This window comes from Lycorma delicatula, chromosome 4 (assembly GCF_047948215.1).
Source record: "Lycorma delicatula isolate Av1 chromosome 4, ASM4794821v1, whole genome shotgun sequence".
Classification (NCBI taxonomy): Eukaryota; Metazoa; Arthropoda; class Insecta; order Hemiptera; family Fulgoridae; genus Lycorma; species Lycorma delicatula.
Genome location: NC_134458.1, coordinates 34,218,411 through 34,420,443, shown reverse-complemented (window position 1 = coordinate 34,420,443; position 202,033 = coordinate 34,218,411). Strand labels below are relative to the sequence as shown.

Here is a 202,033-nt window from a genome sequence, read left to right as displayed (position 1 = left end):
AATCTTTGAATCGCCAAGCAAAATACTTTTTTATAAGTATAAGATTATTTTTTTAATAATTTCAAAACATTTTCAGTCGCCCTAACTCTAGTAGATCTCATTACTTAACTTTACAGAATCAAAACGTTAACATTTTTGATCAATATATTATAATTTTTCTAGTCGTTCTTTTCAAGACTCATATTCCTCTGTACTAATATACAAATATAAACCAAATTAATACATATACAAACACGATTAATAGAGCAATTAATTACACACAATACAATAAAAATAAATTAAACAAAGAAATAGATATGTTCAATTAAATAGAAATAGAACTAATTCAGGGAATATCCTATTCCGCTACAACAATATAATACTAAACAATGATGAAGTTAAAAAAGGAAAAGTATCTTCAAATTAAAATGTACTTTTCTTTTAGATAATCTTTCACGTAAATTTTCTGAAAAAAGCTTACAAAAGGAATCCTGAAGATAAAAGGATAAAATCAACTTGTTTGAAATCTGTTAATAAAACCTTTTCAATTCTTATTTAGATTGAATTTTTTAAGTCTGTGCTAAATTGAGAGTCGGTAAGCTTTTAACTACAAATAGTTAATCCGTACTTAAAAAAAAGTAAAGGTTCCAATGAATGAAAAACCCCCTTCTCATAATCATGCAGACTGATAAAACAAAAATTTAAGTTTTTGGAAAACTATTATTATTTAATCTTTGGTGATTTTTAAGTCGATTATTTTTTTTTTTTAAGAAAAGCTTATGTTAATATAATAAAAATTAATATATTTTTCCATCTAAATCAGGTTAACAAAAGAGAATGGGAAAACTTAAAAGATAGACGTTAAGAAATATATTAAAATAAAACATTAAGATAAACAGAAACACTTTATTTACTATAAATACGAACGATTACAAAAATAACAGTTTTTAAAACTATCACCATTTAGCTCTTATAACACCAGCTAATTTATTATAATCCGATAGATGTCTAAATATGATACGGCTGACACGCCATCTATAAACTACACCCCTTGGACGAGATGTCACTGCACATCGCCAAACAATTTTTTTACCCAGCACATCAGTGGGAAGTTTTAACAAATCTTCTTCAGCAGCTTCCTGGACAAAAAATTATTTTCTATTATTAGCTTAATCCAAGATATTTATTTTATTAATAAATAACATTCAAAATGAAATAACAGTGGATCGTATGAAATGCCAACTTTAGAAAAATAAACAGATTATTATTAACACTACTGATGATATGTGATTATCACATTAGCCTATTTGAGACTGAAAGTTTTAATGTAATATCTTTCAGTCGCTTTATTTTATTTATTCATCAATTTTATTTCACAAAATCCTGCAATGAACAAGCACATGACTACTCAAAATAGTTAATTTAAATTTAATAAAAAAACAAGCGCTTCCACGACTGATACCCTCTTCCAAGCAATTACATATGCATATTTTGACTGCAATAAATAGAATTTTTTGAAATTAGATTTAATAAACAGTAAAATTTTATATACACAAAAATGGAACGGATAGAAAATGATAATGTTAAAAAAGGAAATTTGCAAAATTCATATCGCTTTGCACAACATTGCCCACAAAACCCATTTCTGTTGGCAGAATATAATTTTAAAATCAGTAGAATTGATCCAAAATATAAGTACAGAACTATAGGAATACCATGCACGCAACACAGAATTCTCACAATTTCAAAACTGACTGTCTACGAAAGGTAAGAAAAATGTACAACATAAATGTTTTTTTTAAGGATAGCCATCAAATATTTCACATGACTGAACCAAATAAAGCTTCTTAATGACAATTCCAAGGAACTTTTTCACAGTTATCAATTTCAGCTGTGGTTTCAGGGTTACTTGGGAAATTTGAAACTGTATTCATATTGATTCTATGTTTGATAGCTTATTGCATAATTCGTATGAAATGTTTGGTTGAGTTTTGGCAAATTCCAATATAGTTAAACCATATCATTATGAAGCGAGTTGTTTGATAGCTTACTCAAATTCTACGCAGTCTTTTTGCTCAATTTAGCACCAGTACCATCAGCAAACATGATTATTTTAGAAATGGGAATATTTATTAAAAGGCCATTTATAAAGATAATAAAGCAAACTGAAAAGAATAGAGCATTTTGTTTACGGGGAGAAACCCAAATTGAATTTTATTTTTCCCTACTGTGACCGATTGCTGTTTTTTTAATTAAGTAAGACTTATTAAGCAAGTGTAAAGCTACACATTTTACGCTATAGTGTTATAAGTCATTTATTAAAAAAAAAAAAACAACGTGGGCATGCAACAAATTGGAGAAGATTAAATGGACAAAATGAAATAATGAAAACAGTGGCTAAGAATAAAACTTATTCACAATATTTCAGAGGAAAACTAACTACCTGGAAGATACTATGGGAGAAGAGTTAATTAACAGTAACAAAAGGATCGGTAGAAGCTTTAACTGGCTTCAATAAGAACTTTTTACAGATAATAATTACTGATATAGTAATAACATAACCTGTTGATTTCTTAAGAGACTGTAAAACTTTATTCTTTTTCAACTATTAAAAACAACGATCTGTCACTACTCAGGCTGTTCCTTGAAATTACTTATAATTTATAGTTTCTCATTTCAAGTAGTTTACATTTTTTCCTGTTTTCATCTTTTATATTTATTTCCTCATTTTCTGATTTGACATACTTTTACGATTGAGGATGACATAGGAGACCTTGATGGCAAGTATTTGCTACCAAGCATCACGTGAATCATCGTGATGTGTGTGCTAGTTGATGTAACAACGCATCTTTGTTACATGAGCAAGCACACACATCACAGTGAGTTGCGATTTCTTGTTGCCTGTAGTGACAGCAAATATACTTTTGGCATCTTTCTCTTCAACTAATGTACAGGTTAGCACGTTGAAGTAAACAGGAGTTTCATCGGCATTTCCGATTTACCCAAAGAGGTACTAATGTTCCTTTCTCAGTCTTATAACATATCAGTGATACCAACAGACTTCTTTCTCTTCATACGATGCTGGAAGACGCTGAGCAAGAGATGTTTGGCATTGCAGCAGAAGTCCACTCCATCACATTATTCTTGTACACCACTTAGAGCTGAGTTTAAGCTGGGCACTGTATTCCTGTGCTTTAATTCTTATGACATAGCAGGAAACTACCATCCTTCTTTATGTTTCTCATGCGCAAATGCTACTACTTCCATTTTACATTTTTGAAATGTCCACTTTGTGGGCCACTGAAAACTTTTCTAGTCATTTTTCAGATGTTCTTCGTTCTTTTGCCACCTCTGAACATTAGGTTCTGTGACGTCATAATTCTTCAATGCCACACAACTGTCTGTTGCTTCTGCACGCTGAAAAACCGTGATTTTAAAATCTGCATAATAGTAATGCCAGCAGCCTGTTGCAAAGAACGATGTTCAAGATTACGATCAGTTACATAAGGGTACTGCCATAAAAGTCAAGAAGGATAACATATACAAATCACCTTTCTATACTACGGTGCATCATGTTTTACTATAAAGTTTAGAAGTGGAATCTACGTTTCACATCAATTGATAAAAAAAATATTTGCCACAACACTCACTATGTGCTACTGCACAACAATGCTTAAAGCACATGGAAGCATTCAAGGTTACAGAAGCAGGCACGGTGAGGGAAGAGCTTGAGATTAATGGAAACTCGTGTTCTGTTACTTAAGAAAAGAAAAACTCCAAATCAAATAGCATGTACTGCAAAGTAAGACAACCCATACTTCTGGGAATGAAATTGTAGCTAAAAGCTTTGTCTTGGATTCAGAAATATATGGTAATTGCAGAGAAGAATACTAGAGTTTCTTGTATTTCAATCGCACAACACAATCAAAAGAACGGCTGTGATACTTGTTTCAACTGGTTTGCTAGTGTGTGCCTATGTATGTTACAATTTCTTTTCAGTTTTTAGTTAATATATCTCTGTTGTAAGAATACAAATTCAGTTTTTATGAAAAAATTTATTATAATGTAAGAAAATACATGCCCATACACAGCATATTCAGCACATATGTATAATATTACACATTCAAGTTTATTATGCAGTAATCTTTTTTTTCACGTCTAATTTTCCCCTGATCCTAGTTTCTGGTTTCCTACTCTTTTGAAAAAATAAACGGTTATCTATGTGTCTATAGGCACAATACGAACTAGTAACTGTAGGCTCATTCAATGATACTTCCTTTATCTCTTTTACCGAAGTTTCTAATGAAATATTTTGTGTAGATCTTGTGTTTGAAAGAAATATTTTAAAATCAAAACATACAAAAAGTTATATTACATTATTACGATGATGTTTTTACAGCTTTGTAAGCATATTTTATTTTGCGAAATATATTTAACAATGTAATAAAAATACATTAATTTTTGGTAAAACATGTTTTTATTTGAATATTATTTTTTTTTAAAGCTGCTTCTTTGAATAAATTTGTAAAAATTTCATAAATGACATATGATTTACTTCTACTTGTACTGTAAGAGATGTATTTACATTTTCTAAAAATCATAATATGGTTCAAGTCATCATAATGGATGAAGAAAAGGTAAAGATCTTACATCAACCCGGTAGATATTAAATAACAAAAAAAAAATTTTCTGGCAAAGTGGACAAGAAACTGCAATAGCCTCATTCAAATAATAATGCGCAGAAAGTAATATTTCTTGACGTTACATAACCCTGCAGATATGTGGCCATAGCAATAAACAGGTTAAAAATATAAATAATTAATAGTTCCCTTATTACTACAGATAAATGAACATACCCTCAACTCAGGCGGAAGGATTTTGTTCCTTTTAAGACTCAGTAATCGAGTTTTTAATGGAGCATAGTTTGAACAATTGATTCGTTTTCTTACATCTTTTCTCATTCGAGCATCAGTCCATTCACTACATGACTGTTGTTTGGTAGCAACAGCTAAAACCTGGTAAAAAAAGATACAAAAAATGACTAAATATTTATTAGATATAATAGTAATCGTAATTTTAATTAATTATTGTTAACAATTTCCACATAGAAGACTCTTCTTGACTTTCATTTCTGATAAGAGTATAAACTCACTGGTTAATATAACTAACACTTATTATTATTAAGAAATTGTAGTATTAAAATTGAACTCTATAACAGAGTCTAAAAAATATATTTTATAAGAACAATATTTTCCTTAGTTTAATAAGGAAACCTAATTCCCAGGCAGATGTAACACCATTCATCATGTGGATAGAATTCCATTAATGAAAACAACAGTATTTCTGTTGCCCACAAACCAAAATTTCTGGGTGTTTTATTATATAACAAGTTCTCATGAGATGATCAATATGATTTCATTGTAACAAAATCAAGCTGTACTGTTTTGCTCTGAAGCACCTTAATAAAATGCTAAGCTTGTCATCATTATTTATTACGCCTACATAATCATGTTAACCTATATTTAGAAAATTAAACGTATTAACAACATACCCTTGTGTTTATATTTATGAATGTGCAATCTTTGCAAAAGAGAATAGTTGCTTCTTCTTAAAAAATTACACTATCCACAGTTCCATTGTCTTTTAAACAATGACAATGGAACAGTTTTTGTAAAATCAACACAATACTTTGGCTTGTAAGACAGGGCTTTATTATGCTACCATACCCATTTTTAATAAATTGCCAAACCATTTGAAAAAATAGAATTTTCTTCTTCTTTTACTTAATAAAACTATATTTTTTATTTACACCTTTCACACACATTTACTTTTGCCTCTTCCCCCACCAGTATGTATATGTATATTTTACATATATATATAAAATTCTATTTTGCTATATATATAAAAAAAGAAAATTCTATTTTATTAAGTAATAATAAGGATCGCATAAAACATGCAATTAAAAACAATATCTTTAGTATTCAAGTTGATTGCTTTTTGCATTCACATACTACTGTAGTCTAGATTTTACATTGAGCATACTTTGTTTTCATTCATTTCTTGGTGTGCTTCTTTAATAACTGAATCATATCGTCAGCAGTTCATTGTTTTCTTGAAAATACTTTATCTTTAATAACCCTCCCAAAAAAAGAAATCCATCATTAAGGTAGGAGATCTTTGTGACTGACAAGTGACCCTTGTTGACCTCTCCATCTGTAGGAAATTGTCGGTATATATATAAATATATATAAAATTCTATTTTGCTACATACAAATTTAATTTAATATTTACTTTGTATTGGGTAATGGATTTTTTCTTGATTCTGCATTGATATTTTACTGCAGATAGTTTTTTATTTATGTTATTTACACTACAGAATTAAAAATGAATATAAAATAAAAAACCCCAAAACTTATGTAAAATAGTTGTATCCCACTGTTCAGAATATTCTAGGAACAGTAACAAATAATAAGGTTAAATTTAGCAGCATATCATAAAAAAAAACTTTGATACCAAATGTTTTGAATAGGCAACCCAAAAATAATAGATTGAAATAGAGAAATGAATTACAAAAATGTACAGTCAATATTCCCATATACAAATTCAGAAGACAAATTAATTAACAAAAAATATACAAAGAAAAATATTCATTTTTAATAAAATGTTTTTGAGTAAATTTTTAACTGTGCAGCATTTTTTTACTTGAAGAAATTTTTGTGTTTCTAAGCAAATTGTTCAGTTTTGTCATTTTAAAAGCGATAAATTAATAGTTAATGAAGCATATTAATGGTGATTTATAATACTAAATGTGAGACATTACATGAAATGCATTTTTAATATTTAAATTTTAAATAGTATAATACACAATCGTTTTAATTATTTTTCAGACAATTTACATTTTATCCATTATCTTTGCTTCAATCTATAACTCATTAGAAGAATAAAGGGAGATGGTGACCTAGAGAACAGCTCCAACCATACCTCAAACACTTACTATATCTAGTCTTAAGATTATATACAAAACAGTAATCACCTTGTACTTGCCATGTTACACTATGCAGGTTGGTTACAGATACTGTTTGGCTTGCCAGATATACACAATTTCATTTTCATAGGTTAGGAAGAACATGAATAGATCCAGTAAGACCATCAATGGGATTTCCAATTGGTTGAAAATGAATTAGATATATTAGATAATTAGATATTGTTGTGATGTAAAATTTCAAAATTTATGAAATCCACAGGCAGGGTGCTTTGATATCACAAAGTAGTACGATTTTTTGAAGAACAAATTAATCGCAATGGGTTAGGTAAGATTCCTTTATTTTCTGAAATCTATATTTTTCTTACAAAGCAAGATTTTTAGTTAGCATTTTCTGATATTAAGTGATATTTACAATATTGATTTAACCATGGGAATTTGTTTTTACTGCCTGAGCAAAGCTTTCAATTTGGTAGAGCATACAATTTTATTAATTAAAAAACTTGAACACTGTGGTTTCTCGCTCTTCTGGGATCAATCTATTTTGGAAAATCGGAAACTGTTAGGCAAAATTAGATTTAAGAATGATAACATTTTGATGGCTGCCTCAAAGTTAAAATGAGTAAAAGCGTCCTCTTTTATAAAGTAATTTATCTTAAAATTTAAATAAAGAAAGGGTTACGGTAATAACATAAATCTAAAAAATTTTTATCCCAGGAACTTATTGTTCATTTAAGTTACCGAGCTGTCAAGTAAAACTCATCCTGTAACATAACCCCGATGCTGCATAACCTCTTAACCTTAAAGTGAGAAGTAGGAAATTGCAGAAATCAAAAATCTAATACAGAATAACCTAATTAATAATCAATATTGCCATATATATATTTATTTTCCTTCTAAAATTTCTACGGAGAAAACAATCGGTCTTGAAAAGATAAAATTAACTATTTTATGAAATAAAGTCCAGTTTACATTAAACGTGCCTTAACGGAACTACAGTAGATGACACTTACTTCTTCATTACCTAAAACTCTCTTTGCAGATTGCTTAAAAACATTTACAAGACGGCTACCTAAAGACAACATTTTTCCATGAAATTCACAATCTTACAAATACAGTATCCGTTAACTAATTATGGGAAATTCGTGAACGAGTCGTTCCTTCGATTAGATTCTCTATTCTGAACGAAATAATCGAGATACGATTCTCAACAATCAACTGAATAGACGATGGGAAACCAAATCCTTCTCAGTTTCGATTCGATTCATAGCAACCTTTCTTATGCTTATTTTGAGGTGAGGATCCTCTTACCATACCAAATTCTAGCTCGCGTTTGTTTACTTTATATCCTTTCACATGACTTATAACTTATTGCATCACCACTACTAATGTTTATTAAACATTCGGCAAATTTATCACTGCTTGATAAGATATTTTCATTAATTGTGCTATTTAACTGAATTAATCTTAAAAAATTAAATTATATCTGTAAGCCCCAAAACACATTTTATATGTTTAATCACTAACTACAAACGAAACGACAGCCAATTAATTTATATATCATTATTATTATTATTATTATTATTATATATATATATATAGATAATTTCAACTCGTGAAAAGTATTTTATATCTAGAAAAATTATCTTAATCTAATTTCACTATATGTATACATGACATAAATTATTGAACTGACATCAATATCAAATTATATATGACAAAATCAATAATTTAAAATAATATAGTTTGTACCATACCTTATTTTTGAGCGAGCCATTCATTCCGTCTATTTTTTTCTTTCTTGTACGAAGTAAAGAAAGTTTTGTGATAGCGAAAAATTTCGGTTTTCAGATTTCAACGGAAATATCCATTTTGTCCATCTCTGAATCCATTTTTACTAATTTCGGCATGACGTCTGTACGTACGTACGTATGTATCTCGCTTAACTCAAAAATGATTAGAAATTTTGGATTTACAACATTTGGATTTAGAAACATCTAGTTGTGCAAGTCCCTTTTTGATTGCAATTGACTGAACCAAGTGTCCAAAAAGAGTGCAAAATCTGAAAAAAAATTGGATTTTGGACTTTTTCTGCATTAATAAGAGCTCATTTAGAGCTTTTCAACGATATATCATAAGTGGTATTTATTTTCATTGGTTCCAGAGTTAGAGCCAAACAAAATTTCAATTAATGAAATATTTGAATCAAGGGGAAGGCACATCGGTTCAAATCAGACTTCATCTCCTTTTTTTTTTAATTTAACTATATTGATTTATTAATAATTAATTATAAACCTCTGTTTGTAAAAAAAATTACAATAAATAACAATTCAATAACAATAAAAAAAATAATAAGAAAAAATATAAGAAGTTATTAATGAAATAAAATTTAGTGTACTTTTCATTTTAAAAAATATGTATATGTAATTTAGTGGGGTACAAGGTCAGGCATACAGTCTTGTGGTTTCCACTAGATTTTACTAATACACGCAAAGTTACTATTACTACACAACACACACACAAACATTTTGTTTTTAAAAATCTTTGGTTCTATTATAAAAAAAAAAAATAATGAAAACTAATAGTAAAAATTAAAATAATCAATTAATACTTTTCAAATAAACTTTACAGTATTTTACATTTTTTTCATGTAGAAATATATTTTTTTGAAATTCTTTGAAGTAAGACTACTTCGCCTTTTAGTTATTAACTGTCTCACATTTGAAAAAATTCCTTCACAGGGAACAGAGGTTGCAGGAATGCAAAGTCTTGTATTATTTTGAATAATCTTGGATAAATTAACTTTTTTCTTTTCACCAACTGAAAGGATTTTGTGTTCTTGAGTTGAGCAGTCTATTTATATATTTACCTAGCTCTAAAATTCCTACTACTGTTAGTTTTGAATTAGTTAAAATTGGCGTTACTTTTTTATCAAAATCTTCCATACAGTTGAAACTCAAGGTTCAATAATTTCTTGTTAGCTTTCAAACCTATCGCCTTGTTTGATCTGAATGCTTCAAACTTTCTGTGAATTGTATAATAAAACAAAAAAAAAATATTTTAAACAGTTATCAATTATCTTCAGTGACTGATCAAATTTTTACTAATACGCGCAAAGTTACTAACGCAGACAAACACAAACATTTTGTTTTTTAAAATCTAAGGATTTTGTGTTCTTGAAATGAGCAGTTCATTTATATATTTACCAAGCTCTAAAATTCTTACAACAGTTGGTTTTGAATTAGTTAAAATTGGCGTTACTTTTTTATTAAAATCTTCCCATGCAGTTGAAATTGCAGGGTTCAATAATTTCTTGTTAGCTTTCAAACTTATCGCCTTGTACGACTTGAATACTTCAAACTTTCTGTGTATTATATAATAAAACATATAAAAAATATCCACCTCTATGAATCATGAGACCTTGCCGTTGGTGAGGGGGCTTGAGTGCTCAGGGATACAGAGTAGCTGGACCGAAGGTGCAACCATATCGGAGAGGTATCTGTTGAGAGCCAGACTAAGGAATGATTCCTGAAAGAGGGCAGCAGCTCTTTCAGTAGTTGTTAGGGGCGTGAGTCACAATGACTTAAACGGCCGTATCAACATCACTCAGTCCTCTGAGTACTGCGCAGCTGAAAGCAATGGAAAACTACAGCTGCTTTTTTTCCAAGAAAATGTGGCTCTCTGCATTTTCACATAGCAATAATGGAGGCGCCTTCCTTGGTAAAATATTCCGGAGGTAAAATAGTCCCCCGTTCGGATCTCCGGGTGGGGACTACTAAGGAAGGGGTCACCAGAAAATTAAAAAATAACATTCTACGAGTCGGAGCGTGGAATGTTAGAAGATTAAAAAAGGTTGGTAGGCTAGAAAATTTAAAAAGGGAAATGGATAGGGTGAATGTGGATATAGTAGGAATTAGTGAGGTTCGGTGGGAAGAGGAAGGCGACTTTTGGTCAGGTGATTTTAGAGTAATTAACTCAGCGTCAAATAATGGGCAGGCAGGAGTAGGTTTCGTGATGAACAAGAAGATAGGGAGGAGAGTGGAGTATTTCAAAACGCATAGCGATAGAATCATTGTAATAAGGATAAAATCAAAACCTAAACCGACAATGATTGTTAACGTTTATATGCCTACAAGCGCCCATGATGATGATGAGGTAGAGTGTGTATACGAAGAGATTGATGAAGCAATTAAACACGTAAAAGGAGATGAAAATTTAATAATAGTTGGAGATTGGAATGCAAGCATTGGAAAAGGCAAGGAAGGAAATATAGTGGGTGAATACGGGCTGGGCAAAAGGAATGAAAGAGGGGAACGACTTATAGAGTTTTGCACGAAGTATAATTTAGTAATTGCCAACACCCAATTTAAAAATCATAATAGAAGAATATACACTTGGAAGAAGCCAGGCGATACTGCAAGGTATCAGATAGATTATATCATGGTTAAGCAAAGATTTAGAAATCAACTCGTTGACTGCAAAACTTACCCTGGAGCAGACATTGATAGCGACCATAATTTGGTGATAATGAAATGTAGATTGGGGTTTAAAAACCTGAAGAAAAGTTGTCAGATGAATCGGTGAAATTTAGAGAAGCTTGAGGAAGAGGAGGTAAAGAAGATTTTTGAGGAGGACATCGCAAGAGGTCTGAGTAAAAAAGATAAGGTAGAAAATGTAGAAGAAGAATGGGAGAATGTTAAAAAGGAAATTCTTAAATCAGCAGAAGCAAACTTAGGCGGAATAAAGAGAACTGGTAGAAAACCTTGGGTTTCAGACGATATATTGCAGCTGATGGATGAACGTAGAAAATATAAGAATGCTAATGATGAAGAAAGTAAAAGGAACTATCGGCAATTAAGAAATGCTATAAATAGGAAGTGCAAACTGGCGAAAGAAGAGTGGATTAAAGAAAAGTGTTCAGAAGTGGAAAGAGAAATGAACATTGGTAAAATAGACGGAGCATACAGGAAAGTTAAGGAAAATTTTGGGGTACATAAATTAAAATCTAATAATGTGTTAAACAAAGATGGTACACCAATATACAATACGAAAGGTAAAGTCGATAGATGGGTGGAATATATTGAAGAGTTATACGGAGGAAATGAATTAGAAAATGGTGTTATAGAGGAAGAAGAGGAAGTTGAGGAGGATGAAATGGGAGAAAAAATACTGAGATCTGAATTTAAGAGAGCATTAAAAGATTTAAATGGCAGAAAGGCTCCTGGAATAGACGGAATACCTGTAGAATTACTGCGCAGTGCAGGTGAGGAAGCGATTGATAGATTATACAAACTGGTGTGTAATATTTATGAAAAAGGGGAATTTCCGTCAGACTTCAAAAAAAGTGTTATAGTTATGATACCAAAGAAAGCAGGGGCAGATAAATGTGAAGAATATAGAACAATTAGTTTAACTAGTCATGCATCAAAAATCTTAACTAGAATTTTATACAGAAGAATTGAGAGGAGAGTGGAAGAAGTGTTAGGAGAAGACCAATTTGGTTTCAGGAAAAGTATAGGGACAAGGGAAGCAATTTTAGGCCTCAGATTAATAGTAGAAGGAAGATTAAAGAAAAACAAACCAACATACTTGGCGTTTATAGATCTAGAAAAGGCTTTCGATAACGTAGATTGGAATAAAATGTTCAGCATTTTAAAAAAATTAGGGTTCAAATACAGAGATAGAAGAACAATTGCTAACATGTACAGGAACCAAACAGCAACAATAACAATTGAAGAACATAAGAAAGAAGACCTAATAAGAAAGGGAGTCCGACAAGGATGTTCCCTATCTCCGTTGCTTTTTAATCTTTACATGGAACTAGCAGTTAATGATGTTAAAGAACAATTTAGATTCGGAGTAACAGTACAAGGTGAAAAGATAAAGATGCTACGATTTGCTGATGATATAGTAATTCTAGCCGAGAGTAAAAAGGATTTAGAAGAAACAATGAACGGCATAGATGAAGTCCTACGCAAGAACTATCGCATGAAAATAAACAAGAACAAAACAAAAGTAATGAAATGTAGTAGAAATAACAAAGATGGACCGCTGAATGTGAAAATAGGAGGAGAAAAGATTATGGAGGTAGAAGAATTTTGTTATTTGGGAAGTAAAATTACTAAAGATGGACGAAGCAGGAGCGATATAAAATGCCGAATAGCACAAGCTAAACGAGCCTTCAGTAAGAAATATAATTTGTTTACATCAAAAATTAATTTATATCTCAGGAAAAGATTTTTGAAAGTGTATGTTTGGAGTGTCGCTTTATATGGAAGTGAAACTTGGACAATCGGAGTATCTGAGAAGAAAAGATTAGAAGCTTTTGAAATGCGGTGCTATAGGAGAATGTTAAAAATCAGATGGGTGGATAAAGTGACAAATGAAGAGGTATTGCGGCAAATAGATGAAGAAAGAAGCATTTGGAAAAATATAGTTAAAAGAAGAGACAGACTTATAGGCCACATACTAAGGCATCCTGGAATAGTCGCTTTGGTATTGGGGTATTGGAAGGACAGGTAGAAGGGAAAAATTGTGTAGGCAGGCCACGTTTGGAGTATGTAAAACAAATTCTTGGTGATGTAGGATGTAGAGGGTATACTGAAATGAAACGACTAGCACTAGATAGGGAATCTTGGAGAGCTGCATCAAACCAGTCAAATGACTGAAGACAAAAAAAAAAAAATAAAAAATAAAAAATATAATTATTTTAAACAGTTATCAATTATCTTCAGTGACTGGTGTACTGTTGTTTTCATACTGCTGGTTTTTTAATGTTGTAAAGTGTGTTTGATTTGAGTTGTCTTTTCATTTATTACATCATTTTATATTTATGTTCCATAATTTTCAAGAGTGTTAAGATGTGTTTTTTGTATACATCTAAAATATCAAGGTTGTTATCAATGTTAACAGATTTGTGACATCAATAATATACTAGTAGTTTACATTATGAAGATTTTTTGGGCAACATTTGTAATATGCATCAATCTTATCTAATTAAAAGAAAACTGCCAGCAGTAACATCAGTTGATGGAAGAGGAAAAACAGCACCACCTGGTAGTTACAAAGACTACTGAAAATGTTTTGATGGTTCAGTATATCATTACAAAAGTTTTAATTCCAAATTGACGTTATTACTGATCGTCTTACACAAAAACCTAACAAAAATTTAATATTGCAGTACTCATATAAATTAATATGCAATTTTCATTATTTTAGTATTTTTACAGTTAAATATGCAATAACAGAATTATTTCAATCATGACTGAAGATGCGGGATCCTTGAAAGTACTTTCATGGAAAAATTAAAGTAAGCTATGTCTTATCTTAATATTCTGTACTTTAATAGAATTTAAATATAATTTAACTTACAAAGGACTAATATGAATCTTAAAAAAATATTAATTTCAATAAAATAATATATATATTATTTTATATATATATATGCATACACACTCGCACGCATGCAGGCAGGCTATCATCCTCATAAGTAATATCTTACGGTGGTTCCAGAAGCTAAACAGTAAAAAGAGAGATGGTTGGACTGAGGAAGGGTTACATAACAACCGTGTCTAGCAACCAGACGCTGGCCAGACAGCACGCAAGGAACTTTTATCGTCATCATGCACTACTAAAACAAATATTCATAATCTATCTTAAATAATTTATTAAATTGAATAGACAACATATTATAACATATCCATATTATAATAACATATCCAGTTATTTTTTTCTCTTTAATTATGAAATGAATTTTTAGGGTGTAAAAATATTGAGCTTGACTGGAATTCGAAGCCAGAACCCTTTTGCAACATACTTTTATTTTCAAACGGTTTTTTTAAACACAAATTGTTTAATTTATTTGTATTTTAACTAAAATAATGATTAAGTATTTCCATTAAAATAAGTACCGTCTAATTTGAAAATAATATTTGCAGAAGGGTCGATTATCCGGAAAAACCGGAGTATCGTGGTACTTGCTATATTATACCATATTCCTCTATAGCAATTTTAAGCTTTCTATCTACTCGCGCACGCATACACATAGTATGATTTATAAACATTTTTCTTTAAAAAAGTTTAAGATTTGTGTAAAGTAACTTTCAGATATTTCCTTCAAAATAGGTGTAGCAATTTTGGAATGAACCGTACGCTTGTCCAAGTGTTACTTCATCATAAATAACGCTTTGAAATTATGTATGTTTATGATATATAACTATACATACACCAATTGTAAGCAATGGTACATTGTAATTAGTAAAAAATTCATTTAATTTCAATTAATTAAAATTAAAAAATTCATTTTTAAATGCGTTCAGAGAATGGAAAAAGCGTAATTGCTGTGAGTACATCTATCTCGTCCTCCACTTGGTTCGCGCCGCGAATTCGTCAAAACAACTGATGTATCAAAATGTGTTACGTTGATGAAAAATTACATTTGTTTATAATAATATTAGTTGCTTTCATTATATAAAGTGATCTTGTGAAAATAAACAAAACTTACATAGTATATTATCTAATTCTGTATTTTCTTTCTGATAACTAATATTAGTGTTATTATTGAATATCGTTGTCATGTAGGGTAAATAGTATTTATTTGCTTACGATCTCTTGTGGCGTTTTTAAAACCGCATCAAATTTTGTTTACTTGATATTTGTGTTTAACCTATTCTGTATGTTAGGAGTATTTTATACGAATTTAAACAACCGTCTAGAAAAGAATTCTACATGTAAACTAGGTAAGTTCTTTCAGTAATTTTTACATTAAGAAAAACTATTTTACATTTAGAAAAATAGTACACAATTAAATAATGTGATTTGCATGCATGTTAATATTAATTGTAAGGTTAACTTAGCAGGAATTATGGGAATTTAATGAGGTAAATGTTCGCACACTTTGTAAGGCTTTAAAAAATTATTTTTAGCTTACATGCATATTATAATTCTTGTTATTTTAATTTAAATTAAATAAAATTTATTCATATTACTTTTTAAACATACATGATAAAAATAATTTGCTTTCAAGAAGTACCTATACACTAGAAGATGGTTTGCTGATTCTTTGTAGACCAAATGTTTTATTTATGCATTACTATTTCTTTTAAATGTGCTCTAATAATTGCTACTTATTAATTATTTTGGGTATCAATATTTTATTGAAGTTCAGTTTTTGTTTTAAAAAATTTAGGTTTCTGTTAGTAACAAAATCTGCTTGTGTCTGCATTTGGTAATTAATAAATTAGCTATCTATTTTAGAAAGGTAAATTGCCTTTATTGTTAAGTATGAAATACTTTAGAAATATTTTCTCACTTTTTTGAAACTTGCCTTGATGTGTTCCGCAGATCAAAACGGTCAGCTTTTATGTTACATGTTCAATTTTATTAACATTTTGTTCAACAAAAATTTAACCAAAATTTTTGTTCTGATTTTTTTTTAATTTTTATTTTTTATTAACTGTGATAATGTACAATTCTACAATATAATAAATGAAACCGACTTTTAAAATTCACCTGTATGTGTTAGCTAAAGAATATAATAGCCAACTGTACATAAATGGGTAATGCCTTTTAATTTCTTCTCAACTTATTTTCACTAATTAGATGAATATTAATGGTTTTTTAATTTGTAAAGGAAGGTCTTTTGGTGATATTGTATGTGCTTTTACAAATAAATAAGTGAACAGTTTTCATTTTTATTTAATGAAAAAAAAACTTCACTTTTATGAAGGTACTTTTCTTTTTTGTTGCTTAATTACTTAATTTTTATTTATTAATTCTAAGATCTAAATTTTGTATATTTATACAGCCAGAAATAATTTTTATGGTTCTACAAATATTATAAATAAAAAACCTGACTTCATAAATACACTCTAAAAAAGAAAAAGATCTTTCTCTTTAATCTTCTATTTAATAAGTCTACTTAAATCTTACCAAATACTAAATTTAATCTTGCCAAATTGTAGATCAATAAGAATTAATTCATAAAAATGGATTATTTGTAGTGTTCTATATAACAAGGATTAGACCATAAATAAAGAACTGAATCGAAATTGAAATTAATTTTTATGTTAAACAAAAGTCCATCCTTTTTTTTCTTTTTTTCTTTCTTTATATCCATTTTTTTCTTTAAGTATCAGGAATTGGCATTAATATTTAATTTAATGGTACGCCTGTATTTAAACTATTCTGGTGAAAGACCACTATTGAAGAATTAAACATTTTTTTATTAATAATATTCATTTTTATCTTCCACTAACCTATGTCCTAATGATTCTGACATTTTAATGGGTCTTATGCTAAAATTTATGGTAACTTGTTCATTTTACATTTGCCACTTCATTTTTTTTTTTATCTATAAGAATTCATAATAAAGTACTAAATCATCTGTTTTGGGAAAACAACAGCGCTCCAAAATATTGTTAATGATAATACATTATATATTTATTTTTGGTAAAAAATGCGCACTTTGTATATGTGATTTACTTTCTACATACAATAAAATAAAGAAACTAGATTCCAAAAAAAGAAAATAGATAAATAAATAAATAGATAAAAATGTAAAAACGTGGGATTATCATAATTAATCATATGTTGACCTTCATGACTGGTTGTCTCCATCTTCCAACTGGAAGGTGCTGAGTTTGGATCCCAGTCATACATGGCGTTTTTCATTAGCTATGAAATCATTTCTTTAAAGAAAACAAGGGTGATACCTGCAATTGGGCATTAGTTGCTTGAGTGGATAAATAAATAAATCTGTTCTTACTTAATTTGGGTCAATGCATCATTAAATGATGCTGCAACATGTCTGGAATCAAAAGAAGAATTTATTAAACCTGCTGCGGGTGAGCAATAACAATAGCATATTTCTTATTAGTTTATTTTAAAATATAATCGCTCATGAAATTATAACTTACATTATGACACCACCATTCATTTAATTGTATTTTCAATGGAAACTGTTTACTCTTCTATTTTGGCACATAATACTTTGTCATATCATTAAGCCATGATGCAAAATTAATTCTGTACCATGCCATATGGTTTTTTAAGCAATCAAGCCTGTCTTTCAATGCTTTGAATCTGTTTTTCCCTACAAAAGTTTTCTCCTTCTTACAATTCTAGTTTTCTTGCTGCTTGAAAAGTTTGAGTTTGAATAATTAATCCTGAAGTAGTGTTTCTTTCATTCATGCTCTCACAAACTGATCCCAAACAGGGACAGTTAACTTCATCATACTAGGAAGTTATCCTTTACTTGCCTCAATTTTCTTTTCAATCATTCAAATGATTTTTTTAAGATTAGATTTATGTTTGCATTTTTCTGTAGTCATGTTAAAAAATTAAAGTAATTTGATTTTTATTAATCTTAGAATATTGTACATCCATAATTATTGCAAACTAATTTTTCTCTTAAGTCTGTTTTTAACTTATTTCTAGGCATTTTATTGAAAGTATAAATCTGAAATAATAATATTAGGGTAAAATCATTATTATTAAAAAAGTATGCTTTCACAGTTGGAGAATCAAAAAAAAATTGCCATCTTACATAAATTGTAAGAATTAAATATTTAAATAAGTCATAAAGAACAAATAGTATAATGTAGTTTATATTAAGCATTTGAATAAGTAACATGTATTATTCTCTTATAAGTAAGGTCTTTTATAACAGTTTAAAGTAGGTCCACATTCATTTTTTACCAATGGTTTTACACTTTTAACGATTTAACACTGTTATAGTTTAACAATATAGATGTAATATATTTTTTTTTTACGAGAAGATATACAATAAGAAGTAACTAATTTTTTGTAAATAATTCTAAATAAGTTTTATGTTTATCAGTTATACTGTAATTATTTTGATACTGGTGGATGACTTTTGCAGAAAAGGTAAGTAATAGCACTGCTGGTGGAAATGATGGTCAGCTAAACAGTTTACTTTTAAATACATTTAATAATGTAACCTTAATAATGTGACATTAAAATTTTAAAAAAGATAATAAATAATTGAACAGATGAAATTAAAATGGCAATCCCCTGTATTAATGCGCTTCGATGGAGGTATATCTTCTGGCTGAAGTGAAGCCAATCTGCTCGTGCTCATGGAAGGGGCCTTCGGACCTCATTAATAAGTTATTACAAAATCTGTTGCTAAGAAACAAAACAAGTTTGCCAAATACGTTGTCTAAGTAAGAGTAATTAATATGTACAGTCAAAGTTGCCAGGTGCAATGGGCCTGGAAGACCCCCAAGCATCTGGTCTGAATAATTAATAGCATAGTTTTTGATATCTATTTTGAATTGTTGCAATTGTTAATATTATAAAAGAAAGGTAGATATTTTCTACCTATGTTATATGAAAGATTTATTAATTCTTATAGTTTACTATTTATTTTTTATATTTTATATTTTTATTGCAATAATTGGTTAGTATTGTATTAAAACACTTATATCGAGCTGCTAGTATTGATCATCGTCAAGATGCCGCTACATACACCTCACAGCTGCATGAGAATCCATGTCCTCGGCAGTGCAGTCACCATCCCGCTGACAGTGATGCTTGCTCATTCAAAAATTGTCCTTGTCAAAACGACACTACATCTCATGGTTGCCTCAGGAACCCATGCCCTCAGCAGTGCAACGACTAACATTAACAATAATCACCATTACTTTTACTAACTAACCGTGGCTCGATGCCAATACACCTACCTCCGGCCAATCGACTTTCTTTTTCCTGTTCAGCCTTCGGTAATTACCATTCAGAAAATACTTCAGAGGATGAATGAGGATGATATATATGCATGTAAATGAAGTGTAGTCTTGTACAGTCTCAGTTTGACTGTTCCTGAGATGTGTAGTTAATTGAAACCCAACCACTAAAGAACACCGGTATCCACAATCTAGTATTCAAATCCATGTAAAAATAATTGACTTTACTAGGACATGAACGCAGGAACTCTCGACTTCCAAATCAGCTGATTTGGGAAAGACGCATTTACCACTAGAGCAACCCGGTGGTTTCCGGCCAATCAACTGCCCAGGCCGCCCCTAGCCATGCGGGGTGCTGCTACTCTACTATACCCCTTCAACCATTCTGCTCAGGGCAAGGAAATGGAGGAAGCCAGCCATGATAGTCCATTCTCTGGGAGTCATCCAGTTGACTCACAGATCAAGAAAGGAATCGCTCTCTCGAGTTCCCTAACAATTCTGGTACGTTCAGCCTCTCCAATTATGTCAAAGTAAACTCAAAAATGCAGAATGCAGAGTATATTTTATAATCGTATTAATTTCTTTTCAAAGAGTTTTACCACATAATTTCCTTTCAAGAACTATTCCAGCATCATTATAGGCCAGAAACAACCTAATTTATAATGAGTTGAGATTCTATTTTAAATTATATATTATGTATCAGAAAAAATTTAATGTACTGAATCCATACTAAAATTTATTGTTTTGCTGTCAAATTATCTCTAGTCTAAGAAAGAATCATATCCCATCAACAAAATATAAATTCAAATCGCTGAAACTCTAATCAAATGTTTTTTTTACAAAATAAAGGTTATTCAAGAGAAAAAAGACTTCCCCTTTCGCATTAAAAAGAATTCTGCTGTATTTAAAGGTTATCAGGAGTGAGACATCTTTCAGAGGACAATTAAAGAAATTTTACTCTGTATGTTTGAACTGGAATGCCGCAGCATCAGCAGCTGTATTATTACCAGCTGATTACTAATGATACTATTGTTTAAGCCACATTAAATAAAACAAAATGGGGTTTAGAAAATCTGAAAATTACAAATATTGATGACAGAAGAGCTTTCATAGAGTTGTAGGTGTAAATGTTGAAAAATCAAACATATTTTTTTACCTTTTCTGTCTAGTCAAGTTCAGACACAGTTGAAACCCGGTAATCAGACTTTTTGGAATTGTTCTTGATTCAGATCAACAAAGGTTTATATAAATTACATGTAATTATAAGAATCTTTTTTACAGTTGTACTATGTCAGCTGTTATCTCATTGATTTCTTTATTAGACCATTTTAATAAAATTTAAAGTACCGTTTACAATCTTTTTATTCTCAAACAAAATTAGCCTAATCTCAAATCCAACAACAGTCATACAATATCAAAATTTGTTTGGTTTGCTATTGAAAGAGCATGTAGAAAATGGAATTTATAAAGGAAGACAAATGAACTTTTAAAACAGAATCGAGCATGTATTTTGTCACAATTATGTTGAGGTTAAATTATTTATTAAACAACAAAATCAAGCCGGTAAAAGTTTTGTAATAAATTTTTCTATTTTTTGCTTATTATATGAAGTGCTTAAAATTGTTTATTTATTATTATTGCACTCATATCTACTGTCTATTACATATATATAACATGTACTTTTTTTAAAGAAAATTCTAAATTAATAACAAATTTTTATAGTATAAATGTAGTGTTTTACCTTTTTTGATAAAGTATCATTTTGTTAAAATCAGTTTTATTTGTATTACAAAAATGTTTGTTTTTTTGAGAGGAAGAAAAATCTTTCTCTTTTTCTGTTTAGCCTCCGGAACCATCCTAACATATTACTTGAGAGGATGAATGAGGTTGATGTGTATTAATGAAAATGAAGTGTAGTCTTGTACAGTCTCAGATCGACCACTCCTGAGCTGTGTAGTTAATTGAAACCAAACCATCAAAGAGCACCAGTATCCATGATCTAGAATATGGATTGTGCTTCCTCAGTGCTTGCGTGGCCTGTAACCTCCTGAGACCCCCCAGGATCCGGCAATGTGGTGCCCTGTGGGGATCGCTCACCCAGTAGGTCGGTACTGTGTCTTTTCTTTGTGCCATGTCTCAAACCAGTTCCCTTGAGCAGGGCAGCCCTTGGGCTGCCCTGCTCAAAAAAACAAACAATTATTTTGTTGGGAAATACAAGTATTTCCCTACCTCCAGTATCAGTCCCCACCCCACTACCTAGCATCTCTCTTCTTGATTTGTTATTATTCTGGTTACTGCTACAGTAATCCAGAGGCTACAGTATTCCATTCATGTTTTCCTTTTAGCATGTACTGCAGCGTGCTTTCCAGATGCAATTACTTATCCCAGATGGGTGCCTAATCTTGTCTCATATGTTACATATGTTACTATCGACTGCTCTACTGAGTCAATTTCGTAACAGTATCGGCAGTCTGGAGTCATCTGCCTACCAGAATATGGAGGTTGGTCCCAGTCACACCATATCCAGCTAACAGTTGTGTGAGATGGAAGTTCACCTTTCCGTACCTCCTGTTTATCCATATGCTGACTTGGGGAATTATCCTTCTGATCCAGCGTCCAGTGTCTGATGTTTCCCACTGTGCCTGCCATTGTTCAAGCATTTGTCTTTTAGCTTCAGTTCTAGGTATCCTACAGTTAACTTGTCGGAGCATCAGAACAAAAGCCTGACAGGGATTATTCCCACTATGATTTCTACTGCATTTTTTGATACCATTTTATATGCAGACATAATTCTTATCATAGCTCTCCTCTGCAGGGCAGATACCTTATTTAGGTTCTTCTTCTTATCAAAGCCCTCAGCCCACGCCGTGACCGCGTATAAAATAATTGTCATTGCAACTGACAAAATCAGTCTCCTTTTCGATGAATATGGACCCCCTGTGAATGGTTATGAGCCTCCTCAACTTAGCAATCACAGGCTCGGTACGCTGTGTTACCCTGTTCAATTGCTCTGAACATAGCCTTTCTTTCTTTTCTTGTTTAGCTTCAGGAAATTATGATTCAGGTATTACTTCAGAGGATGAATGAGATTATGTATGAGTGTAAATGAAGTGTAGTATTGTACAGTCTCAGTTCTGCCATTCCTGAGATTTGTGGTTAATTGAAACCCAACTACCAAAGAACACTGGTATACTAATCATAGTGAAGAACAAACTGAATTGTTTGGTGTTACTTCACATATCAGTTCTAATGGAAGAGAATCAAACAGTCTATACTGAGAACAAAGTACATTCCTACAAAACCAGACAAAGAAACTGTTTTTGTAAAACTAAACAATAATTCAGTTTAAAAGAAGGTTCTTATAATGATTTTGTTGCAGTTTTTAATTAATTAAATAACTTAAATTTTTTTTTTTTTTTAAATTTTAAAATTTTCTTTAACTTGTTAAAATTACCATAGTAATCATTAAAATTAAACATATTGTTGAAATTAAGATAATAATATGGAAAACATTTTTCATTAATCAAAGATTTAGTAAAGACATAATTTTCATAATGAAATTAGTCAGTATTTGTTACATTATTTATTTCAATAATTTCTTATGGTGAAATTTTTAATACTCTTAACATCAAGAGGTAAGTCAATGTTGAATTTTTAAACATATAAATCTTTTTTTAGAAAATCAAATTATTAGGTAATTAGAATAAGTTTTTCATTAATATGCCTGAGATAAATTTTCACATAAATACTATTGTAATAATCTTAGAATTTGCGAAACTCTATTGCGCTCTGTGTGAACTGCTAAAAAATTTAAAAACCTTATTAAGATAAGGTGTATATATATATATATATATATATATATAAAACAATATGAAAAAAATTTACCTAAATATAAATTCTTGGAAATTATTTCCTCGCAATATTTTAATGAAGTTACTACATGATATGAATTATAAAAAATAAAAATAAAATCTTTGATTACAAATAACGACATGTAATATCTATTTCTAACCAAAACTAAAAATAATAGTTACAGTAATTAATTTGGATTCATTGTAGTTAAATTTTATTACGTAAACAAAGATAATGAACTGTTATTAATTATTATTAGTATTGCAAAGAAAAACCTAACAACTATGTATATATGTAAAAAAATACAAGGTACTTTAGCTTCAAACATTTGGTAGCACTTTTTTGTGTAAAAAGTGCTTTTGTTAAATCAAAATAATTTAGCGTTAAAATTTTGTTAATGAAATATTAATACATTAGCAACAACATAAAAAGGCATGTATGAACCTAAAAAATGTTTTGAACTGAGGGTAGAATGTTTAAAAAATTAGTAGCTTGCATGAAAAAAATACTTAACCGGTTGAAGTACCACCTGAAATATTTATAAGCAGTTATAAATTGTGTTGTGGTATATGAAATTTAATGTTTTTATTTATAATAATCAAATTAATACATATAACAATATTTTCCAGTGAAAGGCAGTTTTGAATATGTCAAGAACCATCAGACTTTTTACTGTCACCATGTAGAAGTCGTCGTACACAAGGTCTAGTTCATTTCTGTTTCTGTTTCTTCAGCTTCTGAAGTGTGTTTCTATCCATACTGTGTTAAAAGTGGTCAAACGTTTAGTCTGTTTACATCTTATTTTATTTGGATGTGTAAGGATGCTAATAAAAAGTAAGTAGAAGTACTCGTATTAATTAAAATTAAAGTAAAATTGTAATTTTTAGATTTACATACCTCGTTTAATAGAAAAAAACATTTTTATACGTTCTGAAATTAATTTTAATAATTTTTTTAGCATTAACTGCTCTAAACCTATAATGGAATTAAAATGTAAATTAATAGATTAAATTTCACAAAAACCTAATCGAAAGTAATTGTTTATACGGTAAAACTATCATATAAATACAAATTACATAAAGCATAATTAATGACAAACTGTGATATATAAAAATGTTTTGAATATTTTAAGTAATCAAAATAAGTGAATCTTTAATATGAGTGCTATTTTTTAACACTTCAACATTTACAAATGTTCATTATTCCTGAATTGATAATAAATAATTCTGATTAAATTAGTTTGCTTAATCTATTCCAAGCAGATGAAAAGGTTAAATCTGAAATAGGTTTATATATTTTTCAGTGAAATCGAGTTAGTTTATAAGGCTTTTGACAATTAGTTATAAGAGGGGGCTACAAATGGTCTAGATTATTTCCAAAATACTCTGCATTTTTTTTACATATAAGAAAGGCTTTCGATTCTGTCGATCACAGACTCCTAAAAAAATGCTAGTTTCAGAGGAATCTGTAGAGACTGGTTTGCTAGCTTTTTGTCAGGCAGGACCCAGCAAATTAGAGGTGGCAATTTTTTGAGTAACAAATTCTGCATCATCTGTGATGTTCCTCAGGCCTCTACGCTTTCAGCAGAGCTCTTTTTAGTATACATTAAAGATTTATGTGGAGGTGTTCAAAACTGTGCTATCACACATTTGCGGATGACACAGCTTTAAGCTACAGGGCAAACGATAAAAATGAACTTTGTAAGATGATCCATGACGATCTCCAGAGGCTTAGCGTGTGTTTTGAGTACAACTCTTTGCAGCTGAATACAGAAAAGATTAAGTTATAATCGGTTTTGAATTAAGATAAAATTTGGAGGAACCATTGGCTCTACAAATGCATATAAATAGTTGTAAAGCTTGTAATTGGATCATTGAAACTGATCACATGAAATATTTGGGAATACCCGCCGATTCTGGAGTTAAATGGACAGCTCATATAGAAAAATCAAAGAAAGGGCTTGTATACGCGTGACGAAGATATACCTATAATTTATAAGGTCTTAAAAATCTTTTTTATCAAAATTGGAAAAAGCAACAAAATTACTGTTGGCGGGTTTACAACCTACCCAAGTCCAAGTAAAGAGATATTTGTAGGTTTTACCTTTACATAGCTCCTCGACATTGCAACACTATACCTGATGGAATAAAGAATGTTACTTTTACAAAATTTAAATGTTATTAAAAGATGGCTTATAGGAAAAGATAATCTCAAATGTTTATTTCTTTAAGCTGACATTATGTCTTTTCTATACAGATATATATTATTCTTCTTTTTTATTTTTTGAAAATCCTAATACTTTTTGCCTCCTCTATGAATCATGAGACCTTGCCGTTGGTGAGGGGGCTTGAGTGCTCAGGGATACAGAGTAGCTGGACCGAAGGTGCAACCATATCGGAGAGGTATCTGTTGAGAGCCAGACTAAGGAATGATTCCTGAAAGAGGGCAGCAGCTCTTTCAGTAGTTGTTAGGGGCGTGAGTCACAATGACTTAAACGGCCGTATCAACATCACTCAGTCCTCTGAGTACTGCGCAGCTGAAAGCAATGGAAAACTACAGCTGCTTTTTTTCCAAGAAAATGTGGCTCTCTGCATTTTCACATAGCAACAATGGAGGCGCCTTCCTTGGTAAAATATTCCGGAGGTAAAATAGTCCCCCGTTCGGATCTCCGGGTGGGGACTACTAAGGAAGGGGTCACCAGAAAATTAAAAAATAACATTCTACGAGTCGGAGCGTGGAATGTTAGAAGCTTAAAAAAGGTTGGTAGGCTAGAAAATTTAAAAAGGGAAATGGATAGGGTGAATGTGGATATAGTAGGAATTAGTGAGGTTCGGTGGGAAGAGGAAGGCGACTTTTGGTCAGGTGATTTTAGAGTAATTAACTCAGCGTCAAATAATGGGCAGGCAGGAGTAGGTTTCGTGATGAACAAGAAGATAGGGAGGAGAGTGGAGTATTTCAAAACGCATAGCGATAGAATCATTGTAATAAGGATAAAATCAAAACCTAAACCGACAACGATTGTTAACGTTTATATGCCTACAAGCGCCCATGATGATGATGAGGTAGAGTGTGTATACGAAGAGATTGATGAAGCAATTAAACACGTAAAGGGAGATGAAAATTTAATAATAGTTGGAGATTGGAATGCAAGCATTGGAAAAGGCAAGGAAGGAAATATAGTGGGTGAATATGGGCTGGGCAAAAGGAATGAAAGAGGGGACCGACTTATAGAATTTTGCACGAAGTATAATTTAGTAATTGCCAACACCCAATTTAAAAATCATAATAGAAGAATATACACTTGGAAAAAGCCAGGCGATACTGGAAGGTATCAGATAGATTATATCATGGTTAAGCAAAGATTTAGAAATCAACTCGTTGACTGCAAAACTTACCCTGGAGCAGACATTGATAGCGACCATAATTTGGTGATAATGAAATGTAGATTGGGGTTTAAAAACCTGAAGAAAAGTTGTCAGATGAATCGGTGGAATTTAGAGAAGCTTGAGGAAGAGGAGGTAAAGAAGATTTTTGAGGAGGACATCGCAAGAGGTCTGAGTAAAAAAGATATGGTAGAAAATGTAGAAGAAGAATGGGAGAATGTTAAAAAGGAAATTCTTAAATCAGCTGAAGCAAACTTAGGCGGAATAAAGAGAACTGGTAGAAAACCTTGGGTTTCAGACGATATATTGCAGCTGATGGATGAACGTAGAAAATATAAGAATGCTAATGATGAAGAAAGTAAAAGGAACTATCGGCAATTAAGAAATGCTATAAATAGGAAATGCAAACTGGCGAAAGAAGAGTGGATTAAAGAAAAGTGTTCAGAAGTGGAAAGAGAAATGAACATTGGTAAAATTGACGGAGCATACAGGAAAGTTAAGGAAAATTTTGGGGTACATAAATTAAAATCTAATAATGTGTTAAACAAAGATGGTACACCAATATATAATACGAAAGGTAAAGTCGATAGATGGGTGGAATATATTGAAGAGTTATACGGAGGAAATGAATTAGAAAATGGTGTTATAGAGGAAGAAGAGGAAGTTGAGGAGGATGAAATGGGAGAAACAATACTGAGATCTGAATTTAAGAGAGCATTAAAAGATTTAAATGGCAGAAAGGCTCCTGGAATAGACGGAATACCTGTAGAATTACTGTGCAGTGCAGGTGAGGAAGCGATTGATAGATTATACAAACTGGTGTGTAATATTTATGAAAAAGGGGAATTTCCGTCAGACTTCAAAAAAAGTGTTATAGTTATGATACCAAAGAAAGCAGGGGCAGATAAATGTGAAGAATACAGAACAATTAGTTTAACTAGTCATCCATCAAAAATCTTAACTAGAATTTTATACAGAAGAATTGAGAGGAGAGTGGAAGAAGTGTTAGGAGAAGACCAATTTGGTTTCAGGAAAAGTATAGGGACAAGGGAAGCAATTTTAGGCCTCAGATTAATAGTAGAAGGAAGATTAAAGAAAAACAAACCAACATACTTGGCGTTTATAGACCTAGAAAAGGCTTTCGATAACGTAGATTGGAATAAAATGTTCAGCATTTTAAAAAAATTAGGGTTCAAATACAGAGATAGAAGAACAATTGCTAACATGTACAGGAACCAAACAGCAACAATAACAATTGAAGAACATAAGAAAGAAGCCCTAATAAGAAAGGGAGTCCGACAAGGATGTTCCCTATCTCCGTTACTTTTTAATCTTTACATGGAACTAGCAGTTAATGATATTAAAGAACAATTTAGATTCGGAGTAACAGTACAAGGTGAAAAGATAAAGATGCTACGATTTGCTGATGATATAGTAATTCTAGCCGAGAGTAAAAAGGATTTAGAAGAAACAATGAACGGCATAGATGAAGTCCTACGCAAGAACTATCGCATGAAAATAAACAAGAACAAAACAAAAGTAATGAAATGTAGTAGAAATAACAAAGATGGACCCCTGAATGTGAAAATAGGAGGAGAAAAGATTATGGAGGTAGAAGAATTTTGTTATTTGGGAAGTAAAATTACTAAAGATGGACGAAGCAGGAGCGATATAAAATGCCGAATAGCACAAGCTAAACGAGCCTTCAGTAAGAAATATAATTTGTTTACATCAAAAATGAATTTAAATGTCAGGAAAAGATTTTTGAAAGTGTATGTTTGGAGTGTCGCTTTATATGGAAGTGAAACTTGGACAATCGGAGTATCTGAGAAGAAAAGATTAGAAGCTTTTGAAATGTGGTGCTATAGGAGAATGTTAAAAATCAGATGGGTGGATAAAGTGACAAATGAAGAGGTATTGCGGCAAATAGATGAAGAAAGAAGCATTTGGAAGAATATAGTTAAAAGAAGAGACAGACTTATAGGCCACATACTAAGGCATCCTGGAATAGTCGCTTTAATATTGGAAGGACAGGTAGAAGGGAAAAATTGTGTAGGCAGGCCACGTTTGGAGTATGTAAAACAAATTGTTGGGGATGTAGGATGTAGAGGGTATATTGAAATGAAACGACTAGCACTAGATAGGGAATCTTGGAGAGCTGCATCAAACCAGTCAAATGACTGAAGACAAAAAAAAAAAAAAAAAAAATACTTTTTGAACACAATAACCGCTGTGTTAATTGATATAATATTATAAGTTGAATAAATTAAATTGACACCAAAACGCAGTTGAAGAATCAATTTATTAAACCTTCAAATGTACTTTCGCAAACAACTCGTATCAAAAGTTAATGACATTATGGCGATGTTATGATTAAATGAACAAATGAAAATATATATAATTTTTTGAATAATAACCATAAAAATCAGCAGCATATGAGTTATGTGAATAGTTGTAATTTACTGGGGCTTTAATCAAAATATCTTCTTCAAAAGATACTTGTTGGATGATCATTTTATGCGTTGAATTTAAAAATGTAGTATTTTTCTAAGAAGTTTATTTTTATGTTACCGTATGTTTCTAAAATTTCTAAGTCGGTATAGTATGATTATATTGTAGCAGATGCTCAGCTATATAACGGTGAACCTGGAGGTTAAACAGAAAAAAAAAGAGGGACAGCTTTATCCCACCGGATTTATCTAGTAGTGATCACGTCTTTCCCAAATCAGCTGATTTGGAATTTGAGAATTCCAGCATTCAAGTTCTTGTAAAGGCAGGTAGATAGTGGATCTTTGGTGGTTGGGAATCAATTAACCATACTATTCAGGAATTGTTGTACTGAGATGGTACAAGACTACACTTCATTTTGACATACACTCATCATACATATCATCCTCATTCATCCTCTGAAGTAATACCTGAACAGCAATTCCCAGAGGCTAAACAGGAAAAAGAAAAAAAGATGGTCATCTGTATTAGAATTGCCTCTCTTCTGAAATATATTAGTAACTTATTTATTATTCTGCTGTAATGTTGCAAAGCCATTGGAAACTGCTATTTGTTTCATTTTTGAGTTTATCTGGGTTATTATTGTTTGTGTATTGCAACAGCCTAAAAATTAAATTTTTATAAGAGCCAATTTTTTTGATCATGGATGATTAGATTCCTCATGTATAGAGGTGTGATTTATGGTTGATTTCCTCTTAACGACTTTTTCTTTAATGTTTCAATTTATTTCAATTTCAATGCCCGAAAAGTGTATTTTCCTGTTAATTTCCACTTCAAATTTGAATTTTAAGTCTCTGTTATACTTAAGTATATTTAAAATAATCATATGTTGTCATTTTTCATTGGATTATATATGATCAATATATCGTCCACATATCTAATCCAGATTAATATTTGATACTTGTTTGAAATATCAGTAATTACGATGTTTTTAAAATATTGTAAAAAAATTCGAGACGTGATTGCAGATATAGTTGAGCCCATTCATGGGCAACCCTTTTGTTTTAAGCAAAAATTAATTTTTTACTTTATACTTTATACTTTTTATTTACAAACATTGAAACAAATAAAATTTGTTTCAGCATTTTGGAGTGTTAAAATGCTGTAAACTTCTATTGTATTCAATTCTTATGTTAACAAGGTTTATTGGCATACGTTGGGTGTTAATTCTTGAGTAAGTAATAATTATAAGTATTATTTCACTTATTTTGTCATAGACAGCATAGTGCCTTTATATGATATAATTTTTTTTATTCATTTATTGCAATTAAAATGATGTGATTGTAACTCCCACACTTATTTTTTTCTCAGGAGTACCTAATGTCTCTTCCTCTTTAAAAGAAACTGTAACAACCAATTGTGTCGAACCTAGATATAGGAACTCTAATAAGAAGAAACTTTAGAATAAGTAACTTTTACTAGTTTTTAAGTACAATTAACGAGGAGAAATAATGAATAAATAAATAAAATTTTTCCAGGGAACTGTTTATGGAAGAAGTGGGTAAATATTAGAGACAACTGAATAAAATACCATAAGAAATAACTGACTAAAATAACTGGTTTTGGTGCAATTAAACAACACAAAAATTTGTATTACGAGGAAACTACAGTTTATAAGAAAACTGTCGGCTTATCGATCAACTACATCAAGTATTCCTGATGATACAGGTATGTAGTAAGGATTATTTTCGTTATAAGTGCTTAGTTTAAATATAATGTGTTAAATTAGGCTGACCATATATAATGGAATTAAATACTTGTCTGTGTTTTGGGAATGTGTGTCCTAGATACTGATTTTTCCTGTTGGAATTTATTTACTGTAAATTATTAATCGTTTAATTATTATTAATAGTTCTAATAATTTGGTAATACTAGTTAAATTCCAATAGGATAGATATTTCATTTTAAAAACATTATTATACTGTGCCAGCAGAATGTAACTGGGCTATTAAGCTGATAGATAATGAAAATGATTGTATTTCTTCCTTGGGACGACTAATCCAATCTCAGCGTAAAAGGCCAATCCAATATTTAATTATTTTTTTGTTGATTTTGGAAAAAATGAAACAGCTACTGTATTAATTACGTCTTACTTATAGAGTACATGTTTTTTTCTTTGACTAATTTTTACAAATAGAATATCAATTATTATTCTAGAGTTGGAGAAGTAAATAAGATTGTAAAATTGCCCCTTCTACAATTTGCTCTTAATGATATATTAAAGTAACAGAAATATTTTGAGACTAGTAAACCCCTTCACCAAATACATTTCATTAAGCGGGATGGTTTTAAAATTGGGATTAGAAATGGTTACCACAGGCTAACCACCAATTAATCAGTAATAATATCCAATTCTATTAAGAAGACTTGTTTTGTCCATACATTTACTTTACACTTTTTCTGTCTTCTGTCAACCAAGTAGTTTGCAATATTTTTGAAAGAGTAAAAGTGTTTTTTTTACATTTTACTATTACTGGATTTTTTTTTAAATTGAAATATACATTATTAAAACATAAATTATTTTTTAATAGAAAAATTGAACTGAATTGTAATCTGTAATTTTTTTAAATTTGAATTTTATTTTTTTAATTTCATAATATGATATTTACATTGAATAACTTAAGCTATCATAATATTTGCAGATGGAATTGATGTATTATTGAACGATCACTCATTGCGGTTAATTGGAAAACAGAATGTTATAGTAAAAAAAAAAAAATAATAATTTAATCTTACCAAAGAAAATAATATTTGAAAAAAAATACATTTTAAGGTAAAACTTTATTACATATAAAACTAATAAAATTAATCAATTAACATAGAAGTAGAATTTAAGAAGAATAAGTGAAATGTAGTAATGAAAGAAATGGAGACACCCTTTTCAAAGAAGCAAAAGAATAATAATAAGATGATTATGCAACAATGCATTATACATCAGGTTCATGTAATAAAAATAAATATTTATTATATTTTTATGGTATAAATATTTTAAATCGCTTTACAAAATTAATATATAAATAAAATTAATTTCAATTTTTTAAATATTATATATATTTTACTTTTCAGATTTTATGGCAAATGTTAACCAATATTAGTCACGTTAATGACAACGATATGCTATGGATGTTAAAACTACCGTGTTAGAATAAAAGGTAAGCAAGATCAATATATTTCAGCAGGTACGGGACTATCTTCAAATTACAGAAACCTTTTTAGTGTACTTGATTGTTAGATCAATCATAACTAGCAAATGAAAGAAAATTTTTTGTAACAATTACATTACGCAATGAGCCTATAATGATAGCCATTAATGCTTTGTAACTCTTGCGAAGTTTGACACTCGTTTGGGATAGTACTTTCAAATTAACCTCTTCTAGCTAACTACTAAATTGGATAAAAATCAATACAAAAAAAACAAGATACATTAAACAGTACTTGCTTCTTTAAAGGAGTATGTTTGAATTGTTTGAACACCTGTACAAAAGGTAAGCTGCCTTGTCACAATAAGTTTCAGAAACTGTTTACAATGTTTTTTCTGAAAGTTTGTTCTTTCCTGTGAGTTTGCGTGACATCTACTGTGATAAGGTTGCCTAGTTGTGGAGTAATGTGTCCTATCGATGTGGAGATGCTTGCCGCCTAATGCAGGGGTAATTTTGAATCTATTAATTTTGATGATTAGTCGTAATAGCAATCGACAGAAAATGAGTGGTCATAGATCACAAGTTTTGAAATGTTAGCGGTAGGGGAAAACTAAAAACACAGCAGAACCTGTCGCTTTATACGATATTTTATTTTCCTGATATGATCCCTGTATGCATACATTTCAGTCATCCCTCGTAATAGTAATAAAAATTTAGAATATATTGCAATCTTCTAGAAGTTTTCTCAAATAACAGGAAAATATTTGCAATTAATGCATCATTTAAATACATTATTATAAACCGATTATAATATATTATATTAATATATCTTTAATTAACTGAAGATAGTTACTGTAGACTAGAGAAGATGGCAGTCATAAATATCAAAGGTAATCAACAAACAGAACTTACATTGTTTTAAAACTAACAAAATATTTTTCAAACTAGATCAGGTTATCAAAAGTGAGGGGATACTATAAACACTCATGTTTTATTTTTATTATTTTTTTCTTATGAAATAATACTAAAGTTACTATTTATTTAGATAGATTAATTACAGGGAATGATATTTTTTTTTGTGAAAAATCAATTTTTACACAAGAAATATTATGTTAATAGTTAGTTATATTTATTTTCAATTTAAGGTAGCTGATGACTAGAGTTTGTTTTCATAAAAGTTTAATAATAATTATGGTTCCACACAATTTTGAGTTGAAATGCATTTAGGAAGTAACATAGCAAAGATTTGTTGGATTTAAATTATCTTTTCATTTATTGTTTTGTGTTTGTGTATTAGTATATTTCATATTGCACAAATATAATAATATTTGGTTAATTTTTGTAAATATATAAAAACTGTATTTTCTGTAACTCTAATGCTGTCTAAACTGCATTCTGTCTAGTACAGTCTATTTTTAAATACAGAAATATAATTTTTGTATTTAATATCTATTTATTTTAACATTATTTCATTTATTTATATTTTAAATTGTGAAAAATATATATGTATTATTACTTGAAGTGATGTTTATTGTAATCACTTTCATTTTTTTTAATAAATGTCCTTAACCTATTCAGTATAAAAAAAAAAACAAGAATAAGGATAAACAAATTTATTTTGCTTTGAAGTGCCTAACAAACACTAAGTCTGTCATCAATACCTTTTTAAGTATTTGTTATGTTTACATATTTTACCCCTTTTTTTTGTCCAGTCATTTGACTGGTTTGATGCAGCTCTCGAAGATTCCCTATCTAGTGCTAGTAGTTTCATTTCAGTATACCTCCTACATCGTACATCCATAACAATTTGTTTTACATATTACAAACATGGTCTGCCTACACAATTTTTTCCTTCTACCTGTCCTTCCAATATTAAAGCGACTATTCCAGGATGCCTTAATATGTGGCCTATAAGTCTGTCTCTTCATTTAGCTATATTTTTCCAAATGCTTCTTTCTTCATCGATTTGCCACAATACCTCTTCATTTATCGCTTTATCCATCCATCTGATTTTTATCATTCTTCTATAGCACCACATTTCAAAAGCTTATAATTTTTTCTTCTCAGAATCTTTTCTTCTAATATTTTCACATCTGATATAGATCATAATCTGTGTTAGGGCTTGCTCTACAAGTCAGAAGCGAGTTTTCCAGATATGAAAATGGGCAGACAGATTAGTATTTGACCTTCATAATTTGATCTGTATTTTTATTATTCCCAATTTTTATATTTTTCATTATGAATCGTTGGGAAAATAGCCAAAAAATGATAGTCACTTCATTTTGGGATGGAGAAACCATTTTTTATATTTTGGGGAATCACAGAAAAGACCTCGGCGTTGTTTAGGAATACTGATTACCTGCATTTATTTTCTTTAAAGAAATAGTACCAAAGTTACTGTTTATTTAGGTAGATTAATTACAGAGTACGATATTTTAGTTACGATTCGAAGAAACATCGATTACTTACATCAGTGTTGTCGATTACTTTACATCATTTCTTGTTAGCTGATATTCGTTTCAATTATAAACGTTAAATGAACTGTGATCCCTTTACAGACTGCAAGAATTATATGCGTGAAGTCTGTGCCGATTCGTTATTGAAAAATCCTCTTAAAATAGGTTATAAAAGAAAAAAATGGGTTGATAGTCATGGTTATTTAAATCAAAACAGTACTGTTAATTAGTAAGGTTAGTGAGCATAAGTTAAGTTTTGTTAGATTATATTTATAAAGTAAATGGTTATATCGGATGATTGGATTATTTCCCAACCTGGTTATTATTATTAACAATATTTCCTGCTACTTTGAGCTATTTCCAGGTGAAAAACTTGAAAACTTTTGTGGAGGGGGAGAAACAATAAAGTACATGTTTTTCAGATCGAAAGTTGATTTCTACAATTAAAAATGCGCGACCGAAATTAACATTGATAATTTCATGCAAATATGAGTGAATTGGATAAAAAAAAGTGGGAAGGGAATGATAGAAAAGACCCGTATGATCTTGTAGATCAGTATTTAGAAAATTTTAAACGTTTAGTTAACCTTGTTATTTCTATAAACGTGCAATATTTGCATAAAAGAATCTTCAATTATTCTTTAAAAATAACAATATCCATCTCTATACACAATACTTTAACTTATTATGGTTTCTGTATCATTTTTAATTACAAATCCAGTTCAAACATTTCCCCACCAATTTGTTTAAAATATAATTGAAAGATCTCTTTTTGACGTTATGTTTGAATTTTTTAATACTATTTAAAAAACCCCGAATTTTCTTCATCGCATTTAATGTGCATATAAATAATGTTCTTATATAATTTTCATTAACTCTTTATGAATTGATTTATTTTATATATTTAGGATCTTTATGTATTTCTATTTAACTAAAGTATATGAATCATATAGAATCTTATATATCGTATAGAATCTTATTCTAAAGTATATGAATCATATACTTTAGAATAAAAACTTGTTTATTTTATATACCAAAAAAGGTTTAGGAAGGTAAAATTAAGGAAGAATTCCATTCTACTGTCACAACCTTCATTTTTATTTATATCATTTATTATGTTAAGTGACATGACATAACACTGTTGTAATTAATGAACTTATCAGATATGATTGTAACTATGTAGATCATTTTCTGAATTATACTGGGTATTTAATAGATTATTATCTCAATCTTTTTATTTTTAAAACTGATCTCATTTAAAACGGACTATCATAGGAATTCATTTAAGAAATGTATTTAAAAAAATGTTAAGTTATCGCATTATAATTATAATTATTTCGTATTGTAATGTATTTATATACATTTTTTTAACATCATTTCAGCTGGGATATACAAAAACAAGTAAATAGTTAATACTCATTAATTTATTATGTTTATATGTTTTTAGAATATTAATATTATAAAATTGTTTAAAATTTGTGTATTACATTACTATTTATTTTAGCTTATTATTATTACTATGTATTAAATTGGATTAAAAGAAATTTTAAATTAAGCACCGTTGGACTATAGTGTTTTTAAACAGACATATTATTAATTTTTAAGCACAATATGCTTAAAAACCATGTACCATTCTTGAATGCGATAAAATGTAGAATTAGATTATTCTCCTGCTTCAAGCTATTCAATTTGATTAATTTTTTTTCAGCTTTTATTATTTTACAGAAAACTTTAACCATGACTTTGAAAAGACCCAGAAAAGAAGTTTCTGGAGCAGCACCCCCACTAATTTTAGCTAAGAGCTGCCACTGCTGGCAAACACCTAGATTATAATTTACAAGTGTTGAAAATGGTGTCCAACCATTTCTGTTCACTTCTCGGCATGTTTGAGTATGTTTCTGGCTACTCTTGTTAGATGTTTGTCTTCAATTCTTACAGCATACAAGGATTGCTTCTATAAACAATTTCTTTTAAGTAACTCCACAGAAAGAAGTCTGGACTAGTCAGATCAGGGAATCTTGTTATTTACGGTACTTTAGAAATTATTCTTTCCTCAAAAAAAATCCTGTAACATCTGCATAATAGACCGAACTGTATGGGAAGTGGCACTGTCCTGTTGTAACCAGCAGTGATGCTCATCCTCTTGCTGTGAGATTATGAACTGTTGGTTAATTTCTTGGTAGATAGCAGCATCCACAGTTTTTTGTTTTTTTTTTAAAAATAAGGTTCCTACTGTTCATCACCTTGAAACTAACAACACACCATAAGTCAATCTTTTGTGGGTGCAGGGTAGAATTAAAGAAAATTTGCAGGTTCAGTATCCCAAGTGCCGTAGTTCTGATTATTAACATACCAACCAAGGTGAACCATCGTACAACTATGAAAAACATTTGATCTAAAATGCCAGTTTGCCTGTAATGAAGTTCTTGAACCATTGACAATAGTGTTGTACCCTTTAAAATAATCAGCATTAGTTAGCACATGGAAAACCTGTATTCAATTCAGTTAACATTTCAACATTCTCCTTACTGCAGTGTGGGCTTAACGTAGTGAAATGTTCTTTTTCTGGTTTAGTCTCCAGTAAACTGTCATCTTACAAAATAATAATTCCAATGAACATCTCCAGAATTAGTACTCTGAACTGTTCAAAAACGTGAAAGAAAATGTTTACAGTATAAACCATATTTTATAATTAGGTTCCTTTATAAAAATATGACAGCTGTATTTACAATATCCCTTTGTACAAGTGACTGCGTGTCATATTGTGCGTAACCATATGAATTGATGACTATAAAAAATACAATTTTTGAAGTAATGTATGATTTACAAGGGAAGTGTGTAGTCAGTATATTAGAGGTTACCTCTAAAGTAAAAACTGTTTCGTTGTAAAAATATTTATTCTGAAAACTTTACAAATATTCATTATTTGTCTTAAACTACATACCTTATATTACTTTTTTATATAATCGCTACATGAATTAAGACGTTTATTGTAGCGATACCCCAGCTTCAGTATACCCTCATCGTATTCTTCTGTCACCAGTCCATTTAGCCACTAAAAAACAGCATTTTTAAATTCATTGTCACCCGCGAATCGCTTACCACTCAAAAATTCGTTCCGTTTCCCAAACAAATGGTAATCAAAAGGAACTAAGTCTATAAGGCTTCTGCAGTTATAGTCATTCCAGGCGGCATGAAATTGATCAGCAATATGCCAAATCGATCCTGAAAGACTGTGGCCATCAGTTTGTGTCCAAATGGCTGTGGCTTGACCTTTGTCGGTCCAGTTGGTGATTAAGGATGATGCTATTCACTTGACTGACGTTTTCTCTCTGGCGCGTAATACGAAATCCATGTTTCATCACCAGTGACAATCAAATTAAGGAACTCATCACCTTTTTCTGTGTAGCTCATCAAAAATTACAGACCAGGTCCTATTCGGACTTTTTTGTGACACTCCATTAAGACGTGCGGCATTCGACGTGTACAAACCTTTCTGTGACGCTCCATTAAGACATGCGGCACCCAACGTGTACAAACCTTTCTGTGACGCTCCATTAAGACGTGCGGCACCCGACGTGAACAAACCTTTCTGAAGCCTAAATGGTCATGAACAGTGCGACCAGTAATAGCTCTTGAAACATAAGTTAAAAGAAGGGCTAGGCTGGAAATCGTTGAGCAACAATCTTTTTTGATTTCAGACACGTTTCAAGTTCTCTGTGATTATTGAGGGTCTCCCTGAATTTTATTTGTTGTGCACATTAATTCTGTTATTTCTAAACCTTTCACACCATTTTCGGATGTTTCTTTCATTCATTACATTATCACAGTACACAGCAACCGACTGCCTATAAATTTCAGTCGCCTTAACATTTTGATGGTTTAAAAAATGTATGACTCCACGTATTTCACAGTTGGCGCCATCATGATTTTGCTATTCATTTTATAAGTAATAACACATGTAATCAAAGATACTATAACGCGACAACTTACAGACAACAATATAGTGTGTAATTACATTCTTTCTTTCTTCTGTTTAGCCTCTGGGAATTACCGTTACAGGTATTACTTCAGAGGATGATGTGTATGAGTGTAAATGAAATGTAGTCTTGTACATCTCACTTTGACCATTCGTGAGATGTGTGGTATCCATGATCTGGAGTGTGTACATTACTAGCGTGCTATGAATGACACAGGTTCACCAACCTTAAGGAGAGAAATTTCCCAGCAGTCTTTACTTTAGAGATATCCCTTGTAATAATGAAAACAAGATTTATCAATGTGTTTAAAGCTTTATTTATCACTTTGTAATCATTTTTAGAAATAGAGAAAACAAGTGTACTTTTGTGGAATACACTTAATTATTAAACAGGTATTTTTTATTTGTTTTTAATTAGTTTATATAGATTTAATATTTAATTTAAGCTATTGTTGAAATTTGCAAAAAAATTATATTCATCTAGGAAATGATTAAGCAGCATTTTATAAATGATATTTTCTTACTTTCTTCTTCTTCATTACAGGGATTAGGTTATCTAGACCTGTTCTGATACCCGTTGTTTCCTTAGTCTCACCACAGCTCTTCTTCCCGCAGGTTGATAAGCTGCTGGTATCCTCTCTTGCGTCATCTTACTCAATTGGTTTGACCACCTTTGTCTATTTTGTTTTATTCTGTCGTATAAAGGTTGTACTGAAAGCCCTCTTGTATGATCTCCTCATTCCTGATCCTGTACCTCCTTGTGCAACCACATACACTATATAAAAACCTCATCTCTGTTGCCTGAATTCTGCTATCCAGCCTTTTTTTGTGTACCTATGATTCGCTTCCATATTTTTTCACTTTGTCTGAAAAATTTTAAATGCCTCTGGAAGATTCGTAATAAGTTTTACCTGTTTCTTATCTCGTTCACCACAATTACTTTACTGAGGCGTTTCTTCAAGGGATACGCATGTTCTAAAATCTTTTTTCAATTAATAATTTCAGTTAACAAATTTTTTTTTGCAGGTTCACTAATTGTTGAAGGTAGAAAATATCCACTTTTGTTGATTTACGATGAACCATATTCTATTTTAAGAAGAAGAATAGCACGAGCAGTTACAATTGCTGCTTCAACTATATCACAATTTTATTCTCCATTTGAGACGCTTTATGGTTAGCATTTAAAGATATGTTGGTAATTGTAAGATACAAAAAAATTAAATTACAGAAGTAATTAAATGATGCATTTAAATTCCATTATATTTGGTTTATTTATATATCAAAATATTTTTTCTTATGCAATTTTGGTTGCAATTGTTAAATTTAAACAAAACAGGAATACTGTTAAATGCTGTTTATTAATAATTGTTTATTTTTAATTTTTTTTAACTTGGAAGTTTTTTAATCATCTGGTTGTTAGGTTACTTACCTATTATTATTTTTTTTCAGCAAGAGATAGCGATACTCAAAACCCCCAGAAGAGCAATTTAAAAATTTTAAAAGTAAAAGGTAGAGTTATAAACATCATTTTAAAGAGCATTTAAAACCAAAAAAATTGATGTATAATTTATTTGACTGACAACCATAACAAAATTGTGCCCATTTAACGTTTTCCACAGCTAGTTTCAAAAATGATAATAGTACCTCTTTAAATTACTGTGCAACAGGGAAAAGAAAAAAAAATTGTAAATGTAACTACCTGAAAATGATTTATATGATTCGTTGTGTACTCTCAAGGTCAGAAGAATATGCATGCGCAAGCAAGCCAACTCACAATACAGTTGTAAACTGAAAGCTTGGTTTCACAAACTGGAGATCATCCAAAAGTTTCAGTTTGTGACTAGATTGTGGATTGTGTACATGATGCATTCACTGCCAGTCCTAGAAAGTTAATTAGGTGGCTAGTTATGAACTGCAAATTCCTTATTCACAAGTGCCTTCAATTGCGAGCATACAGTTTATAACTCCTTCATCACATTAAACCAAATAATCACCTTCCATGATGTCACTTTGCTACAGAGGTAATGCACCGCATCGAAAACAAGTCTAATTATCTTGATATGTTGTTATTTAGAGATAAGGTAACCTTTCATATACGCAGAAAAATTAACAAGACACAATTCTCGAATTTGGGGAAATTCCTCATACCGTAATTGAAAATTAAAGGGACAAACTGAAAGTCAGTGTCTGGGTAGGACTGTATAAAAATGGCATCATCAGTCTTTTTTTTCCATGGAGCCCATTGTGACAGGATACACATACTGTAACATGCTTAAGAACATTGCTTTTCTCAGATATCTTGCAGGCTTCAGTTTCCAAAAAGATGGTGCTCCACCATCTCTTTTACACTTTCATCGAGATGTTACCATGTTCCTGAACAATACTTTCCCTGGGTGTTGGATCGGATAAGGAGGTCCATTAGTATGAGCAGCTAGATCTCAAGATATCATTCCTTTGGACTTTTGTGCTTGGGGATTTGTTAAAAGTTGTATGTACCAAAGAAAAGTTTGAGATTTGGATAATTTAAAACAAAAAATTGTTGAAGCTGTTGGTCTAATAACACCGCAGATGCTCCTTAACACTTGGCATAAATCAGAATAATCTAGACCAGACTTTTTTAGCTCTGCTGAACTAAAAAAGGTGCATATATTGAACTTTATTAATGTACATTAAAGCTTGGTGAATTACTGTGTTTATTAAAAATAAAGTTATTAAATTATACTAACTGATTCTCTTAATATAAGTTGTTACTTTTGCATACCTTTAGCCTGGACATCCTGTATTTTCTAAAAGTTATTGTTTTTTAGATTTTTAGAGGTTTTTTTTTACAAAAAATAATTCATTTAATAGGAGGGAAAAATCACTGAATAGGTTAGTTTTCTCCCTCTGTGCTTACCTGTGGGTTCATTGTTGCCTAATTGTTTCTATTAAGCTTCATTTAGTACAAGCAGTAGTAGATAGTGGATTGTAACTCTTCTTTATTATATTTATTTTTCTTTTAGCGATTTATTTATGTTTATTCTACTTTTCCTGAATTGCAGTTAATTGTAGGATTAATTTATTCTTGAATATTTTAAGTATAAAATTTTTGTTATTTTTTAGGGGATTTTATACTTTTGCCAGTTATTTTTATTTCTTAAAAATTTATTTTATTTATAATTTTGTATTTTTTGGTAATTTTGTTTAGAGATTTTCTGTTTTATTTATACATAAGATTTTATTATTACTGTTCTTATTTCACACTATCCACTTAACTGAAGATAGTTTGTTTTTTTGTAAAGCTTCAAAGTTGAATTCATGTAATTTCTAGCCAATAGTAGAGTTAATACATAGAAACATTTTTTAAATTGCGTACATCCTATAAATCAAAAAATGGTGAACTCAGAAAGATGAATTTTGTTGTAAAGCTTTTTAAAACAACATGCAGATGTGCAGAAGTAAAAACATTGTATTATTAGGATAAATTGGTGTCTCAGTTATCACTACTGGCACTGAATGAATTAGTGCTGTGTAGAGGTACAGCCATTACCAATAACTGTTCCTCTGGAACTGTTTAACAAATTGTTATTTTCCCAGGAATAGTTTTCAGTTCCTTTACGTGTTGCACACATTTCTTTCACAGCTTCAACATGACCCAACTTGATCTTGCATAGCTCACAGGTTACATTAGCACAAATTTCTTTTTCATGCATGTTGGCTATATTGACTTTTGTTATTCTCCTTTAAGAAGCTGACCAAATTAACTCTTGAGGCATTTAATTGACAGCAGGCAACTGGCAACTATAGTAATCTAACATCTCGCTGCAAAATTTTAGTAATTTGTATAATTTCATTTATGGTGTTCTAAAAACTTTATAGTGATTAATAAGCATAGCTTTTATGAAAGATTTAAAATTTGAGATGACAATAGAAAATTCAAATTTTTTTTTCTGTAATCACAGAATAATGTCATTTTTCTCCGTTACATGTTTACATATTTGGTTTCATAATCAAGCATTGCACGATATAGGACCTAGTCTAAAACAATAATCAATTTGTGTGGAAGAAAGGTTAACATTTTCCTGATTCACCCTTCAAAGCACATACAATTTATCTCTGTGTAGTTAATCATACTGTTCTGTTTTCCAACAAAATAACATTCAGCCTCTTCTATAAATTCATTTTCATTTTCAATATTTAAATAATAATTTGTTGCCTTGTACCCAACTGCAACAGAATTCTCCTCTCCATCCATATACTTATATAAAACCACGATATAAATTATAATTGCTGAAGTTGCCTTTACAGCATTTTGCCATTCATAAGACAGCATATGATCTGGTTATACCACATCTCATCTGATGAAATATTTTGTATTAGAAGCTTCCAGATTGCATATTCTTCTAAGGAAATTGTGGCGAGTTGCTTCAGTATTTGCAGATTCAAATAGTACTGACTTCCTATTGTGTTTTTTAAACAGAAATTCAGTGTTTTTCACGATTTTCTATAGGTTAGAAATTGTTAGCTGAGTATGCTGTCTTGAAGTTTCTACCTGAGTTTTCTATAGTCAGAAACTGTTTATTGATGTAAAAAATTTGTATTGTTTGCCAAATAGCACACTAATTGTGAAGTTGTTAATTACTGTCTTTTTCCGATTGACAGTGACAAAATGCATTTCTTTGTATAAGAAATGCACTTTCTTGTTTTCTTTCTCTTTTCTTTTTCTTTTTATAAGAAATGCATTTTCAATAAGGTAAAGTGTTTTCAACATTCTGAAGTTTTTTTTCTTGCTCAAATTTTCTTGACTGAATCTAAACTAACACTAAAGCATTATGATGCATACTTGTATACTGTTTATCTTTTGTCATTGCACATTTTCTCTCTCTTCTAGCTTGAAAAAACAAATAGCGCTTAAATTTATATTTATCTTTGCCTCTGAGAACTGAGGTCTTCCATGTGTCATGTTGACTGCATGACTAGTACTCAACTGTTAAATCGATATAATAATATAAAAAATAAAGGTGATTTATTTTGTGGTTTTCTTTGGAATTTGGAATTGAAGTTAAACTTATAAGTAAGCAAACGTAAACAAAAATTTTTAAAAATCCAGTTAGGAAATCATGAATAATTCTATCTTAACAATTACTTCAGAAAAATATTTTATGAAAATAATAATTTAGCTACAGGACTTAATACATTTTAAATGGTTAACAAACAGTTTATTATTATAACAACAGAATTTCACAAAAAAGACAATTTCACAAAAGATATCAGCAATACATAAGATACATATTTACTTGTATTTGCAAATATTTATTGCAGTTACTGTTATGATGTGTGTCATCAAAAAATTATGAGTTTTTTAAAGACATTTGATATGTATGAAAAAAATTGCTCATGTTAGAGAATTAAGAATTGTTTATTTCAATAATTAGAGAAAAAAATATATGGGTTTGACAATACAAATATTTTCATTATCAGATGATGTTAAATATTTGTTTTAAAAAAAGGAAATTGTGATACGGAATTTTGATTTAAAGGAATGGGCTAAGTAAACTATTAGAATATAAAGGTGCATAATGCTGTATGCAATTAGATAGATGATAAATGCAGGATAAAATAGAAAGATTTAAAAGACCTAGCAGATCATCATACCCTTGTTCAATTATTGAAAAATCAGCAACTGAATTGAATATTTATTTTAGAACCAGGTTTATATTAATCAATGGAACACGAATAAAAAAAGGAAAAACAAAAATGTTTTTGAAATTGAGATATTTGAGTTGTTTTCTCATTATGTTCTGAAGGAACCTACTGAAGCCTACCGTATCCAACAACCAAGTAGAAAGTTTATTAGAAAAGTACAACAGAAATAAGTGTGTAAAGGTAAATGTTAAAACTGATAGGCAGTAGCATAAAATTTGTGAAAGAATCATGGAAATGAAAAGTATAAAAGGAACTGTCTCATAGTCCCAAAGATAAAAAGATTTTGTAAAATTAATAGCAACTTGTAAATTGTTAAAAGGGTGCTGATCTGAAATTTAATGAGTAATAGGTTAATAAAACAGACTACCTTATGTAAAAATCTGAGTAGGATTGTGCAGTAATAATTTAATGGAAAGCAATCAAAGTCAAGCTTCACAAAAAAGACAAAAAAAAAATGGCATCCAAAACATACATTGAAAAATTAATAAAAATAAAATTTTCATAGTCAAAATTAGGTAAAAATTTTGATGCGACTTGTTTTAAAATTGGGTGGATAATTTGATTTTTTTATAAAAAAAAAACATCTTGAGTGCATATAAATTTTACACTGACAGAAAAATTTTAAATATCAGTAATAATTGTTTATCAAGTTCATGTATATCTACAATACTTATAATTAGCGTGCCTAGTCTGTTACTACGTATGCAATCTTTTTTTATCATATTAATAAACTTAATAGTGATTTAATAATAATTAAATTTTTATCTTTTAAGAAAGAAGCGGATAATTTATTATCTAAGTTCTCTTTAATACTTCAATTTTAAAACTGATTAAATTATTCATGCTGTTTCCATTCAGATTTTATAATTATTGGATAAAATCTGTGATATTTTAATCGTAATTCAATATTATTTAGAGTATAGGAATTTTTAGACTAAAATGCTTAATACAACGTAAACTCAGTGTATCATCCATTAATTTCCAACAACCCCCATTCACTTATATGTACAAAATAAATTCACAATCAGTGGCCAAAAGTGTACACCGCATTTATGGAAAAAATGCTTGAAATTATTAGTTTTGGTATTTTTTTTAGAAAAAGTACATTTAGAAAATTATTTATTTAAAATTAATTAACTGACAACAATAAAAACAAGTAAATCTTCTGCAATGATATTATAAATCACACACACAATGCAGACTATAAAATATGAATTGTGTAAATAGGATTTGTGAAATAAATAATGACATTACCTGGTTAAACCAGTTTCTCCTTAACAAGAATTTTCTGGCTGATTTTTTTTTAAATTGCCATTTATTGAGGAAATATAAATGAAATATGTTTTGATGTACTGTAAATTTGTATATTCTCAAAATATTTGTGAATACAAGTGTATCACAAATTCCTTCAGGACTTTCATAACATATTGTACATGTGAAAATAATGGAAAAAGTACATATGTGCTAAAATGCTTAGTTTGCGAGTTATGACTAGTGAAAGATTCTATTCTGATTTCAGCTATCCCAGTGAAATGAGATCGTAATGAAACATTTAGGATGTTAATGAAAGGACAAAATTTTAGGGGTTTTGTATGGTTTTTGACCTGAAGATTAAATAAAATATTCCCAAAATTATCTGGAGTAGATTTTGAGAAATCTGGGGGAAAACAATAAATTAGGATAAAAAACCCTGTTTTTTTTGTTTGATGTATAATAACTTTGTTAAATTGGCAATAAACAAACAAAACTTGTAGAAAATTTAATTCTGAAGAAAATTGTCTAAGATAAGTTGAATAAAACAATGAAAAGTTATAAAAATTTGAATTTTATTTAGTAACAGTATGTTACTACATTTATTAGAATGTACTTATTTAATGAAAAAAAACCAAATCTTTTTTGGAGATCTGAAAAAAAGGTTTTGTAAAAACAAAACTTACTGTTAAAATATTTAAAAAACTGGAAATTACACAACAGTTGTAAAATAAAAATTCCTTATATAATAATTTTTTTATTAATGACAGAAATAAAATAAATGAAAAATTATTATTTCAAACTTGTCAGTAACAGCAGCTGATCAACAATGCGCAATACTGTATTAGTGTTTAAATCATTCTGTTAGGTACATTAAATATTACCAGGTACTGTGAACTGTGCTGTTGTTAGAGAAGGGTTTCTGTGAGTGTTAGTTTAAATATGATCTCTGCCATTGAAGTAATGTCATGTTTATTTACAACAGAAGAATATGTTGATATAGTATTCATTTTGGGTGTGTGTAATGATAATGCTGTAGTAGAATATGAAATAACCCACCGGGTTGGTCTAGTTGTGAACGCATCTTCCCAAATCAGCTGATTTGGAAGTCGAGGGTTCCAGCGTTCAAGTCCTAGTAAAGTCAGTTATTTTTACATGGATTTGAATACTAGATCGTGGATACTGTTGTTCTTTGGTGGATGGGTTTCAATTAACCACACATCTCAGGAATAGTCGAACTGAGAATGTACAAGACTACACTTTATTTACACTCATACATATCATAAATACTCATGAAATGATGGAGGCAATTTTCAACACTGATTTAATATCAATGTGTGATGCGGTCTTCTTCACAAAAATTATACAGTACTCTAGTACTGTAATTTTTCTAACTTTCTTCTTTTTTATTCAACCTATCTTACACCATTTTGTTCAGAATTAAAGTGTCTGAAACATTTGTTTAAAAGTTTTATGTCTTTATTACCCATTTAACAAAGTTATCATACATCAAAACATAAAGAGCAGGGTTTTTCACCCCTGTTTATTGGTTTTCACCCCAGATTTCTCAAAATGTATTGCAGGTATGGTTCTGGGACCTATTTTATTTGATTTTTCAGATCAAAAAGCATAAGAATTCATTAACTCTGACCCTTAATTAATGCCCTAAAAATTCCAGTAGGACCCCATCTCACCAGGGTAGCTGAAATCCGAGCAAAATCTTTCACTAGCCATAACTCACTAACAAAGTATTTTAGGACATGTTTATATGAACTTTTTCCAATACTTTCATGAGTAGAAAAGGTTATGAAAGTCCTGGAAGAACTTTATGATACAACCTGTATAAAAAATATTAAAATATATAAAATGCTAAGTCATAAAAATTTTATTTTTTCAAAAAAAACTTTTAATACCGTAATTATGACCGAATCTATTTTCAGAAAATTTTGACAAATGCAGTTATAAAAAGAAGACAGAGCAGTGAATTCTCAGTTTTAAATCTTTCTAGTTTTATAATTTTAACTGAAAAAGAACAAAACAAAACCTTTAATAGTAAAATAAATGAATGATTTAACATATTTCATATAAATAATTTAATTTTCTGTCAGATTCTTTGAGGAAAATAATTTTTTTTTAAATATGTACTTCATTTTTAAATCTATAGCTGAACAGTTGTAGCAAGGTGCTTGCAGGGGGAAGTAGATGTACAGCTCTGGGAGGTACACAACAAATGCATGGAAGAACTTATTCATGGCAGGAATCAGTGTACTAACCTATGCAAAAAACATTAAACGTAACATTATTTACTTACCATAATTACTGTAACTCTTCAAACCGCTAATTTCACCATCTGAATCATCATTGTCACTGAATTCACTTTCACTATTACCATCTGTATGGTTTTCACAATTGTTTGCTGTGTTCAGTATAAGTTTATAAAACATTTATAACAATACACCCTGAAGTGTTTCAGAGCATATCAGATTTGCTAAGTTTATAAAACATTTATAACAATACATCCTGAACTGTTTCAGAGCATATCAGATTTACTAAGTTGATCAAAAATTTGTAACAAAACACCCTGAAGTGTTTCAGAGCATATCAGACTTGCTATGTTGAAAAAAAAATGTATAACAATACACCCTGAACTGTTTCAGAGCATATCAGACTTGCTAAGTTGATAAAAAGTTTATAACAATACACCCTGAACTGTTTCAGTGCATATCAGACTTGCATGTTGATAAAAAATTTATAACAATACACCCTGAACTGTTTCAGAGCATATCAGACTTGCTAAGTTTATAAAACATTTATAACAATACACCCTGAAGTGTTTCAGAGTATATCAGACTTGCTAAGTTTATAAAACATTTATAACAATACATCCTGAACTGTTTCAGAGCATATCAGACTTTCTAAGTTGATAAAAAGTTTATAACAATACACCCTGAACTGTTTCAGAGCATATCAGACTTGCTAAGTTGATAAAAAAATTATAACAATACACCCTGAACTGTTTCAGAGCATATCAGACTTGCTAGGTTGATAAAAAGTTTATAACAATACACCCTGAACTGTTTCAGAGCATATCACACTTGCTTAGTTGATAAAAAGTTTATAACAATACATCCTGAACTATATGAGAGCATATAAAATTTTCTGTCTGTATATACACTCTAATCTGTGTGTTGTTACAGTTACATAATTTGAAACTGTATTTCTAAAAATGAAACCGAATTAAAATACTGAACTAGGGAAATATTAACCAGAAGATTTTTGTTTTATAATCTCAACAGAAATATGTTATCGATTTGAAGAAATATAACTTAAGGGATTTTTCTATTATTTTCAATATTAAAAATAGAAGATTTTTCAAAGAAATCAATTACTCAGAGAGTCTTTAATCATAATGAATTTACTTGTATTTTCCATATTTCTTTTTTTCCCTTTTGCACTTGTGCAGATCTATACATTACCATCCAGACCTCTTAATTACCCCGTTTAAGATTCCCTTAAGAATGCATTTTCACAGCATAATATGGCCAATCCCAATTGGAATTAAAAACAACAAAGTCTAATTTGTTTTTTTTACTATAATTTAAATTATAGAAAAAAAAGTAAAGTTACTAATGAATAGCAAATGGAATCAATTTGTGATTGATGACAATTCAAGTGAAAAAAAGGGGTATTAAAAAATTAGTGGAGAAAATATATTCTCAAAGACATATTACATCCGATAGCTCTGTATGAAGTAAGAAGTTGATTAACAATATCGTGGTAATTGTCAGATTTTTGTTTGCCGAGAAAATCTTTGCAAACGTCTTTAAATGAAACCCTTGCTGCACTTTCTACATTATTTATTATTGAGTTAAATACATCATCTTTGACCAACTCTCTTATTTGAGAACAACAAATATTCTTTCTTTAATTTTTCCTTCACTTACGTTCGGAAATTTCTGCCTGATGTACAAAAATCCAGGACCACCCTTCTTCATTGCTTTTACAAAACATTTCATTAGTCCTAGCTTGATATGGAGAGAGGGTAAAAATATTTTTTTTGGTCCAACTAAGGGATCTTGAATAATATTATTCCCATTTGGAGTTAAGTTGTCTCGTTTCTTCCACCTTTTGGTATCTCAATGATTATCCCTAGCTTGGCTGTCCCATTCGCAAAGAAAACACATGTACTTAGTATAGCCTAATTGCATGCCTAACAAAGTAATATAACATAATAAATAATATAATATAATATATTATTATATAATATATACATAATATAATAAATAATATAAATTTCAAATCACCACATATGTTCCAGCTATGTTTTTTATAATTTATTTTGTCAAGAATGTCTTTGATCACATCATATGTCTCTTTCAAATTAATACCATAAGCGATTGGTGTCGAAGGATATTTGTTACTGTTGTGTAGTAGAACTACTTTTAAACTATACTTGGATGAATCTATGAAAAGGCACCAGTCCTCAAGTTTATGTGCTTGTCCTAAGTGCAACATAAGCTCATCAATATTTGTGCAATAAACCTAATTATTTTCATCAACAAAGTACTGAGAAAGTTCTTTTTGTCAGCTTCAAAATTTTTGTATTTTTTTAAAGTAAATTTCAACCTTGCAGTCTTGATCCTAACAGTTCAGCTTGATTTTTTGATAAATTTAAATCCCTAACCAAGTCATTTAATTCACCTTATGATATAAGATGTGGCTTATTGGAAGATAATTCAAAATCAAAATCATTGTTGTTTTCTTCAGTACTGTCTGATTCTTCATCGCTGCTTTCGAAAGATACACTCACAGATGGCTCAGGAACTGGAATAATTTCAATTTAATTCTTTGTTTAATATTGTTTATTTATAGCTTACAAATTATGTTAACAAAGTTATACAATAAAACATGAGCTAAAAAAATACAATATAGGAACTCAAAATTTTAATTATATGTTGAAAAATGAAAAAATCCATTAAATAAAATTAAAAAGTTTTTCAAAAATGGTAGGTGATAGAAAGATTCTGAGTTCATATTCGTCTTCAGCATCAAAAAATAGATTAAAATAATGTATTGCATGTTAGGAAACAAAAATTATGTTTATCAGTGTAATAGAACAAAAGGTGTGATACATTTACGAGAATTTCTTTTTGGATATACTCTTGAAAATATCTCAGTTCTCGGACTTCAAGTATCAAATGCACAGTGAGAAAATATATGCTACTTATATGCTCTAAAGACAACAGTTTTTTTGTTGTCCATACTGTTGATTTTAACTGAAGAACATCAAATTTAATAACTGAATTATCAAAACACTTAATAATTAATACTTAATTAACTATTAAAGATTGTATATTCTAAGAGTTGAAATAAGTTGCACAATAGGCAACTTATTTCACCTTGTAGGCCTATTGAACAATAGGCTTACCAGACGTGGACAGTCCACTTTTTCAACACTCGTCTGTGAAAATGTTTGCTGTTGTAAAATGTCTGCAGTTTTAAAAAATCTCCACAGTTCTTAATCTACAGACAAAACATAAGGGTTGATAAACACAAAACAGCTATCGCACAAGAACTAATTTGGTCAAATTCTTTATGGACAAAAACTTACCGACAACAAGTAACCTAGATATTGCCGCTAAAGAGGCAGCATTTACATTTCATTCTGCAAAACATGAACTTAGCTTTAAAACCTTGGACTGTACATCTAAGCTTATTAAAAAAAAACCTTTGAAGATAAATTTATGTTAACAAAAACAAAGGCGATTATTCGTAATGTTATCGCTCCTTTTATTGAGCAAAACATACTTAAAGATATTGAGAATCCAAATTTTCTAACTACAACATGCGATAACTCTAATAGAAAAAAAAGAAAAATGGTATCTATTGTGGTTAGGTACTTTAACAAGAAAGATGGAATTCAAGTGATGTTGCTAGAGTTTAGTCAACTTGCAGGTGAAACATCTGAAATGCTCAGTGAATGTTTGACAAGTGTAATAAAAAAGCACTCATTGCAAAGAAAAGTTATTTGCTTCTGTACAGGTAATACAAACTCTAACTTTGGAGGGTGACAAAGAAAAGGGGCAACAAGACTTGTTCAAAAAATTACAAAAAAACCTATAAAGGTAAATAATAGGGGTAGGATGCTCCACTCATATTGTTAACAATAATGTAAATAAAACACATGAAGTACTGCCAATTGACATTGAATTATTGTAAAATTGTATAAACATTTCCGTCTTTAAACAACACGGGTGACTTCTTTAAAAGAGTTTTGTGAGTATGTGGATATAGAATACAAACAACTCCTGTCAAACAGCTGAACTAGGTTTTGGAGCATGATGCCATCTGTGGAACGGATTTTGAAGTTGTTCAATTCTCTGAAGTCTTATTTCTTGGAATCAGATGGTAAATCTAAAAGTTTTTTTACTTCTTTTTTTGAAAATGAAGTTTATTTGATGTTTTTGAGTGGATCCTTACGGTTGTTCCACAAAACTGTTAGTCCTGGAAAGTGATGCGATTTCAGCTGCAAAAGCAAGTACTTAAGCTGATTTACTTTCTAAACTTCAGTCATTACTTTTTGTACCAGTTTCTGCAAAACAGTTACTATCAAAATTACAAAAAGATGGTAAGATTAATGAGGAAATATTTTTGAGTAGTGTTTTGTCTTTTTACGCATCTGCCATCACTTATTTGGAAGAATGGGAAAGTAGTTTTGCTGAGTAAATAAATTTTCATGGATAAGTTTAAAAGGTTCACTTGACTGGCCACAACTAGAAAACATGCTGTAATATTACTAATGAGAATTCTATAAACTCTGTTGAAATACGTGATGAAAGAACTTCTGTAAACCTTGCCACTGAAAACTCAAAACGCACTGGATAGAAAAAGAAGGAAACCAAGAACCAATTACTACTGTACAGAAACGCCAATTAGTTTTTGATGCTCTTTAACACAACTACACGGCATATACAAATATGTTTAAATTGGTAGAGTTTTGCTTGTGTTTGCTAGGAACTTCTGCTCCAGTTGAGAGTTTTTTCGATAGTGAACAATATTTGGGATGCAGAAACGGGGATACTACTAGTACAGAACAAGTAGACTTTGGTTTAATTTAATAATAAAATAGTATACATTAGTGTTTCTTTTTGTTATAATCTTTTCTGTGTAAATTGTGTATATTTAAGCTACATTACTTCAATTTTTTTTGTTATATTCTTAATTAGATATAGATAAGATATATTCTTATCCATTGTGTATTTTTTATCCAATTTCTATAATATTACTGTTTATATTTATTAAGTAAATTCAATTCACATATTTAATATTAAAAAGTTAATTTCAAAAAAAAAATTTGGAAAACTTTTACCATGCTAACACAACCAAGTCAACATGTACTCACTTTTGGCAGTCTGTCCACTTTTTTCAAGGTGAAGTCCCTCCACTTCACCACTTAAAAACACTTTTTCAACACTTAAAAAATGATGGTATCTTAATTGAATAACCTTTAAGGCACATAACTCAAGATGTAATTAGGACTATTTTTGCTTTTCAGAGGTTAAATGTTTTATAGTGTACAAAGTTAATAGTCGTGCAAGTTGTATTCTAATTCTAGTAGCAGAATTTAATTATTTATAAAAATAAAATTCCCAATTTACTTATTGCCTGATTTTTCCCTTCTTTTCTTTGTCGGCTTTCACAGAGACTTCTGCTTCGCCAAATTATATGAATGTAAAAATAAATGCTTAAAAACATAGTTAAAAAGTTAAAATTTAGATAGTTATGTTTACAATCTGTCACCGATACAAAAAATTAGCATTTTCCAACCTCATTGAAAACAAATAAAAAACACTTTTAAACATTTTTTTTATACTTTGTAAATAACAAACATTATCTTTTTATTAGGAAAACAACTAGAAAATGAAATAAACATGTTAACAAATTTCCTTCAGGAAGTTATTTTAAAATTTTGAAAGAGTGCGCTCAAAATTAGATCCTCTGAAAAACTTCTTTTGCATTTATTTTTTATAGTGTTTTATGCTAAATTTTAGCAATAAGTGTCAACGGACATAATTAAACGAAAAAAAGCATAACGACTTTCGTAGGAATCATGTTAAGAGTTTTGTTGGGAACTTCTCTTCTGATTGTAAAAAACTGATAACTAGTGGAACACAGTAAATCATATTAATGTGAAATTTTGAAAGGTAGGTAGTATTAAGAGATTAATTTGACTTGAATCAAACTATACCTTCTGTGAATAACTCTCCTTTATTAGAATTTACTTAATGTGAAATCTTTCTGCAAGTAATTTTTATAGTCTCTTTGTAGCGTTGTCGTGTAAGCTGCTGGTTCGTTGTAATTAAATTGTGACAGCGGTTGCATGGTTATTTTCAGTTTGTAGGTTAATGTCTGCTTGCGTGCATGTTTGGGTCAACAGGTATTGATTTACTTACAATGAAGTATTCTTATATAGCGATGAAGTATTCTGTTGTATGTGCTTTGTTACTATCTGATATTGTTATTTCTTTACCTACGGAATCCATAAATTACGATCTAACAATAAAGAATGTTGACCGGTCAATCGATCTATCATCCCAGTTGGCAAAAATCATTCATAAAATAACCATAGAAAACAACGGTAAAACTCCAGTGAAGAACTTTCTATTTGCAATTGAACCTCAGTTTAAAAGTAAAGTTGCATTCGTTGGGGCACAGGTTAGTAAAATGATTATTTTAGTTAGATTTAAATAGCTATCTTCTGTTTATGCACCACGTAAAGAGATAGGATATCTATCTATCTATCTTATTGATTGATGAATGTTTGTTTTGTACTTGTAAACGACTTATAGAGAGAATATTTTCTCACCTTTTCTTTTTCGCGGGGATATATCACGGCTTGAGTTGTCTCCTGGTTCGTAATCCTTATTATTTTTTCAAAACATTAATATTTCAAAGAAATACAAAGATTCTTAAGCATAGTATGTAGTGGTGTAGTTTTACCTTGGACATCTGTGGTCTGTAAGGTACTGTTGAGTAGAATATACACTTCTACCAGTAAAATATTGTGTATTTATTTCCATCAGACAACGGAACTATTTTTTCTTTACTTAGCATTATACTATGCTTTGCATTACACAACTAGTAACCGATTTTTAATTGAATTCACCATGTATTTTATCTTTATTTTTTTAAATTATCTGTTTTGATTTTTGTATTTTGAAGTATCTTGTGTAATATCCATTTTGTATTCTCATATGCTTTTTATGGTGAAGTTGTGTTTGACCATTTGAGTTGAGGCAAATATTTCATATCTGAAATATTTACCAACTGTGTGGGATATCAGGCCAACAACAAGGATGCTAAATGGAAGGCCTGCATATATTAGGGATCTAACTACAAAAGTTCGATTTTGAAAGATATAAGAATGTTAATTCTTAACATTCTTATTCCTGTATTAGAAATAAGAATGTTAAAAATTTTAGGCAAATTTACTGTTTTAAAATATCTTAGATTTGAAAAAAATATTGCATAATAAACATACATTTTCTTGAAAAACGTATTTTATTGACAAACCTTCAGCATTGTTCTTTTGGAAAAATTGTCTACTGTCAGAGATATTACCTTGTCTATCAAAACTTTTACACGTGACAAAGATAACATAATAAAATCTTTTCTTTTTTTTCAACTTCATTAAAGCATTTGATTTAATTTAATACTTCTAATTACAAAAAAATCATTCTTGGGTATCAGATGAATTATTGTGTCAGTTAATTATTAAAAGTCTTAATCTGCCTAATCTTAACAGAATGTTGAAGTTCCATTATTAAGTAAAGAAAAAAATTCATGTAAAATTTAGGTCTTTATTCCCTAGTTGTAGAATGTTGGTTGCCTTTGGGAAGTGTCTTCATCCCCTCCAATCTTATATATTAAAAAAAAAAATTGGCTGAAAACCTATTTCCAGTCTGTGTGGGCGTTTTACTGGATGGATTAGGCTGATTTTTTTTTTCATCTGCATGGAATGTCTCACAGATATGTCAAACTGTCATCGGATTCCAAACTTGAGTCTCCTCTGAGAAAACTCAAAAAATTCTCATTTATTACTTGATTGAGGAACTAAAGTTATTACTCACAGGAAAATCACTTTGAAGATCTGTCAATGCTTGATGACATATCTGTGGGCCGTTCTGAGCAGAATAAAAAAAAATCAGCCCAATCCATCCAGTAGAATGCCCGGATGGACTGGAAATAGGTTTTGTGCACATATTTTTCCTGTGGTAAGAAAGGAAACAGAAAAACAATGGGAATTGGGGATGAGACGTATTGTAAATGGAATAGGTTTTAAGCCGATCTTTTTAAATATACATTACTTTGTAATAATAATGCTGTGGAGCAGCATAGATTCAATATATTTTTAGCTGGGATGGGTTTTTAGCCAATTTTTAAAAATATATAACATTACTGTGTAATAATAATGCTGCAGAGCAGTAAGGAGCCACTAGTATTTATTAATTTTTCTAATTAATTATTAATGATCTTTCTAAAAATGACACCGTTACTTTTATTCTAAATAATTACCAGGATTAGAAACTTGTACTTCAATGAATTAAAAAATAAAATAGTTTGAAGAATTTTAGCCATTGTATTTTGGATACAAGATCACTGATTGGTGTTATAATGCCTTGATTAATTATATATTATTGAAATTTTTTGGGCTGATTAATAAGAGAGAATTTAATCTGAAATTAAATACGATTAAAGTAAACATAACAAAAAGGAAAATACTAATAATAAAGTGAGTTAAATTTTAAGAAAGTAGAATATTATATTCTAAAACCAAACAAGTTTGATTTTAGGCACTGAAATTGTGAATGATGAATAATTATAAAGGAGACATTAAAAAGGCAGGTTAGTGGCAGTGGAGGAAAGCTTTGGTACAGAAAAATCAGAGGTCAACAAAAAAAAAATTTTTGGAAATGAGATAAATTAGGTGAATTAGAATGTATTTTTTATACTGAATCTTAAAATGAAATCAGTTTTTCTTCATCACCCTCAGATTTTTAATTATGGCTCTAAAATATTGAGAAACTTCTTAAGTAATAGAATACAAAAATAATAATTACTATTCTAATTCCTCCCTTTATTTTGCAGACATTAATGTTTATCTTAATTTCTTCTTTTTTTTATTTTCCTTTTGAGTTCAGTGAAGTCTTCTCTTTTTATCATCTAACAGTAGTCACTCATCATAGGTTTATTCCATCTGCCTTGATAACGTTGTTCCATCTGCAATATATCTTGGCGGAAGCTTTCTCCTTGTTTGTTGCTGATTTCACCCAAGTTTAAAGGAAAAAGTCCAAATAATGTAAAAAATTAATTTTCTATGACATTCTGCAACCTAAATTTTTGTAGTTCAGAGTAAGGGTTCATTTATAAACTGATCATGGTTTTCAGCTTTTTTGTTTCCAAGAAAACCAGTAACAACGACATCTTTGAATGACTTCCATGCTGCTAGTTCTTTAGGATTCAGTTTTCTGTCAAATATATTTTTATGAATTAATTTTCTTATTTGTGGCCTGATGAATATTCCCTCTTTTAATCTGGCTTCACATAATTGTGAAAAAACCTCAGCTAAATATTTAAACCAATCTTCATCTTTAATGCTTTTACAAAATTCTTCATCTGGCCTAGTTTTCTGTGTAGAGGTTGTAAGATAATATGATCTGCTTTGACAAGGGGAATATTGACAAAATTTTCCTTTCCTGGGGTAAACTGATTTCTTTTTGACCAGTCTGTAACTTTGTAGTGTTTATCTGTAGCCTGACTATCCCACAAACATAAGAAATATATATATTTTTTAAAGCCACTCTGGAGACCGAGAAGAAGCCCTATCACTTCCAGGTCAGCAATGATTCGCCATGAGTGTTCATCATACCTGATAGCTTTTAAAATTTTTGACTTACTTTCATATGTTTCTTTCATTCCTACAGCATGTGCTACCAGTATAGAAGAAAGCTTATTCGAGTTATGTAACAACACTGCCTTTAAGTTTTTACTAAAGTATTGTAGTAAATTTTTGTTTCAATTTCTATATACTGAAATTTAAGTTTCATTGTTTAATAAATTACATTCTTTAAGGCGTGAACCTAGGAGTTCTGCATGTTCTTTTGACAAATACAAGTCACCAATTAGGTCGCTTAGTTCTGCTTGTGTGATGAGGTGAGGTTCAATATTTGACTCTTTTGGAATGTAATTAATTCTTTTGAAGTTGAGGAGGATCATCGGTTGAACCTTCTGGGGAATCTGAAATTTCTTTTCAAGAAGTTAGAATAATCAGAATCGGTAAAACAACACCATGAAGTACCAGTCTCGTAGCTGAACGAACATTTGGATACGCAATACTGCTTTTGTTGTTTGAATTGAAACCAGTAACATTTGTTAAGGAAAAATTGCATCATCATAATGGTTAGTATGGGCCCTTGCCAAATCATAGGTACTTCAAAAGGTTAATTAGACTTAATTTGTGATCCTCTGCATAAAAAATATTTAAGAAATACTGCCCAAAGATACTGGTTTATTTCTATGTTTACATATTCTCTATTCCCACACCTTATAGTTTGAATTTGATATATATAGACTTGAATGAGGTGTGTGCTGTTTTTAATTCTGATGTAGGTATGAAAACTTCATCTGTAAGTTAAACCTAAAGCCATATGCACTTTTGTATTTCTACCTTCAGATTTACATGTATTCATTGAAATCTCTTTATGTGTGTTGCTTTACAGCTGTCGTAATGAAAATATTCATCTCAAATTATCATTTACCTCATTATTTCTGTATGTAAGTGATACTTAATTTTTGATACTCTGTTTCTTCCCATGCACGTCTAGTTATGTAATTTCCTGGTTCTTTGAAAACTGTTTTCTCTGTTCCTTTAGCATGTGTAGTTCATGACAGAGGTAACCATAATATTAATATTTAAGCTACCTCTGATATTAATCTCTGTTAATCATTGTTTAAGAAAAGATCAATAAGGAAAGAAATTTAGGAAAAAACTCATAATTTCAAAAAATGCTCAAATATTTGTTCTTTTTCATTAAAAATACTACATGTATGATAATATTTTAAAGGGTGTTTATAGCTTATTATTTAAAACTTATTTATTTGTATTTACAATTCACGAAAACCTAAAAAGCCTTTTTTTCAAAAGTAGCTTCTAACTATTATAGGGCTAATTTTTTAACATCCATAAAATCTTGTCATCAATCTTATATATATTTCAAAATGAATGTTTGTCCTGAATGCATTCCTATACCATTCATCTGATTGCGATGAAACTTTGGTGAGTTGTTGTGTGCATGCCCGCGAAGGTTTCTGAATTAGTTTGGACCTGCTAGATGGCACTGGGGGTCAAGATATTTCAGAAAATTGTATTTATGGTCTGATTTGGCTCATATTCAGATTATCTCTTACTTACATGGAAAAAATGGACGTTCTAGATAGCACTGGGGCTGATATTTGGAAAAATTGTATTTGTAGTCTAATTTTGTTCATATTCAGAATATATATTAGTTATGTGAAAAGAAATATTTTTGCGAAAAAGGGAAATAGGGAGAAAGGGAAAAAAGAAGAAGGGAAAAACAGAAGATGCAGAAAAGGGAAAGGTTAATTTTCGTGAAGTTCCGTAATGTTCAGTTTTTTAATGTTTTATCAAACTTTTATTTGTGTTCATATAATATATATATATATATATATATATACTCAAATCTAGCAATGGCGAAGCATTGCCAGGTCAGCTAGTAATAAATAAAAATAATTGATCCTCAACAATCAGTAACCGGCAAGAGCAGATGAAGAGAACTTGTTCTTTTACTATAACAACTGAAATAAATCTATTTTAAATCGGAGGTGACAGTTATCCTAGATGATGTGTGCAGATCCAGATTCAAGTCTTAACTTGTCTTCACGTGATGTACTAATATGTGTTTGCTTACATATTTCTACATTCACAAAAGTATTTTTTGTCATCACAAGCTGATATTATTTCTTGAGTGTAACAATAGTTTAATTTATCAGGTTGAGTGCTACAACGTATTTTGGTTAAATTTATCTCTCAATTTTTTTGGTTATAAATAGTAAAAAAAACACAATAATAATACTTTACATATCTCTGATTAATTGTTAATTTAAAATAAATACAAATATTTTTAAAAAAACATTCAGCAAAAATGACCCAAAAATTTTTTTGTTGAATAATCAGTCTTGGATTTGTTCCCCGAGAGATAAATATGTCTCATAGCACTCAATCTGTTATAGTACACTCTTAAGGTATTATTAATTGATTGAATGGACTATTACTTAAATACTTTAAATTAAATATTTTAGAAAGGCTTTAATTATATATATATTTTTTATAAGTATTGCTGAGTTATCCTTGGAATGTGTACTTGAGGCATCAAGGCAACATACTGATTGAATTTTAATCCTTCCAGATCTTGTATTTGCCTGAGAATTGGGCATTTGCAACTCTTCCTTAAATGTATTCTTTTTAGAAAATATACGTAACACTTATGGTGTAGGGACATTAATATTCTGTAGAAACATCTACTCATGTGTAGTAATAAAAATACCCCAGTTATATTTCATTATATGATTCCATAAACCTAAATATGTTTTTATTATCATTTGCATATCTCAAGAAAATAACTATTTTTAATAATATTGTAAAAAATGTTATTACTTATGCAATTTGTAAAACAATTGGTCTCTTGTAAATGGAGTTTTGTTGAGATTTAAAATTTCCTCTTGAAGTGCATCATACAGACACTTACATCCTATCTTGCAGTCATATATTTCTAAAGTTTGAAGGGGATAGGTGACTTTTTAAAATAATGTATCAATTTATCTCAATTTTATTCTTATGATACGATATACAGGAGTATGTACTGATACCTGTAAATCTTAATATGATTAAATGTATACTTTAGACTTAAATGTGTGTTCATCATGGCACTTTATTTTGCGGAAAGATAATTTTTACTGCTAAGTACTCACCATTTTCTTTTCACTTCATTTGAAATAAATTTTGGCTTATTTTTTTCCAGTGGATATGCAAGTTTTTGATTATAATTATTATTTGTTATGTGAATTCACTTGGATGTAAATTGTGAAGGATGTGAACAAGATACATTAGAGTTGTATCTTTGATGACCAATCTTTTAAAAGAAACCAACTAACTTTCTTGTTTTGTTATATTGAGTGTGGTAATGCAATAAATTTCAGCAGCGTTGATCTATACTCTGCTGCTAGTATTTAATAGTAATGTGACAATTTGTGGGATATTTTCCTCATCATGTGATTACTTTATCTTAATATTTGTTAACTTTATTTTTATGATTTCTAGACCGGAACAAATCTAAAAGTAACTGAAGTTAAAGTGGACAGTCATGTTGATAAACAGTTTTACCGTATTGACCTAAAAGAAGCGCTTTCATCTGGAAAAACAGTTACAGTGAGTTGAAACTATAGTAATAATGGAATGTTTAACGTTATTATTGTGTTTGGTGTTATAACATGAAAATTTTATTATTTTTTTATATAATCTTTTAACTAGTGTGTAGAAAAATTATGAATATTTTTTTATTTTAATCTGAAACTTTTTTATTTGAAAGTTATTAGACTGAAACTATAAAATTTATTACAGAATCTGAGGTAATGTGTGTGTTCAAGACTTAGAAATCATATGATGTTGTGAAAAGCAGAGTAGCCTTTGATAATTACTAAAATTATCACTATGTAGATTTTCATTGAGAATGTTTACCATTAATTTCTTAATTTATTGACTGTAATTCAATAGCAAGGCTTGTATTTTGTTTTTTATTATCTTGCACAAAGTTCAGGGGTTCTTTTTTCTAATAATAATTTTATGTCGTACCATTATGTTTAAATCATAACATTTCATATAATTAAGACTCAGATTACACATTTGAGGTTAGTTTCTAAATATAAAGTTGCCCCTGCAATGTATTACAGGAATGCATTTTAGTAAAGATCAAAATGAGAAATAACAGCATTTTGTTAATGTTACATTAGAATAATAGTCTTTGTTAAATCAGTTAAACAGATATCACAAAAGTCATTAATGCATTTTATTGAATCGTAAATAATTTATAGAGTGCTCTGATTTGTTTTATTTAGAAATATCAGAATAAAATCTCTAAACATATAGATGCTTTTCTTTTATTCTGTTGTCATTTTTCTAATTATTATATCATTAGAAGTTGCAAAATTCATTGCAACTTTTAACTGTATTTTATTTAAAATATGCAATTCATCTGATGCTTGTGAATATTGAAAGTTAATTGGGTTAAATTTCTAAAAATCTTGGACATTTATTTAAAAAGAATTTAATTTGAAGTTTTGGGAAGGATGTAATAAGAGTTAGAAATATGTTTCAGGAAGAAAAAAATGTGATTTGTTTTAGCATCGACTTTCATTAAATTCATTTAGTGAATGTTAATTTACCTGTGCTTAAGATTTCCTGTTCCTTTTTGGCTTTGAATGTAGTGGGCGTTACATATACTAGGCTAATATATATATATATATATGTGTGTGTGTGTGTGTGTGTGTGTGTGTGTGTCTGTTATGTTATGCAAATACAAAACTCATTTCTTTTCTTTAATTTAATATCTATTTCAGGTGGAAGTTGAGACAGTGTATACATACATTTTGACACCATACCCAACCAGTATATCTCAAAAAGATAAACAGTTTGTTCGCTACAGAGGTAACCATTATATTTATAGCCCATATCAAGTCATAAAACAAACTACTGCTGTTAATGTCGGTACACGTAATGTTGAATCATATTCAAAATTATTACCTTTGTCCCAGTCCGATACTACTTACACATATGGTCCTTATACTCAAATACAACCGTTTTCTGAGGTACGTATCATCATTCTTATAATGGTAACAATAAAAAAATTGTTTTTTAATATTAGTGTTGTTTTCTTCTTAATTTAGTGTAAATTAAATATGTATTGTTTACTTTTATATAAATTAATTAGTTTTATTGTTTATTAACTTAATCAGTGAAGTTATGAAATTTTGTTCTTGTTTCATATAATTGCCCTGACTTATTCTTATTTTCTACTGTTATATAATTTTACATGTGTTTTGGAGATTGCTACATAGGTAATAGTGAATTGCATGAAATTACTTTCTTTTGGCTCCTGGAAATTTCATCTCCTATTCATTGGTGAAAAATGCAGCTCTTGAACCTGTAATTTATATCCATAATTAAACAAATGATTTATCTCCAGAAGTCTAGCAATTTATCTAATGCCTATAAGAAAGTGAAACATTTCTTTTGACTTGGTAACGTCTTTATTAACTGTTATTTCTATAAGTACTGGTGTATGTTATTATGATTATGTTTCTTGTTTTATTTTCTATTAGGATGTAATGGTAATACATTATGAAAATAATTCACCTTTCCTGAGTGTCACACATTTGCAGCGTGTAATTGAAGTATCACATTGGGGTAATATTGCTGTAGAAGAAGAAATTGATCTTTTACATACAGGTGCAAAACTGAAAGGACCCTTTTCTCGTTATGAATATCAGCGTGAAGCACATAGTGGAGTATCAAGTATAAAATCTTTCAAGGTAATTGATATCAGATACTTTTTCTTTTTTTTTTTTTTTAAATCAATTTAGTATAAGTTAACATGCTCACTTCTACCCTGTTATAGCATATTTATTTCTTCCGCTGAAATTTTTTGCCTAGTTCAGATTACCCTATAATACACAACTTATATCATTTTACTCTTTTTTGTGAGAAATATATACTTCCCCACCAAGCTGATACGGTAGATGCACCACACATAAGATTATTGGATGGTAACCTTGATTACCATGTAAAAGTTCTGCCCAAGTTGTTACTAAAAAAGAAAAAAAATGATTATTTATTTTTTTGCAGGATATTTATTATTTATTTTCTTTGTAATTAAATAGCCAAGAAAAAGTAATAACCTCTAAATAATTAGAAAATACACTGCTTTTTTAACATAAATATCAGAAAAATTTTATTAAAAAACTCGCTAATCCTACTAAACTAAATAAATAAGATTGCCATCCTTGGTTTGGTTTTGAGACATTATTTGATAAAAAAGGAGACAACCCTATTTTTCATAATAAAAAATGTAGATATAAATATCATTTTAAATACTCTAACTACTTTCATTTTCATGTAAACCAGAACTATTTTTAAAAGTCCATATCAATTTATAACAGATAAATAGAAAATTCAAATAGTGATAATGTTTCTCTTCATGTTATGCCTGTTTATTTTGAGATTCTGATCTAATAAATATTATAAGCAATAATTAACTTAAATCTTCTTTTTTTTACTAATTAAGAAAAATACATCTCATCTAGAGATTTCAGTTTTCTTCAATAAAATTAAAAAATTGTATATAAAGTTGATGTTATGGATGTTTACGTTGTAATAACAAATAAATAAAAGTATTGTGTTATAAAGTTTTAATTTAGTTAATTGGTTTTAATATACTCAAAATGTAATAAATTTGTGTTGTTTTAAATCTGTAACTTGTGTAAAACAATCTGTAGCCTTCATCCGACCCATGAGATAAATTTGGCACAAGTCTCATGAGGTGAAGCTTTATTAAGTATTTTAGGAAGTTGGTCAGGTTAGTTTTTCTTTTTATTATTTTAAATTAAAAAAATAGACATTAGGTTAAAGAAATTTGTGTGGGGGTGTTGGTTTTTGTGCCCATGGGCATAGGTGTGTCCATATTATAATCTATGAATTCTTTTTTCTTTGTTAATGTAATTGTATTATGAAAACACATTTGTGTCTGACCAAGTTTGAAAACTTCACACGTAAATTTATATATATATTTTTTTTCTTCTTACAGACTATTTTGCCTGCTGCTGCTACAGATGCATACTATCGGGATGAAATCGGTAATATATCGACCTCACATATGCGTGTACTGAGTGATTCGGTTGAGTTAGACCTCAGACCAAGATTTCCTTTGTTTGGTGGTTGGAAAACCCACTATGTTCTGGGATACTCTGTTCCCAGTTATGAGTATCTTTACAATTCAGGTAAATTTATTAAAATTGTATCATATATACATAAATATGTATATTTAATTTGTTGTTTCAAATGAAAGCAGGATTTTGATTACAAGGGAAGGTTATTTTGCCATTAACCTTTAAGAAAGAATTAAATTAAATTTAAGCTGGAAGTGACGTACTTTTGCAGTATCTGCTGAAAGCTCTTTTATTAATAAAATTCAGTAATTTTATAATTCTGCTGTGCATTTTAGGTTAGTTCTGTTTATTTAAAACAGAATGTTCAGAATAATTTTTGAAGTACTGTAAAGGGTCATTAATCTCTTAAAAAGGACCTTTGACCAAAAATAATAGGTACCTTCTTTTTTTATTTGGCAATCCTTGAATTACTTTTAAATTCAATTTGCTAATAGTGGTATAAATTGATCTAAGAGACTAGGATGGGCTGTAATTTAATTTTACACTGTTTTGTGTAGGTGATGATTATAAATTAAAGATGCGTTTGGTCGATCATGTGTTTGATGATATGGTAATTGATGAAGCAGTTACAAAAATTATATTACCTGAAGGATCACATAGTATGCAATTAACAACTCCTTATCCGGTGCAGAGGCTCCCTGACTCTTTGCACTATACATATTTAGATACTAAAGGTCGGATTGTTATTTCTGTTACTATGAAAAATTTAGTTGAACATCATATTCAGGATTTTGAAGTGAGTATATTGAGACAAATGTCTTTTGGTAATATATACACTATAACTTACTATTGCATGTTTATTGGGATTTTAAAATAAAAGTCTTAGAAAATATATTAAGTAGACTTAATTGTGTGATGTAAAGCAATCAAATTGTGTTGTAAAGATTACTTTTTAAATTAAATATAACTTTCTTATAAAGTTATGTGTTTAAAATGAGTTAAGTGAATTTTTAAAATATTTATTATGTCTACATATATTTTCATTTAAAGAATGTCATCTCTTGGGGCTCCCACAATAAATCAGACAGATTTTTAAGATACAAAAATGGACTATCAGATCATCTGACGTCCATACATATGAATCATGTAGACCTACATTTAAAAATATTAACTTATCCTTGTGTTTATATTTATGAGTGTACAATCTTTACTAAAAAGAATGGTCACTTATTCTTTAAAAATAACATTTTCCACCTCTACCTAACCAGACAACAGAAGTATTTTCATATAACTCAATATAACATTTTGGCTTTTGAGAAAAGGGCTAATGATTTCATTGCCATTTTTAATAAATTAACAAACTGTTGGAAAAATCTTCCCACCAATTTATTTAGAATGCAATTAAAAGTTTTTGTTTGTTTTACAGATAGAATATTTCTTGATTGATGATTTTTAAAAAAAAAGTTTATTTGCATCCCATCAGTGTGTACATAAATATGTGCTCAAAATAATTCAGCGGCTTCTGAATTATGGATTATGTTTTTATAACTTTTTATATTTAATGCATTTACCTTAACATTGTTTCATGTATTAGTATTTAAATTAGAATTATGTACTTTTAACATATGTATTTTTTATCTTATAACTTGTTTTTGTTGTTATAATTTATCTTATATTGTCATGATCTATATACTATGTATTATTATGTTCCAGTCAGAATAAAGATTGTTAGCTATTTTTAATTTTGAATGTATATCATACTCGAGGATGTCTACAGGGTCGCAAAAGTTTTGAAAATTACACAATTTAAACATTAGTTGTGAATATTAAATTATTTGGTTGAAAAATTATTAGAAAGCAGGTAGAGCATTTAGTTATAGACTGGAAAATTCCTTTGCACCTTATTGCTTTTAAAGGCTTTCCTCTCACAAATAATTGACTTTACAAATTAGACTGAATCGATATTGTTTTATTTAAATTATTTTTTTCACATTTGCTGAGTGAGAAATTCAATTTTTAGAAAATGTGTGATTGTAGTGATATGTTTACAATTAATCTTGTAAAAATGTTGCCACATATATTTTCCTTTATGATTTATACAATTCAGAAAACTTTACTTGCTAACTACAAACTTTAAACATGTGTTAGATCATTTAATTTTGTCCAAATTAAATACTAGTTTTATTACAATTTAAACCTCATTTTAATCAAATGATCCCTTATTCTCCTTTTATCAAGATTACACAGTTTATTTGTGAAGTTTCTTAAAGAAATCTATAATTAGTGACACTAAAAACTCTTTTTATTGAAATATGCTCTTTAAATAAAATAAAAGAATTTTATTTGATCCCTCTTGTGCTTATTATCATCATCAGTCATCATCATTTGGTTATCTGTCCTCAGGCAGGTCTCTTGTACCATGACAGTTTCCATTCTACTTTACTTCCAGCTATACTTTTAAGACCATAATAGCTCCCATTTTCCTTTAGATTGTCTATAAATTTTAGTCTTTTCTGGCCGTAGTATCCAGTTCAGAAGTATAGCCATCCAAGCTCGTCCACCCGCTCTCTATGAAAGTTGATTGTTTGTTGTAATTTGTTGAAAGGCATTATCTATGTTACATAATAAAATTTATATTTTCTGAATTAGGCTGTGTTAACATCCTTCATTACAAATATACAACACATTATTGTAAAATATTTCTCTTCCTCATATGTCTGAAATTTGTGTAAACATTGAATTTATAACTAGTTCTCCAAAGTAAAAAATTGACAACTTCCGAGGTCCTGCTTATAATTGACAGAAATATGTTTCAGAATCATTAGACTTGTCTGGAAAAATCATATAATTACCTTACAAAGTTTCTGAAGAAACTCTGTTCATATTTCAAACATAGTGTTAAACTCATAATAATAATTTAGGATTTTTATTTTTTACCTAATTATTCATTTATTTTGTGTTTTTAGTTGAGCTACGTGTTTCCAAGAATATTAATGCTACAAGAGCCTCTTCTTGTCGTCATTGCTTTCTATTTGTTATTCTTGTTAGTTGTTATTTATGTAAGACTTGACTTTTGCATTGCTAAGGTAATTTATTTTATATCTTTTATAATTAAAATATGAATAGTGTAACTTAATTTGTGTATGTATAGTCTATGTACAATTCAGCCTCCACTCTTTGTGCACCTGCTGATATCAATAAATAGAAAAATCTCATTATTGTAGATCTCTAGCAGTCAAATTTGCTGATCCCTTCATATTTGTTTTATTAAATAATGCATTTTGCTTCCTCTACTGTAGTAGACAATGCACTTTGCACTTGTAACATTTGCTGGCTATCGGATGATTATTCCTTTTACTAACATTAACAGCTTTGGCTGAAAAAATATGTGTTCAGTGCTTATCTATTTTCCATTCTTCAGAAATAAGTATTCCTTTAATTAAAATGCTCTTTATCTTATACCTGAACTCTATAATTAGATTTCAGGTAATTAAGTTGTAAGTCGTGTGTTAGTCATATTTAATGATATTTTTTAGTAGAAATCTTTTACATCTACACATTAATGTATTGTATTTTTATAAATTTAAGTTTTTTGTTGTAATAGGCTTGGTATGTTGCTTTTATAACCACCTTTGTCAACCATTATTAAAAGGAGAAGTTAGTACAAAAAAATATCTAGTCCTTGTCATCAGCTATTTACCCACACACAGTTGTGTCGTGTAAATAGAAAAAGTTAAAACAAAAAAAAATGGATAGGCCAAATAAATAAATTAATGGAAAAAAATAACTTGGGAGTATGCAGATTAAACCAGTGGCTGCACTGAATGTTAGATCGAATAAACTGGATGTACAGCCACCTACAGATACAAGGTATTTGTACAAGCACTACATAGGACAGAATCAACCTTTGCACTTTCCTCATAGAAGCAGGACATAGATAGCAAGATATTTCCTGCAAAATGCTTATTGTGTGTTTGGCATAAAAAGCCACAAGCTGAATGTTGTTCAACGATATGAAATTTAGAAACACACTAATTTTAACAAAAACAATGTTTTAAACTAATGAGCAAATACAACACAGATCAAACATTTTACTACACCACATATGAAAGGGATTTGTAAAAACCATTATAAGATGGGTTTGAAAATAAGGTCAATTTAATTGAAATATGCTAAGATCTTACATTTGTTTTAATCCTATTCATTAATTATGACTAAATAGGTTATAAAAGATAGTACAAGAAGTACATTGCTATTCATTCTTTTTATTAACTATCTTCGAGACTGTACCCTACTTGAATTGATATATTTTATATGGTAATAATATCTACACATATTTTTTCAAATGCTTCTGTTGAGTAGTTATCAGAAAGTAGCCATAGATTGGCGATCAATTTATGCAGTTTAAAATCTGTTACTCTTAAATTGCTTGGTTCTCTCTTGAGTTGCACTTTAAACTGAAATTTTCATATCAGTGAGTTAACTTAATTCATTCTTTATTTCATTATCTCTGAAGAAGTTTAAGGGCCCTTAACTGAAGGACTATTAGTACATCTGCTACTAAAGTATACATGTATTCAATTGCCATTTTTAATCATTTTCAAAATTTGGTAATAGAATACTCCCATGTTAATGCAATGGGAACAGTTTTTGAACTGATGTATGCTACCTTACATTGGCTTGAAAAGTATATATTTCTGATAATGTGAAGAAAATCATATCTTTAGCATCCTTACCTAAGATCAAGTGTTTTGTATAAACTATTGTTATGCACCTGCAGTGATCGTGCTCCATTTTCATTTCCATATTTTATGTGAAACTTCAAGCAGTTAAGATGATATTTTAGTAAATACTAAATCGGATGATGGATATATAAGTGATTTTGGATTGAAATTTTGAGGTTACTTTTCATGAAGTGCCTTCATCGTCTTTTGAGCTCAAAAAAAACTGAAATCGTACATGGATTTTCATTTCTAAAGTGAACTAATGGGAAAAAGATGTCAACCTCTAAAATATCAAATATAGTCTGTGACTCTAGCTGATAAGTAGCCCATCTATTATTTAGTATATTTATGCATCATATATAAAAAGAACCTGAAAAGTTTAACATTAGTACCTCTAATATATATATTGCTTTAATGTATTTAGTTTGTTTTGTTATTGCAGATTATATTGGGTTATGTTCAGAACACAACATGCTTGAAATATTCTTCATACATTATTCAGTTGTAATTATTACTTTTAATTTCATTTATAACAGCAGGTTTTAATAAATCTGTATTAATAATTTTTTTTTTTAGATGATTATTCACTGCATAAGCCGAGGCTTGTGCATTGGAATAATACTGCTTTAATATATCTATGTTGAAAATTGATTTTGAAATGGAAAAAATCTTAACTGTATGGACATTCAATCCCAGTTATTTCTCATGCTGCATATGTGTTCACAGGATGAAGCTAGCGAAAGCCGACTTCGTGTTTCAGGGCTTTGTGATAAAATACTCGTCCACCAAGATAAACGAGCAGATACATACAGTTCATTTGATTCAGCACTTGCTAAACTAAAACAGAACAAGGATGTTAATACATTTTTGGTAAGAGATTACCCATTGATAGAAATTTATTTCCTAATTATTTTTTTAGAGTTATAGTCAGTTACAACTTTTGATTTTAATGTCAGAAATTGTTAATTATTAATGAAAATTTGTTCCTTTCCATTAATCAAAGCAAACTTGATTTTTTAAGTAACAAAATAATAAAAAAGTAAATGATGTCGACATATGGTGTAAATAATTTTTTTTTTAATTAGTAAATTCATTCTAAACTATCATGTAGTTTAAAATGCTGGATACAGTGTATTGGCATTTTATTTTATTTAAGGGTGATGACCGTAAGAACCATTGCTACTTGAGAGTAATCAAAGTAAACACATATCTTTTGAATTCGACTATGAAGTGATGTGTATATAATAAGTTATACTGTAATTATAATATCTTATGAATTACACTATAAAGTGATTTGTATATAATAAATTACATAGAATGACATTAAGTTATGATTTATCATTTTTAACAATTTTTTTTTATGAATTTTCTAGACTGTTATAAAAAACATTAATCAAGAATACAAAACTGAAACCACACATATAGCAGAGTTATTGGTAAAATTAAAAGCTGATGCACCTGAAATAGCAGAGAAAGTATCTGAATTACAAAAATTGGATAAGTAAGTGATGAACATTTCCTCTTTTATTTTATTTTATTGTTTGATGATGAAATATCAAAGTTGAATATGCTGGAGTAAAACTTCTGAATCTTAAATTAAAGAATCATTAAGTTGATAATTATAAACTAAATTGTGTTAAAAAAGTAATTCTGTCTCTGCATTGGTTAGCCAGTGTTCTGAAAATCCTATAAAATTCAGCAGCGTTTTACTTAGAAATATTTCAACTTATTCAAATTTTTCTAAAACACGGAACACTTACATGGGAAATCTTAGCATTAGCTTAATTATTATCTTGGGAGAGGAGAAAACTGGCATTATTTGACTATATCAGGAATGTTAACGTCTGAATTTTTCTCATTTAGGATATGTAAAATCTTATTTACAATGTTCACTCTAGTTGAACTGTTGTCACAAGAAATTAAGAGGGCAGGAATATCAAAGGCAGAGATAGGATTCCTTCTGTCATGTATAAAAAAAAAATTGCCAATTTTACTACACTTCCAGAAAGTTACATTAGCAACCAATCTGTGATGTTTGTATTCATATCACTGATGATGACTACATGGCCAACAGGAGTGAAATCCATAGCTACAGTCTACACACATTTTTGTTAAAATACCTCATTTAGCACTATAGCTACAGGAAGACCTAACAATCCTATTGTGGACGTTATTCAGCAACTTAAACCCAGATGATGCTTCATTGGACTGTCTCCTATTACATTTAAAGAACATATTACTAAGTTGCTGAAGAAAAAGTATATATACACCATTTTAACTTACCTAGTTCATATCTCAATTTTTAAACAGTATTTTTAAAAAAATAAGATTTTAACCACATTTATTTTCAAGATGTTGAGGATAAATTTTCATTCTCACTGATAAGTTAGTTCAAGTCTGTTTGAAGGATTCTAGGAAGTGGTGAATGTAAGAGCAAGAATGGATAAATCCTGAGAATATCATTACAAACATCCCCAACTTTATTCTTAGTGTTTATGGAATTTTCTTTTCATTGATGGACAGGTACTACCTCCTAGAATAACAGTTGACCTTGAAAGATAGTCATTTTGTTACTGAATGGACACGAATACCTACTGTACTCACAGTTATACTGTTGTTTTCTTGGCTTTTACTGGTAGTTACTGTATTACATTATCAGTGGCAGTTAGAGTGAAAAGTGATTTTTGTAAAATATCTATGATCAGTATTAAATATTCTAATTATACTACAAGTTTCAAATTAAAACTGATTGAATATGCAGAAAAACATGGAAACATAACAGCTGGATGTAAGTTCACAATTCCTGATTTTAACATGCACTACTGGAGGAAACAAAAACAGGCTTTTGCCCAAATTAATACATTAAGGAAAGCATTTCAAAGTCTGAAGACTGGAAAATTTGCACAACTTGAAGAAGAGTTATTGGATTATGTCAAAGTACTGCGTAACGTGTGTCACATTAAATGTTATGTTTCGAGGCGCAAGAGTTGGCAGCCACACAGAGTGAACATCATTGTATTATTGAATGCCAAAGGACTCTAATGGCAAATTTATAAATTTTCACAAGCCTGTCATTGATCTACAAAAAAACAAACAATTGTCTCAAATAGATAATGCTGATCAAATGCCTATTTTCTTTGACATGCCAAGTAACATTTGTGAAAAAGGTGCCAAAAGTTACCAGTGCAAACAACAGGGTGTGAAAAATCAAGGTGTACTGTGATGCTTTCAGTGATGGACAATGGAATAAAATTACCATCTTATGAAATTTTTAAGAGGAAAACCGTGCCAAAGCAAATTTTACCCAAAGGAATTCATGTTTGCATCCAGCAAAAAGGTTGGATGGATGTAAATTTGTAATTAGGTGCTCACAGTTTGGAACAGTCAATTGGTCGAAGCCTTCTCTTGTCTGGGACAGTTTCTTGGTCATTCAAGGGATGATACAAAATGACTTCTTATTGAGTTGAAGGTAGATCTGGTCATTATCCCCAGCGGTTGTACATCAGCATTGCAACCTTTAGATGTTTCTGCCAACAAGCAATTTAAAAAAAAATTATACGAGGTGTGGCTATTAAATAACGAAACTAATGCTGTAAAATATTTTATTTTAAATTTATACATATTTAGTTATTATCCCCTTTAATATACACCCTTCTTCTATTCCTACAACACTCCATGCGAATTTTCCATTGTTCAAAACTGTGCTGGAAATCTTCTTCTGTTAGCTCTTTCATGACGCATGCGACTTTTTCTTTCACTGCTTTAACGGTCTGAAATTTTGTTCCTTTTAATGCACAATGCAGTGTGAGCCGGTGTTTTGTCCTGATAAAGACTTTGACTCCCATAACTTGTTTTTCCACAATTCAGGTCGTTCTTTTCTTATTTTTTCATGGAGTTGAGCAAGGACCTCAAGCTACGAATGTTGATTAATAGTTTGACCTTCAGGAACCCAGTGAAGGTACACAGTCCCATGAATATAAAAAAAAAACAGTCATCACTTTGAATTTTGATTTGCTCATTCGAGTCTTCTTAGCCATTTTGGAAATGCTTAAACCACGTAAAAACCCACACACGTGATAAACATTCATTGCCATATGCTTTTTTAATAAAAGATAAGTTTCAGTAGTGGTTTTTCCAAGTTTAATATGAAATTTCACCACAATTCTTTGCTTTAATAAAACACTTATTATTTCGGCAAAACATAAAGACAAATGTTACCCAAACGAAGACCATGACCAGATTAATATGTCTATAGAAACTGGAGTGGCAACAGTCAAAAGAGAAGGCTTCACGTTACATAGCTGTTGGTCGTACGAATTTGACGCATGCACAGTTCTTCTGTAGCAGCATTAGTCTTGTTATTTAATAGCCACACCTCATATGCAAAGTGGATGGCTGAAGGGGGACACAGTTTGACCAACTCAACAGATAAGACACTCGTTGATTGTACAGGTGTACAATCCTGGAGTGGATAGTGAAGGCATGGGACATGGAGGATCAATGCATAATTGTTACGAGTTTTTTGAAGACTTGAATTTCCAATATATTGGATGACAATGAGGACGATGCTTTGCGTCAGACTGAGGAAAATGTGGTTGAAGAAAGTGAATCAGAGGATGACTATAGTAATGAGGAAGAGAGCAGTGATGCATAATGGATTATTGTAGGTTTCAGTCAAATAAATATCATTTTCTCACTAATTATCACATTTTAGTTATATTATAATCCTATGTAAAATTGTTTCCTTGCATAAATCATCTATTTTTAGATAAAAATGTTAAAAAAACGACTTTTACAGATAAATATGATGTATATGTATATATATATACATATTTATCTGTATAATTCATGTTTTTTTTTTTTTACTTTTTTACATGTTCTTATATATATATATATATGCAGGTGCATCATGAAGTTCTCCTGGCACTTCACAACCTATTCTACTTGTGAATATAATGGAAAAAGTTCATATAAACATATGTCCTAAAATGCTTTGTTTGCAAGTTATGGCTAGTGAAAGATTTCGCTTGGATTTCAGCTATCCCGGTAAAATGAGATTGTATTGAAATTTTTAGGACGTTAATTAAGGGGTAGAATTTGTGATTTATTATGGGTTTTGACCTGAAAAATTGAATAAAATAGGCCCCAAAACTGTATCTGCTATAAGTTTTGAGAGCTTTGGGATGAAAACCAATAAATTGGGGTAGAAAACCCTTTATTTATGTTTGACGTACAATAGCCTTGTCAAATGGGTAATAAACACATAAAACTTTCAAACAGACTTGTACAGAATTTAATTCTGAACAAACTGTGTAAGATAAGTTGAATAAAACAAAGAAAAATTTGAATATTATTTAGAAACAGTACATTACTACATTTGTCAGAAAAGTACTTTATTTAGTGTAAACAAAAGCCAAACTCGGTTTGCCAGTAAAGTAATGCCATATTTATTTACAACAGGGGAATATGTTGTATGGTATTGAATCCTGGTGCGTGTAATGATAATGATACAGCTGCTGCAGTAGAATGTGAGATCATTTTCCAAATCACAGGATTTGAGATCCCAAAACAATTAGCACAAGTTCTTCATTCTTCAGGAAACAGGTACACTACCTTGTATTCATACCAGCTACAAAGTTTTGTCCAGCATGATGCTGTTATTGATAAAATTATTATTCATGCAGTCCAGGTATCAGTACTAGACATCTTTCTAAATGGATCTGAGTTTTCCATTTGATAGTTGTTTTATCCTTATCATAAACAGTTCAAAATCTACACCCAGGAGACAGTCCATTTCACTTAGAGTTCTTCAACTGGTGGAATACAAATTGATAACTCTTCTAGTACGTTTTGTTTACCAACAAGGCAACAATTTACCCAATGAGTGTACAAGACAGAAGTAAATCCTTACGAAACTGTGGAAGGCAATTTTCAACTCCGACTTAACATCTATGTTTGGTGCAGCCTTCTTTACAGTCAGCCGTTTTGACCTTTCATATTACCTGGCTATTTAAATGCTGAGGTTTACTGCACTTTTTTCAAGAAACTGCTTGAAGATGTTCCTCTATCACTGAGACACAAAGTATACTTCCAGCATGATGGCCTGCCTCTCCACTTCTCTTGTGCCATTTCCACTTACTTAAATCATCATTTTCTTCAGAATGGATCAGTTGTGAAGGTCCACATTCCTGGCCACCATGATCGCCTGATGTAACACATTAGATTTTTGCGCCTGGGGATGCATGAAAATTACTGTATACAGAACAAAAATACATTCTTGTGAGGAATTAATTGTCCGCATTATGGATGCGGCTGAGCAACTTATGGACAGCTATGAACTAAAAAGAGCAACAAAAGCAATACAGAAGTGTGTTAAAAATGGCAGGCTCATTTTTGAACATTTATTATAAACCGCTATGTATAATGCACTTTGGTGTAGAGTATGGCTTCAAAATAAAATTAAAATTTTTCTAACTTTTCTTTGTTTTATTCAATTTGTCTTGCACTGTTTTGTTCAGAATTAAATTCTCTGCAAGTTTTTTAAAATTTTATGTATTTATTACCAATTTAACAAGGTTATTGTACATAAAAAACGTGTTTTTTACCCCAATTTATTGGTTTTCAAAACCTACAGCAGAATACCCCAAATTTCTCAAAACCTACAGCAGGTATGGTTCTGGGACCTATTTTATTCAATTTTTCAAGTCAAAACCCATAAGAAATCATAAATTCTGCCCCTTAATTAAGTCCTAAAAATTTAAGTACATCCTCATTTCACTGGGGTAGTTGAAATGCGAGTGAAGTCTTTCACTAGCCATAATTCCCAAACAAAGAATTTTAGGACGTATTTTTATATGAACTTTCTCCATTATTTCACAAGTAAAATATGTTGTGAAAGTCCCAGGAGAACTTTGTGACATTCTGAATATATGTATTTACAGAATTACTTTATAAAGTGACTTCTCATATAAAATATGAACATAGAAAAAGTTTTAATCATTTCACAACCTATCAAGCCCTTAATAAAGCTGAAATGAAAGAAAGTATTTTATCCAACAGATTATAATAATGATTTGAGTGAAAGAAATGTTTGTTACCTGTGTATATATATGGGATCATTCATTTTCAGTTTTTAAGGCACATTATGATGACAGTGCATTACCTTTTTTTAGTAATACAGAATTCTAAATTAAGTCGTAACTCGATGTAAAGTAGATATCTGAACTTTAAATGTAACTGAGATATTCTACTTAAAGAAAATACATTGGTAAAATTCTTTGAAAACTGATGATAGCACCTGATAATTAAATAATTTTCATCTCCTGCATTGCTGTATTGAGTTGATTTGAAATAAATTCTGTGCAGTATAATACTATACTGTATTTTATCGTTGCTACTTATTTAAATATTTTACTGCCTGCAATTTGTGTAAAAAATGTTTAGCGATTCAGAAAAACATTAAAAGTTATTGTTTTTATTTTAAAAGTATACATACATATCATAATCAACAATAATATATATATATATATTATATTTTATTAATCCGATCAACCCAAGTACAGAATTAATAAAATAAAATAGAATAGGATGACACCTACCTTATTCCATAATTCAAGCAAGAGCACTTTCGCAAGTACCTCACATCATCAGTTGCTCTTTAATTTTTCAAATCTTTCATTGCAAATTACACATTAAAATTAAAATTGTACATTGTAAATTGCTCATTAAAATTAAATTTGTTAAAAGATCCTTTTCCAATTAAATCAAAACAGAAATAAAACTAATTTTTTTTTTATATTCAAAATTTTAAATTGTAAATTAAAAGTCAAAATTAAAATTAATAATAAAAATAAAATAGAAATCCATGTAGAATAGCTAGCCACAGTTATGTGACTGTACAGAGTTGAAATATTATGTATTATCATAATATATTATATATATTCAAAATATAATTCATACAATTTTAATTTTAATGTGTAATTTGCAACAAAAGATTGAAAAATTATAGAGCAGCTGATATGCAAGGTTCTCATGAAAGTGCTCTTGCTTGGATTATGGAATAAGGTAGGTGTCATCCTATTTTACTTTATTTTATTAATTTTGTACTTGGGTTGATCGGATTATTAATATAATTTGTATAGTGCAGAGGAATTTGATTCCCAAAAGAATAGAATTTAGAAAGAAAAAAAGTATATATATATATATGTATATATATATATATATATACACACAAGGGTTGTCTGAAACGTTTTGAGCCTCAACTTGAAGATGGCAGCACTCATCAACAAAAGTTAGGGAATATATTCGTGCATGCGTTGAAAGGTATTCACTAGAATTTCAGCGGTATTGTAAGTGTTTTTGTGAAAATGGAAAAAACTGAATATTGTGCCATTATTAAATGTTTGCATTTGAAAGGCTGTTTACAGAGATTCTGTCTCATCATTTGCCAGGGTGAAAAGATGTGTAGCTGAATTTAAACCCATGTTTAAATTGGTACAACCAGTTGTACCAGCTTGGCTGATGATGAATGTTCAGGACAGCCAAAAACTGGAACTACCACTGATATCGAAAAAGTTCACCAAATGGTGCTGGATGACCAATGAATTAAGGTTAGAGAGATAGCAGAGGCTATGGGCATATCAAAAGAACATGTTTGTCATATATTAACTGAAGAATTGGATATGCGTAAGTTATCCATGCATTGGCTCACTTTGAACCAAAAACATATTTGAATAAACATTTCCAAGGCCCTGCTAGAGCAGTTTAAGCAAAACGAGTCAGATGTTTTTGCGTTGATTCATAACTGTTGATGAAACATGGATCCACCGGTACACTCCTGAGACGAAACAACAGTCAAAACAATGGAATGCAAAGGGTGAACCTGCTTTGAAAAAGGCAAAGACGGTTCCATCGGCCAGGAAGGGGATAATAATGTTTTTGGGTCAGTAATGGAATTTTGTTTATTATCTTCAAAAAGGTAAAAATAATAATAGGACAGTATTATGCATCATTACTTGAAAGCTGAAGGCAGAAATTGCAAAAAATGACCACATTTGAAGAAGAAGAAGAAAGTGCTTTTCCATAAGGACAATGCACCTCCTCACACTTTGATGGTCGCCATGGCTAAAATTCAGAAATTGCACTTTGAATTGGTTGACCACTCACCGTATTCACCAGATCTGGCCCCAAGCAACTTGTTACCTGATCTTAAAGTTTCACTTGGAGGAAAGAGATTTTCATCAGACAAGAAGTTTATCGCAAATTTAAACGCCTATTTTGCGGAGAAAGATGCCAGCTTCTATTTGGAAGGGTTAAAGAGATTAGAGCTTTGCTGGAAAAAGTCTATCAACTTGAAAGGAGACTTTGTTGAAAAATAAAACTATTTGACAGAAAAATACATCATTCTATGTTAGGCTCAAAACTTTTCAGACAACCCTCATGTGTGTGTATATATCTATATATACATACATACACATATACACACACACATACGAGGGTGGTTTGAAAAGTTTGTGCAAAAATAAAACCACAATTTTTTGAGATAAACCTTCTTTATTTCTCAATGCAGTTTCCTTTTAAGCTTATACATTTTATCCAACATTGCTCCAGTTTGTTGTTCCCTTCCAAATAATAGGATTGTTCCAACTCTGCAAAATAGAAATTTGTTCCTGCAATCATCTCTTAGTTTGAATAAAACTCCTTCTTGCCAGCCATTCATTCATGTTTGGGAATAAATTGTAGTCCGAAAGAGTCAGATCTAGAAATAAGGACATAGGAAACGAGTTTAATTCCTAATTATCAATTTTTCAGCCACAACTGCAAAGGAGTGAGCAGGTGCATTATCATAATGGAAAAGTACTTTTTTGTGGGCCAGTCATGGACATTTTTCAGTCCAATAATGATGTGTAATATTTGCCTGTAAATATTGAATATTTTTCTAAACAGTTGATGAGGATTATCCATGCAAGTCCCAAAAAACAGTAGCCGTAATGACCACGACAGAAGGAATGGCCTTCACCTTTGGTGTCGACCCTGCTGGCAACCCATTATTTGGATTGGGCTGTGTTCTCAGGCATGTAATGGTATATCCATATTGCATCTAGTGATGAAACGACACTTAATTCCTATGGATTTGAAACATCTACAAACCACTCATGGAATACCTCACATGATTTTGTTTTTGGTCAACTGTGAGCAATTTGTGGCACCCATTTTGCAGATAGCTTTTTCATGTTCAACTGTTGATGCAAGATTTTGTATATCTGTTCAGTCAAGATGCCCGCAGCACTAGCAATTTTACATACCTTCACTCATCTATCATCCAATGCCATATCATGAACTTTATCAATCATTTCTGGAGTAGTGACATCATTAGGGTATCCAGAACATTCAGTGTCACTTGTGCTCATATGTGCTTATAAACCGTTCTAATCAAAGGTGTAGATTCACCATAATATGTGTCAAGTTTTCTTTAGTCTCCTGAGGTGATTTGCTCTTTATAAAATAATGTTTAATGAATAGGCAAAACTTTGTTTCATCATTTTTTTTAGAAATCACTACTTCCTTGATTCAAATGGACACCAAACAGAGACATCCTCACCCAAGTTGGCATTGTATTATTAAAATTTCTATCACACCCAGATAATGGAATCAATTTTTTTTTTCTTTAATTTAACATAACAGGTTTTTATTATAAATGTGCATATTATAATAATTTTAACTGCCAAAAAAATTGTCACTTGATTGAAATTGATATTTGTTCACTGAATCACCTTTGTAATCTGTTGTTTTTGTTATGGTATCGTACATGCAATTAGTATTGCAGAAATAATACATTATGTTACACTAATTCATAAGAAATTTACTTTTTGCAAATTAATAGAAGTTTTTCTTTAAACCAATAAAAATATAAACCAAAATGGATTGTTTTTATAATAAACTTTCTCTTTCTATAAAATTTATATTTATGATTACAGCAATTTAGTTAGTAGGTTCCACAGTTTTTATGTCTTGTAACTAGCTGTCTCGTTTATTACTTCCAAAATACTCCATGACAAAAAATTTGTAGGCCTATACTGATAGTAGAGGAAGAAATATGATTTTGACCCTGACCTTGAGAATTGCATATGGTAACTATTTATCACTAACTCATCTTGCTATAGCTCTAGCTATATGGTAGGTTGTTTATTATGTGTTGTACCATTCTTATTGGTCTGTTTAAGCACATATGCTTTTAAATAGACAAACTGACACAAGGTTAAAAAAAACTTTTAGTGTGTACTGTCATCTTACTAAATAGAACACTTGCTTAAACCAAAACTTATAGTTGAAAGCAAGTTTGCTTACGCTATACTGTGAAATGCTGTAATTACAAGGATGGAAACTTGGTCTCTTCCACATTCATACTCATAAAGAGAGAGTGAGTGGGTGAGGAGATGACTCGTAGAAATTTATGGAAGGAAATGTGTGTCTGAGGATGGTGATTGTTTAGTTTAAAAGGTAAATATTTTAGAGCAGTGTGGATGCACTAGATGTGCTAGGATTTGAACAACTCTCTGTCTTCCCTGACTTTGATTATGACTTCATTCTGCTCAAAACCCAAATTACCTCTTTTTTTCACAAAATTGGCATTTCCTATCTATAAAATCATATCTTATTTTAAGATCCTAACAGTAAGAATCTTATTTAAGGTTTCTTCCTACAACACAGGTAACCCTTCAAATAAGCATGTTGTAAGTCCCAATTCATTAGTAAAAATGTAATATTTTTTTCAGGCACTTAAAAGATCTGTATGTTCAGCAGCAGTCACTTTACGTTGATAAATTAGTTCCAGGAAAAATCAGTCGTGGACCATTTGTTGATGCTGAAAATAATCTAAACAAAAAGAAAGAAGATTATGAAGAAAAAATTAATAATATTGTTAAATCTCTTCATTAATGATTAAACTTTTTTATTTTTTGAACATTATCTTTTAATCATAGTACTAAAATGCTGAATTATTGTTTACTGTCTTTTTCAGTTTTTGTCATCAATTTTTTTAAGAATATAATTGTTTTTACTTGTGAAATAAATAAAATATTGATAACATACAGTTAAATTTAGTCTATGTCAGTACTTTGTATTTAATATTATTTTTTTTTATTATAGCAGTAGATGATTCTGATGTTGATATGTATTTTTCTAAGTAAATATCTTTTTCTGACTTTTTGTGTTAAATTTGTATTGTATTAAATTTAATCTGATTGTGGTAAACTATGTTGTATGGAAGTAATTTAAAAACCACTCTAAGAGATTATTAAAGGTAATTGATGAATGTAAAAACAGTCACTTGACCACCTGCAACGAAGAATAACACCAGCCATGGAAGCAACTCTTGTAGACATGTTCATTAGAGTACTGAAGAATGAGGTGGATTATCGGTTTGACATCTGAAGGGCTGTAAACAGTACTCACATTGAGTTACATTAAAAGGTAGAAATAACTTTAAACTTGGTACTTTTTTTTTATAATTGGTTCACATTTCTTCCATCCAAGCTAGTTTATGGATATTTCTCTGCATTAATCTGATGTTAGTCAATAAAATTATTATTTGCCGCTGCAAAAATTGATTTAACTAAATCAGTGTCGTTTGAGATGTGTAGGCTTACTATTCTAAATTATATCCTCTTTCCTCTAACTTTCATTCTCTTTCTACTTTTTCATTAAAATTCCCCAGAAATAATGACAGCTTCATTTATTAGTGGTCATCAGTAAGTCAATTCTCTTCAGTATTTCAATTTTTTTTTGCGACATACTATGTAAAATTTTAATTTCCCAAATTTAATTTTGAATATAAGTCAAAATTAATAATAATTATTAATTTTGAATATAAGTCAAAATTAATAATAATTATTTTCCTGAAAATAAGATTTACTACTTTTATTAATACAAATAATTCTACAAAAAATTTTAAATACTGACACAATATGAATTCACCTTATTGTCCACGAGATAAGGGCCATTATTTACTATGTCTATGGATAAAAATTATCAAAAATAGTAGTAATACTTGCATTAATTACAAATAACTCTTGGAGGAAAGTAGTGTGGAATATCGAAACTGTTGTAGTGGGTAAAAGTTGGAAAATTTTCAAGGTTGGTAAATCACTAGGGGTAAAGTTGAAAATTTAAATATAAGTAGAGGATATTGTTATTACACTCAATGTGTAATGGCAGAAAGCTGATTGGAAGATAAGTGGCAAAACGCCTCAATGTTCGGAAAATTTTGAGGAAATTTAAACCTATCTGCCATCTCATATGTAAGTGTATAAGCTCATATGCAAAAAGATGGGGAAAAATTGGTAGTTTTTCCTTAAAAATGTTGACTGGAATGCAGAGCAGTTTTCTAATGACCTTGATATCTTGGATATTTCATAATGAAAATCATTAGGATATGTCTGCCAGTATGGATACACCTTTTTTGTTTATGTCTAAGCCCATTTTCCAAAGGGCAGATACCAAAATTAATCTGTCATTTAGTGAGTTGCTTCTGATTTTATTAACTGCTCTGATAACATATTGCAGTGATGTATGCAGTGTTCACTCAGGTTTCTTTCAACTAAACATTGGTGATGAATGATGCAGTGTAGAGCAAGCACATCTGGAACTTTATTTTTTAAGACCCGCCATGGGAGCAGATGCTAGATTTCCGCACCAGCTTGCCAGGCTTCAAGTGCCCTGGCCAGCGGGTCCCGATCAACAGGGCCAGCGTGGTATTGCCGGGATGAACTCGGCCGCACCGGCGAAAGACGACCGACACTGCAGGGCCACCACTGCCACGCTGTAGTGGGAACAACTGCTGCTGAGGGGAAGGTCGGTCCAATTCCAACAAGCCGCAATTCCCCGACTACAGCCGAGCTGACATCACTGGAGACCAGCTTTCGGACCCAGGGTAGCCCTTCTGAGGGTTACCTCGCAAAACACACAAACGGCCCTTTTCAGGGCCATCACTCCAAAAAACTCAAACAGCCTTTTTCAGAGCTACCATACAGTTTTAATGTGCCATCAATGCCATTCGGCGACAATATGTATAGATTATTAATTATTAAGAAAAATTAATTATAATTTCTCTTTAACTATTAGTCATTAGGAGGAAACAATGTAAATCAAAAATGGTACACAACCAGTCACAACATCATACTTATCATACTGAAGGGTAATTAAATTTGATCTCTCTGTGCAAGTAAAAACACACACAAAGCTTCATTGTGTTGTTACTCTTTGCTGTATAATTTCTTTATTAAGTTTGTGGTAGCAGTTATAAGTAAATAATAAGTGAAATCTCGCAAATTGAAATCATTAAGACAGTTTCTAAGTCATTTATGTTGGGCTTACTATAAAATATGTGGGAACAACTATGCATCTTTAATTAAGAAAGCTTATCTATGTATTGACTATAAGACAGGTTGGTAAACATTTGCATCATAGAATGTACAGAGTGGCACAGGAAATGATTCAACATTTGGTTTTGTTAAAAAATATTTATTTAAATTGCATTATAGAAAAGTAAAATACAATATGTTTACTATTGTCACGTGTTTGTAGCTCGATCTGGATATTGAGAGATTGACAATTGAAAATGTTTATATAATTACAATTTATTGGTTTAAAAACATAAGTAAAACAAGGCAAATCAATGACAACAGTAATAATAATAGTAAATGACAATCATAAAACAAATTAATAAAAAAAGTATAATAATCACAACCACAATAAAAATCAGAAGAATAATAACAGACAATAAAAAAAATCTCACAATAATATTTAGAATAATAATATTAAATGTCAATAACAAACAAATAATTATAAATGTCAGTAATAATAATAATAAACAGAGATTACATATAAAACAGAATTCATTCCCATCGACGAAAGACATACCAATGACCACTAGTCTTAACACTTTAAACCACTAGTCTTGTATTAACAACAATAGTACAATAGATAAGACAAGTGTAAAGTTCTTTAACTGCAAATACCTTTGCTGTTCACAAATAAAACTACCCTAAAAGTTAATGAATGAAATTTAGTACATTATCTCTTTCACTTATAGTCTGACAGTAACTCACCGAACCATTTCTTGTTTTCGTGTACTGGAGTAACCTTAGTTGCATCGAACCTGCACCCAAAATTCACTCCTTCACTGACCTCCTTGCAGAATACTCTTGCTGACTGATTCACAGGACTCGCATCGCAGACTAACATCTGCAGACTCCCCTAACGGAACTGACTTTTAACTGGTCTTCCCCAAAGTATTTATACTCCTATCTTCTTTACCTGCTGGACCAGACCCAACTTGAAGAATGAGAATGATTGATCGCCCTCTCATTTTCTCATGAAATTCCAAATCTTGATCCGGTAACTCTTCTCATGGAACGACATGTGCTTAGTGTGTCAGTAGGCATTATTACAAAGGACCATTGTTAAGCAGACCTGTTACCTTTACTAAAAGGGTTCCTTTTAGTCCCTTTCTGGATTCCTCGCATTATTACATATTCTACTACTTTCTTCTTAATTGGCAGGAATCCATTACTCAGGTCCATTACACCAGTCTTTTGACACTATATATCTGGAAATTACATTCTGCTTATCACATGTTCAATATGACCACTATCACATCTAGCAACTTCTTCAACATGAACTCCTACTGTTGTTAATAACTCAACAACACATATCCTCAGTTATCTTGTTGGATGCTTCAATGATCAGCTGTCGGAGTTCCGTTACTGTATCAGGATGTTTAGGGAAAATCTTTTCCTTTAGAAATACTCAAGGAAAATAATCACATGAATTCAAATCAGTACTGTTCAGGGACCAGTTCTGTCCATGCGTAAAACAATTGGGAAATCGGTTTGAAATGACATTTGCATTAAAAATGTTATGCAGAAAGTCTAAAACAACATTAGCTGTGTGCAGTCTGGCTCCATCCTGCATGAACCACTCATTTTCTAATTGAAATCCTTTTGCAAGAAGCTGAGGAACAAAATTATTACACAGAATGTTTATATAACATTTACTGTTCATTGTCCAAAAAAGAATGGCCCTATTACCCTATGACTTGAGATAGCCACCTGCACTGTAATTCTTGCAGCGTAATGCAGCTTTTCATGAAGCACGTGAGACTTTTTGGAAGCCCAAAAATGCACATTTTGTATATTAACAACCTCTTTTAGGTGAAAATATGCCTAATCTGAAAACCAAACATTGTTCAACAACATGTCTTGGTAAACAGCCTGTTTGTTCAGTTAATGCCATTCTGTGATGTTTGTTGTCAATCTTAATTTGGCCAAAACTGTTATTTTTTATGTATACAAATGCAAATCAGTTTTAAAATTTGCTGCACAGATCGCCTAGAAATCCAAGTCGTGCTGCTGCTTTTCTTGTTGACTTGCCCAGGCTCCTCAGCAATGCTGCTCTGACAGCTTCGACATTCTGTGAAGAACAAACATTGACAGGCCGTTTGCACTTACTCTCAAATACTGAACCATCACTATTAAATTTTTCATAGTCTACATATGGTTTTAAATGAGGGCAACCACTGAGTCAGAAAAGGGGAACAAAACTGTCTGTGTAAGCATCACAATTATAGTTTCATTTAAAAACAACAGTCTTTACACACTGTTCAACAGTCAGTCTTCCTTTGTCAGCCATCTTGGAACGATATACAAGCATCGCACTCAGAAAGAGAAGGAACTAATATTCATTAACTGCTGTCATTTCTGCCAACATAAAACACATTAATAATTATTAACTTAAACAAATATTGGATCATTTTGTGCACCATTCTGTACATTCCCTGTGGATCCTACTTAAGAGGATAAAATACAAAAGGCTTTCTATTTGGTACCCCTGAAGTTTGATATTTTCTAAAAAATTACTTTAATGATTGTTAATATGTGTAATCTATTATATAATATCCTTCATTATCATTTGCAATCAGACCTTTATCTTTTGCTGAGGAAAATTACTTTTTTATTACACAGATATTAATGTAATGTAAAATGTTTAATTTAGGGCATGTTTATAAACCTAAGGAGTAGAACTTTATAAATTCTTTCATTTATAATTAAAGACATTTTCTTGACAATGGTAACAAATATCCTTCTGCACAATATGAAAGAAACATGATTTTAAGAAATTTTTTTGAAGAAATAGTTATAAAAGTGTAGTTGGAGCTTATGTGCCATAATAAAAGTTGTAGGGTTTCAAATTTCAATACACAAAATCCTTGCATGTTCACAGTTTGACAAGGATATTGAGAGACTAACAAACGTAAAAATGTCTTATAAATATAATTTATTACTCTAGAGACACATATTAACAAAATAAATAATAATGACAATACTATACATAACATACAAAATAGTACTTCAAATAAAAAGACAAGATTTATGTAATGATGGGGTATTCCATTTTAATTCAACAAATTTTCAATAGTTTTATTGCATCAGTATTTTTTATTTTGATGATATTTGGTACATGATAACTAAAAACCTTGTAATAGCCAAAAGATATTTTTTTTATATTTAAAAAAATTGTTTTCTTGAGTAGTAGACTATTTTCTAACTTGCCAACAGGTAAAAGCAGCCATTTTCATCACTTTTTCCATGAACTGAAGCATTCTTATTTTACATCATACAGAGTTCAAAAAAAGCTTTGAGTAACAGGTCTGTTTTGACCTTTTAACTCTTATAAGTACTACTAGTAGTACTTATAAAAAAAAATTGGACTGTTACCCAGTTTCCTGCATTAAATAAAATGGCCGCCAAATAATAAGATTTTGAAACTATCTCATTTTTAGGACCCAAAAACCACGGGTGGCAAAACTCTGAAATGTTTACAATAGTAAGCACACGTTTAATGTACTTTAAAGCCATATAAAATTTATTTTGTTACCCAAAGAGGTTGAAGCCTAAAAACACCGTTCCTTCTAACTGTGAACAATATATCCAAAAAATTCACAGCATGTATTTTTTCAGATAATAATGTAGGCCTACTATACAAAATATTTTGATGTCATTAATGAGATAGCTTATATTCTAGATAGTTTATTACTTAATGTATGACTTATACACACAAACTCACGTTTAAACACAAAAGTGAAAATACATGAATGTTTGCGAAATCCTGAATGTAGAAATTGCCTTTTAGGTATCGATGGCCTTCCTTGCAACAAACTGAAGGTACTCCTTGAATTGAAGCCTCTCATCAAGGATGACACCTCATATTTCTGAACGGTGACATACTTAATCGGAAGGCTGCCCATCACAACCCGCAGGTGACTGGCGCGGCTAGACGACCTTTAAGAAACATCATAGCGGTTTTCTCCACACTGAAAACCATCTTATGCTGAAGACTCCACAACCTGAGAACCTTGCATGTCTGTGTCGCTCTGAGCTCATTTCGGCACGCAAGTAGGCCTCGACCAGCAGCAACTCATCGTCGGCATAAGCCACTGGTATCCACAATCACATGAGAAAAGAAAATCGAAATCAATGACCCAGACGAGTGGACCTAAAACACTGCCCTGTGGACAACCTTTTGACAGGATCTTTCCTACTTCTGAGCCGCCATCGCAAAGGACGACGGTTCTGTCGCTGAAGTAGCTCGAAAGTTCTAATCTCGTTTAGCGTGCACCCATGCTGCTGAAGTTGAAACCAGGCCACCACAAATTATTGAAGGTCATGGATATGTCTAAAAAGACGCCGAGTACATACTTGCACTCGCTGGACGAAGCCAGATCCATTACCTTAAGAACTGCATCTGTGTCCTTGCTGGGGTGAAAACCATACTGGTCGTCCATCAGCATATGGTTAGAAGTCAATCTACTATTAATGCGGAGGTACAAGATCTTCTCGAAAACCTTACCTACTACAGGCAAGAGACTCAGAGGACGGTAAGAAGAGCTTACAGTGGAATCCTTGTTGCCACCTTTGAAGAGCAGTTTCAACACACCACGTTTCCAACACGCTGGGAAATATTCAGCAAAAATCATCTTATTAAAAACCCTAGTCAAAGGACCAAGAATCACTGGCAACATGCGAACAAGGACCTCCACTGATATATCATCCATATCGGGGGGGCCTTAGTCCTAGCCAGATTACAAATTACTTGGCGGACTTCCGCCTCAGTAATCTCAGAAGACACATTCTCAGAGTGAAAACCTACGACTTTCCTGCGAACACGTCGATGACATGAGGTTTCACCAACCTCGGTGTCATCTGGAAGCAGATCGTTCATCAGAAGAGTGAGGACACAATCTTTATCTATTACAACTCCATCTTTGATCGAGAGAGCAGACAGAAGAATGTCTTTCTTCTTCTTCTTATGACCAAAAACTATTATAAACAACACACCAAGGGTCTTTATTTCCCTGCTCTTTTACAAAAGAGCGCCAAGTATCACGCTTAGAAGACCTAACCTTATGAAAAAACTCGGTCCTTTTCCGACGATAGTCCGCAAGCAAAACTGCACGCCGATAAGGATCACCTGCACGCTGTGTGGCTCTCCTGAGCCGGTCTACAGCCCACTTCATCACGGTGAAGTCCCGACTTCACCATTCAGCTACTCTCTCTCGACCCGTACCTCTGGGAATTGACTTTTTAGCGGCTTCCGCTGAAGAAAGGTTCTCTGCCAGGTCTTTCCGATCTGAAGGGAGATCATCCAGACTACAAGCAAAAAACCGAATTTTCCAATATTATTTCAATATGTATTTAATAACAATAGGGAAGCTGATAAATATTAAACCAATGGAGACACATGCAAAATAGCAGAATACACTTGTTATGCACCGCCCTCCATGATAACTTCATTATGTATCCAATAACAATAGGGATGCTGATAAATATTACACCACTCTGAATGAAATTACTCTCAAATTATATACACTGCCCTCAAAGATTACTTCAATATGTATGCAATACCAATAGAGGATCTGAAAAATATTAAACCATGGGAGACACATTCAAAATCGCGGATTATGTTAGATTTGCACCGATCTCCAAGATTACTTAAATAAGTATCAAATAATTAGAATAGGGAATCTGATAAATATTAAATGAATGGAGGCACATTCAAAATTCTCGCTTATAACTGATATGCACGGCCCTCAAGCTTACTTCAACATGAATCCAATAATAATATGGAAGCTGATAAATAATAAACCAATGGCGACACATTCAAAATAGCAGATTACACTTGTTATGCATCGCCCTCCATGATAACTTCATTTTGTATCCAATAACAATAGGGATGCTGATAAATATTACACCAATGGACATAATCGAAATCACTTATTACACTTCATATCCAATACTCTGTAAGATTACTTCAATATGTATCCAATAAATATAGTGAAGCTCATAAATTATTCACCAATAGAGACACATTCAAATATTAGATTAGATTCTTATGCACCGTTCTTTATGATTACTTAAATATATATCCAATAACATTATAGAAGACGATAAATGTTATACCAATGGACGCACATTCAAAATTGCAGATTTCACTTTCTATCCACTGCCCTCCAAGATTACTTCAATATTTATCTTATAACAATAGGGAAACTGATAATTCTTAAAACAATGGAGAACATTTAAAATCCCTATTACACTTGATATGCATCACTTTCCAAGATTATTTCAATATGTATCCAATAACAATAAGGAAGCTGATAGATATTAAACTATGGAGAAACATTGAAAATAGCAGTGTTCATTTTGTATGCGATACCTTTCAAGATTACTTCAATATGTATCCAATAACTATTGGGAAGCTGATAAATTTAAACAAATGGAGACAAATTCACATCGTAGATTACACTTGATATGGACCGCCCTCCAGGATTACTTCATTATTTATCGAATAAAAATAGGGAAGCTGGTAAATATTATACCAATGAAAACATATTCAAAATCGTAAATGACACTTGATATGAACTGCCTTCCAAGATTACTTCTCAATGTTTCAAATAACAGCAGGAAAGATGATAAATATTAAACCAATGGAGTCACATTCAAAATCACAGATTATACTTGATATGCAGCGCCTTCCAAGATTATTTCAATATGTATCCGATAACAACAGTGAACCTGATACATATTAAACGAATGGGGACATATTCAAAATTGAATATTACACTTTATATACACCGCCCTCAAATATTACTTCAATATGTATGCAATACCAATAGAGAATCTGATAAATATTAAACGATGGGAGCACATTGAAAATCATGAGGCTGATAAATATCAAATGAATGGAGGCACATTAAAAATCGAATATTGCACTTGATATACACCGCCTTCCGATATTCCTTCAATATGTATCCAATAAATAAAGCCTAGCCGATAAATATAAATGAAATAGAGACACATTAAAAATCGCCAATTATGCCTGATATGCACAGCCCTACAAGGTTACTTCAATATGTATACAATAATAATAGGGAAGCTGATAAATATTAAATGAATGGAGACAAATTCAAAATCGAAGATAATACTTGATATGCACTGCTGTCTAAGATAAATTCAATAAGTCTCCAATAAAAATGGGATAGGCGCTAAATATTACACTAATGGAGACACATTGAAAATAGCAGATTACACTTGATATGCACCACGCTTCAAAGATTTTTTATAATGTAAACAATAACAGTAGGGAAGCTGATAAATTTTAAACCAATGGAGACACATTCAAAATCGCAGATTACTCTTGATATGCATCGCCCTCCAAGATTACTTCAATATGAATCCAATAAAAATAGGGAAGCTGATAAATATTAAACTAATGGAGACACATTTAAATTCGCAGATTACACTTGATATGCACCGCCCTTCAAGACAACTGCGAAGAAGCAAAAAATGTGTGATCTTCAGTGGTTTACATACAGCCCGCTCCCGAGTTCGCCCTACCTTTAAAGGAGAAAAGGCTATTCTCAATATCTGTACTGTGTAGAAGTTATAGTGCTAGCTGCACACAGAGAATATAAAAAGTTAAATAATTCACGTAACCTGGTTAAACCAGATGTATCTTTTGCCATCGCTACATCGAAACAAACTCCTATAAGTGTTATAAACAGCAGTGGGGATCCTACAGTGAACTTAAAAAACTTTTTCACATGCTTTCTGATCAAGTAGCTTCAATTACAGCCATTTTTTCAGAGCTGAGAGAGATGAATAAAAAGTCTTACGTCACAGTTATTAAATTCAACAGTGTGATGTATACGAAAGTCCCTGTTATTAAAGTCTTCCCGGTATCGGCAGGGACTATCGTAGCTAGCAGTATGCCACCTAATAAGCTCCCCATAAAGGGAACCCACATAACCACCCCCTCTGGGATGTCAACTGCGGCATCCCATTCAAATAAATCTCCTCCACTCGCCTCATATACTGGAGGATATGGTTGAAGAACCACCCGACCCCAGGGCATCGGAAGTTTTTAAAATAAAAAATACAAAAAAGAAAAACCGAATCACGTACAACTAATTTTTATATAGTTTCCTAAATTTATTTATTTTATTTTTTTATTATTTATAATTTTTTTTTCTTATTTTTTTTTACCCTTATGAACATTATTCAGTGGAATGTTAGAGATCTTCAGTCCCGCTAGATATTAGAGTACTGGCGCATGCACATCATCCACTAATCATGTGTTTCCAAGAAACTCATATTCTACAACATGCCCCAATAACACTCCGAGGATACTTCTGTGAGAGATACGACTATGTAGCAGACAGTTGAGAGAGTGGTGGAATGGCTATTTTCATGAAGAATGGGGGTGTCGACTTCAAGGATTCAACTAACCATTCTCATTCCTGCTGTTGCAGTAAAGGTCTCTATCCCCTTCAAATTGCATATCTGCAATCTGTATCTCTCACTGAACATTGAGTTCAGTGCTCTAGATGTCTCAAATCTCCTCACGCAAATACCATCTCCATCGTTAATAGTAGGAGACTTCAATGCCCAGCATATTTCCTGGGGCTTAACCTTCTGCTCTACTCAAGGAAATATGATAAGCAGAGTTATACAAAACTTGGACCTTTATCTACTGAATAATGGATCACACACATTCATGTCTTTATCATCTGGTACTGTATCTAACATCGATCTCTCCATATGCTCACCGAATTTACCCCCTCATCTTAATTGGTCTGTTTGTGATGACTTTCACGGCAGTGATCACAGACCAATTATTATTGGTTTCGGTGTAGACCGCCAGGTTAAAAGAAGGCCACGGAGATGGATTGTTGAAAAGGCGGATTGGAATGGATACCATAAAGCCTTCCAATCACAGTATGACGATGGTGCGAACATCCTTGACTAATGTTCCTCTTTTACGTCCATGATACTTGAGAATGCCAACAGATATATCCCACAAACATCGGGTAATCCTAGACGTTCCTCCGTTCCATAGTGGAATGATGACTGCAAATATGTTATTAGGAATCGACGGCAGTCACTACGCAAATTTAATCATAGGCCTACAACTGAACATCTAAATTTATATCGCAGGGCCATAGCGGTATGCCGTCGAGTATTCTTGAACGCTAAGAAGAGTTCATGGACGAAATATGTGAGCACTTTCTCTCGCACTACTCCCACGTCTACTGTGTGGAAAAAATCCGTGCAATTTTTGGATCACCGAAACAATCTATTTTTGGTCTTATTGATGAAGGAAAAGTCCTTTCATCATCTTCTGCTGTGGCAAATACTTTAGCAAAATCTTTCCGCTCGGTGTCTCTCACTTCATCATATAATAACGATTTTCAAAGGTACAAGATACAGTCAGAAGTATTATCGTTAAACGTTGGTGATTCGGTTGGTGAATTAAACACCCCATTCGTATTTAAAGAATTGTTACACGCATTTAAAAACTCACGTGACATTTCCCCTGGACCGGACAACATTCGCCTTGCCATGTTTTCACACCTTCCTAATTCAGCACTGCAACATCTTTTGAATATTTACAATGGTTTATTCTCCGAACAAGTCTTCCCACCCGGCTGGTCAGAAGCATTTATTATACCAGTACTAATACTTGGTAAAGACAAAACCAACCCCTCAAGCTGCCGCCCTATCTTTTTAACAAGCGTTTTGTGTAAAATAATGGAGAGAATGGTAAACCGCAGGCTTACGTGGTACTTGGAGAGACATGGCTTTCTATCTCCAGAACAGTGTGGTTTCCGACAAGGATGATCTTCCATTGACCATTTAGTATCAATGGAAACAGCCATTCAAAACGCTTTCCTAAACCATCAGCACCTCGTCGCTATCTTCTTTGATATAATAAAGGCGTACAACACGGCCTGGCGACGTGGTATTCTTAACACCCACAAAGAATGGGGAATCAAGGGCAATATGCTTGCTTTTATCCGGGGATTCTTAAATCACCGATCGTTTCGTGTTCGTATAAACGATTTGCTATCAGGTAGTGTCATCTTGGAGAATGGAGTGCCTCAAGGTAGTGCATTAAGTACCACCTTATTTTCTGTAGCCATAAACAGTATTTTACCAATTGTGTGCAGGCTCCTGTCTAAAGTTCTCTATTTGTTGACGATTTTGCTATTTAATTGCGAGCCGTTCAACACCCACAGCAGAGAAACTACTACAGAACACTATATCTCACCTTGAAGCTTGGTCCAGGATTACTGGTTTCACATTTTCATCAAACAAAACAAAGTGTGTAGTCTTTTCTCGACTACAAAACCCGGAGAGCTTATTGCTATATCTTCTTACGTCAAGTTTTTATGTTTATTTTTTGATAGTCGTCTTACTTGGGTCAAACATATAAAAGAACTATAAACAAAATGTTCCAAACTTTTAGATATGATGTGAATCCTTATTAACATCAATTGGGGAGCCGACAGGCCAGGTATGATACGTTTTTACTATTCCTATGTTCGTTCTCGTTTAGATTATGGTTGTGTCGCCTCTCTTCAGCTCATCAAACCGTACTTAAAATGCTGGATGGTGTACATCATGCTTTCCTTCGGCGTGCCACAGGCGCGTTTAGGTCAAGTCCTGTCGCAAGCTTACTTGCAGACTGTGGTGAACCATCACTTTGGGTTAGACGAAACCAGTTTTTATTATCTTATTTTGTTCGTCTCAGAGGTCAACCAAATCACCTGGCTTTTGACTCAGTCTTTAGAAATCCTAATTTGGGAAAGTATGAGGACCATCCACGTTGTACTGCACCTGTAGGTGTCCGTACCCGACGTCTGCTGCAGAATATAAATGTTGACACATGTCATTCTTTCCAACGTATCCTTGCTCATATCCTCCGTGGGGAATAAACCTTATAAATTTTACTTTTGACCTTACGACATACAATAAACAATCAACACTACCTATTGTCTTCCAGCAAATGTTTCAATGTGTTCTCTCCAAGATGAACCCAGACGCGGTGGTTTACACCGATGGATCGAAACAAAACGATTCCGTTGGTTGTGCATTTGTTTTCAATGAAAGAACTTATATGTTTGGTCTACCCGGTATTACGAGTGTGTTTACCGCTTAACTATACGCTATAAATAAGGCTCTAAATATCATTAACCCTAAATATAGAAATTCCTTATTTGCAGTGACTCGTGTAGTGCCCTCCAAGCCTTAAAAAACAATTATTCCAAACATCCTATAGTCATTGAAATTTACAACGCAATCGCTGAGTTGAATAATCGCAACACAGAAGTAAGTTTTTGCTGGGTAATGTAGGGATTTCAGGTAATGAACATGCAGATTCCGCTGCCAAAGACGTATGAAATCAACCTCCTTTCACCACTCGAGTTGCTACTTCTGATTGTACTAATTATGTAAAACAATCTTTAAGATCAAGGTGGCAAGGTGACTGGATGGCTACTGTAGATAATAAACTCCGGCAGATTAAAGAGTCTGTGTTGCCATGGGACTCCTCGTGTAGAAAATCTCGGCGTGAGGAAGTAGTCCTCTGTCGATTGCGGATAGGACACACGAGTACCTGATAAGAGGACACGCACCCCTATGCGCACGATGGAACTGCCGCAAGACTGTGCACCACATAGTCGTGGACTGCATATGTTATGCGGCATTGCGTCGTAAATTTAAACTACCCAGAAACATCTGTGGTGTCTTGTGCAATGATAATGAAGTTTTAAACCGGATGTTTCTGGTTTTGCGTAGTGTAGGGTTAACACAAAAAAATTTAATATAAAAATTTAATTTCTATGGTTCTGTGTTTTGTTTTTGTTACCCGAATAGGGAGCCTTTTACAATCCCTATCGGAATTTGTCAAATTTTATATATATATATTTTTTTGCTTTTATGTTTTAAAAATTTCGTCTGTGATGTTTGTTGTAAGATTTTAGTGATATTAGTTGTAAATCTTTAAACATAATAGTTTTAAGTTTTATTACCCTTTTTTAAGTTTTGTTTTTTAACTTAGTTTTAATTTTTTATTATATATTTTGTATTAGTTTTAAGTTTTATTTATTTTTACTATTTTAGTTTTTAACCTAGTTTTAAGTTTCATGTTAGTGTTTTTATTTTTTTTTAGCTTTTTTGTATTCTTTTAGTGCTTTTGTTATCCGAGAATTGGCCTTTTACACCCATCTCGTTAAATTGTATAATAATAATGAATAATTGTATAATAATAATATACAATTATTAACTGTATATTACACAATTATAAATTATACAATTATTATAAATTGTATAATAATAATGAATAATTATTTCGTTAAATTGTAATTTGTATTTGTTAAATTGTATTTATTTTATTTTTATAAAATTTTTATTTTTATTTTACCTCTGATATTTATCTATTAGTTTTAATTACTTTTATTTCTTTTTTCATAAAAAAATCCGGGCGATGATAACGTGCAAACGTTTTTCGCCCTCAAAAAAAAATTTGAAGCATCGTTGCACGTCAAGGTATTCATTCCTTGACGCGGCATAATGCAAAATCCAGAAAGATTAAACCCGCCAACAAGAACTTCTAAAAGAGACCAGCGCCTAATTCAAACACCCCGTGATACCGAGCAGCATCACGCTTTTCTGCCTTGAAGACAAGCCTACAGTCTTTTTGAATGAAGCCTCGTCCAAATCGTCCAAAACGTACATCAACCAAGGAAAAAATTAATATTTTAAGTATATTACCAAGCATCTGGAGCATTCAAAAAATTCAAAATGAGTTAAGTGTTTAGCCCGTCAATCCAAACAATTAGTAAAAACAAGTGGAATTTTGCCACAAATCAGCAAAAAGATATCCAGTCACGTAATTGATGAAAATGACAATTAAATTGTCCAAGATTTTTACTAGAATGATGAGCACAGCCGAATGATGCCAGGCAAGAAGGATTTGTCTCTGTAAGATAAGCTGATGGGAAGAAAAATAATATTCAAAAAAGGCTGATCTTATGTAACTTAAAAGAATTGTATACAGCCTTCAAAGAAAAATAATTTAAAAATCAGTTTTTCAAAATTTGCTGATTTTGTGTTCTGGCTGGTGGGTCAGATACTCCCTCTTTCTCTCTCCCTCTGTGTGTGTGTCACCCACCAAAATTTAAAACTGATATTATCTGCCCTAAAAATGAAATTTGATTATAAAATTCTCCTTTCAACCATGGTATGTGATATAGAAAATGGAATGTGCATGCTGTTACAGTGTGAAAAATGTCCAGTCACTAATGAAGTGCTCAGATTACTGCAAGAGCTGGGATGATTTTGATTCTGAAATTACCTTCAAACAGTGGGTTTCTGTTGAGTGTTGTTGTGAACTAACTACTCAAATTCTTCCATTTCAAAAGTACTCAGATAAACTTACTGAAAATTTAAATAATCTAAAAAGGCATCATTTTGTTGCAAAGAAACAAACTAATTTACTCAACATAAAAAAAAAAAATTGTTGGAGGGTGAATATATTGTTTTTTTTGTCTTCAGTCATTTGACTGGTTTGATGCAGCTCTCCAAGATTCCCTATCTAGTGCTAGTCGTTTCATTTCAGTATACCCTCTACATCCTACATCCCTAACAATTTGTTTTACATATTCCAAACGTGGCCTGCCTACACAATTTTTTCCTTCTACCTGTCCTTCCAATATTAAAGCGACTATTCCAGTATGCCTTAGTATGTGGCCTATTAGTCTGTCTCTTCTTTTAACTATATGTTTCCAAATGCTTCTTTCCTCATCTATTTGCCGCAATACCTCTTCATTTGTCACTTTATCCCATCTGATTTTTAACATTCTCCTATAGCACCACATTTCAAAAGCTTCTAATCTTTTCTTATAAGATACTCCGATCACCCAAGTTTCACTTCCATATAAAGCGACACTCCAAACAAATACTTTCAAAAATCTTTTCCTGACATTTAAATTAATTTTTGTTGCAAACAAATTATATTTCTTACTAAAGGCTCGTTTCGCTTGTGCTATTCGGCATTTTATATCGCTCCTGCTTCGTCCATCTTTAGTAATTCTACTTCCCAAATAACAAAATTCTTCTACCTCCATAATCTTTTCTCCTCCTATTTTCACATTCAGAGGTCCATCTTTGTTATTCCTACTACATTTCATTACTTTTGTTTTGTTCTTGTTTATTTTCATGCGATAGTTCTTGCGTAGGACTTCATCTATGCCGTTCATTGTTTCTTCTAAATCCTTTTTATTCTCGGCTAGAATTACTATATCATCAGCAAATCGTAGCATCTTTATCTTTTCAATATATTGTAATGGGAGACTTCTCTCAAAATTTTCCTTTTGTGATACAGGATGAAGTCATCATATAACTGGTCAAAAACTTATGCCACAGTACATCCATTTCTCATATATTTTAAAAAAGAAGGAAAATTAGAAAACCAAAGCTACTGTGTGATTAGTGATTACTTGAAGCACAATACTACATCGTTCTGCTTCCAAAAGCAAGTTATAAATAAAGTAAAAACATTGTTGCCACAAGTTAAAAAATTTATTTACTTTTCTGATGGCTCCTCAGCCCAGTATAAAAACAAAAAAAATTTCATAAATTTGTGCTACAATCAAGAAGATTTTGAAATCGCAGCTGAATGGCATTTTATTGCTTCATAACGTGGAAAATAACCATGTGATGGTATTGGTGGAACGGTAAAATGAACTGTGACTGAAGCAAGCTGTCAAAGGACAATCAACAATAAAATTGTTACACCTTCTGAAATGTATAATTATTGCAAAGACAATATTAGAAAAATAAAATTATTTTCTGCTCTAATAAAGATGTTCAAGAGACTGAAGAATACCTCAGTTCTAATTATCAAGTAATCAGCACAGTCCCAGAAACAAGAACCTTTCACAGCTATGTTCTAACAAGTCAGAAATGTATTCTGAAAGTCCAGGCGACCTTTGAATCAGAAACATTTACTTTAATATCAGTACACAAGGACAATAGTGTTTCTGATTGCTTTATAGGTTAACCAAAACCAAAATATAAAAATTATGTCTGCTGAGAATACGATGGCAAGTGATGGTTAGGCGAAGTCATTGAAATCAAAATACATGAAAATGAAGAGGAATATCTAATTCACTTTTTCCAACCGCAGGATCCTAGTATTTCATTCAAGAAATCATTGAGGATAATCAAATATGGGTTCAACTGGAAAATATTTTAAAGATTCTCAAGCCTTCAGAGCTTTTCTATCAACTACTGGAAGAGGACACAACATTGCACCAAAGATGAATGAGGACTAAATAAAAAAATGGCAGGAGCAATAAGCTATATGTTAGTTAAGTTTGTTACCAAAAAGTGCAAGATTTATTCATAACTTCCATTAGCAGGAGTAAAATAAGGTAAAAATGAATTGAACAACTTGTTAATGTACATGAAATGTTTATCATTTTGTAATTATTATCATTTATCATTCTGTAATTGACTATTTATCATTTTGTAATTGCCTATTTATTAATTGTCAATTTATTCATTCTAATGAGTTTAGTTGTAATATTTATAATCTGAAAAAAATACAAACAGTATTTTTGGATACATTATTCACAGTTAGAAGGAACAGTGATTTTAGCAGTTTTTAAGGCTTTAAAAGCCCTTACCCTTTGAGTAACAAAATAAATTTTATATGGCTTTAAAGTACATTAAATGTACTTACTGTTGTAAACATTGTGGCAAAACTCTGTTTTGCCACCAATCCCACATGTGGTTTCTGGGCCCCAAACATGAGACATTTTCAAAATCTTACGATTTGGCGGCCATTTTTTTTTAATGAAGGACACTCAATAACAGTCCAATTTTTTTCATAAGTACTACTTGTACTTAAGAAATAAAAGGTAAAAAACAGGCCTATTACCCTAAGCCCTTCATTATTTATTTTGGGCCCAAAATTTGAAAAAACAACAATCTGTAAACGTAACTTCAATAAATACTACAAGGTTTGGTTATGCAACAAAATGAATTATGAGTACACTAAGAAGAAGTTCCATCGTTACTTATTCCAAAAAGCCTTTTTTTACCTCTGTATGATGTAAAATAAGAATGCTACAGCTCATGGAAAAAGTTATGAAAATAGCTATTTTTACCTGTTGGCCAGTTAGAAAATTGTATATTAGTCCAGAAAATTTTTTTTTAAATATAAAAAAAATTTTTTGGTCTCTACAAGGTGGGTAGTTATCATATACCAAATATCTTTAAAATTAAAAATAGTGATACAATAAAAGTTTTGAAAATTTGTGGAATTAAAATGGAATACCCCATTATAAAAGCGTTATAATGACTGTTAGAAACTAATATTGCATTAATAACAAGATAACACTGGAAAAGTTTTAAGTTCATACAGTTCAATTTTTGCAAGTATTATTACTTTTATTGTTTATAAAAGAACTACCCTACACTTTATGAATACTATACTGTTACTTTCACTTTCACTTTATAATGTTTCACTTTGCAATGTTTCATTTTTACAACAAATCACTTTCACTACTACTGTTTACCAATAACTCACTGAACAACTTCTTGCAATCACTCACTGTCCACACTGGAATACTCATGACGTACTTTTCACTCATTGTTACCACACGCTTACTGATTATTGCTTGTTATTGCAACTGCAACAAACACACCCTTGCAAAACTACTACTCTGTCCACTGGTCCCTGGCAGTATTTATATTCCCTGCTTACAGAACCAGCACCCAACTTGTCCCTTTAATTGTTGAAGCGTAATAATTCTCATTGTCCGCACTTTTAGGTTTTTCTTTAAGTTCTTATTCAGGTAACTCCGGTAATCCTTCTGGTCAAACAAGAGCTTTCAGTAGTTCCATTGTCTATATTACAAAGAACAGATTGTTAAACGGACCTGTTATTTTAAGAAAATAATCCCTTTTAGTTCCTTCTAGATTCTTGTTTACTTTCCCTTTCTTTCTTTATAACTGGAAGAAACCCATTAACCTGGTCTGTTATATTGGTCCTGTTAAATTATATATATCAGCACCTCAGAAGTGAACTTTGTCATCACAAGAGTATGATTTCACACAGTAGCTTATCATTAAATCACCTGTCCCACTTTTCTTCACAAAATGTTATATTGGCATAATATTTTTTACAAATTGTTATTTTTTTAATTATCTTTTTTAAGCCCTTATTATTAGTTTAATATTTTAGGCAGAAGTTTTTGTTTTAAATAATTCTTTTTGAAAAAAATAATTATGAACAAATTATTTACAATTATTTTTGAATAAAAAATAAATATTGATTAATTATAAGTGTATTATTTCGATTATTTTTATCTTACTTTTCTTATTATTTTATTAAGATAAAAATAATCGAAATAATACATTTATAATTAATCAAATATTTATTTTTTATTCAAAAATAACTGTAAATAATTTTTCATAAATAAGTATAACTAAAAATTATGATAATTTTTTAAATGTCAAAATTGTTGTTTTAAATGTTAAAAACAAAAAGCCGTCAATTTAATTCACGTTCAAGTCGTCATTTCTTTATTAGAAGTTGAATTTGAAATACGCGCGTGGCTCGACTGTGAGGAGAACTCGAGCAAGCGATCGGCTCATTCGATCGAGTTCATGGCTCCTCACCGTCCTGTCACGAGACACAAGTACTAATCATACTGAATTTCTCTTCACTCATGGATACAGAGAATAAACTCAGTTCTTACAAATAAAACACGCATAGAAAATAATCACAACATGCACTCTTACACAGTCAGAATTTTGACGTACTTAAACAATATGAAAAAAAAAACACATTAAATGAACAAACATAATAAATTATAAGATCATATACTACAAAAAGGGTTTGCTAACCATTTTAAGGTTTCATTCACACCACCAACGGTAATTTCTTTGACAGGAAGGAGTGGAACAATTAGTTTCACGATGAATATTTTGAAGCACAATTTACAAATATATTGAAAGTCAGCCGTTATTAATTTTTGAATATTAAAAAAAAGAGTTACTAACACATGGTTATAAATAATTTAAATTACAACAGTCACGTGTATTTTTAATATCTCATGACTTTTAAATTAAGCGTAACAAAAATTCGACCAGCAGCTGAGAACGATACGCACGATCAAAACATAAAAGATATCCATTCTAGAGATCCACTGGAAAATTTTTATATTGTGTTAATTCACTGTGAAATTTTTTTCGGAACATTTTGGATTATACGTTCTGAAAATTTAAACTTCACAAATAATACTTAAAAGATAAAGTTAAATTTCTAAAAAACTGATGTTTCATTTTCAAAAAAAACGGATATTTTTCTTTATTATTTTTTTAATAATTAATTGCATTGTTAAGACCATGTTTAGTTTCCGCAATGTTGGCCAAATTGCGTTGTTACTAAGTTGAGATTTGTTGTACATGACTGTTAGGTTTGTGAAGATGTTTACATTATATTCATCGAAATATTTTAAGTGTTCTCGACAAGCAATTAGGTATGATTGATGTTTTATTACTCTTAACAGGTACAATTGTTTTTTGTAATGTTATTCTCATTGCTAAATTGTGGATTTTTTCCCTTGACCATTTAAATAATGTCAGTCTTTTGCCATTTCAAATTGATTCTGGAAGATTATTGTTAGTAGTGTATTCTTTCGAAAGGTAGTTATGTTTTTAACATCCACTTTGTTAAAAAATGATGATTTTGTTTTGCATTTTTACGGAGAAATACTAAAGTTATACAGAAATACAAACTATTCGTTTTTAAAGAACCGAATTGACAGTCACATGGCGGGTACTTAAGTGTTTGTTGTGACTGAATTTTATTAAGCTTAGTTTTTAGACAAAATATTATCCCCTAAATGATTGTTGAATTTCTAATTTGGTATATATGTTAAGTCTTTTGTGCAAAATCTGCCCTGCTTTAGTCTCATTTTACTTTTTTTTAAATGTATTTCTTGTGGGTTTGTTCTGTATGTTTAACAATAATCGGTGTTCCTTATGTGTTAGGGTTTTAGATCAATTTAGTTAGAAATCTCCTGTGTTGGCTGTTGTTTAATTTCCAGTTTTTTAGTTCTGTTAAAGTTTTTGTTTTGAATAATGAACAATTCAGAAAACGTAAAATTGGTAGCATGGCAAAATTACTTAATAAAATTTTATTTAAATAACATTCTTGTTAAATAAAATTCATGACAATTTTTAAATACCTGGAATTATGCTTCCAAAGACTTTTTTAAGGCTGTAATCCAATTCTTTTTCAGTTCTGTTGCAGATGTTGTTTGTGTAGAGTGTTAGGAAACCCAGTAAAATAACTGTTTAGTATGTTGTTTTTGTAAAATGTTGTGTATTTGTTCCTTTTGTGTTTTGAACATTTTTTTTACATTTATATGTAAAATTTTGCATGTTATGGTTAATAACTGTATTATAAATCAAAACGGTCGGCGGGGGGGTTAACTACCACAGGGTGCTGATGTTGCTTTGATTAAGAATATTTGTTGTGTTATCCTACCCTTCATGTTTATGTATTTTTTAATAGTTCTCCAGTTCTTTGTAAGTGATAAGTTGTATTTATGTTAACTAGTACTTGTTTTCACAGTTATAGTATTTTAAAAGAGTAACATATAAAACTATTTTTTGTTTTAATTTTTAAGTGAAATGTGGCTCAGAATTGGTTAGATTATTTCTGTGATGTTTTGTTGAACTACTTACGTAATTTTTAATTAAGTATACATTTTGTTTCTGATCTTAAGTGAGCATATAATTTTAATATAAAATAAATGTTTACCGCTTTTAAATTTACATTAAAACTATTTTTTAAATATGAAGATTGAGTTTTCATAGACATAACCATTAATCTATAGAAGAATATTTTAGTTTTTACTATTAAATTCAATTGTAGGCAGTTTAGGTACAATCTAATTCAAAATTTTAAATATTAATTTTATACGTTGTTGTAACAGAGGTTTATTTCTTATTTATGTAACTATTCTTTGTATTTATTTTTTGTTTATTTATAAAAATTAATTTTGGGTTCTAAATAGTGCAGCTAGATTGTAGGCACACTACTACTGTCAGCATGTATGTGTTAATTGTATATTATTTTTGCATTTTATGAATTTTTTTCATTTTATATTACTTTTGGATTTTCAGTGGTTTTAAACACATAACATAAAAAAAATTTGGCTAATGTAGTACAATTTAATTATAATTTAAATAAAAGTTATTGAAGTATTGTTATTTTATTTTACTGTCATTGCTGTGGGGGTTCTATTGTCGGTAATGCAAAGAAGACTGGAAGTGTGGGTACAGTTATATTACAAATCTGTTAATGTCATACTTTATTGTGAAGCAATAATTTTGCGTATATTTGTAAATATTATTGGATTGTTCTAAGATTGTGCAGCTACGAAGTCTGGCATTATAAACACAGTAGTGGAGGTGGCAGGGGCGATGGTGGTGTAGATAAGAATCTATTTTTTAATTTAGTTAATGTTATTGTAGTAGAGGTTTATATTTCCTTCTTTTTATGTCATACAAGGTGTGGCTATTAAAGAGACTAATGCTGCTATAGAAGAACTGCACATGTGCCAAATTTGTATGACTGACAGCTGTGAAACGTCTTCGATTGTTACCACTCCAGTTTCTGTAGACATTAGTCTGGCTGTGGCCTTCATTTGGATAACATCGGTGTTTTTTTTTTTTTGCCAAAAAAAAATGGTTATTGTTTTATTAGAGCAAAGAATTGTGAAATTTCATATGAAACTTGGAAAAACCTGTACTGAAACTTATCATTGATTAAAAAAAGTATATGGCAATGAATGTTTATCACGTGCGCGGGTTTTTGAGTGGTTTAAGCGTTTCCAAGATGGCCGAGAAGACATTGAAGATGATGTTTGCCCGGGTTGCTCTTCCATGTCAAAAACGGATAAAAATATTGAAAAAATTGGTAATCTGATCAGATCTGACCGTCTGTTAATTATTCGTGTGATTGCTGAAACTGTTGGAATTGACAAAAAATGCGTAAGGCAAATTTTACATAACAATTTCAACATACGAAAATGGTGCCTAAAATTCTCACAATCGAAAAAAAAGAAGCTCATGAAAATGTTTGTTCTGACACTTCTTGGAAAGAGTGATAACATGTGATGAACTTTGTTTTTCACATATGATCCAGAAACTAAGCGTCAATCCATGCATTAGAAGGCCTCAACTTCACTGAGAGCTGAAAAACCTCAAATGAGCAAATCAAAATACAGAACGATGATTGTTTTTTTTTTTCAATATTTGTGGAATTGTGTACCTTCACTGGGTTCCTGAAGGTCAAACTATTAATCAACATTAATTATCAACATTACTACCTTGAGGTCCTTGCTCAACTCTGAAAAAATAAGAAGAAAAGACCCTTGAATTGTGGAAGAACAAGTCATGGGTTCTTCGACAGGACAACACACCAGCTCACACTGCATTGTCTGTCAAGACATTTCTAGCCAAGTATAACATCCCAGTGTTAGACCATCCACCTTATTCTCCTGACCTGGCACCATGTGACATCTGTTCCCCAAGATCATATTTGCATTAAAAGGAACTAGATTTCTAACCATAGAAGCTGTGAAAGAAAATGTATCATGAAAGAGCTCATAGAAGAAGACTTCCAGCACTGTTTCGAACAATGGAAAATTTGCATGGAGTGTTGTAGGGATAGAGGAGGGATGTATATTGAAGGGGATAATAACTGAATATGTATAAATTAAAAATATTTTACAGCATTAGGCTTGTTATTTATTAGCCGCACCTCATATACTTATGATTGTAAGTTATTCTTATTTTCAGGTTTTATAATATTGTTATCACTTCTTAGATAGTCTAATGACTATGAGTATTGTATCCTACATTCAGATCTGTTTTATGTTATTTGTGTTCAATAAAGGACAGTTCTATTTATTTTTATTATATTATGCAATCCCAAGCAAAAATGAAAAAGTTAAAAGTTAATTTTCTATGTTCAAGAAAGGATAAAAGTTAAATATACAGATCGCAAAAATGAAAAGTGAAATACAAGAAGTCAACAGCAACTTACTTTCTAAGTTAAAATTTTTTTAAAAATATACTGTAAACATCCAGAGTGTAAATAGTCATCTTATACAATGTGCTTATATGATCTCATAAATAAATAATGAAGAACACAACAAAGAAATATCAGAATTTAATGGCAGTGACTGCACTAAATACTCCATCAGACAAACTCACATTCATTCGTCAATACAAACAGCACTTATAATATGTATAAGCACTAACATGTCAGAATAACCTCTGCAAATTATCACAAAAAAAATGTGCAAAATATTAAGCACAAATGAAGATTTTACACCTAGCATACAAAAGACATGAATGTCACCTAATCACATTAAAATATTTACAAATCCACCAAAGGAACCAATAAATACGATTATTATTTTACCACACATCTCAACATTAAATTTTCTCTTAAGTAATTGTAGTACTCGGTACTGATTACACTGATAAACATCATTTTTGTTTCCTAACAGGTGATACATTATTTTAATCTGTTTTTTGATGCTGTAAATGAATGTGAACTCAGAATATTTCTATCACCACCATTTCTTAAAGAATTTTAAATTTTAATTAAAGGATTTTTTTCATTTTTCAATGTATAGTTAGCATTTTAAGCTTTATATTGTATTTTGTTAGCTCATTTTTTATTGTTTAAAATTATGTTAACAAAAGGTTAACGTAATTGGTAAGCTATAAATAAAAAATACTAGACAAAGAATTAAATCAAATCATAGTCACATATTATGACATCATATCTAATACTGAAGAGTGAGCTTTCATGGACAAGATTAATAATGTCTGTGCAACAGCAAAACATGTAGCTGAAAACAGCTGTGTTGTTTGTATTAAGCACTGGATTTAGGAATGAATTAATTTTGCTCAGTCTTATTGCTGTCGTGAGTTTGTTAACAGTGCAGTATCATAATGCCTCGATATTGTGTAAATGATGTGGATGCCTTTTGTTATGTATGTGGTGAGTTTACTGTAAAATCAAAAAGAAAAAACATTACACCTTTAATTAAAAAATCATATCATTTGTACTTTCAGTGTAAAGTTGGTGATTAGGATAACACATGGGCTCCTCATATAGAATGCACTAATTGTTCTGTATATTTAAGAGAACATGGCTGAAAGGTACATGGAAGGCTTTTTCATTTGGTGTACCTATGGTTTGGCGTGAACCAAAGGATCATATAACTGATTGTTACTTTTGTTTAACACGTGTACCTGGAATTTTGAAAAAATCTAAACATCTGTAAAATACCGGTACTTCGGTAAACGAAACGGCCGGCTTCCTTCCCGAAGGCGGATCCATGTACTACTGACCTAATTGGTTGCAAAAGTGCTGGAAAATACTCCCTGGTGCCGCTTCAACACCGTCTCCAATCTTGTCTTTACCTTAGCGGATGCTCTACTTTTCACTGCCGACCAGTTTCGATGCTGTAGGTTCTGGTCGACCATGCCAAAAAATGGTTTTGCGGTTTTCCCTGCCTAGGTGGGAGGCAGCTACGACTGTAGTTCAACACGGCTTGTTTCTCCTTCAGCTAGTCGTGCCCTAAAGATGATTTCTTCTCGAAGCTCCGGGACTAGCAGAAGCGTTGTGGGAATTTTCGTGTCGCCGCAGAGAAGCTCTATTTGCACAACTCCCGTGGTACGACAGGAAATAGAATTCAATGCCATCGATATCTTGATATCTGTGTTGGAATTGGCTTGCCACGATAACAGCCAAGCTCTTCGGTTCCAAAGCTGAGGTTAGTTGCAGAATCTATGGCTGCTTTCGTGAATCGTCCTGCTACTTCAGCGGTGATTCTAGGAATGTTTGAGCCTAGTTGAATGAGGGCCCCGGTGGGCTCCACAGCCGGGACCCTTACTCGTTTCCCTGCTGCGACTTTTCGGAAATGGCGCTCCAGGCAGTAATGACACGACAAAGCCAAGCTCACCTACTCAATCCAGCGAGCTCCGCCCAAAACTAACGCGGATTTCGTGAGTACTCTTCAACATTGTAGCTTGTATCTCCTGTTCGTCTGCTTCGATGATGATGGCCCGATGCAGCAAGTCGTCAATATCATGGATGGTTGCCGCTCGCGACGAAAATCGAATTTGAGGTCTGAGGTGCTCCAGCAATATTGGTAGGAAGACAACTTCACTACCGGGAACTAGTCGGTGAATGAGTTTCCTCTTCTGCAACAGGAAAAGCTCCTTTGATTCATTAGCTCCTTGCGTTTGTCCGTAAAGTTGAGACCAGAGCTTGGCAGTAGTTGCTGGTGGTGATATTGATGCCGAAATCGGTCGATGAACTAGGACCAATCGAATTGTAGGTCTTTGTGTTGCTTGTCCCAGGACAGAGCCTCTCCTTTCAGCTGTCCTTCGGCGTACTCGGCCCATTGCTCAACAGGCACTGAGTTTCTAGACCATTGTAACTGAGTTTGTAGACTAGAGAGGAACAGTTCTGGGTCCTCATGTGTGAGGCCGCTGAAGGTTGCCGTTATCACCGGCGGAAATGCTGCAGGAAACCAGGCAGTCAATGTTGTTGGGCGCCTTGTGTGTTGGTCTGTCGGCTAACATGTGGTCAGCAGAGGCGTGGCTATGTCCAGACGATCTTGGCGCCACTTGTCGTCGAATGGCTTCGACGGCTCGTTGTAATTTATAACAACTTCCACAACTTGTGGTAGCCCTGAAAAGGGCCGTTTTTTACGTTAGCTCTGAGAAGAGCTGTTGGGTTCGGAAGCTGATCTCCGGCGAAATCGGAGAGTTTTCGGCTCGTCTATTGAAATCAGACCGGGTTTCCCCTCAGCGGCAGTTGGGTCCCCAATACAGCGTGGCAGTGGTGGCCCCCAGAGCCCCGCAGTGTCGGGTCGGCTCGTTCGTCTTTCGCCGGTACGGCCGAGGCGGTTTACCCGAGCGATCCCACGCTGAGCCGGCTCCTGCTACTGAGTCCGCTGGCCAGGATTGAAGACCGGCGAGCTGGAGCGGGAAGGTAGTGTCCGCGACTAGCGGCTCCTTCGGCGAGCCGGCCATGCCTGCTGCTCCGGCGAGGATGTTGGCCTCCGCCGGGAGTTCCCACGTTTAGGCGGCCAGGGAATTACTTCTGTCTTCTTCTATTTCGTCCTCCTCGTACTCAGCCTCTAGCTCCGTACTGTAAACTTGCTTTGCAATACCGGTGCGATTTTCTGCAAGAACAGTGTCCTACATACACGTCGTCGGGGTTGCACAACGAGCCCTGACTGGCTTTACCGGAGGTCGTCTTTAGACCCTCTAACTGATAACATCTCACAGTCATCAGCCAGGCCTCGGTCGGGATGCTACCGATGTAAATGCCTCAGCAGACATTTGGATCAGTAAAATACAGATCAAAGTTTGCCTTCACGTACGCTTCAAACGGACATCTTCATATCCAACCTAACATGATTCTTTCAAACTAGCTGACCGAAACCGCGGAAGCGCGAACCCCGCACCTAGTCCAAATTTGACAGCACCGTTCGTGACTGTGAATACCTCAGAAAACGAACGAGTTGAAAGTTAAATCAGTGCTACACTCATACCAATCAAAATTATGTTTTATGCAACATAGAAATTCAGACCTACACCCAAATAGTCGACCAATTTAGGTCACCTAACAAGGGGAACGTAACTCCATTCCGGTCCGTGAAGGAGCCGGGGCAAACTCCGCACCCCCACCCGGTAACATCATGGAGTCTCGAATGGCATTAGCAAATCACAATCAGGACCGCCACCGGCGGAACGAAGCCACACCCGCGGTCACACGGGCTACCATACCCCGGCAGCGTGGCCACCCCCACCAGCGAAAGCCCCAAATCGAATCACAAACAATACTAATATAACCGTGGCACGATGCCAATGCGCCTACCTTCAACCAGTCCAATACCTAGGCCGGAACCCTAGCCACCCGAGATCCTACCACGATCAAATACCTCGATTAAACCCTCTGCAAACCTGCACACCGCAAAGAAAACCAGCCACTATAGCTCACGGATCATCCAATTAATACAGAGATCCAGAAAGATATGTATTCTCTCAAGTTCCCTAACAGCTCGTGAACGTTCGACCTCATATCGGGGACAGACATGGAGAATGTGGTTCACTGTATCATCAGCCCCACAATCTGGGCATTGACTCGACCAGACGAAACCTAGCCAAACTCACCCGTAAGGCACCATGCCCGGAGAGAAACTGTTTGATATCCCTTTCAGACCAGAGTGTAAAATTACAAAAGGAAAACAATGTTTTTTGTATTTCCTGCCCACTATAGACCCCCAAAACATATAATAATTTATTTTGGAATTTTTCCCCCACCACTTCTATTGTTTTTAGTACCCTCACTTTTGTAAGGGTTGGGACTCCACGCCACTGGGAATACACTTTATTTATTTTTGAAGATGGTTTTTTTGTCAATCGGTTACTGTTATGTTTACTATTTTTATTTTTTTACCTGCTTTGGCATTTGCATAGAAAACAACTTGTATTAATTTGTATAATATTAAGTTGATGCTTATAAAATTAAAAACCCCCTATTTTCAAATTACGTAATATTTATTTTTCAATTTTTTCTACATACTTTCTAGTTACTTACATTCATATTTTACTTACAACCAATTCTCTTTACTACTACTATTTAATACATTATACTACTTGCTATGAAATGCTAAGAAACAATTTTTGAAGATAGGCAGAGATAAACATTACACTTTGTACAGCGAACTTTAGTTCGTTTCTGACAACCTTTCATATGTCACATCCTTGGAGCAGTGAGATTGTCCGCATTTGGCCAGTGTGAAAAACTATTCAATCTTTTTTCAATGCATGGAAGTGGGTACTCTTTTTTTAAATGGGGGTTCTATTTCATTATCCTGTTCCTCAAATGGAATTGTGTCAGTAGCAGCTACTAGGTTTTCACCTAAAGCTAAACGGAAATTTAACAAATCAAGTATATCATTTTTTGCAGTACCATTATTTTTTGCATTCTGTCTGTATTCCATCCAGCTATTTACTACTGCTAGATCAATGAAATGTATTGCAGTTTTTAGTGTCCATTAACTTGTTTTAAAAAATCTGTTGGTCGCAAATATCGACACCTCCCATTTTCTCGTTATATTTTTTTACAACATTGGGACAAGATAAATTGATATAATGTTTTTCCTTTTTGTCCCATCGCCTAACTTCATGTTCCGGTGTTTTTCCGTGAAATGTAGAGGCTAATGTGACAACTTTGGAATCCTTCCGACGAACTATACAAACATTGTCGTCTTGTCTACATATTTCTTCACGATCTCCACGCGCCGTACTTTTCTCCGGCTTAAAATTGACATTTTTCACTCTGTTCATTTGAATAGTACCGGTTCTGTGTACGCTTCATTTTCTTCGTCGTTATTTGGTACATCTGGTATCTTCCAGCGTCGGTGTCTCCATCGGATACGGTCCTTGATACGATCACTTATTGGTCTGTCCGATTGTGGGGGCGATGGGCACCGATCCTCTTCATCTTCGTCATCAGCCGGTACATTGAAAGGGCATACAAATGTACAATCATCATCGGTCAAACAATCGATATCTGAATCGTCTAATAAAGCTAAGAAAGCATCATCATTCAGTGCATTCTCATTTATATCTGTAATGAGAAATAATAACCATTTTTTTGTACATTATTTTTATATATTCCTTTCTCAAATTAAAAAAAAAAAAAAATTAACCAAAATGTTATGAAAAAGCATAAAATTAATATCGGTAGTGCTACTAATTTAACTTCTGCAGGAAAATAAAATTAGTTGTCACAACAATGTTTACAATATTCAGTACGATGTTAGCAGCAGTCAGTCCTAGACCTCACAAAAGTGAGGTTAAAGATTTGGCCACTAAAAAAAAATATTAAATATCTTCCTACATATGATCTAAATACAACATTGTGAAGATAATTCATTTCTGAACATTTTACATTACATAAAAGGTATGTCACAATTAAATTAAAAATAATATAAAAATATTTACCTGCTCGTGATGTGGAAGCCACACAGTTACACTAACTGAATATTCAACGTAGTACAAAATAGTCTCTACAAATTGCAGCACCAGTAGGATCACAGAGATTATAGTTCAAAACCAGCAGAATATTGCTATCCAGGTCTAGTCACTTCCAATACATTCTGTAAATAATTGCAGCTTGAAAACCGAACCCTCAAAAAAGTGAGAGTAGGGTCCGAAAGGGATATACCGATTGGGGGAGACCCATCCAATCGCATCTAAATCAGACACTATAGGAAATATACCATGCGTGTAGCGACCTGTGGGGGATTCGTCCCACTTGACCTGCCAAGACGCTGGGTCCCGGTCTTCAATCTCCTGTTTTCGTTCTGACGTCAATAGGTTATTTACCTTGAAAATGTAGCGTTCCTTACGCTCATTAGTCAAAATATCTATTGGTTTGACTCCGGCTATATCACAGACTGTCTCTCGCGAGACTGTTCTATAACCACCTATAACAGCCAGCAAGAGGAGTCGCTGAGCCCGCAGCAAAATGTCCGCGTAATACCTAAAATCCAAACGGTGAGCCCAGACAGGTGTAGCATATAGCATAGTAGCCTCACTGACACCTTTGTAAAGGATACGCATGGTACGGTAATTCAACCCCCAATCGGGATGAATGACTCTACGGATTCCATAAAAAGCATCAGCGGTCTTTTTTGCCACATACTGTAGATGTTCCTTGAACCGAAAATTCTCATACAGGATAACAACCAGGTATTTTTGAGCCGTAACAAGCCGAACGCGGATTCGTCGGGAAGCAGCCAATCGGCCCATAAACAACATCATTGTGATTTTCTCTGGGCTGAAAATCAGCATCGTCAGCATAAGTGACGACTCAACCACATGGCAACCTCAAACCCAACATGGAATCGAATTCTGTGATCCAAAGAAGGGGACTCAGAAAACTGCCTTGAGGGCATCCTTCAGTTAAGGTCTTAGGAACGTCCGAGCCGCCATCACGCAGGGAAACGGTCCGATGGCTGAAATAACTTGAGAGCACTTCTCATTCATTTCGTGAATGACACTAATGCTTCTGCATCTGAAACAGGGCAAATGGCCGCCATAAATTATTAAATGTTCCGGATATGTTCAGAAAAATCCCTAATACATATTTTCATGAACTAGTGGAAGCTATATCCATGGTCTTTAGTATAGCATCCTCAGTGCTCTTGTCCGGTCGGAAACCATACTGGTTGTCCATTAGAAAATGTTCAGTGACCAATTTAACATTAATACGCAAATATATGACCTTCTCAAAAATCTTGCCAATCGCAGGCAAAAGCGGTAGTGGACGGTAAGAAGAACTAACAGTTGGATCTTTGTCGCCACCTTTGAACAACAATACCGAGTCTCCACGCTTCCAACACGCCGGAAAGTGGCCGGCGAAGAACAACCTATTAAATATTTTAGTTAGAGGACCAATAACCACTGGAAGCGCTTGGACGAGGAACTCCACTGTGATACAGTCATATCGGGGGCCCTTGTGCCGTGCCATACTGCAGATCACCTGACGTACCTCCGCCTCGGTGATTTCAGAAGATTGTAAGTCGGTCTCAAAAATCGCTTCTTCCCGCCTGACACGCCGGTGATATGAAACCTCACCCACCATAGTGACATCCGGGAGCAAATCATTCAGCGAAATATTAAGTACACGGTCCTTATCAATTACCACACCCTCGCGGGTCGACAAAGCTGACAAGAGGATCTCTTCCCGCGCTTATGTCCAAGGGCTCTATATGCAACGCCCCAAGGATCTCTTTTCCCTTGCTCCTGAACGAAGGAACAGCAGGAATTACGCTTGGAGGACCTAATGTTATAAAAGTACCTAGCCCTCCTGCGGTAATCCGCAGTTAGGGCCGCACGCCGATCGGGATCACCCTCTCATTGCGCAGCCCTTTTGAGTCGATTCACAGACTGCTTCATTTTTGTCAGATTCCGAGACCACCAACCAGATATACGTTCCCGGCCAGTGCCTCTAGGAAAGGCGGCTACAGCCGCCGCCACCACCGCAGAAGTGAAATTTTCTGCCAGGACGTCTAATGGCAGGCCATCAAAGTCTCGAGAAAAAATCTCCAATCTGGACTCCAACAAAGAGGAGAATTTTGGCTAGTCTGCCTTCCTATGCAGGAAGCACCCCTGGTAAACAGGAAGGTGTCCCTCATGGCCATCGTGCAGCTCATCTGCTATTTCAAAAAGTATCAACCGATGATTGTTAGAACAGTCGTCAACCACAGACCAGTCAAGGATCCTGCCAGGGATGTCCCTACCAATGGTGATATTAGTATTTGTACCTGAAAAGGCCCTTCGTCCGTCAACCATACCAACAAGTGGCAAACTGGTCTGCAACATTGAAGACCTCAAATTATGCTGATCAATGAAACTATCAATTAAGCCACTGCCATGATCGGTGATTCCAGTGTGCCAGAAAAGTAACCTATAAACAGTCTGCTTGAGACGTAAATTTTTGAAAGAAACCAGAACCCACTTCAAAGACTCAGTGATATTTCTGAATATCACGCCTACCTATTTTAAAGACCAGCCTGCAGTCCCGCTGGAAGGTGGCTTCATCCAAATTAGTGTTCTGCTCCCTAATGAGGGACAAGACATCCTCATCGGTAAGGCTACGGTTAATGTCGTAGACTATAATTCAGGTCCTAAGCGTTCTCTTCAGGTCTATTTTTACATCCAATTGCTTAACTGCAGTGGAATCTCTAAATACCTGAATGGTCTCTGTATCATCCACTACTACAATTAATCCCTTGGTCTCTTTGATGTTTCTGATTGTAAGACCCTTCCGGTCACCCCAAAGGGCAACCTGGAGATCTTTCTTCAGCTGACTGCTGGACACAGTCAAGCCCTCCACTCTGCTGACAAATATAACCTCAAGTTTCTTGGACTGGCTGGTTTCATGTCTGTTCCTAAGCATCTCAGCATACCTACATGGTTGCATCGGGTCCGGGGCTGGTTTCTGAACTGCAGTTACTTCCTTAGGCTTCCGGGCAAGATTTTCAAAACCCTCCAATCTGACTGCTACCATATTAATTTGGGTTAGATTCATAAAAAGTGACCACTTTCGTGGAATTTTAACATCCATTGTAGAATGAATTACATATAGCCGAGTAGTTATAGCAACGCACTTGCGGAGGGTAGTAGATGTACAGCTGGAAGTGGAGGAAAAAGCACCTTGCTAGAACGGCCCTGCTAAACATGTATACTGTAGAAGCAGTATACATGTTTAATTAAGTTTGCCTCCAAAAGCGACCATTATTTAACCAAACCATGAATGGTCATTTAGAAGAGGTTTCATTGTATATTTAATAGTAAAAAATATATATATAACTATTTAATTGATCGCAATCATCTGACTTAGTACTGTATTTTCTTTCTTTTTTTTTATTCATCTCAAGTTTGCTCTATTGTATTCCCTGTTTAGATGCATTTCAAGTATTGTATTATGACAATTGTTTCCTGTTTATATTGAAAAACTTTATCAATTTGTAGATTTCCATAATTACTAATTTACTAATATTAATTTTACTTAATAAATTTCAGATTGGTGTCGACAACCCGTGTCAGTAATGATGCCAGTGAAAGTTGGTTGAGTAAACTGTTGGTTCGAAAAATTGAGCCTACCAAAGAATCACATTCCAGAATGCTTTCGGATAAGGAAGTGATTTATGAATTACAAACTCATAATGTTCAGCCTAGTGCAGCCGATAAATATATTAAAAATTAGTAAGTAGAAGTTATGTGGTTGGCAAACACTGACCTACATGTAAATGTGAGTAATGTTGTATTTAGTGAGTCAAACTTTATGCAAACCTCAGTTTTAGTTAATTAAAATAAGTTGGAATTACCAAAATCCAGACATAAAATATAATTTCATTTGAAAATACAAAGAAAATAATAAACTACTTGCTTTCTTGTTATGTTTCACGTATTAGTAAAAGTGGAGCTCACCAAAAAACATTTTAAATCTTCTCTCTAAGATGTTGCATAACAGTATTTAATTGGTAGCAGTGAAGATTGAAAATAAACATATAAAACAGTCTGTGGGATCGGCAGTACTAATCTAGCAGCTGGCGTAGTGTTTTTGAGATCACTCGATACGGTTCTAGGTTTAATGAAGTATTAAAAGTTTTGGAGGTATTTATTCATTATAGATAACGTTTTAACTGAACAGCTGGTTGCTTATTTGCTACTTACTATTATTTAGTGTGATCATCTGCACCCTTCACCAGTAATTATCCTTACATTAACTTGAAGTTTTGTTCACTACCAGCTGCAATTCGAAGTGCCTGCCATAGGTTGTATGAATTCCCTTCTCAAATTCATTGGGGCTTTGTTGACTGCAAAAACATTTTTTCTAGGATCAGACATGGTTCAAGAGTCAACGTAGATTTTGGTGTGGGGTACCTAACCACACTAGTGTAGTGATCTGGCTTCAGATAACACCTCATAAATTAAAGCTGCTGTACAGACTGACCAGCAAAAGGGCCAGACCAACTTGGGATCACTTGCTAAGGTGTGTGGGAGCCCCAAGCAAAGTAGAATACCCAGGTCTGAAAGTATAATCTTGCATATTTGAATAATAACTGTTACTATCATAACCCCAAATTTTACTTGTTGACACAGGGGCTTTGATATTGTCTCCATGCCACAGGAGGCTATCAACTTTCTACAGAAACTATGCTAAGTATTTACACATAGATCAACAGCTCATCATATGGCTTGATGTTTTGCTTCCTGGACTTAGGCCTCTGCTATATCAAGGGCCCAAAGACCTAGATATGAATGGAAAAAGTTTTATGTAATATGAATTATACATAGTATGATTGACCAGGCCCTATTATGGCTGGATATTTAGAAGAAAAAGAAATATATATATTGCGAAGGTTGAGGGTGGATGCGTAAAAATTGTTTAAATCTTCTCTAGGAATATCTGTTTAGTTAAAACTTCTTTCTTTTATAGAATTTATATAATTTTTTTAATTTTGTTATGTTAGCAGCTTCATACAATTTATATTACATTAAAATGGCATTGTTTTTTTGTTATTAATTAATCTAATCCTTAAACTGGCAATCAGTTTTGTTGCTGTGATTTTTTTCTTCCAACTGGCAACATCAATAAATTGGATTTCCTACTTGCATTGTATTGTAATTTTAATCATTTTGATTTAAAATATTGTATTGTTTGTTTATAGTTCTATATTAGGTACATTTTTATATACAAAGAGGAGAGTCTAAATAACGAGACTAATTTTTACAGGGAGATTTAAAGCTTGCATAGTAGCAGTCCTGCATGAATACAAGTACCCAGATGTGTTGTCTATTTCGCTTGTCAATTTCAAGTTGATTGTTGTACTTGGTGACTGTTAGTGTTTGTTCACGTAAAGTATGTTGTGATTCTTTATTTTATCATGGCAAGAGCAGATCGATTAGCAATGTTAATCAACATCTTGGAAAATCAAGACTTTTTAATAGCATCTTTAGTCTCCAGAACCGTCATAAGATACTACTTCAGAGAATAAATGAGGATGATATGTATGAATGTAAATTAAGTGTAATCTTGTACAGTCTCAGGTTGATCATTACTGAGTAACAGTTAATTGCTTTCATTCAGATTTGAATATTAGACAGTGAATACCGGTGTACTTTGGTGGTTGGGGTTCAGTTAACCACATGGTTCAGGAATGGCTGGCCTGAGACTGTTTAAAACTATGCCTCAGTTACCTGTCATCCATATCATTCGCATCTCATTGGGCCATGAGGGAGTTTCTTATTGTCACTATCAACAGATTTTAACATACACATTAGGAAAAAAAAATGCACCTTCTCAATGTAAAAGATTGTGGTATTGAGGGTTTTTTTGTAAATAATGTTGGTGGGTGTGATTTTGGAATAATTTGGTGATCTATTTTTATTTCTTTTTTATACAAGTTTTTAAAAAAATTCTTGTCCACAGCCTCATTCACTTTGGGTGTTATTTGAAAGTTTATAAAAGATAGTCACACAATATTTGTACATTTAAAAGGCATTGCAGTATTTTAATTATTCTATCTATTTGCACCATAACATTTATAGCTGACCCAACATTAGTTAAAATTCGCTCTTGAAAATGTCAGCCATTCTTGCCGAGCTCACTAGAATATTGCATTATTGTAATTAGTGTCTTCTAAGTTTTTAATGTCAATCTGATGCCTGTTAGACTTAAATAAAAAAAAAATTTATCGATTTTTTTACTGTTGAGTGACAAAGTTGAAAATGCTCTGCTGGTTTGTAGAATTATTAATGCCAGTTCAAGGATTAAATTATCTAGAAGTTATATTTAATATATTAAATATGATATAAGCCTCTCTCCAGATACGTCTAGAAAGTTTTTGTCTTATGGAATTGAATTCATATGAATGATTGTCAACTTTGTATGACTGATTCATAATTATTCATGGCTTGAGAGACAATATCAGTGACAATGGAGCAGATGTTATAAGTTCAGTTAATTCAAACCAATCAATTGTTACTTTTCTTAGATCAGACTATTAATTTAGCTGATAAAATGTTTTACAGAAACAAGGAGTGTGGCAATAGAATTTCTTTAAAGCTGCACATATAAGAAGAAAATTTGGGAATAATCTGAGTTTCATTTATTTGTAATAAAAAGAAATGTCATTAGCATACTTCAATTTATTGTTGAGAATTCTTGAACCTACTATTTGCAGAGTAATGTGTAAAAGGTTTGGTTACATCCACAGAAGACTCAAATGTTACATAAATTAAAATGATGAACTCAGAAGAGTTGAGCATAGAAATTTCATGGTGTAGTCAATGTTATTTCATGGTATTCAATGAAAGTTTAAGCTTGGCATTATTGTTGTGTAACTCATCTGTGGAAATTGATAAAACTTTGTATCAAAAATGTTTAGATTAGATTATCTGAATTCTAATTTGTAATACACTTTATAAAGTTATTTAAAACGTAACTGTTATAGAACGAGAATGTTCCCATTTTTCAAAAATGTTTTCTTTGAGAATATGTATTGTTTACAGTTTTTAACGTAAAAAAATTGCCCTTTTCAGTTGATGTTCTTGGATATTTTTGAATTCTGTAAATTTCTTCAGCCTTCTAGTATGGGGAGTTCAGAGTAGTGAAATTTCTTGTCTCTATATCAAGACTGTCTTAATAATGTCTCAATAAAAATGATTTTGTTTTAACTGCTGCTATTGTATGTAGAAAAAGTCATCAGTCAAATAGAATGTAAATCAGTTAAAAATTTCTTTAATGGTATTTTGAATAATTCTACATTTATATAATCTTTTACTGTATTTGAAATTTGTTAGATTAATTTAAACCCTGTATATGATAAATATCCTTTAAAATAATCTTAAATTATATAGTTTAATGATAATATTGTTATTATACCTTGTATTATACTATAGAGTTGTTTATTAATTAAGTCTTAAAATTGAATTAGAGCCATTTAATTTATATCGTACTAATTAAGAGAATCATTTTATTTAGTTTCTGTTTATTTAAAATTTTAATCTATCATTTACTTGTTGATAGTTTTTTATTAACATACTTTATCTTAATATTTTTTTTAATTAAATAAAATGTAAATATTCGTTTACTCAATAACATTAATGCTTTCCAATGATTCATATTTATTTGATTTATGATAAAATTATAAAATCAAATACCTCTGCAGATTTGGTTATAATAGTTTCACTTAAAATAGCTATTGTTTGAGTGGTAGGTCGGGTATAAATGTTAATAGTCACTCAAATGACTTTCATATAGCCGGTCAATGATGATAGTAATAATAGCATTACTATTATTATCTTTATTTATTCTTAAGGTAATCAACCATATATCTGTTGTATTACATCATGAAATGCACGATCGATGTTTCACTTACAGTTTAAGTTTTCCAAGCGTCAAACAATTTTACACTGGTATACCATTCATGCAACTTTCTCATATCCATCCGATTATTTGAGTGACATTTATTCTTAAAGATACAAAAAAAATTTTTTAGTAAAACTGATTTTTTTTATAACTATATATTTTCATCTGGTGCTGTATGGTACCAGTTTCTCAACAGTATGTCAAAAGCAAAAGTACGAGTTAGAAGTATAAAACAATTTTTTATTTTTAATATATTTTATTTTTTTACTATTTCATTCAAGGGCTGATGAAAAATTTACTAAAATTAACTGTTGTAACTATGAGAAACAACTACTAAAACAATTTGAAGATATAAACAATACTATAAAGAATTTATGTGAAAATTTAAAAAGGTATTCTCTAAGTCAGTGTCAGTTTTTATCATGAAATACATTGTATGCATCTATTTTTAATTTATTCATGTGTGTCTGAAACATTTCCCTGTCCCAAGTCACTTTTGATGTAAACTCAGGGAACAGTTTTCTGGTGTACATTATCATCTTGACCCTTCCACAGTAGGAAATAGAAAATCTGAAAGTTCTAATCAATGCATGTGATGATAAAACATTCATCCGAGTACACAATCAGTTTATCTTCACATCTCTATATTATGTTTTACAAGCAACATATGCATATTATTCTTTTATATCTATGAGGCATATCCCTAAAGTAAAGACTGCTGGGAAATTTCTCTCCTTAAAGTTGGCAAACCTGTGTCGTTCATGGCCACGCTAGTAATGTCCACACTGCATTGTTGTCTGTAAGTTGTCACGTTGTAGTATCTATGATTACATGTGAGTTATTATGTTATGAAATGAATAGGAAAATCGATGTTGCCGCCGACTGTTTTTGTCTAGTTTAAGAGAAATAAAAAAATATTTAATAAGTTCTCGGAATAAATTTTTTTACAATGAAATGGTCTTTACTTTAGAGATAACCTCTCGTATATTTTTACTGTCCTGACTATAGTTTTATTGCTGCTGCTGCGGCATAGCTATAAAGGAAAAGTGTGTAGTGATCGTCTAAAATAATGGGTGTCAGGGTTCTTGGAAACATCAACTTTTCAAAATCCCCTTAGTCCAAAAAACAAAAAAAGTTATAGAAATTTGTGGTGTATGTTGACCTGTATTTTTATTAATATCTCTGGACTGGTTCAACATAATTTTTTGATAACGGTTTATAAAATTTATAAACATAAGGCATTGGTGGCATTATTCCAAAGTTTTAATTAAATCGAATTTATGGTTGGGGAATATTCAACATTATTTTTAAACAGTTTTCTCTGTTCATATTTTGAAAACCTGTTAAGCAAAAAAGTAAAAATTTGTCACAAATATATATATATATTGCAGCTTTGGCATGATTTTTTTACCCCATCAGACAAGGGGGCATCAATGTAGCTGTATTTTTTGTAAACTATTATTTTTTTAACCTTGTGAATAACTGAATTAAATTGGGCCAGCTTATTTAAGTAAAAAATTATTCCAGTAAATAAACTACTAATCCCAAAAAATATGGGGCTGAATGGGACCCGTACTTAAAATAACGGTTTTTAAACTTTTATTTTCAAGACTGAAAATTCAACTGTATCCAATATTAATGAAGATAATAGGAATTTTTAAAAAGTGAATTCCACGGGACATAACTTAATTTAAAATTGAGCCAGGGCTTCTAATGGAACCCAAATCTTTTGACAGTTTTTCTCCCTTTTATTAGTACTCTTATTACAGTATATTTTCTTTAAAAATATAATTTGGTGAAGGAGGTTAACTGGGACCTGAAATGTTTACTAAAATTTTTAATTTTTTTCCTCAATTATACTTTTAAATATTGCAAAATCGTCATTTGATCAATGAGATCAAATTAAACACAAATTTTTTTACTGAGCATTTTGATTTTTTTTTTACAATCTACTCTGAATATTGAACAATTAAACCATTAATATTTAAAAGCCTTATATGGTGTATTTTAAATAAAAATCACTCAAGGCCAAAGCTAAGAAAATTATGCAGAATGTTTTATAAACATATATGCAAGTTCATTTTAGCAATAACTGGTAATTACTTTTAACTTTCCTCAATTATAAACACTTGTTTTTTTAAAACGCAGTACACTTTTCTTGTTACTTTGAAACCTAGACTTCTTCTTATTTTAAGAGAATTTAATTGAATCTTGTATATTTTATTTTGTATAAGATTAATTTATCGTTTATGTAGTCTACACTTGTCAATTTAAAAATGTGTGCACATGTGGATGTAGTATACACTTGTTTGTTACAGGTTTTTTTATGTTGGATATTGATTAGAACTGCCTAATGCTGAAGCGGAGCCCTTTTAAATTCTCAGTTTGATTCTTTTCTGTTATCCTCCCAACAACCACTAGAACCAGCCTAAAAGTAGTAAATTTTTCTATTTCATCAAGCATAGTTTAAGTAAGATACTTGTCGACAAAAAATATGAAAAATAACAACTAATATGGTTACATATTGTCAGTTAATAAATTATATAACTGGTTATTATACGGTTTTAAACATCACTAATGAACAAGAACAATGGTGTTGTAAAAACCAAGTGTTCAGTAATGATTTAAGCATGTCTAAATACATAATTACAAGATTCCAAACTAGGTTCAGATAAAATACTGTTATTTATTCATGGAATTTTGAACTAAAATCAATAAGATTATGCGAACAGGAGCTAGGAATAAATTATAATACCTCTGTAGATCAGAACAGTTACCTAAGGAAAGTGTATACAAATAAAAGTATTAACAAAATATGAATATCAGAGGCCAGGGCCTCACAGTTATAATTGATGAATTCTTTTTGTGAAAAATAAAAAATAATAGTGTATGCTAGAGCTACAATGGTGTGTTAAAATCTCAGTAAAAATTAGAAACGTTATACTTACCTGTTCAGACATTTTATGGTCCAATAATCGGGGCTTACCTAGAAATTGTTGAAACACTGTGGTGATTAGTGAAAAGTAATCATAAACATAACCGTGCCATGTCAGCATTTTAATCGATAACTTCTTGTCAAGTATATGTGGCAGTGTAGTACTGCAAGATATCGTAAACCATTCCAGACTATTTTTAAGGAATTGTAGCATTCAGCTAGTAAAATAAGTATTAGGTCTATCTGAAAATTCGTTTGTGATATGTTGTTGATAATAAGTTTAATAGGAAAACTTAATATTAAGGGAACAGTAACAAAAAAAAGCTTATTTATGAGTTTGATAATGCGGTTTTGCATAAATTCAGTAATATGTAAATTAATTTACTGGTTTGCCCATTTAAAATTTTAATGTTTTCACCTAATCTTGCAGATAATCCACTGTCAGTAAAACAATCTTGTAAACTTACTGGTCATAAACTATTTGCATCTTAATTTATTTAGATAGTAAACATATCACAGCCTTAGATAACATTATGTAAGGGAATTAATTAGTCGCTATGAAATTATAATAATTACTGGTGTGTAAGAATGACTGGTTCAAAACATTTAATTTACTAAAAAAAGTTGTCATTATATATAATGAAACAAACTGAATATGCTTTGGCTTAGAATATAATCTTTGTACTACAATATAAAAGTCATATATAAAATAATAGCTCAAATCCTTTACTAAAGATTTTTAATAATTTGGGATGAAATGTGATCTCGTGCAATAATAATTCATAATTTTTTTTATAAATTATTAATAATTATTTATTATTAAAAACTTGTTTAGTTACTATGTTTCAGCTACTAAAATAACTGAAATGATCTACAGATGGGTGCAAGTCATTACAGTGACTTAAAAAAATTGTATTGAAGTCTTATATTTACTTAGTAAGGTGTGCCTATTGTACTGCATATCATACAAGGAGAGTATGATGCAAATTTTACCACCTGCTGCTATACTAATGATGTGGTAAGATATCATGTAGGAACAATATGCCTTTATGCAGCACTTTTTCTTTCCCAGTAGGCAAGTTTTTTTATATGCATTACTCACCAAAAAGTTATTGAAGAAGTAGAAAACACTTTTTAACGTTCTACTTCGTCTTTAGACTAATTTTATATTTATATTTTCATTTTAAAATTTGCTGTGTATGATATACATGTTCCTTCTATTGTTTTGTTTATGCCCATATATTGTTTATGCCCATTTAAAAAAAAAATTCATAATTTATACACCATTCAAAAGTTTACCCGTAATTTCAGGCCAGCAGATATTACAATCTTATGGATTTACAGTCCTACTTTATGCTTATCTTTTTAAATTAATTCATTTGTTACTGTCTGTTAATGTTGTGTATGACTAATTTCACTCAAGTAAAAAAATTTTTGTTTGAAATATCATTTGAATTTCCACTTGTTGGGCTTAACCAAACTGGTTTTCTGTTTATTACATTGATAAAATTGTTATTGAATGTAAATTAAACTTATGAACTTTACAACTACTTTTAACTCATTTTTTTCCATATGTGTTATTATATCAAAATATTAGATAGAGTTAATTTTCATACTTAGTCACAGGTACAGTCAGGTAAATTTTCATGTTTGATTTTTCAGTGAGGAGTTGGTAAACTTGATGCAGCATCATAATAAAGATACAAACTGTGACTTGGTTGCTTCATGGAATGTACATGTTGGAGATTTGGACCAGTCTCTGCACCTCTGGCGTTACACAGGAGGTTTTGCTAGCATCGATAAGTCAAAGAAGCTTCTAATTCTTGATAAAGTAAGGAAGACAGACTAAATACTACCTGCAAATACCTACAACTTGATGTTGTAGGTAAGTGATAACTTAGTATCAGTATATGATATTAATTTAATAGAATTATTTGTTTATTCATTCGGTAAAGCAATTTTGAATAATAGTAATTAAATTAAAGATGACTTTTATAATGTGATTTTAAAATTTTATGATTTTGATTGAATTATCAGTTCAATTGCCTTGTGACCTTTAACCTGTTAACTTTTATTTAATGTTTCTTCCAAATGAAGATTACACAAAATTGTTCTACTGCTATTAATTGGTCATCTCTTTTATTTAAAAGTTGTATGCTGTGTCTATTTCAGTTTAAACTATTTTCATTTTTTCTTAAATTAATTTTTTTTAGCGATTTTAATTATCAATTAATATTGTAATTGTAATTCAATTGATATAAAAATGTACTGATTACTATTTTGATACAACTAAACCACATGATTGTTATATATAGTCTTAATGGACTATAGTGTATTAATGGTGATCTTATATTTAAATTATTTTTATTAAATGAAATCGACATTAAATATACATACTGCTTCTTGATTATACAAGTTTATTATGTATTTATGAATTTTTTCATATTAATCAAAGGTTTCTTAAATATTATGCTTCTTTTCTGATCTTTTATATGCTTTGCTGACAGATCATTGTTAAGCTGTTCAATGACAAATGATTTTAAAAAGCATAAATTTTGCAAATAACTTTATAGAAACAGGACACCTACAAAGACAATACCACAGCTTAAAAATGAAGACCTCAACGTGCTTGAACAGTATGAAATTTTTAGATGTACTGTCAAATAAATAAACAATGGAAATCTTATGTTTTGTTTGACTCCATACTAAAGGGATTTTCTATATCCTGGACACTGTAAACAAGTGTAACCCCCAACTTCAATAGCAAAGGAGCTATATATGTATATATATATATATATATATTTAGCTCTTTCTTTTTCCTGTTTAGCCTCCGGGAATTACTATTCGGGTATTATTTCAGAGAACAAATGAGGATGATATGTTTGAGTATAAATGAAGTGTAGTCTTGTAGAGTTTTAGTTCAACCATTCCTAAGGTGTGTGGTTAATTGAAACCCAACCACCAAAGAACACCGGCATCTACGATCTAGTATTCAGATCCGTATAAAAGTAACTGCCTTTACTAGGAGTTGAACACTGGAACTCTCGACTTCCAAATCAGCTGATTTGGGAAGACGCATTCACCACTAGACCAACCCAATGCATTAGCTTGGTATTTAGCTCTAAAAATAACCTGTTGAAGCGCTGATCTATATACTTTGAAAGTGTTATTATGTCTTTTTAATTTATGAGAGTCAGTCAGATATAAACTGGAATTTTTTAAAAACTAATTTATCAATTACTTTATTTACTAAGTACTCTTCCTCATACATAAATTTTCTACTTTCATTTACATCTACACACTTCCAGCAGATTGTGTGGTGTTTTCATCAACACCGTATTCATAAAACCTATTGTTTTTGACTCCGTTTTTATAAAATATACTAGCTGACCCGGCAGTGCTTCACTATTGCTAGATTTGAATATTTATCTAGATTAAATGAACACAAATGAAAGTTTGATAAAACATTAAAAAACTGAGCATTACGGAACATCATAAAATTTAACCTTTCCTTTTTTCCCCTCTACTAAAATTCACCTCTACCCTTCTTCTCATCATTCCCTTTTTTGAAAAAATACTTCTTTTCATGTAACTAATATATATTCTGAATATGAGCCAAATCGGACCATAAATACTATTTTTGAAATATCTTGGCCCCAGCGTCACCTAGCGGAACTATTTTTTGCAAAGTATTTCTTTTCACTTAACTAATATATATTCTGAATGTGAGCCAGATTGGTTCATAAATACAATTTTTTAAATATCTCAACCCCCCAACACCACCTAGCAGATCCATATTTTTTTAAATATTTCTTTTCATGTAACTAATATAAATTCTGAATATGAGTCAAATTGGACCATAAATACAATTTTTTGAAGTATCTCGACCCCCACGCCACCTAGCAGGTCCAAACTAATTCAGAAACCTTCACAGACATGCACGCAACAACTCACCAAAGTTTCATTGCAATCGGATGAATGGTATAGGAACACATACAGGACAAACAAACATTCATTCAATTTTATGTATATATGAAGCCGGTTATGCACAAAATCTTCCACCTCTTCAAACATCTTCCCCTTAACATTTCCTTTAGCAGTCCAAACAAATGATAGTCACTTGGTGACAAATTGGGGTAGAAGGAGGATGTTCAACAGTGGCCAAGCGGAGTTTCTGCAATCATTCTTCTGTTATAGTGGCAGTATGGGGTGTAGTGTTGTCATGAAGAAACGACACTGGTGATGCACATCACATGCTAACAGTAAGTTTTTTAACCATATCCAATAGTTCACAGTAGGATTACAACACTCTGTAATCAGATCAATCCATTTGAAGTTTCCCAAGAGTGGTTGCTTTTGACCAATTCAAAAAAAATTGAAACTTACCCACTTGTTTCCCACATGTCTCAGGACCTTAAAACTATGTTTTTATTTTTTATTTAAGCAGTTTACCTGTGGTGACCATTTTTGTTACAGTGTGCATACCTATTTTTGTGGTTGTAAGGGTTTATGGAAAAAATCGTAACTAAAAAATTATTGGTTGTGGAAGGATGAAATTCAAAGCAATTTATTCATATTTTGTCAAGGTAAAAGTCTGGTCCAGTGGTTTATTTACCTATCTTTTTCTATGAGAAAATTACCAATAAAGTTGAACATAAAAAACAGTGAAATTTCACTTTTGGTAATTTTTTTCATGAGCCATGGATGGCACACACAGTTTGAATTATGTTTTTACATGCAGGTATATGTTAGTAGTTTTACCATAAATAATATTAATGGTGATATACTTATCCCTAAACGTCTATGAATTTTTGAAAACTAATTTTTTTTTAAATTCAAACTTTAGCTTCGAATAACTTTGATAGGGCTGGTGATAAAAATCTCAAATTTTCACAACTTGTATTTTTGTAGAAGTTTATGGCAAATAAAAAGTTTCTTATGTATTTTACTAATAATGTAAGTTTTACTTAATAATATATTTGCGAATTTTAAAATCATTTAAATTTTTACATTTTTTCCAAGTAATTTTACATTAAACAATGGATGAACAATGTTCCATAGGAATTTATGTGAATGAAAAGTGTCATAAAACAGTGTATAGTACAGTGCCAAAAGAACTCATTCAAATTTAGTGATGAAAACCAACAACTTATCTTTGTAATGATGTGTAATCTTTTTAATGTTAATTCAGATGTCACTAGTGTTTGTAAATATCATGAAAAGGTTTTTTGTAAAAATTCAGTCACTGTACTGTTGTCCATAAACAACAACTCATAAAAAGCCAGTTCAGAAAAACTTAACCCTTCACGGACGGATACCCATACTACCTGGGCTACCTGTACTTACACTGGAGGGCAGAAACCCATACATGAGTCTCTGAATGTGACCAGCTATTTGTCTTCATGTAGTTACATATAAATTCTAGGAGATGTTCTTTCAATCATTTTGATGTGGGAATTCCTGATACAACATGATCGGGAACCGTTTTACTTCAGTTATCAGATGAGTTCAATGACCATGCCTATGTAACAAGATGCGTGCCTTATTTTTTTTCGTGTTTTTCATTCTTTTTTAAGTAATTTGTTTACAAACTCTTCCTTCCAAAACTTAATTTTCGGCTTGTTTTGTTTGAATTCAAACAAAATTTCAGAGATAAAAATTCTGAGGGAAATGAATAAAAATATTTATATTATTATTATTATAATAATAATAATAAAAATATTTATATTATTATTATTATAATAATAATAATTAATTTCCTGCCTAGGTGCACTACTTCAAAATCGCTATTGTTATTATATTACCATCAATGTTACTATTATTATTCAGTGTCTTTTACATGAAAGAACTTAATGTAAATCGTAACCAAAATCATCACCTATAATTTACAAATTCTAGTGCGCTCAGCGAGACTTGTGCCATTTTCACGTAAACTTTGTCTCGTGAGATAATTAAACAGTGTTCCTTAACCAGCATTAAAATTTAGAATAAATAAGGTATCTGAAAAATAATGAACTTTCAATGCTACAAAAACAGACTATTCTTTGTAGAATAATTAAAATTTTGCTACAGTTTATTTTTTCTTCAATAGTGTTTACAAAAATAAACCAATATAAAATAAAAACAAATTCTTGAAAAAAGATGTAAACTACTCATTGAAATCTCAGTTTGGGTAAGTTTTACAAGCATTTTTGAATAAAAATTGTATTAGGTTACTGGTATTGGTTATCATTAAATTACGACCTGTCATTAATAATTTAAAAAAAAACTATTTTATAAATATTGAAAATATAAACTTCAACAACACAGAGACTAAATATAAAAAATGTAAAGTGCAAAGAAAACAAGAACCCCTTGGAGAACTTATTTAGCGAGTCAAAATGGTATCGCTAATAACATGGTATTTCATGATTTTTGTGAGGTTGTAACATTATTAGTAAAATACATAAGAAACGTTTTCTTTGCCATAAACATCTACAAAAATACTACAAGTTGTCCAAATTTGAGATTTTTATCACCAGCCCTATCAAAGTTATTCGAAGCCAAAGTTTGAATTTTAAAAAAAATTTGTTTTCAAAAATTTATAGAAGTTTAGGGGTAAGTATATCACCATTAATATTATTTATGGTAAAACTAATAACATATACCTACATGTAAAAACATAATTCAAACTGTGTGCCATCCATGCCTCATGAAAAAAATTACCAAAAGTGAAATTTCACCGTTTTTTATGTTCAACTTTATTGGTAATTTTCTCATAGAAAAAGATAGGTAAATAGACCACTGGACCAGACTTTTACCTTGAGAAAATATGAATAAATTGCTTTTTGTTTCATCCTTCCAGGACCAATAGTTTTTTAGTTATGATTTTTTCCGTAAACCCTTATAATCAAAAAAATAGGTATGCACACTAACAAAAATGGCTGCCACTTGTAAACTGCTTAAATAAAAAACTTAAAGAAAACGTTTTATGCAATACAAACACTTTGTTTTTGATAGTCTTACCACTAAATTGTGTATAATCTTTGCAAATTCTCTTTTGTTTGTTAAAAACTTAATAATTGCTGCAGAATACTACTAGATACTGAGTCATTCCATCATCTTAGGAACCAACTCAGTGATGGTGTGGGGTATGCGTAACTACATATTCCAAGGCTAGACACACCCATTGCCTACTCACAGTCTCAACAATGTACGATCATTCATTCAATTACTGGAAAGAAATTTCATCTATGTTTTGAGTGGCTCATATTTTGTTACTATTTTAAAGTAAATGTAAATCATCCTATTAAAAATTTTAAGACAGCTACCACAAGTTAATTGTTATGCCTAAAATCCTAATGTGTAGATATAAAGTTGAGGATCATTAGCGATCTAAAGAGAATTAAAAAGGTATGATAAATAATTAAATGTATAAAAAGTATGTACCGTATTTGCTTGAATCTAAGCCACATCATATATTTTCAAAAGTTTTTATGAAAAAATGTTTATAAATAAAAATAAGAATAATGATAAATCTATTTACAAAGAACTTTATATAAAAAAAAATAAATAATTATTTGAAAGGATTGTATAAAAAAAATATATGTAGATAATTTGCTAAGTTAATTATTAGTAAAAATAAAATTTAAATAATAAAAAGTCGCAATACATAAAATAATTCCATATAGGTAATTTAGATTGAATAATATTAATTACAATAAGATAAATACTCACTTTCATTACCATTACTGTCTCTGGAAGCAGTGTTAACAACATCACTATCTCATATTAGGCCGCCTTCTGTTCCAGCCATGGTGTTTGTGAACCTACATTTTTTAAAGGAATAAATTATTATTTTATTTAGAATTTTCTTCCAAACAATAGAATCCCAATCTGCTATTTTTGAAGAACTTTGCTTTTTTATTTTTCCAGAAGCAGTTAGTGGATGGTATGCTGAATGTAACCAGTTTTTTTTATTTTCTTGTGTGGTTTTTGAAAGGCTTCATAATACTGAAATCAAGTAGCTGGAGTTGGCTGGTCATACAACATGGGATTACCACCAAGTCACAGTCTTCTTTCTTCAATTTATTTTTCACTGAATCTACTAAATGTTTTTAGATTTTTGGAGGGTTCCTGGTCTTCTGTTCCACACAGCATTTACCAGGTCTTCCATAATTTTGGAAGTCATCCAACCATTGTTTTGGGTACGCATTATCACATAACTGGGAAATTTCTTGTTTTTGGGCATTGTTTTCCTTTTTTAATATTAGAATGGCAGTGATTTCTGACTGCTTTAATACATAGTATTACAGTGACACTTTTTTCGTGTCCTGACTATTTTAATTTCTTTTTCACCCTTTGAAGTTGCTTTATAATTATGGGGCATATCAAAATAAAAAGGAAAGTATCATCTGCATTTCCAGTATTCTTATTTCACATGTGTGTTTTGTGTGAAGTCCAATGATTTGTTGCTAAAACTGGACGAGCTTATCTTCAAAATCCAAGGAAGTTTCTGACAGATTAAAGTGTCTAACAGAAAATCCTTCCTTTTTCTTAAATTTTCTACATCAGCTTCTTGATGTATTAAAGTTTTAAATTTATCAATGGCTTCTCTTGCTTTCAGTTATAACATTTGTATTGTTGCTGGCAGTGTTTTAGATCAAGCATATTTTATTAATTGTGCATTATGATCATCTACTTGGGGAAATCTTTCTTCCCAGTTTAAAATTACCTTCCTTTCTATAGCGGCTACATAGTAACTCTTTTTGATGCCATTGTTAGTACACTGATGTTAACATTGATAAAAATATAGATGATAAAAAATACAATACATAAAAAAATCAAATAGTAAAAAGAAAAAATGGAAATAGGTAAGTACACACAACTAAGATATAATAAGATAAATACTTAAATAAATACTTAATACTAAATACTAAATACTTACTGACCACAAGCAGTGATATTTTCCAGGTCATTATTAAAAACTAAAGGGCTGTTAACCTCCAAACAAAGTGAAAGAATTCATTATTGTCTCTTCCTTGCACTGATGATCTCAATAACATTCTGAAAAACTACCTGACTAAGAAAATAAAGTCTCAACTAACAGTTTTCAATAAAAAATATTCATTAGCCGTAGAGAGAGCTTTTGTTTTCAAATATTAATTTTTTTTAAAATATTAATGTTAAATTGTAATAATGTACAGTTAAGGAAGTGGAAAACAAAAAACTGAACAAATTTAATAAAATCTATAATAAACCTTTTGTTCGAATTAAAAAAAAAGTTTGAATCCAAGCCACATCTAATTTTTTGGATATTAGAAGAGGAAAAAAGTGCAGCTTAGATTCGAGTAAATATAATAATTGATTTACCAAACATAGTATAAATGAAAAAAAAGATTAAAATCAAATAATACCTGTGGAGATGTTAGGTCAGTCATTACAGCAACTATTAATAACTATACAAAGAAATAAGGAAGGGAGAAATTAGGATACAATAATCTTTAGGATCAAGAAGGGCAATGAATTTATTAATAAGTTGTTCACAAACATATTGGGTGAAAGAGAAAGGTGAGGAAATTTGTATGATGTTTTGAATTAGAAATTTCTATGAAAAATGTAAAAAGGATGAAACTTTTGTAGCTTTTAGCTAGAGGTCTATTAATCAAATGTTTAATCCTTGCTTCACATAATAAATACCTCCCTAAAGTTAAGATAAATTAAATTGTTTTTAAATGCTTGAAAAGTTGCTTATATTTGACGTTATTGGAAAAAGAACTGATATGAATAATTGTATACCTCTTTTGCTGATTTCACAGTTTAAGAAGAATTTTGAGAAGTTTTTTAATAGTAGATATTTAATGTAATAAAAACAATTTCTACATAAACAAACGGATTTAAGGAAAAATAAGTCGACTTTAAACAACCATCATTCAGGCAATAGAGATTATTAATGTCTTTGGTGAGGAAATTTGTTACCAGCAGTTTCATGGATTTTTTCAATGCATTTGACTGTATGTACTCAAGTTACTTTGTAATAAATTAGTGACTTTATTAGTTAAAAAAAGAAAATCAGTAGAATGTAATTAACCAAAATTATGCATATTCAGTATATGATGGTCCTTTTTTTTTACAATCCCAGCTTACTCAATTATTTTGTTGTGAAAGCTTTGTAAAATATTAGAAAGCATATACACAACTGGGCTATTCATTATTTCTTCATCTTAATTGTGCTGAAGCTAGGATATGTCTGTAAAATCACAAGAAGTTTGGTTTTTAATATATTACTTAGAAACCTTTAGATTAACAATTAAAGGATACCAGCTGCCTAAAAGAAAATTTTATGAAACGTTTACTTAAATTTAATAAAGGTGACTAAAGAATAAATAATCCAAAAGGTGTTCTCTGCTACAAAGGCATTTATTTTCTAAAAAATATTGCATAATCTTTGTGATAGGTATTGTTAATTTTTATTTTTGTGATTCTGATTTTAGCATGTGAAGTATATGTGTTTTCATATTATGGCAATGAAGATACATCCTGTAATCCTACACAAAGAATTTGTGTTCAAAAGAATATAGATAACTAAGAAATGCGATAGGTTTTTTGTTTTTGTCTTGTAAAATGACTAAAAAATTAATCATTTTGAATTGTTATAAAAGTTAATTAGGGTGGTGATCCTTTGCTTTTTTCTTGTTTTGGTAATTAAAATTTATTGTGCTCTCGAAACAGTTTTTACAATCGGATGGATGGTCCTTGAAATACAAAACACTGTAGACTTGTACTTTTTTTTTTTGCTATATAGAACTTAGACAAACCTCAACCTCTTTCGGGTGGCCAGTCATAATATGTTTCAGCTACTGGTAGAATTTCTTGGAGGTGCTGAAACATTAATGCGGTTCACTACAGTGTATTGATTGTGGCTGTATATGGAACTGTTTCTAATCTAAAGTTCACATTAAAAGAAAGCCGAAACTGCAGAGGCGGCCGATTGGGTTAAGCTAGGCCTCGTATTCGTAAAATATAAATCCTTAGTCGTATAAGGTATGATTTCTAACTCAGTCGTTTCCATCACACATAATTTAAGATATATAAAAATTTCATAGATTGGAGAGTCATATGTGTTTTAAAATATTTTGAATTTTTTCACAACGTACTAGAATGCAACCTCTAATCATGAAAGGTCTGGGGTGCAAACTGTTTCTTCATATTTGTGAAGACATTGTAATTAACAAATTTCAAATTCAGACTAAGGAGGAGCAAGGTCAGAGTATACTCAACAACATGCAGGCAGACATCATCATGTTGCAGAGATTTACATGGTGTGATATTTGTTTTTGAATGGCCTTTCTTAACTTTTTAATATTCTACAACACACTTCTGAATTGAATGCAATAATTCATATCATGAAATGACCAAGATTCTCTTCTGTCCTTAAAAAAATTACCGTGATTTTCGTGACAGAAAAAAATTTGCTGATGCTTTGTTTTTAAGTAAGTCGTATGAGTCCAGTCTAGTGATCAATTTTTAGTCTACATATATGTATGAAATGCAAATCTTCTGTCCTTAATTTATAAAAAAAGCAACATTTTAAATATTTTGATTCTGAACTAAGGTTAAACCCCATTTCAACCATTGTCTTTTGTGTTGTGAAAGAAGTTTAGAAAAGACTTTAGGCTTTCCTAAACCTTTTGGGCCTTTAGGCACAAAATCTTTGCGTTACTGTGATCAGTTCATGAAGAAGTGAGTGACAGATCTCAGGAAACGAATCAAAGTTCTGATATGGTGAATTACCTTGCGTTGTGTTTAACCAGTTTATTATTAATAATAGTTGATCAGGCACTTCTTTCTTCATTATGGACATTTGCTTTCTCATTTTTAACCCTTTACAGGTTTCTTTTTTTACAGAAATGGATATTATCTTGCTGGTTTTTTTTACTAATAATTACCTAATATGTAATTTAAAAACAATTATTTTGCTTGCAAATTGTATTTTATTACTATTAATTTTATTGAAAAATTAAATACCTAACCTACCTGAATGTGATATTGATGAAAGATTGTCTGCAAATGTCCATGCATGTTACTAAAATTATAAATTTTAAAAAATTACAGTTTTTTTAAAATTGATAGATTTTAATAGTGTTTTGCATGTGAAATATTTTAAAGCAGGATGCTGCACACAGATCTGTGTCACTGTACACTACATTCTTGTCACGCCTTTTTTTTATTGAGCAAACACACTCCACATCTTCTTTAGGCATTTGGTTTCTTTCCATTGGTTGGTACGTATTCAGGGAATTGTCGTTCCCTTATCCTCAATGGGTCTTCTGCAAGAGATGACCTTCCTTTCTTTGGTTTCTCGATGAAATGTTTATCAACAATAGTTTCAAGTAAAGTCTCTTTAAATTGCAGTGATGTGAATTTTCGTCTACACTTATGCAAAATATTTGCATTGAATACACACATATTTAGGTATTTGAATTCCTTCTTTTACCATACCTTCTGCCACTTATGTTCAAGAAAGTATACGCCAAGCATCTGGTCTATTTTGTCGACTCCTACCTTGTAAATATTATAGTCGTTTATAACTGATTGAACAGTCATCTTTACTTTCCTCTTTACCTCAACTGAGAAACTTTGAACAGTGCACCTCTCTTTTATCACACCATTTTAAAAGCATAATTTTTCCCAGCTTTTCATTCAATGATATCATTCACCTTTTTTTAGTTTTTTGTTTATACAATTTTTAGGGACACCCTTTCTATTTTGCCTAACTGTCCTCACCAGATTTATGCCCTTATCTTTTTGGGCAGTAGCTAGTTCAGGGCTACAATAAAAGTTGAATGCACACTGTATCCTAGGTAAAGCAGATCACTCATCAAAGTAAGCACAACATTTGTAGCATGCTCATAATTTTTATTATTTCTGTTTCACTTCCAGTACATATAACAAGTTTATAAATGTAGCCTGATGAAGATTCAAACAAAATATAAATTTTGACCACAAATCTAGCATGCTTGATCTTATAAACTGTATAAAGCTCAATCAGACTTTCCATAATGAAAGGCTCTCAACAGCCACTTCTCTTTGAGGAGTGTAAATAGCTGAAAATTTATTGTTTACATAATCTAGGACTGGTTTGATTTTATGCAACCTTTTATTTGTTTGGGGTGTAACATTATTAGTAAAATGACAAGATCAGGATAACAGTTTCAAACATTTGTTTGGTAAAAAAGCAAGAAATCCCAGAGTTAAAAAAATAGTGGTTTTTTTGTATAATGTTTATCTATCTCTGGCTTCCATATAAACCCATGCATAATATCTACTGCAATCAGCAGAAATATTTCAGACCTGTTCACTGGTTTCCAGCCTCGGAATTGCAAGTGCTGTTTTAAATTTTTATTTGCAATGAAATTGTCTATATAAATGTTAGTCTGATTTGTGATCATATCCAACAGTTCATCAGTTATAAGCAATTGAAAAATATTCAAAACATCATTTGAGTATCAGGAATAACAGCATTTATTGTTATTGTATAACAGCATATGATTGTCCAATGAAGTTGGAAGGCCTACAATAGGAATCCAATTCATGGTAATTTTACCATGAATATTTGCACCAACGTCCTGATTATGATCGACAAAATCATCATTATCTGGCTGAGTATCATCATAAACAGAATCTAAAACTATTGTTCATTACTGTCATTGTCGTAATTGTATTCCAACTGATCCAGTAGATCTGCAATGTCAACATTTTTTCATATAGATGCCATCAATAATAATTATAATAAAAAAGTTTACCACAAACAAATTACATAAAAATATATGTAAAGCATACTCAAGCAAGCAATATTCGCAGAATTTCAGTCACACCTATATATAAAATATGTACACAGTACACATTTATAGAATTTCACGATATATTAAGAAATTGACTACTACTAAAAAAATCTACATAAAACGATGGAATATTTTGACAGAAAACGAACTAAAACCAGACAAAATGTTGACATCAGAATATATCCATCCTAATCGTCCACATCAGCTATATCAGAATATTCTGTCAAAAACTGGTTAGGGGTTAATTAAACTGTAGCATTGTCTCACAATACCTTCATTCATTACAGTCTCTCTGTACACTTTGTATAGTTGATGGATTTCAGTTGCTTTGCAATTTCTGGCTAAAATGAAACATTATGAGCACATTTCACAGCTAGCATGATTCTCAATCACAGTATACATCTCAAACTAATATTATTAAATGAATAGTGGCAAACTAGACCTCTTGTTGCCACTGCTAGGTATGTACCGAGTCTCGCTATTCTTTTGCACTAAGATTGCACTGTTACCCCCTCACCTTGAATTTAAAACATAAGTTACTTTCCAGATAGCATTGCAGTTTATTGCTGATTACATATTTTATATTAGTAGGCCATTTAAGATCTTAAAATTAAACATTTTGCAAGTCTCTTATTTAAATGATGTGATTGTTTCAGAATTATAAAAGTTTAGTAGCTGAGCAGGGAAAGTACCTCCGATCCAGACATGTCCAGTATTTGTTGGCATTTAGCTACTGGCCATCCATAGAATCCAGGTCAGGTGGCAACATCTATGAAATTAGAAGCTACAGTTTGAAACCAGGCACTATGATAGAATGGGGCAATAACTGGGCACGAGCTATTAACTATCGTAGGAATAACAATGAGGCTTTTGCTGGGTTCTTTTCACAAGTTGGACGACTTTATAATGTACATCATATTTGGTGTAAGTTTTCCTGTGTTTACTTTTGGTTTATATATATATATATATATATATTTTATATATATATATATACATATTTTATATATATATATATATATGAAAAAATGTTTATATATTACTGTTACTTTTTTTTTATCATCTGTCGATGTGATAAATTCACAAAAAAAAAATGGTAAAAAAAAGTGATTTCTTCCCTCTTTTATCTTCACAGTTTGGAAGTTATGTTTTTGGATATCTATTAAAAACATAAAATCATTGGTAAAAATATCAGTTTCTAAAACTGTCCTCAACTATAATTAAAAACAGAATGTACTATTATGTACTCCTGTGTAATTATTTGTTCCCTGTTATATCTGTCGGTTAGCATACACAGATCTTCCCTAAATACTATCTGGTGATTTATTACTCAGTTTTTATCTGTAAGTTTACAATTATAGTTTTGTTTATTTAAAGCCTGTTTTTTTTCTAAGTTTTCTAAGCATTTTCATTTGATTATATATATATAAATTCTATTGTTTTAGAAGATGACAAAGTTTTTTCTTACTTACAGTTTTATGTTTAGCTTATTAAGAATACTGGTTCTGTAGTAAACAGCAAAGTGCTAACATCGGCTAGTGTAACCACTTTACATATACTGTCTTATACAAGCACTGCCCTTGTTTTTCATACAAAATGTATTTTTTTAATATTTAATAACAATAAGTTTATAATAACAATAAGTTTTATATAAACATCCAAGACTTTACTTATGATAATTATTCATTTTTAAAAAAAATTTGTATTAAATTTCTTTTAATTTATGTGTATTATGATGATGGTTTGGAAAGTAACCTCCTTTGTAGCATAGCGCTATTAGTAGTTTTAGTGACGGCCCCATTGATACATCAGTATCAATGGGCACACTCTGAATCAGTGTGCTTCCAGATGTGTAAGTGTGAGCTGCATACTTTAACTCGTTTGCTTGTTATAACCTAAAAACATGAGCATTGTAATCAAAAGTCCTGTAAAATGCAAGGTACATGCTGTCATAGGATTTCTTTGGGCACAAAATGTTTCGCCAGCAGACATTCGTTATTTGTGTACTGTGTATGGCCCAAATGTTATGAGTGATGGTGTAGTGCAGCAATGAGTCTAATTTTTAAAAAATTGTATGACAAACATCCATGAAGAAGAGAAGAGTGGTATGCCTTCAGTTGTGAGTGATGATCTTGTCAGTGAAATTGGCAAAAAAGTGCGTAAAATCAAAGATTCACCATCTCTAAACTTTCTGAACAATTCCCAAAAATTTCTCATATGATTTTGTACAAGATTGTCACCGATAAATTAGGCTCCCAGAAGTTCTGTGCTCAGTAGATTCCAAAAATGCTTACAGAAATCCATCGAACCAAACGAATGGGTTCTACCTTAGACTGCTTTCACACTACGATGCGGAAGGAGAAAGGTTTTTGAAGAGAATTGTGACTGGGGATGAAACTTTGGTGGCTTAGATGAACGCCAAAACGCAACTACAGTCGATAGTCTGGGGCCATACCAGTTCTCCTTGCAAGCCAAAGAAAGCCCGCCAAACTTTGTTAGCAAGGAAGATTATGGCTATGGTTTTTTTGGGATGCCAAGGGAGTTCTAGTTGGTTTTATAGACTGTGGTACGATGATTTCTCAGCAGTCTTCTGTGAAACTGTGAAGAAACTTAGGCAAGCCATTCAGAACAAATTTCGCAATATGCTGTCATCTGGTGTTTTTTTATGTGACAACACTCGTCTTCGCAGTGATCAAAGAACTCAAGAACTGAATCAATTCCAATGGGGCATTTTTGATCATCCCCTTACAGCCCGGATTTGGTGCTGAGTGATTTTCACCTCTTCTCTATTGTAAAGAAATGGCTTGCATTACAGCACTTCAACGATGAACACGAATTTCAAAATGCCATGAAAGGTTGACTAGGTACCCAGGAGCTGAATTTTATGAAGAAGTTATTTGTAAATTAGTGAAAAACTATGACAAATGCTTGAATTTAACTGCTGACTATGTTGAAAAATAGTTAAAAACTGTAGTTTTATTTAAGCCAAACAGAGGTTACTTTCCAAACCGCCCTCGTAGATAATTATTAAATATAATTGATCTACTATTTGTTGTAAGTTTTAATATAGATTAGAAATCCACCAAAACAGTAAAGTGAATGACTAGATTGCTTACCTATGGGAACATGCTTTTGCTGTATGCTTGTCTGACATTAATAAATCTTGAAACATTATCAATGTATATATAGATACTAGAATACATTAAATTTTACAGTATTTTTCTTGGTAATGAACAATAACAGGAGAAAAATATTAATATGTGAAATGCAAAAATCAGTTGTCTCTTGGCTTCATAAAGAAAATTTAATCTTAAAATTATTTTGTACTTTCCTAATCTTCTAAACAACAAAATGTGAAAATAAAATGGATCAAATTGCATGTACTTGAACCATATTATTTTCACTATTAGTAGCTAGTGTGATTTCTGTTGTCTAACCAATTGGGAAAGTTTTTTTAATACTTTCAGATTTTTAATTTATATTTGCAGATATTTTACCTTGTGATTTTTTTAAATTTATTGTAGTACCATGCAAGACCACTATTATAGAAACTACATTTTTTTCAATACACTACAGCAATTCCAGCCGTGGTGTAATACATTGATTGTGGTAATAGCATATACTGCATAATTACTGGATAAATAAACAATGATAATTTACACTTCCTTCATTTATATCTTAAATTACATTTATCAAGAGTATGAAGAAAACACATGAATCTGAACATACTGTCCATCAAAAAAAGAGATTCTTTTTTCTTATAATAACATGAGAATATCAATAATGTACATATATAATATAAGGTACATAAATATTATACTAATATAAATATTATTAATATTATTCAGTGTACCAGATAAACCAAAGTTCATTGTTATAATACAATTGAGTAGATGTATTACACATTTTTTTATCAGTATAATAAATGGTGATCATAAATCAGTGACATTGTATAAAAATAATAATACAATATAAATATAAGAATAATCACAATGTTCAGAATATTAATAACTCTGTAATAATATACATAAATAATATATATATATATATTCTTGCACACTTGTACCCATAATCTATAGCAACTAGGATTTCTTTAAATGTGTTCGTGATGCAGGAGAAGATGTGTTTAATGGTCCGAATAACCATGGTGCCATTGGAGAGAAAGTGTAAATAATGATGACTTATTGCATCTAACATACATATAATGTCTGTGTTGTGTATGTTTATGTTGTATGTGTTGTCTGCGTATGTGTTTGTATGTAGTATATATGTACATGTAAATGTAGTATAAATAATTAGTCTGTAGAGTAGTGTTAGAAGAGCATATGAGTAGAATATAAATATACAGAGAATTACATTAATAATAATATGTAACATTTATGACCATAATATAAATCACAGTTTAAAGCACATTAATAAAATAAATAAATAAATTACAATAATAAGTATAATATTAATTAACAAAATTATTTTAACAATATTCTCAATTAGTAACATGTGAAGTATTTTTTTTATTTTAAATAAATAACATTCAAGTAATTATCAAATAGTGGCAGCAAACACAACTTATGCACAGGTCTTCGATGCTGACCATCAGCAGTCTTTAAATCAATGATTCAAACTAATTGATCAGGACCTGGATAAACCTTAGTGATAATTCCAAATCTCCATCGCATTGGTGAACAGTTGTCCTTATAGATTAATACTAAGTCTCCAATAGACAGATTACGCGAAGGAAAATGCCATTTATTTCTCTGCTAGAGATAATGAAGATAGTCCTTAGACCATAATTTCCAGATGCATTGGACGAATTTCTGGATTAAATGCCAACGATCTAGGGGGTTAATTTGAATTTCTTTGTAATCGGGTTCAGGTAAAGACGTGAGTGAACAACTAATAAGAAAATGTCCAGGTGATAGTGGTTCTGAGCCCTATGATCTGTAGAAACAGTAAGAATGGGATGAGAATTAAGACTTTAAATAGGTCATACAAAATATTCTTGGCAGAACAGAAGTTGGAATCATTATCGGAAAAGATTTGGGTAGGAATACTTCTTCGTGAGATAAACCTCTTGAGTGTTGCTATGAATGACTGTGTAGTCAAATCAGAGACTAATTCTAAATGAATTGCCTTAGTTGTGAGGCATATAAAAAGTGTGATATAAGATTTACTTATGGCTTTGGACCACTGCCTACCATGATGAATTATAAGAAGACCTCCATAGTCTATTGTACAGGCAGAGAATGGACGGGAAGGTACTATTCTGAAAGGTGGTAACTCACCTAAGTATTGCACTTGAGTTTTTGCGTTATAACGAAAACAGTTCAAACATTTATTAATGATTGATAAAATGCTTGATTTAGCATTTAAGATCCAGTATTTCTGGCATAATGAATGATGCATTAATTGTATACCAGAATGTAAAAGATGTAAATGCTTAGCAATAATAATTAATTTAGTTATATTTGCCTTTGAGTGTAGGATAATAGGATGTTTAGCTTGATAATATAATAAAGAGTGTTGTAATCTACCTCCCACTCATAAAAGTCATCCAGAAATGGGTCAATGAAATGATTTTACTTGGGTTACAAATAATTTGATTGCTCTTAAGTTTATTTTATCACTAAACTGTACATGTTGAGACTGTTTTATTAAAAGGTAAGGGTTTGATTTAATTCCCTTGTAGTTAATTGACCAGCGATTTGTTGGGTCCAATTTAATTTAAGGTTGTGAATAAATCAGAAACAATAGCTGAATATAAGAGTTTGCTTATGCAAAGATGAAAACTGTTGTGTGTAATCAAGTAAAACACTATGTACTAAAGCAGTTGATGTTCCTTTATGTTTTTCTATAAGACATTCAGATCCTTACTGTAGTTATTAAAATTAATATGATTATTTGGCCAATGAGTTTAAAATTTTAAGAGCCAAGGACCATGCCATCAAAGTGATATATCAACTAATTTACTTGGATTGCAACCCTTAGACAATATGTCATCTGGATTTTCAAAAGACTTAATGTAGTGCGATTTAGCATTTGAGGTATCTCTTTGAATTTCAGTAATTCTCTTACTTACCTTCCAAGCAGATGGATGTCCATGAATCCAGGACAACACTATTGTTGAATTTGAATACAAATGTATTTCATCAATATGTATATTCAGAGCATTTATTACCTTCACTAATAAACCTGAGAGTAATAAACCAGTTAATTCAAGCCTTGGTAATGTTAATTGCTTTAAAGGAGCAAGTCTTGATTTGGAACAAAGTAAATTACATGAGATTGTTTGATTAGAAAATAAAGTTCAAATGTAGATACAACAGTCGTAACCGTTTATGGAAGCGTCTGAAAGCGTGTATTTGGATTGAGTTAATCTCAGCACCATTGCTAAATTTAATTGGACGACTTATCTTCATTAATTCAATTAAGTGTATTTGATTGTATAACTTATACCCATTGAGATAACATTGTTGTAGGTAATCTAATTAATTTTAAGTTTCCATAAAACATTTATGAGAGAAAACAATAGGACCAATAAGACCTTATGGGTCAAATTCTACTGCAATAATAGAGAGAACAATTCTTTTAGTATCAATAGATTGAGCAGTTTGAAATGATAATGTGTCTGTTGAATTGTTCCACAAAATGCCTAATGTACATAACTTATGTTCCTGGGCTAAAAGAATAGAACACTTATGCTCAGGAATATTAGCAATATTATGATTGTTGAAAACCATTGATGAAATGGAAAATCGTAACATTGGAGTAAATTAAAAACATCAATTTTTAGTTGGATAGCTTCATCTAGATGGTCAGAGCCGAAAATAAAATCATCAACATAAAAATAATTTCTAATAGCATTACATGCTAATGGGAGGTCTCTTTGGTTTTCATTTGATATTTGGATTAGACTTCTAGTGGCTAAGTATGGAGCAGAAGCGGTTCCATGTGTTATAGCTTTAAGTGCAAAATGTAGTTGTTGATCTGGTGATTCATGCCATTAAGTGCATTATAAATTAGTGTCATAAGGTTCAACTAGTATGTGACAATACATTTTCGCTATGTCAGATGTAATGACATAGTTATAGATTCTAAATCTAAGTATTATTGAGAATAAATCCTGTTGGATGACAGGCCCAACTAATAGTGTATCATTAAGAGATAAACCATTAGATGTTTTAGCTGAGTCATAGAAAACAACTCGCATTTTAGTAGTTAAGACTTCTGGACTTGAATATTGGGTAGTGAGGTAAGTAATATATATCTGATTCATTAGTTAATAAATTGTCAGAATTAAGTAATGGCATATGACCTAATCTTAAGTATTCTTGCATAAAAGTGGAATATTGCTCTTTAAGATTAGAATTGTTGTATAATCTTCATTCCAGATATAAGAACCTATTTTTAGCTTTAATGAAAGAATCACCTAGCCAGAGTTTATCAGATTTACATGGTAATGAGACAATAAATCCGCCTTGATTGTTCCTAGTGGTATGAAGTTGGAAGTGTGTTTCACATGTAAATTTTCATTAACTGAAACATCAGAATCAAATATAGTTGAATGATTTAAGTTATTGTTGCTTGTAAAAAGGGATGTACCAGTATTCTTATGTTTAAATTTAACAGGAAGACAACCGCTAAGAATATATCCTAGCTTAGCCTCTTGAATAATAGAATATCTTGAATGTCGAATAAGTTTACAAGGCAAAATAAGATTTAAATAAAATTGGGCTCTGATTAAAATATCAATATTATTTGATATATTAAATTTGGGATCTGCAAAGAATAAATTTTGAGGTTGATTAAGATGAGAAGTTTCAAATGTATATAATGGAAGATTATTAATTATGTCTAGCAAAACAGCACAGTGCACTTTGAATGAAAAGTTTTTGTATCAGGAATCTAATGTTAGTACTGCACTATAATCAGATCTTACTAATGCATTATTTGTGCCTGAAAGAGGCATCTTTATCGAGTTGAAGTAACAATTTGTGAGCAAACTTACATGTGCAAAAGTTTAATTGACTGCCGAAGTCTAACAAGATTCTACACAAATGAGAATGACCAAAAACATCATCTACATTACATACAGCAGTAGACAAAATTACATTTTTGTTTAATTGTGAACAGTAGTGATTATTACTTAATTTAAAATCACTTTTATCATTATGAATGAGTGTGTTGTGTCTTTTGTTGACATAAATCACATAAGTTATTTGAGTAACATTGTTTGTTACTATGACCTTTGTGAAAACATATGAGACAGCAACTATTATGTTCTAAAAAGTCTCTTCGTTCATCATTGGATAAATTAAAAAATTTATAGCATTTTTGTAACTTATGACCGAGCTTACAAAATAAACAATGTCTAAAGTTAGATATAGAATAATAACTAACATTATGTTGTGTATGATTCTTGCTAATGTTTGAAGTGGGATGTTTGCGATGAGACTTAAATGCATTGTTGTTATGTAGTCCTTTAACATTTACAATACTGAATTGTGAGATTGTAGTGCTTAAACTAAGATTTTCCAGGATGTGTCGTCTGGTCTCAAGAAATTTTAGGAACTCTTGAAAATTTAGACAGCTCTTATTTGATAATCTTTCCTTCCATAGTTTGGCACTATTATAATCTAGCTTTGAGGTTAGAAATTGAATTACAGTTAATTCAAATATGTTAACTGGAAGTTTCAGTGCTTCAAGTGACATTTCTTCACAAATGAAGAAATGTCATTAATAAATTTAGATAGAAGATCTAATCATTTCTTTTCAAACAGTTTATTTTTAAAATACGATCTGCATTAAAATATGCATTCATGAATTTATTATCAGATCGTTTTATCAGTAAATCTAATGCGATTTTATCATTTTCATTTGTTATTGGAAGATTTTTAACAATGGTTTTTTGTCTCTTAGCAATTAATGTAAATAATGTAATTTTTGAATATTTTTTAAATCTTTTCAAGTGTGGAGTCATTAAATATATTAAAAAAGTGAGGCTGTTCAAGAATGTCACCTTTAAACAATGGTAAATTGATAGGTTGCAATTGCAATTGTTTAATAGCTGTGTCTACAGAATGTTCTTGATTACTTATTCTATGTTGACTAATAAATATTGCAACGTACCTTTTGTGTTACATTAATTTTCTTCGACTTGTTTTCTATCTAAACCCAAACTGTCATCATCAACATTCGTTTCTAATTGTGATTGAATGGAATCATATTTGTAGTACAATTCAAGTAGACTTTGTAATTTGAGTTGCAAGACGTGGCTGTCTTCTTGTGATGAATTAAATTTGTTTGCGAATGTTCTAATTCTTATAATGGAGGCTTTAATTGATTTTCTTTTTCTTAATAATTGTTCTTTATCCATAATGATTACAATAACTAATATGGCCAAAAAAAAAACAAAGTAAAACTAAATTACACAAATATTATATAGATAATGGTGTTAATACTCCAAAATAATATTTTCATTCAATCATAAGTTAATTATTATTATTGAAGATCACCAATGAAGATTGAATTTGCTAAGCTGCAGTGTATTTATATATATATTACAATATTAGAACTTCATATGTAGCTGATACTTCACATAATTATTTAATTAGATGGTCTATCCATATTTTTTAAGTATCCAGCCCAGAGGACCAAAATTAATGTACAGCAATTCCAGCAAAAATACTAGACACTATCATTTTTTCCTGACAAAATACTAGACACTATTATAGAGTTCACCAATATTTTTTTTTATATTTTAGTCGGTTGTGGTAATAGCATACACTAAGTAATTGCCGGATAAATAAACAATGGATAATTTATACTTATTTTATTTATATTTTAAATTACATTTATCAAGAGTTTGAAGAAAACACATGAATCTGAACAACACTTCCAATTTTATATCCTATAATTTCCATTCAAGAGTGTGGTTACGTGTTACGATTAATGTTTGAAAACTGAAAAAAGTATTCATTTGATTTTAAACATTAGCCACCAGTGATAAAACCACATATGGAAGTGTGCACCATCATCTGGTTTTTTTAACCCAGGGTAGGTTGCATTGTGGGGAAAGAACCGTATTGTAGTATATACTGTTAGCATTTATCATAGTCACGTCTCATGGTAATGTCACTCTCTGTTATTGTTCTTTGGAATGTTGACGGGGGATTGCAAATTCATTCGCTGCTCATTATGCCGTCAGTCTCTTACAGGCCTGCGTTTAGTTCTATGGGTGTTCATCTTTGGTCTTATACACTGTGCATGACTTGTTACGTTATATATTTTGTCCAGCGCACTCAACTTGTATCCGTCATCATTGACTTATTCTTAGGCAAGTAGCAACATATACCATTATACTTATTTAGTAAATATTTATTTTATAATCGCTTAGTATTACTTACTATTCCTAATAAAACATGTTTACTTTTAGAATTTTTACCGTACCATTAGTATTTGTGTAGGAAATATATTACTATATATTGTTTTCTCAACATTTTTCACAGTAGCCATTATTATTGGTAGTAAAACACATTTTCCATAAACAATAGTTTTTATTTTTACAGAAAAACATCATGAAAAATGGATTCTCAAAATGAAGGAAGAATTTAAGAATGTTGAGAGTTTAGAACTGGAAGATGAGTGGAATGCTATACTTAACAGCCAAACAGAGTCAGGAGATGGCTTTTTGATGACGAAATGAACGAAGAAAACAAAATAACCCCTAATAAAGAACATGATGACGAGGAAGATTATCTGGATGTTAGCAACCACAATACAAATACTGAAGGTGAAGATGAAGAAATTGTGAATCAAATCAACCAGATGACGGGCCTTATTACCGTGGTTGGGACAATACCAAATGGAATGTGCAAGTAAATCCTCTGCTACACGAGGGTGTATTCAAAGACGGAATACTGTAATCCATTTGCCAATAGCATGTAGAGATATAAAGCATGCAAAAATGGTGTTGGAAATGTGGATATACTTTTTTCTTGACAAAATACTAGACACTATTATAGAGATCACCAATATTTGAATTGAAAATTATTGTAGGGCCAGAGATGCACTTACTGCGAATTGGGTTGAAATAAAAGCTGTAACTGGTCTTTTTTGCTTGGCCGTAGCCTTGAAAGCATCACATACCAATTTAGAAGACTTACGGGCTAACAATGGGACCAGAGTAGAAGCTTTCAGGACGACTATGAACCTATAGAATTCAAGTTCCTTCTGCGAGGTCTTCGTTTTGACGATATAAGAAACAAGGAAGAAAGAAGACCAAAACTGGCACCGATTCCGCAATTGTTTGAAGACTTTATTCATTGTTGTAAGTCAAATTATTCACCTAGCTAATATTTGACAATCAATGAAAGTCTTGAATCTTTCCGTGGAAGATGTCAATTCCACCAGTACATAGCAAACAAGCCAGCAAAGTACGGTATAAAAATCTTCACACTGACCAATACCAGAAAGGGTTATACTTATAATACGGATGTATACGCCAGACAACAACCTGAAGGACCATTACACAAGGATTACAGCTCACATGCGATCATTGAAAAATTGATTTCACTGATTTCTGGATCGGGACAAAACATAACAACAGACAATTTGTACACATCTGTGCTCCTTGCACAATTTGACTCTAATAGGTACTATTAGAAAAAACAAGAGAGTCATACCTATTGTGTTTGTAGAAACGAAGAATAAACCTTTTAGGAGCAGCATTTTTGGATTCAGAGAGGACACTCTGTTCCAAAGAAAAACAAAGTTGGCCTCGTTTTATCTATAGTGCACTGCACAGACAACAATGATGTTGGATCTAGGGAAGCTAACAAGCCAGAAGTACTAACATTTTATAATATCATAAAAGGTGGGGTTGATATCGTTGATGAAATGAAAGGTAGCTATTCAGTTTCACAGAAAAGCAACAGATGGAGTTTGATGCTGTTTTTCTCCATGCTCATTGGAGGAATAAACAGTTACATAATTCTAAGGAATAAAATTGCCATAACAAATCACTGGCAATTTCTAAAAACATTTTCAAAGGAATTGTGTAGAGAATTTCTAGGGAGGCATATAGAAATATTGTGAACATTCCTCTGGGAATTTGATTGAGACTTCAAGATGTTCTTTGAAAGAAACCTCAATTAGTAAATCAAACAGCCAAAAATGGTGCTCGTAGTAATAGTACTGGAAGATGCGCTTTCTGTAGCAGTTCAAAGATCACAAAAACTAAAAATACCTTTGTTTATTGTGCTGCTTACATCTGCCAGGAACACACAGTATTTTTGTGTACTGGATGTGCTAAAAATGAAAATCCCGAGGTCGATGAGTAGGACAAAACTGTTTTTACTAATTTATATTATTCAGATTATTTCTATTTATGTTTTAATTTCTTTTGTAATAACTAAGCTAATTCTTTGTATTATATTGTTTTATTGAATGTTGATGTACTGTAGTATAATATAAGTGTAATGTAATATATGTTGTAATACGTTTTTGAAATATTTGTGTAGTTGTGTAGTATAATTAAAGAAATAAGTATCATCTATATTTGTAATAAATAGATCATAAAAAATATCATCTAATAAAAAAGTAAACAATATTACAAAGAAAAAAACACAATTATACTCGATTTATAACACCGTTTATGATGCTTGATCTTTTCCACCATATGCGATCCTTTACGTGACTTATATCGCCACGAGGTTAAAATTGCTTTATAATAAAACAACCTAAGTAAGAAGAAAATTGTTAATTGTCTTCTTTGAACTTGTCTATAAAATCATTGTTATTGTTAAGCAATATTTTTTTATGTAATTGTTATTTCCATGACATAGCATTACATTTGTAATACAAAGAAAACTCTAATAATTAACTTTAAAAATTTAATTTTAAAATTAATCTTAATTTGAATTCTTATGAAAATGATGTAATAAGGTGACAGTTGTTATCCCTTGTTATACAGTGAATGAAATTAAAAAAATACATTTCAATCAAATCAAGGATACTGAAATGCTATTTTTTATTTTATGCACTTCAGTAATCTATAAGTAACCTATGATTATGATCTTTTTTCCAAACAAAAAAAAGGATCTGTTCCTTTTTTTTTACATATAGAATAATCTTTGTATCAGTGGTTATCTAACTATTAAAATTCTACATTACTCTTAATGTTGTGCTATTCATTCAAATTTAGGCCTTTTCTTAATATACCAGTATATAAAGTAAGTTATTGTATTTTTCTGCCAAACCGTAACACATAAAAAAAATTGGCTTGAAAAAAATTTTACAGTAGTTGTGGTTTGTTCAGTCTAGGAAATGAATTTACAAGAATGACTTTTTTTTTGTTCTACATTCTCAGATGTGTTTCAATTCAAAGTGGCTATTTGCCATTACACGATGTTTGACATAATTTTAATGTACTTGCACAATAATTATAATTGCAGATTAGGATAATATTTAGAAATATAGAAATAAATAATATCACAGCAAAGATTTGTCCTTGCTGAAAAAAGATCTCAATGTTATGTGTATACATTTATGTTAACAAATAATAAACATACTTCATGTCAAGTGACCATGTTATGACAATTACCAACATTTATTTAACTGACAGGCTGATTAATGTTAATTAACAAAATTGCTTTACTGTACCTGTTTGCATTTTGTCATATAATTAAAATTCAAAAAGGTCTAAACCTAGACTGAACCTTTCTGTTACATTAAAATATTTAAGGTACTAATTTTTTACGGTAATCTAGCATTGTTTTTTCTTTCATTGTTGTCTTGTGATGCGAGGTTTTTAATTTCTGTTGCTGTAGAGAAACACACCATGGCAAAAATTATTATCTCGACTTGTTTTAAGGCTTGGCATGCTTCCTTAAAAAACAAGAGGAGAGGCAGAGTATTCTGTCACATCAGTCAACGTTATAACATCTTTTTTGTTTTCCTGTTTAAATTCTTGATAGGCTATAATTGATATTAAATTCCATCAATAGTTGAAATTTTAGTCTCTGCATTACGATTTACAAATTCATACATCTCATCTTCAGGGACATGAGGAGGGGAAAATGTGGGTGAAGGAAGGATTTATCTGTTTCGATACAACATACTAATGACATCTTATAATATAAAATATGCTTTTGAACGATTAAACAATTGTGTATTAATGAGGTCAGATGTATTTGTAAACACACTGAAGGGATCTTTTTTTTTTACATTACTCTTATGATATTCTGTTCAAGACCAAATAATTTGGTTGAAAGACTGAAAACAAGTGGAAATTGTTTTAATGAGAGTATACTGCATTTACTTAGTATTAAAATGTATACCAATTAATTTAATTCTTTAATCATATGTGATTTTATTGAAGCTTTTGACTTTTTTTTAGGTTATTCTGGTTTACAGAGACGTAAAGAAACTAGAGAAAGTGCATGGCGATCTCCAGGATGGGATGAATGTGTCGCATATACTGTGCCATTGATTAGAGAAATGCAGTCTCGTATTTTGCATCCAAATGCATTCTCTCCCACACAGTGAATACCAAAAATATGTATTTATATATGTATGCATAATTTTATATCTTTGTGTATTGGTATTTGTTAATAAGATTCATACTTTTGCTCTTGTTATATGTACATATGGTAAAAATGTGATTATTTAATGTTCTAGTTTTAGTTTACCTTTTTCTTTTCTTTTTTTTTCTGTGACATGAGAAACATTTAACTAAATTATATTTTAAATATTTGACAGGTATTTACTTACAGATCAGTGTGAGAAGTAACTGTGCTCATATAAATATGCATGTCTGCCTATTTTGTGTCGGACTATATCACATTTTTGTGCAGAATTGTGTGCATAATAATAACCTAAGTCGTATTAAGAAACAGAATGTATTTACATCTTAAAAAACATGTATATTGTGCATATTTTGTTGAAAATAGAAAATGATTTTCTGTCTTACTTAAGTGGTATTTTATGTGCATGTATTAAAATCTTCAAGAATTTTATTTTTATTTGATAATACTATCTGTTTTTATTTTTTTAACTATAGAGTACATGGGAATTATGTATCTAAGTTTGATTTTAGACCATAAAAAGTAAATACATAGTTTCCTTTCAAGTCAAGTTTGAAAGTAGTAAAATAATATGTTAGTTGAGATTTGTATAAATACAGAATTTTGAATCACAATGTAATACACTTTACTCTGCTTAAGTTTGTTATATACAGTGGCAATTCTTGTCTTTTAACTACTTTCTTTATTCGTGTGCTTTTTAGGGATTATTGATATTATAGTACCTGCCAAAAGCAAAAGAAAAAGCTTGTCTTTCATGAGTTAGATCTAACAAGCCATTTGATGGGAAAAATTAAATTTATAATATTAATTTACTTTTTTCAGCACTATTTTTGTTGTAATTTATTTTTAAGAAGTTTTCTTGTAATTATAAAAATTACACAAAATGATACCCTGTTTTCAGAGTGATTTCAATGTTTCATAACCTGTTTAAGAGTCATGTAAAAAATGATTAAGTACATTTATGAGCTGATTTGTCTGTTTTTTGATATTTTTTAAATAAGATTGCCATTTCAGCTCTCATAAAAATTGATTTTTTTTGTGTTGAACCACATTTACAATTCTATGTACGGTATGAAAAAAAGTTTATTTTAAAAATGGAAAGTGAAAAGGATTGTGAAGGAAAGAGAAAAAAGTTTCTATTAAAACTGCTGGTAATCTTGGCCATCTATTACAAAAGAGTACAATTGCTTCACTAAAGTGTAAAATAAAGTATACGTTTTATTATTGTTGGTGCAGTTGTTTTACTGTGTTTAATTAACAGGATAATATTAAACATATATCATTGTTCTGTCAGTTAAATAAAAAAACAAAAAACTGTGAACTTTGTACTGCATTCAGTTAAGAGAATTTATTATCTCCAAAATAAATAAAATAGAATAAAAATTATTGAAGTTTGAACTGTAATCAAAAGAACAAGTGTAATGAGATTAAAAAAAATTGAAGACTAAAAATGAATCTGTAAACTTGAAAATAGTGTGATTATCCCTTAAGTGATTGGGAAGAGTTGTCAGGTCTAATGTAGTAGAGGTTATCGCCAAGAAAATACTGGCTTCTCATAAAGATTTTAAGACTAATATTTGGTTAAATAAAAAAATTGGATACATTTTTTAAAAAGAACCAATATTTGGTTGTCTATCCTATAGAAAAATTGGTGGATGTAAATGAAAGTATTAAAAAAAAATTATAAAAAAGATATCTGATGATTATAATTAGCATAGCAATAAGAACTGCTCGATATGAATTCGAAAAAAAAATATTCTACAAATGTAGAGATATCCCCTTTGAACAAATGATGTAAAAATCATGTATTTTAAAAGTTGAAAATTATAAAGTAAAATATGCAGAAGTAAAAAGAATAGTGTTTTTTATTATAGTTAAACAGGAGAAAAGTTCAGACCTGTTATTAGGAATGTCTATAAGTGGACAAAATACCAGAATAATTGTGACTACACAATAAATTAAATCTCATGTAAATTTTGTATTTTTGTGTTTATTAAATATGTATATAATTTGATTAATTTAATAGTGTGGATTCTTTTCCTTCTCTTAAGTAGAGGGCATGTAATAAAAAAAGTATATTTGTACATTAAAGTTTTTGGTCAGTTTGGTCTGAAACAGTGAGATATTTTAGTATATAAAAATCGCATTAACAAAACTTGAGACATAAAAAAAATTACTAAACAATTTTATTTACTTGTAATTAGAATTATTTTAAATTTCCTGTGTGATAAATAAACAGACTATGTAAAATTAATACTATCTTAGACATGTTAATGTTATCTAGAACACTGTTTCAGTTTTTAATCATAATAATTTGTTATTGTAATTAAAAGATTATATAGAAATCAGTCCTTCAACCAAACATCCTCATTTTCCACTCAATAACTAATTTTGTTAATCTCATGAGGCACATACTTCAATCCAGTAAATCAGTTTTACTATAAGTATCATCCTGACATTTTCATGTTGTGAGTGAATCAAACCATATAAATTTAAAACGTATCTCTTCCTGCTAATTTAAACTAAATTCTCCTTTATAGTTTCCTGTCAGTTTAAGCTTATTTGTAGATATTGTTATTTACTTCTCAAATTTCCATATTCTCTTTAATAATTTTAAATTTTGCCTGGTGTGTTTTGTATAAGGTGCTTATATGCTTTAATTTTTTTTAATATAATTTTTAGTTCTTTATGCCTTCATGCTCTAAACATCATGTTTGAAATGACCTTGATCTTTGTTGCTTCATTAGATTTTATCTATAGGCCCTCACATACTCTGAAAATTCAGTTCATTTAAAACAAGACAGGGCATGTGAGGGCGTACAGAAATAAAAATATTTTAACATCCAATGTAGCTGAGCACCTTATAAAAAATACCATAAATAGTGTGGAAATGGAAATTTTTTAAGTAAATCGCAATTTTTTCCACCACCACCCCATTCAGTTGCCCTAAAGCATGAGACTGAATGTTCGTGCCTTGAAGGGCTACTGTATCTTGACCAGTTTTTAGTAGCTCCTGGAGCTAACCTAGTTGCGTGAACGGTATAAGCATGGTTTATTACACCAGTTGCTTTTGTGTCCAGCTGTTCACATGTCGTATATTTTCTAAATGGGTAGGCGCACCTGATCTTATAATAAAATATATGAGCATCATAAATTAAAAATTTATCTTGTTGATTTAATTAAATAAGGACAGCAATTCATTGCCATGTCTTGGTCACTGTGTGCCAGCAAACCTATCCATCCTTTATAGCTGCTTGGAGCTATAGATCAATGGTCAATCATTACTCAAGTGTAGCTTCTTCCAGCAATTAAGAGTCCTCCCTTAAGCAAATTATTGATGCCGGTTAAACAATGCAACTCAAGGAACTCCCACACTCTTGTATGAGATTATAACAAAGTGTTAGACACTTCGATTTGCAGAGCATACAAACTGCTTGCATGGTACTTGGATGGAATAAATCTAAGCAATTAATGTATTCTTCAATAAATAACCTCAGAATTCTGTTAATCAGAGAGAGAATGAATTTTTGTGATATGAGTGGGATTAAATTTATTAATTATATAAATGAAGTGAACAGTAGAAAAAATACAGGTTTGACAATGTGTGATGCAATTTGTGAAAATTAAACCCCAACAAATTTGGAGACTTATTTTTGCGTAGTGTAAGTTTTGTACTGAAAATTTCAGTTAATGAGTGGTATTAAAGATAACTCAGCTAAATGAGCAAGTGGGATATGATATGATGTCATATAGCTTGATCTGATGTGTATTTTTCTACTGTATGTTTAATGGTTACAACCATCCAACCTATTTTACTTCAGCTGTTAATGCTTAGTTTTAACCAAAGAAAGCTGAAATAAACAACATCTTTAAGATTATACGAGATAAAATTAGCCTAATTTTAGACCTAGATTTTAGTAGTGGTATACCAAAAATCTGACAACAATCAGAAGAGAAATTAAATGGGGATACATGCCTAAACTTTTATATTTAGATTCTTCATACCCTTTACATCATCACCGTGCTTATACATAAAAAGTCAGAAGCCTGTGTGTAATAGCAGGTTACGTACATAAAGTGTATATATGTTTCTCTGTCACTTTAAACAACTATTTGGCGTCATGAGCAACAGTAAATTATTGTTCAAGAAGATTTAAAAGTTGCAACAATTTTTTTGTTCTTATTATAAATTAGGTTTAATTAAATTTTTTTTTTTATAAAATATTTTACTGTGAGAATTACTAAATGTCAAGTTCGATTGTCACAATAACATTCTAGTGTGAAAATCATATTTATTTGTGTTTGCCTTTTTTTAATTTTTTTTTGCAGTTTACCCTAGAAATTGACTTTTTTTCCATATTTAAATATGATAAAATGAGATAATTCCTTTGTGGTGTTAGACAAAATTAGTTCAATAGTCCGGTATCTTACATGGAGCTGCAGTTTGCAATACATTATTTAAGATCTTAGTTAAATAAAAATTTTGTGGTTGGGTACTGGTATATAAAAATGGCACTTGTAATTTATAAAAAAATACCGCTAATATTTTTTTATTTTAAATTAATTAGTAAATGGCTAAATGCAATGTTAAGAATATTTATATTGTTTAGTTAAGATCTCATTACAAAATTTATTGTTTTATAAAAACTGTAATGCCAATGTTTATTTCAGAAGTGAAATAAGCAACTTCTATAGTCTCTCAAAGCAAATTATATATATATATTTTTTTTTAATTGTTGACTCATTAGACCTTAAGTTCAAATTATTCTTATTTCTTCAAAATTTTAAAGTTTTCTATATATTTAAAAAATACTAACTGTTTTAAGAGCTCTGTTTAAGATACGTTTCCTCTTCATTTTCAGGTAATTGTATAATAAATTTCCCAAAGTAATTTTTATTTTTTGTTTTAAGAGCTAAATTACTTTGAACGTATTAATTCAGCAATAAATGCATTTGAATAGAGCAATAGTATTATGTACCTTTTACAGATGTATTTTCTGGTACTGTCATTTCTATTTGTTAAAAAAGAAGAAGAAGAAAAAAGTTGTTTGGTGTCCATTTGTAGTTGCCTGTTTATTGATATTGAATACCTGATACGGAATGTGAATCTTTCTCAATCCTGTTTCTATTCAGTTGTCTTTGATATTCATTTAACTAATATTTCTTTCTGCATATTGGACAGGTTTTTTTTAAATTAGTATGAAATAGTGTTTTATGTGCAAAACCTAAAACATTTTTACATGTTTAATTAAAGTACAGACTGATGTAAGGCTTCTTGCCTCTACATTATTTATTATAGTAGTTATAGGAAAATTATTAGAACGGTATCTTGTTAAATCTGAAAAATTCTAAAAGTTAAAATAAAAAACATGACTGCCAAAAAATAAATTGTCTCTGTGATGCACAAAACTCTGAAGGACAACAAAATGTTCTTATCGATGTAAGATTTGGTGAGAACTTAATCATTAAACAACCTTAAATGCCTGCTATTTCTACAACTTGAAAAAATATATTTAAATAAATTAAAACTGTTTGAGAGTTCATCAGTCTCCCATTATTTTATATAACTAAATACTCCATAACAATGTTTAGTCCTTTATTTCCATACTACCTTGTGTTCTTTTTTTTTAGTTCATTTATTTTTATTGTTTGGCAGTCATGTTTTTTAATTGTTTTTATTATTTAATACTTTTAAGTTATCATGGAGAAAAATTCACGATTTGAAAACTTATGGATATAATGTAATCAATGTACTGAGCAAAATGAGAAAACTAAACATTTTAATATATTTATTTAATCAGTATATACCAATCTAAACTGTATAGATTTCTGAAGCGGTTGAGTTCCTCGAGAGACTTTTTATCGTGCAGATCATACAGCAATTTTTTGGGATCCAAACAGCCAATGGCTAACTCACCAACTGTCTTGCATGACTCGGTGCTATGTAGGCCTCGCCCTTGGCGAAGGTGCGAGTGCTCAGATCTATAACAGCTCTATCTAAGGTAGTCCCTTGTAGTTTATGCACCATCACAGCCCAACACAATATTAGTGACAGCATATGGCATTCTTCTTTGCCCTGCCCCCTTGAAACGTCAAATTTTCATCAGTAGTGAGCTCATTTGGATGCCAACAGCATTACCTCTAATCATATTATCATCAAACTCTACTAAGACCTTTGTGTTTGAAAATTGGAAGACTGGTTGTGAAGATATAACATTTCCGAATAACTGTGATGTGTAAGATCAAGAGTGTACCTGATGCATGCAAAAGTTAGCTTTCAACCAACTAACAAATACCCTGTTTGAATTTTGAAAGTCAGACGATTGTTTGCAGAGATAGTATAAAAGAACCCCACTGCACCTCCCAAAACAGAGGCACCCTCTGTTGATTGGCCAACTTGACCCGGATATTTTCTATCATCTGCTGCCTGTCATAAGAGAACCACTTGGCAGGCTGTTCTCGGGATGCCTAAGCTAGGGTTGCTTTCTCACTAGTTGGAAGGTGACTTTGTTGAGGGTGCTCTTAAAATCAGGAAAGGATCCATGTGAGGTCAGCAGTTATCAACCCATCAGCCTCTTGCCAGTAATCGGTCGGTTATGGAACGGCTCTGGGAAAACACCGATATGAACTCACTTCTAAATCATGGCCAGTATGGCTTCACAAAAGGAGTTGGTACCAAGGATTGCATCTTAAATGTTCTTGCCGAGTTGGAAGGTGCCAACTGTAAATATGTTTTGGCAATTTTTATTGACATAGAGGCATCATTTTCTTCCTTGTGTTGGAGTTCTGTCCTCTATGATTTGGAATGCCACAATGTTCCCGTAGCCTTGCAGGCTGTAGTACGTGACTACTTGTCTGATCACACAGCTTTGTTTAAGGATGCGCACCTAGTTGTGGAAAAGTCAATCACCAGGGGAAGCCCGCAGGGCTCCGTTCTCAGTCCCTTGCTGTGGAACCTGATATTCGACAGATTTTTGGGACTAACATTCCCAGAAGGGGTCATGGCCCAGGCTTTCACCAATGACTGTCTCCTGTTAATTCATGGTAACTCACGACACAGATAGAAGATCGAGTGCAGACAGCTTTGTCAACCACAGAGGGCTTGATAGACATTAAAAATTTAAAGATTTCTGTGCCCAAGATGAAGTTTATGCTTCACAAGGGTGCAGACAAATTATCATACAGTTGTAACCCCTGTATTAAGTATAAAGGCTGTGTAATCAGCCGAGTTCGAGTTCATAAATATCCAGGTGTTTTGTTTGATGAGAAGTTGCTGTTTAGCAACCACATTAGGCAAGTAGCGGTGAAGTGATCGAAAGGATTACGGGCTGTCATTTGTACATGGTGTACTGAGGTTTCTTCGAAAGTATGACCTCTTACATGGCATCTGCTTAGGCGCATAGGTTGGAAAGAAATCAAGCACTTATTCAAATTTTAACGAGTGCCCAGTGCAGAGCCTTAATTATATGCACTGGTGGTTTTAAAACAATCTCCTATGAGGCTGCCATTGTACTGGTAAAGGCTCTCCCAATCGATTTAGTGCTGAAAGTTTGGTTGGCCATGTGGAAATTGCAGGGAGACTGAGGTATTTGGGATGTGGTTTTGAGCCGGACCTGTACCAGAGCAGAACGGTGATCTCAATGCACTGGTTCTGAATTTCAGTTGCCCATCTCCCGCCTGCGGAGGAGGCTTTACAGCCTCGCAATGGAAGAATGGCACATCATGACTAAGGGAAGATCCTTGTATAAGTTTATACAGGATTTGTAGGATAGTATGCCTCTTCTTCGTTTTTAAGGGCAACGGGAGCCCTAGTGCTCTCCAACCATGTAAATTTAAACCAATATTTGTTTCGGTTCTGCCTGGCAGCTGTTTGAGCTGTGTGTCTGCAGGGAGGTTCAGTCGAACGAACACATGATGTTTGAATACCCCCCCTGAGGGGGGGGCAGAACCCAGGCCACTTTGGAACTTAGAGGTCAAGGGGAAAATTGGCCACTCACAAGCGGCGGGTCAGTGTGGCAAGAGCCACATTATTGGACCGTGTGGGAGTTCCTTGATGTGATTGCTTTGTTCAGCCAACATCAGTAGTTTACCTAAGCGAAAAGACTCCTACCTCACTGCTGTAAGAAGCTAACCGAGCGATATGGCTGGCTACCAGCCAGATTAAGCCTCCAAGCGCATTAATGGTAGACAAGTACTGGCTGTCACTCAGCAGCCTAGGCGTGGCAGCGAAACCCACCGGGTTGGTCTAGTGGTTAACGTGTCTTCCCAAATCAGCTGATTTGGAAGTTGAGAGTTCCAGCATTCAAGTCCTAGTAAAGCCAGTTATTTTTACACGGATTTGAATACTAGATCGTGGATACCGGTGTTCTTTGGTGGTTGGGTTTCAATTAACCACACATCTCAGGAATGGTCAAACTGAGAATGTACAAGACCACTTTATTTACACTCGTACATATCATCGTCTGAAGAATTATCTAAACGGTAGTTACCGGAGGCTAAACAGGAAAAAAAAGAAGAAGGTGTGGCAGCGAATTGCTGTCTTTGACGACATAAATTTAATTATTGTTAGTCATATATGTTTTAGTAGTTGACAGGGTGCACCTACCCATTTTAATGATATATGACAAGTGGGCAGTGGGACACAAGCAAGTGGTGTATGGTACCACGCTTTTAGGTTAGCTCTTGGAGCTATTTAGGACACTGGTCACTAAACTGTTTTGAGGCTCAGTAGCCATTTGTGGCACAGACATTCGGTCTTATGCTTTAGGGTGACGGAATGATATGGTGGTGGGAGAAATGCCAAGCAAATCAATACTGTAATTCATTCATTCAATATCGTAGCAGATCTTAAAACAACTATTTTTGACATAAATAAATCGATACTGAAAATAATACCAATTTAGAATCTTATATATGATATTTTGTGGCCTTTTAGTTACAATTAAACATACATTTTTATATAGCCTATGACACCCCATAACGTGATGGTTCCAATGCAGGATCATACATCTAAATTAGTTCGACCATTTAGCTGCTGTGGTGGAATAAACATACATACACCCTAAAAAACATTACTCTCCTTTTTGGGCAGTCATATAAAAAATGAAAGTAATTATCTAAATGACAATGCATCAATTTTTGTGTAACTGTAATTACCAAAATAATATATGGAAAAGTTCTATCAGCTTTATAGGTGTAAAAAATATAATGTGACTCATATACAGAAATGAGTATTTATTATTGCACATAAGCAGATATTTTTTGTATATTAAATCTTTACATCGTATTTACTTGACTGTACAACCAAAACTGCATAAAACATTCCATACATGTTAAGAAATGATTTTTTTCTCTTTTGTTCTGTTCATTCACAATAAATTACATGCTTTGTAACAATTGACAAGTCAGATTTGATTTTATATTTGTATACGTGAAGAAATTATCAAAAAAAAAATTAAAACTTATAAAACTATGAGTGATGTTAAAAAAAAAATTAGAAAAAATTAAAAATGTTTTCTTGGATCCATTTTCATAATTTTACTCAAATGTTAGAACTTCAGTTCCTGAATACTTCACAACTATGGCTAATGTTTAAATGGAAGTAGTGGTATGTTGTGTAATCAGTAGGGGTTGAAAAAAATGTAAAAATCCTTCTGTTTTAGGCTAAATTTGTCATAGCAAAGTTCAGATAAACATTATTTATATGTTTTAGCTTTCTACATTTATTATTACATATTTTTTGTTTATTACTTTTAGTCAAATAAATTATGTTTATGGTACTGTTAATATACTTAGCAAAAAATATTCATATGCTGTTATATCCATATTAAGGGATTAGTACTTAGAAACTCATGACTTAAAAATATCCCTAACACACCATGAAAGCCAGCCTCCGTAACACAAGTGGTAGCATCTCAGCCTTTCATCCGGAGGTCCTGGGTTTGAATCCCAGTCAGGCATGGCATTTTTCACAAAATTGCCATTTCATCTCATCTTCTGAAACTATACCTAATCTGGTTCTGGAGGCTAAAAAAACCATACCATGAAAAACAGTTATTTAAAACACCTTGTAACTAGTTGCTTTTGAAATGCTAATAATCGTATCTGTGTAATTATTTATTGTATGCTGCAAGTATCTTTATCCAACTTTATTATAAACTTCTAGGTCACTATACTGTTAAAAAACATAATTTATTTTTACCCATTTGATTTGGCTGCAACCTGATCAAGCACAATGCTCATTGTAAAGAAGCCAAGGAAGAGTGTTCTTGTAGCCTTCACCTCAATTCCATCACATCAGATGACCTAAACTTAAAGGGGGTGCTCTTGTTAAGTACAAACTAGTGAAGACCTGGTAGTTGATCAAGCAGGAAATGGATAACGAGAAGATTTGTATCAGAAGGCTAAGGATTTAAATTTTTAGTTGTCTTTGTAGCCCGATGGCCATATTTCACCTTGGAAACAGGAATTATGTTTAAAATTTGAATGTTTTTGACATGGATATGCCTTAGAAAAAATTTCTGTGTCACACCGAGCGTTACCATGAGTTTCAGAGGCTTGGTATAGTGGTGTGCATACTGGGAGTAGAAGTGGGAGGCGCAGCGCGCAATCTCATTCTTTCGTATAAAATGTATAGCGCCACCAATGTAAGTATGTGTAAAACTTGAATAAATAACGATTATCAAATAATATTAATTAAAAATATCAATTAAAGTTAAACTTTAATATACAAATCAATATTTTTATCGCTTTTGTTTTATTCTGCGACTTAAAATTTCTGTTTTAATCGTTCTTTTAAAACGAATAGCGCCGCCAAAGTAAGTATGCGTCAAACTCAAATAAATAACGATTATTAAATAAAGTAAATTAAAAGTATAAATAAAGTTGAACTTTGTTAAATTTAATAAAATAAAATCAAAAATAACTTTTTATCGCTTATCTTTTCTTCTGCGACTCAAAACTTCTGTTTTATTATAGGATAGTTTAATCTGAAACTATGGCCCCTAAATCGAAAGCCGAGTTGATGCGGGAGTCCCGCTAACGTAAGCGAATTATTGCACGACCGATTCGGATTTGAACTTCCACCACGCGAAATTCGACGTGTATCGACGCAGTATTTTATTTATTTATTGATTGTAAGTGTAAAATATGTATATAATGATTGTAATATATTTTAATGTATATATGTGCATAATCTGATCAAATAAAAAATATCTAATATATAAATTTAAATTTGTGTAATTTGTACTTCATACCTTAATCAACATGAGACATATCCATGTTGATGTGCCTCTGTGAAGCTGAGGCATTTTTTCTGAGTGAAGTTTAAAAACCTTAAACAAGCTAGCCTCTAAACTTAAATATACCCCTGCTAGGCCAATTCCTGATGTGGTTCATTGCAGAATTCAGAGATAAAATGTTATCTTGAAATGATTGGATTACTAGAAGAAAAAGAATATAAAAAATAATTGTGTGATTTGGAAGAGAGAAAAAAGACAGGGAGATGGACTGAGCTAGCACTGATTGTAATTTTTAGAAAAGATGAGAGAAATTATATCAATTTTGGTACAGCTGCCTCAGGAAGTGACTGGAACTTTATGGAATAGGCTACCCTCATAACAATTTGGTACACAAGATTAGCTACTTTATGAATTGTGTATTTTCAACTTTTTTTTTTAGTTTCTGTAAAATTTATTTCAGTCCTTCAACTATTTTTGATAAACATATATGTATCATTGTGTAATATTAAAGTAATGTTAATTATTTACCATAATCTACTGCATCATTAAAAATTAAATAAATTCAACAAATTATGAATAGTAATTATTAAGGCCCTGTATTGTTACAATTTAAATTGAGGTTGTATTATTGTTCTAAAAAAATAAAAGAACAAGAAAAGAAAATGCTCATTGTAAAGGAGCCAAGGAAGAATGTTCTTGTAGCCTTCACCTCAATTCCATCATATCAGATGACCTAAACTTACAGGGAGTGCCCCTGTTAAGTACAAACTAGTGAAGGCCTGGTAGTTGATCAAGCAGGAAATGTGTACCTCTATTGTACCTTTTTCTGTATTTAGACAACTCTGGAATAAACATTTACATCAGAAAAAGGGTACATTTTAATTTTGTGTAGAATGATTAATCATTCCACACAGAATATTGTGATTAAAAGTAAATTTCCTACTAAAGTACCTGACAAACCCAATTATATTGTGCACAGTATATACCATTCTTTGAATTCTTACATAAACTACATTATTGAATTACATTAAAAAAAAATTATTAGGTATATTTATTTAAAATGGATTCATTAATCACGTATTATAAAGACATCACATTAATCTATCAATTAGTGTTTGGTTACCACTATATGAAGAAAATGACAAGTAAGTACCTTCCTGCTTTGCATTCATGACACTCATAATTCCACTGTACCAAGAGACTGAATCATTAACTTTATAATGCAATAATCTAAATGATTAAACTAGGTGAGCAAATTTCACTAAACTAAAAATTCTCAATAAACCCCCTTATGGAACAAGGTAAGAAATAATCACCAGTCAAATGATGATAAAGAAATCTGAAAAAAACTTTTTTGTAGTCTTTCTAATGTACCTACACAGTGTCAAAGTTATCTGCAAAAATTTGCAGAATATGTGGAGAGTGCAAATTTTGCATCAACTAGTACAGAATAGAATTAACCTCAGAATATGTTACAAAAAACTAAAAAAGATTTAATCTAAATCTATTGTACACAGATTACTAGATAGGAAGTTCAAATCCTGGAATGAGCCTTCCTGATTTTAATAACATACTTGTACATTTTCAAGTTATAAGTACATAATAATATTGAATGCAATAGTCTACACCATCTATAATTATGTTGAATAAAAATGATCTCTGAAGGATTCCTGATTGAACAATTAATGCATCATAATATTTGTACCTAAATTAACATATTTTCTGTTTAGTCAATGAAATGAGTCATCAGAAAATTCATACTACTGAGGTTCACACTGGACTGCATGAACAGCTCTATTAAAACACTTTTGTTATGTTTGTATAAAAAAATCTGTCTGAACACACCTATCAAATTTATAGACATCAACTGACAAAGGTTAATTAAATTCAGAATGAATCTGTCTTGATTTATTACTAGATTTAAAAGAGGGGCTATAATATGCTATCTCAAATATTTTAGCACTATACAATACAACCGTAATTCCAACATCCATTTTCTAATTTAATAATCCTGACAGACACAGTGTGGCAGATTTATGTAGTTCAAACAAAACATTTCTTGTACAGAAGTGGATATTTTATCATATGTTAACGAAATTCATAGTAATACAGTTGATAGTGGGCTGAACTGCAATTCTTCGGTAATGAATAGTGGGGGTCAATAAATTAAATTTGAAATGATAATTGGTTGTAGTTCTTATGATTTTTATTCTTTAATGGTTGAGGAAGTAATTGTAAAAATGGAATATATATGAAATGTGTCAACAGGTGATTTATTTATGATGAAGCTAAGTAAGATTTACTCTATATAAAAAAAGAGGAAAGAATACATTATTTGATTTGCAAAAAGCTCAATTTTTGAATGAATATTTTTTGGTAAAATAGTTTTGAGTGCACATGAAGTAGTGTTATTTAAATTACAATAACTGGGTGAACATGTAGTACAAATCAGCCTAGAAAGCAAATTTAGTTTAGTTGAAGAATTTAGTTAACTTCCCTAAATTTTATAAATACAGCTTTCATTAATCTTTGTTATTAATTTTTAGAAAAAAAATTATTTTATCACAACTCATCAGGTCTATTGATAATCATGTTTTTGGACTTGTTAAAAATTAGTTTTTGCAATTTAAATTTCCATAATTGGAACATTTAAATCCTGCTCTTCCTTTACCGAAAGTAAATAGATTTATACTAAGTTTTTCAGTTTTATACTAAATATTTCATTTCACGAACCTCATTTTTAAATATTAGTCGTTTAATTTTTCACTTTATGAAACCTGAGATTTTTTTGCACCTGTAAATACTAATCGTCATTGATAATAAATAAAAACTACCCGTCAAAGTTTTCGTTATAACTTATTTGAAGTATTTTGCATAATTAATATAATAAAATACTTTTTTTTCATGAAACTGGTATTTTACATATTTCGGAATAAATAGAAAAAAATAGCAATTTAATCAAATAGATTTTTAGAAGAAATACATTTAAATTTCGTAACTAGTTTGTAACACTTAATTTGAAAAATTATTCATTTAGTGTAAATTTTGAATTAAGTAAATTTTACTATCATCTGCTAGACTACATCACTGCTTCGTAATCAGCTTGCCATTTTCTTCATCATCCTTTCCACGGTGTGAAGGTTGTTCAAGATAAATAATGTTCGGTGGAAAGCAAGCCCTTCTAACAATTTAGTAAGTACAAATTAGGTTTGACCATTCCTTTACGTTTTTTTTCCCATAGTTTTACTTACATGTGTTTGATTGTTCTTTACTGGTAGGCTATTTATCTTGTAGGTTGTATTTAAGTAAGGTCAGCGATTGATTTGCTCCGGTTCGGGTTGGCCCCTACGGTTTTAGAGCTCCTTGCAGATTGTGCTTTATTCCTGTTTTAAATAAAATGTTGGTTTTATACGTTATTCACGCTTAGTAATTTTATCCTAATTCTACTTAATTTACTTTTAACTGTATTATTAGTTGATTATTTCATTTCAATTCATTCAATACCTTTATTTGGCTGGTTTGAGGTATCGCTTTCTTTCAGGTTTGCAAAATTATAAATCGTGTTCGTATGTTGAAACCTATCATTTAAGCTGCTCATGATCATCTCGATTTTTGAGAAATAACGTTTATAGTTGAACTAAAGATAATTATAGAGCTTTCTAGTTCAGAGGTAAATTCTATTAATCTTGCTAACTTGGATATTTTTAAGAATTTTATATTACAAGTAAAAGTATAAATGCTTAAAACTTATTTTTGTATCTGTAATCAATACTATAATTATTGGGTTTGATAATTATTTGCTGTTAATTATTTTCTTAGCGATTTGGTTACAGTGAAGTAAAATAAGATTACCTAATTAGGTATGTACCATAGCATATATTTAGTGTGTAACTGTAAATTGAATCCACAAATTCATGCCTAATTACGACATTATAGAGAAGTGAAATTGAGATTCAGTATAACATTTTAAGTTAGTTATTTGTTCAATAATTGACAATTTTTATATGTTAATTACATTTTTCCTTTATCCCATTAATGACAGCAGTATTTGATCATTTTTGTTGTTCTTGAGATTTAAGCTTGATTAGTTACCTAAAAACTAACATTTACTGCATCCTTACTTCTGATAAGAAAATATGATCGTGTGCAGCAAATAAGTATGGCAAAGTTGTTTGCCCAAGACAATTTTAAACCTCATTACTATATCATCAAAAAATCCAAACAGTACATTAGAGGAGTACTAAGCCAAGATAATGAAGTAAGTGACCAGTTTTTTCTTCCTTAGAGGAGTATGTTTAGTAGTTTGTATGGTAGGTGACTGAAGTGTTTATTATATAACGAATATACCTCCACCGTATACTGACAGTATTTAAAAAGAGCATGGTGAGAGAATTGCGTGATTTTAAGAATTATTTATCCTAGGTAATGTGACTTTTTTTAAGTGCATTATACAAATTATACTTCTTTTTTGAACTGTGCATTATACTGTAAAATATTTTTAATAATAAATGAGTAATGCATAGTATTTTTGGAATGTTAAGAAAAAAAAACTATTTTGTGAGAAATAAATATTAATGAAGTAATATAAAAAGAAAAAAATTTGAGAAGACTGTCACTTATACTAAAGATTATTTAAAATTTGTCAAGGTCAGTTAGAACATCAAAGATTAGATTGTCACAGTTAGAACATCTCTGATTATTTTCTTATTCAGTTGGTGCTGAAAGTAATGCATTCCTTCGCTATGAACTCAAAGGACATTTTTTTATTTTTATTTTTTTTCATCAGTCGTGCTTTTTTCTCACTGCATTCATTAATTAATTTATTTTTGTTTTAACTGTTCAGTTATTCACATTGAAGGGGTTATAAAGGAGGGCTCAGATTCTTTGATACTAGGAGTATTTTTTATGTTTTTTTACTTTTCTACTATTTTTGAAGAAAAAAAAATTAGAACTTCACAGTATTTCAATTTTCTGTAAATAAGGAAGGCAGGGGTGCTTGTATAGCAAGTGATCTTGATCCCCCTTTATTTATACATTATTACAAAAACATTTTACATACAATATACATTTTTACTTGCCTCAGAAGATAAAACTCATTTTGAAAAACAGTGATTGAATATCTCTATATTGCATTTTTTATTTAATTGCAGTGATTTTTTGACGTTTTCTGATACTGTTTTTGCAAATAGAATGTGTGTAGAGAAAAAAATTTTTTTAAATGCAACAATATTTTGTTAATTTAAGAGGGGCACTGAGTTTAAGAGCATAGCGACCATGAGATAGATTTTATGACCGTATAGTCTCATATAATACTGAATTTCAGAAGCAGAAAACCTTTTTGTATGTCGGTGTAGTCGTCCCCAGCACTCATATAGGTGGGTCAAGAGTATTGAAAAATTTTCCTGTGTTAGAAACATGACCTAGAAATATCTACAGGGAAAGAAATTGTAATAAAAGGAATGCTGTATGTGCTTTAGTGAAATGGTGTTGCTACCAGTTTAGCTGTTATTCTGTTCCTTTACAGGTCATGTTTCAAATTAAATCTACACTAACATGTAACAAAATTTTTAGTGGCTAGTGTGTGTAGTGCCAATGTGATGATAATGCTCCTTTACATGTTTTTGATGTTTATTATTAGTATGGGATCAGAAAATGTTTAGAAATTTCCCCCAAACAATTTTTTTTGTCAGAAATTTTTTCAAAAGGCGAGGGTTTATTGTTTTACCAACCGATTTATTGTATGTGATGAGTTGCACTATTAAAGAAAACAATTTGCTTGCAACTGGCCAACTAATAAAAACAAAGAAACACTATTGCCTACCCAAAAACAACTAAATGAATAGTGCAGTAGAGAGGAGACGATATGCACTCACACACATACACTGGTGACCACAATGCATATTATGAGTAATACATTCTTTGCCTGTCGCGATTTGAGTGTATGAGTTATCACACACTAGGAATGACGTTGCTACCTTTGCTCTTATTATGCCTAATACTCAATAGGATAAATGTTTCTTTTCAAAACTTGAAAAAAGATCAATTATTCTTGTTAATAATCGTAAGAATGATGTATTACTGATGTAATACAACATCAGTTGATATTTTTTGTTGTGATTTATATTTTTTATGACTGGTAAAAAGTTCCATGAAATTTCCCCTGAACCACGTTTTCGCATTCAGACATATTCTGCTCCCTAAATTATTAGATTACAGATTAATTTACAGTGTTTGTGTAGCTTGTCCATTCATCTCCCTGGTCAGTAACAATTATAACATGTTTTTACCTATGTTATATGTTGTGATTCAGTAATAATGTTAACATTTTTTATTTTTTTCTAGCAAAAATGCTACTCCACAGCAGGTTCAACCGGCTCGTGGTATGGCCACTCTTAAAGCTATTTCAATACGTCTGAAGTCAGTGAAAAATATTCAGAAAATTACTCAGTCAATGAAGATGGTGTCAGCTGCAAAATATTCAAGAGCTGAACGTGATTTGAGGCAAGCTCGACCATACGGTGAAGGTGCTAAGGTAAGCGGTGATATTAAAATCTTGATTATTATTTTGACATAAAAAATATTTAATGGTAACTCTATTTTCAGAAATGTTTGATAAGGCATTGTTAAGGCTTGAGCAGTACGAAAATCTATTTACAGACTGCCTTTTTATTTTAGAGGATATAGGCTTATATTTGTAGCTTGATTTGATTACCATTGCTTTAGCATAAATTCATTGAATTTCTTGTTTTCATGCATTACATAGATCAGGTCAGTGTGTTCTGTGTAATGCCAACACTTCCATAATATTTAATGTTAAGTCACTTAAACTATTAAAAGTGTCTATACCTAATCTTTGGTTTTATTTTGTAGTTATTCTTTCATAAAGCTGAAGTACCTGAGGATCCTGTTGATGATAAATCATCTCGGAAGTTACTTGTTGCTGTCACTTCAGACCGTGGTCTTTGTGGTGGTGTCCACACTCAAGTAGCTCGAGCAATTAGATCCCAGTTGGAAGGAGATGGTAGAAATACACAGATTATTTGCATCGGAGATAAATCTAAAGCTATTCTTCAAAGGTAACAAACAATTTAATTTATTACGTAAATGATAATGAGCTATAAACTAATTCGCCAAAAGAATGCAAATAAAAGGTAATCACGTGTAAGTGTGTCCTTTGGTGGTGTTACCAGAAATATCAATTACCTGATAAAGATCACAGATATTTAACTTATCAATGATAAATTAATTGGCAATCGATTCAAAATGTTCACTAGTCAGAAAACATCTTTCAAGTTCTTAGATCATCTTCAGTTTTGAATTTTATATTATAATTTATATTTGAATAATTACATTCATGTTTATATCTGAATTTAGTTTGGGCAGACAGCGAGTGTATCCTCATAGTGTTACCTGTAAATTGTAAATGAAAGGAAGTGTAACATTCTCAAGTTCTGTGAATTTATTTCTTATTTCTATGATCAGCAACATATTTTAGGAATAATTATATTCGACCTGCTCTTCTCCGAACTTTAAAAACATTTTTGCTTTAGGGGCACAATCCTGAGACAAAATATTATATGATAAATGACTGTTTATGCTATCAAGATAAATATTTTTTAGAAAAATTGAGGTTCATATTCCCATTAAACTTTGCAACTTATGAGCATTTTATAACATTAAAAGTGATTGGTACTCGTTTCTTAAGATTTAATTTTCTTTATTACTTATTTATTGCAGGAAATGGTATTAGTTACTCCTTGTCATATTTATTATAAATTATTAGATTTTATCATACTGATTTGTTACTTGTTTAAAAAAATATCTTTGGAAGAATAATATATTCGATTAGTACTTAAGTGTTAGTAAATCATATTTTACATTCTTTTACTAGTTGTAAATTATTTCATTTTAAACACTTTTTTTTAATTATGTAGATGTATACAACCGACTAAAAATTAACCGAAGCAGTTGGTTAAGCATAAGTATATTTTGTCACTCGCAAATTGAAATTGTAATAGATTGATGAGTACTTCATTATATTTTATTTTTTTTAATGTAGCAGAATCGGGACAGTATAATGACAGTATGTTTTTTACTGAAATAAAGTATTTGTAGTGACATTATTCAGTTGAATCTTATATTATTATAATGTTTTAGTGGTAGAAAATACAATATGAAACAGAAAAAGTTACTGCTTATTTATTTTTTAATAATTTATATTTTATTACTGTTAGATTTAAAAATCTTTTTCTATTTTAAGATTCATTTGTTTTAGTTTTCTTCTAACTGGAATCCTCTGAACAGACTGATTTCACAGCCCATAATATTCAAAATTTTTAATTTACATAGTTATTTCATTTACACTTATTGAAAGTTAAATAGTTTATTTAAGTTTAAAGGAATCATTTAGGGATAGTCAAGAGACTGTTGGACTTTTCCTGCTCTTGTCTCTTCTGTTATTGTTCTGGCTGTATACTTCTTTAGTCACTCATTTCTTTCTGCTGTTTGGCTTTACAATTTAGTTTACCCTATCTTTAATGGATTGTTTTCAAATATTCACTGGAAAAAGCATGACAATGAGTGAAAAATATAACTAAAGTTTTGACAATCTATAGTCTTGTAACAATAAAACTAGTTAAATCTGTGTTTAAACAAAAATATTCAAATTCTTCATTGTAATGTGCTCTAACAGGGTGTACAGGATGTAAGATGTAGGGAGTATACTGAAATGAAACGACTGACACTAGATTGGGAATCTCCATCAAACCAGTCAAATGACTGAAGACAAAAAACAAAAACAGGGTATATCACAAAGTTCTCCTTGGAATTTCAGTAACCTATTCTACTCTTGAAAATAATGGAAAAAGTTCATATAAACATATGTCCTAAAATGCTTCATATGCGAGTTACAGCTAGTAAAAGATTTTGCTCAGATTTCAGCTACCCTGGTGACATGAGTTTGTACTGAAATTTTTAGGATGTTAGTTAAGGGGAAGATTTAGTGATTTCATAGGGGGTTTCACCTAAAAAATCGAATAAAATAGGTCACAGGACCATATCTGCAGTACTTTTTCAGAAATCTGGGGTGAAAACCTATAAATTAGGTTAAAAAAACCCTGTTTTTAATGTTTGACATATAATAACATTGTTAAATGAGTAATAAACACATAGAAACTTATAAACAAAACTTGTAGAGTATTTAATTCTGAAAAAAAAAGGTATAATATAAGTTGAATAAAATGAGTAAAAGTTAGAAAAAATCAAATTTTACTTATAAACAAAAAATTTTCAAAAATGAGCCCGCTGTTTTAAACACATTTCTTAGCACACTTCCGTAATGCTTCTGTTCCTCTTTTTAGTTTTCCAGGGCTGTCCTTCAGTTAGTCAGCCATATCCACAATGTGGACAATTAATTCTTCACGAGAATGTATTTTTGTTTTTTATATATACAAAATATATGTAAATATATTTACAAAATATTGTATACAATATTTTTCATCTATTCCCAAACGCAAAAATCTAAAGATAAGCGATCTTGGTAGCCAGAAATATGGACCTCCATGACTGATCCATTTCTCAGGAAAATAATGATTAAATTGAATGGAAATGGCACAAGAGAAGTGGGGAGGTGTGCCATCGTGCTGGAAGTATACTTTGCATCTCAGCAGTAGAGGAACATCTTCAGCAGCTGTGGCAATGTTTTTTGAAGAAAGTGCAGGTAGACCTAAGCATGTAAAAGGGCAGGTAATATGAATGGTCCAAACAGCTGATTGTAAAGAAGGCCGCATCATACATTGATGAAAAATTGGAGTTGAAAATTGCCTTCCAACGTTTCATGAGGATTTACTTCTGCTGCGCATTATGCTCGTTGTGTAAGTTGTTGACGCCATCTGGAGTAGAATTTGCCTTGTCAGTGAACATAACATACTTGGTAGGGTTGTCTATTTGTATTCCACCAATTGCAGAACTCCAAGTGAAGCAGACCTCCTGTGTTCAACATAAACAGTCTATCAACAGTGTATCATAAAGTCAGTTCAGTGTATTAATTGTCAGTTCAACATGTAGATGTTGAACTACAACATAAAACTAGAACTACAAGTATAAAACTTGTTTTGTTTAAGTGTCCTCCAAACCATTGAATGTGAAACTGTGATTAGAAAGACATCATGTACTGAGCCTGGACTGTGCTGAACTGCATCAATAACACCATCATGTTGGACAGATTTTTTCATAGTTGGTACAAATACTAGGTAGTGAACTTGTTTCCCAAAAATTGCAAAAAGTCATGCTAATTGTTAGGGATCTGGAATTCTGCGATTCGGAAAACGTATTTCATATTCTACAACAGCAACTTATCATTACCATTACACACACCCAAAATGAATACCATATCAGCATATGTTGTAAATAAGTATGGCATTACTTCAGTGACAGACTGATCATGTTCAAACTAAAATTTACAGAAACTATGGCACAGTTCACAGTACTTAATGTACCTTACAGAATGATTTAAATATTAATATAGTACTGTGCATTGTTGATCAGTTGTATTTTATTGCAAACTTTGAAATAATAATTTTTCAAATAATTTATTGTGTCTCTGACATTAATAAAAAGATTATCTAAGTAATTTTTATTTTACAATTGTAGTGTAATTTCCAGTTTTATTTTTAATTTTTTAACAAATTTTTCACATCACCAAAAAAGAATTTGATTTTTGTTTACATTAAATCAGTACTTTTCTGACAAATGTAATAATGTACTGTTTCTAAATAAAATTTGAAATTTTCCAACTTTTCTTTGTTTTATTCTGCTTATCTTATATCATTTTGTTCAGAATTAATTTCTCTACAAATTTTATCTGTTTATTACCCATTTTACCAAGTTTGTATGTCAAACATAAAAAACAGGTTTTTTACCCCAATTTATTGATTTTCTCAAATATCTCAAAAACTACTACAGATATGGTTCTATGACCTATTTTATTTTTCAGATAAAAAACTATAAGTAATCACTAATTCTGGCCCTTAATTAACATCCTAAAAATTTCAGTACGACCTCATTTCACCAGGGTAGCTGAAATCTGATCAAATTTTTCACTAGCTATAACTCGCAAACAAAGCATTTTAAAACATATATGAACTTTATTAATTTCATGAGTAGAATAGGTTATGAAAGTCCCAGGAGAACTTTGTGATACGTACTGTATAATGATAGTCAAAAATTTTATTATAAAGGGAGTTATAGTCATAATTGCATATTAAAAATAAACTGTTGACTAAACATAGTCGAGGTGGAAAGGCACCAGCCATTGTCTGCAGATATGAAGTCATTACAATAGGGATACTCCTAAAATGCCACTGTCTACAGAGTTTTAGAACACATAAGCATTCTTTTGTTGTCTGTTGAATGTGCAATATTTGTCTAAAGTATTATAGGTAATTCTAAATAGTTATAAAAGGTAAATTTGCAGTAGGTTGTCAATTCTTGCCCACATGTTCTCTTTTTTCAGTTCTTTTTGGTGCTTCTGCAGTGCATGAGGCAGCAATTTTGCATCCCTGTCTTCTCAAACCTTATTCCCTTTTTTTTAAATTTTGAAGTATTTCTAGGAAAAATCCTTCCAAATGTTGGATTTAAATATGTTTTATAAAAATAAGTATAATGAAATTAATATATTGGATTGTTTGGACACATTGAACATATCTACCAGCATCTTTCCTGAAAATCCTACAGACGATGCTTATCCTCATTTACTTGATTTTAGTTTATATAAGGACATTTTCTACTAGTCTCCCAGCTTCAATTACTAGTTCTTGCATTTGTTGAGTCTAAAATAACCTCTAGAAAGGGTGCATCATGGTTTAAAACAAAGTTGTATTTCTCTTTAGAGATTTAGTTGTATACTTCTAGATTTCATTTACACACATGTTTGTGTGTAAACAAAGAAAACCATGTCAAGTTATTATTTTATATTTCATTTTATAACATGCATATACTTCACCAGGAATTCTTTATTTATTGTGTTTATTAATATGTAATGGGTCACAGAGTTTATAAGAGTTAGAATTTCTGTTCTAAATAATTCTGGCCTAGAAATCAGCTGCGATTCTGATATTGAATTTAATGTTGAATGCTTTACTGCATTCCACACAAAAGCAAATTAACCAATTAATATGTGCTGCATACATAATTTTTTTCAATTATATCATATTTCAAAGTGTTTTTGTACATACGAGGTGTGTTCAAAAAGTAACAAGAATTTTTGTTTTTTAGAAAGAAAATTTTATTTATTCGTCTATGTCAATGTTATCCCATTCAAAATAGTCCTCATTAGATATTATATACTTAGCCAGCGCTTTTTCCAATCCCTGAAACACTTCTGGAACTCGATCTTTGGAATAGTGTCTCTTTCAGCTATTTGTTTTTAATCTCATCTATGCTTGTAAAACAACAGCCCTTTAAGCTCTTTATTTTTGGGAATAGAAAAAGCCACACTGGGCCATGGCTGGCGAATATGGTGGCTGGGGTATCATTACAGTGTTGTTTTTGGCTAAAAATTAATGAACAAGCAATGAAGTGTGAGCAGGCACATTATCGTGGTGCAAAATCCATGAATTGTTTCACCACAAATCCGGGCATTTTTTTCGGATTGCTTCATGCAAACAGCGTTGATCCTTAGTTTTGACATCATATCTGTAAACTCATGTTTCATCACCTGTTATGACACATTTCAGTAGTTCTGCATTGTTGCTGACTTCATTTAGCGACTCCTGAGAAACTTCCATTCGCCGCTGTTTTTGTTCGAAATTCAACAATTTTGAAACAAGTTTTGCTGTCACATTTCATACCCAAAACATCCAAAAACATTTCATGGTATGAACCAATTGATATACCATCATCAGCGACTTCTCTGATTGTGATAATAAAATTCACAAATACTTTAAATTTGTGAACACAAAATTTTAAATAATAAATGTGAATATATACTGTTTGCATTAAATTTTCACTTTGTAAAACACTTAAAAATTTACTAAGGATATGTAAATTAATTATTTTCTAAAAATAGAGGAATATGCAATTTTTCAAAATATTCATCATAGAATTTGAAGCTAAGACTCACTGTTTTATGAGTTCTGTTCAGACCTTATGAACATTTCTGGCAGCTAAACATTACAATAAACAATTTTCTTGTTCCAGGAAAATTATTTTCAAAAATTATTCTTTAAATCCATACTTAAAAAATTACAAAGGAAACAATTAAGAAGAAGAAACAGTGTTTTGCAATATTTTCTTCCAATCAAATCTATTTTAATCTGTTTCATTAATGATTATTGTTTTCTAACGTATGGAAATAGTAATACAGAAAAAGTATATGTAAACAATACAATAAGTCAAAAAGCTAATTAAATATTAAATTTAATTATAACAATTAATAAAAGGGAATATAATGTATGTAACCGAGAAGCATTAATTTTCTTTGCTAAAACTAAAAGAAAAAAGTAAAAAATGAACTTATAACAGACTGTATTGTATAAAAAGTTTATTCTTTTTTTGTTATACTAAGTAAAAAAAAAAGAAGAAGCTTTTAAAACATTCTGAACTGTAAAAATATAATTAACATAGACTATGTCAACATGACCATAGCAGTCGATAAATGCGGTTTATTAAATGTACTTGAAGAATTTAGAGGATATAATGGTGTACTTAATACTCAAACTTTTTAAATCTGGATTAGTTAACTTTACGATGTAAGTTTTTAAATAACTATATGTAAGATGGCATTATATTTAATTCATGGAATGAATTTAACTATAAAATATGCAGTAAAAGTAGAAGATAACAGTAATAAACAAATTTTCATCGATACAAAAAAATAGATAATGTACTTAGTGCCAGTGTTTATAGAAAAAGATTATCTTGTGCTATCATTTAAATCATTTTGACTATCGCAATTTAAAGTGGCAGTTTATCACAGTACATTACAACAGAAGGTTTTAGTTGTACAGAAGACAACACTAAGATGAAATAAGGATTATAAAAATATAACCCAAAATTATGGTTTTTAAAGTTACAATGAAAGTAGATTCAGAACACTTAAAATAAAGTTATATAGTAAAGATAACAATCTATGCTAAAAATCTGGATTGTAAATATAAATTGTTTTAGTTAAGTGGACTGAATAAACATTCTTCAACAAATTTTAATTTTTTTAACATTTTCTTGATTTCTGAATTTAAAAAATAAATTCATATTGTATGAAAGCAGTGATGGTTTGAGCTTCTTTTTCCAGTGTAGTATGTCATGCTGTTCTGCACCTTCTTAGAAGATATTACCTACATATTATAATTGAATTTATGTTTTCCCAGTTAAATTATTTGACTTGCTATTTTTATTTTTTTCAGATTGTATGGTAAGAATATAGCTCTTGTTGCAAGTGAGGTCGGACGTAGGCCACCTACCTTTTTGGATGCATCAAAGATTGCTTTAGAGATAAGCAAACATAATTTTTCATCAGGAAAGATTGTTTACAATAAATTCAGGTGAATGATACAGTTTTATTTATTAAGTAAGTTTTTCAGTTTGTTTCCTTTACTAATTTTTTTTATTAATACTTTTTATATTGTTTTATTTATATCCCATCAGGGTTCATTTTATTATTAGTAATATTTCTTCACAGGTACGTGTATAGGTTTTACTTTAAAGTATGGGAAATCAACCAAAATTCCTAACATTCACTGATGTCTCGTAGTGTTTAAAAAATTCCCAAATTTCTTAAGTTGTTTTAAAAATTCTGAAATTAAGCATGGTTGTCAATCCTCAACACCGATAAAACTAATTAAACAATTTTGATGTTGATATGATGTGCACTACTGTTACTTTATGTTGTTTTCAGACTTATATTATTGTAGCACTATATTTTATGTATCTAGATATTTTATTCATTTTATTTGACAAGCTAGTATTTTAATTTGGAATTTCAATGTTATTTAAAAATGACTGATTTTTATTCTTGAAATAAAATTTTATCCAGCCTGTTACAGAGTATAGATTACACAGGATGATGTAAATATAATTAATGGGAAGTTGGGAAAAATAAAGAGTTTTCTTTCTTATCATGTTCTGCCGGCACATTATTTTCCTGCTTCTAATAGAAATATGTTTAATGCCACGAACAGTCTTCACACTAGATGTCTCTAGTTTTAAAAAATATATATATCTGAAATTTTATACTTATTAGTCATTTATTTTAGATTTATGAAATTTCTATGTTTTATCCCAAAAAAAACTGTCGGCACACCTGTTTTGTGCTCCAACCTACAAAAGAACTGTATCGGTACTCGGATGTGCTGTGCTGGCTATTTTTTTATACCAAATCACTTAGCAGTACACAGGCAAGTTAGAAGTGGTGGGGAAGTGGAACACCTGCATGCCGTTACTTATTAGCAATCTTGATGTCGATCATATTTGCCTACCGGACATGATTAGTCTATGCTTTTGTTTCGATTGTTTTTTTCTTTGGTTTTGTGATTTTTTATTAATTTTTTTTAATTTTATAGAATAAAGATGCCTTAATGAAAAATTATTTGTGTCTGTCAAAGTGCGCTGATGATGAAAAAATTAGGTTTGTTGTCATCATCGAATGATGAAGAACCTGACGTTGAAAATAATCAGATCACAATACCAATTTCATATTTATCTGCTGGGTAACATTGAGTCTGTCAAGTTAACATCTAATCTTGAAGAAAATAATCCTGCAGATTCTTCTGAACACAGTACATCAGGAATTCAGTTGTGTGTTACAGTTACTACTCAGACCATCACTTTAACTGCTAATCTGAGCACCAGCGCTTCTGTCTACGCATCTACCAATAAAGATTTTTCTGACAACACTGACAAGTACCGGGATTATCTGGAAAACATGGTAAGTGATTCATATTATTCACGTAACTCCCATACGTCAGAGTCAAGTAGAGATGAAGCTATAATAAACAGTCTTGATTGGTCTCCTATTACTGATTTAAACGTAAATTCCTTCCTGGAGTTTCAAGATGATGACCAATACTTAAGATCTGACATTTCAACAGAAAAGCTATTTGAGCTGTTTACCATGTTTTTATCAGATGATATATTAGGTTGTTAGTGAAACTAATCATTTCACTAATCAATGTTTGAGTAAAGAAGCCAGAAAACATAAAAAGTTATTTAAATGGATCGATTAAGGTGAATGAAATGAAAATATTTCTTACAATTGTTATGCTGATGGGCATAGATCACTTGCCAGATATATATATGCATGTACTGGTCAAATGATATGTTTGCAAATGCTTTCATAAAAATAATGATGCCCAAAGACAGATTTATTGCAATTTTAAACCACTGGCATTTTGCCAACAATGAAAATGACAGTGGTAGTAGTAGGATTTTTAAGATAGCAACTCTGTCTAATTAAATATGTTACAAAGTAATTTTCGAGCCATTAAAAACCAGAGAAAGAATTATTAATTGATGTGAGTATGATTCCATGGAGAGGAAGACTTATTTTTTGACAGTAATTCCCCAAAAAAGTTATAAGTATGGGATAAAGCTGTATAAACTGTGTCTGCCATCTGGATATTTCTATAATATAATTATTTATGCAGGAAAAACAGCAGAAGTTACTCAAAACAGTGGCCATGGTCACAGAATATCAACTGAAATTACAGAAGGCTTGTTAGATGAAGGAAGGTTACTTTATGGACACAATTTTTACACATGTTTACCTAAGAGTTTTTGTAAAGGAAGACGTTCTTATATATTTTAATATTTTATTAAAAAAAAGCCAAAAAAGTGAAGTTATATTGCAGATAATAAAGGTTAGTAGTCAGATGGATGGACAGATAAAAGGTAAGTTTTAATGATGACTTCATGTACTGAACATAAAGGAAAGATGGTGGAATTAAACAAATGAAGCAGATTTGAGAATGTAATAAGTAAACCAGATTGTATTTTAACCTATAACAAAGTTAGGAAAGGTGTAGATCTTTCTGATCAGTTGACTGTGCATACTGTTCTAAGTTAAGAAAAACCATAAAGTGGTACAGAAAAGTAGCAATGGAGCTTATTTTTGGAACTGGTGTTTTCAAAATATGTTACACCAAAAATTCTTTAATGGAAAAATAATTTCACTTTTATATTTCATAATTGTTATTATTAAAAAGCTAATGTCTGATTCAGAAACCATAATATGAAATCTTATTATCAACAAGAAGACAGGCCATCATTCAGAGAAATCATCTGGACAAATATGAGCATTTCACAGAAGATGGCGGCATTGTTATAAAAAACTGTACGAACAGTATGGGAAGAAGCATGGAATCTTATAGATGAAAAAAGTTGCTACATTCTACATGCAGTGTCCTGATAAACTTCATTCCTGTTTACAATGTTTTAATAATGTACACTGAAATTTCCAGGTATTTGTGACTTTAATTCAATGAGTATTTTCCTCTGTTTTAGAAATATTTTGACACAAATAAGCAACTTTAAATTCTTATATAATTCAAATTTTTTTGTTACAATTCATTTGTAAGTTCTTTAGTATTATAATAATGTAAACATAATATATTAGTGGTTTGTTCTAGCTTTTATTTGATTATTGTGCACTTATATCTTTTTCAGTACTTTCTGATTAAACAGAGGCCATTATAACACAGCACACTGCAGCTGTTAGGTTGTGCATATAAATAAAGTCCTATACTGTGTGTAATTTTTTGTGTAATGTTTGCTTTTATATAATAAATAAATATAATCTAACCAAACTTAACCTACGCTTTGCTCACTAACCTTGACTAGTAAGTGAATGTTAGCGAGTGTAGGTGTTAAGTTTGGTTAGATTAATATAATCTAACCAGATGTTTGAATTTTTTTAAAAACATCATTCTTCCTTCTGAAAACAGGGAGCCTCCGTTTAATCAGAAAGTACCTTTTTTCTATTTTAGAAGTAGTTCTTTATGATTAAGTACTTGCATAATTTTTGTCTAAAAATATTTTCAGATTTGATACAATGTATGTAATGTAAATTATAATAAGAATCTGTTAATTTCATATGTGAAACAGCATATCCTAGCAATGGAAAATTTCAATAATTCAGTGTAATTCAAGATTTAATTTTTTTCTTATTCTATAATTATGTTTTCTGGTGTTATTTGTCTATGATTATAATTAAGCTTACTCAATAAAATATAATAAAAATAAAATATTTTTAAGAGAATTTTTTTTAATTTTGAAGTCGTGCCTATTTCTACACAGCTACTTGCTTGGAAGTCAGAATGAACGCCTGTAACAAATGTAGACTAATAATCATTCCCTAGAGCCGATATAACCAAACTTGTGTCATTATTGTAAGACAGCAAGTAGTGAAATAGATTTAAAATAATTGGGTTATTCAGTACACCAATGTGCTGAAATGCCTATCAAACATAATATCTAGCCTAGCGGTGCACTGGTGTACTGAAGCAACCTATATGAATTTATTGTTTCAGCTCATAGGTGTGCCAATCCATGGTGAATGTGTTAAGGATTGTTCAGAAAAGAAATATTCTTAGTAGAATTTCCTTGAGTGAATTGAAATTTAACAGCCTTTGAACTTATGTATTAATAAAAAAAAAATTGCTTTGAAAATAAAAGAAATTTAAGGTGTTTTTAAAATATTAAAGATTTAAAACTCAACTACTTTGTGTAACATAATTATAGTATATCTGTAAAATAATAGTATGGTTTTAAATGGTAGCATTGTAGAGAAATGAACTGTGATAAATGAAAGAGAAATACTCCAAGTTTATGGGGATGAAAGATATTGCCATGCATGTATTTAATATAGGGTAATTGAAGAGTGTGCGGGTAACATTTTTTTCTTCAAATTTTTTAAATCTATATATATAGCCTATGACACTCGTGGTAACAAAGGATTCCAATGCGTAGTCATACCTCTAAATCTGTTCAGCCATTGAGCTGCTACAGTGAAACTAATGTACATAAATACATGTATAAACAATAACAGTTGCACTCATTTTTGGGCAGTCTCGTAAAAACACTAGTTAAATGAATAAAATTGATCATTTGATCTATCAAATGATAGATTTGAAAAAAAGCTGTCAGATAAATGAGTCGTTAATGAATAACTTGCATCTTGGTGCTTCATTCTGAACATTTGGAAACCTTGTATCTCATACATGAGATGCAAGTTATTAAAAAATGACTCATTCATTTGATAAGATTTTTTCAGTTTTTTTAAATTTATTTAAACATAAGTGTGTATATACATATTCATACAGCCTATGACACTCCCGATAATGTAAGGATTCCAACACTGGGTCATATGTCTAAATCGATTCTACGAGCTACAATGGAACAAACATACGTACACCCTAAATACATTGCACTCCTTTTTGGGCAGTCGTGTAAATAAAAGAAAGGGATTATTAGTTAATATATAGCAATGAATTTTTGGCACAAAACGGACAAATGGTGGTGTGTTAGACGCCTGTACATGGCTCACTCCAAAACTCTCCTGCTAGAAGCAGTCCATTGTCAGTTAATTTACAGATTATTTAATGTCTTAGCATAATTATTTTTATTTACTTATTTATTAAATTTTATTAATAAAAGAAAGGGGTTATTGGTTAATATTAAGCAATAAAATTGTGGTGCAGAGCAGACCAATAGTGGTGTGCCAGGTGGCTGCACATGGCTCTCTCCACGACTCCCACCAGAAGCAGTTCGTTGTCAATTAATTTATAGGTTATTTCATTTAATTTTTAAGCGTAGATTATTTTTATTTATTTATTATTGAAATTATTAATAAAAGAAAGGGATTATTAGTTAATATTTAGCAGTAAAAAGAACATGCTTACATGATCGAACATACTGCCCATAAAAAAATCATATGATTTGTTTTTTCTTAAATGTTTATGAACAGTAAGTAAGAAGAAGCAACACCAACAAATAAGAGCAAGAAGAAAGAACATGCTTACTTGATCGAACATACTGGCTGTCAAAGAATCATAAAATGTTTATAAACAATAATAACAGCAGTAATAATAATAGAAAATAAATTAATAAATTTTACTACCATAATTTATTTCAGTATCGTAGCAGATCTTAAAACATAACTATTATTTTTGATACAAATAAATCGATACTGAAAAAAATACTATCGATTATCAATTTGTATATATGAATATATATGTATATAATATATATTATCAATATATATATATATTATCAATTGTATATATGATCCTTTGTGGCCTTTTAGTTACAATTAAACATACATATACTCATATAGCCTACAACACGTACTGTAACGTAAGGATTCCAGTATGGGGTCATACATCTAAATCAGTTTGGCCGTTGAGCTGCTACGGTGGAATAAACTACATACACCCTAAGAACATTACACTCCTTTTTAGGCAGTCTTGTAATAAAAATTGGATATACTTGAAGAAAAAATAAAAAATAAAATTTATAAATTTAAACAAAAATATAAAATAATGAACCACCAGATCACGTAATGTAATTATAGAATTCATTACCAGCTAAAGATGAGAGATGACATGAAAATCGATTCTTATAAATATCCTAAATTTAACTTATCTAATGACTGTTTTGGCAATTTATATTTCACATAATATTAAATTTTATTAACACAATAGTCAAACATGTTAATAATGAATTATTTGAAATTTCAAAAAAAATTATATATATTTTTACATTTGTTTACTGAGAAAATTGATGTGCTTGAATTTAATTTAAATTATGTATTTTATTCAGTTCGATTTTGGATGCCATTCATTAGTTGTAGAGCGTAGCAAAAATTTTAGGTCTTGTAGTTAAAGGGTTTCATTGATCACTAATGGACCATTTTCTCTATGAAATCATAACTTTTAAATACATACAGGTGTATCACAAAGATCTCCCAGGATTTTCATAACCTATTCTACTTGTGAAAATATTAGAAAAGGTTCATAGAAGCATATGTCGTAAAACATTTCGTTTGCAAGTTACGGCTGGTGAAATATTTATTTTGCTTAGATTTCAGCTATCCCGGTGAAATAAGGTTGTACTGAAATTTATTTTTGGAACATAAATTAAGGGGCAGAATTAGTGATTTATTATCGTTTTTTACCTGAAAAATTGAATAATATAGGTCCCAGAACCATATCTGCAGTAGTTTTTAGAAATCAGGGGTGAAAACCATTAAATTAGGGTAAAAAACCCTGTTTTTTTATGTTTGACATACAATAACTTTGTTAAATGGGTATAAACAGGTAAAAATTTTAATTAAAACTGGTAGAGAATTTAATTCTGAACAAAATGCTATAAGATAAATTGAATAAAGCAAAGAAAAGTTAGAAAAATTTTAATTTTTCAAAAAAGTACTTATTAAATGTAAACAAAAACCAAATTCTTTTTTGCTTATGTGAAAAATCTGTAAAAACAAAATTCATTGTTAAAAATTTTTTAAAACTGGAAATTACACAGTTGTAATATAAAAATTATGTGGATAATAATTTTTTATTTATGTTAGAAATACAATAAATAATTTAAAAAATGATTATTTCAAAGTTGGCAATAAAATAACAACAGTTGATTAACAATGCGCAATACTGTATTAGTGTTTAAATCATTCTGTAAGGTACATTAAGTATATCAGGTTCTGTGAACTGTGCCATTGTTTCTGTGAATTTTAGTTTGAACGTGATCAATTTGCCATTAAAGTAATGTCATACTTATTTACAATAGAGGAATACACTGATATGGTATTCGTTTTGGGTATTTGTAGTGGTAATGTTACAGCTGCTGCATTAAAATATGAAATGTTTTCTGAATTGCAGGATTCCAGATCCCAAAACAATTAGCACAATTTTTCAAAATCTTTGGAAAACAGGTTCACTACCTAGTACTTGTACAAGCTACAAACGATCTGTCTAATATGACGCTGTTATTGATGAAATTATCGATGCAGTCTAGGCGTTAGTACATGACGTCTTTCTAAGTGGATCGGAGCTTTGCATTCGGTAGTTTGGAAAACACGTAAACAAAACGAGCTTTATCCTTATAAATGGCCAGTTCAACATCTACACCCAGGAGATGGTCTGCTTCACTTTGAGTTCTGCACTGGTGGAATACAAGTTGACTACTCTACAATTATGTTTTATTCACCGATGAAACAAATTTTACTCGAGATGACATCAACTATTTATGCAATGAGGATATGTGGATAGAAGTAAATCCTTATGAAATGGTGAAATGCAATTTTCAACTCTGACTTATCATCAATGTGTGGTATGTTCTTCTTCACAATCAGCTGTTTGGACCATTCATATTACCTGGCCGCTTGAATACTGAGGTCTACTTGCACTTTTTTCAAGGAGAATTGTCGCAGTTGCTTGAAGATGTTCCTCCAGTGCTGAGGCACAGAGTATACATCCAGCATGATGGCGCACCTCCCCACTTCTCTTGTGTTGTTTCCACTCACTTAAATCATTTCCCTGAGAAATGGATTGGTCATAAAGATCCACATTCCTGGCCACCAAGATCACCTGATCTAACGCCTTTAGATTTTTGCATCTGGGGATGAATGAAAAATATTGTATACAAAACAAAAATACACTCATGAGGAATTAATTGTCCACATTATGGATGTGACTGAGCAACTGAAGGACAGTCCTGAACTAAAAAGAGCAACAAAAGCAGTACAGAAGCATACCAAGAAATTTGTTGCAAATGGCAGGATCATTTTCGAATATTTATTATAAACTTGTACACATAATGCACTTTAGTGTATTTTTTCTAAATAAACATACTTTTCAATATAATCCCTGCTTACACTGATACACTTTTCTAAATGTGTGACAAGTTTTTGCATTCTATCATTGAAAACGTCAGGCATCTTTTTTCACAGCTTCCTTCACCTCATCGTCGGTGGTGTAATGATTACCTTTGAGATCCTTCTTGTGATGAGGAAAGAAGTGGAAGTTGCATGGAGCCGAATATGGCAGATGCGAAATAGGCTCAAACTTCAGCTTGCAGAGAGCCTCTGTAGGGGCATTAATGTGTGAGCCCGCTCATTGTCAAGTTGCAAGATTATGGGCATGGTGGTCTTTGAACGCGACATACTCATCGTCTGAGGCGTCTTAACGTCTGTTAAGATGTTCTGTTCTGAATGTACCGTTCAGAACACCATCAAAAGGAGTTTATTTGCCGAGACTTGAGTTTTGAATTTTGGTGATTTGTAATATCTGTATTCTATGCTTTGCTTTTTTTCTTCCAGGTCATAATGATGTGCCCAACTCTCATCCCTGGTCATAATATTGAAAAGGAAGTTGTTTCCTTTGGCACGATAGTGCTGTAAAAGCTCTTCGCCACGACGCTTGTGTTCGTGTCAGTTTTCGTGGTTCTCATCATGCACAGATTTTACGGTGACCCAATTGCTCGATAATATGGCCTACTCGTTCGTTAGATATGTCTAACTGAATAGCGATGTATTACTGGGTGATTCACCGGTCACTTTAAGGCAAATTGTCCACCTCCTTTCGATGTTTTTTTCAGTCACAAAAACTAGTCGTCTGCTGCGAGGAGCGTCTCAATTGTTACTTCACATTCATGAAATTTCAATGCCCACCTATTCACAGTACTCCTGTCAACAATTTCACAACCATAAATCACTTTTAAATGATGAAAAATATTCATAGAATTCATCATTTCTGCTGTTAAAAATTTGATCACTGCCCCGTGTTGACATTTTAACTGCTACTGAAAACAAACTGGTAAACAGATTTCAGCGTATTATCACAGGTTTGTAGAGGGGGATTTTAGCTATCATGTGCCCAACTCATGAGAGGGGGCTGTCATGCCCAACTTGATAGTACCTTTTGTCTCCATGTAGCATGCTAGTGTGCAAAATGTATCGGTCGACCTCTTTTATTCGATTCTTCAGGTAAAAAACCATAAGGAATCACTACTTCTGCCCCTTAATTAACGTTATTGACCTCATTTCACTGAGGTAGCTGAGATCTGAGTGAAAGCTTCTATTAGCCCTAGCATTTTAGAACGTGTTTATAAGAATTTTTTCCATTATTTTCATGAGTAGAAGAGGTTGTGAAAGTCCCAAGAGAACTTTGTGATACACTTTGTATAAAATAACATTTATCAATTTTTTTGTGTGTGTTAAAAAGAACAATTATTTATTGAACATTAAATTATTTTCTTCCAGGAAATTTAATAATTGGCTATTTTTGCCTTGGATGCAGTTTTTTAAATAATGACAAAATTTAATAACATACAGCAGTTGTTTGAGTTTTCATGATTCTGTTTAAATTATATTTTTTCAAATGACTGATTTGTCTTTAGATGATTTTAGTAACTAAACTTGCACTTAAGTATTATGCAAAATGTTTGATGTTTCCTGTAAGTTGCAGGGATGAAACTTGCAAAACCATTATTGAGGGAACTATATTTATAAAAAGTAAATCTGGTGCTGGCCTTATCACAGTTGAAAAGTGAAAGCAGTAATTTATTTCTTAGTGCAATTCTTTTTTTTTTTTTATGTAGATCCGTTGTGTCTTATGCTACATCAGAACTTCCATTGTTCAGTGCTGCTGCTGTTGAGGCCGCTCCTAAATTGAATGTATATGATTCTCTTGATGCAGATGTTATTAACAGTTATTTGGAATTTTCGCTAGCTTCTTTGTTATTTTATACCATGAAGGAAAGTGCATGCAGTGAGCAGTCATCGCGTATGACTGCTATGGATAATGCCAGCAAGAATGCAGGTAATTATTTTCATTTAATATATTTTTCATTTGTTTTGATTTCATTCACTACTTATGTAATGTCAACTGCTGTGTTTTGTCTAAAATGATCTTATTCGTTCATAAAAATTTTTTAGAAATATCAATTCTTTGCAACCAGCTATTTTGTTAACTAACTACATACTGAACTTCCCCTGGTTAGTTACGAGCTACGAGCCTCAGGTCATGTTACTTGTAGTGAGCGATTCCATTTCTACAATCACCGATATAAATTATACATAATTTTATTTTTAAGGTTTTTATAGGGGGTGGCATCTAATTCATAGTATGTTGGTTTATGAGGTGGTATGGGAGCGGAATGGAATGTGACCTTTCTTAGAAATTGTTAACTATACCATATATTTCTTTGAGTTAGCTGTACAGTATGGTAACTTTACACACATGTAACAAGTTGGTCACCTCTGTTTTTAGTACACTATTTAAAACTAAAACAAAAGAACAGCATAATTTTTATCTATTTTAAATGAATCTGTATTAGGCAAGAATAATATTTTTACTAAAGCTTTCACTATCTCTTTACATAACCCTAAATCCTACTAGTACTAGTATCGTCATTTCATCAAATGATGGGATTAGTGCTCAAAGTGTTAATGATGATCCTGTATATCATTCTAGCTAAATTCTTCCCTCCTTGTAACCTTATTAACTATTTTAAGTTTTATCCACAACCTGATGCATAGGCTATACAACACTTAATATATTTCAGCAGCTGAGTGGTAGAATTTCAGTTGAAGCAGATAAGCCACCAGAGTCCTCAAAATTTTCCAAAAATAATAGCTCTTTTCTTCTGCAGTTTAAATGCCATGAATCTAGTTTTACCCTCTTTGGTTCCTTTTAAAATGATTAATGTGTCTTCAATTTTAATGTTGATATGGACCAACAGATTGGTACACTGTTGGTGTGCTAACAGTGACAATGGTGGCTGCTGGTTCCATTATACCACTTTAAAGGTGTGATATAACCGTTTCTTTATCCCTGAGATGAGACTAACTTCAGAGGTCAGTTGTCTATGGAATCACTATGAGAGATGATTTCAACCTCACAAAACTGTGTGGGGTTGAACGATTGGGATGTAAAACTACAGGAGAGTAGTAGGTAATATTTGATAATAAGGGTGAGTAAGGAGTAGTATGGTCCTTTGCTAAAACAGCAGAGGAAGCTTGGAAAGTATATCAGGAAATGGCCTGCTGCTCTCTGTTATTTATTTTTGACAACCGACAATAATTTTCTTTTTTTTTAGTTTATTAATAATAAATAGGTTTAAACTGGTAATAATTTTCTTTCTGTGTAGAAAACCCTTACTATAAAACATTTGTCATTAATTCTTAATACTTAAATGTAGTACCTTTTCTATTTTTTTAAATTTATTATTATACAGCTCTTTTTAAGTTGTGGAATAATATATTGATTGTTTATTACCTAAAATGTAAAAATTGAAATTAATTGTGAACCTGTTAAAATTGGTTATGTGTAATAAATTGTTATTGTCAGTATGATTCAAATTAATGATGATTTATTTTTTATTTTAGGTGAAATGATTGATAAATTGACATTAACATTTAACAGAACAAGACAAGCTGTAATTACTAGGGAACTTATTGAAATTATATCTGGCGCCGCTGCTCTGGAGTAATCTGTCAAAATAGTTACATATTAAATTAGCAGATAATACTGTGGTTAATAATGGATGTCTCCCATACTGTTAATAATTATACTAAAGAAAATTAATATGTCCTGAAATCTCATTTTATACACATATTGAGAATCAATGAAGTGGACCAAAGATAAATAAAGGTGTGCCCCAGATCAGTGCATTTGTCTTTGTTTTGCTCCATTTTTTCTTTGTATTATAACAATTAATTAAAAATGTCAAAGTACAGGTTTTCAGTGTTGGTTGTATTCATTAAAAAGTTAATTTTCAATAGTAATTCTTATTTTATCACCATAATCCTTCTATTTTTTTGTAAAAAATCAGTTGTTTTTGATCTGTTATCTAATACCTGTTCTATGATACTACTATTGTCAGAAGCAAATTTGGCTAAATAAAAAATTACATTTTATAAAAATTTTATCTGCATCACTGGTGAAGAAGCATTTACAACCTGAATACTGTGTACACACAAGTATGTGTAGTAATTCAGAATTGTAATAATTTTTTCATTGTATGTACGAAAAGTTAGGATTATGACTTTAATTCTGTTTACCTTTCTAAATAGGATATACCAGAGACATATTTCAAACATAGTTCATTGTTATACATTAGGTAAACTACTTTGCTGATACTAATTTGCTTTTAATTTATCTAGATTCAAGTAATACTTTTACTCACATTTCTTGATTTAGTTAAGGAATGTATGTTAATGGTTATCTCACCACCTAGTATCGATTTGAATGTTTTACCTTATTTAAAAAACTGCAGTTTTTTGAAGCAGTCTATGGATGGATGTTGCTGCACAAAAAGTATTCAAGCAAAAAAAAACATGTGCCAAAAATTATTTTTTAATGAGCAGTTAAAAGTGGTAATCTGCTAGCCATCCAAAATAAAAAGTAATTTATATTTGGAAATGTTAATTATTTAAGCAAAATCTTAGTGTTTCATGCTGTAAAATCAACACATCTGATCCTTATAACAATATAGACATTTTATCAGCAAATGTTTTAGTCAGAAGAAACATATTTTATCGGATTTAAGTATTTGTTAATAAACATGATTACTTTATTCTCTGCAAAGTTAACCCGTATCAAGTATCATGACCATTTATTTATGTTAAAGAATAAAAGTCTCACTATAACCAAGAAGAACCTACCATGTTTTAAGCTATAAAAATTGTACATTTCCAGTATTTAAAATTGAAAAAGATTACTCATATTTCATTTGTTAGGTAAAACCTATTTTTTTTGTAAAAATTATAATAAAAACTGTTCTATTAAATGTTTAAGCTTATTAAAGAAAAATTATTTTTTCTGTATTCTGGAATTCATGTGTTCTTGGAGAAGACTGTTGTAATTCAAAAGAAGTGGTAGTTTCCACGTTACTTTATGGACTCCTGCACAGATTTCTTCATTTTATCTTTAATTGTTGATACCTGGAAATGCCAGTTAAATTTTACAGGAAAGAATATGTTACTTTGCAATTCTTTGTCAAGCTTACAATATAAAGCACCGTTACAACTTGATTGAAAACATTTTTACAGTCAGGAGATTGAAGGCTGTTGGCTAAGAATAAAATACTACTAGCCAAAGCCAAATTTGATTAATATATAGAAATAAAAAAAAAAAAACAATTCTAAACAAACCAAAGATAAACAATGGATGTACATTCACTACACAATTGCAGCAGTTATTTATCCACGCAAATTAGGATTATTCAATCAGCTTTATTTAAAACTGCATAAGTTTATAGAATTGACATTCACAAACAAGTTTTGTTTTTACATTAGTGTAGATGAAACTCTTAGCCTTGGTTGTTACAAACTGTCAGTTTAAGGTTATTTTTATTTTAGCATAATTTAGAAAGAGAATAGTTTTACCCTTAATTAGGATTGGAGTTTATTTTAACATTATAAAACCTTAAAACAAGACCCTGAAACATTGATGAGAAAGCAAGTAGTACAACAGGTGTTGGTGAAAGAACAATTTTTAATATAATAAACATAAAATTGATGGTAAACCTGTTAATATTACATATAATTTTAAAATGGTTTACCAAATCTAATTTGATTTCTTCGAGGGGTTTTGGCTGTTCTGCTATCTTCAAGAGAATAATTATGACTAACATATATGAAACTATAATCTTATATAATTAAATTTTATACATACATACATATATATGTATATATATATATATATATATATAAAACAATTGATCATCATTTTGTTAAAATTTGTCAAAAGTTAGTTTTAAGTCTACGTGACTACATCCGTATTGTAATAGTTTCTAAATTGTTACCGAAAAACTAAACATGTTAGCTCTAAAAAGAATTGAAGGCATGTGAAAACTAATAGAAAGTTGGAATGAACTTACTAAAACCACTATCAAAAAAAAGTTCATATGTTTTATTTCAATAAAGAGCTTCCTAACTTCAACAAAATATGTGCTGTGAATATTGATTCTGAACTGCCAAATTTTTCTAGAAGTACATTACTTCGTGCTTTAAAATTGATGAATGTTCATTTCATGTCCAGAAAAAATAATTCTTTATTGATTGAATGCAAAGATATTTTATGGTGTAGGTAATATTTAATAGAAATTAAGAGATTTTGTGAAGAGGGTAAAACAATATATTATTTAGATGAAACTTGGGTTAATACACGGGACATGTACGGGAAAAAAGTACGGGTAGGTAAAGAAATAAAGTGCAAAAGACACTTTAGAAGGTTTGTCGTCTAGGGTGAAAACTCCAGCTGGTAAAGGTAAATGATTATTATAATGCATGTAGGAAGTGAAAATGGTTTTGAATGCTGGTTTATGAGTAATTTGAATCCAGATATTCCCAAGAATATCATGATGAAATGAATGACAATTTTATGCAGTGGTTTAAAAAATTTTTTAAATTATTGTTGAAGGATCCGTAAGGTCAGGGTAATGGATAATGTGCCACACCATTCCCTGAAAACTTAAAACAATTCCAAACACTGACCTGAAAATTGCAGACACTGAAGGTATGTTAAAAGTAGAACTTTTAAAAATAGTAAAATCAGTTAAACAAAAATATATTAAGTAGTTGGAATCAAAATCAAGAAATTGTGTTGTGTTGCATCTTCCTCCACACCATTGCAATTTTAACCCTATGGTATTGATATGGGCCCAAGTCAGAGACTACATTGTGAGTAAAATAACACATTTAAGTTAAGCGACAGAGTAGATGCAAATGCTGGAAAAATTGTATTCAACACGTAATTAAGAAGAAGAAAAGTATGGGAAGCAGATGGTTTGTGTGAAAATATTATTGAATATATTGTGATAAATTTGGGGAAAAATAACATTAGTTTGACAAACAGCAACTTATTGGGTACTGAATAAATACATTGAGGTAACATGTTTTTTAAATGACTACCCAAAAAGTAGTGTAATGTATTTAGGTGTATGTATGTTTGTTCCATTGTAAGCTCAACAGACAAACCGATTTAGATGTACAACCCCACATTGGAATCTTTATGTTACTGGGAGTGTCATAAGCTGTATAAATATATTTTTGTATATTTATGTAGTAGTAGAGATTTCCCAGTTGAAGCACAAACTTTTAATGAGTTGAATTAATAAATTGTGATATTTTTGTTTTTCTTTCACTGTGTTTCAATTGAATGAATAATATAAGAATAATAGAATTAAATTTATATAAAATAAAATTTAAAAATTTCTGTTTAATAGTAATGGGCTTCCCGTGGGGACTGTGTGTGAGGCTAGAATGGCGAGGTGATACAATTTCCTCTTGCGAGGTTAGACAATATTATTTTATAGACAATATTAGGTCAACTGGTAAGAAATGGGGGCACTGTTTTGGGAGGTGCAATGGGATGTTCTTATATCTTCGCAAACAATTTTCAAAATTCAAACGGTATTTGCTAGTATAATACAAAATCATGATGGAACCAAACCAGAACAAAAATTAACTGATATACTCAGAAAAATTGAATAGCCTGTGCTGGTACGCAGAGATCAGCTTGAGCTTGGCAAGCTCTCGCAAATTGTCTTTTGAAGAGTTTGATGACAGTACAATTAGAGGGCTCAGAAATAGTAATTCTATATGAAAGAGCACCCCCAACTGCATTTAAATATTTTTGTTAGACAAAATTTTCTTATTGATGTAAGACCTGGTAAGAAGTTAATCATTAGATATTAAATGCCTGCTATTTCTACCACATTAAAAATATATTTAAACTGTCTGAAAGTTGATTGGTCATCCATTATTCTATTTAATTAAATACTGCATAACGATGTTTAGTTCTTTTTTCTGTACTTTGTTTCTGTTTTACTTGAAATTTAAATGTACTTTCTTAAAATTTTTATTTTTAATGTAAATATATCATTTTATAACAATTTTCTAATTTTTGAATTAAAAGTTATTTTTACTTTATTTTTATTACATGTAAAAAGAAGTGTTTTTTCTCAAATGGGTTGTGCTAAATTAAATTAAAGTAGGCTCATTATACTGTTATGTTTTGGTTTGTTGCACAATTTTGTGAGAGCACGTTTAGATAGATTTTTTTACAAAAAATAAGTTTTTTAAATATTTATTCAGAATTTAGTGCTTCTTGACAGTGAAACAGAAAAAAGAGGCAAAAAAAAGAAGACTTGGGCGGTATGATGTTCACGAGAGCATGTGGAAAATTATATGAGTTAGTTGAATACAAAATGGATTCGTTTTAAGGCAAATTGGAAAAGGTAGAAGTTTGTGGCAGATCTTATAAAAAGGAAGGGCACGGCCATATATTAAAGTAAATTTGGTTCTAGAAGGAAATTTAATTTTTAAAAACTGTAAAGGAAAACAAACGTTAGAATAAATGAATTAGGTAATGGAGGATGTTTCTGAGGTTAAGAGATCGCTATTAAATAGAAAGCAATGGAAAATGAATCAAATCAGTAAAATGACAGAAAATAATTAGTTAAGGAGAGTTTGAAAAGTGAAACCATTAAGATTTCATTATTCATTCAATTTTATTGTATAAAAATGATTGCAGTAAAATCTGAATTCCTATGTAGGGAACGTACACGTATTTATTGTACAAGTACCTTTGCACAGAAACACTAAATAGATATATTTATAACATAACACAATAATATGGAAGGAGTTGTGCAACTGTAACATTCCTTGAGAGAAATTATTTCAAGGCCATGCAAGGTGTCACTCCTATGTCAGTTTATAACCAGATTGCAATTGTTTTATAGGTTTTAACAGCACATACTATTCTGGGTAATATAGGCTGTAATAGTACATATTGTTGCTGAATGGCTTCCATGGCAGGTGGCACATTATGGTAGCTCTGAGAAGGGCTGTTGGCTCTGGGAGCTGGTGTCTAGCGATGTCGAGGAGTTGCGGCTCATCTGTTGGAGTCAGTGGCAGTAGGGTCTGCACTACACCGTGGCAGTGCGGCTCATCTGTTGGAATCAGGCCAAGCTTCCCCTCGGTGGCAGTAGGGTCTCCACAACACTGTGGCAGTGGTGGGTTGATGTCAGTCATCTTCCACCAGCACAGCTGAGACGGTTCTCCTTGTGATCGCATGATGGATCAGCTTCTGGTGATGGGCCTATGGTCAGAGTGCTTGAAGCTTGGCAAGCTGGGACAGGAAGGTAGCATCCATGCCCAGCGGCTCCCTCAGTGCCGGCCAGGCCTGCTGCTTTGGTGGGGATGTTGGCATCTGCCTGGAGGTTCCACATTGGGCCGGTCAGGGAACTTCTCCAGGTGGTGGTTGGTGAAGAATTAATTCGTCGCAGTATAGACACCATCTTATGTAGGCAGCCAGAGCATGGTGGGGGCCGCGCCGCTATGGTAGGATGTATTGTGTGGTCAGCTGGCTTGGCGAGGGTGAAACTTGTGCAGGCATACTGTTCTACCACTGACATCTGAGCAGCTACGTTGCACTTGCTGACTTGTATGTGGCAACAATATGTACTTCACTGACAAGGAATGCAGATACCCGAGAACTAAATAATGCTGCGCTAGATATCAATCTGTTTCTGAATTATACAATTCACTCACTTTGTATGGAAATTAGGTGTTAAAATGTTTCACAGTAGATTTTGTGTAACCAATTTAAATAACAACTTTATATAACTATTAGTTATATAGTTTATGTCATAACTATTGATCAGTTTGTGCCAGCTACAAAACTAGTGTTCCTTTCAAGAAATCAATCTAGCCCTGTGTACTTGCACATATTTTGATGAGGAGGTGAATGAAATATATAAAAAAAGCTAGATCCTTACCAAGAATTAAACCTAAATCAGCTGTTCTAGATTAAAATTAGAACAAAAATCTTCTTTGTTTTATAAGCTGAATCTTTATTATCTTTTTGACACTGATTTCAAATATGTAATGTTTGTTTTCTATCTGGCATAGGTTTTTGTAATTACCATTTTTTGTTGCAAGAAAAAACATTGTGATGGTAGTATAACAATATATATGCAATTTCTACACGCCTAAAATATGCTCCTTTTGGAATTTCTGGCGTAGTTTGCTGTACGTACACCAGTCTTGAGATTCCAGCAGCATTTTAGGGTTCTACTTTCCCTGGTGTATATTTCCTAGTGAAAGCATTTTCTCTGTTCATCACTCACAACTCCAAGGTTGGCAGGGAAAAGATCCAGACAAAAAGTGGATCTTTAGTGACATACTATATCCAAGTGCTTTATAGTTTTTATGAAGCTCAGCTATACATAAGTTCTTTCTAGTTATCTTCCTTATAATTTCCAAGGAAGTTGTTTACAATGTTTTTAAAAGATTTCCACACAGCAACCTCACATTCAAACTCTTCAAATACAATAAATATTCATTAGCTTTCTTGTTTGTGGTCCAACAAATATACCCTTCCTTTATCTTAGCATCACTTATATTAGGGAACTTGATTTTTTTTTTTAAATCCAGTCTTCACAATCCATTGCTTTAACAAAATTTTTCATGTTTAGTGGCAGAAGGTAAGACTTTTTCAGGTTTTTCTACTGCTGGTGGACTCCTTTCTTTTCTCCTACAGTCAATGTTTCACTTTTTTTACATTATGAATCTTCACACCTCTGCTGTCCCACTCGCACAAGAAGCAACAAAACTCAGTGTACCCAAGTAATAGTGCCATTACCTTCAGATCTCCACAAATGTTTCTCACACTGAATCATATCCAACACCAGTTTCACGTGACTCCTTCGTGTGAGCTAGACAAGCTAAAGAGATTGATGGAATATTATTTCTAACATAAGGATTGCTTTCAAACTACACTTTCAGGAGTCTATAAAAAGATGTCATTTATCAGGACAGTTTATATGTCCCAAAACTTCTTGTAAAGATTTCACATCATTACAGTAAATCAAGTCTCCATTCTGGAAGAAGAAATGTTCAAATTCACACTGCCTATCAAAGAAAGCACTTATTTTAATGTTGTGTAGTAAAAAATTACATCCTTTCAGTCATATGCGTGAATTTCTGCTTGATTCTGGGATATTTAAATCACAAATGAGATCATTTAATTCAAACTGATTAAGTGTGGTTCAGTATTTGTGTTTTCTAAAAGGTCTGGGACTCTCTCTCATTTATTCATAATCTGATATATCTCTACACAACGTTCAACATCAATAGCCTTTATCTTCATTTAATTTCCACGTTTTTGGTGGTACTGGAATCGGAAACTATCCTGTGGGGCTCTGATGTTATGGCAGAGGGAATATCAGGCTATTTAACACTACGACTAGTTTTAGCTGTTATCCCTGATATTTCATACAAAGAGAGCAGTTCTTCATGAAGTGATCTTTTGGTTCAAACCATTGGAATTGCAAATGTCATGTGACAAGATTCATTCAGCCGACTAGTCAACAGCATTACACATGAATTGCAGCAAATATGAGGAGCGCAGGACCTGTCCTGATCACCTACTTTACATCCAAAATACAATTCATATAATTTTTTTATCAGTGGAGTTATATTTCTTTCTGAGATTTTAATGTTACCTCACCACCAGAAACTCTATGGATGGTTAATGCGACTGTATGGCATTTTTATTAAAAGTTCACTATACACTCACAGAACTTTATATATACACTAATGTAGTATATGCACTGACTTTACAGAGAAAAATAAAATCAATCTGTAGGAAAAGTAGCTGCCTACAAAATTTTACACTCACTTGTCTGATGTAGATTTTTCTTAGCCAGCATTATACATTGTTTGTTGTTTGCAGCATTACATCCACTACAGAGTCACCAAAACAAAATTCATATACACTGCCCAACAGGTGACATATTACATTTTTAAAAAAACATTGGTTTGTGTGGAACTACGTTTCGCACGAGATTTGAGCGTGACAACGACTTGCAAAGACCGACAATGTAAATTGACCCAAAGAGCTGAAGGCATACTAGACGATTATCAATAAACTTCGTCATAAACGGAACCTTATAGCAAACTTAAGGAGTTCGATAAAATACACATTAGCGAAATCATAAATTTATAATTTTTATTTACAAAAAAAATGTTGATTTATTGTTTTTTAATCAAAGCTATTATTATTTCTAAAAATAAAGCTGACAGATTTTAAATTAAACTATTAAAAAGAATGATTTAAAAAAAACAGATGGTAATTGTAAAAAACAGACATATTTCTAAAACTAACGGCAACAGACGTCGCCCGCCAGGGCGACGTCTAGGAATGGGATTATTAGGTGTCCAAAATTGATTACCTCTTGAGTAAACATTTTTTTTTTTTGAATGATGAAAATTGATCAAGGAAAAGCGAAAAAAATAGCAGCAAATCTTTCCAATTAAATCTGGTTTAGGCATCTTTTAAAGATTGCACACTCAACATTTTCATTAGATCTATAATATCCATATGTAAATTCACTCAATTCGAGAGCTGGAAACTTAAATATAAATTAAATGAATTTATTTATTAGTTATATATTATATCCAGTTTACGAAACAAATTATCGTAATATGAAACTAACCTTCCTTGACACAATAACAAAAGAGAAGTTAGCTTCAAAATCAGTAAATCGCTAAGGAGGAAATATAGGATTCAAAATTCTTCTAATTTTGACCTTTATTGTTTACCATTTGATTTGACTCGCGTGTTTTGCCTATATGTATATTTAGTTGTAATTACAAGGCCAAAAAAAAAATCATGTTTACGATTCTAAATGAAAGCAAGCCCTCATTATTTTTATCCTTCAAAATAATAAATAATGAAAAAATATAAAAGTAAAGTAATTAAATAATGAGGATTTTAAACCCTCATTATTTATATTTTCTATTGTGTTTTATTTATTAATATTATTATTAGGGTATTAGTGAATCCATAGTATTTTCAGTATAGATTTATTTGTTTTAAGATCTGCTACGATATTGAATGTATGAATTACGATAGTAAAATTTATTAATTTATTTTGCAATTATTATTACTATTGTTATATATTGTTTATAAATATTTAAGAAAAACTTTTATGATTTTTTGACATGCAGTATGTTCAACACATTTTTTGAGAAACTGGTGTTTTGGGCTAGATGAAAATACCAATTAATTAAATTCATCCACGATTTGGATGTTTTAAAAAATTACTTGTTTAAAAAAACAAATTGAATCAAAGTGATTGTTTAATTAGCTAATGAAACACGTTAATATTCCATTTTTCATTTCATTTAATAATAATTAATATTAATAATTTTTATAAGTTTAAATTGAATGATTTGTTCAAAAATAATTATGAACAATTTGCTATAGAAATAAACTTTAATCAAATCAATGTTGATAAAGTGTCAATTTAAAACGATGAAATTGAAATCATAAATGAAATTGCTATTTTGAAAAGCCTGCCAAAACCTGCTTGACATAATAGTATATTCCATTGCACGACGGTTCGGCTCAGGCGTAACGGAACAATTTTTCGTGCGTGCTGCCGGCGTTCATCGATTTATAAGACGTCATGTCAAAAAAATGAAAAGACCTGAACCATATATATATCATTTGTAATCGTTTTAATTATTGTGTAAATAATAATACTTATTTTACATGGATATTATTTATCAACTCAACTGCTGGAATAAATAAAAATATATTGTATGTACTTGCTGTATAATAGGAAGGGCAATTACAAATAACCTGAGGCAATTGGAAAATTCTGATTTCATATTCAGAATCAGGGCCCACAAATACATGATTCAGCAAATATTAACAATGTAATAAAGTATTTCTGACCAGTTTAATTAATAACACTGATCAACATAAAATTAGGAACTAAAAAGGATGTAGGTGTTATATATAGTATTTTTATATGCTGAATCTGAATATGTAATCCAAAACAACCCGTCACGTAACATTCTTAAGTTACAACCCCTTAAATTTATTTGTTCCATCATTTGTGAAGCAAATAAGTTAGTACATCTGTATATTGCCATATTCACATCCGATTTATATTGTGATGCATGCTGTAGACCTATAATTGATACATAACAAATTATGTCATTTTATGTCAAGCCAGACATGTCATCAGTCAAGGAATGAGAAATTCAACATGATGAAATTTTCTTCAGTATGGGTTCAGCTCTTGGTATGACTTGCTTTATTCTTTAGTTGTGATAGTGGTTTTATCATACACATATAAAGATTGTTTCATAAGTGATGCTACTAATTTAGAGAAAGATTTTTATGACAGAACAACTTTTGGTATTATTTTATTGAAATCAAGATTTGTTAAGTTGGATGTGTGTGTTTCACACTGTCTTTTATTGCACTCCATGGTGAAACAATTTTATGAAGTATTTTAAGTATTTATAAATTAAAAGTTAATTATTTTTATAATTAAGTAACTATTTCTGTAATATTTCAGTTTACTTTCATTCATTAAAACGTTTAAAATTTTACAATGAATAAATATTGGGCTTATAATGATTTTCCAAATATATTTTGTTAATTTGGCGAGAATTCACAAGTCAACAAAAACAGTATTGAATCTGCTGAAAACTATTTACAAACATTATTTTGACTGTCCCTTAGGAGACCGAGATAAATCCTGGGCTCCACATGTAGCATGCACCAATTGCTACATTAAACTAACCCACTGGTTAAAAGAATAGAAAGTGCATTTGCCTTTTCACTTACCTATGATTTGACAAGAGCCTACTAACCATTATGATGACTGATATTTTTGCTTAACAAATTTTACTGGTTTTAATTCAAACATTAAAAGTAGAATCGCATACCCAAATGTTCGTTCAGCTATGAGATCTGTACTTCATGGTATTGATTTAGATTTCAATCACTCCAAATACTTGGAAAGAAATTTCTAATTTACCCAGAAAGCTCGACCAATGAATCCTCAACTTAGATAGAACGTAGATATTAATTACATTACAGAAGAATCAATTACTGAACTTCACCTCATCACACAAGCAGAACTGAGCAACCTAATTTGCAACTTGTATTTGTTGAAAACAGAACTCCTAGGTTCACGTCTTTAAGAGTGGAATTTATTAAATAAGGATACTAAAATTTCAGTATATAAAAATTGAAATGAAAATTATTACTTACTGAAATACATTAGAGAGATGGTTTAATTTGTTCCTGCCGTGATGTTAGGGGGCTAATATCTAAACTGGACACTGAATATGTTATTCATGATCGGTGTTTATTTATAACTCATCAAAAAGAAGCTTAAAGGCAGCGTTGTTGCGTAACTCGAATAAGTTTTCTTCTACACTGGTAGTACAAGCTGTAGGAATGGAAGAATGTCAGACATTTTAAAAGCTATAAGTATGATGAACACTCATGATGAATTATCGCTGACCTGAAAGAGATAGGGCTTTTTCTCGATCTCCAGAGTGGCTTTATAAAATATATGTGTTGTGTTTGTGGGATAGTCAGGCTACAAATAAATACGGTTGAAAATTGCCTCAACCAAATGCCCAGCAGCCTGTAAATATTGGGTGTGTGGGGTTCACCATAAACTGCGGTGGGACCCACTCCCTCACACAACGTGGTGCTGGAATTACCACCAATGGCATAACCGCAGCACCACATGCATCGTAGGCACACCTCACATTCATACAAATATTTACACCTTTTATTCACACTCTATTTATAGAAATATATATATATATATACACTATACAAATAAGTCCTGACAGTGGTGCCAACCTCAGACGTTAAGGCCACGTCTCTCGGGAACCATCAATGACAATGCAAGGGCACCCCTTCACCTGACATCTTCACTGTCCTCCAGGTATTCTTCAATCCACTGCACTGCAGTATTGGCAGCTATCTGTCTGTCTTCTGCCAATTTTACAGAGGTAGACCCCAGACAACCTGTGAGCTGTCCAGAAGTTCACCTCCCCATGCATTCTGGTAACCCACATGGTAACATCAGGTATCAATATATAATTCCAGCTGCCCTCTTTTGCTCTATGTCAGCTCTCTTGCCACTCCATAAACATTTGTGTCTTCGCCTCTTCCCTTCCTCTTGTGGCCTTGGCCACAAGGTCGAACGGCAGCAATCCTGCCACCACCAGTGCTGCATCAAGGGAGACTGTTCTGTACAGTTGTGCCACCCTTAACGCCAATTTCCTATACACCCTATTTGTTAATCTGGGTGTTTCTTCGGATCCTAAAAGCCTCCACCCAGACTGGCACTGCATGTTACATGCAGTACCACTGTCAACAGCTGGAGGTTCTGGGGCTCCCGATGTTGGCCATAAGCCTAACCAGCACCAAGGACATCTGCTCTGCCTTCATAACCATTTGCTATACATAGTAGGCACATCTTTGAGACTTATGG

At 31.2% G+C, this 202,033-nt stretch overlaps 5 protein-coding genes across 14 annotated transcripts; 4 read left to right on the top strand and 1 right to left on the bottom strand.

The window, feature by feature from the left end:
• Positions 1 to 871: 871 nt before the first annotated feature.
• LOC142323256 (small ribosomal subunit protein uS14m-like) lies at positions 872 to 8,128 on the bottom strand. 2 transcript variants are annotated; one of them, XM_075362652.1, is made up of 3 exons: positions 7,975 to 8,128; positions 4,836 to 4,994; positions 872 to 1,118 (listed from the first exon to the last, which is right to left on the bottom strand). In XM_075362652.1, exons 1-3 carry the CDS (start codon positions 8,044 to 8,046, stop codon positions 936 to 938), a joined length of 414 nt encoding a protein of 137 aa, XP_075218767.1. In that variant the 5' UTR covers positions 8,047 to 8,128; the 3' UTR covers positions 872 to 935. The 2 variants fall into 2 exon arrangements, with proteins under 2 accessions (XP_075218767.1, XP_075218766.1); XM_075362651.1 differs by having other exon boundaries at positions 7,945 to 8,124.
• A 7,097-nt stretch (positions 8,129 to 15,225) lies between these two features.
• Positions 15,226 to 41,726, top strand: LOC142323255 (uncharacterized). 6 transcript variants are annotated; one of them, XR_012756061.1, is made up of 7 exons: positions 15,226 to 15,699; positions 24,147 to 24,351; positions 30,491 to 30,582; positions 30,887 to 31,076; positions 32,051 to 32,181; positions 32,475 to 32,560; positions 40,010 to 40,243. XR_012756061.1 is itself a non-coding variant. In XM_075362650.1 (3 exons), exons 1-3 carry the CDS (start codon positions 36,309 to 36,311, stop codon positions 40,525 to 40,527), a joined length of 339 nt encoding a protein of 112 aa, XP_075218765.1. In that variant the 5' UTR covers positions 36,110 to 36,308; the 3' UTR covers positions 40,528 to 41,726. The 6 variants fall into 6 exon arrangements, 1 of the variants encoding a protein (XP_075218765.1); XR_012756059.1 differs by lacking the exon at positions 30,491 to 30,582 and having other exon boundaries at positions 15,233 to 15,699; XR_012756060.1 differs by lacking the exons at positions 15,226 to 15,699; positions 30,491 to 30,582 and adding an exon at positions 15,806 to 15,840.
• Positions 41,727 to 54,276: 12,550 nt separating this feature from the next.
• LOC142323254 (dolichyl-diphosphooligosaccharide--protein glycosyltransferase subunit 1) lies at positions 54,277 to 81,862 on the top strand. Its single transcript, XM_075362649.1, has 10 exons — positions 54,277 to 54,634; positions 61,317 to 61,424; positions 62,612 to 62,860; positions 63,374 to 63,583; positions 64,855 to 65,047; positions 65,494 to 65,732; positions 67,903 to 68,022; positions 70,387 to 70,530; positions 71,034 to 71,161; positions 81,435 to 81,862. Exons 1-10 carry the CDS (start codon positions 54,341 to 54,343, stop codon positions 81,595 to 81,597), a joined length of 1,848 nt encoding a protein of 615 aa, XP_075218764.1. The 5' UTR covers positions 54,277 to 54,340; the 3' UTR covers positions 81,598 to 81,862.
• A 20,625-nt stretch (positions 81,863 to 102,487) lies between these two features.
• Nipsnap (protein nipsnap) lies at positions 102,488 to 162,662 on the top strand. Of its 4 annotated transcripts, XM_075362645.1 has the most exons (7): positions 102,488 to 102,610; positions 115,779 to 115,961; positions 124,730 to 124,898; positions 137,547 to 137,814; positions 147,092 to 147,220; positions 151,283 to 151,456; positions 162,447 to 162,662. In XM_075362645.1, exons 1-6 carry the CDS (start codon positions 102,537 to 102,539, stop codon positions 151,429 to 151,431), a joined length of 972 nt encoding a protein of 323 aa, XP_075218760.1. In that variant the 5' UTR covers positions 102,488 to 102,536; the 3' UTR covers positions 151,432 to 151,456; positions 162,447 to 162,662. The 4 variants fall into 4 exon arrangements, with proteins under 4 accessions (XP_075218760.1, XP_075218759.1, XP_075218762.1 ...); XM_075362644.1 differs by lacking the exon at positions 162,447 to 162,662 and having other exon boundaries at positions 151,283 to 151,555; XM_075362647.1 differs by lacking the exons at positions 147,092 to 147,220; positions 151,283 to 151,456; positions 162,447 to 162,662 and adding an exon at positions 151,645 to 153,492.
• Positions 162,663 to 165,758: 3,096 nt separating this feature from the next.
• Positions 165,759 to 189,485, top strand: ATPsyngamma (ATP synthase, gamma subunit). Its single transcript, XM_075362643.1, has 6 exons — positions 165,759 to 165,901; positions 169,052 to 169,241; positions 169,580 to 169,785; positions 177,112 to 177,249; positions 187,304 to 187,524; positions 189,093 to 189,485. Exons 1-6 carry the CDS (start codon positions 165,867 to 165,869, stop codon positions 189,194 to 189,196), a joined length of 894 nt encoding a protein of 297 aa, XP_075218758.1. The 5' UTR covers positions 165,759 to 165,866; the 3' UTR covers positions 189,197 to 189,485.
• Positions 189,486 to 202,033: the final 12,548 nt, after the last annotated feature.

Coding starts and splice junctions, on each gene's coding strand:
- LOC142323256 (XM_075362651.1), bottom strand. CDS start 8,046: ATGTTGTCTTTAGGTAGCCGTCTTGTAAATGTTTTTAAGCAATCTGCA. Junction 4,995..7,944: donor TCTACTGTAGTTCCGTTAAG/GCACGTTTAATG, acceptor TTTTTTTACCAG/GTTTTAGCTGTTGCTACCAA. Junction 1,119..4,835: donor TCCTTCCGCCTGAGTTGAGG/GTATGTTCATTT, acceptor TTTTTTGTCCAG/GAAGCTGCTGAAGAAGATTT.
- LOC142323255 (XM_075362650.1), top strand. CDS start 36,309: ATGTTAAGTTATCGCATTATAATTATAATTATTTCGTATTGTAATGTA. Junction 36,406..40,009: donor GCTGGGATATACAAAAACAA/GTAAATAGTTAA, acceptor TTTTTTTTGCAG/GTTCACTAATTGTTGAAGGT. Junction 40,157..40,432: donor TCCATTTGAGACGCTTTATG/GTTAGCATTTAA, acceptor ATTTTTTTTCAG/CAAGAGATAGCGATACTCAA.
- LOC142323254 (XM_075362649.1), top strand. CDS start 54,341: ATGTTTGGGTCAACAGGTATTGATTTACTTACAATGAAGTATTCTTAT. Junction 62,861..63,373: donor AAATACAACCGTTTTCTGAG/GTACGTATCATC, acceptor ATTTTCTATTAG/GATGTAATGGTAATACATTA. Junction 65,733..67,902: donor ATCATATTCAGGATTTTGAA/GTGAGTATATTG, acceptor TTGTGTTTTTAG/TTGAGCTACGTGTTTCCAAG.
- Nipsnap (XM_075362645.1), top strand. CDS start 102,537: ATGACTGTTAGGTTTGTGAAGATGTTTACATTATATTCATCGAAATAT. Junction 115,962..124,729: donor GATAAATATATTAAAAATTA/GTAAGTAGAAGT, acceptor TTGATTTTTCAG/TGAGGAGTTGGTAAACTTGA. Junction 147,221..151,282: donor CATCATTGACTTATTCTTAG/GCAAGTAGCAAC, acceptor ACTTTTTTTTAG/GTTATTCTGGTTTACAGAGA.
- ATPsyngamma (XM_075362643.1), top strand. CDS start 165,867: ATGTTCGGTGGAAAGCAAGCCCTTCTAACAATTTA. Junction 169,786..177,111: donor TCTAAAGCTATTCTTCAAAG/GTAACAAACAAT, acceptor TATTTTTTTCAG/ATTGTATGGTAAGAATATAG. Junction 187,525..189,092: donor TAATGCCAGCAAGAATGCAG/GTAATTATTTTC, acceptor TTTTTATTTTAG/GTGAAATGATTGATAAATTG.